Genomic DNA, 288,358 nt, shown 5'->3' on the forward strand with positions numbered 1-288,358 from the left:
TCTTCAGAGATGTTGATACGCAGGAATTTGAAGTTCTTTACCCTCTCCACTGCTGACCCCTTGATGAGGACTGGGTCCACAATAATCTCCTTGGTTTTGCTAATGTTGAGCGCAATGTTGTTGTTATCAACGAGCTGATCTATCGCCCTCCTGTACACTTCATCATTGTCGTAGCGAACTTGTAGACGGCATTTGAACTGTACCCAGTCACAGTCAAGGATGTGGAGCGAGCAGAGCAATGGGCTAAGCCCTCATCCTGGAGATAGGCCTGTGTTGATTGTCAGTGAGGAGCAGACGTTGTTTCTAATTCATACTGGCTGTGGTCTTCCGATGAAGAAGTGAAGGATCGAGGTACAGAGGCCCATGGTTTGACCAGTACAGAGGGGTTTTTATTTTTTTATTTTTCACACTATAAACCACATTGATCAAGATACATACATTTTTCTTTTCAAATATATACAGTGTCGTTTTCTCCCACCTCCCTCTTCCCATCCCACCCTCCCTACCACCCCTCCCATTCATTTAAAGTACAGAATCTAAGATACATTAAACCCGTCAAACAATGTTGTCACTCAATAAAAATAAACAAGAAATTCCACTGAGTCAGTTCTTTTCATTCTCTTCTCCTTCTGTCATTTTAGGTGGTAGATGTCCACGGTAGGTTTTCTCTATTGTGTTTCATGTATGGCTCCCATATTTGTTCAAATATTGTAATGTTATTTCTTAAATTTTAGGTTATTTTTTCTAATGGAATACATTTATTCATTTCTATATACCATTGTTGTATTCTCAAGTTATCTTCTAATTTCCAGGTTGACATAATACATTTTTTTGCTACAGCTAGGGCTATCCTAACAAATCTTTTTTGTGCTCCATCCAAATCGAGTCCAAATTCTTAGTTTTTTATGTTACTTAGGAGGAAGATCTCTGGGTTTTTTGGTAAATTGCTTTTTGTGATTTTATTTAATATCTGGTTTAGATCTTCCCAAAATTTTTTCACTTTCTCACATGTCCAAATTGCATGAATTGTTGTTCCCATTTCCTTTTTACAGCGAAAAAATCTGTCAGATACTGTTGGGTCCCATTTATTTAACTTTTGAGGTGTAATGTATAGCCTGTGTATCCAGTTATATTGTATCATACGTAACCTCGTGTTTATTGTATTTCTCATAGTTCCGGAGCATAGCTTCTCCCATGTTTCATTCTTTATCTTTATGCTTAGATCTTGTTCCCATTTTTATTTGTTTTACCATTTGTTTCCTCGTTCCCCTTTTCTTGTAGTTTAATATACATGTTTGTTACAAATTTTTTGATTATCATTGTGTCTGTAATCACATATTCAAAATTACTTCCCTCTGGTAACCTCAGACTGCCTCCCAATTTGTCCTTCAAGTAGGATTTCAGTTGGTAGTATGCCAACACTGTATCGTGAGTTATATTATATTTATCCTTCATTTGTTCAAAGGATAATAATTTATTTCCCGAAAAACAATTTTCTATTCTTTTGATCCTTTTTTCTCCCATTCTCTAAAGGAAAGGTTATCTATTATAAAAGGGTTAGTTGATTTTGCATCAGTAATAGTTTTGGTAATTGGTAATTTGTTTTATTCCTTTCTACATGAATCTTCTTCCAAATGTTGAGCAGATGATGCAATACTGGAGAATTAGTACGTTGTACCAATTTTTCATCCCATTTATATAATATATGTTCAGGTATCTTCTCCCCTATTTTATCTAGTTCTAATCTAGTCCAATCTGGCTTTTCCCTTGTTTGATAAAAATCTGATAGGTATCTTAATTGTGCGGCTCTATAATAATTTTTAAAGTTTGGCAATTGTAAGCCTCCTTGTTTATACCATTCTGTTAATTTATCTAGTGCTATCCTCGGTTTCCCCCCTTTCCATAAAAATTTCCTTATTATTTTCTTTAACTCCTTGAAGAAGTTCTCTGTTAAGCATATTGGTAATGTCTGAAATAGGTATTGTATCCTTGGGAAAATGTTCATTTTAATACAGTTTATCCTTCCTATCAGTGTTAGTGGTAAGTCTTTCCAATGTTCTAAGTCGTCTTGTAATTTTTTCATTAGTGGATAATAATTGAGTTTATATAGATGGCCGAGGTTTTTATTTATTTGTATACCTAGGTATCGCATTGTTTGCGTTTGCCATCTGAATGGTGATTCTTTCTTAAATTTCGAGAAATCCGCATTATTCATTGGCATTGCTTCACTTTTATTTGCGTTAATCTTGTACCCCGACACTTCTCCATATTCCTTCAATTTCCTATGTAATTCTTTTATTGATATTTCTGGTTCTGCTAAGTATACTATAATGTCATCTGCAAATAGACTGATTTTATATTCCTTGTCTTTTATTTTTATCCCTTTTATTTTATTTTCTGTTCTTATCAGTTCTGCTAGTGGTTCTATGGCTAACACGATCAATAAGGGAGATAGTGGGCATCCCTGCCTTGTTCATCTGCTTAAGTTAAATTGTTTTGATATATATCCATTTACTGTCATTTTCGCCAATGGCCCCTTATATAATGCTTTAATCCAATTAATATATTTCTCTGTTAAGCTGAATTTTTGTAGTACTTTGAATAAATAATTCCATTCTACTCTGTCAAAGGCCTTCTCTGCATCTAAAGCAACCGCTACTGTTGGAGCTTTATTTCCTTCTACTGCATGAATTAAATTAATAAATTTACAGATATTGTCTGTTATTCGTCTTTTTTTAAATAAATCCAGTTTGGTCTAGATTTACTATTTTTGGTACATAGTCGGCTAATCTGTTTGCTAATAGTTTAGCTATTATCTTATAATCTGTGTTAAGTAAAGATATTGGTCTATATGACGCTGGTGCGAGTGGATCTTTCCCTGTCTTTGGTATTACTGTAATTATTGCTGTTTTGCATGAATCTGGTAAGCTTTGTGTTTTATCAATCTGGTTGATTACTTCCAGAAGGGGAGGAATTAATAAATCTTTAAATGTTTTATAGAATTCTATTGGGAATCCATCCTCTCCTGGTGTTTTATTATTCGGTAGTTTTTTTATTATCTCCTGTATTTCTTCTATTTCAAATGGTTTTGTTAATTTACTTTGTTCCTCTGTTTGTAATTTTGGTAGTTCAATTTTAGTTAAAAATTCATCTATTTTGTCTTCTTTCCCTTCGTTTTCAGTTTGATATAATTGTTCGTAGAATTCTCTGAAGTTTTCATTAATCTCCGTTGGATTATATGTGATTTGCTTGTCTTTTTTCCTTAATGCCAATACCATTCTCTTAGTTTGTTCTGTCTTAAGCTGCCACGCTAGAATTTTGTGCATTTTTCTCCTAGTTCATAATATTTCTGTTTTGTCTTCATGTTCTTCTCCACCTTATATGTTTGTAGTGTTTCATATTTTATTTTTTTATCTGCCAATTCTCTTCTTTTAGTTGTGTCTTCCTTCATTGCTATTTCTTTTTCTATATTTGCTATTTCCCTTTCCAACTGCTCTGTTTCCTGATTGTAGTCCTTCTTCATCTTAGTTACATAACTTATTATTTGCCCTCTGACGAACGCTTTCATTCCGTCCCATAGTATAAACTTATCTTTCACTGATTCCATATTTATTTCAAAGTACATTTTAATTTGTCTTTCAATTAATTCTCTAAAATCCTGCCTTTTAAGTAGCATGGAGTTTAATCTCCATCTATACATTCTTGGTGGGATGTCCTCTAACTCTATTGTCAATAACAGGGGTGAGTGGTCCGATAATAGTCTAGCTTTATATTCCGTTTCCCTAACTCTCTCTTGCTTGCGAGCTGATAACAGGAATAGGTCTATTCTTGAGTATGTTTTATGTCTACCTGAATAATATGAATATTCCTTTTCCTTTGGGTGTTGTTTCCTCCATATATCCAAAAGTTGCATTTCTTGCATCGATTTAATTATAAATTTGGTTACTTTGTTCTTTCTGTTAATTATTTTCCCAGTTTTATCCATGTTTGAATCCAAATTAAGGTTGAAATCCCCTCCTATTAGTATGTTCCCTTGCGTGTCTGCTATCTTCAAAAAGATATCTTGCATAAATTTTTGATCTTCTTCGTTAGGTGAATATACATTGAGTAAATTCCAAAATTCTGAATATATCTGACATTTTATCATTACATATCTCCCTGCTGGATCTATTATTTCCTCTTCTATTTTGATTGGTACATTTTTACTGATTAATATAGCTACTCCTCTAGCTTTTGAATTATATGACGCTGCTGTTACATGTCCTATCCAATCTCGCTTTAATTTCTTGTGTTCCACTTCAGTTAAGTGTGTTTCTTGTACGAATGCTATATCAATTTTTTCATTTTTCAGTAAATTTAGCAGTTTCTTCCTTTTGATTTGGTTATGTATTCCATTAATATTTAAAGTCATATAGTTCAACATAGCCATTTCATACTTTGTTTATCTTTCCTTTCCGTTTCCTCATCATCACCTTTCCGTCTTATCCATTTCTGCTTTTTTTTTGAACACATTATAAGACAACATTTCTAAAACATAAAATATTTCCATTATTCTCCTATCTAAAATTCCTTTAACCCCACTATCCCCTCCCCTTCCTGAGTTGCCCTTTGTCCCTTGTCGGGCAACCACATCTCCCCTCTCCATTTGGATTTGCGAATTCACTCGCAAGCGTCAACTGATTTCGCAGTGAACATAATTCTTCCCCACCCAGCCCCCCCGAAAAGATTTTAATCTTCATATATAATAAAGGTCACTCTCTTAATTCCTCCCATACTTCCTTTCTTCCCTTTCTTTCCCTTCTTAGTTCTTACCTACACTCTATTTTTTTTTATATATACATACACACATACATATAGTTTGTGGTCATTTTTGTTCTCGTTACATATCTTCATCTCTCTGTCTGTTTTGTAGTTGTTCTGCAAATCCAACGGAGTTGTGCTTCCTCCGGATCCAAGAATAGTCTGTTTTGCTGCCCTGGAATAACTATTTTAAGCACCGCTGGATACTTTAGCATAAATATATATCCTTTTTTCCATAGGATCATTTTTATTAAACTCCTTCCTCTTCTTCAGGAGTTCAAAACTTATATCTGGATAGAAAATTTTTTTTTGACCTTTGTATTCCAGTGGTTTTTGGTCTTCTCTTATTTTCCTCATTGCTTTCTCCAATATATTTTCTCTTGTTGTATATCTTAGGAATTTTACTAGAATGGATCTTGGTTTTTGTTGTGGTTGTGGTTTAGGGGCTAATGTTCTGTGTGCCCTTTCTATTTCCATTTCTTCCTGTAATTCTGGTCTTCCTAGGACCCTGGGGATCCATTCTTTTATAAATTCTCTCATATTCTTGCCTTCTTCATCTGCCTTAAAGCCCACTATCTTATTATTGTTTCTTCTATTATAATTTTCCATTATATCTATCTTCTGAGCTAACAGCTCTTGTGTCTCTTTAACTTTTTTATCAGATTCTTCTAATTTCTTTTTTAAGTCCTCTACTTCCATTTCTACGGCTGTTTCTCGTTCTTCCACCTTGTCCACTCTTTTTCCTATATCTTTTTATTTTATAAATTTTTTATTTTTCACACCATAAATCACAATAGCCATGATATACACTTTTTCTTTTTCACACATTTACAGTGACTTTTTCTCCCCCCCCTCCCTCCTCCCAAGCCACCCCCCCACCCTCCCCTCTCATCCATTTTAGGTATACAATCTAGGTTGCATTAATTCAGTCAGACAATGTTGTCATTCAACAAAAATACACCAGAAATTCTACAGAGTCCATTCTTTTCTTTCCTTCTCTTTCCATCAGCTTAGGTAATGTTTGTCCCCGGTAGGTTTTCGCTATTGTATTTAATGTAAGGCTCCCATACTTGTTCGAATATTTCAATATTATTTCTTAAACTATATGTTATTTTTTCTAATGGAATACATTTATTCATTTCTATATACCATTGTTGTATTTTCAAATTATCTTCCAATTTCCAGGTTGACATAATACATTTTTTTGCTACGGCTAGGGCTATCTTAACAAATCTTTTTTGTGCATCTTCCAAGTCAATTCCAAATTCTTTATTTTTTATGTTACTTAGGAGAAAGATCTCTGGATTCTTTGGTATATTGTTTTCTGTTATTTTATTTAATATCTGATTGAGATCATCCCAAAATTTTTCTACTCTCTCACATGTCCAGATTGCATGAATTGTTGTTCCCCTTTCTTTTTTACATCGAAAACATCTATCAGATACTGTTGGGTCCCATTTATTTAACTTTTGCGGTGTAATGTATAGTCTGTGTAACCAATTATATTGTATCATACGCAGTCTCGTATTTATTGTATTTCTCATCGTTCCAGAACATAATTTCTCCCATGTTTCCTTTTTTATCTTTATATTTAAATCTTGTTCCCATTTTTGTTTAGTTTTACCATTTGTTTCCTCATTCTCCTTTTCTTGCAGTTTAATATACATATTTGTTATAAATCTTTTGATGAACATTGTATCTGTAATCACATATTCAAGGTTACTTCCCTCTGGTAAACTCAAATTGCTTCCTAATTTATCTTTCAAGTAGGATCTCAGTTGGTAATATGCCAGCGCTGTATCTCCAGTTATATTGTACTTATCTCTCATTTGTTCAAAGGATAAGAATCTACTTCCTGAAAAACAATTTTCTATTCTTTTAATCCCTTTTTTTTCCCATTTTCTAAAGGAAAGGTTGTCTATCGTAAAAGGGAGTAGCTTATTTTGCGTCAATATTCGTTTTGGTATTTGATAATTTGTTTTATTTCTTTCTACATGAATATTCTTCCATATATTGAGGAGATGGTGTAATACTGGAGAAGTTCTATGTTGTACCAATTTTTCGTCCCATTTATATAATATGTGGTCAGGTATCTTTTCCCCTATTTTATCTAATTCTAGTCTCGTCCAGTCTGGTTTTTCCCTTGTTTGATAAAAATCTGATAGGTACCTTAATTGTGCGGCTCTTTAATAATTTTTAAAGTTTGGCAATTGTAAGCCTCCTTGTTTATACCATTCTGTTAATTTATCTAGTGCTATCCTCGGTTTCCTCCCTCTCCATAAAAATTTCCTTATTATTTTCTTTAACTCTTTGAAGAATTTTTCTGTCAGTTGTATTGGCAATGCCTGAAATAAGTATAGTATCCTTGGAAAAATGTTCATTTTAATACAGTTTATCCTTCCTATCAGTGTTAGTGGTAGCTCTTTCCAATGCTCTAAATCGTCCTGTAATTTTTTCATTAGTGGATTGTAATTGAGTTTATATAATTGGCCTAGATTTTTGTTTATTTGCACACCTAGGTATCTTATTGCCTGCATTTGCCATCTGAATGGGGATTCCTCCTTAAATTTTGAGAAATCCGCGTTATTCATAGGCATTGCTTCACTTTTATTTACGTTTATCTTGTATCCCGACACTTCTCCATATTCCTTCAATTTCTTATATAGTTCTTTTATTGATAGTTCTGGTTCTGTTAAGTACACTATCACATCATCCGCAAATAGACTGATTTTATATTCCCTGTCTTTTCTTTTTATTCCTTTTATATTATTATCTATTCTTATCGATTCTGCTAGTGGTTCTATAGCTAGCGCAAACAATAATGGTGATAGTGGGCATCCCTGCCGCGTTGACCTGCTTAAGTTAAATTGCTTTGATACATGTCCATTTACTGTCACTTTCGCTAACGGTCCCTCATATAATGCTTTAATCCAATTAATATACTTCTCCGGTAAACTGAATTTTTGCAATACTTTGAACAAGTAATTCCATTCTACTCTGTCAAAGGCCTTCTCTGCGTCTAAAGCAACTGCTACTGCAGGTGCTTTATTTCCTTCTACTGCATGAATTAAGTTAATAAATTTACAAATATTGTCTGTTGTGCGTCTTTTTTTGATAAATCCAGTTTGGTCTAAATTTACCATTTTCGGTACCTGTTCTGCTAATCTGTTTGCTAATAGTTTAGCTATTATCTTATAATCTGTGTTTAGCAGAGATATTGGTCTATATGATGCTGGTGAGAGTGGATCTTTCCCTTGTTTTAGTATCACTGTAATTATTGCTGTTTTACATGAATCTGGTAAGTTTTGTGTCTCATCAATCTGGTTGATTACATCCAGGAGGGGCGGTATTAATAGATCTTTAAATGTTTTGTAGAATTCTATTGGGAGTCCATCCTCTCCTGGTGTCTTATTATTTGGTAATTTTTTTATTATCTCTTGTATTTCTACTGTTCCAAATGGTTCTGTTAATTTATTTTGTTCCTCTATTTGTAGTTTTGGTAGTTCAATTTTAGTCAAAAATTCATCTATTTTCCCTTCTTTCCCTTCATTTTCAGTTCGGTATAATTGTTCATAGAATTCTCTGAAGTTTTCCTTAATTTCTTTTGGATTATATGTAATTTGTTTGTCTTTTTTCCTTGTTGCCAATACCATTTTCTTAGTTTGCTCTGTCTTAAGCTGCCATGCTAAGATTTTGTGTGTTTTTTCACCTAGTTCATAATATTTCTGTTTTGTCTTCATTATATTCTTCTCCACCTTATATGTTCGTAATGTTTCATATTTTATTTTTTTATCCGCCAATTCTCTTCTTTTGGTTGTATCTTCCTTTATTGCTAATTTTTTTTCTGTTTATTATTTCCCTTTCCAACTGCTCTGTTTCCTGATTATAGTTCTTCTTCATCTTGGTTGCATAACTTATTATTTGTCCTCTAATGAATGCTTTCATTGCGTCCCATAGTATAAACTTATCTTCCACTGATTCCGTATTTACTTCAAAGTACATTTTTAATTGTTTTTCAATAAATTCTCTAAAATCCTGTCTTTTAAGTAGCATGGGGTTTAATCTCCATCTATACATTCTTGGAGGGATGTCCTCTAGCTTTACTGTCAGTATTAAGGGTGAATGGTCCGATAGCATTCTCGCTTTATATTCTGTTTTTCTTACTCTATCCTGCATACTAGCTGATAACAAAAATAGGTCTATTCTTGAGTATGTTTTATGTCTAGTCGAGTAGTATGAGTATTCCTTTTCTTTTGGGTTTTGTTTCCTCCATATGTCCACAAGTTTCATTTCTTGAATTGATTTAATTATAAATTTGGTTACTTTGTTCTTCCTGTTAATTTTTTTCCCCGTTTTATCCATATTTGGATCCAAATTCAGATTGAAATCCCCTCCTATTAGTATGTTCCCTTGCGTATTAGCTACCTTCAAAAAGATATCTTGCATAAACTTTTGATCTTCTTCGTTAGGTGAATAAATATTAAGTAGATTCCAAAGCTCCGAATATATCTGACATTTTATCATAACATATCTCCCTGCTGGATCTATTATTTCCTCTTCTATTTTAAATGGCACATTTTTGCTAATTAATATAGCCACTCCTCTTGCTTTTGAATTATACGATGCTGCTGTTACATGTCCTACCCAATCTCTCTTTAATTTCTTGTGCTCCAATTCAGTTAAGTGTGTTTCTTGGACAAATGCTATATCTATTTTTTCCTTTTTCAGTAAATTTAGTAGTTTCTTCCTTTTAATTTGGTTATGTATTCCATTAATATTTAAAGTCATATAGTTTAGCGTAGCCATTTTATATTTTGTTTATCTTCTCTTTCCGTTTTTCCATCATTACCTTTCCTCCTTTTCCATTTCTGTTTTCTTATTTTCAACTCTTTACCAGACAACATTCCTACAACATCCAACATTTTCCTTATTCTCCTATTTCTATCTTCTTTATCCCCAATCTCCCCTTCCCCTCCTGAGTTGTCCTTTATCCCTTGTCGGACAACCACATCTCCCCTCTCCATTTGGATTTGCGAATCCACTCGCAAGCGTCAACTGATTTTGCAGTGACCGCTCTTTTCCCCCACCCAGCCCCCCCAGAAAAGATTTCACTTTTCATATGTCACAAAGGTCACTCTTTTAATTCCTTCCTTATTCTCTCTATTCCATTACCTTCCCTTATTAATTCTTGTCTATACTATCTATGTTTTCCTCTAATTACAGATACTTTCACGTATGCCCATTGTCTCTATTCACTCTTATACCTCTTTACCCGCATACATATCAATCGTGGTCATTTTTACCCTCATTACCCGTCTTCATCCCTCAGTCTCTTTTTGTCTTTACCCACATGCATATCAATCGTGATCATTTTTACTCTCATTACCCGTCTTCATCCCTCAGTCTATTTTTGTAATTGTTCTGCAAATTTTCGTGCTTCTTCTGGATCCGAGAACAGTCTGTTTTGTTGTCCTGGCATAAATATTTTCAATACCGCAGGATGCTTCAGTGTAAATTTATATCCTTTTTTCCATAAAATCGCCTTTGCTGTATTGAACTCTTTTCTCTTCTTTAGGAGTTCAAAACTTATATCTGGATAAATGAAGATTTTTTGCCCTTTGTACTCCAGTGGTTTGTTGCCCACTCTTACTTTTTCCATTGTCTTCTCCAGTACCTTTTCTCTTGTAGTATATCTTAGGAATTTTACTACAATAGATCTTGGTTTTTGTTGTGGTTGTGGTTTAGGGGCCAATGCTCTATGTGCCCTTTCTATTTCCATTTCTTGCTGTAGTTCTGGACATCCTAGGGCCTTAGGGATCCATTCTTTTATAAACTCCCTCATATTCTTGCCTTCTTCATCTTCCTTAAGGCCCACTATCTTTATGTTATTTCTTCTGTTATAATTTTCCATTATATCTATTTTTTGGGCTAGTAATTCTTGTGTCTCTTTAGTTTTTTTATTAGATTCCTCCAATTTCTTTTTTAAGTCTTCTACCTCCATTTCTGCTGCTATTGCCCGTTCTTCCATCTTGTCCATTTTTTTCCCCATTTCTGTTAAGGTCATATCCATTTTATTTATTTTCTTTTCTGTGTTGTTTATTCTTCTTCTTAAATCATTGAATTCCTGTGTTTGCCATTCTTTAAATGACTCCATGTATCCTCTAACAAGAGCAAGTGTATCCTCTACCTTGCCTTTCCCTTTATCTATTTCACTGTATTCTTCCTCTTCTTCTTCCTCTGGGTTGGCCATCTGTTGTTTCTTTGTTGCCCTTTCCTTCTCTTCTTTCTTGTTTCCATTGTCTTCTGTGGTCTCTTCTTGCTGCAGGTGTTCTGCAGCTGTCGTTGCCGGCTGTGGAGATCGACTCCCCAGCTGGTCCCCCCTCCCGTCGGTGTGTTTTTTTTCATGCGTGGTTGCGCACTTTTACTCGGCTCTGTGAGCCATTGTTGTAGTTCTTTTTCTACCAACCTGAGGTAGTGGGCTCCTCTCTCCACAGCGAGCTTCTTCGGACAGGTAAGGCCTTCACCTTTTTCCTCCGTTGTCTTCTCTTCCTCTCTTCTTTCCGTTGATTTTGATTTTTCTCCTTTTGTCTCCATCTTCTTTCCACCTTTATACTCACTTTTCTTTAACTTGTATTTCTGTGCCTTTGTATTTTCTCTTGTTTTTCCCGACTTTTCTGGAGAGGGCTGGAGTTCACCGTCCGGCCAGTACTCCATCACGTGACTCCCCCTTTTTCCTATATCTGACATGATCATCTCTAATGTATTCATTTTTTCTTCTGTATTTTTTACTCTTCTTTTTATTTCACTGAGTTCTTGTGATTGCCATTCTTTTACTGTTTCCATATATTCTTTAAAAAAATATATATCCATGTACTTGCCCTTCCCTTCATCTTCAATTTCTCTGTGTTCTTCCTCTTCTTCTGAGTCCACTTCAGGATCTGTGTCCTTTACCTCTGTCTCTTCTGGTTTTCTTGTTGGGTTGTTTGTTTTATTTTGTTGGGTATTTTTGGTCTTCTTATTTTTACTAGAAGTGTCTTGCTGCTGGTCTTCTTCCTCTGGGTTAGTCATCTGTTGTTTTCTTTGATTTCTTTTTACTCTCTCCTTTCTTGTTTTTGTTATTTTCTATGTTTTCCTCTTGCTGCTTTGTTGTGGTTGTCAATTTTAGCTGTGGAGATCGACTCCTCAGCTGGTCCCCCCTCCTGTCAGTGTTATTTTTGTCTTGCGCATCGCGCATGAGTGAGGAATCGCGCATGCACGGTTGCGCACTTTTGTTTGGCTCCGTGAGCCATTTTTGTAGTCCTGAGTTCGGGGCTTCAACTGACCTTAGGTAGCAGGCTTCTCTCTCCACGGCGGGCCTCCTCGTACAGGTAAGGCCTTCACCTTCTTCTTCCGATGTTCTTTCTTCTCTTCTTCCCGTTGCTTTTGGCTTTTCTTTCTTCGCTGCCATTTTCTCCACACCTTTACTTTCACTTTATTTTGGTTTTTGTGTTTGTGCCTTTGTTTTTTCACTGTCTTTTTTTTACTTTTCCGGAGAGGGCTGGAGTTCCCCGACCGGCCACTACTCCATCACATGACTCCAGTACAGAGGGTTTGATGGCGTTTTGTTTGAAGGATTAACACGAGAAAATAACCTTTGAATCAAATAGACTGCTTCTATACCAGATATCCTGTACTTAATACAGTAACTGTGTTCTCTTCCATAGCTGCAGTTTCTGACGTGTCCTCCATTCAATTTTAAAGTCACTACCACTCCATCACAGACCGCCAAAAATAAACCGGTCACTCCAGAAGTTCCTCCTCCCCAAGGTACTGCTCACGCCTTTCTCCCAAACACGACTACCATCAGAGCTCACACCGTGAAAAACACCCTGCCTGCGATTCCTGACCCATGCCTCTCCAATCGGATCAAAGGGGTCACTGTGAGTGAGGTGACCACAAACTCCTTGCTGGTGAACTGGAAAGTCCAGAAAGATGTGGGTGACGTATACGAGGTTCGCTACAGCACTGCTACACAAGGGCAAAGCGCCCACATGATTGGCGGTATCAGAGAGGTGGAACTGAGCCAACTCGATGCCGGAACAGTTTACAAGGTATGTGTGATCCCGCAGAGCAACAACAAATGCCACCAGCCCGCGTCCAGTCAGTGCTCAGAGGCACGCACCTCAGGGCAATTGGGTCACACAGAGTCTGAACAGTTGGGAGACAAGAATGGACAGTACACATTAGTGGGAGGAATCACTGGGATAGCTGTACTGATTACTGTCGTTTTAATCGCTGCCTTCAAGTCAAGACGCACAGGCTTCCAGAGACATTACGATGAGGAGACATCCACATACATTGAACATTTGGAAATAGATCAAAACAAGGTCAACTTTGATCATATTAACAGTGCATTTGAAGATGTCACGAATGACAACAATGTGTATTTTTCTGATTTGAATCAAAGTCCCAAGGTTGAGGGCAAATGAGGACTGGTTTGCTACGTATCTCCTGAAGAAGAGCATGAGGCTATACTGAAATGTACATCTATAAGTAACAGCATCTTATAACACACATAACTGATAATATTACCAGCACGATTCCAAGTGAACTCATGTTTCTTTGAAAGGAATCTTCACCAAAATACATAAATCATTTGATCCTTTCTGAACCAGGTCAAAATTTACTTGTGCATTGAAACTTTTTTTTGTAGAAGCCAGTATAACTTTGAGGAGGAACTCGATTCATGAAGACTTGGAGCTTTCCATACAAGCAACTGCAGCATTGGGTTCAGCATTTAAAACCGATAGATCCATTGCTATTACACAGTGAATCCTGGCATGGCTTAGCTAATGTTTTATCTTTCAAATACAGATAAATGTTGTCATTAATACAGATCATGTGGACATTACCTTCCTTTTGGTAAAGTTCAAGTTTATTGTCATCTGATTGTACATGTGCAACCTGACGAAACAGCGGTCACCGGTCCTCGGTGGAACACACAGACATATAACAAAACTTAACAAACATGCTGACAAACAATACACGCGCAGGACAAATATGCATGTATCAGAATAAATAAATATTGTTTAATAAATAGTAGAATCTTCAAGGGCAAGTGCGAGCAGTTCCTTTGGTCGTTCAGCATTCTCACTGCCCGCGGGAAGAAGCTGTTCCTCAGCCTGGTGGTGCTGGCTCTGATCCTCCTGGATCTCTTCCCTGACGGGAGATGCTGTGTGCAGGGTGGAAGGGGTCAATTATTTTGCGCTTCATCTTCAGACAATTATAGTCCTGCAACAAATAGGTATTTCTCCATCACCCTCCCATCTTTGTGCCTGTCTACATTTTTCTTTATTTCAATTCAGCTGGCAGCTCGTCCCACACTCCTACTACTCTCTGGATGAAGTTGCTCCACCAATGTTCCCGTCAAACTTTTCCACTTTCACCCTCCACTCGTGTCCTCTAGTTATTAATCTCTCCCAACCTCCTAACCCAAAAAGCACATTACACTCCTTTAACAGCAACCAAACCGCTACGTCCCTGGGACAAACACAGGCAAGGAAACCACCTAGTGGCAGACCAGTGAGGGACTCTGCGGCTGCTGGTGAGGAGAGGAGAGGAACCACGCAGGCCATTGGCACTGGGGTCAAACGACTCACACCAAGCTGCAGACTGCTGGAGGGGTACTGGGAAGCAAGAGGCTTCCCGATCGTGTTGGAGGTTTGGATCTGGAGCTCTGTTTGGACTGAAGCCTGTGTGGCTGCAGAGGTTGTGGGAATGCTAGAGGTGAATCCACAGACACTCAGTGACTCTGAAGGGGCTCTCTTTTGCTTCTCCGTCTGGGCAATTTCTGCTGATGGCAATTCTTTGCTCATCTTATGGCAGACGAAATGAAATTTCATGTAATATCACATCTATTTTATTACATGACAATAAAAGAATATTGAATCTAGTGAGCTCTATTCAAATATCACTGTACAGACATCAAAATATTCTGGGTGGAGCACTCAACTTCTCTCTCCAAAACCAGCTTTGTCTCATACCATTGGCTCAACAGAAAGATGAAGTCAGATGGGACCAAAAGTAACTAGGGGAGAAAACCACTTGTCCTCATTCACCATTTGTCAATAGTGTGAGTGCTCTTGGTTGTATTGATAACGTGATCAATGGGGAATCATTAAAATCAACTGTCATAAACAAGTCATGAAATTTGTTGTTTTGTGCTATATGGCAGAGCAAACATTCATATAAATCACCTCACAACAATAAACAAAACGTGCACAAAAAGACAAAGGCAGTTTCTTGGTTCATTGGTTATTCAGGAATCTGACGGCGCAGAGGAAGAACCTGTCCTTGTGCCACTGAGTGCTCGTCTTCAGGCTCCTGGACCTCCTTCTCGATAGTAGCAGAGTGAAAAGGGCATGGCCTGGGTGGTGGGGGTCCTTTCTTTTTATTTATTTTTTTATTTTTCACACCATAAATCACATTAACCATGGTACACACTTTTTCCTTTTCACACATATATAGTGCCATTTTCTCCCCCCCCCTCCCATCCCACCCTCCCTACCTCCCCCCTCCCGTCCATTTAAGGTATAAAATCTAGGATACATTAAACCAGTCAGACAATGTTGTCATTCAATAAAAATACACCAGAAATTCCACGGAGTCCATTCTTTGTGGTGGGGGTCCTTGAGGATAGAGACTGCTTTCTTAAGACACCACCTCCTGTAGACGTCCTCGATGGAGTGGTGTCTGATGTCGCAGGCTGAGTTAATTATTCCGGTTCATCACACCTGTAATGCAGGACAAGCTAATCCAGTGAACAAGTAGAGCAGTATTTTTCCATCCATAATCTATCAACTGAAGCTCTGTGTTCCACCAGAAACACTCACTTATCATTAGGACTGGAAATCTACAAGAGTTGGTCAGCCAGCGTTGGGAAACAGACGGGTTCTCTCGACAGCAACCGTACCACACGGTGATCCAGCCATAAATGCAGCAAGGGAGTTGGGATGAACCTCCACCTCTTTTTCCTCTGGCACTCCCACATTCTTCCATTGGCATCAAGATAAATTTGGAATTCATCATTTCACCATAATGCAGGGAGGATCCATCTTTTTCTGCTCCAGGTGTTGTAACGTTGATGGACTTGTTCAAGGTAAAACAGGTATTTTCATACAAGCCTCCTTTCACATGCTAAATTCAATCAAAGTTAATTTAATGTTTTTCCAACCCTATGTGATACAGCAGATCTGAAATTATCTTTGTGTTCAGCTTGAAGTTCTCTATCATAATCCCCACTTTTTTTCTGCAGGAAGCAAACCTTTAAAAAACAAATTATCGCCTGATGTAATTTGACCATTCTAAAACCTCCAAACTACTAATCTACTTGATAGTTACAAACTCAGTTCTGTCAGTACACCAATAATCCCCTTGAGCTTGCATCCTATTCTGCTTTACCTCTGGCCATTTCCTGCACGTACCCCAATTGAGCAATCCCCTTTAATAGGTTTTAAAAAATCTATCATCAACATCTTGAACATACCCATTGACTGAACCTCTGGAGTCAAGAATTCCAAGATTTATTATGCTTTAGGTAAAGGAATTTCCTTTAAATCTTGCAGTTCCTGAATTGCCCTCATTGTGCCCGGTATAAAATCTGTGTTCTGGAACAACCATTCATATTTTGATGAGATCACCACTCATTCTTCTAACTTCTGGAGAATCTGCTACTCTCACTTGATTGGACAAGCTCCCCTCATTCCTGGAATGAATCAAAAGAACATGTCCTGCTCTTCTCAAATCATTAATCATTCCTGCAAGCTGTGTCATTAATCCTCCTGGAATACCAGTTGCTCCCCTGAAAGTTGTTCATCAGTCATTTATACACAGACACCCAGATCTCTCTGAATAGTAACACTTTTCAATCTCTCACCATTTTTGTGCATCCTCAAGTTCCTCTTTATTCGTTTTCTAATGACGAGATGTACACTAACGGGTGGATGACAATTACACAGCCAATGCGATGCAGTGAATCCTTTGTCTACCTTTGTATGCATTCTCTCATTTGTAAATGAACACAATATTCAGTGGCCATTACAGGCCAGTGAGAAAACAATGAAGATATACTTGCATTGATGGAGCATCAGATCATTTCAAGGCAATTCATACAAATGAATTCTTCCAAAGTAATGACAAAGCAGCCATTTTGGATTTACAATCCACAATTACACAAATAGCCAGTTACGCTGCTTTTGGTTGTATTCATTATGGGAATAATTTTGGCCAAAAAAAAAACCAAAAACAAAATTGTTCTTCTGTTGGAGCCACGGGATCCACATCATGCATCTGATTTGGCTGCCGTTCAGTTTAACGCTTTTCATCAAAACACACCTTAAATAATGCATCATTGCAGCAAGATGGATACAGATTAACTATAGTACTAAAGTGGTCTGCAAACTTCCCATCTTTTCATCTGGAGAAGAGTATACTAACTACATACCCGCAAAGTAATTTGACTTCCCATTTGTGCAATGGGAAATAGAGTGTGGCATAACCAGGTTTGGGGCTAGGAAATAATTTCACGACATAGCAAAATAATCCCTTTTCATTCCCCCCACCCTTCCAAATCTACCCAGCACAGTTAATGTACGGTAACAAGACCTGAGTGTTTCTGGATTCTAAAAGATCAATAAGGCCTGCAAAAGACCCGTTTTTACCTGACAGCACTACTGCAGTTTACATTCTGATCTTTTAAATAGAGGCATACATGGAATGCCCTTTAATGTAGGCACTGGGCTGCCTGCACCATAAAGAAGTTAATAGTATATAACTATATACTTGTTAAAGCAATGCTGTGCATACATCTGTTTTACTACTTGGATGCTAATTTACGGAACAGGTTTGCAGTGTTATTCTCCTAGTATCCCACCATCAGTACAAAAGATAGTATTACAATTTCTAATTGAGGTCATTAAAATTTCCAAACATTATCCTAATGTTGCACCAGCAAGGCCGACATTACAAACAAACTGTCCTTTTTAGTGACACAGGGAACAGCAGGTAACATCTCAGTATTTACCAAGAATCGGGGTTCAACAATCAGAAAACAGACCGCTCGAAGATTTCAGTATTTGGTCAATCCAGAAGGATTCCATGAAGCATTACCATTTATACAAAATCTTGGGGTAGAATTCACAAACTATGAACCCGCTTTTCTTTAAAGTCAATGGTTATTAGGAAGCAGGCAGTTCCATGGACACCATCAAATCAACCCTGGTCGTGTGCCATATCAGTTCACAAAGCCACTTCCGTATCTCCATTTTGAAGACCAGAGCATCCCTTATCAAAAGATGCACTATTAGACTGGTATTCCTGCATTGCAAGTCCTGCTATAGTGGGTTCTTCTTCACCAGAAGACAATAATTCTTGCTATCACATGGCTCCACAGGAAGCAGCAGTATGTTGTTCATTTATGCAAGACCAGACAGCAAACTCAGCTGAGCTATGTAAACTCAGGCACCATTAGAGACCATTTAGAGTGTCCTTGAAAGACTTGAGCACAAAGTCCAGTAGTGGCTGGAAAAAAATGCTATTCGCACATCATCCAGATTGAATTTAGCATGGACCAGAGAACCTGTGATCAGTCCATCTGCATGTGAACAAAGCCTTCATCAACAAATTAGAGGGCTTTAATTTCCCTTTTTTGGCAGTCAGGGTTACAGGAGGAGATAAATGGGGAGAAAAAATGAATGCAAGTGAAACTACAGATTATTCCTAAACTTTTCCACAGAACAAATCCTTCAATTGCAATTGAGAGGGGTAGTGTAAGAAAGAGGGTTGTGGAAGCAATTCTTCACCAAATAACTTTTACCCAATGGTCATCTGATTGGAATACAAGCAACATACCCTGTAATGTAAACACTAGTTATTTAATTTTGGTAGAACGTCAAGCCATTTATGGACAGCCACTTGTCAATGTAATGGACACTGTCGACTAATCTCATAAATAGAATTGAGCCATCACTCTGACAGGTGTGCCTTTCGCTCCACACAAGTCATCCCTTGTGCCTCTGAGATGATATAGATGACAAAAAAGAGAGAAAGTACCAAGGATCTGATAAAGAGCCGCAACTTGAGTTACACCAAAGCACCAAGCAAGTCCTGCTGAAAGCCGTGAGTAATCTGGCTGTTCTCCTTTTGCTATCTCCCACACCACCAACAGCAGAAGGAGACACAAGATGAGCCACCAGTCAACAACATTTAATTCCAGCTTTGCTTTCCTTTGCAGCTAGCCAAGAAGAAAGTGCCAGCAAGAGCTTGCAGTAAGTTTTCGGAGACCGTCGACACATTTGAACCAAATTTTCTGTTCAGATAGGAGAATCCAGTCTGTAGCATGAAAAAGATGAAGCATTTTGCACTGTGCAGCCAGAAAGCATTCTGCTGCTGGGCAGTTCTTCCATTACATGGATATGCTCTAAAGTCCATGTCCTTAACCTGGTGCACTGATTCCTCCACAGCCATGGTACTAAAGGTTATCAATTGTATTCAACAGAAGGAATCTGGCTTGTGTACAGCTGTCAAAAGCATTATTTTTCCTATGTTAAAAAAAAGAAAAAAAAAAATTAGAATAAAGACAAAATCCAGAAATATTCAGGTCTGGAAGATGTTCAGTAAGGTGCCACATGAAAGACTTATTCACAAGATAAGGATGCATTGAATTGGAGGTGGTGAATGAGCATGGACAGAGGATTGGTTAACCATTAGAAAGCAGAGAGTGGGATACAGAGGTGTTTTTTAGGTGGGCAATCAGTGGTGAACAGGGTGCCAGAGGGGTCAGTGCTGGGCTTGGAACTGTTCAAGATGTATATCAACGGTCTGGAAGAGTGGATAGAGTGTAGCAGATCCAAGTTCGCTGATGACACTAAATTGAGTGGAAAAGCAAATTGTGCAAAGGATATGGAGAATTTGCAGATATAGGTAGGTTAAGTGAGTGGGCTCGGGTCTGGCAGGTGGAGTAACGTTGTCAAATATGAGGAAGGAAAAATGGAAAATCAGAACATTATATAAAAAGCAAGCGATTGCAGCATGCGTGCAGAAGGACTTCAGCATGAATCGCAAAAGGTTGGTTTGCAGGTGCCACGGACTATCAAGAAAGCAGATGGAATGTTGGATTTCATTGCCAAAGGGATCGACTTTTAGAGCAGGGAAGTAATGCTGCAACTGTACAACTGTGAAGCCATTTTCTGGAGGACTGTGTGTAGTTTTGGTCTCCTTACGTGAGGAAGGATGAAATGATTTTGGAGGTGGTGCAGAGAAGGTTTACCAGGCTGATTCCAGACATGAAAGGATTAGCCTGAGGAGAGATTGAGTTGTCTGAGACTGTACTTGCAGGAATTTAGAAGAATGAGAGGGGGATCTTGTACAAAATTATGAAAGCATAGATAAGATAGAGATAGGCAAGTTGTTCCCATTGGTCGGGGAGACCAGAATGAGGGGACATAGTTTCAAGGCAGTAGATTTAGGATGGACATGAGAAACTGCTTTTCCCAGAGGGTGGTGAATCTGTGGAATTTGCTGCCCATTGAAGCACTGGAGGCGACCTCAGTAATTATACTGTATTTATCACAAGGTTGGATAATTTTTATAAAGCAAAGGGAATTAAGGGATATGGGGAAAAGGTAGGAAGATGGAGATGAGCCCATCAGATCAGCCATGATCTCATTGAATGGCGGAGAGGCTTGACGGGCTGGATGGCCGACTCCTGCTCCTATTTCTAATGTTCTTATATGCAATGAAAGAAACAGGTTGATGATCTTTCATTTCATTACAAACGTGGCTCAATGAGTGACACTGTTCCCTCACTTAGGATGTGGAAATAGACCAAGGAGTTCCTTATAGCCAGTGACTGCACTGGAAAACTGGTACAAAGCTTTGCTAGTCCTTCTCTCCACCTGGTTGCATGCTCACTTCATGCCCACCCATACATCTATTAGAGCACTTTTATTGCCACCAGCGTGCCGTGAAAGGGAGAGGTTCGGGGATTTTTAGTTTCAAGTACAAGGTGATACATACCTGTGCTTGTTTGGACACAAATATCTCCAGGATAATGAATATTTCTGGCATTCTACTCTCTGCTTGTGGTCTTAGCACAGGGAAACTAACAGTTTTCAGGGTCCAAGACTCCAAGGGAGAGGAGGTGGTAGTAGAAATATAGGACAAAACAGAGGGCACCACAAAGTAAGTGACATAAAATGTAATTTGGAGAAAATGGAACAAGCAAAATTATTTGACCAACCAGAATGTTGGGAATCCAAAATATGCAAAAAATTTTCAATGTCAATATTGCAACATGCCTATTCAAACACCCCACCCCAAAACAACCATTGTAGATTCTTTGGAATTATTCGGGAGACAAAAGATAGAGAGTTTATGGCTAACTGAACAGACAGTCTCTGAAGACAACTTTTCAGAACAGAAGCATTCTGCAGTGGTGACCCAAAGATTTTTAGCTTCCCCGAATCAGGGAACCAGAGCCTGAGCAGTGTTTGCATTCTACAAGATTTGAACAACATTGTTAGAAAAAAAAATCATATGTTGCAAAAAGTCACTAAGCTTTTCATGGAAATGCATCTTCAGAAACATAACATGTCTAATTTTCATGTCAGGGCACCTTTTGAAAGACTAGGAGGACATAATTAGTTGTCCTGAAAGCAAATCCCAGCATGGTTCAGTCCTCATCAAAATTCCTTCTTTGACAAGAAGGGAAAATGTGCATTTAAACAGAAACCAAAACAAGGGGAAACACATTTTGCACTTACTTGTGAAGAAATGCCTTTAGAATAGGGATTATGGAGGGTGGAAAATACTTCTTCTGGATGACTTGGTTAAGGATTGTCAGAGGTCCAATGAGACTACTCATCACTTTAACCTTCTCCTCACTCTTGAAAGAGCAAAACAGAAATTGCATTACAAACCGCCCCCCTCAGAATTTAAAGGAGGTAATAACACAACATACATGACACATGTATTCTGCCATTGTGCCTATATTTGTTTGCTGAATGGGCTGACTGGACGACTGTAAATATTTTCCCTTCCAATATTTGCCCAGTTCCCCTCTGAAAGTTGTTCTTGTCTAGTTCATCCAAGCTTTCAGGCAGTGCTTTTCAGATTGCACTAACTTGTTGCAGAAGAGAATTTCTTTCAACCCTGTGCCAACCACTTTATATCCAAGCCAATTAGTTATGACCCCTCCCCCATCTTCATCACCAATTTAAACATCTTTAGCTAATTTTCTCCACTCCAATAACAAGTTCTTTTCGTCTTTCCAAAACTGAATTCGTGCAATGCTGATACCATTCCAATAACCCTCTTTTGCACATGCTCTAAAGCACAAAAATCTTTCGGAATGTGATATGCAGAGGTGAGCACAAGGCTTCGATAGTGATTTTGAAATTTTGCACAACCACGTCATGCAGGACAGAAACGGGTGCTTCCACTCATTGCGGTGGCATCAAAAATCCATTGACACTCATCCCATTTTACTGTTCCCATATCAACTTCTAAATTCCATCACACAACTACACCCAAGGGATGATTACAATTGCCAACTAACAAGCAACCCACATCATCGGGACATGGGAGGAAATTGCACCATTCAGGAGAAACCTGGAAAGTACATTGGACACCTTTTAGTATTTGGCATTTACATGATGCCAGCTGTCCATCTTCCTCTCCAAAATATACCACTCCCACACATGCTTACACTCCCGCACACGCTTCGACTTCTCCTGTTTTTCACTCTCCTGTTACTCCAAACAGGAGGATTACATTTCCAAGTTTTACGTTACCTTGAAACTACGAAGTAACATTTGTAAACCTCCATCCTTAAATTACAGACTTTAAAATAACCTGTGCTTTGGGTATCAATCTCTAGAACACCTCAGCACCTTTCCTTGTACAAAAGATGACTGCTCAGTGTGTTATGGAAAAGGAAACAAAGTTGAGTATGGTGAAACGTTCAGTGGCGCACCACAGAAGCCATTGAACAAAATCTGACAAGTTACACTAGAATTATGCGGAGGCAAAATATTTTCTACCTCTCCCGAATTCCTGGTCGTTAAGTCTCCAAACATTTTCTGAAACCCAAGATGATCATTGACACGACAAATTATGAAATTGAAGCTATCATCTGACGTCAGCGTCTCTTCAGAAAGGAAAGACCAAGCCTTATCGCACTCATTACCCTTCAATTCTCTATAACAAAAGAGGCCTGAAGCTTGGTCTTTATTCAAATTCATGTTGGACCACCTCAGATTTTCCCCACTGTTCATTGATGCCTTTTCCAAGTAATTATTTAATTATACTATTTGTTTCTCCATGTACCCCATTTTTCCTCAATAAGTCACTCTATCCCCCCACTGCCAGTTTAGCAACCCAGCCTCCATCTGTACAGTCCATCTAAACTAAATGTAAACTGGCTCTCCTCAGAGGAGATCGTAATAACTCGAAACCTGCAGTGCTACCAGCTATGCATTCGCTAGCTATTTGTAGCTAGTCATAAAAAAGTCCAGTGACCACAAGGTTTGTGTTGTCAGGGATTTCAAATCAGTATTGATAGTTTGTTCTTTCCCTTCCAGATAGACAGTAGATGATAGCTTCAATGTCATAATTAATGCCACTATACTGTAGAATGTTAAACAGCATCAGATATGTTCAGTTCTAATTTCTCCAAACTTTAATCACACTAGAAAAGATGCCCAGCATGGAGTAATGAAAATCTGTCACAGGGCACAAAAACTGTATAATATTTTAATAATTTTAAATTATTCCATTTTTAAAATTACTTTGATAACTGGTGTCAGTGAGATGCTTGCATTATTAGTACCGAGCCAAAAAAAAAACGGTCAGGATGGCAGCTGGATTTAACCTGTGCAGCGTCTTAACATGAGTGTGGTGACTATGTGCTCGTGGTTTTTACATTTTATTTCCAGCACAGATTCCTGCCATTTAAACTCGTGCAGGCCCAATTACACCTAAATTAACCCAAAACCCTGTTAGTTTTAGAATGGGAAGGAAAGAGGAAAATGGAGACCACCCAGGGAAAACTCACACAGCCCCAGGGAAAACCCATGCAGACACGTTAGAATGTACAAATTCTTTACATGTAGCACTGAATTCAAACCCAGGTGGTTGGCACTGTAACAGTGGCACGCTAACTGCTATGCTACCTGTGCCATCCGTCTTTTGGCCAGGATCACCCCATTTCAGTGATTATTTACTTTACCAGTGGTGCTCAACTTTGTCTGGGTGCTTATATAAAATTTAGCTACCTATTCTTCAAATTCATCTACCAAGAGGAAACAATGCAAAAATCACTTTCCAGTTCTCTAGCCCCAGAAAACTTCAATAAGGCAAATCAATGCAAATAAGAACACGACATAGGGACAACTCAGCAACACACAGGTCACTGCAGTATGAAGTGGAGCTTGGAGAGAGGTTCCTACCTTCAGAAGCCCCATGTACATCAAGAGGGCAGTAATAAAAACATCTAACTGAAATCCAGGAGTGTTGAATGCTTTCTGCAACAGTTCATCTACACAGGGAGAAAGTTCACATTTTAAATTAATTTTTAATTCATTTCTATAAATTTCAGTCAAAATGCAGATAGATTTCAGATTTATTACCAAGAGTACATACATGGCATCACATACAACCCAGAGATTCTTTTTCCTGCGGGCCAGGCAGAATTACCACTTACCAGCAGTGCAAAAAAAACTGAACACAATGTAAACAAATAAAGAAATGTAAACTGTCTGTGGAATAGAGAGCTTTTTAAAAAAAAACAATAAAGTACAAAAATCAGAGTCCTTAAACGAGTCCCTGATTGAGTTTGTTGTTGAGGAGTCTGATGGTGGAGGGGAAGCAGCTGTTCCTGAACCTGGTGGTTCGAGTCTTGTGGGACCGATACTTCTTTCCTGATGGCAGCAGCGAGAACAGAGCTGGGTGATGTGGATCCTTGATAATTGCTGCTGCTCTCTGACAGCAGCATTTCCTATGAATGTTCTCGATGATGGGGAGGGTTTTGCCTGTGATGTCCCAGACTTTGTCCATAACCTATTGCAGGGCTTTACATTCGGGGCTATTGGTATCCTCATACCAGACTGTGATGCAGCCGCTAGAACTTTGCCAGCGATTCTGATGTCTTGATGAACCTCTACAAATTCATGAGGAAGTGGAGGCTCTGATGTGCTTTCTTCATTACGCCATTTGTGTGTTAGATGGAAGAAGGATCCTCCAAGATAGTGACTCCCAAGAACTTAAAATTTACTCACCCTCTCCACCTCTGATCCCCCAATGATCACTGGAGTGAACACCTTTGATTTTCCCTTCCTGAAGTCAACAATCAGCACCTTGGTTTTGGTGACATTGAGTGTGAGGTGGTTGTTGGAGCATCATTCAGCCTAGTTTAATAACCAAGATACTCCCTGTTCTTTACCCTGGATGTGGTTGTGGAGACTTGCAACTGCAACAAACTCTTGGTAACATGTTAACCCAGTGCATACAATTTAGCATGGGAAATGGGATCCTAATATTTTTGTGACCTTGGTGACCTATATTTTTCTAAACTAAAGATTTTAATTGTTATCCTGCAACATTGACTTGGTTCTTTGTATACACGATAGCAGCAAAAGGAAAATATTTAAATATTTTTGTATTGTTAGAAACTGGAAAGACAATAACCCATGACCAAGCTTCTGAGGGAAGTAGGAATTACAGGTAGACCACAGAAAGGCAAGTAAATCTCTTTCGACTTAGCTGAAATGAGCAGTCACTGGCTTTGGCTGAAAAGGAGGGATCCTATCTGGGCTCCAAATGACCACTGGGAGAACAGATATGGGACACACACCCAGATCTGATCAGCCTGAGGTGGGCTTGCCTCGGTGGAGGGTGTCTGGATTTTAAAAGACAAACACCCAACAATGCCAGGGAATATAACTGAAGATATGTCTGATACCAGTTAATATTCCCTCGTGGTCATCCTCCATTATTGTAATTGAAACAGCCAACCATACTAACTCTGGGGGGATCAATCTAACCAATACTGAAATACCCTATAAATCAACTTTATAAAGAGCAGAACAGAACCAGATAAGAGGCTTGTGGAAAGATAAATACAAGTAGATTCTTGCTCTTCTTAAAATGTGGGATTGATTCTTGAGTGCAAACCAAGCCTTGAGACCTGTGCTGACCAGCTGAATCACGGTCTGGAAGAGGGACAGCAAAACCCCTGAGCATAAAGTCCTGCAAAATGTAATGGACACAGACTTGGACATCGTGGGTAAAATCCTCCCCACCATCAAGAACATTTACAGTGAATCCTGCCGTTGGAGAGCAGCAGCAATCATCAAGGATCCACACCACCCGGTACATGCTCTGATCTCACTGGTACCATCAGGAAAGAGGTCTAGATACCACAAGATTCACACCATCAGGTTCAGGACAGCTGCTACCCCTCCACCATCAGACTCAACAACAAACTCAGAGATTCATTTAAGGACTCTTACTTTTGCACCTTATTTTTTTCTCTCTGTATTTCAGTTTGTTGACATTTCTTTATTTGTTTAGATGTGTACATTGAGTGCAGTTTTACGAACAAGTAGTAATTCTGCCTCGCCCCTCAGGAAAAAAATCTCAGGGTTGTATGTGATGTCATGTATGTACCCTGACAATGAATCTGAAAAACCAATATCTCAACCAAGAGACAAATTCCCCAGCAATGAAACACCCCCCCCCCCCCCCCCCAAGTTTTGCAATGTACTGACAGCCTTAAATTGTGTGCATGGCCCTGTCAGAGGATGAAGATGCAAGCTGATTCAGAGAGGAGTGTACCACCCACTGAGTCTAATGCCCTCGAACTGTACAAATTCCAAACACTTCAGCTGCCTTTTCAGGTTGGAGCAACCTATTTCATTCATCATTTTGAGATGGGTCAATGGGATTAAGTTTCAAACAGTGATGCCTCAAACCTTCGTAGCATTGGAATTAAAGTCTTATTTAAAATCACAGATTTGAATGCATCAATCCAAGTATTTCTGCAGTTCCAACAGAATTCAGACTGAATGTGGACATTTTTCTGCACCTGTTACCGAATGATTCACACAACAGGTTCAAGCTGCCAACATAGAACACTACAGTACAAGGCCTTCAGCCTCGATGTTGTGCCGACATATATTCTTACAAATGACCTTCTATTTTTCTTTCATCCATGTGCCTGCCTAAGGGTCTCTTAAATGCCCCTAATGTTCCATGGCAAGGCCTTCCAGACATCCACAACTCTGCGTGTAAATTAAAAAAAATCCATCCCTGATGTCTCCCCTAAACTTTCCTCCCTTTGCTTTGCACACATGTCCTCTGGTGTTTGCTACTCCAGCCCTGGGAAATAGGTGCTGTCTGCCCACCTTATCTATGTCTCTCAGAATTTTGTAGATCTCTATTAAGTCACCTCTCATTCTTTGCTTCAAAGAGAAAAGTTCTAGCTCTGCTAACCTTGCCCCACAAGATTATCCAATCCAGATAACATCCTGGCAGATGGCGTTCAAACTAGATAAGTGTGAGGTGAGGCATTTTGGAAGGTCAAACCTGGAAGCTGAGGACCCTCTCCGTAGCTTCTATATCCTTCCTATAATGAGGTGACCAGAATTGAACACAATACTCCAAATGTGGTCTCACCAGAGATTTGTAGGGTGCAATAGGATGTCTTGACTCTTGAACTAAATGCCCTCTCTTATGAAATCTTGCTTAATTATTCTATCAATCAGCATGGTGACCTTGAGAGTCCTTGATGGGGACCCCAAGGCCTCTCTGTTCTTCCAAAATGTTAATCCTGTCCTCAGCTTCCAGGTTTGACTTTCCAAAATGCCTCACCTCACACTTATCTAGATTGAACACCATCTGCCACTTTTCTGCCCAACTCTGCATCCTGTCTATATCCTTTTGTAACCCACAACAACCTTCAGCTCCAACCATAACTCCTCCAACTTTTGCATCATCCACAAACACTGACCCACCCTGCCTTCTTTATCTTGGTCATTTATATTGAAAAAAAATCAAGAGCAGGGGTCCCAGAACAGATTCCTGAAGGACTCCACTGGTCACTGACCTCCAGGCACAATCCTTCCCGTCCACTACTACTCTCTGCTTTCTACAGGCAAACCAAATCTGAATCCACACAGCCTGGGTTCCATCCCTCATGACATTCTGAACGAGTCACTCATGAGGAACCTTGTCAAACACCTTTCACACACCTAACCACTCTATCGACATCAATTTCTTTTGTTATCTCCTCAACAACTCAATTAGGCTTGTGAGGCACGACCAAAGTCATACTAACTATCCCTGAGAAGCTTGTTCTACTCCAAATCCTGTTCTTAAGAATCCTCTGAAGCAAGACTCACTGGTCTGCAATTCCTTGGATTTCCCCCCCCCATTATCTTTTTTTAAAGAAGCTGACCTATTTGTCATTTTCCAATCCTCCAGCACCTCTCCTGTTGCCGAGGATGCAAAGTTCATCACCAATATCTTGCTATCTCTTTCCTCACTTGCCTCAGCAACCTGGGCTATATCTTGTCCAGCCCAAAGCACTTATCAATCGTAATATTTTTTAAAAGATCCAGCACTCCCTCTTTGCTAATCTCAACATGGACTAGCACACAAGCTAGTTTTACTCTGACCTCACCTTGACTAAGTTCCTTTTCTTTGGTGAATACTGAAGCAAAGTATTCATTTAGGACCTACCTAACCTCCAGGTTCCTGTTTCCTCCTTCATCTTTAAGCGGCCCTAATGACTAAAACAATTCAGAGTAAATAAAGAAGAACATCTTACCTGCAGTTTCCAATACAGCTTTTTTTATTTCTGGGTTCTCCCTATAGACTTCAGCTACCTTCAGAAATGCTTGGACAACATTTTCAGCATTTGATGGGTCAATCTGAGAAAAAAACACCAGAAAAACAATTCAGGGGAGTTGTGCTTTCTCTCTCATCCCCTTCCTACAAGTGTGTGAGAGTAGTTTAACATTCAGTACTTATCCAGATGAGAAGGATAGAATGTAAATATCACCATTCATGAACTAAATCTACAGACACAGTGTGTTACAAAACACATTAGAACAGCAAACCAGAAAGCATTTGCCAGAACAAGAGAAAGTCTTTTACACTACGTGGAGGAAGTGAAACAAACAACTCTTGACTTCCACGAAACTGAGAATGATGCATTGATTCAATGAGTTTCAGAATATTTCAAATTTTCTCTGACACTTGAATATAGTCTTAAAACAAAGCATAAAACTGAAATAAAGCAAACAACATAGACAATCAAATTCGACAAAATCAGTGTTCATCTTGAAGAACAGGCCACCTAACTGGGATAGGTTGTCTCAGACAGAAATATTCCAATTAGCCTCAGTACCCCAAACTAGGCTAATGAGGTAAGACTCCCACTTTCAACCTGACAAAGTTAAAATGAATTTAAAAAGTGGACCAAGCTCTGAGTCATGTCCTTAATTATTAACCAAGTCTATTTACTTAGTAGTTAGTTTCATAAACGAAGAATGACATATGAGCAAGGCATCAATGCTGATGGCATCCATGAACATCTCAAACAATATGTTAACTGTGAAGAATAGGCAGCACAGATGATGTAATGGTTAGCGCAACACCTTTATAGCGCCAGCGATCCGGACCGGTCCGGGGTTCTAATCCCGCGATGTCTGTAAGGAATTTGTACATTTTCACTGTGTCTACGTGGATTTTCTCCAGGGACTCCAATTTCCTCCCAATGTTTGAAACATACTGGGGGGTTGAGGTTCTTTTTTCTTTTCTTTGGCTTGGCTTCGCGGACGAAGATTTATGGAGGGGTAATGTCCACGTCAGCTGCAGGCTCGATTGTGGCTGACAAGTCCGATGCGGGACAGGCAGACACGGTTGCAGCGGTTGCAGGGGAAAATTGGTTGGTTGGGTGTTGGGTTTTTCCTCCTGTCTTTTGTCAGTGAGGTGGGCTCTGCAAAAGAGTCTGGAAAAACAACCAACTGAAAAACCTCACAAAGATTAGCGAATACAGAGCCGTTGTCATACCCACACTCCTGTTCGGCTCCGAATCATGGGTCTTCTACCAGCATCACCTACGGCTCCTAGAACGCTTCCACCAGCGTTGTCTCCGCTCCATTCTCAACATTCATTGGAGCGACTTCATCACCAACATTGAAGTACTCGAGATGGCAGAGGCCGACAGCATCGAATCCACGCTGCTGAAGATTCAACTGCGCTGGGTAGGTCACGTCTCCAGAATGGAGGACCATCGCCTTCCCAAGATCGTGTTATATGGCGAGCTCTCCACTGGCCACCGAGACAGATGTGCACCAAAGAAGAGGTACAAGGACTGCCTAAAGAAATCTCTTGGTGCCTGCCACATTGACCACTGCCAGTGGGCTGATATTGCCTGAAACCGTGCATCTTGGCGCCTCACAGTTCGGCGGGCAGCAACCTCCTTTGAAGGGGTTTAGGTTAATGGGCTGTAAATTGGGCAGCAAAGACTCGAAGGCCAAAATGGCCTGTTACCGTGCTGTATATCTAAATTTTAAAAATAATTTAAATGAAAAGAGGAAAACATTGCAAAGAAATACTATACATTCTCACTGTACCTGTTGCAATAGCAAATGAGTATGTTTCGGTCCCAACTTAAGGAGTTTGCCAGGGGATGGAAAGGCCAAGAAAGAGGCAGCTTCGGATTCTGGGGTAATCGGAATTATCTAGTAAAATAAAAAATAATGAATGAAGACCATGGAATAAATCATATGGCAGTACTTTTTGAACCCAAATTCCTTTTCCAGAAAGAGTTATAAAGGTAAAATAGATTATTGATGATCAAATTAAGAGAGTCCATCTAGCCATTGGTTTAAAAAAAATGGAGGCGCTGCTGGAGAAGCTGTAATGGCAGCATTGCTCCACATAGGCTTTTAAAGGAGCTGTCAGTAGTTTATTTTAAAATCCTGTGACCACAGGGTTTGGGCCCAAGATGGCAAGATGGTGGCGCCTATGATTGGCAGCAGCTACGATGGGCTATAGACTCCAGGGAGGCAGAGGACTGGCGCAGGGCATCAGAAAACAGGGAGACCACCCACTACACCCCACCCCCCCCCCAGTCTGAGAAGGAGAAGAACAGGAAAAGACCCACGGGACAGTGACTACGGCGGCAGACCAGTGAGGGGCTCAGAGGCTGAAGAACGCATAAGTGGCAGGCTGTTGTTGACTTGAAGCGAGGTACTCATGCAGTTTATTGGCTACTGGCAACTGCAGTCAAAGGACTCACACCAGACTGTGGACTGCTGGAGACTGGCTGTGGGGGTGGCAGGGGAAGCAGGTATTGGAACCGGCATGCGAGAGGGCACTGGAGGCTTCCTTATCTTGTCAGAGATATGCATCTAGAGCTCGGGCTGCTAATGGTTCAGACTGAAGACTGTGTGACTGCGGAAGCTGCAGGAGCACTGGAGGTGAAGCCCTGGACATTCAGTGACCCTGGGGGGGGTAACTCTCTTTTGCTGGCTATAAAGGGACACCTGGCAAGTTTTGTTGATAGCGAATTTTTGTCTGCCTAACTGTAGACTTGAGGAAATTTCGTGTAATGTCGCCTTTTCTTTTTATTATGACCATAAAAAATAATCTTGAGCTTGATAAACTCTTGTACAATCAAAATACCAATTGTATCCTACCACAACACTGAAGGGTCTGTATTGTACTGTAGCGTTTCAAATTTAAAATTCACATACAATAATTTAAAAATCCAGTTTGCTAAAATCAAGATTATTAAAAGTTCCTTCAATCTTTCACAATATCTTGTTTAATGGGTTTAATGTATCAAATATGTTGAACGTTGAGTGAGTGGGGAGGGGTGAAGGAGGGAGGGAAAAAGGGGAGAAAATGACACTGTGTATATTCAAGAGGGAAATGTTTGTGTGTATTTTGGTCAGTATGGTTCATACTGTGAAAAATAAAAAAAATCTTTCACAATACCTAAAGCCCATAGAATTTCTTGAATGTGCTATGTCTTTCCAAACCCAAACATCACTCAACAAGTTGCTCATTTACCCTGAACCACTTCCAATCATGTGAAGTGACTGAAGATGTCTGAAGCAAAAAAAACCAAACTTCTGTAGGAAATCGAATGTCTGCTGGGGAAAAAAGTTGTCAGCATTTCAGGTCCAGGCCCTGTATCAGGACTGGCAGTGAAAAGATAGACTGTATAAACAGGGAGGGATGAAACAAGGGATGAGTGAGGGACAATGGGAAGAAGGAGCCAGGAGGAGGCAGGTTGGAGCTGGGAGATACCCATCATCTAGCCACCTCAATCTCATCCCTCCCTTTTCCCTCTTTCTACTAGCCACCCATCTCTCCACATTCCCTCACCCAAAGCAATGACAATTCTTAACCCCCTCCCATAGATCTAATCCATGATATTGCTTTAATATCTTGGCTTCTCAAAACCCTTACCATGGATTGTCTAAGCACTTGGTGTGCAACTGGTGACACTTTCTCTAATGCCTTCTCTTCTCTTTCTGATGCCTCCTCCTCCTCTTCCTCCTCCTCCGCCTCCTCCTCCTCTTCTTCCTCCTCCTCCTCTTCCTCCTCTTCTTCTTCCTCCTCCTCCTCTTCTTCCTCTTCTTCCCCTACCACCTCTTCCTCCTCGTCTTCCTCCTCCTCCTCCTCCTCCTCCTCTTCCTCTTCATGGTTATCAACCAGATCGTTTTCCTCTTCATCCCCGTCACTTTCGTCATCACTGAAGGGAAAAACGGAAAAATGTTAGCATTGCTTAGTACAAGATATGCTGCACAGTGGATCTGTAAAATTAGAACTGACAGATGGAGGGAGATTGAGACAACTGAGCTCTGTTCACTAGAATTTAAGAATGTCAGGAAATGTTATTGATGTACAAAAGTTGTTCCCAAAGGTGAACATGGAAAATCAGGTGGGCACAGCCCTAGGCCAAAGACAAGCTGAAATTTCTTCAAAGTAAGTGAACCACAATTCTCTACCAGAAATGTCCACTTCTCGTATCAGAAGGCCAAATCATTCAATTAGAATTAGATCTAGTTGTAATGTCTAGAGATCGAGGTTTAGATCTAGTTGTAATGTCTAGAGATCGAGGTTTAGATCTAGTTGTAATGTCTAGAGATCGAGGTGTAGATATAGTTGTAATGACTAGAGATCGAGGTTTAGATCTAGTTGTAATGTCTAGAGATCGAGGTTTAGATCTAGTTGTAATGTCTAGAGATCGAGGTTTAGATCTAGTTGTAATGTCTAGAGATCGAGGTTTAGATCTAGTTGTAATGTCTAGAGATCGAGGTATATGTATTAGCCAAGACCATAGTAGACTCAGATTGTGGCAAGATTATAACAGGGAAACTATTGAGGACCAACACAAATCCCATTTTACCTACTCTATTTTCTTCCCATCAATTCCAGATCCGATCACCACCACCTACACTAGGAGCAATTTTACAGTGACCAAACCACCAAACCCATCCATCTTGGGATGCAAGGAAATCTACAGTCAAAAGAGAGAATTTGCAAATTCTAAATAGGCAGTAAGCTGCATTACTGGAGCAGGGAGGCAGCATTATACCATTGTTTGTTGCGCTGCCTCCCTGCTCCAGTTCCCAATTTCCACGTTTCTAAGTTTCAATAATATAATTTGCCAGACAGGTGCACATAAATTAAAGGGTGGTTGAATCTAATAAAAAGTCAAGCACAAGAGATGACCAAAGGATTTTCAGATTTTAGAACAGAAGTTCATTTTTAAAAAGTATGCAATGACACATTTTCAGAGAACTTTAACATTTTGGACTCCAGAGCACAGGAAGGAAACTGACCTTGTGGAAAATATCCAATTCTACTTAAGCAGTAGTAGTAAAAACTGGTGCTTCCTTCAATCTAAAAAGGGTGCTACGCTCAGGGTTTTTATTATGAAAAGATGGTAAATTGAAAGATATCGATTCACAAGATTAAACACAAAGCCTATGATACAAGCAAAATTATTGGAAATGTCGGCCCAATTAAGGGAAATGGTATACATTTTCTCTCTCCTATCCTGCTGTTCCTCTAAGAGCTCACTTCCATTGGGTAGACGGAGGATTATACCAATTGGACCAGACAGTCTGATGAGACTATTTATACATCTCTATTAAAAACCTAATTTAGTCCTTTGAACCTGATTATGTTGCCTTACTTAAGAGTTCTGAAAGCAATACATTTTATGGAATTCATTGAATTTTGAGAAAGATTCCCGAATCTGGTTGGAGGGTGCCCAGATGTAATATTTGGTGCTGTTCCTCCAATTTGCGTTTGGCAGTGCATGAAGCTCAGCAGGTCACACAGCGTCTGTAGAGAGCAAAGAGACAACCAACATTGCGGGCTGATGAAGTTAGTTCTGAACTTACCTGAGAGAGCCCAGCAAATCCTGCTTCTTAAAGCTGTCCATAACTTCTCTCAACTTTTCACAGCCTTCTTCTCCAAGATAATTTCCTAGACAAGAAAAATATGTATTTGAAAAATCACATTTATTGAAACCCAAAACAGTAAAATTATGCTGCCCTTGCTCTGTACCAACCTGCAGTGCCGTTCTTCTACTAGATACGAGATGTCTCTGGGCTGCTTGCAAAACAACCTCTCCATTTTCAAAATAGGGCAATAAATTTGAACTAGTTTTGAAACGTAATTTTGCGCCTTGATAAGCACACAGATATAGCCAAATCTTTACTTGTTTCTCGATTATCTTTTCCCCCCCAGTTTATCGATTGGAAGGTGACATCGAGCTTTTCAAACACGATAAAGTCAGTGAATTAATTTCCAATGAAACCATGAGAAAAACAATAGGCTTGAGCCGTTAATTTGAAAGAATCATTAACAACAGAGAAAGAACCCATTTCCCTTATTTCTACACAGAGCAGCGCAAGGTTAAAAGTTAAAATTGGAAAACATGTCCACACATACCATTTAGATCAAGTTTCTGCAACAGAGATTTATGCTCCACAGCCATGGCCACTTTGATTGCAGCATTCTTCTGGATCTCTCCAAATGAAAGGTTCAATTCCTAGATAGATGCAGTTAAACAATGACAAAGAGGGTAAAAAGAATTAAAATGTTTGTTTAAACACCTGTGGAGTACAAAAATGGCTTGCTTCTGAGAAATAAAAGCAGAGAAAAATAATTCCTCAGGTGGGAAGGATTAAATTTAATTGCAAGTTCAAGCTGTGAGAATTTCAACTATCATATTAAGCAGGAGCTTCTCTAAATATCAGATGATTTTGATTAAATAGTGGTACATCCTAAATGTACCACCAGAGTACACATAAAGTCTCCAATTAACATCGTATCTATTGCATATATGGACTACAGAATGCTTATTTGATGTCGTATTGGAATCTTTGGGGTATTCAAACACTTTTCCTCCATCCTATACCAGCTCAGTACATTCATCTCCTGCATTCTTAATTAAACATCTCAATTTTAAAAATTCTTGACTGATTTCATATCATCCATACTCTTATCCTTTTTAATCACTAACCTCTACCAAGTATACAACTCTCCCTCCACACCAATCCCAAAAATAACCATCCATCACAAAATTTTACTATTTTGGGGTTCAATAAATGTGATTTTTCAAATACATATTTTTATTGTCTAGGAAATTATCTTGAAGAAGGCTGTGAAAAGTTAAGAGAAGTTATGGACAGCTTTAAGAAGCAGGATTTGCTGGGCTCTCTCAGGAAAGTTCAGAACTAACTTCATCAGCCCACAATGTTGGTTATGTCTCTTTGCTCTCTACAGACGCTGTGTGACCTGCTTAGCTTCATGCACTGCCAAACGCAAATTGGAGGAACAGCACCAAATATTACATCTGGCCCTTCCCAAAAATCTATTCCACTTGTGCTTTTTTCTCCTGAAGAACACTGTAAAAGCCATCGTTTTGACCTAGCTTTGGTTTATCCACTCAATACCTTCCTGTTAAATGAAGTGATTTAACACATAGGAATGCCAGAAGGCAGGGACAGTAGTATAATTAACTCTTCCCCATTCATTGGGACGTTGGCTCATGCTACCCATTTCATACACTGGCCTTTGGTGACTACTTCCTGAGCCTTTGAGAACAAAACTTTCAATTTAGTGTCAATCAATATGATTAACTCTAAATTTCTACTTCTCTACATAGAGAAATGTTTGCTAAATTCCTTACTGAAAGACTGGCATCAATTTTAACCGAGTCCCTCATCTTGCAGGAAGTTTCTCTCTTTGCCTTTAACACCTTGAAAACTTTGTTCAAATCACCCTCAACATTTTTCAAGATTACTATTTTAAGACTACTTTGGCAAGCTCCAGTTCTAAATTTTTCATGAGACTTAATCCCACAGCTGTCTGAAGCACAAATATTAACACAAATTGGTGAGTATTTTCCCATTTCTCTAACGAATATAATTCAAAGATCTTCAAACTTTTTTCTCTTCTCTCCCCCCCGTCCCACTTTCCCCTCCACATTTGCACAATCCCTGAGGGATGCATGGCAACAATTTAGCAATCTCAAAAAAAAAAGGTTTCCAATATCTCACCACAAATGCTGCCTGTCCTGAGTCCCTCCAGCATTGAGCAACTCTATGGATTGATGTTAATGAGGAAGGAGCGTACAATATTCACCCCACCAAAATAAGAGCATGACGACACAGATTAGTCAAATATTGCAGGACGTCCATCAGTTATCACAATTCTTATTTTAATTCATTTAATGCGAAGAGAACTAAAGTATACAACATCTCAACTTAACCAACATTCCAAATACTAGGAACATTCTGAAAGCACTTTAGCATCGACAACCATCCAGAGCTTTTGTATGGACCATTAAATCCAGCACACCAACATTTTATGGACTGCTTTTCATTAATCTTTCCCAACAGAAATTTACAACCATCTGCATTTACTTTATGCCTTTAACCTTCTCAAAAGTGCAAATGAACCACCTTCATCACACAAAAATTTGACACAAGAGAACAGGAAACCAAACAGTTTGTAAGAGAAGGGTTTTAAGCAGCATCTTAAAAGGAAGAAATTCAAAATTATATTTGAGGAGCATTTCAGAGCTTTTTGCTGAAAGGTAAATAAAAAGGCTCACTGAATACAGCACAAGGTCAGACCCTTCTGCCACAATGTCTGGAATGAACACAATGCCCAGATCATACTAGAATTCTGATGCTCCAACTTAATACTTATTGCCCATTTCCCTGCATATTCATGTGTCTATCTGGAAGCCGGTCCTATCATTAACACCGCTATTGTATCTGCTTCCACCACTACCATTGGCATCCCCAAAAACTAGGCTTTGCATTTCCGTTAAACTTCCTCCCCTCCTCCTTCACTCTAAACACGTCATCCTGGGAAATAGATCATTCTTCCCCTATTTATGCCACTCACATTTTATAAACGATCAGGTCTCCCCTCTAACCTCTGACAGAGAAAACCACCCCAGTTTGTCAAGTTCCTTGTAGCTCATATCCTTTAATGAAGGCAGCATCCTGGTAACTCTCTTCTGCGTCCTTTCCTGAGCCTCCACATCACCCCCCCCCTGCAATAGGCAGCCAGAAATACAAAAGTACTGCAAGGGCGACCAAACCAAGGTTTTGTACAGCTGCAGCACGACTTCCTTAATCTGATTTTCTATATTCTGCCCAATGAAGGTAGCATGCCTTTTGCCTTCTTTCCCACCCCATCTCCTTGTATGGCCACTTTCAAGGAGCCCTGCACCTGATCCCCAGCTTTCGACAGTCCACCCATAAATTCGATACTTTCCCTTACATTTAAGCTCCCAAAGTGCAACACTTCACACTTGTCCAGATTAAACTCCACGTTATTTCTATGTCCCCTTTAGAACTGTTCTCTATGGTTTGATAGCCCTCTGTACTGTCCACAACTCCTATCTTTGAGTTAGCTGCAAACCTACAAAGCCAACCACGTATTTTTTCGTCCAAGTCTTTTGCACATAATCACAAACAGGAACCCTGCACAATTCCTGCAGCTATCCAGAAAGAATAACCCTCTTCTACCACTTCCCTTTCTTCAAGCCAATTGAAAATCCAAACTATCAATTCCCATGAACGTATTTTCTGGATCAAGTCTCTCATGAGGGGCCTTACTGAAGTCCTTGAGGACAGCATCCACTGCCTTATCTTCATCAATCACTTCCTTAAAAACCAACCAAAATGGCAAGACGTGACCTGCCTCTAACAAATACTGTCCCTAATCTGACCATGTCTTTCCAAACGTGTGCAAATTTTATCCCCAGGTATCATCTCCAATAGTTCTACCAGCAAGAGGCTCGATCTACAATTTCTTACATTATCCTGATTTTCCATCTTGAAAGTTTGTATCGGTCTCTGGGTTTGGCTACATTGAAGAGAATAAAATAGGTGGAAAATAAATCTCTTGAGTTTGTAAAATGCAGACCTTAAGTTTCTGTAAGCCATGCTTTACAGCCTTAGCAATGGCTATAGCTCCTTGTGATCGTACCAGACAATCTCCGAAATTTAAAACTTCAATGTTTTGTAGCGTCTTCAGAGTCTTTAAAAAAACACACAAAAATCATATTTGAAAACCTGAAGTGGAACAGTTGCTAATATTGCTAGACAGTAAAGTCCTAAAATCTGGACTGGTTGGGGATCCGGATTTTTGGGATTCTCAGGTGATACTTTTAAAATTCAAATTCAAGGGGAATAAACGGGTAAATTTTGATAGTTTATAAACAAAATATTTTTTAAATAAAATTTTTAAAAATATACATACCATTTTTTCCTAACATTTCTGCGACTTGGGCATGGTCACTTGTTCCCACTTATTGCTTATACTCGCCTGCACAGAAAACTCCAAATTCTCGGATGGTCCAGATTTCTGGATTTTTACGTAAATGGAACGTTTCTATAAATGTGAGGAAAGCAAAAGCACCTGCTCTCAGCCTCTTACCTCAGCCATGGCAATAGCTCCTTTTTCTGTGAAGGTGTTATCATTAAGGTTTATAACCCTCAGGTTCTGGTTTTCAGTGAAGGCTTTTGCTAAAGCTGTAATGCCTTCATGGTTTATTCCATTCTGTGTCATGTTTACCTCCTCCAGGGTTCCTATGGACTAAGCAAAATATTTTATTGTCACTTTTCATTTTTGTTTACCCCCATCCACCTACAAACTATGTTTGCCATGTCACACAAGGATGTGTATACAATATTTTTATTTCACCCTTACTTTTGATCCCTGAAAAATTGTTCCACCAAGCATGTGCTGAAGTTAGATGTGTTCCAAGTCTCAAATTTTAGTCAGGACTTAAGTCAGTAAATTTACACGAAACAATGCAACTTAGTTAAAATGAAGGAAGTGTCAAAAGGCATCCATGGATACTGAACCATCAGCCTCCCTTCCCACAAAGAACACAATCAGCTCTAAAGTGCAGCTAATCCTACTTTGAATCAGGAAATACCCTTAAAAATATTCTCCAATTTAAGATAGAAGTTTACAAGATTTGATTCCAAAGACTGAACAAAAGATAATTCGGTACATCTTTTTAAAATAGTTTTTGTCACTGCCTAGCCCTTAGCCAATGTAGCATGGGAACATCATGAACAGTTCCAGTGATATCCAGTTTGGGGGGGAAAAAAACTTGATCAACAAAAATAAATGAGAAAAAGTCTGACTTTGCTGTTATCACCCCAACAAAGCCATTGCCTAGACGTTAAGAGAAAATGACATTGGAGGACATTGTAGAAGTTACTCCTGGGGAAGCGGGGGTGTGAAGACCTTTTATAGCACTTAAAATATATGTCACTTTCCAAAGTGGAGAAGCAGAGTGGATCTTGAATTGCTGAGGGAAACCAGGGTGGAGATCCCAAAGCTTGGGCTATGAAGTTTCAAATATTGCTGGTTATGCAAATACAACCAGAAGAATATGGAATTGTAGATATAATTTGTTTATTTAAACAGCAGAAAGAAATAAATCAAATAAGCAGCCAACCAGCCTATCAAATGGTGGAAACTTGTAGAACGTAGAATGGTACTGCAACGAAACAGGCCCATGTGCCTGTGCCAAACATGTTAAACAAAATGCTGCTTGCACTTGATCGATATCCCTCCAGCTCAATGTCATGTCTATCTAGAAGCCTCTCAAGTGCTACTATTGTATCTACTTTCAACACAACTCTTGAAAGCCCATTTAAGCAAACAAACACTGCGCTAAATATTTGCCACACACCTTTCTCTCCCTCACCTTGAATGCACCTTTTAGTGTTGCTGCTTTTGCCCTGGAGAAACGATTTTAAAGCTATCATATATCCCATCAGCTTCAGAAAACGATTTGTTCGTCCAATCTCTCCCCATATCTCAGACCCTGGAAACCTCCCCATATACAACTTCCCCCAGCTCCTGACTAATCAGGCCATAATTTGCCCTCCCCCAATTTTGTACTTTTCTACAAAACCTGAGCTTATTCCGACTACCTTGAAAATTAAGGAAGAGTGGTCACTATTCCCAAAATGTTCACCCCATTAAAACTCTAATCACCTGGCTGGGCTCATTTGCCAATACTTGTAAGACTCCCTTTCGGGTTGGGCTATCTACATGCTACTTCAAGAAACTCTTCTGGATGCATTTAAACTCTGCCCCAATTAAGCTTCTAAGGACTTCCCAGTCAATGTTGGGGAAATTAAATTCTCCCTCTACAAACAACTCGGTTACTTTTGCAACCTTCCATAAAAGGTCTTCTGGTGGTTTTAATGAGATGAAATTGTCACTTTGAAGACTGAGTAAATGAATTCCATCCAATTTATATTTAATTCAAATCAGGTCTGATTTTAAATCAACTTAAACAAGCAGATATGTAATAGAGATGTTTGATAAATTGTCATATAAAAAAATTAAAGTTCAATGAGATTGCAAAATCAGAGATTGGACAACGCTTTGAAAAAAAGCAGAAAAACAAAGCTGAATTGTTTAGTTCAAAGTTGTTTTAGAATACGCTCATTCCTAACGGCTCTGTGTAAGAAGCAAAACTTTTATAACTCTAGTTTTCCTTAAAAGTATTTAATTAATTAGGACAAAAGTGATGATAATTTTCCTGGGCTTCCACTTGATGAATCCTCAAAACATGAATACTTATCCAATGCACTGAAAGAATATTGAACATGGGTTCAACTCTAGAAGCATCAGAAAACCCCTGAACACATTTATACCTCAAAAGCACCAGCCAGTGCAACAGCACCTTCATTCTCCAGACGATTTCTCCCTGCAATGAAAACTTTTAGCGCCATTGGCTTTCCCAATGCACTTGACTCTCTGTGACACTCTCCGAGTGCTGTGGCAAGTATCTGCAAAAAATAGAAAATTTTTTTTTAAATGTATCCAAACATATTATGGTGAAATCACAGAAAATCTACAACACCAGGGGCAATCTTATCTGCGATGGCTAAAATTGAGCACTCCAACCCAATTTTACCTCTAGGAACAGTCTTGGACTATCAAGCATATATCCAAATATCATTTACATTTGATTAGGAGTTATAGCTCTAACACCATTTTAGGGTGTGAGATTCAAAGTCTTAACTATCCACTGGGTGGATCAATTGTTTCCTAATCTCCCCTCCATTTTTACTAATTAAATGTACTGTTTCAGGTTTTTGACTTTTCCATTAATTCTTTCTATTTATGCTAGCTAGCCACCTCACTTCCATTAACTCTCTACTCAGCCTTTTTGTTTTGGGGGGAAAAAAAGCCAACCCAACATTCCCTCAGCTGCAACTTGCTAATCCTAGCAATAGCTTTGCAACCAGACAAAAGAGTCATAGAGTCAACAATCCAGAGCAGAGCAAATGCAGACTGAAAGCAAGTTGATTAAATGAAATGGCTTTTTCCTGATTTAAAAAAAAATAACAGCACACAAGGAGGCCATTCTGCCTGCCAATCCTACTCATTTCCCCTTACACCAGCAGTGGCCAACCTTTTAAACTACAGCATAGTAACAGGCCAGTTCGGTTGAGTACGCACGATAAGTGAAGGTTCATTGGACAGCATGGACTGGTGGGCTAAAATAGCCCATAATAGTGCCATCTAAATTAAAAATTAAAAGGTTGGGCAGCCACGCCGTACACCATAAGTGCCTTAATTGATCCCGATGGTGCTTTCAGACCCTTACCCATTTGCTGTGCGACAAAGTTTCCTTCATGATAGTTTTGCCAACCATCTTTATTCTATACCCCCAGTTCTCTCCCCAAAAAGGAGACTTTTTCCTCCCTAAATTTCATGGATTTTAAGTACAGGTACCTCTATTGGATCTCCTCAAATCCTTGTGTTCCAAGAACAGGCTCATTTTTCTGTTCTATCCACAAATGTCTCAGTCTTCAGGTTTATTGTCATGAACAGGTGCCACAAAATTTGTCGTTTTGCAGCAGGAGTAATTATGCAGTGTATGAGCACAATTGCTATAAATTAAAATTCCCAAATACTCTTTTTAAAAAATTAGTGCGAAAAGAGAAAAGTGAGGTGTCTGCAGTTTTGTCAGTTCAGAAATCTGATGTTGGATGGGAAGAAGCTGTTTTTGTAATGTTGGGTGTGCATTTTTAGGCTCCTGTACCTCCTTCCTGATGGTAACTGGGTGATGAGGGTCCTGGATGATAGAAGTTGCTAGCTTGAGACACCGCCTCTTAAAAATGTCCTTAGTGGAGTGAAGACAAATGGCAATGATGTGTAAATGGAATAATTTGCATGACTTCTACATCACTTCTAAAGTGCCACATGCAGAATTGCATAAAACTTAACCGTTCGCCACCTGTAGCCAGTTTTGTAAGGCTTATCATGACTTCTTTATTCTTGAACACTGTGACTCTCCCTTATAAAGCCCAATCTCAACTTGCCTTTCACTTTCAACCATTTAATTTAGCCCTTAAAATCTGAAATAGATACAGAAAGTACTGGAAGTACTCAGCAAGTCGGGCTGTGGAGAGAGAAACAAAGTCAACGACCTTCATCAGAACAGGAATCGTGAGAAAACAAGAGATTAAAAACACAAAGCTGGAAAAATTTAGCACATCAGTGGCCTTTATATAGCAAAGATAACGATACATAACCAACGTTTCAGGCTTGAGCCCTTCAAGGGCTTCCACTTTGCAGCCAACTTCCCTCACCCCAATCTCCAGCTCACCTGGTCCATCTCTGACAACACTCTCCCCTGTCTGGATATCTCTGTCTCTACCTCGGGAGACAGGTTTTCCACCAACATGTACAGGTATACAATCCTTTATCCGGAATCCTTGGGGAACAGTATGTTCCAAATTTCAGATTTTTCTGGATTTAAATCCACCTGAATTGTGCTGCCGCATCCACCCCCTTCCAGTCCCACTGACATCTCCCCTCCCCTCGCCCACCCGACTCGCGCTGCCTGTATCTCCCCCTCGCCCGCCCGACTCATGCTGCTGTCTCTCTCCCCACTTGCCAGTTTTTGGAACTTTCGGATTTTAGATGTCTGGATAAAGTATTGTGTACCTGTATTACAAACTCACTAACTCCCACAACTACTTCAACTATACTTCTTCACCCCGTTCCCTGAAAGGATTCTATTCCCTTCTCTCAATTTCTCCATCTCCGCCGCATCTGTTCCCAAGATGAGTTCTTCCAGTCCAGATCTTCTGAAGTCTGGCTTCTTCCACATGGCTTCCCCTCCACACCGTCAACTCAGACCTCACCCGCATCTTCTCCATTCCTTGCTCATCTGCCCTGGCCCCCAGACAAAGCAAACACAGGATTCCCCTTGTCCTCACCTACTACCCCACCAGCCTCCACATCCAACACATTATCCTCTGGAATTTCCAGCACTTACAAGAGGATCCCACTACCAGTCACATCTTCCCTTCCCCCTTCCCTTTCTGTCTTCCGTAGGAACCGCTCCCTCTGTGACTCCCTTGTGCACTCATCCCTCCCCACTAATCCCCCACATCCCCTCCAGCATCTTCCCCTGTGACCGCAGGAAGTGACAGACGCGCCCACTCCTCCCTCTTCACCACAGTCCGGGGCCCCAAACAGGCCTTTCAGTTGAAGCAACACCACGTATACCCACAGGAATGATTTACTGCATCTGGAGCTCCTTTTGTGGCTTTCTCTACATCAGAGAGACTGGGCACAGACTGGGAGATCACTTTGCTTAGCACCTTCACTCCGACAGAGACATCCCCATGGCCAACCATTTCAGTTCTGCATCACACTCCCACACTCACATATCTGTCCATGGCCTCATGTATTATCCCATTAAGACCACCCATAAATTGGAGGAACAACACCAGCACTCTCCAGTAGGATGATTAACAATGACTTTTCCAATTTCTGGTAACCTACTCTCCTCTTCCCCACCAGCTCTCCACCCCCTTTCCTCTCTATTAACCCAGCCATCCATTGTTTGCTACTGTGTCCTCCCTCCCTCCCTTGAAGGGGTCAAACCCAAAATGCTCGCTATGTATTTTTGTGTTTGGTATATAAAGAACACTGTTTGACCTGCTGAGTTTCTCCAGCACCGTGTTTTTACTTCAACCACAGGGTCTGCAGACTTTTGTGTTTTACTATTGAGAAAATAAGAGGTTTTGTTTCTATAAAGAGAGGGATAGATAAACAGAGGAGATTTCTGTCATAGGATGGAAACCACTGTTGAACAGGTAATTTAGTGCCATAGTAAAGTACTGGATGGGTCACGTCTCCAGAATGGAGGACCATCGCCTTCCCAAGATCGTGTTATATGGCGAGCTCTCCACTGGCCACCGTGACAGAGGTGCACCAAAGAAAAGGTACAAGGACTGCCTAAAGAAATCTCTTGGTGCCTGCCACATTGACCACTGCCAGTGGGCTGATAACGCCTCAAACCGTGCATCTTGGCGCCTCACAGTTTGGCGGGCAGCAACCTCCTTTGAAGAAGACCGCAGAGCCCACCTCACTGACAAAAGGCAAAGGAGGAAAAACCCCACACCCAACCCCAACCAACCAATTTTCCCTTGCAACCGCTGCAATCGTGTCTGCCTGTCCCGCATCGGACTTGTCAGCCACAAACGAGCCTGCAGCTGACGTGGATTTTTTACCCCCTCCGTAAATCTTCGTCCGCGAAGCCAAGCCAAAGAAAGAAAAGTACATATTGGAAGTGTCAGATGCTGAACTCAGCAGCTGCTGGAACAAGGGAATGCTGGAAATATCCAGATGAGGCAGCATCTAATGGAGAGTGGAAAATGGCACAGCAATGGCATCAGAGGCCTAACAGCTCCATGCTACAATTATGTCCCAGAAATTAGGGTCAAAAATTAAAAATAACCAGCATCTTTGGATGTGATCAGCTGGTAAATACATTCTGGCAGCTTTGGAATTTGATTGGTCTGTCAATACCATTAACAAAAGCTGTGATGAATTTGGACAGAGGCTAGTTGAACAAACTAGTTGAACAAAAATGAGAATTTTTAGTAAATACCTGGCCACCACCGATTCCCATGCCACAGTTATTCAGTCGTAACTCCTGTAATGTGTAACATGCTTCACTCTTCAGCAAGGTTTCAATGCTCTGGATACCATCAGGCCCAAATGCATTGTCACTTAGATCCAGGTGTGTCAGGTGGGCTCCTGCATTCATCACTGCATTACCCAGGGACACCTTAAAAAAATAGGAAAAAAAATCAATTACAAATGATTTTGGGCTATTGACATGCAAAAAGTCCCCGTTAACAAAAGTTCAAGTGGCTGACAGCTTCAAAGGGTAGTGAAGAAAAAAAAACGCATGGAAGAAATGAAAGATAAATCAGCTAGGATCCCCATCCCACTCACAAATGAGCTTCTAAAGAGTGGTTAACATCTACAGAAGTAGATCACTGAAAGAGAAAAGTTCAGGAGGAAAGAGGGAATTAGGAAAATAGGTTAGAATCACAGCTGGTTATGGAACAGCAAAATGGTCAGAAGGTGGAGTAGAGAGACCAAGGGGAGAAAATAAATGGTGGTGAAGGATGACCTTTGTGCTTTGCACCATCAGCATTTACCATCAATGGGACAAAACATTTTGCAAACCAAAAAATGTACCATTTTATAGCCAGAACTATAAATGTTTCAATCTTACTGCCCAACTTTATCCGAAGTGAAAAAATGTATTGCGAGTACGTGGAAAGATACAAATATGATTGATATTAATAGATGGCATAATGAGATGAAATATTGTTTAATAATGGGAAAAATTACGTATGTTTCGCATGATAATTATAATTTTAAAATTAATAAGTGGCTGTTATACTCGGAATATTTACATTTCAATTTATATTGATTAGATTTTAATTTGTATATTTTTTTTAAATATTCTTTCTATTTTTCTTTTTTAAAGACTCTCCTTAGGAGAGTTAGCTGAAGGGGGGGGGAGAAATCTTTTTTTTCTTTCTTTTTTTACACATATATTAAAAAAAAGTTCATGTTCATGTTTAATTGCTGTATATGTCATATATTAATTGTTTTTTGAACGAATAAATAAAGTTTAAAAAAAATCTTACTGCCCAAAGCCCAGAATACAAAACAGATGTCAGTTTGATATATACAATCGTGACTGTAAAAATACTGAATAGTCCAATCTTCAAGAATATAAAGACTTTATGTTAGGATGAAAGCAAAATCACAGTTTTTGTCAACATAAAAAATATTGGAAAAAGTCCAACCTCTCTAACAAAACACATTCACTACAACTCTAGTCGTGTTTCTCATTGTCCTGCACTCTTTAGGCTCATTAGATTCTGCCACAAATGATCATTGGGACCATAATGATATAATCACACAATTAGGCACCTTATTCTTACCAGGGCAGGTGGAATCTCAGTCCGCATCCTTCCTGTGAACATATCACCCCAATGGCATTTCTGAAGGAAGGGAAAAAGAGTGGCATGTTAGCAATTCACCAAATAGTGCCTGTTGAAATTCTATTGACTGAAATTCAAATTAAACACTGTTTTCAGTAAAGCATTTTTTTCCCAGCTGTGACAATTCAGCAACTTTGTTGTGCCAGGTGCTTGTGAATTCAAATGAATCTGTACTAAGTCATGGCAGATTCCTTTCTTTTAAGGGGAAGGTGGCCAAGTGCTTATTACCATCCCCGGGATCTCCAGATGGGGCTGAGAGGAGGCCATCTTTTGAATGACTGCATTTTTTTGCTACACACACACACATCGTATAGTCTTGAGTCATCATAATGTACAGAATCATTTTCCAAGTTCAGAACTTCATGGGATTTTTAAGGGTAATTCAAGAAAAAAGTGAAAGGAATACCACACATGTTGACTGTATTTGAACCTTAAAAGGTCACCCCAAAACCAGGGGTTGTCTCCTACACCAAGTATAAAACCCAAACCGTAATATCCAGTGGCTGCAGTATCAGCCTTTAAAAGCCATGTATTATCAGACATCGAGTCCACGCTGCTGAAGATCCAGCTGCGCTGGATGGGTCACGTCTCCAGAATGGAGGACCATCGCCTTCCCAAGATCGTATTATATGGCGAGCTCTCCACTGGCCACCGTGACAGAGGTGCACCAAAGAAAAGGTACAAGGACTGCCTAAAGAAATCTCTTGGTGCCTGCCACATTGACCACCGCCAGTGGGCTGATAACGCCTCAAACCGTGCATCTTGGCGCCTCACAGTTTGGCGGGCAGCAGCCTCCTTTGAAGAAGACCGCAGAGCCCACCTCACTGACAAAAGGCAAAGGAGGAAAAACCCAACACCCAACCCCAACCAACCAATTTTCCCTTGCAACCGCTGCAATCGTGTCTGCCTGTCCCGCATCGGACTGGTCAGCCACAAACGAGCCTGCAGCTGACGTGGACTTTTTTTACCCCCTCCATAAATCTTCGTCCGCGAAGCCAAGCCAAAGAAAGAAGATTATCAGACATGAATAAATGCATTGATTGACATCGCACCAAATCAGCTTGTCCCTCCCAGAATTCAGTGGAGGGTCACAACAGCCACGCGGACGCACCAACAATATGCTGATGAACAATGGATTTTATTCCCTTGGCTGAGAGTTATACAATGTCAACACACCGCGATGTGTCACAGAATTCTTCACGAGTTCACTGTGACACCAATAAAATATCTTTCTTGGGATCAGAAGTGATTTTAATGCTAACTCAAATTGCTATTTATGCTACAATTGCTATAATCTACCAAAGAATAAAAGTAAAGGTGGAAATAAACTGATCGCCTTCATTGACTCCTGATCAGGAGGCAGCATTAATTATTGAGAAAAATAATTACTGACCAACCACAACAAACAGATCGCATTCAACAATATGGCAGGGAGGTTGAATACTGAAACAGAATATGCTGATATCCATCTGGATATTGAGGCAAGGAACAGCGATGTAATTTCAAGTAGGTACATATATTCAGTCACTACCACAGTAATAATCAAGCGTTTGGATTGTGGGAAAATTATGATCATTTTTCAATTAGATCTTTTGTCATTCTAAGTTGTACCTGAGGACACACCCACATGCAAGGGTGAATCACAACCGTCTCTGCAGCTCAGTGGCAGATCGGGACTGACAGCAAAGTTCGGCATGCTTATCCAGATCCCAAAAATGGATTGAAATAATGAGGAAAGGGAACGGTTTTCAAAGTTTGTATTGGATTCCGATAATATCGTGCTAAATTCAGTGTTCCACACCAACACCGATCGATCAAATTCCAATCATAACACTGATGGTGGTGTACGCCGGCCGGCTCGATAATGACAAACGGTGATGCGGAAGTGGAATGGTCATGGCTTTTTGAACACACTCAACAGACATCGATTTCTAAAATACTGAAGAGAGTGGATCGCAGTATTCGAAAATCATGGAAACAAGTTTCACTCTTTAACAGCATCACTCCACTGGTCAGTGGGGTGGCTGCTGAAGGACTATTGGATCAGTAAGCTTTCAGTGGCAAGTGCCAGACTTGGGGTAGTCCTAACCCGCGAGTGTTATCTCAAAACCTACATGGTAAATTAACATGTTTATGATAATTGATTAAAGAGAGCACATGGGAGTATAAATACAAAAACATTTTCGGCTAATTAGTCTCTGCTTCAATTTCCATGCAAAATCAAGCAAAATTTTAAAAGCGTTTTATTTTTTAAAAAAAATGGGACATGCCACAATTACATCAGACTTGCCTTTATTATCCAAACAGCTTTGGTGCACAAAGCTTGTTTCAATTCTAACAAATCACAAGGTGAGTGTTTGGCCTTCAATCAGTGCAACTCAATTAAATATTGGGTGCAGACATCATTATGATTTGGTTTACAGAAGGCATACTGGATTGACGGTTGGTGCTGAGTACAGCAAATATGGCGAAGTCTTACCTGAAGTTCCTTTTTGTTAGCAAGACTTTTGGCAATGGCCTTTGCAGCATCCACACCAATTGTATTGCCTTCCAGACAGAATGCTTGCAGGTGATCGAATTTCTCAATCTCCTCAATAATCTCCACAGCTGAACAAAGAACATGAGAGAAAATATGGGGGTAAAAATATCAACTTCATTTCTTGATATTTCTTTGTAAATTACTGTCCTCGTTATGTTTTTGGTCCAAGTTGTGCATGTGAACTTAGTCAAAAGCTCATTGATAGAGTTAATATACCAAATGGCGAATACCTTAGCAACTAGAGTTTAAAAAGTGGATGTTTTGATGAAGCATTTTCAATCTGAAAATCAACTCCTTTTCCAAAGATGCTGCCCAGCTAGCTGAGTATTTCTTGCATTTTCTTTTTTTAATTTCAGATTTCCATCATCTGCAGGTTTTTTAAAATTATGATTTGATAACACTGGACAACAAAGACTTTGCTTCCTAAACACTTTTGGGTATATTTTATTGGCTTTGTGCTGCTGATCATGAAAATCACTGCAAAACTTTCCTAGCATGGACCCTTTGGTTTTAGATACAATCTATTTTTGTGATTTTCTGTCATATTTTAATTCTACTTCAAGCATACAAAACCACACGTCATTGAAAATTCATTTTCTGCATTTGCACTTGGAGCTCTTCCCTACTGACGTTGGAGCAGACAGTTGTACCATGGAAAAGTGCTATCAGGACAAATGGAATCCATCAATGCCGGCCGACTATTGTTGGACACTGTCTTGAGAGGCATCAGATGCTGAGTCCAAACAAAAATCAGCGGCAAAACATTTTTAGGTCAGTTGAACTAACACAATGTGTCAGTATCATTATGCGATTAAACAGGCTAAATTCAATAAAAGTTAATTTAATGTTTCTCCAACTTCCTATGTGATACAGCAAATTAGAAATTATCTTTGTCTTCAGCTTGAAGGCTGAATCCCCAATTTTTTTTAGGAAGCAAACCCTATGAAAAAAAAATTGTTGACCAGTGTTAACTACAGACTGAAGGATTGGGGTGAAATTTGTCAAGGTTTTATTTATTTAGACACATTGAAATAGCAAAATGCTCTTAATCAAACTTTTCCATCTTTTGCCCTTTTGCAATTACTTGCATTCTAACATGTTAGAAATAGCAGTGATCATAACTGCATTTTCATTCACTGGTTATTATCTCTTAGAAGTCTAAAGTACAGTTCCAAGACTGCTGCTGGTCCAGTAAAACCTCCTCTATTATATTGGCAGACCACTGTACTGGAATTTGCCTCCCTTCAAGTGTGTGAATCCTCTACCTGGATGATCAGGTGGCTTGACTAGAGAAAACGAATCCACAGACTTAGGTTGATGCTGCGTTGTTCTACACAATCAGAAGTACTTTTCCTTTCTGAAACAAAAGCTACCTACAATAGAGCAACAAGATGTTTGCTCTGTTCTACCATTATCAGATTCCTATAAAGTGTTTCTTCTGGCAAAACTAACATTTTTGCCTTATCTAAGGCAAGAAGGGTCTTTAATGTTACATAAGAAAACCCATTAGATCACTCAGGTTTACTTCTCATGCAATAAGATAGCAACTAAAATAATTGGACTCAATTTTCTTTTTTTTTTAAAATTTTTTATTTTTCACACCATAAATCACAATAGCCATGATATACACTTTTTCTTTTTCACACATTTACAGTGACTTTTTCTCCCCCCCCCACCCTCCTCCCAAGCCACCCCCCCACCCCCCCTCTCATCCATTTTAGGTATACAATCTAGGTTGCATTAATTCAGTCAGACAATGTTGTCATTCAACAAAAATACACCAGAAATTCTACAGAGTCCATTCTTTTCTTTCCTTCTCCTTCCATCAACTTAGGTAATGTTTGTCCCCGTTAGGTTTTCGCTATTGTATTTAATGTAAGGCTCCCATACTTGTTCGAATATTTCAATATTATTTCTTAAACTATGTTATTTTTTCTAATGGAATAGATTTATTCATTTCTATATACCATTGTTGTATTTTCAAATTATCTTCCAATTTCCAGGTTGACATAATACATTTTTTTGCTACGGCTAGGGCTATCTTAACAAATCTTTTTTGTGCATCTTCCAAGTCAATTCCAAATTCTTTATTTTTTATGTTACTTAGGAGAAAGATCTCTGGATTCTTTGGTATATTGTTTTCTGTTATTTTATTTAATATCTGATTGAGATCATCCCAAAATTTTTCTACTCTCTCACATGTCCAGATTGCATGAATTGTTGTTCCCCTTTCTTTTTTACATCGAAAACATCTATCAGATACTGTTGGGTCCCATTTGTTTAACTTTTGCGGTGTAATGTATAGTCTGTGTAACCAATTATATTGTATCATACGCAGCCTCGTATTTATTGTATTTCTCATCGTTCCAGAACATAATTTCTCCCATGTTTCCTTTTTTATCTTTATATTTAAATCTTGTTCCCATTTTTGTTTAGTTTTACCATTTGTTTCCTCATTCTCCTTTTCTTGCAGTTTAATATACATATTTGTTATAAATCTTTTGATTAACATTTTATCTGTAATCACATATTCAAGGTTACTTCCCTCTGGTAAACTCAAATTGCTTCCTAATTTATCTTTCAAGTAGGATCTCAGTTGGTAATATGCCAGTGCTGTATCTCCAGTTATATTGTACTTATCTCTCACTTGTTCAAAGGATAAGAATCTACTTCCTGAAAAACAATTTTCTATTCTTTTAATCCCTTTTTTGTCCCATTTTCTAAAGGAAAGGTTGTCTATTGTAAAAGGGAGTAGCTTATTTTGCGTCAATATTAGTTTTGGTAATTGATAATTTGTTTTATTTCTTTCTACATGAATCTTCTTCCATATATTGAGAAGATGGTGTAATACTGGAGAAGTTCTATGTTGTACCAATTTTTCATCCCATTTATATAATATGTGTTCAGGTATCTTTTCCCCTATTTTATCTAATTCTAATCTCGTCCAGTCTGGTTTTTCCCTTGTTTGATAAAAATCTGATAGGTACCTTAATTGTGCGGCTCTATAATAATTTTTGAAGTTTGGCAATTGTAAGCCTCCTTGTTTATACCATTCTGTTAATTTATCTAGTGCTATCCTCGGTTTCCCCCCTCTCCATAAAAATTTCCTTATTATTTTCTTTAACTCTTTGAAGAATTTTTCTGTCAGTTGTATTGGCAATGCCTGAAATAAGTATAGTATCCTTGGAAAAATGTTCATTTTAATACAGTTTATCCTTCCTATCAGTGTTAGCTCTTTCCAATGCTCTAAATCGTCCTGTAATTTTTTCATTAGTGGATTGTAATTGAGTTTATATAATTGGCCTAGATTTTTGTTTATTTGTACACCTAGGTATCTTATTGCCTGCATTTGCCATCTGAATGGGGATTCCTTCTTAAATTTTGAGAAATCCGCGTTATTCATAGGCATTGCTTCACTTTTATTTACGTTTATCTTGTATCCCGACACTTCTCCATATTCCTTCAATTTCTTATATAGTTCTTTTATTGATAGTTCTGGTTCTGTTAAGTACACTATCACATCATCTGCAAATAGACTGATTTTATATTCCCTGTCTTTTATTTTTATTCCTTTTATATTATTATCTATTCTTATCGATTCTGCTAGTGGTTCTATAGCTAGCGCAAACAATAATGGTGATAGTGGGCATCCCTGCCGCGTTGACCTGCTTAAGTTAAATTGCTTTGATACATGTCCATTTACTGTCACTTTCGCTAACGGTCCCTTATATAATGCTTTAATCCAATTAATATACTTCTCCGGTAAACTGAATTTTTGCAATACTTTGAACAAGTAATTCCATTCTACTCTGTCGAAGGCCTTCTCTGCGTCTAAAGCAACTGCTACTTCAGGTGCTTTATTTCCTTCTACTGCATGAATTAAGTTAATAAATTTACAATTATTGTCTGTTGTGCGTCTTTTTTTGATAAATCCAGTTTGGTCTAAATTTACCATTTTCGGTACCTGTTCTGCTAATCTGTTTGCTAATAGTTTAGCTATTATCTTATAATCTGTGTTTAGCAGAGATATTGGTCTATATGACGCTGGTGAGAGTGGATGTTTCCCTTGTTTTAGTATCACTGTAATTATTGCTGTTTTACATGAATCTGGTAAGTTTTGTGTCTCATCAATCTGGTTGATTACATCCAGGAGGGGCGGTATTAATAGATCTTTAAATGTTTTGTAGAATTCTATTGGGAGTCCATCCTCTCCTGGTGTCTTATTATTTGGTAATTTTTTTATTATCTCTTGTATTTCTACTGTTCCAAATGGTTCTGTTAATTTATTTTGTTCCTCTATTTGTAGTTTTGGTAGTTCAATTTTAGTCAAAAATTCATCTATTTTCCCTTCTTTCCCTTCGTTTTCAGTTCGGTATAATTGTTCATAGAATTCTCTGAAGTTTTCCTTAATTTCTTTTGGATTATATGTAATTTGTTTGTCTTTTTTCCTTGTTGCCAATACTATTTTCTTAGTTTGCTCTGTCTTAAGCTGCCATGCTAAGATTTTGTGTGTTTTTTCACCTAGTTCATAATATTTCTGTTTTGTCTTCATTATATTCTTCTCCACCTTATATGTTTGTAATGTTTCATATTTTATTTTTTTATCCGCCAATTCTCTTCTTTTGGTTGTATCTTCCTTTATTGCTAATTTTTTTTCTATGTTTACTATTTCCCTTTCCAACTGCTCTGTTTCCTGATTATAGTCCTTCTTCATCTTGGTTGCATAACTTATTATTTGTCCTCTAATGAATGCTTTCATTGCGTCCCATAGTATAAACTTATCTTCCACTGATTCCGTATTTATTTCAAAGTACATTTTTAATTGTTTTTCAATAAATTCTCTAAAATCCTGTCTTTTAAGTAGCATGGGGTTTAATCTCCATCTATACATTCTTGGAGGGATGTCCTCTAGCTTTACTGTCAGTATTAAGGGTGAATGGTCCGATAGCATTCTCGCTTTATATTCTGTTTTTCTTACTCTATCCTGCATACTAGCTGATAACAAAAATAGGTCTATTCTTGAGTATGTTTTATGTCTAGTCGAGTAGTATGAGTATTCCTTTTCTTTTGGGTTTTGTTTCCTCCATATGTCTACAAGTTTCATTTCTTGCATTGATTTAATTATAAATTTGGTTACTTTGTTCTTCCTGTTAATTTTTTTCCCCCGTTTTATCCATATTTGGATCCAAATGCAGATTGAAATCCCCTCCTATTAGTATGTTCCCTTGCGTATTAGCTACCTTCAAAAAGATATCTTGCATAAACTTTTGATCTTCTTCGTTAGGTGAATATATATTAAGTAGATTCCAAAGCTCCGAATATATCTGACATTTTATCATAACATATCTCCCTGCTGGATCTATTATTTCCTCTTCTATTTTAAATGGCACATTTTTGCTAATTAATATAGCCACTCCTCTTGCTTTTGAATTATACGATGCTGCTGTTACATGTCTTACCCAATCTCTCTTTAATTTCTTGTGCTCCAATTCAGTTAAGTGTGTTTCTTGGACAAATGCTATATCTATTTTTTCCTTTTTCAGTAAATTTAGTAGTTTCTTCCTTTTAATTTGGTTATGTATTCCATTAATATTTAAAGTCATATAGTTCAGCGTAGCCATTTTATATTTTGTTTATCTTCTCTTTCCGTTTTTCCATCATTACCTTTCCTCCTTTTCCATTTCTGTTTTCTTATTTTCAACTCTTTACCAGACAACATTCCTACAGCATCCAATATTTTCCTTATTCTCCTATTTCTATCTTCTTTATCCCCAATCTCCCCTTCCCCTCCTGAGTTGTCCTTTATCCCTTGTCGGACAACCACATCTCCCCTCTCCATTTGGATTTGCGAATCCACTCGCAAGCGTCAACTGATTTTGCAGTGACCGCTCTTTTCCCCCACCCAGCACCCCCCAGAAAAGATTTCACTTTTCATATGTCACAAAGGTCACTCTTTTAATTCCCTCCTTATTCTCTCTATTCCATTACCTTCCCTTATTAATTCTTGTCTATACTATCTATGTTTTCCTCTAATTACAGATACTTTCACATATGCCCATTGTCTCTATTCACTCATATACCTCTTTACCCGCATACATATCAATCGTGGTCATTTTTACCCTCATTACCCGTCTTCATCCCTCAGTCTATTTTTGTCTTTACCCACATACATATCAATCGTGATCATTTTTACTCTCATTACCCGTCTTCATCCCTCAGTCTATTTTTGTAATTGTTCTGCAAATTTTCGTGCTTCTTCTGGATCCGAGAACAGTCTGTTTTGTTGTCCTGGAATAAATATTTTCAATACCGCAGGATGCTTCAGTGTAAATTTATACCCTTTCTTCCATAAAATCGCCTTTGCTGTATTGAACTCTTTTCTCTTCTTTAGGAGTTCAAAACTTATATCTGGATAAATGAAGATTTTTTGCCCTTTATACTCCAGTGGTTTGTTGCCCTCTCTTACTTTTTCCATTGTCTTCTCCAGTACCTTTTCTCTTGTAGTATATCTTAGGAATTTTACTACAATAGATCTTGGTTTTTGTTGTGGTTGTGGTTTAGAGGCCAATGCTCTATGTGCCCTTTCTATTTCCATTTCTTGTTGTAGTTCTGGACATCCTAGGGTCTTAGGGATCCACTCTTTTATAAACTCCCTCATATTCTTGCCTTCTTCATCTTCCTTAAGGCCCACTATCTTTATGTTATTTCTTCTGTTATAATTTTCCATTATATCTATTTTTTGGCCTAGTAATTCTTGTGTCTCTTTAGTTTTTTTATTAGATTCCTCCAATTTCTTTTTTAAGTCTTCTACCTCCATTTCTGCTGCTATTGCCCGTTCTTCCATCTTGTCCATTTTTTTCCCCATTTCTGTTAAGGTCATATCCATTTTATTTATTTTCTTTTCTGTGTTGTTTATTCTTCTTCTTAAATCATTGAATTCCTGTGTTTGCCATTCTTTAAATGACTCCATGTATCCTCTAACAAGAGCAAGTGTATCCTCTACCTTGCCTTTCCCTTTATCTATTTCACTGTATTCTTCCTCTTCTTCCTCTGGGTTGGCCATCTGTTGTTTCTTTGTTGCCCTTTCCTTCTCTTCTTTCTTGTTTCTATTGTCTTCTGTGGTCTCTTCTTGCTGCAGGTGTTCTGCAGCTGTCGTTGCCGGCTGTGGAGATCGACTCCCCAGCTGGTCCCCCCTCCCGTCGGTGTGTTTTTTTTCATGCGCGGTTGCGCACTTTTACTCGGCTCTGTGAGCCATTGTTGTAGTTCTTTTTCTACCGACCTGAGGTAGTGGGCTCCTCTCTCCACAGCGGGCCTCTTCGGACAGGTAAGGCCTTCACCTTTTTCCTCCGTTGTCTTCTCTTCCTCTCTTCTTACCGTTGATTTTGATTTTTCTTCTTTTGTCTCCATCTTCTTTCCACCTTTATACTCACTTTTCTTTAACTTGTATTTCTGTGCCTTTGTATTTTCTCTTGTTTTTCCCGACTTTTCTGGAGAGGGCTGGAGTTCACCGTCCGGCCACTACTCCATCACGTGACTCCGGACTCAATTTTCTTGACTCAAAACTTTCATTCTCACTTGTAAACCTCAGTTTTAAACTTTCTGAAGCATTCATCACCTGCAGTTCTCCAGGGCGGAGAACTCCCAGGATACACATTCTTTCGAAAAGCAATTTGCTCCGCTTTTTAGTTTTCAATAGATAATCTGTTATTGTAATACTATATCGACTTGTCCCAGATTTTCCTCTCAGGAGACCCATCCTCAACAATACGTCCCCTTGTAAAGGTCCATCAGAATGCTGTTTAAGATCAACCACTGTTGTATAATAAGAGTATAGATCTGTTCAGTTTGATCTTCAATATTACCTCATGAGGACGAATTTTCTCCATACTTGCATCCAAATAAATCTTCATCCTACTTCGGCATTCCTCAAAGGATTCTTTAATTTCACTTACCAGCCTCAGCTGTGTCAAGCTTCAGGGCACGGCCTTTGAAAGACAGATCTCCTCCGCCCACTCGAGCCTTTGCAAGACAGTCTGCCAGCTGAGAGACATCCTCAGAAGCCATCTCCTAATACCTGTTTGATAAACAGTCATTTTAGATAGAGCTCTAAAACAAACAAAATTACACACAATGAAATTAAAATGTGCCGTTTGATTCGCTTTGAAGAGAGGGCACAAGACACAACTCCCAAGTCCACTACAATAACAAGAAATGACTGTTGGCAAGAATCACTCGAGTGTTCAATAATGATTAGTGTATATATTTGTGGCAATTCTAGAAAGAAATAATTCTCATCTTTGTGATCAATAATCTAGATCTCTAACATACAAGACCCCCCCCCCCCCCCCAGACATATGTGCAACCAGAGGAAACTATTAAGTCCCCTTTATCTTGACTATATTCTTCTAATTTAACTTTTGAAACCCAGGTTCCACGAGAACATTTTTGCTGTGCTCCCTCTGATCCAAGTAAATACATTCCAAGGTTTGGGATGCAGAATTACAGTGGTCTAATTAAACTGTAGCAAAGTTCTTGCATGAGCAGGTCAGGTAGCATCTGTGGAAGAAGAAGCATTTGATGTTCAGAGACCAAGACTGGCATCATAACTTCAGCAGTTTCCAGCATATACAGTTTGATCAATTTCCAGTCCTTTGGCCACCAAAGGCCAGCCTTTCATGCGGTATTTTGATTATTTTATGTCCTTGTTCATGACATGTTAATAATCAGTGCATATGGAGTCTCAAGTCTCTTTGGACATTTACTTTGATCTGTTCCTTCTTGGACCTCAATCCCATCCATGTACCAGTCCAAATTTTCCTTAAGTGTAAAAATTGAGCCCACATTCATCATTTCATTGTAACAAATTGTAAGCAAATATCTGTATAAAACATGATAGACAAAGACATTAACTAAATTTAGTACAAATCCTTTACAAACCAATATTGGCTCTAACTATTCAGCTGAGAATTAAAAGATCAGTGCACTTACTCACAAACAGAGCCTTGCAATTTCTAAAAGACAAATTACAATTTCATCGCTTTCTGTCAACAATAGAGATTTCAGGGTCATTGCTGAGTTGAGGCACATTTTGGTCTTCAGCTGTAAACACGAACGCTGCTACCTTTCTGTCTTTGACTCGGGGATGAAAATTCTGGGGGCGAACAATTGTCTTTGTTACACGTTTGCCTATTTCACACGTAGCAACCCAGACTTCTGGGCCTCTGGAGACCCTGTCAGGAAGGGCAGAGAGATAAAGGCAGCAGTAATATTGCCCTGCTCCCACTCACTCTGACTGAGACACAAGACCAAATGCAATTTCATGTAACAGTACAATGAAAAAATCTTGAATGTTAGAATAAGAATTTAATGTTAAGAACATGTCGCAAAATTTGTTTGCTAGAAATTACACTTAAAAATAAATTAATGCAATAATAAGAGAAAGTGAGGCAGTGTCTGTGGTTATTGTCCATTCACAAATCTGATGGCGGAGGGGAAGCTGGTTTTGTACCGTTGGGTGTTTGTCTTCAGGCTACTGCACATCCTTCCTGATGATGGCAGTAGGAGCTTTCAAATTGCAGCACCCAGGTAGCCCTCCAAAGACTTGGGTGAGATTAGCCTCCCACTCCTTCCACACAGCAGCCTGACGTTAAATCACGAACCTGGTGATTTAAAGGGGAATCTGCCCTGCGATGACGCAGTGAATAATACATCACACAGCCACAGGGAATCCCCTGCTCCTGGTGTTCTTTCTGTTTAAAGTAAAGTTCTCCTCAAGGCCCATCCTCCCTTCACCTGGTCATCAGTTGCACCCCCCCCCCCCCCAGCTCCCCAATGATGTGTCGCTGGTGGAATCTGGGCGGGGGGGGGGGGCTGCAACATGCCGCTACCGCAAATGGGGTGGGACTATGGTTCATGGTGACGGCTCAATGCCAGAGTGCAGAATAATGGGTAAGGAAGAAAGATATTGCTCCTGCATTGATCCGTTGCCACAGACTGGAATGGCACATCACGGCAGTAACCCCCACCCCCCCAGCCCCCATTTCTGTTCGTGACAGCGGAACAAGAGGCAACACCACAACAGCATCCTGCATTGAGCTAGCCAGGGGTTTCCCTGTGACGCGCGCACTCAAGTGCTGATGTCACCAGAGTAACCGGGTCAGCATGTTCCCTTTCATATCACCAGAGCAGGACGCCCAGATACGTTTTACTGAGTTCCCTGACCACCTCCCAAGGTAGGTCTAGGATCCGGGTAGATTTTGACTGGGCTTGCCTGGTTCAGCCCTTTCAAATAGCCCTGTACCTGGGCTATTTGAAAGGACCTAGTGATTCAACCAGCCAGAATGCTCTCCACTGTACATCGTAGAAATTTGCAAAAGTCTTTGATGTCATATCAAATCTCCTCACAAAATATAGCCACTGGCAAGCCTTCTTCATGATTGCATCGAGTTAGATTGATCTTCAGAGATGTTGACACCCAAGAATGTGAAGTTGCTGGAGAAACTCAGCAGGTCAAACAGTGTACTTTATATATCAAAGATAAAGGTACACAACCAACATTTCAGGCTTAAGTTTCTTTATACTTTCCACTGCTGACCTCTCAATGAGGACTGGTTTGCATTCTCCTGATTTTCCCCCTTATGAAGTTCACAATCATCTCCTTGGTTTTGCCAACTTAAAGTGCAAAGTTATTGTTGTGACACCCTTCAGCAAGCTGATCTTTCTCCCTCCTGTACGCCTCCTCATTGCCATTTATGATTCCGCCGACGACCGCATCGTCTTCAGAAAATTTGTACATTTGAATTGTTCCACATATTCATGGGTGTATAGCAAGTAGAGCATTGGGCTAAGTGCACATCCTTGTTGATTGTCAGTGAGGACTCAATTGACAGACCTCTTGCCTCCAAATCAGAAGGCACCAGCCTCATCCACAGGAAAAAGAACCTCAGGGTTGTATTGGATGTCATATATACTACCTACTGACAATAAATCTGCATCTAGTGCATACATGTTTGCTGCATACAGATTTTTTGCACTACCAATTAATGGTAATTCTGCCTTGCCCACAGGAAAAAATATCTCAGGGTTGCATGTGATGTCATGTATGTACTCTGACAATAAATCTGTAAAATGCAGATTACATAACACCTAGTGAGGTGACTACAACACCATCATAGGCCCAATCTTTTAAAATAACCCACTAAATCTTCTGGAATAGAGGAAACAAAATGAATTTTGTTTTAGAGGTGGAAACATGTTAAATACAATGAAGTCGCGATATACCGCAGGTTGATGTGGGAAGTGAGGGAAGAGATAGCTGGAGCAATAGCTATGATCTTTGAGTCCTCTTTGGTCACAGGGAAGGTGCCAGAGGATTGGAGAATGGGAAATGTAGTCCCCTTGTTTAAAAAAGGTAATAGAGAGAATCCTGGAAGTTCTAGTCCAGTGAGTCTTACATCAGTGGTGTGCAAACTACTGGAAAGGATTCTTAAGGATAGGATCTATGCGCATTTAGAGAAGTCCAGTCTACTCAAGGAGAGTCAGCATGGCTTTGTGAAGGGAAGGTCATGCCTTACGAGCCTAATTGAATTTTTTGAGGAGATAACAAAAGAAATTGATGAGGTAGGGTGGTAGATGTTGTCTACATGGATTTTAGTAAGGCATATGACAAGGTCCCCCATGAGAAACTTGTTCAGAAAAATACAAGCCATGGGATCAGTGGAATCTTGGCTGTGTGGATAAAAATTGGTTTGCAGGAAGAAATTAGTGGAAGGAAAGTATTCTGCCTGGAGGTCAATGACTAGTGACTGTTCAATGACTGTTCACCTCTAGTGAACAGGGGTCTGTTCTGGGACCCCTGCTCTTTGTGATTTTTATAAATGACCTGAATGAAGAGGCAAAAGGATGGGTCGGTAGGTTTGCAAATGAACAAAGGTTGGAGGAGTTGTGGATGGTTGTTGAAGGCTACAAGAGGATACAGGCAGGAAGCAGTTGGTTGGAGAAGTTCCAGATTGAGTTCAATCCTGATAAGTGTGCGATGATGCATTAGGGAAGGACAAAACAGAAGGCTGAGTACAGGGTTAATGGTCAGTTACTTAAGAGTGTGGACAGAGGGGCCTTGGAGTCCAAATCCACACATCCCTCAAGATAACCGCACAGGTTGATAGGATAGATAAGAAGGCCTGGGGGATGCTGCGCTTCATTACTTCTAGGATTGAGTCAAAGAGTCGTGAGGTCACGTTGCAAGTCCACAAATCTCTGGTGAGACCACACATCGAGGATTGTGTTCAGCTCTGGTCACCTCATTATAAGAAGGATGCGGAAGCTATGGAGACAGTACAGAGAAGATTTACCAGGATGCTACCTGGATTGGAAAATAAGTCCTATGAGGCAAGGTCAGCAGAGCTGCGACTTTTCTCTTTGGAGCTTTGTACGTTCTCCTCGCATCTGCGTGGGTTTTCCCCAGGGGTTCCAGTTTCCTCCCACCCTTCAAAAAAAAAAACATTCCAGGGTGTAAACTGGGCAGCACAGACTCATAGGGCCAAATTGCCCTGTTACAGCATTGTAGATATAATTTTTTTTAAATTACAAAGAATGAGAGAAAACTTTAATGGAGGTCTACCAGATTATAACTTTTCACACTTGCCAGTGATCCCTAGAATCGAATGCCAATCGGCCTGTGAAAGCAAAATCTGCTCAACCCCGGCATCAGATGACATCATCTCACGCAGGTGATTTCTGGACTTGAAGACGCTGGCGTTGAGATAAGACAAGTGTGAAATGGGCAACTGCACTGTAGTCACTTCCTATTAAAGGTAGAACAGACCAAATGCCCAGGGATAAACCCTTGCAAGTGTGAAAGCATTCAATGTCTCAGTTAGGAGTGGTCTAGTGTGAAAGGCCAAACCCCCATTCCTATCCCAGGAAACTGAATGGGTGATTTACTGGGAGTGTGAAAGGGGCTTATGAGAGGCATAGATAAGGTGGGCGGCCAGTGGCTTTTACCCCAGAGCAAAACCAGAGGACATGAGTATGTAAGGGATACTGGAATGTGAGGAGTCAAGCGAAGGCACATAAACTGATAAGAAGTTAGAATCCACGTGGGCAGAATAACCTAATGCTAAACCAATCCAGGAGGCAGAAGAATGTTAGGGGGAAGGTATCTCTGTACTGAAATGAAATGTATAAAAGTTGGGTCAGCCTCAGTATCTGTGTGTATTCCCAGGGTAAGGGGAAGCCCCCAACTTTGCATTGTTGTAATAGTATAATAAATGTTCTTTGTTCTCAATTTTTGTCACAAGTAAATTCTGTGAAGGTACTTCTGTTTCTCACAAGTACAAAGTGAAGGGAGGGGATAGTTTTTTTTTGAACAGAGAGTTGAAAGAAAAATAGAGGGTTACAGAGGTAGGGAGTTTTTTTAGTGGTAGTTTTATGGAGGGCCAGCATGACATGGGGGGCCCATGCTCAGAGTGGGGGTAGGGGCCCCGGGCTGGGGGTAGGGGCCCCGGGCTGGGGGTAGGGGCCCCGGGCTGGGGGTAGGGGCCCCGGGCTGGGGGTAGGGGCCCCGGGCTGGGGGTAGGGGCCCCGGGCTGGGGGTAGGGGCCCCGGGCTGGGGGTAGGGGCCCAGGCGTTAACCCCAACCCCCCCATGATCCCCTCAAACCGAGCGATGTCCTTGCCCAGCCTCCACCCCGCGCTTCCTCAGCAGCCCATTACCGGCCCCGACCCCGTTAAACGGTCCCTACATCGACCCTGCATCGCCATGAACCCTCATCGGGCGGAATGAGAGGGGGGGCCGCTTACCCCAGGCCGCCCGAGTCTGAAGAACCTGCTCCACGCGCCTTATTCTCCTCTCTCACCTAATGGCGGTCAACGATCTTTCAAACCGGTGTCGCGGATCCCCTCGGCGTCCTCCTCGCCGCGCATGCGCGGAGAGCTAAGCATCCTGGGAGCTGTAGTCCGGCTCTTCGAATCAGGTCGGGACGATGGGCGGGGTGATCAATTCCCGGAAGGCACTGCGCCAACGGGTCTCCCCTGCGCCACCTGCAGGCGGAGGAAGCCATTGCAAAGGAGTTTTATTGTCATCAAGTCGAAAGCAGTCCATTCGGCCCGTCTAGTCTGAGCTGGCCATTATTCCGCGAAGCCTATTGACCTGGTCCCATACCCTCCAGACCTCTCCCGTCCATATAGGTATCCAATTTATTCTTAAAACTTGACGAAACAGAGCTTGATCCACTCTTTTATTCCATTTGTAGGGATGAAAGTGGAAGTCCTACCTCATTGTAATCTAGTTTGGGGCTGGACGTGATGTCAGGTTTTTTCTCTGATAATAAACTACGAACATAGTTGCAGCAACTGCACTTCTCTTCTCGCCCCAACTTTTCTTTTGAAAGGCCTGGCACTGATTTAAGTCAAGCTTATTAGACGATTGGGCAAGTAGAACCCGTCGAAACGTCGTTCTCCGGTCCTCGGTGCAAAACACACAGACACACAACCAGACATCACACACAGACGGAGAAATAATACATCTGGAGGCATCTGCTCCTTGGCGTGAGGGAACTTCCCTTCCAGGGGGGGGGGTGAGGGATCTGCCCCCGTGGGTGAGGGATCTGCCTTCCCTTGGGTGAGGGAGCCGCCGTCCTGGGGGTGAGGGATCTGTTCCCCGGGATCTGCCCACCCCTGTTTGAGGGATGGCGTGAGCTCCCTCCAGGGGGTGATGGATCTGCCCTCCGGGGTGAGGGTGCTGCCTCCCGAGGGTGAGGGATCTGTCTTCGGGGTGAGACATCTGCTCCTCGGGGTGAGGGAGCTGTCCTCCGGGGGAGGGGGGGGTGAAGGATCTGCCTCCCGGGGATGAAATATCTACTCCTCGGGGTGAGGGAGCTTTCCCGTCGGGGGTGAGAGATCTGCTCGCGGTTGAGGGAGCTGCCCTCCCCGGGGTGAGGCGGAACGCGGGGCCGGAACCCAGCGGCCGGGACCGCGTACGAGGCGGAGCGGCGGGGGCGGACGGACCCCGTCGCCGGGGAAGCGGGGCCGTGGACACCACCTCGGCGCGGGCATCCAGTGCGCTGTGCCCCGCCAGGATCTCCACCCGTTACCCCGTGAGCCCCTCCTGTCGTCCATGTGCTCCCATCTCCGGGCTCAGTGGAGCCGGGGAGGTGCTCAGAGTCCGGGGTCAAGGGCTGCGCAACACCCAGGCTGCAAGTGGGGTTGTAGGCCTCGCCTGCTTGGCCACATTGTGAGTAATTCCAGTTTAATTAATCCATAAAGTGTTTCATTTGCCTCATTGAGGTTTCTTTTGGGGTCATAATTTAAGATGAACTTTCCTCCTTTCACTATTTTACACCTTTGTGAACTGTCCAGCCTTGACTTTTAATTGTGAATGATTTCCATGATATTGAGGTCCAGAATCAGGGTTTTTATTGCCATGAAATCTTTTGTTTTGCGGCAGGTTCACCTTTTATATAAAACCACCTTACCAAAATAAATAAGTTAGTCCACACCTCCTCCCTCACCACGGTCCGAGGTCAGCGCTTCACCTCCACCTTTACTGCAACCGGTACCTGTGGCCTTCTGTACATCGGAGAGATTAGGAGATTAAAAGCGACCTCCCCAATTCTGAGTCACCCTCTCAAGCTCAAGGCCTTTCATGCTACCCCTCCCTGACCACCCGCAGATTGGAGGAAGAACACCCTCCAACTCCAGGGCGTGAACATTGAGTTCACTTATCAGCTTGCCTTCCCCTCCCTCTTAACTAGTTATTCCATTTCCTACTTCCTTTCTCTCTCTCTCTCTCCTTCTCCCATCCTCCCTCCCTCTCCTTCCCCCTTTTGTTTGGACCTCTTTTAGTTTCCCCCGAAAAGTTGGTGTCGTATTTTTATCTTTGCTACATAAGTTTGACCTGCTGAGTTTCTCCAGCATTTGTGTGATTTTTCACTTAACCACGTTGTCAGTAGAATCCTGTGTTTTACCACCCCGAGTGTCTGTGATTGAATCTGATGGCAGTGGGGAAGAAGCTGTCCTCGTGGGGCTCAGTGCCCGCCTTTAGGCTCCTGTACCAGATGGTAGCAGTAGGCCTTCTCACACTGCAGTGTAAAATGAAGATTCTCAAGAAATTTTCCCGTGAACTTGCGGTGTGAAAAGGTCGGCCCAGGAACTTCAAGGTAGGGCCACAGACTCGGGTAATTTTCCCAGACCACCTGCGATGTGAAAAAGCAAATGGCCAAGTAGGGGAAGCCTCGTAATGTCAGCGCTTGCGTACTGCCTCATGTAGGCGAATAAAATTAAAAGATTCATACCTCCTGACAACAGCGGGCGCCCGTCACGACGCAGCACAATGCGAGATGAATGTCCATCCTCGTTAACGATAATCCCTCACGCAGCTGGATTTCCCAGAGCAGTTCCCAAGACTGCTATTTATTTTTACATATGTTCCCCTGCAGCCGCTGCAACCGTGTCTGCCTGTCCCACATCGGACTTGTCAGCCACAAACGAGCCTGCAGCTGATGTGGACATTTACCCCCTCCATAAATCTTCATCTGCGAAGCCAAGCCAAAGAAATAAAAAATGTACTACTGTATCTTTGGCTTGGCTTCGCGGACAAAGATTTATGGAGGGGGTAAAAGTCCACATCAGCTGCAGGCTCGTTTGTGGCTGACAAGTCCGATGCGGGACAGGCAGACACGGTTGCAGCGGCTGCAGGAGAAAATTGGTTGGTTGGGGTTGGGTGTTGGGTTTTTCCTCCTTTGCCTTTTGTCAGTGAGGTGGGCTCTGCGGTCTTCTTCAAAGGAGGTTGCTGCCCGCCAAACTGTGAGGCGCCAAGATGCACGGTTTGAGGCGTTATCAGCCCACTGGCGGTGGTCAATGTGGCAGGCACCAAGAGATTTCTTTAGGCAGTCCTTGTACCTTTTCTTTGGTGCACCTCTGTCACGGTGGCCAGTGGAGAGCTCGCCATATAACACGATCTTGGGAAGGCGATGGTCCTCCATTCTGGAGACGTGACCCATCCAGCGCAGCTGGATCTTCAGCAGCGTGGACTCGATGCTGTCGACCTCTGCTGTATATATGTACTGCATATGTATCATTGGTCCATACATCTGCTACGTCTATTTGTGCTTGTGCACCGAGGACTGAAGAATGCTGCTGCATCCAGTTGTACGTGTACAATCTGATGATAATAAGCTTGAACTTGGACTTACTGTATCTGCATACTTGGAAATAAGGTGTTTGGAAACCACAATCCCCTTTATCTCAGGACTCCACAATCTCACCATTTTCACAACAATTAATTTTCCTGTCAAAGTGTACCACTTGACATTTACCCAGATTTACATGAAAGTTTGCAGACATTATGATTGCAGTAAAAACACAGAAATGCTGGAGGAACTCGGCCTGTCTACCCCTGCTTCCCCCAATGTGATGCCTGGATCATCCACCTCTGTGGTTTTCCCTCCCTGAAATCCACAATCAGCTCCTTGGGTTTGGTGGCATTGAGTACAAGGTTGGTACAACATTTGGCCAAGCTTTCATTCTCCTTCCTGTATGCTGACTCATCGCCCCTTTGTATACAACCACTTCCGTGGTATTATCAGTGAATTTGTAGATGGTGCTGTCGTATCAAGTCACACAGTCGTGGGTATAAAGCGAGTAGAGCAGGGGGCCAAGAACGCAGCCCTGATGGAGATTGTGGAGGAAATGTTGAGCATTTATTGTCATGAACAAGTCATGAAATTCATTGTTTTGTAGCAGCGTCACAGCACAAATATTCATACTAACCACCTTACCAAAAAAAAAGTGCACAAAAGTCAAATGTAGTGTCTGTGGTTCATTGACCATTCAGGAATCTCATGGCAGCAGGGAAGAAGCTGCCCTTACGCTCGTCTTCAGGCTCCTGTATCTTTCCCGATAGTGACTTGTATGTGAAGAGGGCATGGCCTGGGTTGTGGGGGGTGGGGGGGGGGGGTGTCCTTGAGGATTGAGGCTATTTTCTTAAGGCACTGCCTCTTGTTGACGTCCTTGATGGAGTGAAGTCTGGTGCCTGTGATATCGCAGACAGAGTTAACAACCCTTTGAGCGTTGGCACCTCCGTACCAGACAATGATGCAACCAGCCTGTCGAAATTTTCGAGAGCTTTCGGTGACGTGCCGAATCTCCACCAATTCCTCACAAAGTGTAGCTGCTGCTGAACATGCTTTTAAAATTCACGCCAATGCCCAGGAATTCGGAAGGCAGGACAGAGGATAGCAAACATAAGCAGGTCAATCGCAGCCTCCAACCTCCCATTCTCTGAAGACATCTTCGTGAGGCACAGCCTCAGGAAGGCAGCGAACATCTTAAAGGACCCCCCCATCACCGTGGTCACAACCTCCTCACTGTTAACTTTGGGCAGAAGGTACAGAAGCCTGAAGTCCACCACCTTTAGGTTCAAGAGCAGTTATTGGCTCTTCTTGCTACCCTAAGCACAAATTACTCTGGGACCACAGGAGACATGTTTGCACTATTGCAGTATTTCATTTACTGACTTTTTTGCACTGTAACTGGAGATTTATCATCTATCTTTAATATTTATTATAATCTCTTTCCATACTGGGCTAATTTCATCGACAATCATTGCCTTTTTTATTCTAGTTGTTTGACTAGAATTGAGGTGCATATTTACATTGTACTTGTGCATATGACAATAGATATGATCATCACGAGAAGACCATTTTTGATTGGACACTTCCTGTAGAAAGAGAAGACAAAAACATGAAAGTCTGCAGACGCCGTGATTGAAGGTAAGAACACAAAACTGGAGAAACTCAGCTGGTCAAACATGAATGGCCCAAGCCCGAAACGCTGGTTATGTATCTTTTTCTTTGCTGTGTAAAGTACATTGTTTGACCTTCTGAGTTTCTCCAGTATTGTGTTTTTAGTTCTTGTGGGAAGTAACCTGCTGAAACGAAGCAGAGGATTTATTCGCCTCATCAGTGGGGGCACCAGTTGGGTGGCACTCTATAGAGACACTGGAATCTTGACCAAAGGGAAGCTGAGGGACTCGGTAGGTCAGCAGCATCCGTGGAGAGAAACCCGTAAGTCGGCAGGTGCTGTGATTGTAGTAAAAACACAGAGATGCTGGAAGAGATCGGCCAGTCTCGTAGTGTCCATAGGAGGTAAAGATAAATTACCAACATTTTGGGCCTGAGCCTTTCCTCTAGTTATGAATGAAAAAAGACTGGCATCTGAATTAAAGGCTGGGAAGAATGGGGGGAGGAATACAGACCAACAGACAAGGTGGTAATTGGATATGATGAGAGCAGAGGTGAGGATTGATTTTGGCCATGTGAAAGGAGATAGAGGGGAAAGGGAAGTGGCCAGTCAACATTTTGGGTTGGAAATGGTGCTGACCTAAAGCCTGCTTGTTTTTGCTTACACCTGACAAAGGGGCCATGTCCAAAATGTTGGTTCCCCATTGCTCCCTCTGGATGCTGTGTGACCTGCTGAGTTTCTCCAGCAGTTTGGTGTATGGCACTCGACTGCAGTGTCTGCAAATATTCTATTTTTATGTTTTCTATGTTTCCATTGGTTTGAATGCCCAAAATGTCTTCCCCACACCCTCTCCCCCCATACCCCCCCCCCCCCCCCCCACGACTCTCTCTTTTTGTTCGACAAGCAGCAACATTTCGGGTGGCACAGTTCGCACAACGCTGTTACAACGCCAGTTACCAGGATTCAAATCCTGGCACAGTGAGGAGTTTGTACATTCTCCCTGAGTCTGCGTGGGTGTTCACTGGGGACCCCGGTTTCCTCCAACCATTCAAAAATGTCCTGGGGTTGTAGGTCATTTGGGTGTAATTGGTCAGGATGGGCTCGTGGGCCGAAAGGGCCTGTCACCCTGCTACTTGTATAAATTTTTAAAAAATAATTAAAATCTCCAAACCTAATCGTCTAGGTTGGAGTGGTTTAGGAAGGTGGATTGCTGCCTTCTCAAGGACATTGACAGTTGGGTACCAGTACCCATATCCTGAATGGATATGAAGGATGATCTATCAAGTGCAAGCAGCAGATTTTCATATTGATTTTAGATTTAATCTTCAGCACAGGCAGGGGAAGTGAAGATCCTGTGGTCTACTCTTTTGTGTATAAAATGGGTGCCTCCCTCTCCCATCTAACGACAAAAAACTGCACCCCAAAGCAATTGATGTGAAACACAATGAGATGCTTCGTCTTGTGTGGTTAGGTTTTTGCTACAACCCGTAATACCACCTTGCTCCTGGCTGAATAACAATAATTTGTTTTTCTCCGCAGGCATTGACTGATACCAGCAGCCACCGACCGCTGTGAATATGTCGAGTTCCTCTGCAGATGCACAGAGGCGCAAGGAAGAAATTGAGAAAGGACTACACTTTATTCAGTAAGGAAGGCCACACTGTCTCTCTGCTTCGTTTTCAAAACTTGGAGCGTCTCTGAAAATAAGCATCGGCTTTTTAAAAGAGCATTTCCATTCTGATTTTCCCCAAAATGCTGTATGCTTTTCTTTTGAAGAATTTATTCAATTCCTTTATGAATGTGGCTTTTGCATTTGCTTACTTCCTACATAGCTAAGAATTTCAAATTCTTCAACATCTTGCACCTTTTCCCATAGCAAATACCAGAGGACATCTGTCTCAGGTGAGGGGAGGAAAGTTTAAGGGAGATGTCAGGAGTATGTTTTTTCACATAGTTGTGGGTGCCTGGAATGTATTGCCCAGTGTTGGTGGTAGAGGCTGGAATAATAGGGGCACTTAAACGACTCTTGAACAGGCGAGAAAAATAGAGGGTGATGTGTATGAGGTAGGGAAGTTGAAATTGTGTTGCATATCTGTGTTCCTAAGCATCTGTATCCAACCTGTTGTCCTTCTTCGCTGAAAGAACCATCCCAGCTTCTCAATCTTTCTATGAAACTAGAGTATCTCAGGCCTGAGACCATGCTGTTTTGAAAGGTTGAAGGAAACCGGAGCACACAGAGGAATGTACAAACTCCTTATAGACAGCACTGGATTAGAACCAGGATCGCTGGCGCTACCACAGCTCTGCGCTAACCACTACTACCATAGCCATCAGCTGAGGAGTGTGATGGAAACACAGAGTAGCTCTATCAAAACCACTGAATTTCTTGCTGTGGTTAACTGGAAATTAAAACCAGTCATCGCTGTTATATCCTTGTTTAGTAGTCACTTTTGTGCGGCGCCACAATTGGTGTAGCGATTAGTCCAATGCCTTTACAGTGCCAGTGATCAGGACTAGGAAGGCAAAAAGAAGACGAGAAGGTGCTTTGGCAGATAATGTGAAATGAAGGAAAATCCAAAGTGTTTCTACGAGTATATTAACAGTAAAAAGGGACAAAATTGGACCCCTTGAAAATCAGAGTGGTCAACTATGTGTGGAGCCTCGCGAAATAGGGGCAATCTTGAGCAATTTTTTTTGCCTCGGTATTTATGCAGGAACTGGCATCGGGAATAAGGATGGAAAGGAAACAAATAGAAGTGTCATGGAATATATGGAATTTTAGGAGAAAGAGGGGCTTGCTGCCTTGCAACAAATAAAGGTAGACAAATTCCCTGGACTAGATATGATGTCTCCCTCAAGGTGCGGGGGAATAAGAGCTGAAATTGCAAGGTCCCTGGTGGATAGATTCAAAATGTCCTTAGTCACGGGGGAGGTGCTGGAGTGTTGGAGGGTGGCTCATGTTGTCCTGCTGTTTAAGAAGGGCTCCAAAAGTAAACCAGGCAATTATAGGCCAGTGAGCCTGACGTCAGTAATATGTAAATTACTTGAAGGATTTCTGAGAGATAGAATATATAGATATTAGGACTGTGATCAGCTGATTAAGGACAGTCAGCGTGGATTTGTGTGTGGTAGGTTGTGTTTAACAAATCTTGCAGAGTTTTTTGAGGAAGTTACCAAGAAGGTTGATACGGGAAAGGCTGTGGATGATGTCTATATGGACTTTAGGAAGGCTTTTGACAAGTATCCACGAGAGATTAGTTCAGAAGGTTAGGACTCTAGGTATACATAGAGAGGTTGCAAACTGGATTCAAAATTGGCTTGGAGGTCTATGTCGAGTGGTAACTCAGGGATGTGTTGGGACCATTATTGTTTGTTATCGTATAAATGACCTAGCTGATAACGTGGTGAATTGGATCAGCAAGTTTGCTGACGACACAAAGTTAGGAGGCATAATGGACTGTGAGGAAGATTTTTAAAGTTTGCAGAGGGATCTGGACCAGCTGGGGAATTAGCCCAGTAAATGGCTGATGGAATTTAATGCAGATAAGTGTGAGGTGTTGAATTTTGGAAGAGTGAATCAGGGTAGGACGCACACAGTAAGTGGTCGGCCGTTGAGGAGTGCGGAAGAGGAAAGAGATCTGGGAATACAGATACATTGTTTCCTGAAGGTGGTGTTGCATGTGGACAGGGTTGCAAAGAAAGTGTTTTGGCATCTTACTCAAAGTATTGAGTATAGAAGTTGGGATGCTATGTTGAAGTTATTCAAGTCATTGGTGAGGCCACACTTCGAATATTTTGTGCAGTTCTAGTTGCCCAGCAGCAGGAAAGATATCAATAAGACTGAAGGAGTGCAGAGAAGATTTACTAAGATGTTGCCGGGAAAGATTAAACAGGTTAGGACTATACTCCTCGGAGTGAAGAAGAATGAGGGGAGACTTGATAGAGGTTTATAAAATGAATGGTATAGACAGAGTAGATGTGGGGTAGGATCTTTCCATTTAGATTGGGGGAGATAAATACATCATAGCTTTGGGCTAAAAGAGGAGGGGTACAAGGGGAACATTAGGGGGAAGTTTTTCACTCAGAGTGGTAGGGGTGTAGAATGATCTGCCATCTGATGTGAATGCAAATTCAATCTGGAGTTTTAAAAATAAATTGGATAAATACCTGGATAGGAGTGGTCTGGAGGGTTATGGAATGAGTAGGTTAGTGGGACTAGCTGGTTTTACTGGTTGGCACTGTCCGAAAGGGTCGAATGGCCTGTTTTTCTGTGCTTCCACATTCTATGGTTCGAGGTAAGGAGTGTATACATTCTTTCTGTGTGGGTATGGGTTTTTCCCCAGGGGCTCCAGTTTCCTCCCAGTGTTCAAAATGTACTAGGGTGTAGGTTAATTGGGTGTAAATTGGGCAGCACGGGTTGAAATGGCCCTATTACCATGTTGTATGTCTAAATTTAACAAAAACATTTTAATTTAAAAATTTTAAATTTAAAATCTCACCAACAACAATAAATGTTTCTGCTTCCTTACCAGATCTCCATTACCTTATCCTGGAAGTCAAGATGAATATGAGGTACGTGCATTTCTTTTCAGTTTTTATTAAAATTGTTGGACAACCATATTGGTGGAAACCAAACCTTCCCCTCATTTGGGTGATACCCAACCATCCTTGACTCTCTTATAAATAAAGTCTACTTCTTTATTGTTTCATTTTAAAACTTCTTACACTATTGCTCGTAGTCTTACATCGAGAAGCCTATTAATGAAAATTTTCCCAAATATTATGAAACTGCACAGAGGTGTTCGTAAAAGTTTACCTTCACAATTGCTGAAGCTTCCCCTGAGCTTCAGTGAATTGCTAGTGTGAATGTTGGGTCTTTCCAGCCTCTGTCCTGTGATACAACTGCCATCATGTAGTGTTTCAGTTGTCACCCTTGTCTGGCGAACACAATCATGGAATGGAGGTCCAGAAGTTGTGCCTTCCTCAGAGTCGCCATTAATGTTGGCCTGCATACCTTAGAGTACGAGAGAAAGAGAAGCAAAGGAGAGTCCCTTCAGAGTCACTGAGTGTCCGTGGATTTACCTCCAGCCCTCCCCACAGCCTCCGCAGCTGCACAGACTCCTGTTCGATCCATCGGCATCCCAAGCTCCAGATCCACAACTGCAACAGGAAGCCTTCAGCGCCCAAATCCATTCGGGAAGCCCTTCTTGCCCTCTGCACCCTCTCAAATTCTGGCTCCGAAACCTGGATCCCATGCGGCAGCAGCCCGTAGCGTCTGCAAGTCCCCCGACTGCAAGTCGCCTGCAGCCTGGGAGTCCCTCAGCTGCTGAGGTCCACCGCCATGGTCAGTGCCTGTTTCTCTCCCTGTTTCCGGTGTCCTGCACCGACCTACTGCTGCTCGCCTGGAATCTGCAAGCCCTTGAGGCCACTTCCAGCACAGGTACCACCATCTTGGGCACAGACCCCATGGTGCAGGATTTTAAAATAAAATACCATCGGTTCCTTTGACAGGCCATTTAAAGCTTCTATAGAATTGTTGGCATTAGGACTGGGTGGTTGAACCCTTCAGAGTTGGTTCACAGATTAATCCAATTCTGCCCAGTTTAACTATTCCATCTTTATTTTGTATTAACATTTCCACACTTGGAACTTGGATCAGTTAGGTTGAGGTTTGGTGAAGGCTATCTGATGTGTTGGAGAGGGTCATTTGCCTTTTATCCTAGACATGGATTACAGACAAACAAAGAATTCAGGCATGGAAATTTAGCAATCCCACCACCAAGAGCAGATATGCAGGCACCAAGAGATTGGGTGGATATGTGTTGTCACAGTGAGGGAAGAAGAATTACCCTGCACATTTCCTGCTTTGAACCATATCTCCTTTGGTTAAGGGGGTCAACTGTCTGTCTACAGACACTGGATGTGGTGCGATGGTGGTGATTGAGTGGGAATGTTTTTTTGACTCTTGCTTTACTTCCTCCACTCTGAAATTGGTTGTAGAATCCCTTCTGAGAACCAACGTACTCAGAAGAGGCAAATAAGTTTTCTTGAGGTCCATCCTGACTCAACAGAGAGAAGAGGAAGTAGCCAGATCAACTAAATCAGACCTTTCTGAGTGACGCCAATATGGGATTTTACAAGTAGTTGTGACTGTTAAATGGCAAACTAATCAAGGGTTCATCTTAAATTTACAATTTCTGTTTTGTTCACTTGTCAAGTCTTTTCTGTATCACCTTGTTAAAAACCTCCTGGAAGAAGGCAATGAGCTATACAGAGAGAAGGATTATAAAATGGCCCTGTACCAATATGTGGAGGCCCTGAATGTGGCCCAGTATGCAGAATCAGATGGAGTTATCATCTCACAATGTTTGCTGGAGCACCTGTATGTTAACCGAGCAACCTGCTATTTCAGTATGGTGAGTGTATTCAGGGATTCTATCATTTGTGGTTATTTTTAAAGCAAAGCTTTTTTTCTGTATTAGTGAATATTTATCTTTCAGCCAAGAGTAATAAAAGGAATAATCTTTTTTTTTAAACTTTATTTATTAATTTTAACATATGAAGAAAGTAAATAATTCACGTACAGAAAAAATACAAAATAAAGTAATACAAGTACAAAGTAACATAGTTAATACAATACCAATCTCGGCATCTTCCCCTAACAACTAAAAACTAAGACTAATAAAAGGAATAATCTGATCATGTATCTTACTGCTCTTTCGGGGATGTTGCTGCATCTCAACCTGGGGCTATGGTTCCTTACTTTCAGGAGTACGCCCTTGTTTATTAATTTAATACACAAAAGTGGTGGAGAAATGCAGTAGGTCACGGACCTTGACAAAGGGCTCAGGCCCGAAATATTGCTTGTGTATCTTTATTTAAGATTCCTTTATTGTCATGTAATATTGCACAGAATTTGCATTCATCTGCCATATTGCAGACAGATTCATCATGTGCAGAAATTGCCTGAAGCACCTCTTATAATCAGAGAAAGAGAAGCAAAAGAGAGTCCCCTCCGAGTGTTCGTGGATTCGCATCCAGCACTGCTGCAGTCCCGTCAGCCACACAGAGTCCAGTCCAAACCATCAGCAGCCTGAGCTCCAGATCTGAACCTCCCAACACGATCAGGAAACCTTCAACGCCCTTGGCAGCCTCTTGCATCCTGTGTAGTGTGGATTGTGGAGGGTTCCTGTGGCCTCTCCATCTGGAACCTGGTGGGATTGTGGAGGGTCATGTGACTTCTCCTTCTGGGACCTGGTCAGAAGTTGCATCATCTGACAATCACTCTGCCCACTGTAAGGTAAAACATCATGAGATGGGAATGTGTAAGGAGTTACCCTGTACAGGGCTGTAACAAGAAGGGGAGGTGTCCTTGTACTCCTGTTAGGTAAAACATCATGAGATGGGAATGTGCAGGGCTGTAACAAGATGTGAATGCATCCTTGTACTTACAAGATAAGAGAGACATTGATGGATTGAGAGGCAGGAAGCTAGCAGGGAAAGGATAGCAACAGTTTTAGTCATTGGACAAGTAATGATATGATGATGTTCTAAGCACATATCCAAGGGTATAAAAAATCACCATTTTGCTGATAACGGCAGAATGCATTCTCCGACTAACATGGTTAGTCGCAAGTGTTACAATCCGGTAATAAAGAACAAAGAACCCTGATTTCGACTCAGCCTGGTGTTTGTCTCACTCATTCATGAACAAAGCAGACCTAACACCACCCATTAGGGCACTCCTTTGATTACCTATTTATTACCTGGGCCGGACCCTCCAGCTTACCATACTCTAAAGTCTCCCATGTGCAGTAGCTCTTGCTCTTCAGCCCTGAGAACTCTGCTGTGGACAATGCTGGAGGAGTGTTAGTAAGGTATGCACTACAGAGGGATTGGAGCTGTTGTATATTTTTGTAGTTGCAGATAGCATCTGAGCTGGCTCACATTAGACAATGAACACCAGATAGCACATTGTGGTCCTTGGTTGTGATAAGTCTGTATAAACAGTTACAGTAGTATTAAATCCGATGTGACTGGGTTGTACTGTCCTTGTGAGAGTGTAAGCAGTTTCTGGTATTGGTAATGTTAAGTCCGATGTGACTGGTTGCACTGTGTTGTGTGATTGAGAGTACTAGTGTGTGTTATCCCTGTTGCGATCCCCTTATATGTGTTTCAGTAAAGATTATTTTTTCATTCGGCCTCTGTCTAGTAGCCCACAGCCTGCATGTTCTTCAGCCGCAAAACTCCTCACTGGTCCACCACTGTGGTCGCCGTCCCCTGGGTTGTCTCCTCCACTTCTCCTCAAACTGTGTCCGGTGGGGGCAGTGGGGGGGGGGGGTCCTCCCCGTTTTCTGCTGCCCTGCGCCAGTCTTCTGCTTCCCTGGAGACTGCAACTCCTCGTGGCTGCAGCTGATCACAGGCGCTGCCACCTTGGACCCAACTTTTTTTTTGTATATTTTATTTAAAATTCCATACATGCAGTAACTACAATATTATAATATACAGATATAAAAAAGGAACACGTTGATTACATACACGATAGTTTCACCCCACCCCAAAATCCCTCCCTTCCACCCAACCTTCCCCCCCCACCACCCAATGTCCCCCCTCATAGAAACAATATACAAATTGAAAAAATAAAACTTCATAAAAAAGAGGAGAAAGAAAAGAAATCTTTGGATTACAGAGAGAATGTTGTCCAGTACAATTCATCTATCCTAACAGGGCAAGGGGGATAAGAAGGCTAATATAACAAATTCAATCCCATTATTTGAATGTACGGGTGCCAAATTTGTAAAAACTTATTTCTTAAATTATATGTATTTTGTTCTAAAGGAATACAACTTTGAATTCAGCTGCGGCACAGTTAAAGGATGTATCTGATTTCCAAGTATTTGTAAGATGTTTTCTTCCTACTGCTAATACTAATTTAACAAATTTCAATTGATAGTTTAAATTTAGGACTTGTACCTTCAATATTTCCTAATAAGAATAAATCAGGACGTGGCAGAAAAGCATTTTCAGTAACTTTTTCCAGAAAGTTACGTAAAACCACCCAAAAAGGTCTCACGTAGGGACAAGACCACGTTGAATGTATAAAAGATCCTACACCTTCACCACACCCAAAAAATTGGTCTGATAAATCTGATTTCAGTCCATTCAGCTTCTGTGGTGTAAGGTATAACTGATGTAAAAAATTGTATTGAACTAATCTATGTAGTATATTGACAGTATTAGTCATACAATCTTTACATTATCGATATACTCAAATCTGTTTCCCATCTCTGTCTAGATCTATAAGCCTAGTTCCTGCTTGTAACAATGAAAATATCAAAGAAGCAAATTTTCTAACAATCCCACTCCTAATAAGAAGTTCATTTTTGGCACAACTTTGCAGTTGCAGAATTTTTAAATGAAACCACTGTCAGCTCCATTACTAGGCCGTTTAAAGCCTGTATGAAGCTGACAGCAGTCTCTTGCATTTTTGTGTATTAAATTACAATCACAGCCCCTGCAGACTTTCTTGATTAACTCCATGTGTAATAAGTTGTTTGAAATCTAAAAGAGTCGATCTACATTAACCTTTACATCTACCAATTCTAACCCTATCCGCCTTTGAATGGAGCACCTGAAGAAAACTCACGCAGACACAAGGAGAACGTACAAACTCCTTACAGACAGCGTGGATTCGAACCCAGCGTTGTAACAGAGTTGCACTAACCGCAACACCAGCCATTCTCAGCGGGAGCCACAACACATTTGAGGGGAACCACAGACTGAAATCCTTAATAAAGGGGGCCCCGAGCTGCATAGGGGATAGGAGAGAAGTATAGAAGAAACCAACTAAACTTGACTGCTTCTCAGGGAAGGGGCCCAGAGTTAATTAGCAGAGCCCAAAGGAGGCCATCGCTGAAAATAAGGTTGCGAATGGCTGCTCTACACAAACCCTGCCACCCTTCCCTGTGCTTTTTATTGTTCTTTTTTTAACTCTTCCTTCGCTTTTTAAAAATTTCTCTTTGTCTGCCCCTTCTTCCGTGATGTGATGGGTTCCTGAGTATGAGCCTTTGCTCCAGTTTGGCCTGATGGGATTGAACCAAACCATTAAGGCACCCTAGCCCAGCAGATTGGGTGGGAGGCAGAGGGAGAACAGCCTTGCATTGTTCAGGAGAAATAAAATCTGTAACCGAGGCAGGGCCAGAGAAATCAAACTCTGCTGCTTGGAATATCCTTAATATCCTCCCTGTGTCGATGTCTGATGACTGCTTCTGTAGTGCTCAACCTCCAAATAGAAAGAACTTTTTTTGAAATGAATGGAAAATGTTTGAAACAGGAAAATTAACAGCAGATGGGCGATGCCTCGGTGATCAGTGAGAAGTGATAAATGGCATTAGGAAAATTAATGCGCCTTGGGAGAAATTTTGAGAAGCTAGAGGAGCTCAGTGGGTCAGACGGTGTCCATGGGTAGAAACAGTCGGTCAACATTACGGGTTGGGACCCTTGATCGAGACTAAAGAGGGAAGGGGTTGTATCAAGTATATTAGAGGGAAAAAAAGAAAGGGGAGAGAAAAAGCTGTGGTTGGACTGGACACTCTTTCGCCCCTTGGCTTCTCATTCCTTGCTCAGGTTTCCAGCATCTGTATAACTGTGTGTTTCTGGGAGAAATTATTTTAATCTGGGTGGAATTATGGTCAAGTCCAAGTTTATTATCATCCAATTGCACAGGTAGAGCCCGACGAAACAGTCTTCTCTGGTCCTTGGTGCAAAACAGACAGGAACACAAGCAAATATACAGATAAGCAGGACAAATATACATATACAAAAACTAAAAATATTATTTAACTGTAGCATCTCGGAGGGTTTGAATGAGCAGTTTGTTTCAGTAATTCAGCGTTTTCACTGCCCGTGGGAAGAAGCCCACAATAAGTAAATGTTGTTTTGTTAATATGAGAGTCTCGGGTGGTCAGTGCGAGCAGTTCCTTTGGTCGTTCAGCATTCTCACTGCCCATGGGAAGAAGCTGTTCCTCAGCCTGGTGGGGCTGGCTCTGATCTTCCTCGATCTCTTCCCCGATGGGAGCAGCTGAAAGATGCTGTGCGCAAAGTGGAAGAGGCCCTCCTTGATTTTGCACACACTCTTCAGACAATGATCCCGGGTATTCACGTCGATTGCAGGGGGGTGGGGGGGGGTGGTGGTGGTTGGTGTGTGGAGACTCCAGTGATTGAATGACAAGGTTGTAGAGTAGTATTCACTTGACTGGAAGTGGTGCGTTGGGGGGAGAGATTGGGTATTGCATCTCTGTCCAGATCCTCCTGCTCTGTCATGTATCTAACACCAAATCCAAGTGGAGAATCACCCGAATGATGTAATTGATCAGTAAACCAGACTGAGAATTTAACGCAGCAGACTCAAAATCGTAACCATTAACATTCACCTTGTGAATAGATCACCTCCTCATATAAATGATCCCCTGTAAGTAGAGATACCTGAGACTTTGGTACACAAGCTGGGACATTTAGAACATAATGAATAAAACCAAGAACTTACAATTTGGTCTATAAATTGTATCACTGAACCAAACAAAATTTATGCAAGGTTTCAAAGCTTCTACATTGTAGGATTCTCATTAACGATGTCATAATGGACTTTATTTCATTCCACCTGACTCAGAAAAATTCTCTGCCAGCCTTCTCCTCGTTCTTCCTCCCTTCCCCATCCCTCTGCTTTTCTCCAGCTCCACCCTTTCCCTCTCCATTCACAGAGCCATCCCACCCCCCCCCCCCTGTTTGCAGGTGTGCCCTCCCTCCCTTATCCACCTCCTGCCTGTGGGACTGTGCCCCTCACCCCTTCCACCATTTTGTTTGGGCACCTGCCTACGTTTTGCTTATACCCTGATGGAGGGCTCGAGCCTGAATGTTGGTGATGTGCCTTTATCTTTGCTATATAAAGTTCACTGTTTGACCTGCTGAGTTTCTCTAGCCTCGTGCTTTCACTTCAACCATCAAGCATCTGTGCTGATAGTGGAAGCTGGTAAGAGAATAAGTGTGGTCTTCAGGAGACAACAATAGTCCTTCAAAGTGCAAGATGAGAGACCAATTGAGATACTTCCAGGGTTGGTAATTGTGGAGCAAGACGCGGAGAGGCTGAGCTTTCTGAAAACTGTCCGAACAGCGAATGGAAAGTGCTTTTCAATCCCCTTGAGGGGCATTGGGGAAGAACCTGCGACGCAGGGTCACTGACTTTGACTCTTCTTGCAGGGTATGTACGAGAAAGTGCTGGAAGACTGTGAAAGCACTTTGAAACTCAATGAAAATAACTATCGGGCACTTTATCGGAAAACCAGAGCTCTCAACGAGCTCGGAAAACATAAAGAAGCCTATGAATGCATAGCCAAATGCTCCTTCACTGTCCCCCAGGTGAGTTGGCCTGTTTATAAACAACACAATTCCTCTTTTAATGCCTCAGTTTCACTCTTACTTTGTAAAATGTATTTGGCCAAACAACAATATTCTCCATTTCACTAATTTGCAACATTTTAGTCATGGGTAGATGCAGGAGGGGAATAGACCCTTTAAGTTAAAATTTTACACCCAATTAACCTATAGCCCCAGTACGTTTTGAAGGGTGGGAGGAAACCAGAGCAGACACAGGGAGAACGTGCAATCTCCTTACAGATAGCTCATTTACATTCTCCCTGTGTCCACATAGGTTGCTTCTGGATGCTGCAGTTTGCTTCCATATTTCAAAACATTGGGAGATGTGTACAGACACACATCCTGACATAACACACATACAGACAAGCCATACATATGCAGTACGTATAAAAATAAATAGTTTAATAGTAGAGTCTTGAAGGTTTGTTTGAGCAGTTCATTCAGTCTTCAACAGTCTTGTGAAGCCCCCCCCCACCCCGAACCTACTCCAATATCAGTATTACGTTCTTAAAAGAGGAGCCCAAAATTGCTCACAATATTCCATTCTTGGCAACACAGCCTCGACATTGCAGTGGAATAACATATTATCCTTAATTTGTTTAGGATGAAAACGTGGTAAAATTGACACAAGAGTTGGCGCAGAAGTTGGGGCTGCGGATCCGTAAAGCATATATAAGAGCCCAGGTGGGTGCTGTTGGCCTGCGGTGTGCTGTTTCCTCTCTCCTTCCTCTTGGAAACGATTGGACGTTATACAAAATTATGACGGTTATAGATAGAGTAAATGAAAGTAGGCATTTCCCACTGAGGGTCGGTGAGATACAAACCAGAGGATATGGATTAAGAGTGAAAGGGGAGAGGTTTAGGGGGAACATGAGGGGGAATTTCTTTTTTTTTTAATTTTTAATTTTTCACACTATGAACCATATTGACCAAGATACATTCAGAAATGTTTCTTCTTAAATATATAGTGTCGTTTTCTCCCCCTTTCCCCCCTCCCTTCCCTCCCTCCCTCACCCCCTTTCCCATTTATTTGAAGTTCAATCTATAAGATACATTAAACCCGTTAAACAATGTTGTCGCTTAATAAAAATAAACAAGAAATTTTACTGAGTCAGTTCTTTTCGTTGTCTTCTCCTTCTGTCATTTTAGGTGGTGGAAGTCCATGGTTGGATTTCTCTATTGTGTTTCATGTATGGCTCCCATATTTGTTCGTATATTGTGATGTTATTTCTTAAATTATATGTTATTTTTTCTAATGGAATACATTTATTCATTTCTATATACCATTGTTGTATTCTCAAGTTATCCTCTAATTTCCAGGCTGTCATAATACATTTTTTTGCTACAGCTACGGCTATCCTAACAAATCATTTTTGTGCTCCATCCAAATCGAGTCCAAATTCTTTGTTTCTTATATTACTTAGGAGGAAGATCTCTGGGTTTTTTGGTATATTGCTTTTTGTGATTTTATTTAATATCTGGTTTAGATCTTCCCAAAATTTTTCCACTTTCTCACATGTCCAAATTGCATGAATTGCTGTTCCCGTTTCCTTTTTACAGCGAAAACATCTGTCTGATACTGTTGGGTCCCATTTATTTAACTTTTGAGGTGTGATGTATAGCCTGTGTATCCAGTTATATTGTATCATGCGTAACCTCGTGTTTATTGTATTTCTCATAGATCCGGAGCATAGCTTCTCCCATGTTTCATTCTTTATCTTTATGTTTAGATCTTGTTCCCATTTTTGTTTAGGTTTACCGTTTGTTTCCTCGTTCTCCTTTTCTTGCAGTTTGATGTACATGTTTGTTACAAACTTTTTAATTATCATTGTGTCTGTAATCACATAATGAGGGGGAATTTCTTCACACAGAGTGGTGGGAGTATAGAACGAGCTGGTGAATACAGCACAGTAAAATGCCCTCCTGGCCCATGAGCCTGTGCCACCTAATTAACTTACAGCCCCTGTATGTTTTGAAGGGTGGGAGGTTTCCCAGAGGAAACCCACGCAGACACAGGGAGAATGTACAAACTCCTTACAGACAGCGCGGGATTCAAATCTGGGTCGCTGACACTAGTAGTATTTCAATAACTGTTTGGAAAACTTTCCAAGAAATATTTGCATAGGTACATGTATGAAGGGATATGGAATGGATACAGGCCAGTGGGACTGGGCAGAATAATATTTCAGCACAGATTAGGAGGGCTGAAAGGCCTGTTTTCTGTGCTGTAATGATCTATGGTTATAATAACATTAAAGAGATGAGGAGAGCCAAAGTGACTGAGTCGGTCCCATGAAGGAGGGAATGCAAAATGTCAGATAGTTGGGGAATATTATGCTTAACTCTTGAAAATCACCAGGTAAATAACTTGCCTATGAATTGTTCTGAGCTGTCTTTTTGGTATAAAGCAAAGTTGCAGGTTGAATAGATGATCTCACAGCATAGAAATGAACCCTTTGACCACTGTATCCATGCTGCCTGTCATGAATCTTATCTCTATCAATCCTATTTGCCAGCATTCGATCGCTGGCCTTCTATGTGATGATTCAAGGGCTGGGAACTCCTTAAATGTTGTGAGATTCTTGCCTCCAGGTGGCGTGGGTGGAAAACCTCTCATTCCTTTCAGACATCATATCCCTTACTCTAAACCTGTGCCCTCTAGTCTGGGGTAGTGTTTCCAGTTAACCAGCCTTACTCATCATTTTGTATGCCACCTCTGTTAGGTCCACGTTCCACCTTCTCTGCTGCAAGGAACTCAGCCTGTCTTGCAGCCTCCACAGGAGATAAAGATGTATTAACGACGTTTCAGAAACGTTGGATCTTAAAACATCAGTAATATATCTTTACCTCCTATGGTCACTGAGACCAGCTGAGTTCCTCCAGCACTTCTGTGTTTCCTCATGATGGAAACATCTTGGTGAAGCCCCTTTGCACCTTCTCTCATTTGATGCCCTTGTGGTGTGCCACTGGAACAGACACTCCAGCTTTAGCCCGACCAGTGAAGCTGTACCATGCTTTTGCATTCTATAGCCTTGTTATGAAGGCAAAGATTTGGTATGTCTTAGTTACCTATGCCATGCTTTTGCATTCTATAGCCTTGTTATGAAGGCAAAGATTTGGTATGTCTTAGTTACCATGCTTTTGCATTCTATAGCCTTGTTATGAAGGCAAAGATTTGGTATGTCTTAGTTACCATGCTTTTGCATTCTATAGCCTTGTTATGAAGGCAAAGATTTGGTATGTCTTAGTTACCATGCTTTTGCATTCTATAGCCTTGTTATGAAGGCAAAGATTTGGTATGTCTTAGTTACCATGCTTTTGCATTCTATAGCCTTGTTATGAAGGCAAAGATTTGGTATGTCTTAGTTACCTGTACCATGCTTTTGCATTCTATAGCCTTGTAATGAAGGCAAAGATTTGGTATGTCTTAGTTACCATGCTTTTGCATTCTATAGCCTTGTTATGAAGGCAAAGATTTGGTATGTCTTAGTTACCATGCTTTTGCATTCTATAGCCTTGTTATGAAGGCAAAGATTTAGTATGTCTTAGTTACCTGTGCCATGCTTTTGCATTCTATAGCCTTGTAATGAAGGCAAAGATTTGGTATGTCTTAGTTACCTGTACCATGCTTTTGCATTCTATAGCCTTGTTATGAAGGCAAAGATTTGGTATGTCTTAGTTACCTGTACCTGCTGCTTCAGGAATCCTTAGTCCCATTGCATCTCCATTGCTCCCTTAGACCCTATCATTCCTTGTGCATGGTTTGCCGTTATTGGTCCTCTGCAAGTGTATCACTTCCACTTACCAGGATTAAATTCCTTTAATCTGACCATCCTAATAACTGATCAATTTGATTGAAGCCTAGACAACCTTCTACAGAGAGGGCCTACCGCGGACCTCCACCCCCTAAAATGACAGAATGAGGAGAAGACTAAATGAACTGACCCAGTGTGTAAAAGAAGATGACACAATTTTCTTGTTTATTCTCATTGTGTGATGACATTGTTTAATGGATTTATTGTATCGTATATGTTGAACGTTGAGTGGGAAGGGAGGGGGGAAAAAGGAGAGAAAATGACACTGTGTATATTCAGGAGGGAAATGTTTGTGTGTATTTTGGTTAATATGGTTCATAGTGTGAACATTTTTTTTAAAAATTAAATTTAAAAAAAGCTTAGACAACCTTCCTTATTTTGTGTTGAAGATTTTGAGTGAATTTCTTGCACTTTAGGCTGGAAGTCAAAGCTGTGGAGAGAATGCAGTGGAGAGTTGTTACTTGACAAGGCTGGATTAAGGAGGGATTCAAATGTTTCTGGTTATAGACAGGCAGAATGAGGAATAAGCACAATGGGCAAAGAGGCGACGTGATTTTTAACACTGTTTATTGCTAAGGTGGAGTTGGTGGGGATTCAAGATTGATTAGAGCATCGCAGTATGTGAACAAGATTGAATGCAGTCAGCACTGATTTAATTACAGTAGGTGCAGAAATCGGGACCACCTAAGAATCCAGACTTTTCGAAAACTCTAACTTTTTAAAGTTAGCGGCCTTTTGAGTGTGGGTGTGTGTAAACACCACAGACGTACAGCAGCAACAAACCACCACTTTATTTTCCTTTAAAACTGCTCGTTTTGATAAATGAAGCGTGCTAATGAATAAACTATCAATATTTACCGGTTCATCTCTTCTTTATTCCTCCTTAAATTTGAATTTTAAACAGCCCGAGAATCCAGAAAATCCGGACGGACCCAACCCCTGAGCATTTCGGATTTTTGGACTCCGACTGTAATTTGTGGACACTGTCGAGTTGGTAACTGAAAGGAGCTGTGCTAGCAGAGCTTCTGAAAGCAGGGGAATGAGACCAAACAGTTGAGAGCTGCCACAACCTTCGGCTAAATGTATTGTATGATTTTAGCATTATGTAAGGACACTCGCAATGTATTTTAGTAACAAAAGCAGTCAAGGTGAAGAGGAATTGGAAATGCAGATTGAAACAAAATAACCTTTTGTTTTTTCCCCTAACAAGCCTCTGTCCACTCTTGACCTCTCTGTATACAGGTTTGCCAGATATTCAAGATTCAATTTATTGTTCATGATTTCAAATATAAATCATCCTTCATAGTTTGTACTGAAACTAAAAACCCATTGATCATTTGGGCAAGTGTTGTTTATGAATTTCCAATTTGTATTATTAACTGTTTTTTTATTTCATTAGGTTCTTTTCATTTAATTTAGAGCATGCTGGATTTGAGCCCGGGTCGCTGCCGGATTCGAGCCCGGGTCACTCCCGGATTCGAACCCTGGTCGCTGGCAGATTCGAACCCGGGTTGCTAGGTTTAGTGTGAAAGCAAGAGAGTGATGTGGCTGAACCCTTCTAATTCCACAAATGTTCTCTTTTAAAGCCTGACATGGATGCAGGGGGCCTAACACCAACCGGGAATTCAGTGAACAGTGCACATGTAAGTTTACTTACGAGTTCTTACTCCAACGAGATGTTTCTTTCAGAAAGTTTCAACAGAGGGGCATGTTTCTGTTAAAACAGCTGTAGTTGAATGATATTTAAAAAACCCAACAGGTCAATATCCACATGGGATGCAATGGAAAGTATTACCTTAAATCTTGCACTGGACCAATTACGAACTCTCAGACACAATCTCTTATAAATTATCTTTCAAGCAAAGACAACCCATAAGGTGACTGAGAAGATGTTTATCTGCATCTTTTCAGCAATTGCTCTAGTTCTCTACCTCAGGGAATGGAATAAAAAATACACAAACGATCTGGAGAAACTCAGCAGGTCACGCAGCAACTATTGGAAGTAAAGGGTAACCAGCCAAGAGCCCTTCAGGGTCTGTGCAAAAAAACGACAGGCATCTGAATAAAAAAGGGGGGGAGGGGGAGGAGTAGAGGCTAACCGGTAAGAGGTCATAAGTTGGCACAGTTGGGAGGGTAGAGGAGAAAAAAGCTGAGGGTGTTGTTGGGACTTGAAGAATTGAGTTAGAGGGAAAAGTTAAATCGTTTTGGAATTTATTCCCTGGCGCACAGAAGAATGAGGAAAGATTTGATAGAGGTATAATGATGGGTATTGCTAGAGTAAATGCAAGCAGACTTTTTCCACTGAGGGTAGGTGAGATAAAACCTAATGTACATGGGTTAAGGGTGAAAGGGAAAAAGTTTTTTTGGGGAACATGATGGGGAACTTCTTCACACAGAGAGGGTGGGTGTGTGGAGCGAGCTTCCGGCTGAAGTGGTGAATGCGGGCTCAATTTTAACATTTAAGAAAAAACGGACAGGTACTTGAATAGGAGGGGTATGGTCCGGGTGCCGATCAGTTGCACTGGACAGGAAAATAGTTTGGAACAGACTAGAAGGGCTGAAGGGCCTGTTTCTCTGCTGTAGTGTTCTATGTCGTTGGCAATGAAGTTGTAACTGCTTTCTGTATTCTCCCACAGATATCCATAAATGGCACAAGTGCTATAGATGATATTGAATCAGGTGAGTTTCCTTTTATTTCTTTATGTTGAACTATGAATCAATATGTTGTACTCAGAGAATGTTAGATCATGCATTCTTGCAAGCCCTATAAATAACATCTATAGATGTGCCCTGTCCACTTCAACCATCTCTTACAAAATTTAATTTGGTTTGCCACACGCCACCCTTTCTTTTCAAATCCACAGTGAATCCCTGAACTCCATCCACTTGGACTCTCGTATGAATCTCGTGTAAAGCTCGAGTCGCTCATATTGAGCAACTGCTGTGCTCTGATTCAACTTGTGGCTGTGAGTCACAGCAGGCCTCGTTAATTCTGCATCTCCATTTCACACGGACCTCTCTGAAATGTCTGAAATCTGTCATTTAAACCTGGCTTAAGTGCCTACTCCAGAGCAACTCCAGAGCCATTTTCTGCTCCTGTATCAGAATCGGGTTTATTGTCATGAACATGTTCACGTGAAATTTGTTGTTTTGCGGTAGCAGTATCATAAAAACGTAAGAAATAGGAGCAGGAGTAGGCTATTTGGCCCGTCGAGGCTGCTCCCCCATTGAATAATATGGCTGATCTGATGATAGCTCATGTCCAGCTACCTGTCTTTTCCCCATAATTATTGTGCATTGCAGGCAAAAAAAATTGTTATAAATAACATTTCCATGAATGCACAATTTAAAAATAAAATAAATTTGTGCAAAAGAAGGAAAGAAATGAGGTAGTGTCTGTAGTTCATTGTACATTCAGAAATATGTTGGTCTCAAGCTTCTGTACCTCCTTCCCGATGGTAGGAGTGAGAAGAGGGCACGGCCTGGGTGGTGGGGGTCCTCGAGGATAGAGGCTGCTTCTTTGAGACACTGCCTCTTGTTGATATTCTCAATGGAGTGAAGACGGGTGCCCGTGATGGCGATTGTGCTGGCGATGCACTTGTTTGTCACAGTTGTACCTCTGTTTCTGTAATGCAGATTTGTCTCTGGAGTTTCCACGCACTCCTCGTCCAGCCACCAGTCCCCCACTGGCTAGTGAACCCCCGGCCCCTCTTCTCTCGGCTCCCCTCAGTATCCAGCAGTCACAAACAGATCCTCCTCCACTTGAGGGCCTGGCTGGTGATGGGGTGTCTCTCTCAGTGCCTGAAACTGCAGATGAATTTCCAGATGGCGAGATTATTGGGGAAGACCTGGACACGTTGTTGGATTCAATCGGGGAGGCAAATGAGTATCAGGTGGTAAGTGACAGATGTAGTTTAAAAAGGAACATGTGATTGTGAGGGTCGTACTCTGGGGCAAGATTCAGGATTCAAGGTTCAATTTATTGTCATGTAATCAAAACAGTGTAATATTACACAGAATTTGTTTTCGCCTGATGAAAGGCAGGCATATTCACCAGCGGCAGAAATTGCCTGAAGTGCCTCTTACAGCGGAGGAAGAGAAGCAAAAGAGAGTCCCCAATTCCCCAGGGTCACCGAGTGTCCGTGGATTCATCTCCAGCGCTCCTGCAGCCACACATAATCCAGTCCAAACCATTAGCAGCCCCAGCTCCAGATCGAAACCTACGATGTGATCAGGAACCCTTCAGTGCCCCCTGCACCCTGTCACATCCTGGTTCTAATACCTGGTACCCCTTTGGTCAGTCTTGAGCTAGTCTCCAGCAGTCTGCAGCCTAGTATGGGTCCACTGACCACAGATGCTGGCGACCTACATGGGTTCCTCGCCTCGTTGCTAACAGCTCGCCGCCTGTGTGTTCCTCAGAGCCCCTCGCTGCTCCGCCACCATGGTCACCATTCTTTCGGGTCGTCTCCTCTTCTTTTCCTTAAACAAGGGGAACTCTCCCATTTTCGGGTGCCCTGTGCCAGTCCTCTGACCCCAGAATCTGCAACCCTTCAAGGCCACTGCCATCTTGGGCCCAGACTCCATGGTCGTCAATTCTTTTAGCAGACCATTTAAAGCTTGTATGGAGCTGTGGGGTAGTTGGACCCTGCAGAGGAGCACTGTGTCTCCGGTCCATACTCCACACAGGTCCGCACCAGCGGCAGTGCCAACAATTTTGCCCCCAGTGTTCACATGAGCAGTAGAATCTGAGGGTGACCAGTAACTTATGGAAAATTTGTAAAAAATGGGATTAAGATTTTTGTAAGATGGCTGGCATGGACTCTGGGCTGTAGTGCTGCACCTCTCTCTGACTCTTGTAGCTGTTAAGCCAATATACTAGTAAAGCTATTCTCAATGGGGGCCATACAGCACCCCCACCACCACCACCCCAGGGCCACAGTTCATTTAAGGTGGGGCCACAGACTGAAATAATGAACTACTTTGTGGTTTTTAGCAGAAGAGGAGTACAGAAGAAACCAACTAAACTTGACTGCTTCTCTGGGAAGGGGGCCGATGATCTTCGAGCAGAGTCCTAAGGGGGCCGTAGCCAAAAAAAGATTGAGAATGGCTGCACTGTGTACGTGCTCCCAGACGGTCTGCCAGGTATCCACACAGTTTAGGGAGAATTAGCTAGCAGGGAATCTTGCACATGAACCCAGTCATTGGGCAGACGTCGAATCACATGTAAGTGTAGCCATCAACTAAGGACAGTAATTTGATGACCTTCCCCACAGGTTTGCTGACATAATGCTTTCCTCTATTCCCACAGGCATCAGTGACAGCGAATATTTCGATGAATCTCCCCAATGATGTGTCAAGGCTGCTCGCTGTCCTGCCCAGCGGCGCCCCAGTGCTGCCGTCTGCTGTGCAGGGTGACATTGGCCCAAAGCTGTCCCTTCCACCAGCCTATTCAATGCTTCCTGTCCAGAAGATGGACACACTCGACACGATCGGTCCAAGCACAAGTGTCAGTAGTTTAGATTCTTTGGACCTTCTCCCTGGAACTGACTCTCAACCTGGTAAGGGTGTGTACATTCTTGAACCATTGACCACAAATTTAGTGGGAAAACTTTTGAGTTTGATCAAAATCTCCTACCCACAAAAGCCACTTTGTGAGTTGTACCGTGTCAGTATAATAGTTTGTTTATTTATTGTAACAGTACAACCTGACAAAACCGTATTCTCCAGTCCTTGGTGCAAAAACAGTGCGAACACACATACTATTTACACACATATAAACAAATGATACAGATACACAGAACCTACGTACAATTCTTATGTACAGATATTAAAAATATATTATTAATAAATAATATAGATACAGAGTTGTTTTAGCAGTTTAACAGTCATTGAGTATTCTCACTGCCCGTGGGAAGAAGCTGTTCCTCAGCCTGGTGGATCTGGCTCTAATACTTCTGTATCTCTTCACTGGCGGAGTAGCTGGAAGATGGGGTCCTTGCATATTTTGTGAGCTCTCTTTCAATGTATCGCAGTAAATCACCGATATGGGGTGAGGGAAGGGGGAAACAGGGGCGGGAGACCCCAGTAATCCTCACTGCTGCTTTTATGGTCCTGTGGATTGACCTCTGATCCGAAGCCCTGCAGCATCTGTACCACACTGTGATGCAGCCAGCCAAGACACTCTCAATAGAGCTCCTGTAGATAGTTGAGATGATAGTGGCCAGTAGCCTTGCCGACTTCAGTCTTCTCAGGAAGTGCAGTCGGTGTTGCACCTTCCTGACAAGTGAGGAGATGTTGAGTGTCCATGATAGGTCACTAGTTAAGTGAACTCCAAAGAACTTGATGTTCTCCACTCTCTCCAGATTGGGTCTAAAGCTGCCTTTAGTGCCTGAAGAACGAAGAACTTCAGCCATTCATGGATTAATTTTCCACCTGGTTTAATAAACCCCTCCAACACCTCGTTTATTGTCACGTGCACCAAGGCACAGTAAGAAAGTTTAGCTTGTCAACCCAGACATGGTTAAAACCAGAATGTAGAGCTGCAGAAATCAGATAGAGCGGAGCAAGGGCAATATTATTTTACACAGCTTCAGGGGCTGATTGGAATGAAGATAATTGTGGGTGTAAACACCGGCACAGACTCGTGTGCTAAATAGTATGTTTTGTTTAGATTTGTGGTAGAAAGAATGTGTTAAAAAGACATAACATTAATCATGAAGATCATTTTTCTATTTCATCAGTATCAAGACCAATCACACCAAATAACAATAAGAGTGTATCAAGCAGCCTCTCTACGGTGAGTCCAGTTCGATCATTATGCAGTAAAATCCCTGGTATCTGGCATCTATGGGATTGGTGGATGCTGGATAAGTGAATTTTCTGGTTGCTTGAGATAACGTGTTGCGTGGATAGGCAAACTAATGGCAAGGCACGCCAGATTCAAACTTTGTATTTATTTAACCTAGTTATTTTCCTTGATTTTTTTTTAATGGGTTGTTTGAAATTGCCCTTTTGCTCGAATTCTGGATCATAGGGGTTTTTCTGGACTGATTGGGATTAGATTATAGTTATCCCAGGGAATGTGTTGGTCGTGAAAACTTTGCGCTGTTGCTTTAACTTTCACAAGCTTGCAACAAACCTTCCCGACAGTCTTCACCCAAAGGCTCCAAGCCAAGTAATCCGATCTCTCTGCAACTTTGGCCTAGATTTAGGAAGTGAGAGTCTCAGTCCCAATCTCACCAAGTGACAATTCTGCCTGCTTTCCAGCAAAAAAAAGGAAATGGGTGGGAGTCAAGAGTCAATGTGATGAAGGAAAGATCCCAAATCCAGGTTGAGAGAAGAAGGATGTTTTTAGTCAGTGCAGGGATATTCCTAGCCCTAATTATTACCGAGTATGGTTTACTATCTTGCATTGTGGCAGTCTGTGTTCTTAGACTAATGATGAGAGAACACAATATTTAGCTTTCCTCTTTTGCTCAGATTCAGACTTATTGCCAGAGTATACACATGACATCACATACAATCCTGAGATTCTTTTTCCTGTGGGCAAGGCAGAAATACCACTTATTGGCAGTGCAAAAAAAATTACTCAATGTACATATAAATGAATAAAGAAATGTAAACAAAGTGCAATACAGGGTGAATAAAAAAATCAATAAATTGCAAAGTATGAGTCCTTAAATGAGTCCCTCATTGAATTAGTCATTGAAGGGTCTGATGGTGGAGGAGTAGCAGCTGTTCCTGAGGATGGTGCGAGTCTTGTGGTACCTAGACCTCTTTCCTGATGGTAACAGCGAAACCAGAGCGGGTGGTGTGGATCCTTGATGATTGCTGCTGCTCTCCGATGGTAGCATTCCCCACAGATGCTCTCGATGGTGGGGAGGGTTTTGTCTGTGATCTCCCAGGCTGCGTCCTCTATATTTTGGAGGGCTTTCTACTCGGGGGGTATTGGAGTCTGTGTACCAGGCTGTGATGCAGCCATTCAGCACATTTTCCACCACAACTCTGTAGAAATTTGCCAGGGTTTCCAAAGTCACACCAAACCTAGGCAAACTCCTAAGGAAGTAGAGGCGCTGACCTGCTTTCTTCACGATGCTGTTAGTGTGTTGGGTCCGGGAAAGATCGTCCAAGATATAGATAAGAACTTAAATGCACTCACCCTCTCCCTTAGCAGCCTGGTGAAAACTGCAGGGAAGGACTGGACCGGAATTGGCCACATTGTTCCCACAGTCAGAATCTGCTCACTATGAGTAACGAGTCATTGTGTGAGGTGTGGGTGGCAGGGGAGAGAGAGAGAGTAAGTGGATCCAGAACCTTGCTCCCTTCCTTAACTATCTCCTCCTCCTCTTTCTGCACCAGGGTCTGCAAGTGAGCAGCCAGCCCACGTCCAGCCATCCTGTGATGCTCCTTGGGCCAGAGCGAAGAGGCAGTGAACCAATCCCATCACTCTTGACCAAATACCCACTCAGTTATGCGCAGAATCTGCGCCAAGCCTGCTCTGCTTGCTTTGTTAAAACAGGTAAAGAAAGCGCTTCCTCGTGCTCTTTCATTGGGCCTGGTTGCTGATGGAGTGGGGCTGAGTGAATGCTCCAGTCAGCATCTTTGCCGGTCAACTTGACGGTGTGATGTGTGTACATGATGCTGATAGGAAAATCAATACCGTCCAGAGATTGGGAAGAGTGCGTAGAGAACTAATTATACCAATGATAACAAGTTTAATGTCATACACATAACAACTATGTGCATCTGCCCAAAATTCTTTCTTGGGCTATATAAGGTACAGGAGCAGAAGTAGACCGTTCGGCCGATCAAGTCCACTTCTGCATTCCATCATGGCCTGATCCATTTCCCACTCCCCTGCTTTCTCCCCATCGCATAGTAAAGGCAATTTGGCCCTCAATGTGGTGCCCACCTATATATTCCTACCAAAAAAAAACTAAACCCTTACCTCCTAACCCTTTATTTTTCTTTCATCCATGAGCCTGTCCAGGAGTCTCTTAAACGCTTCTATTGATCCAGCCTCCACCACCGCCCCCTGGCAGGATATTCCAGGCACCCACAACTCTCTGTGGAGGGGGTGGGGGAGGAAAATAAAGCGTACCCCTTACGCCTCCCCTAAATTTCCGCTCCTTATTCACAATTATAGTGGTGCAAGGAAAAATAAATGGGGTTTAAATAATGCAGATTGAAGTTGTTTATAATTAGGGTAGACAGGAGGTTCCCTTAGGTGGGAAAATAAATTAGAAATTTACAGCATGGTGCAGGCTCTGTGGCCCACCAGGAGAAGTGCTGACCGTGAGAAGAGTCGTCATTGAGGAAGAGGAGGGGACTCTCACTTGCTCTGCAATTGGGTATGGGTTTCAATGAAGCTCTTCAACGTACCGATTTTAATAATTGGTTTGGCTGGTCAGACAGGCAAAGGCAGAATGGATTACTCTTGCCTAACCTCCACAGCTAGCAGCATGAGCTGATACCTGCCCAGTTGTCCCATCACCCTGGTCACAACCAATTCTCACTGCTGCCTTTGGGCACAAGGAACCAAAGACCAGCACCTCTAGGTTCAAGAACAATTTCTTTCCAGCAGCTCTCTAGGCCTTCAACCTTCCCTTGGTACATGTATCATGGACTCTTCCAACACCACAACAGGACTGTCTGCACTTTTGCCAAGTAATTTTTTTCTTGCACCAGGATAATAATATTTATTATCAATCTTCCTTCTGTATTTATTGGTACCTTGATGAAGAGCTCAAGCCCAAACATTGGTTATGCACCTTTATCTTTACTATATACACTGTTTGACCTGTTGAGTTTCTCCAGCATTGTGTTTTGACTCCTGTATTTATCGTCTCATTCAATTTACGTACACTATTGTCTTTATTTTAGGAAGGACCTGTTCTGCTACAGCAAGTAAGAATGTTGGTGTATGTGAACATTATACAAGGTTTATGACAATAAATGTTATCGTGTTCATCAGGGAACAGTGGGAGTCATTATGGAGATGAATGTTGAAAAAATGATGGTGTCGCAAGTAGCTTGATGGAAGCTACATTCAGCTGCCTGTCTTTTTAAGCCTCCGTCCTGTTCTCATTCTGAACTGCATTTGATACCTTGCCCTGTTACAATGAATACCAACGTTAGCCTGAGGAACAGTTTCCCATCTACTGACTCTATGTGTTACTGGCTCAGAGTTCAGTATGGAGTTGTCAGATAACCAGTCTTTCCAGTTTGTATCAGAACTGCCCAGTGTGGTTGTTTCCTCACACCTTGACTCTGTTTTCCTTTCTCCTCCCATGCTGCCTAACCTTCTGGGTATAGCCAGCGTTCTCTCTTTTAAACAGGCTTCCAGCAATTGCTATGTATTGTATCCCACAGTCCCCCCCACATTGTTTTTTTCTCTTTGCATTCACATTCATCTCTATATATATTTGCAGCTCCTTGATGCAAAGGAGCAACTCGTTATCTTTCAGAGTCCTTGCTCTGCTGGTATCAGCAAAATTCAAGATTCATTTATTGTCACATAATAAAGACAGTGCAATATTACATTTGTCTGCCATAAGGCAGGCAGATTCACTGTCGGCAGGAAGAGCCTGAAGCACCTTTTAACAGTCAGAGAATGAGAAGCAAAAGAGAGTCCTCTCAGAGACACTGAGTGTCTGTGGATTCGCCTCCAGAGCTCCTGTGGCCACAAGGAGTCCAGATCGAACCATCGGCAGCCTAAGCTCTAGATCCGAACTTCCGACACAACTAGGAACAGTTCCAATAGCTGGTACCCCTTGAGCCAGTCACGAGCCAGTCTCCAGTAGTCCGCAGCCTGGTGTGAATGTTTGTTTTCAAGAGGGACTCAAATGTTAACTGATATTCTCTCCGCAGGTGCTGTCTGAAATGCTGGCTATCTTCTACTTTTCAGTTTTTAACTTTGTGTGCGATCACTTCAAGTTTGGGTTAGCAGATGCTGTTGTGCTGAAGAGAGCAGAGGATAAAAAACAAGATTCCATTTAAATCCATCAATAACTGTGCCAAATACAATCGAATGGAACTGAATTGTGTATTAACATGTACCAAAATGCAGTGAAAAGCTTTGTTTTGCATTTAAATAGAGCAGGTAGCAATTTTAAAATAAAAGAGCAGGGTACAATGTTACACTAAGTCAAAAGATTCAGGGTATAATGTTGCACAATACACAAGCGCGCTGGAGAAACTCAGCAGGTCACACGGCATCTTTCAGAAGCAAAGGAACTGAAGGGTTGGCCATGTCCCTTTGCTTCCTATGGACAGTGAGGGAGTTGCTGAGTTTCTTGAGCACTTTTGTGTATGGGACTACAACCACAGCATCTGTTTAACTTCCTCGGACAAAGCTCAGGAAGAGGGGAGAATAAATATTGGTTGATATTCTTTGGAGGTTTAAAAATGAGTGGTTATTAAAACGTTAATAAGGGCAGCTCAGTTAGTGTAGTAATTAATGCAGGGCTGTTACAGCTCTAGCGAGCGGGATTCAAATCCAGCGCTGCTCTCCCCATGTCTGCATGAGATTCCTCTGGGGGCTCCGGTTTCCTCCCACCTTTCAAAACATACCAGGGTTGTAGGTCAATTGGGTGGTCGAAAGGGCCAGTTACCATGTGGTAGGCCAAAAGAAAAAATGAAAGATTAGATGGGGTTCATTTCCTCAGGCTGAAGTTGGTGAAACTAAGAGATCAGGCCCTTGGTTCCAAGATGAGATGCTTCTCCTTGCGTTGGTTGTGGATAATTGGAGTTCTCAACCCACTAGATTCTATGGGAGCTCAGTTCCTCCATCTGTTCGAGGATGAACTACAGTATTTCAATTCCTGAGGATGAGGGAGACAGGGATTGGCAGGAAACTGGACTTTTTCAGTGGTGGGAATATTTGAACAAAAATTACTTTATCCTGATCCCAATGTTTGCTAAACCATTTGTTCCATTTTCCCTATCTTGGTCCATTATACTAATTTTGTTCTAATTCCATTTTCTCCCCTTTTGTTTTGTTGTTTTAGGAGGAAAGGCATTAGATTTTAATTATAATACTGACCTCGATCATAAATGTAAAAAAGATATTCTGATTGGAAGACTAAACAATTCAACAGACACCCGATGGAAACGAATCAGGCCCCGACCTACCTGGAATAATTATGGAGGGCCTTACTACTTGTGTAAAGGTATGGGAAATGCAAATAATTCACTGCTTAATAAAGATAGTTAAACCAGAGGTTTAGAATATGCAGGAGTGACTTGTAAATCCAAAACTGAACATGGGAGTAATGATACAGGGCATGTGTGAATCAGCGACCTGATGAATTAAGCTACCTGGGTCTTTGTGCTTGGTGTTCTGTTTGACATTTTATGGCTGCACTGTCATTAGTGGCCATGGGTAGGAGATTTGTGTGAAACATCAGTCGTGGCTCAGGCTTCTTTCCATAGGCCATCAGCGTGGGGTGAAGTTGGCCTTTGTAAATGCAGTCTCTTGGCACCAACGTGGTCTTCATCTCTAAGGTGTGTGGGTCATGAAGATCTGCACTAGACAACTTGGGCTGAGAATTGGTGAAGGTTCATGTTGATTACTGAAAGCCCACGGGTGTGCAGGTGTGAGAGAGAGGTTGGTGTTGTAAAACTGGCATTAAAAAATGCACGGTACTGGGAATACACAAGTCAGGCAGCATCGATAGAGAGAAAACAGTTAATATTTGAAGTCCATGACCATTCTTAAGTGCCTAACCTGCTAAGTATCTCCAATATTTTCTGTCAATGTTATATTTTGGGGAGATTGGTGGCCAACTTGGCACTAGAGATAAATGATGGTTCTTGTTATATTTTGGGGAGATTGGTGGCCAACTTGGCACTAGAGATAAATGATGGTTCTTGTTATATTTTGGGGAGATTGGTGGCCAACTTGGCACTAGAGATAAATGATGGTTCTTGTTATATTTTGGGGAGATTGGTGGCCAACTTGGCACTAGAGATAAATGATGGTTCTTGTTATATTTTGGGGAGATTGGTGGCCAGTTTGGCACTAGAGATAAATGATGGTTCTTGTTATATTTTGGGGAGATTGGTGGCCAACTTGGCACTAGAGATAAATGATGGTTCTTGTTGTATTTTGGGGAGATAGGTGGCCAACTTGGCACTAGAGATAAATGATGGTTCTTGTTATATTTTGGGGAGATTGGTGGCCAACTTGCCACTAGAGATAAATGATGGTTCTTGTTATATTTTGGGGAGATTGGTGGCCATCTTGGCACTAGAAAGCTCCATCAACTAGCAACAGGCTTTGTTTGCAGATGATACATAGATAGATGGAGGGGAAACAAGCTGCAGAGAGACTTAGATGAGGAGAACGGGCAAAGATAGATGGCAGATGAAATTCAAAGTTGGAAAGTGGATGGTCATGCACTTGGGTAGAAGGATTAAAAGGGCCAACTATTAAATAGATAGGGAGAAAATTCAAAACTCGGAGGTGCAAAGGGACTTGGGAGTCTTCATGCAGTGTAGGCATTTATATCTGGGGGAATAGGACACAAGAGGAGGGATGTGATGCTGAGGCGTTATAAGGATATGCTGGTATTGGAGAAGATTCAGAGAAGATTTAAAAGAATGATTCCTGGAATGAAGGGATTAACATATGAATATTTGTTGGCTCTTGGACTGGGCTCAGTGGAGTTCAGAAGGGAGTACCTCATGGAAACATTTTGAATGTTGAAAGGTATGGGCGGAGTAGATGTGGCAAAGTTGTTTCCCATGGTAGGGGAGTGTAGGACAAGAGGGCACAACTTCAGGATTGAAGAGTTCCCATTTAAACCAGAGAAGCAGAAGAATTTCTTCAGCCAGAGAGTGGGGGACCTCTTGAATTTCCTACCACTGGCAGCTGTGGAGGCCAGGTCATTGGGTGTATTTAAGCAGAGATTGATAGATATCTGAATAGATAAAGGTTATGGAAAGAAGAGGGGAGTGGAGTTGAGTGGAACTGTGAGTCTGCTCTGCCATTCCATCAGCTATTGATGAAATGGATGAATGTCCTACTTCTGTCCTTTATCTTATGGTTATATGGGAAGAACCAAATAATCTGTTATAATAATGGTGGCTGAGGGATAAATATTGGCTGGGTGCAAAGAATAGACCTCCCTTTCTTTGTTAAAGTGTCGTGAGATTTTTTTTTTTTACAATCATTTGGGGAAGCAGACAGCACCTCAGTTCACCGGGAGGTGAAACGTTTTTCACACACTGGAGTATCACCCAGGTATTGGTGCTGAAGTCTGAAGTGAATCTTGAACCTCCTGACCAGAGTGAAGCTCACAGAGCCACAGCTAATGCCTCAAAAGTTTTGAAAAAGGACAAGACAGTTGAACTCTTTTTTTTCTTTTGATGATATTTGCCATTCGTGATAACTGTTAAGAATCATAGTTAGGAGGAAATGTTCTTCAGCTTTAGAACGATGCTCAGTGACTTTCACAGCAGAATTTATTTAACCAAAAATTCACAATAAATTATTTACAATCAGAAAACCAATCAAAGTCTCTTTTCCCTCTTGGTCTGGTATCCATACATTTCCATCACTGTACATTGTTACATTGTTACATTGATTTAGCCACATTGCCAACACTGTGGCGCCTTGACGTTATTCCCCTTCTGGTGTTTGAGGAGCTTCTCTCGATCTCAGCTCCTCAGTGTCAGGTGACAAAGGTTTCTTGATTATCAGTATGCAACCCTGATGAATAGCCATTTGGGGACATCCTGGATGATCCAGAGTTAGTCCCGTTTGGGGAAGGAGAAAGATGCGTTGAGGGAAACCAGGGAAAAGGTAGAATATTTGTAGTGTGAACATAATCAACTCAAAAAGATGATGATCTCAATCTGTTTATTTACAGAAATAGTGAGTAAGGGGGATTGCAAGTATGGGGATCACTGTACATTTGCTTACTGTCAGGAGGAGATAGATGTTTGGACTCTGGAACGTAAAGGAGCAATAAACCGCGACCTACTCTTTGATCTCCTTGGGGGCGACGCAAGATGCGGAGTCACAGTTGCGAAACTGCTGAAGGAACATCTTGGCCTCTTTATGTATCTTTGCGAGGTGAGATATTGTAGCTTCAATTAAAGTCTTTATATTCCACCCTCTCTTTACTCCACTTTGATTAATGTTCCACAATTTTAATTTCTCCATTGTTGTTTTAAACGCCCTGCATCGTCTTGTTCATCCCCATTTCTGTAACCTGCTCCAGCCCAATGAGCCTTTGTGAACAATCCATTCCTCCAATTCTGGACCTCTGTCCAGCCCTCTTTTTAATTCATCAGTGTTATCCAACAGCCTTAGACCTTTACAAGTAAAGTTTCTCCTTAAACTTCTGTACCTCTCACCCTTTCTCTATTTCTACCTCTCTTCTGTCAAATCCTCCTTAAAGCCCACCTCGTTAACTGTTAATATGTCCTGATTCTTCCTTGCATGATGACTGAATGTTTTGTTGCCAATTACTTGGTCCGTGAATGAACAAATGAGAGTTTATTAAGTTCAATATTAAACTTAAGCTCGACGCACAGATGCGATGAAGGTCTTACCACTGCACATTCCCAGTTACAGAACACACACTAATGACAATTTAGTATAATCAGATGCCATGAAAAGATTTTTTACAGTACATAATAAATATAAAAGGTCAAGAAAGGAACAATAAATTACAAATACAGTAAAACCCCCTGGTATCCGGCACCTATGGGGATTGGTAGATGCTGGAGAAGTTAATTTTATGGTTGCTTGAGATTGCGAGTTGCGTGAATGGTGAACTAATGGTGGGGCACGCCAATTTTAAACTTTCAAATTTTTAACCTATTTATTTTCCGCGATTTTCCAGGGATTTTACTGTATTCTTGATTGGGCGGTAGTACAAATAATGTTGTCAGTGGTGCAGGCGTTATTACCAGAAATACAGAGCACAGAGACAGGCTATTCAGCCCATCCCTTCACTGACATTCCCTTCTTCCTTTCATCAGAATATCCGGGCCTTGTCTTTACCATTGTGTACTAGCTTTCCTTTGTCACATTGGAACATTTGTCACGTTTCAACAATTTTCTGTGCCCAAATGCCAGACTTGGACGATTACAGTATTTAATTAGGCTTGTGTTCCTGAGGTATTACTTTGTGTTTGCAATGGCTTCAGAAACTGCTCAAAGGTCAGAATATACTCTCCATTTGATGGTAAATCATTAGTATTCTCTGCCTTGAGGGTCTGTGGATCCCTGAGTAGATTTAGAATTGTGACCATCTATTTTTGGACATTAGGGTTTTGCTGTTAGTCCCTCTCTCTGTGAGTGCGCCTTGAAGATGCACAAAAATGGACAAGGTTTTTCCCCGTTGTTTGATCACTAAAGGCCCACAAAGAGGCGCTAATAATACAGCGCTGCTATCAAGACAGGAAAGAGAAGCAAAAAAGTATTCTCACATTCTTGTATTTAAAAACTCAGTACTGGAGGAACCCAGCAGGTCTCACAGTGTCCATAGGTGTTTTGGGCTGAGCCCTTGGCTATCTATATATATCTCTCTTTACTTCTCGTGGACGCTACAAGACCTGCTGAGTTCCTCAAGCGTTCTGTCTTTACTGACTGTTGTCTTTTATCGCATATTCTCGTATACCCATTTGGAGCAGAGCGCTGTCATGGGTTCATTGCTGCAGGTATCAGGTTTACGTGGCGTATGTCCTAAAACAGCCTTTCTAAAGCAGTTCCGGTGAGAGAGACATGAAGTCTCCATATTAGCACCAGTACCATATAGTTTATATACCTCCAGGATCAGCAACTTCTACAAGTTACAGTGATACCCACTTCAGAATTTATTGTCATGAACATGTGTCACAAACTTCGTTGTTTTGTGGCAGCATCACAGGTGAAAATTGCTATAAATTACATTTTATAAATAAATAAATTAGTGTGAAAGAAGAGAGAAAGTGAGGCAGTGTCTGTGGTTGGCAGAGGGGAAGATGCTGTCCTTGTGCCGCTGGGTGTTTGTTTTCAGGCTCCTGTATCTCCTTCCTGATGGTAGCAGAGGGAAGAGGGCATGGTCTGGGGGGGGAGGTACTTGAGGATAGAGGCTGTTTTCTTGAACCACCTCCTCTTATGTATTCAGAACACGTTTTTGTGTATTATGTGCACGTGGCCATTTCCCATTGATGACTATTTCCTCTTCCCTCAAATCAGTGAAGCTAAATTCAAAGCCAGCATATTCTGACACACACTTTCTCTTTAAATGGGTTTATACATTTCAAATCCATTCCTTCACCTCTGTCTCTGATGCTCATTTTCACTGTGTTGCAGGAATGTTTTGATAGCAAGCCCAGGTTAATAAGCAAGAAGATGAAGGATGGTGCATCATTCTGTTCTAATCCAGAAATCAAGCATAACTTTGAAGAGAATAAGTGAGTGGACAAGATCTCAAAGCAGCGAAAAATCTTCAACTCAGTGGGCAAAGAGAGCTCCGTATTAATCCAGGAAGATTCTTGGATGGGGTCCTGGTGTGTGCTGAGTATACTAGGGGCAGTCAGTCAGTATCTGAAGTTTCATCGGTGTCCATGTGCTGGGTAATTTTTGCTCCTCATTTTCTTAAACTCTGGCCAGATGTTGTGCACAAGGTGAAATCTGGGCACGGTTGTAGTTATAGCTCATTGAGATTCTCCATCCAAGTTGAACTGTGAAGTATAACTATCTGGGCTAAGTGTCGGGCCCCATCAACCAGGAGAAAATTGACAAACTACTCCAGTAAAACCTCGTTAGAATCTGGTATTGGGGTCCAAGATTTCGTACCGCGTTACAGCCGAGTCGCGGAACAGAGAGTGCCCACGGATAATCAAACCCAAATATTACCAGTTTTCGAAGAATATAATACTAACAATTTCAATGAAAGAAAGCAAGCGCATTCTGAGTTTATCTGAATTTTAATCAACTTATTTGCAAAGTTTGGGGTCCACAGACACCCGAGCTATAAGCAATTCTGTGGATTAACGAATCGTGTTCTAACGAGGTTTCACTGTACTTTGCTCACAAGATATAGGAGCAGAAATAGGCCAATCAGTCCATCGAGTCTGCTCCACTATTCTATTGTGAGCTGATCCCACCTTCCACTCAGCCCCACTCCCCAGCTTTCTCCCCGTAACCCTTGATGCCCTGACTAATCAAATACTGGTCAATCTCTGCCTTAAATACACCCAACAATCTCACTTCCACAGTTGCCTGTGGCAACAAGTTCCACAGACTCATGACCTGCTGGCTAAAGAAATTTCTCTGCATATTTGTTTTAAATTGATGCCCTTTTATCCTGAAGTTCTCCTCTCTTGTCCTGGACTCCCCTACCATGATGAGATTTTTAAGAAGAGACTGAGATGAATGGATGAAGGTGTGAATTAGCCTTGATCTAATGGAATAATTTCAAGGGCTGAATGCCTCTTACTGAGTTGTTGAGAGTTATTAAGAAAGCTTTTTCAACTGGGGTTGGAAGGGGTATAAAGTGCCATGGCTTTATACTGGTCAACGTCCAGATCAGATGTGAGTGATTGAGCAAAAGCGAGAGGTTAAATGGGTAACATTGGAGGTAAATCTCACTGAACTTTCTCCCTGTGGTTCCCCTGAAGATGCCTTGTCCACGTGCTGTGTGCTGCGTCCGTTAAGTACTCCAAGATCCGCCAGTTTCAAGAGCACTACCAGATTGATGTGTGCCGCCATGAAGTGCGCTACGGGTGTCTGCGGGAGGATAGCTGTAACTTCGCCCACAGCCTCATTGAGCTCAAGGTCTGGTTAATGCAGCAAAGTTCAGGTAACCCTGAGGAAAACCGCTGGGCGCTCTTCTAACCAACGCATCCGTGATCAAAGTTCAAACACGTTTGCTGCAAGGTGTCAGACTGAAAAATGATCAGCACCACCTCACTTCCATAACCTAAGGATGACAGTTATCATAGTGGTTTAGTGCAACACTATTACAGCACCTGTGACCCAGTTTCAAATCCTGCGCTGTCTGTGGGGAGTTTGTTCGCTCTCACCGTGTCTGCGTGAGTTTCCTCCCACCTTCCAGACTTATGGGTTTAGTTGGTTAATTGGTCACTTGGGTGCATTTGAGCTGTGCGGGCTCGTGGGCCGGAAAGGCCTGTTACCATGCAATAACTCTTTAATTTTTAATTAAGAATTAGAATTCTTTGGCTTGGCTTCGCGGACGAAGATTTGTGGAGGGGTATGTCCACGTCTGCTGCAGGCTCGTTGGTGACTGACAAGTCCGATGTGGGACAGGCAGGCACGGTTGCAAGGGAAAATTGGTTGGTTGGGGTTGGGTATTGGGTTTTTCCTCCTTTGTCTTTTGTCAGTGAGGTGGGCTCTGCCGTCTTCTTCAAAGGAGGTTGCTGCCTGCCGAACTGTGAGGGGGCAAGATGAATTAAAACAGCTGGAAATGGAAATTTACTAATGGTGACCTGAAACCTTCTGCTCAGCTCCTATTTAACTCTGATCATTCTCTCATTCTTTAAATTATTTACAACATTTAAACTATGATTGGGGGAAAAAACACATTCTGAAATTTAAAACAAAGTTCTGGAAACATTCAGCAGACCAGGCAGCCTCTGGGGAAGGCGAAACAGTTACTGTTATGGTTCTCAGGGAAGAACTGTTCACTGAAATCTTAAATGGTGAAGATTGTTTTATTTCAATAGCCAACCTGTTAGTTATTGGACTATGAATACAATAAACACAAGGCATACTTCTGAGAAAATTATCTGCCTTTTAAAATATTGTTTCAACTTCCCTTTCCCAAAACCCTTCCTGGATCTATCTTAAGTCTGGAAAACCTTGGCTGGCCAGTAATTTGTTCCAAGTATCCTCAGATTGTACGCTGTAAGATTGTTCTCTCCTTCCTGAACAACACAAGATGCAAAGGAGTGCCTGAACTCAATGGGCTAAATTCTATATTTAATTTAAACATACAGCACAGTAATAGGGCCTTCTGCCCCCTCCCTCTCACAAACCCATGCTGCCCAATTAAGCCTAATTGACCTACAACCCTGGTACATTTCGAACAGTGGGTGGAAACCAAAGTGCCCGGAGTAAACCCACAGAGACACAGGGAGAACATACAACCGCCATTCAGACAGCACAGGGTTTGAACTTCAGTCGCAGTAACAGTGTTGCACTAACTGTTATGCAAACCATACAGCCCCAAGGATTCAGGCCCATGATGCAAATGGAAGGTGTTAAATGTGAGTCAACTTCACACCAGTTTATTGGCAGAACACTTTTCTGGAATGTGCAACGATGCCTTGCAATGACAGGATGCAGGCTGCTGTGATCTCCTCCCCAATATATTGACCAGTCTCTCATATTAAGACTGGCTACTTGGGCAGTGTCAATAAGGTTGTGGGTATCCAAGCAGCCAGCTTTGGCCAATGTGATTATTCCATATAGCATTGTAGTGATACTGTAACCCCCCCCCCCCCCCCCATTCATCTTGCAGGGATCACGCATGACGAGATTGTACAGGAATCGACGAAGTATTGGCAGAGTGTGGAAGTGGGTGCAAACAGGCCCCAGGTACGTTGTATCTGACGTTACAACCCCCACAGCGACCTGCAGTGAAATAGTGCCTTTACCTAGCAAAGTGCCACAAGGCTGCAGTTTGGTGTTTAAGAATCTATAGGAGAGGTGAAGGTTGGAAGGTTCAGGGAGGGAATTCCAGAGCCAAGTTTGAAGCTCAGGCAGTTGAAGACACCGCGACCAATAGATGATGATGAAGGAGCACAAGAGGGCTGTACTGTAGTTCCAGGGATCCGACTGCTCTCAAAACATCGCAGGGGAGCTATGGACCTCGGTAGCAACAGCAACTTGCACTTGGGTGAGGTAACATGTAACCCCAAGGTGATTCAAAGGAGTTTTCTGAAAAGCTGTTTGATCCTGAGCCACAAGTATTTATCTGAAACAATAACCAGAAGTTGTCATAGGTAGAAGCGCCTTGAGACTGGTGGAGAAGTGTTATTGGGGGCGACTCCAGAACCGGTGGTTTGGCCCACTTGCCAGCGGTGGGGCCATAAAATTCAAGGTCGAACAGGAGCTAAAATTTTGGGGTTGGATCAGACCAAAGGAGATTAAAACAATAGTGCCAAGGAGGGATTTGAAAATGCAGGTGGCCACGGGTGCCAGATGAATGGGTGAGATGATGCGGGATAGGACGTGTTTGGGTGATCTTGGGTCTCTGGAGAACAAGGGAAGAGGGAATCCAGCCAAGAGAGTGTTCAAATCGTCATGTGGATGTAATACAGCTGGAGCTGAGGCTTCTAGCATCAGGCGAACGAACGCAGGAATGAAGTCAGGCAGGATCACAGAAACAAAGAGGACAAGAGTGGGGGAAGGTGCAGGGCAGCGTTGTGCCCACTTCACTGCCAGCTGCATAGATTGAAACTTTGACTTTGAGAGGCTACCCTCTGCTGACCTATTGGTTCTGTGTTGAGGTGACATCCCAGGCTGGGAAGACAAACTCGCTGGGCATGAAGATGAAGTTTGTCTGCGGCCAGTGTTGGAGGAACGGGCAGGTGGTTGAACCGGACAAGAGCCTCAAGTACTGCAGTGCCAAAATCCGTCACAGGTCAGTTCTCTTCTTTTCACGTTGGTATTGTGCAATGAGTCGGGGGATTGGGCCGAGAATGTGTGCAGATCTGCTCTTGAATCCTCAAAGGATGTTCATTAGGGCTCGTTCTGCCTCTGTAACAAGTGCTGGTGCACGTCAGGTGGGGGTTCCTGGTTGGAGCTCGGGTGTGGAGATGTTTTTTGGCAGTGTTTTATAGTTCTCGTGTCTCTCCGAACCAGCTTTACATTTCCTGCAGGTTCCTCTTCATTCTTTCTACTCTCCTTTCTCTTTACTACCCCATTCCCTTCTTTTACTCCTTTTCCTTCTTTTGAAATCTGACCCACTGCCCTTTGTTTCTCTTTTTGCCCTACTCTTCCATTTTCCCTCTTCTTTCTCCCTTTCCCTCTTTCACTTTAGTTGTCCCTTTTCTCATCATTTTCCCACCTTCCCAGCACACTGTGTTTTACAGAATGATGAGAATAGAAGCATATTGGTGATGTTGGTTAATGCAAAAATCAACCCACTTCCTGCTGTGTCCAAAATCTCCCCGTTTTTTTTCTTCATTCACGTGACTTTCAAGGATACAGTTAAATTAGTATCCACAGCGAGAGGGCAGTGTGATCTGGAGCTGGTTTGACCTCATTATCTCCATCCATTACCACTTATTGGTAGTACAAAAAAAACTGCACACATGTAAACAGATAAAGAAATGTAAACAACTGACTGTACAATACAGAGAGAATAAAAAATCCACAAAGTGCAAAAGTAAAAGTCCTTAAATGAGTCTCTGATTTGAGTTTGTTGTTGAGGAGTCGGATCGTGGAGGGGCAGCAGCTGTTCCTGAACCTGGTGATGCAAGTCTTATGGCACCGACACCTCTTGTCTGATGGCAGCAGTGAGAACAGAGCATGTGCTGGGTGGTGTGGATCCTCGATGATTGTTGCTGCTCTCCGACGGCAGCATTCCCCGTAGATGTTCTCGATGGTGGGGAGGGTTTTGCCTTTGATGCCCTGGGCTGCGTCCACTACTTTTTGCATTGACTATAACCCCTCGTCACAGAGTCAAGGTCGAATTCAGGGCCCTGCGTACCCTATGGGAAAGTTTGTTTTGCGAGCAGTTGAGCTGGATGTCTCATACATAGTACAGCCTTCCACTCCTGCCTCCCCACCCCTTCCAGAACTTTCACTTCCTTTCTAACAAGCGGCCTTCCTCTTTGTTTTGAGCAGCTGGACCAAAGAGCGCCGGGTGATGCTGGTGATGTCGAGCGAGCGCAAGAAGTGGGTTGCCATTCGCCCATTGCCGTCTTGCAAGAACATCCCACAACAGTATGATGTAAGTGAGGGGACAGAGCTTGCTTAACTATTTCATCTGGCTCAGGCCCAAAACGTTGGTCACATATCATGCCGAGGGACCTGCTGAGTTTCTCCAATCCGTTTGAGTATTAGCTACAATCACAGCGCCTGCAGACTTCTCTGTCTCACTTGCTTTTCTACTCTGCCTTTTATGACCCCAATGCACTTGACGGCTAATGGCGTATTCATAAGATGTAAGACCTGGGAGCAGAAATGGGCCATTCAGCCCATCGAGTCTGTCCTGCCATTTAATCATGAGCCGATCCATTTCCCCACTTAACCCCACTGCCCGGCCTTCTCCCCATAATCTTTCATGCCCTGGCTCAATCTCTGCCCTAAATACACCCAGTGACCTAGATTTCACAACTGCCTCTGGCAACATATTCCACAGATTCACCATCCTTCGGCCAAAGAAATTCCTCTGCTTCTCTGTTCTACAATTCTCCCACCATCAACAAGGCAAACACTCAAGGTGTGTCTATCTGCTTACATTTTAGTTATGTATGCACGTGGCAAATGGGAAGAAGTGTCTTTATATTGGAAACTGCTCCTTTGCCCACAGTATTGAGGAACGTGACGCCTGGACCTACATGAAAGAGACCAAACGTGAGTGGCTCCAATTTGTGTTTAATTTTCCTTCTGCAGTTCCACACTTGCTGACTCTGTTCCAACAGTAGACCTATTAAAGATAATCTGATTTTACCAGCTCCTGTGGCAATGTTCCAGGTATCAACCTAGAAATGAGGGTGGTGCGGTTAGCTTAGCAGTTAGAGCAACACTGTTACAGCGCCAGCAATTGGGACCAGAGTTTGAATCTGGCGCTGTCTGTAAGGAGTTTGCACGCTCTCCCTGTGTCTGCGTGAGCTTTCCCCAGATGCTCTGGTTTCCTCCCACTCTTCAAAACGTACTGGGATTGTAGGTCAATTGGACATAATTTGGGCAGTACGGCTTGTGGGCTGGAAGGGCCTGTTACCAAGCTCTATGTCTAACTTTAAATGTTGAATTTCATTTTGCATTTGTGGCCAATAAGTGGAACTTTCACCAGAAGCTGTGTGGAGCATAAGTGGGATGGCTTAGTGAACAGTACAGTGCTGGAGTGTCAGCAAAAGTAATTAGGCCAGCAGAAGTTGCTGGAATTCCCCTGGATGACCATCAGCCCCATGTGGATCTGGCTCCGAGACCCAGGATAGAGCCAGAGGCAGATTTTGATCTTCGAGGCATGTTCCAGCCGTTGGGAATCCGTCGCTGCAGGCAGATTGAGAGTTGGAAGATGTCAGTGAGCAAGATGTTGGCCAGGGTTGGTGTTCTGTGGAATGTGTAGAGTTTTCTAATGGTTTATATTCACATTTTCTTCAGTCTGGGAATGCAGCCAAGCCACACCACCTTCTGCTGGTATGGGCACCTGATAAACCCTCAGCTTCATTCACCAGTAACATTCCAGGCGGAAGATTTGTCATCAGAAATAGTCCATATCTGATGCCGTATCTTGGATCTCCAGTATTGACTGTTCCTCTTCCACAGATGCTATCTGCCAGTTGAGTTGTTCCAGCATTTTCTGTTATTTTGGAAAGTTGAGCTAATCATCCCAAACTCTGTCCCATTTCTCCGGAGTTTGAATTCAGAGTTCAGGGCTAAAGGACCTGCTTCCATTGCAGTAGAGCACAGGAAGACCATCCAGCATTTCTGTGTTTTTACTATAAGCATAGCATCTAATGACTTTTGTGTTTCACTCAGATATCAACCAACCTCTGTGTTATAAAAACAAAAGCATGCCTTTCAGGCCTCCTATCTCTCCCCTTAAAACTCTGCCCTCACGGTTTTGATAACCCAGCCACATTCAGAAATCTGATGGCGGAGGGAAGAAGTTGTTTTTGTACTGTTGGGTGTTCATCTTCAGGCTCCTGGACCTCCTTCCTGATGGTAGCAGAGTGAAGAGGTCTGGGTGGTGGAGGTCATTTAGGATAGAGGCTGCTTTCTTAAGACACCACCTCTTGTAAACGTCCTCGATGAAGTAAAGGCTGATGCCCCTGATGTCTGTAGTTTTTTCCTGTCCTGTGCATTGGCACCTCCATGCCGGACAGTGATGCAACCAGTCAGAATTCTCTCCACGGTACACCTGTAGCAGTTTTTAAGTCTTTGGTAAGATACAAAATCTCCTCAAACTGCTCACAAAGTATAGCTGCTGACGAGCCTTCTCCGTGATTGCATCGACATGAAGGCTCCAGGATAGATCTTCAGAGATATTCATGACAATAAATTCTGATTTTGATGAATGCTCTTTCTGACCACCCTCAAGGCATGGGCTAACCCAGGAATTTGAAGTTCTTAACCCTTTCCACTGCTGACCCTTCCATGAGGACCGGTTTGTGTTCTTCTGATTTCCCCCTCCTGAAATCCTCCAAAGATCTTCATGGCAAAACAAATTGTCTTTGAAGCGTGGATACAAGGAAGATGGGTCAAGTTTGTGCAGGCACCATAACCAACAGATTAAGTGATGTTGGTTGACAGCTGCAAATTGATTGGGATGTTGGGAGAACTCTTCATTTTATCAATGGTGCGATGGCGCCTTTTCGACACAAAGCAAGAACACCAGAACATCGGAGTCTGTACTCTCAAGTCTGTTCAATATGATCAGGGCTGATCCACATTGCCCTCTGCCGGTTGCCCATAAGCCTCAATTCTTCGATCTATCTCCACCTTAAATAATGATCTGACCTCTTTACCACCTTCTGAGAGAAGACATTTTTATTGAGCTCAGATTTACATGACTGGTCTCTTCTAATCATGTTCCCTTCTTCAACATCTCAACATCTACCCTGTCAAAACCTCTTGGAATCTTATGTTTGAAGACGATCGCCCCTAATCTATCGAAATCCCAGGAATGCCGACCCAAACTATCTCGCCTCTCTTGACAGGTCAGCCCTCTTATAGCAGGAATTAGCCAGTGCACCTCACTAGGACTGTACTCTGTCCTTTGGGGAAGACAAATTGGACCTCTCTCATAAACAATCACCTTCCATAAGTGAAGTTCTCCCATAATACTGCACAGAGGTCTTGAACCCTGTGGCCTCTAAGCTGTGCGCGTGCACACGTTTTGCAACCGGCGCACCCAGGGAATTCAGGTGCGCACAAAAGGCGGGTTCGCTTAAAATAATGTCGTCATTAATAATTATACTTATTGAAGATAATCTCAGCTGTTTCTATTAACTAGTTAGTTGCAAGTAGTTAATCGAACTTGAATTCTATTAAAACGTGCCATGAGAGATTGGGTGTGCCAAAATTATTTCGGAACAATTTCAAGTGTTCAGTGCGCACATACCTTTGTCACGAGCAGGAAAACGGCACAAGATTTTTGCGCACACTGATTCCTAAAAATTAGAGGGAACTCCCCAAACGTTTAAACTTGGATTGGAGACCAGATTGCTACATTATGCCTTCAGTGGATAGAACAGATAATCGTCTGTCAACCTGCTGCAGTTCGGAGCGTGAAGTTGGAGAGAGTGCTGCTCTGTGTAACTCGTTTTACTGTCTGCCATGTTTTTCCCCAGTGCACGACATGCAGCAGGTCTATGAGATGTGGCTGAAGAGCCAGAAGTCAATGATGACTGGAGGGGCAACAGAACTCGCCACCAAACAGAGTGAGAAGCAGATCCACATGCCCACTGATTATGCTGATGTCGGGGTATGTATGGGACCTGATGCTCCTCACTTGTGGTCTAGTTTAGCTCCCCTCGCTACTGGTTCCACCTCCTTTCCTTCCCCTTGAGCCTGTTCTCCTTCGGTGCATGACAGTGCTTTACCCACATGTTTGTCTCCCGTCTCATCCTCTGGACTCCAAACTGCCACCTTTAGAAATACAGCACGGTAACAGACCCTTCCCCACCCATAAGCCCGAATCCCCCAGTTTACCTCCAACTCCTGTTTTTTTTTTTTTGTTTTGAGGAAACCAGAACACCTGGAGGAAACCCATGCTGTCACGGGGAGAATGACCAAACTCCTTTCTGACAGCGCTGCATTCGATCCCGGTTGCTCTCACTGTAATAGCATTGTGCTAACTGCTATGCTCACCATGCCCCCCAGTTTAAATTAAAAACATTTCAACAGGTATCTGTATAGCAAAAGTTTGGAGGGGTATGGGCCAAACCCAGGCAGGTGGGATGAGCATAGATGAGTTAGATGAGTCCTGTATATGAATGTACTTTAAAGCCATTTGAAGCTGCCTATTGCCTCTCAGGCAGTCCTGGTTCAGGGGTATTCAGTTTTGTTTGTATCCTTCCCCTTTTACCTGTTGTATGGTCACATTTGAATAGATCGGCTACCACTGCTGGCTCTGTGGGAAAAATAGCAACAGTGAGAAGCAGTGGGAGAGGCACATCACATCAGAGAAGCACAAGGACAAAGTGTTCAACTCTGAGGACGATCAGAACTCCTGGCAACACCGCTTTCCCATGGGAGAGTTCAAACTGTGTGAGAGGTGAGAGGGTGTCACAAGGACTGCACAACAAGCAGCGATTACAAAGATTGCATGCCTTCTTCTAGATCGTTCCCTTGGAAAGGACAGGAACATTTTAAATTTTCTAGGGATGTAGGTGCCTTTAGTTAAGCTGGTCTTACTTACCATACATAACTATCCTTGAAATGGGCACGGTGATCTCCCTGAGCTCCTGTGCTGAAGGCTGTGGTTGTAGTTTCTTTAATTCTGGCTGGCTTAGCTCTTTCAAGGGCAATTAAAACTCAACATCACTCTTGGTTTGAAATGGCACATTTAGACGTACAGCACAGTTACAGGCCCTTCTGGCCCATGAGTCCGTGCCACCCAATTACACTAATTAACCCACAAGCCCTGTATGTTTTTGAAAGATAGGAGGAAACTGTACAAAAGTGCTGGAGAAATTCAACAGGTCGTGCAGCATCCATAGGAAGTAAAGGGTAACCAACATTTCGGGCCTTCATCATTTATAAGTAAAAACAGGCAGGTGCCTGAATTAAAAAGGTGGGGGGGGAGGAAAGAAGGGGCAGGGGTAGGAGTAGGAGCATGGACCAAGAGGTGGAAGGGCAGAAGAGAAACCAGCTGAGGTGATGGGGGGAGGAGGTAGCTCTCTGAATGGAGAGGGAAGGGGGTGGAGGAAAAGAGAGGGATAAGAAAAAAGAGACTCGGGAAGGGGGGTTAATGGTAATTGGACAAATCAGTGTTAATGTTGCCTGACTTGATTTGTGGGGTACAGAACTAAAGAGTATAAATGGGGCCAAGATAGTGATCAGCTTTGGGCAATGGAAGGAAAAGCTCAATAGATGAATGGAAAGGTGAAAAGTATCGAGGAATACATCAATAATGTGAAGTTGAGAGGTGCAAGGAGATTGATGCAGACCAACTGGGACAGGTTTGATTGCTGTGAGTTCCTCAGTACACTCGAAAGGCAGAGTGGGCTTGAGTGTGTCCTTGTTGCCCTTGCTCCTGACTCCCGCTCTTCTCTCCCCACCATACCCTCACAGACAAAAGAAGAAATGCTGCCCCGACGGTGATGACTGCCGATTTGCCCACAGCCAGGCAGAGTTGAACGAGTGGTTGGAACGCCAGCATGTCCTCAAAATGAAACTTGCCAAGGCCAAGAAGGACATGTTGATTACGCTGGATGATGATGATTTTGGCAAATACAGCTTTTTGATGAAAGACTTAAATTAATGGATAGCTCTGGTTTAGTTTTATTGTCACTGAAACTTAATTTAAATCAGATTGATGTTGGTAACTTGATGGATAGTCATGAATTGTGACTTCATTTCTGTGAGGTGAACCTTGTTGCTTCACTTCCTGCATTGATCTGTCTGAAATGCAGTTGCTACCGAAGGGATGCACACCTGTGAAGCTGACAGCGATGCTGACAACTGCGGCAGATGGGGTTTGGGTGGGTGCTGGGAAGTAGGAAGTCAATGGGTTAAGCTTCTGTACTTCGACAGTTTTAAAAAGTTCAGGGCCACAGCATAGGGGGGAGGCCTGGGTGGGCAGATTCAGTCCACATTCTTCACTCAACTAGCCGATTGCAGTATTCAGAGCAATACCAGTTAATTACCTTCAGCACAGTTTGTGTCAGAGCTTGACCAGGATTCCCAATAATATCCACAAAAAAATCGACCATCTCAAAACAGAATGGACCTTTTTACTGGTGGGCATCGTATCCCAGTGAGGTTTTAATGTTGTGGGAGGGGGAAAAGGATTAAATGACGTGGGAGAGAAGGCATCATCATGTACAAATATTAATATTTACCAGACTGAGAGATGTCCAAAGTTTTAATGTTTCCTTTTAGACGAGTGCCCATCTCAGGTCATCAAAAGCAGTTTAGAGAGAATCGATTGTATCTGCTGTCATCTGTCAGGGAGAGCCAGATTACAACGTGGAATTTGACATTTCCCAGTCACCCAGAATCAGAATTTATTGTCATGAACATGCCACAAAATCGGTTGATATGAACCATCTTACAAAATAATAAATAGTGCAAGAAAAAACAGAGTGAGGTCCTGTCTGCGGTTGATTGTTCATTCTGGACGGAATCTGATGGCAGAGGGGAAGAAGCTGTCCTTGTGCCACTGTGTGCTCGTCTTCAGGCTCCTGAACCTCCTTTCTGATGGTACCAGAGTGAGGAGGACGTGGCCTGGGTGGTGGGGATCCTTGAGGATAGAGACTGCTTTCTTAAGCCCGCTTCTAAGCTGGAGGAGCGGCGAGATATTTTAAATGCATCTGCCAACGCCCAGCACACATGCTCCCTTTCATTGATGAAGTCCTGCGGAGGTAGATGTCCACTGTAATCTAACTAGTTTGATGACTATTATGTGTGAATCTCGCCAGTGGGGACTAGGGAAGAGTTAACAAGCAAATTGGCTCTGTTCTCTTCTCATTCAATCTGCACATTTGAGCAAGGATCGCTGAGACATGTAAAACTGTGAAGGCGGTTGGGTTTCTGCCCTTACTGCATAGGCCAGTGAAACTGACCTGAGACGAGCTACCCCGGCACACACCTTCCTGCTCTTGCATCAGTTGTACCAAATAGTGCTGAGAAAGAATTAGTTTATCGAAGAAAAAGTACAGAACTCCTCAAAATGCTGTGGCTGCAAGGCAGTTGGGTTGAGATGCTTAACTTCTGATTAAATAATCCAAATGTAATTATTGGAAGGGAGGAGACTGTTGGGTTTCTTCCAGAAATGCTTTTCCTCCCCGATTTCTTTCTTCATTATTTATAGACAGAGTTGAAATGAAGAGTAACTGGGAAATCCATGATAGCCACTCCTTTCTCCAAGTCGACTACATCCGAGGTTAAACATTGCTGTCCTTTCTGTCGTTCCCTACTCAACAACATTGTCATGGGAGCATGGCCACATCTTCTAGGGGCAATTAATAAATAGGATGAACAACAAGTTAATGTTTATTGTCACCTGCACCCAGATGCAGTGATGATAAAGGATCCTCCCCCCCCCACCTCCCCTACTTTCTGTTCACAAGCTCCAAATTCTCATTACAGCCATACATCTGCTAATCAAGATATTTACTTGTTTTGATAGATATACAAATATATATAATAATTATAAAGCTCTTTGCTGTGATAAATGTGTTACCTGATGTTGACACACTGAAAAATGCTTTGTTTTAACTTCTGAGGAGCGCATGTGAACATAAAGAAAGCAAACGTAGTGATACAGGCCTGTGCAGATCCAGAGGCTAGTTTGGTGAATGTGTATTATGTAAAGTTCATCATTGATGTGGATTAGTAATCCAGAATTTTTATGATGTAAGACTATATAATGGAAACTCATATGAACAGGAAATTGTAGCGATACTGCATGCTGTGGATAAAGATGAAGTGATATTAATGTGTTTGTCTTGCAGGGAAACCTGTTTTAATGGTCACTTTGATGCTAAATAGCCATGCACCTGATTGAACATGTATTTCAAAATTTCAATTGTGTTATATGTGTGTTCACAGCTGGAAATATCTGCACAAGCCCAACCCTTCTTCCCCTCTTGAATACCCATTTTCATGACCTCATCCAAATCCAACATCCGCTGTGTATTCTGTAGGGTGGTCCATGCCCCTGAACAAAATCAAAACATTCCCAACTGCTCCCGTGCCTGCTTTCCAGACCCAGTCTTGGAGCTGGAGACCAGCCACCGCTGTAGACAATGGACAGGATTAAAAATATGCACACAGTTGTATCTCTGAAGAGGCCATTTAGGCCTATCTACTGGTGTGGAGAGCAGTCAGTTAACACTGTGCCTTCACACCCTTCTGCAGTTTATTTCTCTTTTCATATTCAGCCTATTCTGCTAGAGATCCTTTTGAACTTGCTTCTGGGCTGTATATTTCAATGGATCAAATTGCATCCAATTCTTCTGCCCTGGCTCCTCTGTACCACTTTGCTCATTTCTGCGGCAAACTGGCTTGTTGTCAAAGGTCCTGATGATAATGATCATTCACTTTATTGTCAATACACCAGTAAAGCAGCCAAATGAAACACAACCAGCATTGACCAGAAGTTAAAAATAGTGCTGTATACATTACAATAAAACGCATCCAATTAAAACCAGCAACAACACTGTTCTGCAATGAACTGTTTAAAAACTGTTCACCGATTTTACAATATGCGTGCAGTACCCCTCAGCACCGTGATTCAGTGGAAAATCCCCTCCTATTTCAAAAACCTTGTGGTGTGGGAGTCGGGATTCAAATCTGCTTTAGAAGGTTGGTGGAGATGGGGGTGTGAGGGAGGAGGTTATAGAGGCATCAGTGTTAATGGCTTGTGGCACAGGTCCTAAACCCAATTGTATGTCTCTTCTGATCCTCTGCTACCCTTCTGGCCTATGTTTGTTGGAGGACAGTCCTGGGTGATGATGCATTAAAGAAGAGGAACAGTGTTCCGTCAAAAATTCTTGCCTCCTCTGCATCTAACATCACACTCTTCATACTCATCTCCCCATGTTGTTCTGGAATAGGGTGAAATGCAAAGCACGAAGTTCATGTTTGAACCCACAAGTGACCATATAATGCAGGTTTAACTGTCGATATATTGGATTAGCCTAATCAACAAATAAGACAGTATTACAAATCATGTATTTTATTAGATTGGGGGGGGGGTTAATCTGCAGAGATATTCCTGTTAAAAAATTTTGTATTTCAATTTCCAATAAACTTATTTCTCTTAACTTGAATCCAAATAAATGGAATTGATCTTGTTCATTATTAAAATTACTCAAATGTCAGATAATCGATTTTCCGAATTATAATTTATTGTCATGAACATGTCATGAAATTTGTTGTTGTAGCAGTCTCACAGAGCAAATATTCCTATAAATTACATTTCAAAAATAAATAACGCAAGAAAATAGGAGAAAGTGAGATAGCTTTTGTGGTCATTGTCCATTCAGCATTGCAATCGCAGAGGGGAAGAAGCTGTCCTCTGAATGCTTGTCTTCGGGTTCCTGTACCACCACCCTGATAGTAGCAGACTGAAGAGGACATGATCTGGGTGGTGAGGGTCCTTGAGGATAGAAGATACTTTCTTAAGACAGCCTTTTGTAGATGTCCTCAATGGTGTAAAGACTGGTGCCCATGATGTTGCTGGCCAAGTTAACAACCCTCTGGGGTTTTTTTCCTGTCCTGTGCATTGGCGCCTCCATACCAGACAGTGACAGAATGCTCTTCACGGTACACCAATAGGAATTTTCTAGTCTTTGGTGAGAACAAATCTCAAATAAGCCTTCTTTGTGATTGCATCAACATGGAGACTCCAGGACAGATCCTCAGAGATGATGACACCCAGGAATTGACCCTCTCCACTGCTGACCCCTTGATGAGGCCTGGTTTGTATTCTCCTTATTTTCTCCACAAGTCCACAATCACTCTTTGGTTTTGCTGATGTTGAGTGCAAGGTGGTTATGACACCACTCAATGAGCTGATCTATCATCTGCAGATGCTAAAAATCTGGCAAAAAAAAAAACAGGAAATGATTGAATGGGGCCTAACAGCATTTGTGGAACAAGAGGTAAAGTTGCATCAGAATTGACTGGTTTTAAGCAAATATAGAACCAGAGAAAGGGTGGTGAAGATAGAGATGCTCTAAATGACAATGGAAGTTAATTTAAATTAATAAATGATGGTGGAAGGCAAAGGGTAGTGTTGTGGCAGGGACACTGAGTGACAATCAGTGGCTAATTAGTAATGAATGGAGTGGATGTGATTTGCTTCACAGCAAAGTCTATGGAAAGCAAAGTATATTTAAAGAGTCAATTCAAATATCCAGAGAGGAGGCAAAAAGTGCAGAACATAGAGAAATTTCTCACATCGGTCTCCTCCCACCCCGTCAATGTTCCCTGAGCAGATGGAAAATTCGGCTCTAATTACAGAACCAGGTCTGTAATTGGTCTTGTTGTGATGTATCAGAATGGATACAATTACAGACCAGGCTGGATTCATGTTGCTGCCTCTCTAGAAACCAGTCCACGTTGTGAAATAAAAAGACAGAGGAAATACTGGAAACATGCAGCACACCACTCTGCAAAGAAAACCTTTCAGGTTGAATTTCTAGGGCCTCGTCGTGGATAATGTGACCATCTTCATCATCCTAGATGATCATACTTCCTTTATGTTAGTAGAGTCATTGGGCCTCATGTACTGCCAAACCAGAGCCACCATAAATTGGAAGAGTAATAACTAATATTCTGTCTGGGGCCTCTCCAACTGGATGACATTAACATTGACCTTTTTGGTTTGTGCTAAACCACTCCCCATTCTCCCTTTCTTCCCCATCTCTGTCTTCTTTCCCCCATTCCCTCCCCCTCTCTCCCTTATCCACTTAATACCTCCTGTCTGTGGGATTGTGCTTTACCCCCGCCCCTCATCCCCCACCATTTTATTCAGGCGCCTGTCTACATTTTGCTCAAATCTTGATGAAGGGCTCATATATAGTAGAACTCTTGATTATCCGAAATCCTCATTTATCCAAAAATATTTCAGAGCTGAATTGACCGCGGACCTCGAGCGGCAGCAGTGGGACCCTCAGTCTCCCACGCAGGAATGGGGCCTCAGTAGGGAGGTGTCGGTGATCAGTGGTGGCCAGCAATTTTTTTTGTGAAAATTAAAAACATTATTTTAATGCTTAAAAAGCCTTACCTTGTTATTTGTTGTTGTTTAAACACTGTTACAAGTGATTTGCTGTTGTAACTGTGCTGTTTTTAAAAGATAACCAGTTCTCCGAAAAATGGGCCCAGTCCCGACTATTTTGGATAATTGGAGTTGAACTGTACACTTATTGACCTTCTGAGGTTCTCCAGAATTGTGTTTTTACTTCCTTTACGTCAATACAGGCCGAAGGCTGGGGCATGTCAAGCTAATCATCTAATGAAATTATCAGTGAGACATATCCCATTGGTGAGAGAGTTACATTTCATCTCCATGGTGTGTGCCTATTTACCACAAATCTGAACCAATCTGATCTCATTATTTTCCTGTCAGCAATGACTGGTTTCTAAACAGGTCAACTTTGCTTTTAAAGCTTCTCACGACCTCAGCCCTTGCACTTTTATGATAGCCTCCACCCCTCCAATCCTTCCTACAGCCTTCTCTTTCTGGCCTCTTGTTGATTCACTGGTGCCTGTGCCTATACCTGCCAAATCCCTGAGCCCAAGAATTCCACCTGGAATCTCTCCTGTTCTCCTTCCCTCTTCAAGTTTATTTTCACAGGTATCAAGGAGAAATCAGCGAGATGTCCCATAGGCCAGTCATTCTCAACCTTTTTTTCCAGTTATAACCCCCCCGTTAGGACTCTGCTCAAAGTTTCCCTGTGAGTCAGTCGTTTAATTGGTTTCTTACAAACTCCTCTCCTACTGCCTACAGTAGGACTGTGGCCCCCGGCTGAGAATAGTCGAGATCAATTGTTTTCAAACTTTTTCTTTCCACTCACATACCACCTTAAGTGGTATAGGTGCTCTGTGTTTAGTAAGAGGATGGTTGCTAACTTTAGGAGGGCCCACTGACGGTTCTACTGTTGAGGTCGTCAAGAGTATTAAGTTCCTTCGAGTGCACTTGGTGGAGAATCTCACCTGGTCCCTTAACACCAGCTCCATAGCCAAGAAAGCCCTGCAGCGCCTCGATTTCCTGCGAGGGCTGAGGAAAGTTCATCTCCCACCCTCCATCCTCGTTACATTCTACAGAGGTTGTATTGAGAATCCTGTGCAACTGCATCACCACCTGATTTGGAAGCTGTACCTCCTCGGATCCAAGTCCCAGCAGAGGATACTGAAGTCAGCAGAAAAGATCACTGTAGGCTCCCTTCCTACCGTGAAGGACATCTACAACACTTGAGGCAGGCGAAAGGCAATAAACATTGCAAAGGACTCCACACACCCCTCATGTTAACAGTTCTCCCTTCTGCCATCAGGTAGGAGGTACCCAACTGAGATCCTACTTGAAAGATAAATTAGGAAGCAATTTGAGTTTACCAGAGGGAAGTAACCTTGAATATGTGATTACAGATACAATGTTAATCAAAAGATTTATAACTAATATGTATATTAAACTGCAAGAAAAGGAGAATGAGGAAACAAATGGTAAAATTAAACAAAAATGGGAACAAGATTTAAATATAAAGATAAAAAAGGAAACATGGGAGAAATTATGTTCTGGAACGATGAGAAATACAATAAATACGAGGCTGCATATGATACAATATAATTGGTTACACAGACTATACATTACACCGCAAAAGTTAAATAAATGGGACCCAACAGTATCTGATAGATGTTTTCGATGTAAAAAAGAAAGGGGAACAACAATTAATGCAATCTGGACATGTGAGAGAGTAGAAAAATTTTGGGATGATCTCAATCAGATATTAAATAAAATAACAGAAAACAATATACCAAAGAATCCAGAGATCTTTCTCCTAAGTAACATAAAAAATAAAGAATTTGGAATTGACTTGGAAGATGCACAAAAAAGATTTGTTAAGATAGCCCTAGCCGTAGCAAAAAAATGTATTATGTCAACCTGGAAATTGGAAGATAATTTGAAAATACAACAATGGTATATAGAAATGAATAAATGTATTCCATTAGAAAAAATAACATATAGTTTAAGAAATAATATTGAAATATTCGAACAAGTATGGGAGCCTTACATTAAATACAATAGCGAAAACCTACTGGGAACAAACATTACCTAAGTTGATGGAAGGAGAAGGAAAGAAAAGAATGGACTCAGTAGAATTTCTGGTGTATTTTTGTTGAATGACAACATTGTCTGACTGGCTTAATGCAACCTAGATTGTATACCTAAAACGGATGAGAGGGGGGGGTGCGGGGGTGGCTTGGGAGGAGGTGGGGGGGAGAAAAAGTCACTGTATATGTGTGAAAAAGAAAAAGTGTATATCATGGCTAACGTGATTTATGGTGTGAAAAATAAAAAAATTAAAAAAAAGGTAGGAGGTACCGTAGCAATCAGGCCCGAATGTCCAGATTGGGCAACAGTTTATTCCAAGTCCTGAACTCCCAGAACATATGCGCATCGTGAACCGTGGACTTTCAGGTATACGTCTTAGTACCTTAATATTTAATGTGTAAATTGCTTTTCTAACTTACATCTATGTAAATATGCTCCAGGGCCCTGGAGAAACACTAACTCATCCTACGGTGCGAGCATGGTATGAACGATAAATAAAGATGACAACTTGATATAAAGTACACAGCGCCTGCATACATTTTGCTCATACCTTGATGAAGGGCTCAAGCCCGAAACATTGGTTATGTAACTTTTTCTTTGCCATATAAAGTACAGTCTCCCCTTTTCTGTGGTTTTAGTTACCCACAGTCAACAGTGGTCTGACCATGGTTGTTAATACTAACCCTAACCCACCATTAGTAGCCATTGTTGCGGTATCACAGTGCTTGCGTTCAAGTGCTTGAATGAAATGTAATACAGTATATTATTATAATTATTCTATTTTATTATTAGTTGTTGTTAATTTCTTCTTGTGCATAACTTATAAATTAAATGTTATCATAGGTATGTATAGGTAAAAAAAGAGTATATATAGGGTACAGTGCTATCCACGGTTTCAGGCATCCACTGGGGGGGGGTCTTGGAACATATCCCCCGTGGACAAGGGTGGGGCGGGGGGAAATGACTGTATACTGTTCGACCTGCTGAATTTTTCCAGCATTGTGCGTTTACTTTAGAAATCTTGCATTCTCTCTGAACCCCTGCGAAGGGGCAAATACCTGTCAATCTCCCCATCCAGGTCAGGTTGCATGCATTGCAAGCAACTGTCAATCTTTTCATTTGGGTCAGGATGCATTCATTGCAAGCAGCTGTCAATCTCTCCTATCTGGGTCAGATTGCGCGCTTTGCATGAACCTGTCAATCTCCCCAGCTGGGTCAGGTTGCAACACAGGCGCGTGCTGCGGGGGAAGGGGTCACGTGCACTGGCGCCTGACCCAGCACAGCGGACCGGCACGCCATTGGTCCGCCTCCGGCCACGTGCCCCTCGCTGCCGTCCCGGGGCCGGCGCCGGCGTGCCAATTCATCGTTATGTAAGGAGCGTGAGGCAATCACCACACGAGGAGTCGACGCAGGAGGGGGAGGGAACACAAACGTTTTAGAAATAAAACTCTTTTGAAAGGAATGTCATAATGTAAAATAATCACCTGAACGCGCTTCCCTTTCCCTCCTATCACCGGCAAAATAATTATAAGAAGCGAGGACGTCCGTATGCCCTTCTCGCGTTGGCGTTCGACGTCAGAATATATTATGCTAATATATGCCATAGGAGCATACGTACACACGTTGACGTTGGACGTCTGAATATATTATGCTAATCGACCAGACGTACTCACGTTGACTTGTTTAATTATGTTAATGACTCGCAAAGGACCAATGATATTCAGTGTTTTGCCGAGAGCTCATGAATATGGAAATGCTTGCCACTAATCCGAAATCTAGGAGATTTGCAGGGACAGTTTAGGGAAGCTCGCGGAGGAGGTTACATTTTTATTAAAATCTTCACAGAAAATGCACCGTAAGAGTCCCCAAGCGCCGGAGGACCGATGTGATGCGACGATGTTATCCTCGTGGCCGGTGGTGTTGAAGTCTCTGATCGAGAACCCGCCGCAGCAGCTGCTGGATCATGAGGGTGAGGAACGGCTTCAAACCGGGCCTGGGAGCCGGCTCCGCAGGGTCCGCGCGCCCCCCCCCCCCCCATGTTGACACCTCCGGATCATCCCTCTCCGCAGGGTCCGCGCCCCCCCCCCCCCCCGTTCTCACCTCCGGATCATCCGGCTCCCCAGGATCCGCGCACCCCCCCTCCCTCACCGGATCATCCGGCTCCGCAGGGTCCGAGCACCCCCCTCCCTCACACCTCCGGATCATCCCTCCGCAGGGTCCGTGTATCCACCCCCCGACACCTCGGGATCATCCGGCTCCCCAGGGTCTGCGCGTCCCCCCTCGCCTCCGTCTCTACCCCTCCCTCAGTCCCAGCGCAGTTCTTCCTTTCCCGGCGCACGCCATTTCCCCCCCCCCGGCTCGGTCCTAGCGCCGTCGGGTCCAAAAATATTTAAATGACGGGACAGACTCGATGGGCTGAACGGCCTATTTCTGCTCCTACCTTTTACGCCCCAGCGCCAATCATCTGCTCCCCGCCGGCACCCAGCGCCACCCGGAGCATCTGCAACGCCCGCCGGGTCCTAGCGCCGCCGTCTCCCATTCAATACTCGGGCCGTTCCGACTTCAAACACGATGCATCCGTCTCCTGTTCTCGGGTCATTTGAAACGCTTGTGATGAAGCCATTGGGGTGGGAAGGAGCGGGGGTTGTGGGGATTACAAGGGGGGGTGGTGGGGACAAGGCGCCGGGGACCCTGCAGATGTGTGGGGTTTAAACAGATTAAAAGAACCATTGAAATCTGTGACCCAGATTCGGATTCTCGGCTCCTCTTCCAATCTCAGCTCCTCAATCTTGTAGGTAGCGGCGTTTTAAATCCAAGGAGGGTCTCTCCCTTACGCTATCTCCAACGCTGAGTGTAAAATATCCACTGAGTGCAAAATGAATTCAAGAAGAAGATATAAATGCGAACTACCTGAGAATCAATGTTTGTTTAGGGGACAGAGGTCAATATGTTTTCAAGAAAACTCAAGGCTGGAGAAGCTCAGCTGAACATGAACATTGATGGCAGCTCTAACAATGAGGAGCCTCGCCTGTGGCTTCAAAACAATATTGGACAGAGTATAACAGTCGCAAATGAACCCTGAACAATGTGAGGTGAAGTATTTTTGCCAGACTAGTAAAGGCTGGAAAGATATGTGGGGCCTCCATGTGGAGGAGCTTGTCAGTGGCTATATTTCTGAGGAGTTTGAGGAAATTTGGGATGTTGCCAAAGATTTTTTTTGAATATTTCATTTAGAATTTTTCAAACTCAAGCAGTGTCAGCCATCTGTAAAAAAACATAATAATAAAAACTACTTTTTCCAATTATATACAAACTTCACCATCAATTTCCCCCCTCCCTTATCCCCATTAATATAACCAGAGACCAAATTAACTAGACAATTACCCTTAAAAGAGAGACAGCAACAATTAGTCCTCATCCCCTATTCCTGCAGCATTTTATAGTGTCCCTTCCAGACATATTACGGATCTAAGGACCAAAATCTAAAACAAAACAATTAAATTTTAAAATTCTTGCAAATAAGTAAGAATAAACTCAATGAAAAGACAGAAATCATCGGATTAGTTGGCATCGGCCCCTAGGTCTTTAAAATTTTGTGACTCAACCTAATTAAGATGGATGGATGGATTCCCCCCCCCTCCCCCAAAGGAGATGGGGGGATAGACGGAAACAGACAGTGCATCACCAAAGACTCTCGCAAATTTCTACAGGTGGACCGTGTAGCGTATTCTAACTGGTTGCATCACTGTCTGGTGCAGAGGTGCCAATGCACAAGACAGGAAAAAGCTACAGAGGGTTGTGAACTCAGCCAGCACTATCACGGCATCAGTCTTCACTCCATCGAGGACATTGACATGAGGTGGTGTCTTAAGAAAGCAGCCTCTATCCTCAAGGACCCCCACCATCCTCTTCACTCTGCTACCACCGGGCAGGAGGTACAGGAGCCTGAAGGCAAGCACTCCCCTCGCCATCAGATTTCTGAATGATCAGTGAACCCCAGATACTGCCTCACCTTGACTTTTTTTAGCACTATTTAAATTTATTTTATGAGGTGGTTTATATGAATGTTTGCCCAATGATGCTGCAAAACAGCAAATTTCATGACATGTTCATGAAAATAAATTCTGATTCATCAAAGCCCTCTTCTAATCCAGACCAAAATTCGCTCTGCTCGCAATCTTTTCCCTCCCTTTTTCATCCACTCCTATCACTCACTACCGTCTATGCCAGTGGTTCTCAACCTTTTTCTTTCCACTCACACCCCACTTTAAGTAATCCCTATGCCATAAGTGCTCTGTGATTAGTAAGGTGGGATGTGAGTGGGAAGAAAAAGGTTGGAAATTGACTCGTTATGTGCATGGTTTCAGAACTCCCAAAGAAAATGGGCCAATGGCAATTTTTCTCAAGCCAAATATTTCAGTAACAGTTGGGTCTAGAGCAGTAATTCTCAACCTTCCCTTCCCACCCACATCCCACCTTAAGCAATCCCTTACTAATCACAGAGCACCGATGATTATAGGGAATACTTAAAGTGGGATGTGAGTGGAAAGAAAAAGGTTGAGAACCACTGGTATGCACCAAGAGCTGACAGTAATGGACTGGTGTTTGCACTTTGCATCTTGTGTGTCTTCAGAAGTTTGCACTGAATTCCAGCGAGTTAGTGTTTTGTTCAAAGGGTCACTTTGTAAGCAAAACACAAAGATATTTTGTTTTTTGTGTGGAGCCTTTGCTCTTCCCCTTGATATAATTGTGGTCTTTGCTGGTTCAGGACCTCCTATGGACCAGCAATGGAATATCAAGTTCAAGTTTATTATCATCCGACTGTATATATTAAATTTAAATTTTAAAAATTAATTTTGGACATGCAGCACAGTAACAGGCCCTTCTGGCCCACGAGCCCATGGGGAAAACCCATGCAGACATGGGGAGAAAGTATAAACTCCTTACAGACAGCACCAGAATCAAACCGGGGTAGTTGGCACTGTTACAGCATTGCAATAACCGCTATGCTACTTGTACAACTAGTCAAGACAGTATTTCTCCAGACCGCAGTGCACACACATACACATATAGCACACCACATAGTAATCACCTCTGTGCATATGAATATAATTTAAAATAAAGAGATATAAATATTTTCAGATGAAATACTAGGTTATAGGATACTGTTCATCAATCTAACAACCTGTGAGAAGAAGCTATTTCCCGCGTCTCACACTCTTGGTTATAACGCTCCTGTACCTCCTTCCTGATGGTAGTGGGTCAAAGATACTGTGTGCTGGATGGAAAGGGTCCTAAATAATTCTTTTGAGTTCGGTAAATATTGTCAATAGATGAAAGGGAGACCCCCGTGATCTTCTTGGCCATTTTGATGATCCTCTGTATCGACCTCCAGTCTGATGCTTTGCAGCTACTGTCCCACACAATGATGCAGCCAGACTGGACAATTGTGCTCCAGACAAATGTTGTCAAGATGGGGGCCGGTAGCCTTGCCCTCCAACCTCCTTAGGAAGAGTAGGTTTTGTTAAGAAATTGTCTGGGCTGAGAGCAAACATGATAATTAAAAGATACTGTGAAAGGTAACACAAACATTTATTTCTGCGTTTGTGAAGTCTCACAGCTTTGATTTTTTTTAAGAAGTAAAAGCGCAAGGGCTGGAAAGTTTAGATTGTAGCAGCATCTGTGCAAAGATAAATACTCAAACGTCTAGTTGCTACTTTCCCCTTCGTCACAGAAGGACCAGTGGTTTTCAGTGATGAGTAAGACAGAAGATATGACTTCAAATAGGAAAACAAACTCCAGCACAGAAATAACCAGAGGAAATTATAACATGGCATTGGCCGTGATTACTTGTCTTGTGATCTCTGCAGGACCCACACTGTTATTTTGAAAGTGTAAAATTCAAAAATAAACACTGTTTCCCTTATGCCTGCCTCCCACCACAATTAACCTCAGGTTATGGTGAGAAGGCCAGGAAGTTGGGGGCTAAGTGGGAGAATTGGGCCGAATGGCCTACTTCTGCTCCTATATCTTATGGTTTCCTTCATAAATGTTTGTTGAAAACTAAAATTGCAGAATTGGAGGATGATGGTAACAGGAGAACTGTTTGGAATTGCAGCTCTATTTGTGCTGTTCCTTTTAAGATTACTTATTTAATCGCATGGAGCTTCTGCTCAGTTTCTCTTTCCATTCTGTTGTGAAGTTTTACAGCATAGAAACTGGTAGATGTTCCCTTTGGCCCATTGAACTTGTGTCAGCCCATAAAGTTCAAGTTTATTATCCAATTGTACAAGTACAACCTGTCGAATCAGAGTTCTCTGATCCTCGATGCAAAAACACCCAGACACTCAACCAGACATAACACATACAGACAAACTATACTTATGCAGTACGTATGTACCTATATAAAATAAATAAATGTTGTCAAATAAATTGTAGAGTCTTTGAGGGGTTGTATGAGCAGTTCATCAGTTGTTCAGCATTCTCACTGCCCATGGGAAGAAGCTGTTTCTTAGCCTGGACATTTTTATTCTCCCATTTCCATCAATTTACCCCCCACCCCCGGATTCTAACATTTAAGATTCAATGTATTGTCACATAATAAAAAGTGCCATATTACAAAAAATTGCTTTTGTCTACTGTAAGGTAGATCGATTCGTTATCAGCAGAAATTGCCCGAAGCGCCTCTTACAATCAGAGAATGAGAAGCAAAAGAGAGTCCCCCCTCCGAGTCCCCGAGTATCTGTGGATTTCCCCTCCAGAGCTCCTGCAGCCTTCACAATCACCCAGAGTTCAGTTCAAGCCATCCGAGCTCCAGATCTGAACCCTTGATACAATTAGGAACCCCCTTCAGCACACTCACTCACACACCGGGGCAATTTTATAGAGGGCAGGTAACCTGCAGTTCTTTGGATGGGGAATGGAACTGGAGTAGTCAAGGGAAACAGCCACAGGGTCACAGGTGGTCAAGAGCACAGATAGTGCTCAAGCTGGGGATTGAACCTGTGTCGCTGGAGCCTTGGGTTCACAGCTCTACCAGCTGCACTACTTCATCGCCTGCTGTCTCCATGAATTACAAGGAGCAGAGTGGTTTTGATTGTCAAAGAGCTCTAATATTGCAGTAGCTCTTCAGAATCAGGTTATTGTCATGAACATGTATCAAATGATGTGTTGTTTTGCAGTAGCATTGTGTAAAAGTTGCTATAAATTACATTTCCATGAAAATACTATTTAAAAAAATTAGTGCAGAAGAAAAGAAAAAAGTCAGGGAGTGTCTGTGGTTTATTGCCCGTTCAGAAATCTGATGGTGGAGGAGAAGAAGTTTGTGTACCACTGGGTCCTCATCTTCAGGCTCCTGTACCTTTTTGCCTGATGGTACAAGAGTGAAGAGGGCATGACCTGGGTGGTGGGGGTCCTTGAGGATTGAGACACCAACTCTTAGATGTCCTTGATGGAGTGAAGACTGATGCTTGTGATGGCGCTGGCCGAGGGACATGCCAAATCTCCTCAAACACCTCACACAGTATAGCCTTCTTCGTGATTGCATCAACGTGGAGGCCACAGGATAGATCTTCAGAAATGTTGACAGCCATGGAAATCCGGAGAATACAAACCAGTCCTCATCGAGGGGTCTGCAATGGAGAAGGCTAAGAACGTCAAATTCCTGGGTGTCAACATCTCTGAAGTTCTGTCCTGTGGACATCATGTCGATGTACTAAATTCTTTTGCAAATTTCTACAGGTGTTTTCCTGGAGAGCATTCTGACTGGTTGCATCACTGTTGGTACGGAGGTGCCAATGCACAGGACAGGAAAAGGCCAGCGACATCACGGGGGCATCAGTCTCGACTCCATCGAGGACATCTACAAGAGGCTGTGTCTTAAGAAAGCAGCCTCTATCCTCAATAACCCCCCACCACCCAGACTATGCCTTCTTCACTCTGGTACCATCAGGAAGGAGGTTCAGGAGCCTGAAGACGAATACCCAACAGTACACAAACAGCTTCTTCCCCTCCACCATCAGATTTCTGATCGGACAATGAACCACAGACACTGCCTCACTTTCTCTTCTTTTTTTATTTTTAAAAAAATATAATTTATAGAAATATTGCAACTGTAATGCTGACACAAAACAACGAATTGCTTGACGTTCATGACAATAAATTCTGAATCCGATTCTATCCGCGGATGCTGCGTGACGTGCTGAGTTCTCCAACAACTTATTGTTTGCTCAAGATTCTAGCATCTTCAGCCTCTTGAACAACAACATAGAGTTTATTAAAAGTGCTATAAAATCTAGCACATAAAGATCAATAAACTGCACTCCCGTGGGGTCCAACCACCCAGTCCGACTGCTATCAGATCCATACAGGCTGAAAACAGCCTGTTAAAGGAGCCAAAAGTGGTTTATTTTAAAATCCTGCGACCGTGGGGGTCTGGGCCAAAGATGGCGTCGCCCGTGACCAGCAGCAACATCATCTGGGGAAGTGGAGGCCCTGGCGCAGGGCACCAGAAAATGTAGAAACCATCCCCTGTGTGAGAAGGAGAAGCAGAGATGACCCACAAGGACAGTGACCTCAGCAGTGGACCAGTGAGGGGGTTCTGTGGCTGAAGGGCCCACGTAGGCTGCGGGCTGGTGGAGACTGCGGTCGAGGAACTCACTCCAGGCTGCGGGCTGCTGGAGACTGGCTCGAGACGGGCTGAAGGGGTGCCAGGTATTGGAGCTGGGATGCGAAAGTGTGTCAAGGGCTTCCTGATCGCAACAGAGGTGTGCATCTGTGCTCAGGTTGCTGATGGTTTATACTGGGCTCTGTGTGGTTGCGGGGGCTGCGAGAGCACAGGAGGCAAATCCACGGCCACTTGGTAACTCGGGGTGGGGTGGGGGGGGGGGTTATCTTTTGGTTCTCTTTCTCTGACTGAAAGAGGCTCTTTAGACAATTTCTGCCGATGGCGAATCTGTCTGCCTTACAGCAGACAAAAGCAATTTCCTGTGATATGGCACTTTTTATTACATGAGGATACATTGAAGCCGATCATTAACCGTTCACCGACAGCAGCAAAATAAAAGAGCCATCCCTTTTCCCAAACTTATCACCAAGCTGTAAACCCAACTGCTTCCAAATCAAGATGCTTTAGCAACGATGATCAGGCTTTCATTGCAGGAGAAATTTGCCAATTACTTTCAGAAGGCATAATTGAGATGTGCACATCAACATGGCTAGACCAAGTGGTCGTGGGGAAGGATCCTACCCAACACAAGAAGTGAATATGTGTGGATTATTCACGGACAATCAATCAAAACATGGAACTGAATGCTTACCCCTTGCCAAGAAATGACAAAGGATCCAGATTCTTGAGGCACAGAATCAACCACCATTTTACACTGATCAAGCACCAATACTGTGTTTTAATGCATTGGTTATCGCAGAAGAGAATCAAAATAATGTGATCTTTTTCAGACTGGAAGGATTCAGCATTAGAATATGGAAAACATTTAAACAAGAGCGTTGACTGCCATGTGAAACCAGCAAAGAAGAGCAATTCTGTCAGTGTTGATCACGTTGAATGGCTGGGCAGGATCTGTCTCCCTCTGCCAAGTATTGGTCTATTGTTAGTCACCACTCACACCACCATCTTGTGATGTATTCTCTGAGCTCCAGGGGAGATAAAAAGATAACTGGTCTGAGGGGAAAAAAATGTCCTTGACATCAATCGTATTCTTGCTCAGGGGCTGTCATTGGAAAGGGGTTCTGACAGATTGTCGGAAAACGCAACGCTTTTATTGTGAACATGAAAGTCTGCAAATGTTCTGATTGTAATAAAAACAGACACAAATCCTGGAGGAACTCGGCTGGTCTCACAGCCTCCTCAGGAGGGAAAGGTTTCAGGCCCGAAACCTTCTTTAAGACCAGCCAAATAAAAGAAAGGACAGGGGGAGGACAGTCAAAAGGTGTTAATTGGATATTAAGGGAGAGAGGAAAGGTGAGAACTGATGGGGGAGGGAGGTGCGAGAGTTGGCTCTGAAAGCAGAGCTGGGGTGAAAGAGACAGAGGGAAAAGGGAAGAGAGACACAGAGCTGGAGGAAAGGAGACATGCGGAAAGTTGGGGGGGGGTGGCGGTGGGCTAATAGAAATCAGTGTTAATGTCATCTGCTTCCTGGGTGTCCAGGAGATCCACGCTATTCGGCAGATAGCTGAGGTGCTGAAGGATGCAATCCTCTTGACTCAATCCCTCGACTAATGAAGCCCAGCATCCCACAGGCCTTCTTAACCATCCTATCAACCTGCGCGGTGACCTTGAGAGATGTTCCTCCACATTGAAATGGCCAAGTCAGGAGACAAGACCAGGTTGTGCAGTGTTCTTTGTGAACTCTCTTTACTTTAGAGGGAGATCACTGACTTCCTAAAAGGAATATTTTGTGCGGCACCAAGTGGTGTAGTTATAGGAAGGAGGTCATTATGCTGGAAAGGGGAGAGAAATGGTTCACATTTCTGGGCCTTGAGGAGAGACTGGGACGTTACTCCTTGAAGGCTGGATTTATCGTGGAGTATAAGATCATGAGGAACATTGATCAGGTAAATGGTCCTTTTTCCAGAGTAAAACCAGAGGGCATAGATTTAAAAAGGACTTCAGAGGCATCTTTTTCACCCAGAGCATGGTGAGATGAGCTGCCAGAGGAAGTGATTAAGCCAGGGATAATTACAATCTTCAAAAGAGGGATTCGAGGGATATGGGCTGATTGCAGCCATGTGGGGGCTGGTTTAGATAAATAACCTGTTTCTGTCCTAAACTCGGGAACAACACCTCATATTCTGTCTGGGCGCCCTCCAACCAGATGGCATTAACGTCGACTTCTCTGGTTTCCATTACCCACCCCTCCCTTGTCTCTACCCTTCCCCCATCCCTATTATTTTCTCCTCCAGCTCTCTCTCTCTCTTTCCCTTTCCCTCTGTCTCCTCTCTGCATTCACAGAGCCACCTCCCTCTCCCAACCAATTCTCACCTTTCTCCTCCTGCCCTCCCATCCATGTCCAATGATCACATTTTACCTGTGGGCCTGTGCTCCACCCCCTGCCCTTTCTTCCCTCACCCTCCCAGCCTTCAGATGCCTGCCTGCTTTTTGCTCACACCTTGAAGAAGGGCTGAGTCCAATGGGTTATATATATCTTTCCCTCCTATGGTCACTGTGTGACCGGCTGAGGTCCTCCAGCATTTCTTTGTTTTTTTACTATGTCGGTTACTATGAGCAGACTATGTTTTAAATGGGGTGAAAATTGAAAACACCTAGATGCCAAGGAACCTGGAGTCCTCGAGCAGGGTGGCCTGAAGATAAACGTGCAGGTTGAATTGGTTGTGAAGAAGATGAAAGCAAAGCTAGCATTTATTGCAGGAGGAATGGAATCGAAGAGCAGGGATGTAATGTTGAGGCTTTAGAAGGCCCTGGTGAGACCTCACTGAGTATTGTGAGCAGTTTTGGCTCTTTGTTTAAGAAAGAGTGTGGTGTTGATGGAAAGGGTTCAGAGGAGGTTCATCAGGATGAATCAAGGAACGAAAGGGTTATTGTATGAGGAGCGTTTGATGGCTCTTGGCCAGTACTCTGGAATTTAGGAGAATGAGGGGGGATCTCATTGAAACATTTTGAATGTTGAAAGATGTGAACAGAGTAGATGTAGAAAGATTGTTTCCCACGGTGGGAGAGCCTAGGTCAAGAGGGCACAACTTCAGGATTGAAGGGGATCACTTGGAATTGAGATACGGAGGAATTGCTTCAGCCAGAGGGTGGGAGATCTTTGGAATTTGTTGCCACAGGCGGTTGTGGAGGTCAGATCATTGGGTGTATTTAAGGCAGAGATTGACAGGTTCTTGATTAGCCAGGGCACCAAAGATTAAGGGGAGAAGGCCAGGCAGTGGGGCTGAGTGGGAAAATGGATCAACTCGTGATTAAATGGCAGGGAAGACTCGATGGGCTGAATGGCCTATTTCTGCTCCTATGTCTTATGGTCAAACTGGAAACCTTGACAGTCCAAGCCCTTGGACAGTGTACTGGGGGAAACAGTTCTCCAGCAATAGTTTCCTTTACAAAGAGAGCTGGTGATTTTGGGAGTAGAAGGGAGAATATTGATGGCCAGGGGAGTATAAATTGATATGACTTTTTATGAAAATCAGATGCTGGTAATATGAAATAAAATCTGCAAAGTGTTTGCAGGTTAAGTAGTGTCTGTGAAAGAATCAAAATCATTGTTTCAAGTTCACAACAGAATTTGGATCATTGAACATTACAACACAGAAACAGGCCCTTTGGCCCTTCTAGTCTGTACCAAAATATTCTTCTCCCTAGTCCTACTGACCTGCACCCAGTCCATAGCCCTCCATACCTCTCCCATCCATATACCTGTCCAAATTCTTCTTAAATGTTAAAATTGAGCCCTCGTGTTCCCCCAAAATTTTCACCCTTAACATGTCCTCTGGTTTGTATCTCGCCTACCCTCAGTGGGAAATGCTGACCAACATTTACTCTGTCTGACCCCCTCATAATTTTAAATATCTCCCATCAAATCTCCCTTCATTCTTCTACACTCCAGGGAATAAAATTCTAACCTGATAATTTTTTATGAAATGAAAGTATAAAAGAAAATGTAAAGGTCAGGAGTATGACAGTTGGAAATATATTTCTAATTTCATACACTAACAACTAATAAAATAATTTCTAATAATGAACCTTGCAGTAATCAAGATGAAAGCCTCTGAACCCATTGCCAGTGGTTAGAGAACCGGTCCTGTAAACCAGGGGTCGTGAGTTCATTCCTCGCTGAGGCCTTATTTCTGTGAGGGGCGCTAGACAAAGTGGTGACTCTGTCTTCCTTACGGTGGACAAATTTGAAGAATTTCATGTATGTTACATTCTAAATGTAATAATACATGACAATAATGGAACCTTTAACTTTACAAATATTCACTCTGCCTTAAAATAAATAATGAAAAGGTTTTTTGGAAGAATAAACTTGGTTCCAAGGTCACCTAATTGAAAGGCCTTGATTTTCATCTTAGATAATGCCACTGAAACCACTAGGAGGAACCAGATTTAAGTTTGTTCAAGTTTATTGCCATCTGATTGTACAAGTACATCCTCTCGAAACAGCATTCTCTGGTCCTTGGTGCAAAACACGCGGACACACAACTAGACATAACACACATACAGACTGTACATATGTATGTACATACATAAAAATAATTTTTTTTAAATAGTAGTAGAGTCTCGGAGGATTAGAGTGAGGAGTTCATTCAGATGTTCAGCATTCTCACTGCCATGGGAAGAAGCTGTTCCTCAGCCTGGTGGTGCTGGCTCTGATCCTCCTGTATCTCTTCACTGACGGGAACAGTTGAAAGATGCTGTGTGCGGGGTGGAAAGGGTCCTCACTGATCCCACTGGATCATGTTGATGGGGTGGAGGGTGGAGACCCCAGTGATCCTCTCTGCCACTGTGGATTAACCTCTGATCCATTTCTCTGCAGCAACTGTACCACACTGTGATGCAGCCGGCCAGGACGCTCTCGATGGAGCTCCTGTAGAAAGTTGAGATGATGGTGGCCAGAAGCCTTGCCGACTTCAGTCTTCTCAGGAAGTGCAGTTGGTGTTGCACCTTCCTGACAAGTGAGGAGATGTTGAGTGTCCATGATAGGTCACTAGTTAAGTGGACCCTGAGGAACTTGGTGTCTCCACTCTCTTTAGAAAAAGAAGTAGAATGTTGTGTCCTACTTTATATCACTGCTAATTTCTGGTCAATATTGTACTAATAGGTGTTAGGTCTGCTTTGTTCATGAATGAGTGAGACAAACACCAGACTGAGTCGAAATCAGGGTTCTTTGTTCTTTATTACCGGATTGTAACACTTGCGACTAACAAAGTTAGTCGGAGAATGCATTCTGCCGTTATCAGCAAAATGGTGATTTTTTATACCCTTGGATATGTGCTTAGAACATCATCATATCATTACTTGTCCAATGACTAAAACTGTTGCTATCCTTTCCCTGCTAGCTTCCTGCCTCTCAATCCATCAATGTCTCTCTTATCTTGTAAGTACAAGGATGCATTCACATCTTGTTACAGCCCTGTACATTCCCATCTCATGATGTTTTACCTAACAGGAGTACAAGGACACCTCCCCTTCTTGTTACTGCCCTGTACAGGGTAACTCTCTACACATTCCCATCTCATGATGTTTTACCTTACATAGGTAAAGACCATCTGCTGCTGTGGAGTTAGCTTTGGTTGATGCGTAGATCTGCATTGCTCCAGATTTTTTGGCATGAGTGTGCTGCATGCTCAGGTGCTGTGTTAAGGCAATGATTCCCTTCGCTGCTTCACGTGGCTAAAGATGTTTCCAGTAGTGGGAGAGTCGAGGATGCTCTTGGCTGTGGTGTCTCTTGTCTTTCGGCCAAGGGGAGGTGAATGTGTGAAATTCGTTGTCACAGACAGCTGCAGAGGCCAGGTCACTGGGAAGATTCAATGTGGAGGTCAACAGGTTCTTAAATTTAAATTTAGGATTTAAAAAATTAAATGTAGAAACACAGCACGGTAACAGGCACTTTCAGCCCATGAGCCCTTGCTGCCCAGTTACACCCAATTAGCCTACAACCCCTGTGTACATTTTGAAGGGTGGGAAGAAACCGGACCCCCGGACAAAACCCACTCAGAGCATGGAGCTAACGTACAAACTCCTTACAGACAGCGCGGGATTCAAACCCGGGTTACTGGCACTGTGATAGCTAATCTCTATGCTAATCGTGCCATCCTTTACGCTAACCGTACCATTCTTGATCAGTAAATGTGTCAAAGGTTACGGGGAGTAGTCAAGAAGTCAAGTTATGGGGAGAATGGGGTCAAGAGGAAAAATATGTCAGCCATGGTGAAGAGACTCGATGGGCTGAATGGCCTCATTCTGCTCCCACATTTTATTGTCTTAATGTGACCTATGTGTGAAGAATGTTTACTGGGCAAGATGGTGGGGTGATCAGTGTTTTGGATTCTTCATGAGAGAAGGAGCAAAAGTGACAATGTAAAATTAAACTTTCTTTATTTTAATTGCCCAAGAACAGAAACATACTTGTCTCTTTTCAAAGGGAAGGAAAAATAAAAACCTCATTAAATTCTGCAGGGAAAGATGAGGACAAAGACAAGGATGTAGACGTGGCAACTGGCAGCACCATAGTGGCATCTGCTTCTCTCATGCCCACCATCTGGGACAAGACTATTCCCTACGATGGGGAAACCTTCCACCTTGAGCTGATGGATGTGGACGACTTCCTGTTAGAGAACGGTATTGCAGGCAGCCCAAGCCACCTCAACCTGCAGGATGCCCTAGGAAGTAGCCTCTTGTCAGTGGAGGAGTTGGAAGACAAGGAGCTGGCACCTGCACTGCCTTCACCCGGTTGCCGAAGCCTCATGTACTCCTCAGTGAACTCTGACGGTGAGTGGTTCTCATCTTATATCATATTTATTGTCATGCCTGCCAAGATTGGGATTCAACGTAAACCTGGAGCAAAGCAGCCTTCCCCTGGGTTATTGTAATGGTCCAAAGTAAAATGCAGTAGTGCCGTGATAATCTATAGACTGACGTCTGGGAGTCCCCAACCTCCAAAGATTCTCCAAATGATTGGATTATAACCTTTAAAACCCAAACGCACTTTTATGTCTCAACAAAGGGTTTGGATGCGAAAAGTTGACTGTCAAGTCAAGTTTATTGTCATATGATTGTACATGTACCACCTGACGAAATAGCATTGTCTGGTCCTCATTGCATAATACGCAGATATACAACCAGACAAACAATGCATATGCAGGTCAAGTATTTCATCTATACAAATAAATAAATAAATATTGCTTTGTCCAGATGAGAGTCCTTAATGGTGAGTGTAGCAGTTCCTTTGGTCATTCAACATTCTCACTTCCCAAGGGAAGAACCTGTTCCTCAGCCTGGTGGTGCTGGCTCTGATCCTCCTGGATCTCTTCCCCGACGAGAGCAGCTGAAAAAAGATGCTGTGTGTAGGGTGGAAGGGGTCCTTGATGATTTTGTGCACCCTCTTCAGACAATGATCCTGGTAGATCACATCATTTGGCGGGGTGGGGGGAGAGACAGACCATCTCTTTCCACGTATGCTGCCTGAGCCCGCAATTCATTCTCATACAGTAGAATTCTGAAAATCCAGACTGCTTGGGGAGAGGGCAGGACCCAATTCTTGGGCAGGATGTTTAAAATTTAAATTTAAGGAAGAATGAAGAAGAGAGAAACTGGTAAATGTTGATGGTTTATTCATTAGTAAATACAGCATTCTTCATTTATCAAAACGAGCAGTTTTAAAGAAAAATTAAAGTCAACTCTTGTCAAAATGTAAACATTTATTTAACTACAAAAGAGTGTATAATGCTTGAAATTATTAGAACACTGTTGTTCACACTATGTTCTAGTTTCTTATTATTTTTTCTTGGTTCTCACTCAGTTTCAACGTGACTTCTTTCTCTTCACACCACGAAGTTTATCTACTTTAGGATCCATTATTATGGGTTTGTAAATACGTACGCTACACTGCCATCCATAAGGTTGGGACAAAGATACTTTTCCCTTTATTTAACCCTGTGCTCCATAATTTTAAATTTGTAATCAAACAATTCATCTGTAATTAAAGTGCACATTCCAGACCTTATTCAAGGTTATTTGTGTACATTTTAGTTTGTTCGTGTAGAAATTACAACTTTTTTTTTTACACATAGTTCCCTCATTTCAGGGAGCCACAATGTATAAAAAGTGCTGTAATTTCTACACGGTCAAACCAAAATGTTCACAAGTAACCTTGAATAAAATCTAGACTGTGCACTTTAATTACATGTGAATTGTTTGATTACAAATTTAAAACTATGGAGCATAAAGGGAAAAGTGTCTTTACCCAAACGTTGTGGGAAATGGAAAGAGCAGGACACTAAATTATAATGTAGTCACAGTTTGATTGCTCCTTTCAAAATGGCGGCCGCATTTGTGGCATCCGGATTTTTGGACTTCTATTGTGCTTCACTTTTTTTAACACACGTTACACAGTAGTAAAATATATCCAATGAGCAGAAAAGGAGATGCATCCAAGCCATGTATGTGTATGGACCCTGATTTCAGATGTAAACGTGACCTTCCCCCTCCCCCACCCCTTTCAGAGTTTGCTGAGCTCCAATACAGCCCCAATTCAGAACCCTCAGATCCAGCCTCATTCCAGAACTCCGATCCCGGCTGGGTACTCCACGAACTCTGGGGTCAGACGCCAGATCATCACGATTTTCAAACCATTGTATGCCAGATTATTGGCGTTTTCATGCATATTCCCTCAACTGCTCCCCCCACCCCTGGTCTCGGTTTTGCCCCTGGTCTAGACAGAGACACGATGTACATAAGTGGAGTATCTTGGTGCTGGTGCTCGGCAGTGCTCAGAGATTAGAAGGAGGTCCAACTTATGTTACGATGTTTGAGGTCTGAGTGGACACTGACTGTTGACCTTATTCTATGAGGTCCAAGAGAACGGCATCTCTAACCGGAGAAGGGAGCATGGAAATGTTCACCTCGCATTAACTGTAGAATCATAGAACAACACAGAACTGGGTCCTTTGGCCATCTAGACTGTCCTGAACTGTTCTGCCAAGTCCTACTGACCTGCATCTGGACCATATCCCTCCATACCCTTCCCATCCATGTACCTGTCCAAATTTTCCTTAAATGTCAAAATATAGCATACATTCACCACTTCAACTGGCACACTCCCACCACCCTCTGCCTCAACGTTCCTTTTAAACATTCTACCCTTAACTCGTATCCTCCAGTTCTTGTCTCACCTAACCTCAGTGGAAAAAGCTTCCTTGCATTTACTCTGTCTTTATTTACTGTTCAGGTCACTCAACTGAGTGCTACTGGTATCATGTAACCCGTTATAAGGTTGGGTGGTCGGCAACTAAACCAGCTCCCCCACCAGGCTTGCCTGGTGCTAGAGTGGGCTAGAAACCCTGCAGGATGAAAAACAAGACCTATGAACCCTCTTGTAGGATCATCGTCCATCTAGCAAACGCATGCCATGCACCACAGAAGGGGCACCCCTTGCATTGAAGCTTGGTCTGGTCATTCACTGCAACAGAACTCCCCCTCCCACCCCAGCCGTCTTGGACTTCACCGTGCTGCTGGATTCAGGAGAGATCCTGTGCAGCCCCCCCCCCCCCACTCACCTAAATCCATTCACGCACACATTGTTCCTTTCTGAGGAGTGGGGCATCCTCATCTCAAACCCCACAAACTGACTGAAAGGAACCATCATCTCCCTAATGGGATGGATGCCGTGAAACCAATCGATAGAGGTATACAAATTGATGAGGGGTTTACTCTATCCCCCTCATAATTTAAAATACCTCTTCAAATCTCCCCTCTAATGAAGTCCTAAACTGTTTGACGTTTCCCTGAAGTCCCTAGTAAATCTTCTCTGCACTCTTTCAATCCAATTGCTATCTTTCCTGCAGATTGCAGAATTTGGATAACACGAGATACGATCCATTCTGTGGATTCTGCTTCTCTGATTACCTTGTCAGTACCAAAGGAACCGCTCAGCCACATATTTTGATGTCCCACTCTTTTCCCAACCAGCTGCTGACGGATTGTACATTAGCAAGTTTTGGAGGCCACTCAATCCATCAAGTCTGTGCTGGCTCTCAGAGCAATCAACCCCAATCCTCCACTAATTTCTCTATAAACTATTCCCTCTCTCATATCCATCAGCTTTTTCTTGCTACCCATCTGCACCAGGAATACCTCACGGTAACAGTTTTAACTCACCAAGTTGCATCCATGGTCACAGTTTTAACCCACCAAGTTGCATCCATGGTCAAATCCCGCAGGGATGTATAGCACAAAGCCATCAAACCCCTCCTCGACACTAATCCGACATTAAACCCCGGATTCATTCTCCCCGGTTTCTTGTCACCTCCTGCCCAGTTCCATCACCCCTTCCCCATGCACTGGGCCAGTTTACTGTGGCCAATAACCTACCTGCCTTTGGAACATGGGAGGAAACCAGAGCAATTGGGGGAACCTGCTGTCTCTGCCATCGAGGTCAGGAGTGAAGCTGATTCTCTGCCATGTGAGGCACTAGCTCTTATAGATGCACCACAGTTTCCCCTTCCTCTTGGGTCCTTGAGAACACACCCCACCAGAGAGATTTAGCTTTGTTTCATGCCCTTCCTTCCTGGAATGAGGGCAAACATTACTGGAGAAGGCAGTTAAGCAACAAAAGCATTTTAAATCCAGGTTTACCACGACAGGAATAACAGATGGATTTTGTGAAGTTTATGACGCAGTAATTAGTTGTTTTAGAAATATTCTCCATACAAGTGCTGTGATTAACAAGACCAATCCATTGCAAAATAGAATCAAGAGAAGTCCACTTACAAGTACTTCCTTTTGCACTAACCTTGTAAAAGTTTGAAAGGGGCATTTTAAATAATCTATCCATGTGTTCACTATGTTCTAGATTCTGATGGAAGCCAGACTGAATGTAATTCTCCAAGCCCAGTAGACCCAGAGGCGATTGATGTGTTGGTGAGCTTTGAACCAGACCCTACCGACCTTGCCCTGTCTAGCGTTCCCGGCGGAGAATTGTTCGACCCCCGCAAGCACAAGTTTTCTGACGAAGAACTCAAACCACAACCCATGATTAAAAAGGCCAAGAAGATCTATGTTCCACCTGAGCAAAAGGTACCGGTTCAGTAATCTGTGCTTCAGTCTTGCAAGTTCAGGAGATGCTCAGTTCCACAGCTGCCCTGCGGAGTCCTGGAACACAAGCAGTTAAGTGGTTTCAGTCCCACAGAGCATGCTGTGGTGAAACTGGTTGGTTGCAGGAGTAGCTCAGATGACTTTGAATGCTGGGAGTAATCTTGGCTGGTAAATGGAGTTAAACAAAGAAGTGTGCAAATGCTGGGATTGTAGTGCAATACGCAAATGTACTGGAGGAACTCAGCAGGTCACACAGCAAAGGGAGCAAAAGGTAACCAATGTTTCAGGCCTGGGCCCTTTATCACGTTGTTGTGTTGAGAATGTATCAAGTTCCGTGGGTTCATAGAGAGACAAGTCTGGACACAAGTGTCACAATCATTTATTGTACACACGGGAAACAAACAGGAGAAAACGTCAAACGATATAGAATTACTCCAATACTAAACAACTATGTAGACACTCATGTCGGACTCCATTTCCAATAACCACCTCTCCTCTACACGGTACGAAACAAAAAACTATTTCAGTGTAAGCAGGGCACATCAGGCACAAGGGTCCTCAATAGCAGTGGGTGCTCACCCTACCACACTCCCCTGCACGTGTACACCCTCACAGACAGGGACTTCTAAACGCACTCCACATTCCCTGTACCAACAGGAAGTGGGCCGTGGCTCAATGCCAAGTATTCCCACACAATAGTATGGTTCCCCTCGAAGTGTAGTGCACACCTTGCCAACGACTCCTCCAGCAATGTCCACAGTTCACGACCTGGTGTAGAGCAGTGTTTGTAATCAGGACCAAGGAACAGAGAGAGAGAACTGTCACACCTGTTGGACTTTATATTGTTCTGACCATTGATGATACTGAATCATTTAAATGAGTCCACTGTACAATAATGGGTGGCCGGAGTCCAACCTTGACCAGCAGGTGATGCGACTTCCGACGAGGTTTCAGGCAGGGAGCTCACGTGATTCTCTGCAATCCACATAGCACTGCTACAAGCAAAAGTAGGCAGGCGTCTGAATATGAAGGTGGGGGAGGAAGAGAGGGGAGGTTCCATCTGTATCCACTTCCCTGTTGCCCTGTGCTCCTCCCCCTGCCCCTTCCTCCCTAATCTCCCACCCCCCAAACATTTTTATTCAGGCACCTGCCTGTTTTTGCTCCCAGCTTGGCAAAGGGCCCAGGCCTGAAATATTGGTTACCCTTTACTTCCTAAAGATGCTGCGTAATCTGCTGAGCTTCTCCAGCACGTTGGTGTAGGGGCTGGTAAATGGGCCAAGCCTCTGGGTTAAGGGGTGGGGGGGGGAAACTGACCTGGAGTTGGAAGGATAGCATTGTAGGGAAGGTGCCAGAGGGTCGAGGTCACACAACCTGGGGACAGGCCCTTCAGCCAAACTTGCCCACTCCGACCAAAATGTCCCACCCACCTCGTCCCACCTGCCTGCGTTTGGCCAAAAACCCTCCAACTGCCTCCAGCGGCAGCGAGTTAAGGAGATGCTCCGGTTCCACTCCTGCCCTGCAGAGCATGCGACCTGGGTTCGAATCCCACGCTGTCTATAAGGAGTGTGCACGTCCTCCCTGTGACCTTTGTGGGTTTTCCCCAGCGGCTCCGGTTTTCTCCCACCCTTCAAAAAATGCAAAAAAATGTTCGGGGTTGGTAGATAAATGGGGTGTATTTGGGGGAACGGGTTTCATGGGGCAGAAGGGCTTTCACTGTGCGATATCTTTAAATTTAAAAAAAAATCACCCTTTCCCCTCCTCCCCCTCCCCCAATACACCTTGACCCTCCCACTTGTGGACATGTTTAAATTTTAATTGCCACCCAATTATACCCAATTGACTTACACCCTTGTACATTTTGAATGGTGGGAGCAAAGCGGTTCCTGGGGAAAACCCATGCAGACACAGGGAGAACGTGCAAACTCCTTACAGACAGCGCGGGATTCGAACCAAAGTCACAATTGCTGGCGCTGTAAAGGCGTTGCGCACACCACTCCGCTAAATGTGCTGCCCTGCTCCTGTGGTCTTGGTCTGCATTGTGTTTCTACACTATTAAAATTAAAAACAAACTCCCCAAAATAACCCTTCTAATTGTACCAGTGTCCATCTTTCCCACCCAAGGATGATCGCTACTGGACGAGGCGGAAGAAGAACAACCTTGCAGCGAAGCGCTCTCGGGACGCCCGCAGGCTGAAGGAGAATCAGATCACAGTGCGGGCAGCCTTCCTGGAGAGGGAGAACCTGGCCCTGAGGCAGGAAGTGGCTGAGCTGCGCAAGGAAGTGGGACACTACAAGAACATCATCTCCAAGTACAGAGCCAAGTACAGAACCTTGTAAGGGACCTTCAGCCGTCTGGGTCAGGGGTGGGAGGAGAATGGTCGGATGGTCCCCACCCAAAGGAGCAGCTTTTTACAAAAGAACACAACGTCCTCTTCTCAGATTTTCCCTTTGCAAAACCCTCCAAAAACAAGCCGAATGGTTTTTAAATATATTCGTGAAGTTCCACACATATTACGTCAAATAAAGTACAGTGACTCTTCCCATCCCTTTACGTGTTGGCTACAAACGAGAGGCCTGACTGCTCTTTAGAATGGCTGTTAAACTTTTAATGAGAAGATCATGGGGTGTGATTTAATTTTTGACATTGGCCTTTCTGTTGTCCCAGGCCATTCTTTGTTGTCCTGGGCTGCTTAAAATGTTCCATTTGTTCCTGTTGACAAAGCTCAACATCTTCCCAGTTGTCAGTCTTTTCTCTCAAAGCCTGTATTTTCACCCAGGCTGCAGACACTAGATACAGCTGACCAATCCCCATTGGTATGTTGCATGTCGATGGACCCAATCTCTCCTCAACCCAGTACAGTCACTCTGCGGGATGAATGGTCATTGAGTTCACACCGACCACTGGAAAGCTTGCACAGATTGATTGCTCCAGTCTCACCACCGACAGATTGAGATCTCCCCTGAGCGTGTAGCTCTTCATAGCTTAATGTGGAGTTTTAAAGGATTGGTGGAGGGGTCTGAACTGAGCATTATTTTATCGATGTGTTGTGGCATTAACATTTAGAGTGAAACAAGAAAGTCTGCAGACACTGTGATTGTAGTAAAAACACATGTTGGAGGAACTCAGCTGGTCTCGCAGCATCGATAGGAGGTAAATATATTTTACTGATGTTTCGGGACTGAGCCCTTCTTCAAAGCATTAACAACACCCCTATCTTCTTTTCTTTAAATATTCTGTGGGTCTTAGAGGAATGCAAGCATTTTTTCAAACTACATCTGGTTTGAATAGAGAGAATTATTGAAGAGTAAAATATAATCTGACTTTGAAATGTGTCGATAATTTCAGCATGTAACTGGTTTCCTCCAGGTCACAGGAATATTGTGCAAATGCCTTACAGGCAGCGTCGGATTCAATCTAGGTTACTGGCATTGCAATAGCTGGTGCTAACCTTGCCGCACATGTAGTTAGGTCTGCACATGGTGGGATGGGGGGGGAGTAAGGAAGGATGGTAAGCGGGGGGGGGGTGTATGCTCTGGCATGGACAACTTTGATTTAAATTACCAAATTTTGTATTTAAAATAGTTCTAGAACATCACAGCTCAGTACCTCGATCTTATGCCAGCCTATATATTCCTACCCAAAAAAATCAAAACCCTCCCCACCTCATGACCCTCTATTCTTCTTTCATCCATGTTCCTGTCTGAGAATCTTAAATGCTTCTAATGTTCGAACCGCCATCATCACCCCAGGCAAGGCATTCCAGGCACCTACAACTCAGGGTGTTTTTAAACACCCCTAAACTTCCCTCCCTTCTCTTTGTTCAGATGCCCTCTGATGTTTCCTATTCCCGCTCTGGGAAAAAGGCTCTGGCTGTCCACTTTATCTCTGCCTCTCAGAATCTGTAGGCCTCTATTAAGTCTCCTCTCATCCTTCTTCGCTCCAAAGAGAAAAATCCCAGCTCTGCTAACCTTGCCTCATAAGACTTACTCTCCAAACCCTGCAATATCCTGGTAAATCTCCTCTGCACCCTCTCCATGGCTTCTACATCCTTCCTATAATGAGGTGACCAGAACTGAACACAATACCAGAGATCTGTAGCGTTACAAAATAACCTCTTGACTTGTGAACCCAATCCCCCTATTGTGAAGCCCAGCATTGCATAGGCCTTCTTAACTATCCTATTAACCTGGACAGCAGCCTTGAGAGATGGATGGATTTGGACTTCCACACTGTTAAGTACCTGACCATTAACCCTGTACTCAGACTTCTGGTTTAACCTTCCAACCTTCTAATAAGGAAAATGTAATTGGACGTGGAAAATTCTTCCCCACCCTTTAGAGGGCACTGCCTTTTGACCCATTGACTGAACCCCAATCAATTCCTCTTGCCCCATCGGCAGGTGGGCACCACTGTGGACGAGGGGCCAGGAGAACCACTCCATGGACATGGGATGGGTGAACAAGGTGAAGTTAAATTGAGTGTGAGACCCTTCTGAGTTGAAACTTTCTGTTGCTGCTGCTATATTTGTGGTGTTGAGACTGTGATGGTGTCTTTAAGTGCCATTGGTGATGGGGAGGGGAAGTCATTCTGGACCTGCAACTGGCTGTCACATCCACTGGCAGCTGGAAGCAAGGTGGGTTTAAAAATCCAAATGGTCGTGTTTAACATGTTAAAATTGGTGGCTGGCCCATACCTTTCCCTGCAGCAGGGTCTTGTTTACCCGCAGTAACTTTTAACAGCTTGCTTGTATAAAACAATATGCATTCACTAAAATGTATCCTGTAAATGAAGCCTCTGTGTCCCTGCTGTGCAATTATCAGTTATATAAACAGAGAGCTTTTTATTTTAAACCAGGGATGGTGTGGTATAGAGTCGCTGATGGTTCCTGCCTTTAATCGGTTATTTGTTGTTTGTTCTTTGATTGAGGAAAGTTGATTTTTAACCTTCCAAGATCAGCAATAAGCAGTGGAACAGGTTTAAAATATCCACATTTTGCAGGACCCACCCCCCCCCCCCCCCAGTCCTGTTGGTGTGAATCGCAGGAGAACCTGCCAAGTGGGTTATTGGTGGTTTTCACCATTGAGACAGGATGCCCAAATGAGATTCACAGACCTTGCTGATCCACCTGCCCCCCTCCCCAAGTCCTGGAACTATAAATAACCCCAGGGTTAAACGTAGAAGAAAAAAAATGTACAGTTCCTTCAACATCTGTGACTCCAAATCTGAAGTTCTTGTAGGTTGCAGCCAGACCAAAGGCTTGGTTAACAAAGTGCTTCTTAAAAGAGGAGAGAGAGAGAGAGAGAGGGAGGTGGAGTTCAGGGAGAGAATTCCAGCGTTTAAGACCCAGGCAAGCAGCTTCTTGCTTTCTTTGCAGCTGTCTCGAGTTCTGCTTCAATCATCAGGGGTGAAAAATGTATCTTTTTGAAGTCTCCTTTAATCCTAAATCCTGACCTTGGACCTCTTGACCAAGGGTAGAACCCTTTCCCTAATCAGCTTTAATATCATCTCCTGGAAGTAGAATGCCTTATCCGCTCATTATCTGTCCAGTCAACCTTGCTGAGGAGGGTCTGATGAGAGGTGAGACAGGGTCCAATGGGAGCTTTGATGGTCTTGCAGTTTTGGAGCCATTCATTTAGACAAGTGACCTCAAGGAAGAGCACGGTAGTTCCCAATCCAACCAGGTCCGATACAGAGGCAACCAAAGACAGCCTAGGCTCTCCCAGTAAGCGATGGCTTTCCAAGGATGTGGTGGTGGGGGGGGGGGGGGGGGGAGGGTGGGAGAGCAGGTTGCAGATGACCATCTCACCAAAATAACCCCACGTGAACTTCGTCGTGGCTGGTTTAATCCATGCTATTTGGGAATCTGGCAATGGGAATGGGGTGTAGTCAGTTCTCAAGGACAGGCCTTGCACCATCACTGGTCCTGAGCACAAATCCCTTTCCCCTTCTCCCCACCCCGCACTGGGTCAAAGAGTACTCACTGAGACACCAGTTGTTCTGCCTTTAAAGTTTGTTATGAGGTACAAAACCAGCCAACAGTTGAGCAAGAAGCAAGGAGCGGCCAGTGAGGGGTTTGTCCAAAGTTCCCGGCAGTCTTCATACACTCCACAGAGCGTGAAAGTCCAGATTAAAAGAGAGATCGCAGTAATTGTTCAGCAACTATGCTCCCCTTCTGGACATCAGATATGAGCTGCTTTGCTCATGTTAAATTGGCCCTTCGGCTGTGAGTGGGAGTTTCACACGGTTCCCGGCTGTACAATGTGCATATTTTAAATCCTGCCATTTCTAATACAGTATCTGTATACAATATACATTCTAGCTGTGGCTAATGTGCAAAGGTTTTTAAAAGTCTATTTTTGATTGTTCCTTGGAGAACAATAAATGGTTTAAAACCTCAATCTGTGTTACTGTCCCTTTTTTATGCAGAGGTGGGAAATGACTCAAACTCGTCAAGAGTAACACACAAAAGTCTGCAGACACTGATTGAAATAAAAGCATAAATAATTCAAACTCATTGGTCCTCATTTAATAACCAGACACGGTGGAAATGCTCAACACATCAGGAAGCGTCCGCGGAGGGAGACACGGTTGGCGGGGTCATGGACCTGATCTCTGGGCCCATTCCGTTCCCACAGATGCTCCCTGATCTGCTGAGTGTTTCCAGCATCTTCTGTTTTGGTTTCAGATTTGCAGCAGCTGCAGGTTTCTATTTCACCTTCTCTCACGTCTGTCTCAGTGCCTTATGGGAGCAGGTCCCTCCACCTCAGGCACCCTGGCTGTTGAGAGTCACGTTAACAAAGTTGGGTTTGGTATTGCACTCACTTGCAACTTTAAACAGTCACTGGGATGTCTGGTGAGTTTTGCTTTTAATTTTAAATATAATTTTTTTAAATGTAGACATATGAGAGGCATAGATAGTGTGGACACCCAGCACCTGTTTCCCAAGGGGGGAGAAGCAAACACTAGAGGACGTCCATGTAAAGTGATGGTGGCGGAAGTTTAGGGGAGATGTCGGGTAAGGTTTTTTTACACAGAGAGTTGTGGCTGTCTGGAATGCCTTGCCGGGGATGTTGGAACATTAGGGGCATTTAAGAGAATCTTAGATATGTGGATGTAAGAAAAATAGAGGGTTACGTAGTAGGGCCGGTTTAATATTTATTTTTGTAGGAATATATAGGTTGGCACCACTTTTCCGACACCATTTCATTTGCCACTTTTCTGCCCATTCTCCTCATCTGTCCAGGTCCTTCTGCAGCCTCTGTGTTTCCTCAACACTACCTGCTCTTCTGCCTATCTTTGTATCATTTGCAAACTTGGCCACAAAGCCACTCATTCCAGAATCCGAATCATTAACATACAACATCAACCTCTGGTGCACAATGTACCTGTCGTTCAGATGGGAGGTGTTCCCATGGGTGAAAGGAGTCGGGACCATGGATTGTGCAAAACGAATAAGGGAAATGTTTTTGGTTGTTTTAAACAGAGGGATACTTGTTATTGGAGACATGAAGGGAGTGGGGAACTCACCTGAGGGGAAAACCAGAATCAGAATTTATTGTCATGAGCATGTCATAAAATTCATTGTTTTGCAGCATCACATTTAATTTCAAAAATAAATCATTTTTATTCCATTCAGGAATCTGATGGCAGAGGGGAAGAAGCTGTTTTACTATCTGTTCACCTTCAAGCTCCTGTACCTCTTTCCCAATGGTATCAGAGTGAAGAAGGCATGGCCTGGGTGGTGGGAGTCCTTGAGGATACAGGTTGCTTTCTCCCACCTCTTGTAGATGTCCTCAGTGGAGTGAAGACTGGCGTCCATGATGGCACTGGCCAGGTTCACAACCCTTTGTATCCCGTTCCTGTCCTGAGTGTTGGCTCCTCCGTACCAGACAGTGATGCAACCAGTACATCTTTAGAAATTTTCCAAGGTCTTTGGTGATGTACCAAAATCATTTGGAAAACTAGGATTGTATGGTTGCTTATCTGGAATCCAGCAGACAGACCCCCTGTGAGGTGAATGACCATGTGTGATTCTAGCAGGGATAGAATGGGCTTCCGGAGGTGGTTGAGGCAGGCACTATTGCAATGTTTGAGTCAAAAGATTGGATAGGGGCACAGATAGGATGGGTTCAGGGGGTTATGGACCCAACACAGGCAGACAGAAATAGCGTGATTTGGTCATTTTGGTCAGCATAGTCAAGTTGGGCCTGTTCCCACACTGTGTGACTGTGATAGGAAAGGTTCAGAGGGACGGGGTCTTGTCGTACTGTATCAAAGATGTCGCCATTCAGATGAACAGTGATCCTTTCCCTAAAAGATTCCATGGCACTTTTCAAAGGGAAGGCAAGTCTAAAAGGAGCGTGGTCATACTAGCACCAACACACAGACCACACCCAGGCTGCTGTAATAGCCTTGGTCTCGGTGTTTAAGGTCTCTGGAGATACTCAATGATGGATTTTATTGTCATATGTTGTACAAGGTATAAAACACATTTGAGCCGCAGTAGAGCCTTTTATTGCACCTTTTGGAAAATCCAAACTTGAGGCCTTTTAACTCCATATTTCTGATTTCCACCTGTAGTGGTTTGCTGTGGTATCTTTCTGCCACCTGCTGCACATACTGGTATTACAGCTGAAGGCCTTTTATTTTCCCCAGAAATAAACATTTTTCACAGTAAATTATTCACAGAACTATCTTTTCCCACCCTTAGCTTTGTATCCATACATTCCCATCATTGTACATTGTTACATCCATCACTATTTACACCGTTCCCACCCCTGTTATTGCCCCCCTCTGTTGTTTGAGAGACTTCCTCTCAGTCTCAGCCCCTTACTGCCTGGTAATGGGAGAGACTACACTGCTCCTTCCCCACAGCACCCTCGCATCGGCCGCACCAAACTTCAGTGCATGTGCCAGTCGGCAGCATTCCCTCCCCAACGTCTCCGGTGCTGAAAGACCAATGGGTTTCGGGCCGACCAAAGGGTGTCTTTCACCGAGGTGTTGGTCCTTCAGCAGATCTGAATATCGGACTCTGTGTGTAGATCAGAGTCCTCGGCCACGCTGCTGCTGGGGATGAACCATGACAAGGACCCCTGCATCCTTCTCCACACTTAGTGAATCTGCATTCTACAAAGAGGTGGGCGACTGTCTCATCTCCATCACAGTCACCTCAGGGACAGTGTGCATTGTGGACGATGTTCCAGTCATACAGGAAGGATGTGATCGGGAGGGCTCCTCTCACCGCCAGCCAAGCTCCAGTGCATTTCAGGCACCAACCACTGTGTAAAAAAAAAACTTAATCTCTGACATCTCCCCTAAACCTTCCTCTACCAATTTGCTGATGGTCTTGGAGGGACAGGACACAAGGCCGTGGGCAGATATGTGCATGTGGGAGTAGGACGTAGAACTGAAATGGTTGGCCCCTGGGAGGTCTCTGTCACTAGTGTAGACAGAGCGAAGGGATATCCCAGTTTTTGTTCAGTCTCTCCAAGGTAGAAAGGGTTAGGGCTAGTGGCCTTGTTCTGATGCCTGCTGACATTTTACCATACCTTGATGAAGGGCTCAAGCCCGAAACGTTGGTTATGTACTTTATCTTTTTTTTGTAATTCTTTATTTATCGCACTATGAACCATATCAACCAATATATTTACAGATACATCTCTTTAAATATTCACAGTGACATTTTCTCTTTTTTCTCCCCATCCCTCCCTTCCCACCCCCCCTCCAAAAACAGTAAATATTCAACATATAAAATAAAATATCTTTATACAAAAGGAATACAAACAGACGTAGCATCTACTTATACACATGAAATCTGATTGTTCTTATCATTTTAGGTGGTGATGGTCTGAGGCCTGCCCTTTCTGTTATGTTCCATATATGGTTCCCAGGTTTTTTCAAACATTGTAACTGTCTTTTAAATTATATGTGATTTTTTTTTTCCAATGGGATACACTTAATTATATATTCCGTTAACGTTTATAGTCATATAGTCCATCGTGGCCATCTTATATCTTTATTTTCACTTCTTTTCCGCCTCTTCACCACCTCCATTCCCTTTTTTCCATTACTGATTTTTAAGTTTTCCTTTTTAATCTCAATATATGACAACGCACTTAAGACATGAAATACCCCAACAATCCTCACAAGCAATAACCCTTTAACCCCAAATAAACCTCCCCTCCTTGGATTGCCCCTTGTTCCTTGACAGCAACCACAACTCCCTTCCATTCGGTTTGCGAACTTACTTGCAAGCGTCAACAGATTTCGCAGTGACCATTATTCTCCTACCCCCAGCCCCCACCAGAGAACACTATTTTCCTATACATATAACAAAGCTCTTTTTTTTCCCTACTTCACCTTCTCTTATCCATCTTTAAATATACATTATCTTTACTTTATATTTTTACATATTTTTGTATATTTTCTTGTCACTCCTCCTCCTCTCTTTACTTGTCCTGCAAATGTTCAGCAAATTCTTGGGCTTTATTTGCGTCCGAGAACAGTCTATTCCATTCCCCAGGAATGAATACTTTGAGTACCGCTGGATGCCTTAATATAAAGTTATACCCTTTCTTCCATAAGATTGTTTTCGACGTGTTGAATTCCTTCCTCTTCTTTAAAAGTTCAAAGCTTATGTCCAGGTAAAAAAATATTTTTTGTCCATTATATTCCAATGGCTATTGTCTTCTCTAACCTTTCTTGCCTGCTCCAGTATGTTTTCGCTTGTCGTATATCTTAGAAATTTTGTGGTGGCGGTTTTGGTACTAGTGCTCTATGCTCCCTTTCGATTTCTATTTCTTCATGTGAATCTGTCGTTCCCAACACCTTCGGGATCCATCCTTTTATAAATTCCTTCATATCTGTCCCTTCTTTTCCTTCTTTCAGGCCCAATATTTTTATGTGGTTTCGCCTACTGTAGTTTTCCAATACGTCAATATTTTGTGACAATAAATCTTGTGTCTCTTTAATTTTTTTTCCACTCTCTTCCAACTTCCCTCTTGAATCATTTATCTCCATTTCTACAGCAGCTTCTCATTCCTCCACATTTTCTACTCTTTTCCCTATTTCAGTCATGAAACTTTTCTGTCTTCAGCTCTTTTCATTTTTCTTTTGATTGAACTAAATTCTAATGATGGCCATTCTTTTAATGACCTCATTTGCTCTTCGAAAAAGGCTTCATCTAAACTTTGTCCTTCTATTTTACCTTCTTTCCTTTGAAATTCTTGGTCTTCCTCCTCTTCTTCTGTGTCTGTATCTATGTCTGTCTCATTTTCTCTTCTCTGGTGAGCTTCTTCTGTATCCTTGCTGGGCCTCCCGCGGCAGGTTGTCCTGCTGCTGGGCCACCCGCTGAAGGTCGTCCCCCTGCTGGTCACCCCGTTGCCACTCACCCTCTTCCAACCCTTCATTCTCTTTCTCACCACTCTTCTTTTCTTTCTTGCTTACTTCCCCCAGCCGAACACCCTAATACTGGGTGTCTCTCAGCTGGCCGCTCCCCAGCTGGGTCCCCCTCCCGCCGGCGTTAACCTTTTCCTTTACTTGCGCAGTTGCGCAGCTCTGCTTGGCCCTGAGAGCCATTTTTGAAGTCCGCCGGTCAGGAAGACACTGCTCCTCTGGGGACTCACCAACGTCGGAGATCAGCCGCTCCTCTCCACGCTGGCTCTCTGCTCCGACGGGCCTTCTTCTTTCTTCTCCAGTGATTTTCCTTCTTCCCTTTTCTCTGTTATTTTTACTTTTTCTCTTTTGGGAGCCATCTTCTGTCTCTTCTCTGTAACTTTATCTTTCTCTTCCTGTATTTAATGTTTATTGAGCTCTGTTTTTTCAATCTTTTTTCTTTTCTCTGGAGAGAGCTGGTTCCAATCAACCAGTCACTACTCCATCACGTGACTCCCCCCGACCTTTATCTTTGTTATATGAAGTTTACTGTTTGACCTGTCGAGTTTCTCCAGCTTTGTGTTTTCAATTCAACCACGGCATCTGGAAACTTTCATGTTTTACTCCTGACCATTAATGTGGTTTCTTCTATTCTTCCTCCAGGGGTCTCACACTTGGAGACCTGCTGCCAGTTGCAACGGTTACGAGGTTTTATTCCAAGTTGCTGCCAGATCCCTGTCTTTCCATCAGGTCAATATTTCATCCATTTCAACAACTATCACTTTGATCACAAAACTCCCCAAACCCCTCCTTACTCCACACCCACAGGGATCTCACAGTCCTTCAGGGTGTCTGCGTTCCCTCACGACATTCCAGGTTCCTCCTGTGCTGCCAGGTTCCAGACTTTCATTCCCAAATCTTTCTCCTTTAAAAACAGGCCAATTTCCCTAGCAGTTAGCGTAATGTTATTATACACCAGGGACCTGTGATCGAATCCGGCGTTGTCTGTAAGGTGTGTGTACATTCTCCCTGCGTCTGCGTGGGTTTCCTGCTGATGCCCCAGTTTCCTTCCTCATTCTGAGAACGAACATTAACAGGGTTGGCAGGTTCATTGATCAGAGGGATGTAACTGAGCACACGGGCTCCAGGGCCAAAAGGGCCTGTTACTGTGCTGTATGTCTAAATTTTTTTTTAAATATAGAAACTAAATTAAATGAACCTTGTGTGTGGTCACCTGACCTTGTATTTTTATACTTGATTTGAGAGGCCAGTTTTAATTGTGTCCAGCCCGACATTGTTGGGATGAAGGATTTTTTTTATATGGAGCTCTTGTTGTCTCCCCAAGCGGTTGTAACCAGTACTCACTCAGACCCATCGAGGGTGACATCAGTAAGACCAGGTCCATTAAGGAGGAGGGTGCAGGGTGGAGCCCCTGCCTCCCAGCGCCACAGACCCAGGTTTGATCCTGACCTCCAGTGCTGTCTGCGTGGAGTTTTCTTGTCCTCCGTGTGAGTGCATGGTTATAAAGACGTAGGAGCAGAAATAGGCCATTCAGCCCAGAGTCTGCCCCGCCAGCTGATCCAATTACCCCACTCAACCCCACTGCCCGGCCTTCTCCCCATAACCTTTGACGGCCTGGCTAATCAAAATCCTGTTAATCTCGGCCTCAAATACACCCAATGACCCAGCCTCCACAACAAATTCCACAGATTCACCCCCTCTTTGGCTGAAATTCCTCCGCATCTCTGTTCTAAGTGAATGTCCTTCAATCCTGAAGTTGTGCCCTCTTGTCCTACATGCTCCCACTGTGGGAAACAAGTTTTCTGCATCTACTCTGACCAAGCCTTTCAACTTTTGAAATGTTTCAATGGGATTCCCCCTCATTCTCCAAAATTCCAACGAGTTCAAGACAAGAGCCGTCAAATGCTCCTCGTGTTCCCAGAATCATCCTTGGAAACCTCCTCTGAACCCTCTCCAACGTCAGCACATCCTTTCTTAAATGAGCCCAAAACTGCTTCACAAGTGAGGTCTCACCAGGGCCTTCTAAAGCCTCAACATCACATCCCTGCTCTTCGATTCTATTCCTCCTGAAATGAACGCCAGCAACGCATTTGTCTTCTTCACCCCCGACTCGACCTCAAGTTTACATTAAGGCCGCCCTGCACGACGTCATCTGGATATTTTCAATTTCCACGTTAACTGACCACACATCTGAGTTGATCAATAACTTGCCTGCTGTATAATGTCCTTTGTACACGATGGTACAAAACTGGTGTTGTCCTGGGGATACAAGGTTAATATGCTGACAACAGTGGGTCCCTCCACTCATTCTTTTCCCCGCTCATTCTGCCCCCACCCCCAACCCCCTTCCCCCATAGCTGCACAGACACTGTTTGTCCCCAGAGCTTAAAGATTAGTTCAGACTCTCGACTGCTTCTAGTGTCACAACAGGGTTCTGGAAGGAGGCGGTTGGAAAGAATTTAACTGTAATATACCTGCTGGCTCTGCCTGCCAGTTTGCCGAGAGCTGGAATTAGCAACCCTGTCCAGAGGGTTGGAAGGCGGGAGAAGAAAGTTACTGAGACCCTCTCAATGTCCGATTTCTGTCCTGTCCTATCCCTCTCCCTTCCCGCTCCTACTCCGTCACTCACTCAACCCAGTGAGCGAGCTTTGAGCATTTTGAAGGTAGTGATCACAATTGGAGAGAGAGACAGGAACAGACAACGTTTAATTGGAATAAGGAGAATTATGAGGCTATCAGCAGAAAATTGGAAGCTTAAATTGGCAATGGATGTTCTCGTCAAAATGCAGAAGAAATGTGGTGAATGTTTGGGGATATTTGTGTGAAGTTCTTCATCAGTCCATTCCAATGAGACGGGGAAGTTATGGTCAGGAACCGTGATGCACAAAGGCTGTAAAAAGAATCTAGTTGAAGAGAAGAAATGCTTACAAAAGTTTCAGAGAGCTGCGTAATGTTAGAGATCTAGAAGATTATAAGGCCAACAGGAAGGAGCTTAAAAAGCAATTTAGGAGAGCCAGAAGGGGCCAAGAGGAGGCCTTTGGTGGGCAGGATTAAGGACCCCCCCCCCCCCAAGGCATTCTACAAGTACGTAAATAGCACGAGGATAAGACATGAAAGAATAGGACCCGTCAAGTGTGACGGTGGGACTTTAAATGGACGGGGGGGGAGGTAGGGAGGGTGGGATGGGAGGAGGGAGGGGGGGAGAAAATGGCACTGTATATATTTGAAAAGGAAAAAGTTTCTATCATGGTTAATGTGGTTTATGGTGTGAAAAATAAAAAAATAAATAAATAAATAAGTGTGACAGTGGGGAAAGTGTGTATGGAACTGGAGGGAATCGCAGAGGTTCTTAATGAAAACGTGGAACTGGAGGGAATCGCAGAGGTTCTTAATGAAAAACCACTTCAGTATTCACCGTGGAAACAGATCCTCGTGATGAAAACCTTGAGTATGTAGATACTAAATGCTGGAGCTTCTGGAAAGCATTGAGTTGGATAGGTTTTCTGGACCAGATGGGATGTATCCCAGGCTACTGTGGGAGGAGGCCGTTGAGTCTCTGGCCATGATCTTTGGCAATGGGGACGGGAGAGGTTCCGGAGGATTGCGGACATTGTTCCTTTATTCAAGAAAGGGAGTAGAGATAATCCAGGAAATTATGGACCAGTGAGTCTTACCTCAGTGGTTGGTAAGATGATGGAGAAGATTGTGAGAGGCAGGATCTATGAACATTTGGAGAGGTGTAATATGATTAGGAATAGTCAGTATGGCTTTGTCAAGGGCAGGTCGTGCATCACGAACCTGATTAAATGTTTTGAGGATGTGACTAAACACATTGGTGAAGGAAGAGCAGGAAATGTGGCGTATCTGGATTTCAGCAAGTCATTGGATAATGTACCCCATGCAAGGCTAATTGAGAAAGTAAGGAGATATGGGATCCAAGAGGACATTGCTTTGTGGATCTGGAACTGGCTTGCCCACCGAAGGCAAAGAATGATTGCAGACGGGTCATATTCTGCATGGAGGTTGGTGACCAATGGTGTGCCTCAGGGATCAGTTCTGGGACCCTTACTCTGTGATTTTTATAAATGACTTGGATGAGGAGATGGAGGGATGGGTTAGTAAGTTTGCCGATGACACAGAGGTTGAGGGTATTGTGGATAGTGTGGAGGGCTGTCAAAGGTTACAGCAGGATGCAACTGGGCTGAGAAGTGGCAAATGGAGTTCTACCCAGATACGTGTAAAGTGGTTCCATTTTGGTCGGTCAAATATGATGGCAGAATATAGTATTAATGGTAAGACTCTTGGCAGTGGGGAGGATCAGAGGGGTCTTGGGGTCCGAGCCCATTGGACGCTCAAAGCAGCTGCCCAAGTTGAGTCTGTGGTTAAGCCGACATATGGTATATTGGCCTTCACTAATCGTGAAATTGAATTTAGGAGCCAAGAGGTAATGTTGTTGCTGTATAGGACCCTGGTCAGACCCACTTGGATACTGCACGCAGTTCTGGTCACCTCACTACCAGAAGGATGTGGAAGTCATAGAAAGGGTGCAGAGGAGATTTACAAGGATGTTGCCTGGTTTAGGGAGCAGGACCTATGAAACCAGCTTGAGTGAACTCGGCCTTTTCTCTTTGGAGCTACAGAGGATGAGAGGTGACCTGATAGAGATTACAAGATGATGAGAGGCATTCATCATGTGGATAGTCAAAGGCTTTATCCAGGGGCTGAAATGGTGGCCACAAGACATGGGTTTACGGTGCTGGGGAGTATGTACATAGATGTTAGCGGTAGTTTTGTTTTTATGCAGAGAGAGGTGGGTGCATGGAATGGGCAACCGGTAACAGTGGTGGAGGCAGATACAATAGTGTCTTTTGAGAGACTTTTTGATAGGGAACTTGTAAAAATAGTGGGCTGGGGCATTTCTAAGGTAGGGACATGTTCAGCACAAAGGGCCTGTATTGAGCTGTAGACTTTCTATGTTTCTATTAACCCTCTAAGGGGGCAGGGGGGCAAATGGGGAGAGGGGGAGAGATGCAAGGCAGCAGAATGGGAGCAGGCAGGAGATTGAGTAAAAACCTGTCATGAAAGCAGGTAGATCAGGTGATCAGGGAAAGAATGGAGCGGGAAGAAAGAGCAAGGCTGGATCAGAATGAGAGGTAATGAGGGAGTGGGTTAGGTGGAGAGAAGGGCTGAAGGGAGAGCATTGAGATCTAGGGGTGAAAAGGAGGGTGTGGTTGGAGGTTTGGAGGGGGAGAGGGGTGTTGGTGGAGAGGATTGCATGTCAAATCTTCACATCACCACTGGCCTGGCACCTTGCATGGGCAGGAACCTGTGAATGGAGGAGAGGATAAATCTGGCACTGATGCATTTATAGGTTCAGTAAAGCCTCAAGACCTTTCTGTGTATTTCAAGGAGAACCCTTGCCCATGCTGGAGACATCATAAATTCCTTGCAATGACTTCATTTACCGCTGGTTTCCCACCTCCCCTTTATACAAGATGGTAGCAGAGTGAAGAGGGCACAGCCTGGGTGGAGGGGGTTCTTGAGGATAGAGGTTGCTTTTTTAAGACACCATCTCTTGTAGATGTCCTCAATGGAGTGAAGTCTGGTGCCTGTGATGTCACAGGCTGAGTTACCAGCCCTCTGGGTTTGATTTCTTGTCCTGAGCGTTGGCACCACCGCACCAGACAAGTGATGCAACCAGCCAGAATGCTCTCCACGATACACCTGAACTTTTCGAAAGCCTTCGGTGACATACTGAATCACCCCAAACTGCTCACAAAGTATAGCCATTGGTGAGTCTTCTTCACGATTGCATGAACATGGAGGCTCCAGAACAGATCCTCGGAGATGTTGACACCAGCATCACAAAGATGACTTTGTGTCATTCCAAACTTTGTGAAAAGCTTTTAGAACGGCTTCAAAGAGCCTGATAGAAACCCAAATCCTCTCAAACTCTCGACCATGTCAATTATTGGAAGATGTAAAAACCTGCAGTTAAATGCTGGAAATCTGAAACAATATTGGAAATGTTGGGGCCAGGCCGAATCTGTGGCTTGAAACATTAACTCTCTGCCACATGTTTGCAATCAGTATTTTCTGATTCTTACTGGTCACCTCTGTCAGGGTTGGAGACATTTAGAAAAATTAATTCAGTACTTACCCACATCTCAAAACCTCCACTGAATCCAGCCAGGTTAGGGTTGTATGTGCATCAGACCTGCTGCAACATTTAGAGCCGGAAATCTTCCCACGATCCAGGGTTGTCCTCTTCAGCCTCCACTTCCAGATCAAGGGCTTTTCTTTTGCCCCAAATCCCCATGCCCACCAGCATTAATTTTATTATTTCTCCCCACACCCCCAAAAGACCACCATTATTTCTACACCCTCCTTTAGAACAGGTTAATTCCTTTTCAATCTCTCCCATGCTTGCTCCACGTGGGACAAAACTGGTCTTTGATCTCCGTACCACTTCCCCACACCAAACCACCTCCCTTAACGCCCCAGGTTCTACACTTGCTCAGCGGCGGTCTCAGAATCCTTTGGCACCGAGAACTTGACCAAATCTCCCTTCCCAGTCCTGAATGTCCAACCCATTTTGAGACAGGACTGCCCTGCCCACCAAAATTGGCCATCCTGAGCTGATAGCTGCATGACGTTTTAACACTTCCTCTATTCTCTGCCCATTGTTACGAAGTGTCCAAACACAAATTAGAAGAATTTCTCCTTCTTCCTGTGTAGCGTACAACACAACGGCATGAACATCAGATTTTTGCCCTCCAGAATTCTGAATTTTTTTTCCCCAAATCAGATTCATTTCTCTTTTTGGCATCAAGCCTTTTTTTTTTATAAATGATCTTTGACTTGCTGACCATAACAGGTCCACCTTTAGTTTTGAGCTTTAGTGCTGTACGGGGATAGATTTATGAAATACCCTGTTAATTCCTTTAACATCAGCCATTATTCATCATCTTACTAAAGCCAACTTCTGTATAATTTCTTGTATCTTCTATTGTTGGCATCGTTGCTTCCTCAGATTTCCAATTCATATTTCCATTCTGACTGGTTCCATCACACAGGACAGGAAAAGGCTAGAGTTGGGAACTCGGCCTGCGCCATCACGGGCACCAGACTTCACTCCATCGAGGACATCTACAAGAGGCGGTGTCTTAAGAAAGCAGCCTCTATCCTCGAAGACCCCCACCACCCGACCGTGCCCTCTTCACTCTACCCCCATCAGGAAGGAGGTACAGGAGCCTGAAGACGAGCACTCAGCGGTACATTGTCCTGAACGGACAATGAACCTATCTATGGACATTACCTCACTCTTTCTGGACTCATTTTTTAATTTTGTATTCAGGAACTGTAATTTATAGCAATTCTGCTCCTGTAATACCCAATTCTGCTCGTGCAAAAGAACAAATTCTGTGACATGTTTGTGACAATAAACCTGATCCTGATGCGCTGGTCATTTCTTGCTGTGAATCAGTTTGCAACTGAACAATTGTTTGGGGAAAAAAATAGGCTGACAATAGCCCTGGCAACATCAAGTATGGTCATAACTTGACATAAATCACAAATGGAACTCCACCTTGATGAGTTGGAGATCAGCATTGCAACCTATTGGAAATAAAACATGACAAATGAGCAACTGAAATGCAGAATCTGGGTAATTATTGCTGAAAATGATAAAATCAAAACAAAACCATGGCCCATCTGACCTCTGGTGCAAGATTTACAGTTTCATAATAACCTACCATACTTGCTGCAATGTTTATTGCTCCCTGCAGAATCACATGATGCACTCTGTGGAAGAGAATTCATGGGGCCTGCCAGCACAGCTATTGCATCCAGTTATACCTCAGTAACCACATTTCCAGATGAAAGCTCTTCATTATCTGCCACTCAATTTAGATGTATCCAATGAATGGAAGTTGAAAGCTCTTCTACCACACTCGTATTCTCCCTCGTTTCATCCAACTCTCCACCCCCTTCCCTCTCCATTCAGAACCATCCCCCTCCCCGTTTTCTCGTGCAATCCATCATTTACCTCCTCCCCCCAACCATCATTAATCAGGCACCTGCCTATGTTTTGCTCAAAACACTGGTTATGCACCTTTACCATATAAAGTGTACAGTTTGACCAACACCCTGTGTTTAGTAATCTGGTCTCATAGATCACACTTATTCAGCTGCTTGGCCTCTGGCTGAGGTAGCATTGCTTAGATATGTGTGGTGATACCAAATTTGTCCCATTCCCCTCGTTTTGACTGCATGTTGATTGATAATTCTCAAAAACATTCAAAATAAAAGATCTGTCCTAGGTTTTAGAAAGTGAAAGGCAGGTTTTTTTTTTAAAAAACCCTGCCGTCTGCTCCGATTACAGATATCAGGTTTGGCAATTATTCAACTGAATGGATTTACCATGTGATATTTTCATGTCTTTCTCTCTTTGAACAGATGGTTTTTTAAAAAAAAAACAAGTAGAGACCCAAGAACAATTTTTTCTCCCCTACACAAATTGAAAAGGTACATTGGGGCAAATTTGTACTGCAAGACAAGTTAATAAAATTCTTTATTTGCCTTAACTTCAGGATGTCCCCAATCAGTTTACAATGAAGTGCATTTAGGTTTAATCTCTGCTGCAATGTAGGAAATCCACCAAATTACACAAAACAGGCTCCCACTATCATTCTAAATAGTTTAATTGAAGATATTGGTCATCATAATCTTCAACCTCTTCAGCTATGGCCCCCCTAGGGCTCTGCTCAGTTTATGGGGCCCCCTTCCCAGTGAAGTGGTCACGTTTTGGTTCTTCTGCATTTCTCCTACCAACTACAGGAAAAACAAAAAATTTGTTAGGTGAGGTGAAAAGAAAACGAGGCTTTTACTGTACAAGCTGGAGCGTCCGGGGTTGGGTTGCCAGCATCCCTAACAGCAGGGGGCCAGTCCACATTCTTTATTCTCAGGCCACTGGAGTGAGACTTCCAATCACGTCTGAAAACCACTTAGAATAAAAAGAACATTTCTCATTTAGTGATGGGGTGGGAACATCTGCTTTATCTACTGCCACGTGGAACACATTTCACCTTAAACAGAAGCAATTGTGATTGCAGTTAGCCCATGTTTCGATCTGCAAGTTTCTTTGGAAGTTATATGGGCAAGACACAGCTTATTAGAAAAAGTGACAGGCTCTCAATTTAATACACAAAATGGGGAGCAGTGAGAGAGACTCTCACAGAATTCCCTTCAGAGAGAGGAGAACCTCTTCAGGTTAGGCATCCCTCGAAGAGATTTCGCAGTGGAGCAATGATTCAGATTGATTGTCAGAGTACATACACATCACATACAACCCTGAGATTCCTTTTTCCTGCAGGCACAGCAGAATCACCACTAATTGGTAGGGCAAAAACAGCATAAACAAGAACTATAAACAGATAACAAATGTAAGTAAAGCGATTGTGCAATACAGAGAGAACAAAAGAAAATGAAGTGCCCAAGAGTCCTTAAATGAGTGAGTTTGTTGTTGAGTTAAATAAAAGTCTGCAGACACTGTACAAAACACTGTTTCTAATTTAACTGAATATTTCTCATTGATTTAAGTTAACACGAGTTCCATTATGAACAATACCAAGGTTTGAAGGACAAAATTTATGTTTGCTCTTGGGTGCAGAAGGAAGATGAGTATTTGAATGTGCTAAATTGTCTACAATCAACAGCAAGACAACAACCACCCAGCCACAGTGCACAAGGGCAGGGGATGGGACCTTCTTGGCAGGGTTAGAAATGGACAGAGCTGTGTGCTGCTTCTCACAGAACATCAAAGACAGCCGAATTTATTTTTTTTTAAATATAAAAGGGAGCATCAAGTTGTAGTGGAGCTAACAGGCATCTTGTACTCAAGAAATTTCATTGTCGAATGCATGGGTTTCATCTCCAGAAAAAGGACGTACACACAATGAGCTCCAATTTTCATGCTTTTAATACAAAGTTAAAAAAGATCCGGAACATTATAAACTATACAGCTCTGACCTCACCTACAACAAATCTGCAAAAACATCTTAGCGTCAAGCAAGTATTGCACAATGTTCCAAAGTAGAAAATTGGGATATTTTTCAGTCTACAATAAAAGGAATTATTTGCATCCACTTTCCTTAACAGAAAATAACCATTCCTTTCAAAAAAAGTAAAATGTACATAATTTGAAAAAATCCTGCCACCGCTTTTACTTTTTCTGAAGCGTACAATGTCAATATCGGTTTTCAATTTTTTTTGAAAAAATAATTTGTCGCATATGAAATCTGAAATGAAATTACAATAATGTACATTAGAAATATATACTCTTAACCTTTACAAACATAGTAAATTATTCAAGCAAAGGAAACCAAAGAAACTTAAGATTCCGATCAGTTAGTGCCAAATTTTTTTAAAATAAAAAAAACCAAGCAGTGTTTTTTATGTTCAAGTAAAGAAAGGCTAACATCTGCATAATACATCACATCACCTCAATGAAGAACACTTGGGGTAAGGGAGAAAAAAAGGAATAAAAAGTCCTCCAAAAAAATTAATTTTTAACAAAATTACTAGTTTTTCTTTCCCCAACACATCTAAAAACCCTAAATGAAACCAATTATATACCTCACTACTAGATCATTTCTTTTACTGGTAAGCAGAACTGATTAGAGGTCACCAAGGCTGTCCTAGTATAGTCTGGTACAGTGGTTCAAATGATCCATCATGTGCCAAGCATCGACATAAAACTAACCCCTGCTTGGACCAGTTTACTCCTTCTCTAATGAAGACTGAAGGCCAGAAACCTGGTGATTAAATCTTCAAGGTTGCAAATCTTGTCGGGCATGTGACTCAAGTGAGGGCTGGGTTGGAGAGACCAAACTTATTGATCCCAAACTGCGAGTTTGGCCACAGGGCCTTCAAGACCCAAGGACAAAAATCTGCCTTTTGTTGATAGTTGTTCTGTCGTTACCAACATTTGAGGGACGTACATTCCAATTCACAAGGCAGACGGCCTTCCTTGCGTTTTTCCACCAGTATTTAACTGGTAGTCTGGAAACCTTTTCCAACAACACCAGGATGCTAACCTCAACTTTGGAAGAGCACAGTGAACGCTAAATGGTCACGGGGGCACGAGCAGAGAGCACAGAGACTGTTTTAACTTTAGAGTCAAAAGCAGTCCTAGGTGAACAGAACAACATTTACAATGGTCCTTTACCTACCACCATTCCCTCCACATTACTTTCTACTCTAAAGTGCACATTCCCTGTCACTTCTTATTAAAAATTAGTAAGCACAGAAAAAAAATGCAGATTTTGGATGGTGCTTTACTGAAACTCTCGATTGTAAACAATTTGGTGACCACCTTCAATTCCAGAATCAGTTAAGTTGCAAATTGTAGGCAGTTATGGTATTTGCATTTCAGAGTGTATGAATATCAAAGCACAACTGTTTAGGTTAACAGAAATAACAAGCCATTTCAACGGGGCAAAGAAAGAGCAGGGAGAGGGGGAAGTTGGGCAGTGCATATCGACTTCAAAGCTTTTAAAAATGATCAATTTCAGCGGTCTTGGTCTTGTAGTGTGCTTGATACATTGGCATAACAGCACAAAATTCACATCAGCTTAAAAAAAATCAATAGTGTTCCAGCATCATGGATCCTGGGTTGAAGTGGCAGTGGAGTTTACTAGCAGTATGGGTGTGTTGGACAATAATGACTCAGCCAAGGGGGTTCCATGGATTTGCTGAAACAGTGGCCAAGCAGATTATAGAGCAGTAACAATTAGTCCCTGGTTCACTTTCACTCAGAACTTCAACTCCATAACAATTGCTTCATGCTTAATAACTTCATGACTCCCACAACAGTTCAAGATCGTAAATACCTTAAAGGTAACTATATGTCTGGCCCTTCAGGGCGTCCTTATATGATTCTTGATCATAATGACATTTACTTTGTTCAAGTTGTGTTTTGGAGGTTTCAAGTCACAGTATCCTGGCCAAGCTGAAATGCAAGATTAACTAGGTAGTTCAGAGACATTTTAATGCTAAAACTACCATATATGCGATCGTACAGGGCAACTCGTGTACAGGACGATCCCAGAATTTCCACCTAAAATGTTGGTTTGAGTGATACCCTTTGAATAAGACGATGCCTCCCCCCACCCCCAAAAAAAATCTGGCACTTACTGCTGACCAGTCAATGCTGTTAAAAGCAATTCATAATATTTTAATACCAAATGATCATTTAAAAGTTTAAATTTTATTTGGATATTTTAAAATAAACCACTGTCAGCTCCTGTAACAGGCCATTTAAAACCTGTATAGCGCAGACAGCAATTGGACTTGGCAGATGGACCCCACGGAGGAGTGCTGAGACTTCGTGAATAACTAATGGGGCATGCACGAGATTATATTGGAGCCGGCGAGAAGATGGCGGTGGTGTTGAGACTTCATTGTCAAAGTTAGAATTTTAGACCCGGCGAACTAATTTTAAGATGATATTTTTAAGTTTCAAGCATCATCCTGTACAACACCATATATGGTATATATAAATATAGGACATTTAAAGCTGAAAATCAGAAAGAAGGCAATCTATACCGACTGGCTGCACCGAGTCCATTGTTCAAAGTGACACACGCCAAAGGGTGAACAGGAGAAAGCTGTTCAACCATCACTTCAACCTGGGATTGTGTTTCAGACCAATTCTCGTTAAATAGACTATTAATAATAGACTATTATACCTCAAAGTAAAAGTACTTGGTATTTTATGGTTCAGTAGTTTATCAATAGTTTTTGAAGGATGGAGTTTTTATCCAAAACATGTACTTGTGCTGTTTGCCAGCCTCTGACTAGCTTTATTACCTGCTCGTTTGAACCTAGCTTTTATTCCCCCCACTTTAGCTGCATCGTTTTGGATAGGATGCCAGGACAAATATCACAGTAAAACAGAAATACAGAGGAGATGCTTGCATTAACTAACAGACTGCCACAGGGCAATGCATTCTGGGTGGGTTGGGAGAGAGAAAGAAAGACACACACACAATAAAGTTTTCTTAACCAAACTGTGCATGTATAACCCTGGCTCAGAAGAGTCCACCGACTTTCAACAAGAGAACAATACAAACAATTCACTTCTGGCAAATTGCAAAGACAAATAAAAAGCTTTGGTCATCCATCCTTCCTGCTGAAGCACCAGTTATTCTGGGCAGGGTTTCAGAACCAATTAAAATGAATTTCTTCATGGGTGGATTGGAATAAGCTGCTTACAGCTTGTTCAGCGGGTAAGAGGGACGTGCAAGGAGCTGAAGGAAGCTAGTACGAGGTCATGAACATCCAGGGGGTCAACAGAAGATGTCCAAATCTTGTGGGTTATAAACAGCACAGGTCTTCTTGCATATATTTATAATGTGTGCAGAAGTGTTTCTATTGATTTGCAAAACCCTCTATCCTTTACTAAAATTCTAAACCTAATTAACTGTTCTAACAAATGTTTAATTTAGTCAAATATTGCAGCAAAATGGAACAACTCTGAAATATTAGGATAAAATATTTATCAAACTGATAATCTCATCACCATTCATAGACTGAAATAAACAGCCTGGTAGCGTTGTAAACGCATCAAATTAAATATTGCTCCCTGCCTCAAAGATTATGCTAGTTTATTTTTGTTATAAATGACAAAGTAAACACTGCTGCACATGTCCTCGAGTATATTTTACAATAACTTTGAAGAATTTTCCCAAATCCCTCTGTTACTCCTCCTATAACAATTTTCAGTACAAAAACTCCCAGATGCAACAAGGTTCTCTGAACTACATCCCCACCTACTTGGCACTTGATTTCCATTACAAGATTAGCTGCCGACCGTAGGCTTTAGGTTTCACGGGACCCTAACTGCAGCAAGATGCTCTACCTGCCGAATTTCGTAAACTTCATTCAAAAGTGTCACATTCTCTAGGGATGTAATCACATGAGCATCACTGAAGTATTTTTCTGGATGATTCTCTTAACTGGTGGTTCCATCATAAATTCAATGCACTTACTGCAAGAACTAACCTCCAAACATATTGCATTGCTTCTTAATGGAAAGGAAGCTGGGTCCTCAGATGATCACCATGGAAGCAATACAGGCAACAGCATAGTTTTTTTTTTAAATATGCAAGTGATTTGGGCATTACAAAATTCATTCGTCACTTTCAGGCACCTGAAAACTAACCTACAGGATACAGCTTTTACTAGGTGGTCCTAACGGTCCGTTACCCATGTAGAATTTCAACTATAATTTGGTCACTTGCATCCTGAACACATTGGCCAAGCATGAACCTGGTAAGATACTGCCGTTAAAAGCTAGACCACCGCAAAGACCCAATGTGCTTCATGCTCTTAATTGTTGGACCAGTTTCGGACAATGCCTGGATTCCATGGTTACTCAAATCTCCTGACAGTTATTTTTTTATGCAATCATTCACTAGTTGAGCTACATCTAGTGTCAGAGGCAAATAACTTACAGCACCCATAAAGACACGTTATTCCCAAGTGTAATGTGTCCCTCCCACCATTAAAACCTTGATGTCACTCAGTCTGCACCATCTCTTTGCATTATAGGAGAAAATAGCTTTGAGTCATAAAGAACCCAAGTGAAAAACAAAGAATACAACCTGGAACACCAAGGTTTAAATTCAAAAGGGATTACAGAAAGGCCTTACACTGGGATGTAAATGCCCTGTCATCACATCACTGCGACATCTAACTGCCACACTTGCTGCTTCAATTGCTCCCCAACCCAACAGCAGAGATGGTAGGAGGCTCTCTGTAAGACACAAAGTACTGCAGATCTTCGACCTGGAGCTTGTTACGTAGTCCAGCCAAATGTCATTGGTCTTCAGAAAATGATGCACAGCTTCACAGGATTTTTAATTTTTTGCTAGTTGCCACACAATGCAGTAGTTTGAATTAGGAGATCAACGTGGACGAAGACCTTCAAAGCCCTTTAACCAAAAACTGTAGATTCTGTTGCAGTGCAGAGTGAGGTGTTCTTTGTTGACAAGACTCGCTGAGTTTGAGGAGAAAGAGCAAACAGAGCAAATTCCACGACCAACCAGCTTGGACTGGATAAGCGAGACACTCCTGCTGCTTCATGAGGCTTTCTCTGGCAGGATTCTGCTTCACTGTGAACCTGCCAAACTCATTCATTAGTAACGCCTTCTCATCCCACTAGCAACAATAAAAATAAGTGGGGAACGTGTTCTAGCAATCCTGATCTAGCTCCTACCTTACCAACTACAGTGCAAAATTAAACACAGATAGATACTGGCACAGGTGTGAGGTAATCCCCCAAATCTAACTGCTGTGAAAAACTGATAACACTACCAGTTATAAATATTGTGACCTTTATTTTACTCAAATTTAGAGTATTCTAATATTTCAGTATTTCACTTTTAAGATGGACTTTTGTTGCCATGTTTCCCAAGGGAGGAATATAGAATTTTCGACAAGAAAAAAGGGTAATCAACTCTGGAAAAACCTACAACCTACCAATGGATTGCAGTATGCAACTTGAACAATTTCAAAGAAAATTTTGAAAACTTGGGAGATGATTAAATGGGATTGGAGGCTTAACTTTAAACTGTTCCAAAGTGCTCTTTAACACAATATATTAGTGTTGGCCTTCTTTGAGTTATGTATATAAAGGGTTCTTCACTAAATATTTTAGTTTGCCAAGACAACTGGCTGAAATGGCTGGTTAGGATACTGCATGGTATTCAAGTTGAAGTCAAGTCCTTCCACAAATGGGGCTTTCTCACCCAGGTTGTTGTTGTAGATTGGTGGCACCTCAAAGGCATTAGGAAATGGTGCTGGGCCTGACGATGACTGATTTTCATTGCCGAAGTACAAGTTCAATGAGCCAGGGTAGACAAACTCCTTGGCATTTGGAGAGAGGGAGGATGGTGGAATCTGGTTGCTGCCGAGGACTAGCGAGTGCATCGATGTGGACAACCCCTTCTGCTTGATCAAGCCATTGGTTGGAGAGCGAGCCATCCTGCGGCCTCCAGTTTTCATCTTGGTGGACCCAAACTTTGTGGCAGCAAAAGCTGCAGTGGTGAATGTGATTGGCTGAGTGGACCTTGGGATGAAAGTGGGGCTTACTGAATTCCCAAAGGATGGAGAAGGGGAATTAGATAAAGAATTGCCTTGATCAGTGATGGGTGTGAAAACCTGGGCCTCTGGGTTAAAGCTGCTCTTTATTTCTTTGTCCAATTCTACACTCTCATTGTCGTCCATGTAGAGGACCTTCACAGCCCCCTTCTCACCGATTTGATAGGAGACCTCAAATGGATCAATCCAAAGACTCAATTCTTGGGGAACATTGGCTCGAATATCTTCTATATCCAATCCACTCCTCCTCGCAGCCTGCTCAATGATGGGGTCCACAGTTTCGCCGATATGGACACACCTGTACCCAGATCCCTTCAAAGGCTTTTCTGGGTACCAGTGGCCCTCATATTTCTGTTTTAGCAACCGCTCCAGCTCCTCCCCAAAGAGGTCTGCACGACGCCGCGGTAATTTGTTGTACAGATAGGAGATTATGAAATTTAAAGCCACTTTGATTTCCAAATGCATGCTTGATATGGTGACTGGGGCAAGGCAGTGTACAAACTTCAAATCCTCTCAATTCCTTTAAAAAAAGAGAAAAGGAGCAGTTAGATTGAACCTTCATTTTCTCTGGGAACCCAGTTTCAATCAGGATGAGCCTGTTTAAAACAATGATTAGGTCTCAGATTCAATCCTAATTTCAAGTTTCAGACTTCACGCCTGAAGGCAGCAACAATAAAGAAAAAGCCAGAAATAAAAATAGCTTAAGTTGCTAAATAGTCAAAAGGGTGACAAAGTTTAGAAGCTATACTTCTGGTTTTCTGAACTCATCCACACACGAGTTCCCCAACAGGATCAAGGACAAAATAATTGAATATAAAAAAATACAATTCCAACATCGCATCTACCCCTCGCTTCATTCCAGCAGAAGGTTATTTTAATTGTGCTTCAAAAATCAAGTTCTGATTGAGGAAATATGATGAAATTCATTGCAGTGTCATTAGACAATAATTATTCTAATATAAATAATTAGATAACATCAGATAATCAGCAAACAAACTTCAAAGAGGGAAAAAAGCAATACCTGGAATACTTTCCAAATTGGACAAATACTTAAACAAAAACAACTCTGGGACAGGGCAAAAGGGCAGGGGAGTGGGAGTAATTGAAGAGTATACACAAAGTTGGCAGTCGCAATGGCCTGACTGTCCTCCTGCGCTGTATAATAGAATTCTATGTGAACTTGAGCAATATATTCAATCACATTAAATTCCACCTGGATTGTAATCACCAGTACTTCACCTTATGTACAGTTTAAAATGTTCTTTCCAGACATCGCCCCAGTGTGAATGGACAAAGTGTACTGCTGGCCAGTAACAAATATCTGGAAGGCATAAGATATTTATACTTCCAAATCCTTGTAACATCACTGTCTAGTTACAATACAGTGCAGTGCGATCAACAGCTCCAATATGCATCCCGGTTTCTCAGCTTGTTTGCTGCACCCCTCAAACCCTGGACCTTAGCTGCCATGAACAAAAGTGGCAAGCACACAGAAACACTTGCCTGCAGGTTTCAAGTCCTGCACTATACCAACTTGGAAGTTAAAAGCAGTTTTAATTTTTGTAGTGTCGAAACCAGCCATCCTCAAAACTCTGCTCAAAGTTTATAGGCCCCCTTTTCTGTGAAGCAGTCAGGTTTATTTGGTTTCTTCTGTACTTCTCTCCTATTGACTACATAAAAAATAAAAAATGTTACGATTTCAGCCCGTGGCCCTCCTTGTTTGTGCTGTGGGCCCCGCTGGGGGAGGGTGGGGTGGGGTGAGATATGGCCCCCATTGAGAATGGCTGATCAAGCCCACTAAGAACCATAAAAGTGTCTCCAGCAGGAAGACTGCAGCAGCTTACAATTTCTGCAGTGGGTGGGCAAGTAGGGATGGATGACAATAGTGGCCTTGCCACCATCCACATCCTGAATAAGTAAATATTCTTTAATTTTGCCTGGATTTCAGAAGAATCAAGCAGAATGCAGATGCTTTAATAAAGGAATAATCCTTTATCTTTCCCTTTATATAATCATTGAAAAATCAAACAAAGATTACAACTAGTTGAAATGTAATCACACCATTCCTGTAAAGTGTATTGAGGTTCAATACCACCAGTAAATTCTACCGATTAGCATTGGTAATGACAGTCCCAAACAGCCACTGATGAGAGTAAAGAGTTTTGGCTGCTGTGCTTTGCATCTACATACATGCATCTAATGGGTCCAGTTTTCAAACTGCCCCCCTAAACTCACATTCCACCTTAAGCATTCCCTATGCCACGAGAGCTCTGTGATTAGTAAGTGCTTAAGGTGGTGTGAATGGGAAGAAAAAGGTTTGAAAACCGCCATTTTAATCATCCCTCGTTGACTCGTTATGTGCACAGTTTCATAACTCCAAAGGAAATGGGGCAATTATAATTTTTAATTAAGCCAAATATTTCAGAAACATTTGGGTCGAGAGCAGTGGTGAGGGAGAGTGAACAGAAACCAGAGAAGGTGATGTTAATGCCATCCGGTTGGAGAGGGCCTAGGTGCTGCTCCTCCAATTTGCGGGTGGCCTTGATTTGTCAGTGCATGAGGCCACGGACAGACATGTCGATGTGGGGATGGGGTGCGGAAGCGAAATTGAAACAAGGCATCACAATAGGTTTTGATCAGAGGTTCCTTATGTTGGGCAGAGCTGGGAACAGGTCATTTACAGCATGACACAACAGGACAGATTAAATAGAAAAAACATGGAAGTGATTGATTGCCTGAATTCTTGTGGTATGAATTAGTCTTTAAAGCAGAGGATTAGTGTTTCTGAAAAGAACATTCAACCAAAATACAATATGGGTTTTGGATAGTTAATGCAGTACAGAAAATTTTAAATGATCACAGTAAAAAAAATTTTTTTCCCCATCTCCTGTATTGGTGCAGCCAGCAAACCAAGAACCTGTGACTGGATGGAGACACAACTAAGTGTTTTTTTTTGCATGTTCAAATTCACCCTGAGATGTTGAAGAAGAAGCCAGGCTCAAGAGACACTTGGAAGGGAGCACTTCTCCCAAGGAAAGACTCTAGCAACCCACTGCTCAAAGGAAGTAGACCTTGTAACATCAACACTAGGTAGTACAGGAAGGCACAAAGTCAGCTCCATAGCAGCACAAGAATTATTACAAAAAAAGTTTCATGGAACGTGAACTTTAAAAACAGCTTTGTACACTGTTGTAGAACACTCCATTCAACATTCTACAGCAAAATAGCAAGGCCAGTATTTATTTTTAAATTGATAGTGAAAACAGAACAAATCTGAAAGACTTGTCAAATTCACAGGTAATGACTGACTGAACAATAAAACGCAAGCCCCAATGCTACAAAGACACTTCAGGAAGCTGGTATTGATGCAGTAAAGATGCAAGGTGGTTTATTACACTAATATACCCCAACCAATAGACTATTACTGATTATGGAGGCAATGCAAGTAAATGTGGGGTGAAACACTAAGGTCTGCAGATACTGATTGCAGTTAGAAATACAAAAACTGCTGGAAGAACTCACCTGGTCACACAATGTTCATAGGAGGTAAAGATATATAATCAACGTTTTGGGCCTGAGCTCTTCTTCAAGGTATGAGAAGCGGGCAGGCACCTGAATAAAACGACTGGGGGAGAAGAAAAGAATGGGCAAGGGGAGCACAGGCCATCAAACAAAAGATTGGGGATGGATAGGAGGACAGGAAAGATGAGAATTGATCAAGGAAGGGAGGTAGGCTTGTGTAAAGAGCTGGCAGAGATGGGGAGGAGGAGGGAGAGAGAGGGGAGGAGGGGGAGAGAGAGAAAAAAAGAGACCTAGAGGAAAGACATAGGATAGGGGAATGGAAGAGCTAGGAAGTGGTAACAGAAACCAGATAAGATGATGTTAATGTCATCCAGTTAGAGGGTGCCCAGATGGAATACACGGTATTGTTCCTTCAATTTGCAGGTGGTCTCAGTCTGGCAGTGCATGAGACCATGGACAGACATGTTGGCTTTGGAATAGGTCAGGGAATTGAAATGGGTGGGCACTGGGTGATGGCAAGGGGAATCATGTTGGATATGGAGGCTGGTGGGGTGGTAGGTGAGGGGAATCGTTGGATATGGAGGCTGATGGGGTGGTAGGTGAGGGCAAGAGGAATCATGTTGGATATGGAGGCTGGTGGAGTGGTAGGCAAGGACCACCCTTTCCCCATTTCCTTTCCTCCAGCTCTGCATTCAGAGCCACTTCCCTCCCCCCAAGCAATCCTCACCTTTCCTCTGCTGTCCTCCTCCCCATGTCCAGTTATGCCCTTTTGCTCCTCCCTCTGCCCTTTCTTCCCTTCTCCTCCAGCCTTTTAATTCAGAGGCCTGCTTGCTTTTTGCTTCAGAGTTCAGGCCTGTAAGTTTGGTTATACATCTTTACCTCCATTGGACTCTGCTTGGCCTGCTGAGTTCCTCCAGCATTTTTGTGTTTTTTTTTACAAGTCAATGTGCAAGTTGAATGCAATTTGTTAATTTTCACCGACCACTACACAATTAACACATCAAAGGTGTATGTGGTTGTCGCTTTATAAGGGAGAAATGCAAGATGGGTTAGGACTTGTACTTGCCTGTGGAACTAAATTTAGACTACGCCACGATTTAACTATTCCTATCAATCTCAATCCACATCTTGGCTATTTTGGGGTTTTTTTTAAATGCCTGAAGCATCTAAATCTATTTTCAATGGAATATTTTTGCATTCAGTAACATACAGACTTGGCATAAACTATATTCAGCAATATCTCTGATATCCCCAGTGTTGTGGTTTAATTTGAACTGAGCAAACTTGCATATACGAACTCTGTCGAGACCCAAAGCATTGACTATCCTTTGCCTCCACAGATGCTGCTTGACTGTTGTGTTCTTCCAGCAGTAGACTTCAATTGTTTTCTCTCCTCTCCACAAGTGATCTTTGAACATTTTCTGTTTTTACAGGTGCAACCAAAAGCAAGATGAAATTTTCCCCAAAACAATTTCCATCTAAAGATTCTAACCTCTTATCTAGACGAAAAGAGAATAAACTGATATGATAGCAGTATCCTGCTAAGTAATGGTTGGCAATTCCACTACCTTTCTTTTGGCTGTGACCAACATTAAAGGTAAAATTCTCCAGAAAGTGGCAATCAAGTTCAGATCTTAAACCAGTTGTCATAGGTGCTCTGTGGCTAGTAAGGGATTATTTAAATTGGTATATGAATGGGGGGGAGAAAAAAAGATTGAAAGCCACTGTCCTAAATACCTGACAGTCATGATAACCCTGCAGGGTGGAACTATGCTCAAAATGAAAAGCCCTTAACCTCCTCATTTCTACCTCGAGGGAGGTGATTCAAGCTCAAGTGCCTTTGTCACCAAAATCATCAACACAGCATTTTGGAACCATTCTTAATAGGAATTCTAACACAGAATGGAACACCAGGTAGCTAGGCAGTAAGATAGTCCAGCTCAGTGCATGGCAGACAGTCACTAATTCACCTATTACCTCCTGCCTTCAGGACTGTACTGCTCCTACCCCCCCTCCCCCCCACTATGAAGGCACCTACCTTCATTTTGTTCATACCTCGAAGGGCTCAAGCCTGAAATGTTGGTTATGTATCTTTGCTATATAAAGTTCAGTTTGACCTGCTGAGTTTCTCCAGCATTGAATTTTTACTTCAACCAGTGTCTGGAGACTTTCTTGTTTTAATTCAGTCACTAACACATGTTCTCCAATTGGTTCACAGGATTACAATCAAGAGCATGAATCCTGGCAATTCGATTGAAACAGTAAAACAATGTCAATCACAAATCTTAAACAGCATTCTGGTAAGATCAGTAACCAGAGAAACAAAGACTGCTGGAAGAACTCTGCAGGTCAGACAACATCCATAGGTAGAAATGGTCTATCAACATTGGGTTGGGACCCTTCATTTTCCCCATTCATCTCCACCCAGGGCCACAAACACACCACCCAGATGAGGCAAAACTTGACATACACTTCATCTAACCTGGTCTCCTGCATTCGATGTGGCTTCTTCTACATCAGTGGGACCAAATGCAGATTGGGTGAACACTTCACCAGGCACGATGCTCTGTTTGCAGGTCCAAGTACGAACTTTCTGCAGCCAACCACGTCTACAGGGCAAGTGCAACAATGAATGAGGAACTACATTCTTCCTAAACTGTCTTAAACCCAACGGCAGGAAATCGATTGTTCTGTTTCTATCTCTACCTACTCCTGTACTTATTTTCTAACACTTTCTCTCTCTTCCCCCACCCAACCCCCTGCCCACCCCCACAGGCGGTCTCTCCCTTCTCACAGCATATGTCCAATGCCCTTTCACTTTCTTTCCCCCTTCATATTGGTGATATCAGCCCCCTTTCACTTTAATCTCAATAAATGGACCCAATCAGAAATGTTGACTGACTATTTCTCCCCATGGATTCTGCTTACCTGCAGCTCACTGTGTTTAAGATCGGTAATCAAGCCAGTCAGGTTGGTTCAGCTACACATTCATACAAATGAGGCAAGTGGGCCCTGTCAACCTTCAGCAGATCTAGGTCCCTGCATTCACACTTCAATTTCTTGAACTTTATTCAAGATTCAATTTACTTTCATGTATTAAAGACAATTCAATATTACACAGAATTTGTTTATAGCAGACCCCTCATGGCACCCTCATGTATCCCATATCCGATACCTGGTACCCTTCAGCCTTGCCTGTTGACATTTTTCCAAACCTTGATGAAGGGCTCTAGCCCGAAACGTCAGTGATGTCCCTTTATCTTTGCTACATAAAGTACACTGACTGCTGAGTTTCTCCAATATTGCATTTTTACTTTTACCCCTTCAGCCAGTCTTGAGCCAGTCTCCAGCAGACCACAGCTCATTTTAAATTTCTTTGTTCCATTTCCTCTGGTTCCTCTGCTTGAGTACAGGTTTCAAATGATCTTTCTGCCATGCATGCTGCTTCTTTTCTGTCTGCCTGTGTCACGTGCTATATCACAGCCTGCCAGAATGGTTGATAAACTCTGCCAATCCTGGGCAGCAAGCATTTGCAAAAGCTGCATGTGGGTAACCCAGATGACATCACCTGCTATTTTTTTCTTCTTGCAACAGCATCAGCTCCTACAAAGATAGAAAGTTCATCAGCTGAGAAACTTGGAAGTGCAAATTCACAGCCCATTAACAAGAGATAAGGAGGTGTAGGTTCAGATTAACTCTTCAAATCTAGGAAAACAGACAAAATTCTTAGCCATTTTGCAACAAGCCAATAGAATATAGTAAAGAAAAAACATACCACACCTAATATTCCACAAGAACAACACGTCATATTCCATCTGGGCATTCTCCAACCAGACGGCATTAACAACGACTTCTCCAGTTTCCGTTAAACCCCTCCGCCCCACCGAGTTTCTTTCCTGTGTAAAATGACAGCACTGTGAGCTACTGTAATGGCAGTACTGCCAATGGTGCAGACCCAGGAGAGAAGAGACAGTATGCTCCAAAGGGTTCAACCGTACCCAGTCCTAATGCCAGCGGCTCCATACAGGAATAAATCTGCCTGCCAAAGGAGACAACAGGGTTTGTAAGTGAAATCCTGTAACCGTGGAGGACTGCGCCCAAGATGGCAGCACCAGGGGTTGCAGGCTCGGGGGAGCAGTGGACTCAAGCAGAGCACCAGAAATGAGAAGAACACTCCCCCATTGAGTTGGAGAAGCAGAGGAGATGACCCTCTAGGGAAAGTGACCATGGCAGCAAGGGGCTCAGTGGGTAAAGAACCCATGTATACGCTGCTGACAAGTGACTCATGGGAACCTCGTATCAGAGCTGGGATTCAAGAGGGTGCTGAGGGCAAGAAGGATTCCTGGTCGTGTTGGAGGTTTGGATCTGGAGCTCAGCCGCATAGGCTGCAGGAGTGCTAGAGGTGAATCCACGCACATCTCTCTTACTGTAAAGAGTGCGACGCCTTGTCTGCCTTACAGGCAGAAAATAATTTTGTGCAGTATTACATGTTCTGTACTATTACATGACATTAAAGGAATCTGGAATCCCAGTCTCCTTTAATCTAGCTCCCCAACCTCAGAGCTACCCCTACCCCCTATACTGATATTTTTCTCCCCTTCCCTCCCACCTCTATCCACCCACGACCTCTTATCTGTTAGTCTGTGCTCTGCCCCTTCTCCCCCCACCTTTTTATTCAGGCACCAGCTTGACGAAGGGCTCAGGCCTAAAACATTGGTTACCCTTTACTCTGCGGAGTTTCTCCAGCATGTGTTTAAGTGCAGGATAGATTTCACCTTGTTAAAACTATTACTTCTACTCTGGCATCGATCTCAAAGGCTCCAATTTAAAAACTTGGATTTGTGCACTAGAAACTCACTGCTCAACAGGCAGAGAAAGTTCATCATGAGAGAATGGATTGGAGATTCTCAAGTATCCAATTTGCAGAAGTTCTTCATCTGATCTGTTTGCAAAATATGGACTTACAAAAGTGAAATCTCAATAACTGCAAGATCATCCTCTCATTTCAACACTCACAGCTGATAAAGAAATGTCACTCACCACCACCACCCCCCCCCCCCCGCCCTTGATGAAACCATCAAATTCTTCAAAAGCCTCATCACTGCTTTCTGTGTTTGTGTTGAACGCAAAATTCCAAGGAGATCCTGCATATCCAAAGTGTGAGCTGGTGAAAGGTTTCCATTCCTAGAACGAATTTTTGTGGTTCTTGGAGAAGGGTGGGATTAGAGTAAAACAAACGACCAAAGCAAGTCAGGGGCAGGAACATGTACAAAACAATTCTACTTTCCACACCACTTCCCCTTGCATTCACTTTCATAACCTGCTTATGGCTTAATCATCTCATCTAGCAAGTTGACACCTATTGCTGGACACCTGTTCTCACTGAGCTACACTGTCATAATGTTCCAATTTACAGTTTAACTTTATTTTACAATCCTTCCATTTTCTATCCCTATAACCATTTTAAATCCTACAGTCCACAGATTTCTCTCCATCTGCAAATCTGGCTTTGTGCAACCCTAATTTAAAACATTCCACTATTACATCTGCACCTTCTCCTGTCTCAGCTCACAGCAACAGTATTCCTTGACGAAACTTCCCCAAGAATTTCCTCAATGACTTTGTTTCGCCCAGGCTTAAAGTCATCAGTTTTAATTCTTAAAAATATATATAGCTTGATACTAAATTTTGTTTGACAATGTCTCACAAAATGCCTTGGGATCTTGCTGTATTAGTGACCGGGGGAGGGGGGGGGGGAATGGTATAAAAGGAATAGACATTGCAAAAATACAATTGGTTGTGGTGGGTTTAAAATGGAAATCAACTCTAATGGAACCTTTACCTCTTCTACTCAGTTGGATCAAGACCGACAAAAACAGGCAATATTTTCCAATCAAGATTTATATCAGCAATAGATTTTTTTTCCCCAATAGCTTTGCCTCCTTGATTCTCAAACCATGCACAAGATCTGTACATCAACTTCAATCATTGTGTGAGAGCTCTGCAATGCACTGCACACAGACTCCTGCACTTCACTCTCTTAATCCAATGCCACCCAACTTTGTGCTGAGTTAGTCTAAACATAGCTCAGAGGTCATCTGCAAAAAAAAGTTTATGTCTACATTCTTGACTCTGAGAAATCCACACTGGTTGATCTACAAATAGCCTAAACAACATGGTCTTTGATGATCTGAATGACCACCACTCCCCATAAACAAATCCAAAATTTAAATTTGTAACAGACAGCCTAATGTGCCCTCAACCCATGAATGCATCCAAAGAACACAGACACTAACCCACCATCCTATATTCAAATAGATCAACAGTAAAACATGAAAGTCTGCAGACACTGTGGTTGAAGTAAAAAACAATGCTATATATAACCATATAATTTCAGCATGGAAACAGGCCAATTTGGCCCTTCTAGTCCGCAATGATCCGTACCCTCCTCTAATCCCATTTACCAGCACATATCCCTCCATCCCCCTCCCATCCATATACTTATCCAACTCTTTCTTAAATGACGAAACTGACCCTGCCTCCACCACCTTTCCCAGAAGCCCATTCCACACAGTAACCACTCTCTGAGTAAAGAAGTGCCCCCTCATGTTATTCCTAAACCTTTGCCTGTCAACTCTCAACCCATGACCTCTTGGATCCATCTCTCCTACTCTCAATGGGAAAAGCCTTTCCACATCAACTATCTATCCCTCTCATTATCTTAAAAACCTCTATCAAATCCCCTCTCAGCCTTCTACGTTCCAAGGAATAAAGACCTAATTTGCTCAATCTCTCTTTGTATTCCAGATGCTGAAACTCAGGCAACATTTTTGTAAATCTTCTCTGCACTCTCTCTATCTTGTTAATATCCTTCCTATAAATTGATGACCAGAACTGCACACAGTACTCTAAATTTGGCCTCACCAATGCCTTGTACAGTTTCATCATTACTTCCCAACTCCTATATTCTATGCACTGATTTATATAGGCAAGCATACTAAAGGCCTTCTTCACCACCCTATCCACATACCTTCAGGGAACAATGCACCATTATTCCGAGATCTTTCTGCTCCACTGCATTCTTCAACGCCCTCCCATTTACCACATCTGTCTTGCTTTGATTATTCTTTCCAAAATGAAACACCTCACACATCAGCATTAAACTCCATCTGCCATCTTTCTGCCCACTCCTCTAAGCAGTTTAAATCCCTCTGCAATCTTTGAAAACCCTCTTCATCATCCACAATTCCCCCTACCGCCCCATCCTCTGGATCATAACTATATATGACAAACAGCAACGGTCCCAATACCGAACCCTGAGGTACACCGCTGGTCACCGGCCTCCATCCTGACAAACAATTATCTACTACTCCTCTCTGGCATCTTCCTTCCAGCCACTGTTGAATCCATTTGACTATCTCCAAATTAATACCCAGGAACTTAGCCTTCCTAACTAACCTCCCATGCGGAACCTTATCAAAGGCCTTACTGAAGTCCATATAGATAACATCCATTGCTCTACCCTCATCAACATTCCTAGTCACCTCTTCAAAAAATTCAACAAGTGGAAAAGGAACACTGCCTGAACACCGGTGTCAAACGACATGATTTCAAGTCAGGGATTAACCGGCTCTACCCCAACTCATCCTCGGTGTTTGCTAATGCTGGTATGCTGATAAATGGACACCAGAAAGTCACCCGTTTCCAGTTGAAAGTAGAAGACTCTGATCCCCAGGGATGAGTGTGTTCAGTGGAAAAGCAAGTTTCCCAGTTAAGGATGGTCCACTGGAAACAGCACAAAGGGCTTCCTATCCCAGACTGCACAACCAATTAACTGGGATGATAGTGGAAAAGGGGCTAATGACGTGGCTTATTCAATCCTTTGAGGTAGAAAGTTCCAAAGATTCTGATATCTTAATTAGACCATGTCTTATTCCCATTTCTTGATTTCAAGTTGCACTCACCCTGAAGGAAATCTCCATCAGAATCTACCCTGCTGCGTCTAGGAGTGGAGATTCACCCATTTCTTTCAATATTCATAGGTCAAACTGCTTAGCCTTTGCTCACAAGTCACCCCTTCATTCCATGAACCTAGTGAATCTTCTCAAATACAGGTTGAACCTCTATTATCTGGCACTGTGTGGTCTGGCACATTTTAAATCTGGTGCCATTAGTACAAACTCCTTACGGACAGCACAGGATTCAAACCACCCCCCCCCCCCAGTCCCAATTGCTGGCACTGTAAAGGGACTGCGCGAACCACTATGCTAAATGGGATTTTATTTGTAATATTTTTGATCTTATTTGCTCAGAAAATGGATGAGATCGAGGCGCCTACCGCACCTTTGACACCTATTTTCTGTGATTTTCTATTTCCAACATTTTTTGTGGTCCGGCAATGGTCAGGTCCTAACGTCACTGGATTAAAGAGGCTGAACCTGCATCACAAAAGCAAACACTAAGGAGACAAAGCTATCTGCAATAAATTATTTGTGGTCTCAACTGTGACAAGACTACTTTCATAAACCAATCCATGCAGAAGTCAGTATTCTATTGGCCTGTTTTTTTTTGCTCTACTAGCATGCCAAATGAAGAGCAAATCCCTCTGCGTTGCAGTACTTCAGTCTCTTGCCTTTTATACAATATTTCATTCTCCCATTCTTTCCACCTGGCTGTATAGTGCCACATGTTGTGCCAAATGTCTGGTTACTCATCTGTTTGCCAACTGCATCTGTCTCCATTCGTTTTCCCCGGTTTCTATTGTCAGCAAACTCAATAACAGAGGCTTCAACCAAGCCATTAATATACATTTACAGTAAAGATATAGCAATGAACCCTGTACCAACCTGGTATAATTTGAGACTCACTTAACATGGTTCCTTGCAAATAATCCAATGATGGGGATACATTGGTTCCAACATCATTATCTGTCTAGTAATTCTGCACGTCACCTTATCCAAATTCATCCTGATCATTAACCTTTTCTCACAATACACGAACATATCCAAAGTTCCCAGGTTAGTTCATATTTTCTAAAAAAACTTCTCAAAAAAGTTATTGTTAAAGCTTGTTATGCCAAATTATTCGATGTGAATTTTTTAAAATAAATGTTCCATTTTACAACTGTTGCCTGTAAACCTCTTCCATCAGTGTCATTATTTTTCATCCCCACTAACCAATTCCACACCGTGATTTTGGGTCAGAATCATTGTTCTCTTTAGTACTGACCTCATCCTTTGTTAACAGATACCTCACCTCTTCTGAAAATATCAAGCAAACCAAAATATTCAGTCCAGGGTCTGGGCACCTTGCAATGGCCAACTTAGTGCTCTCAATTCTTTGGTTGCCATATGTGTGTGCATTTTGATGAAGAGTCTTTATGTTGAACCCTCACCAACTCTTGGTGGATGCACTCAGATTTGTACACAATGTTCCCTCCTGTGGCACCCTGAATAGCACTCATCGGTATCCTTCAACATTCCCTTTGTCATTTGAACCCCCCACCCCCTAGCATTCTAGTTTAAAACATTAATGATAGATCTAGTTAACCAAGTCACCTGGTTAGTAGCCACACAAATCTCAAGCCATTATCCCAACACAGCTGCTTTCCTTTTCAGTACTCAAACCAAATCATGTGAATTGGCATTAATGTCTGAATTCTTGGCTCAATTCTATACTAAGCCAAAATTCAAGGGTCACATCTAGCTGTTTAGGATCAGGGGAATACTATATGTGCTGCAAGCAACATCACCTGACTGTCAGGTCAGAATTAAAATTAGTAAATTTAAGTGGTTAGTTACAGCTTTCAACATTTTAGCCTTTTTTAAAAAATTCTTATTTTAATGACACTTTCTGCTGTGCTCACTTTTGCAGCACATTTTACTAAAAATTACAGTTTACGCTCTGGGTGTCAACCTAATGATAGAGAAAAGACTGCAATAATCCTGGTTATCTTGGTGAAGCCACACAGCTTATTGTTTTAATTCCTCCACTTCGCTGAGTTTCAATCATTGATCTTTTAAATCAACACCAGATTTATTGTCAACTAGAAAACCTCTTTCCTTCACAAAATTCCTCCACCCACCAAATTTCAGTTTACAGGCTCCTGGAACCATTCTCCTGTATTAGGCCAATGCGCCAATGTTAGACCAAAAGAAATTCCAGACCCACGTCAGGCCCCAAAGATAATCAAATAAACAATTCCAACTAGCCATCTATTGGACTGCAGGCAACTTGTTTACATGGACCTCAACTTTTGTGTTTGTCAAACTGCTAGGTGCAAAACGATCAACCAACACTTAAGGTGCAGCACGGTTGGTGGTAGCGGTTAACGCGACCCAGTTACAGTGCCAGCAATCAGGACAGGGGTTAGAATCCTGCGCGGTCTTGAAGGAGTTTGTACATTCTCCCTTGTCTGCATGGGAAGACCAAGCCTTGACCAATCTAGTGCAAGTAATCTAATCAAGCTACTTTCCATCATGCCATTTTATGGGTATCTATGTCTTCCTCACCTGGCACAAGTGGCCATTGATTATAGAGATCTACAGCAGACCCTGATGATTGGAACCCTGGCTGGCCCAAATGGGGGCCACTTGTTTAGTCATCAACCGTAGAATAGGTTGTAAAGGTTTACATGGTAGTAGGCAGTAGATCAAAAAAAGCCCTAGCCTGATAGATTTCACTTTGAATCAAAATAAAGACTTTCAGCCACTCACCCCGTGTCAAGATAGTCAACAACATGACCATAAGCAAATTGCAATTGATAATGTACATGAGGCTTTCTCTAGGGACCTCTCGTAACAGTTTGCAGGAATTGATCCAATATCATTACTCCCAAACTATTCCAAGCTCTCATAAGCGAGTCCTCAACCAACAGATCACTGAGGCTTCAATGCCTTGGGTAAGAGTAGGATCAGGTGTTTTTTGCCTGAAAAACTAGTGAAGACTGCCAATATTAATTGGAATATTTAACAATCAAATTGTCAGGGCTGCAACGACTCTATTTGAAGGGTTATTCACACTCACTTCCTTCGCTCAATAAAACTGACATCAGAAGAGGTATGAGAGGCAAGATGCTGGCAAATAGTTAAAGCAAATAAACTCTTTCAAAAGGAATCATGCACTCATCATAACCAGTATTTTTCATGTCTTCCTCTTAATTTAATGTAAAAGTCGAAACTATAACTGAGCAAAATTGTTGGGTGGTGCATTAATAAAATATGCTTAAATCAAGCCTGTTCCCTGTTGATCTCAAAATTGTGTTTCTAACTTGGGTAGATCAGGATGTTAGAAATCAAAAAATGCACAAGTTAATGTTTATTTAACATCTGAAAAATCTTGCGAAGAGCCAGGGCATCAAAGGTTATGGGGAGAAGGCCGGGCAGTGGGGCTAAATGGGAAAATGTATCAGTGCCTGATTAAATGGCAGGGGTGACTCAATGGGCTGAATGGCCTATTTCTGCTCCTATTACTCCAGTTAGGCAAATCAGAACAAACACCATCAGTTTACAAATCAAGTTAAATATTACAATCATATACATTTAAGAAAAAAATTTAAAGCAATCGGCTTTCCCAAAGACTGAGGTCAAGATTTGTAAATGTTATATATTAGAATATTTCTATGGCCATATTTGCCAATCCCATCCAGATTTGTTTAAAAAGGCTCAAGTCTGGCTGTGAAAATAAAATGTTTTCCCATCAAGTTCCAGGTGATTAATAGCTTTGACACTACACCATTTAGTAATGAAGACCATTGTTACAGCAGAATACTGATTATTCTCTGGACACAACATACTGTGACACGAGAAGCTAATGCACTCACAAAAGAATATAACCAGTTCCCCAAAAGTATAATGGACGACAGGAAGCAATTCTTAAATGATTTGTGCTGCTTTTATGTATAAAAATTACCTGAAGGAATGAGAGGCCATAATCCGACTGAGGGATTATCACAAGAGCACAGCTAGGTCAGATTATACCCATTGTTCAAACACCTCGATTACTCAGTTATCAATTTACAATATGCAATTTCAGTGGACTATTTTGTTCTGCATCAGGCAGTATTTGAATATATACCAGCTGCCAGTATTCTGGCTGTGATCACGAGAAGATAAACAATGTCATAAATGAAGGTTCTACCAAAAACCAAAAGTTAAAAAATGTTTTGTATTGGAACTGTGTCATCCCTAGTTTAGTGCAGAGGTGGCCAATCTTTCTGCAAGCACAACTATCCTCGGTATATTGACCTAACAACGACTGCATTTTGATGAGTACGGCCAAATATTCAGTAACTGGAAAACATTGCTTTAAGGCAGTTGACACAAAGTCGAAGGAGAAAACTTTAAAATATTCTATTCAGAAAAATTCAGCATTCCTTCTCATCTCACATACCATCTCCACTGTCCAAGAAAACTTGCGTTTCCAAACTCTAGCTCTTTCCCAAAGGTTTGGTCCTCCAGATGCCAGCAGTGAATGGCTTCCTCCACAGTAAAACAGGAAGAAACAAGATACTGTATATGCCGAAGAGTATAGGAAGACTCACGTATAGGACAACCCTGAATTTCCACATAAAATGGGATTTTTGATAAGGCGACCCCAAATCTGGGATTTATCGCTGACCAGTCGATTCTGTTAAAAGCAAATCACGTATTTTAATAACAAGTGATCATTTAAAGGTTTACATTTTATTTGGATATTTTAAAATAAACCACTGTCAACTCCTGTAACAGGCCGTTTAAAGCCTGTACAGAGTCAACAACAGTCGGACCAGGCAGATGGACCCCATTGAGAAGTGTTGAGACTTCGCAAATAACTAACAGGGCATGCACGAGATTGGGTCAGAGCCAGTGGGAAGATGGTGGCGGTGTTGAGACTTCACCACCAAGGTAAGAATTTTATACTCTTTGCATAGGACGACCCGTTTTTAAGATGACAAGTTTTGAGGATCATTCTATACCCTGGGATATATGATCCCTTTTCCTCCTCATTACACACTCTGGTGTCTTTTAAACCAAGCTGGAAATTGTGGGGTTATTGTTCGAAAAGATTCAGGTTTGCTGATCATGTTTCGCAGTTGAATTTGCTGACACCTCAGTCGGTGTACATCCCTCCTAATTCAAGTCAACATTCCCAATATGGTTTTAAATACTTTATACATTCCAACCTTGCCATTTTTCAAAACCAACTGTACTTGAATCAGACCATGGAATCCCACAAGATATTTCCCTTTTTCTTTCCCTCACCAGCTTCCACCCCCCAATTTTCCAACATTTTCCTTCAAAATAAGCTTGCTTTTCATCTCATTTTAAGGCACAGGTTTGAAAAACATTGCACAGATGAGCACAAAGTTCAGGAAAAGTTTCAGCGCATATGACACAAAAAGAGCCTTGTGCAAACAATCTGCTTCAGGACTGATCTCCTGCTATGGTATTTTACTTCTTTGACATGCTGTTGTTTTAATTACACCTGCTGTGAAAAAATTCACATTTTTTTCCACTGACATGCATTAAACACAAAGCACCTGCAAAATAAGCAGTGTTCACTGAGTGTTTTGCTGCCAAACTTGAATTTCTTCCATCATTAATTGAGTTGAGCTTTTCGTCAAATACCCAAGTGCAACGTACAGCTGTAATTGAAAGACTTACTGCAACCATCATATGCATAATTAAGACACCAGAGATAATAAATATAAAAGGAAAAGAAAACAATAAAATTCAGAATTGGTTAACCAATAGTGCACAGATCTTTGGAGGTCTTGTGATAATGTTATGTTCAGGTGATAGCGCGAGTTGGTGTTTCAAGAGCCAAACAGCTGTTGGAAAAATGTTCTTGAAGCTGGAGATGCCTGACTTCAAGCTTCTGTACCTACAACAAACACTACACCAAGTTTCAATTCATTAGTTACAAGAACAATGCCCCAAGTCATTAGATCACTCAATCCACTCAAATAATTCTGTACCAGCTGCCTCAAGGTTGCAGCTTTCAATCAAGCAGACAAGATAGGACATCAACCAGAAAGAACCAAGATTTCTTCCCCCAACCTATGTGACTTCACCTCAGCTGCAGAAGTCGACTGGACATCATTCATGACCCAGATGCTTAAAATAGAGGTCTTGATAGCAATACTGAGATCTGGCAAATAATTCAAAATGGTGACCAGCTGGATAATGGAATAGCAGTCATTTTTCTTGGGGCTGTGGCAATGGTACCAGTAAGATGCCACAATAAGTTACTTAACAGTCAAATATAACCATGAACAAGTTGGTAAAATACCTTGCCTCAGATATCAGCAACTAAGCTTCTGCTTTGAGGAAGTCCAAATCTGGATCCACAAATACAAAATAGAACATAGACTTTAGCACAGTTTAGGTCCTTTGGCTCTCAATGTTGTGCTGACCTATATATTCCTACCAAAAAAACTAAACACTCCCTACCCTGAAACCCTCTATTTTTCTTTCATCATGTTCCTCAGAGTCTCTTAAATGCCCCAAATGTTCCAGCCTCCACCACCACCTCTGGAAAGGCATTCCAAGCACCCACAACTCTTCAAAACATAATCCTGATGTTTCCCCTAAACTTTCCTCCCTTCGCTTTGTACAGATCTGGTGTTTGCTATTCTCACCTCTGACTGTCCACCTTATCTATACCTCTCAGAATCTCGTAGACCCCCATTAAGTCACCTCTCACCCTTCTACACTCCAAAGAGAAAAGTCCTAGCTTGGTTAACCTTGCCTCATAAGACATTTTCTAATGCAGCAACATCCTAGTAAATCTCCTCTGCACCATCTCCATAGCTTCCACATCCTTCACAATATTCTAAGTGTGTTCTCATCAGAGATTTGCAGAATTGCAACATTACCTCTCGACTCGAACTCAATTCCCCTATGAAACACAACATCCCATAGGCCTTCTTAACTGTCCTATCAACATGTACAGCATATCCTTGAGAGATGGATGGATTTGGACTCCAAGGTCTCTCTGTTCTTCCACACTTTTAAGTATCCGACCATTAATCCTGAACTCAGCCTTCAGGTTTGACCTTCCAATATGCATTACCTCACACTTGTCCAGATTGAACTCCATCTGCCACTTTTCTGCCCAACTCTACATCCTGTGGTAAGCTACAACCTCATGTCATCCACTAACTTACTGACCCATCCCTAGCCACAAATAACATCACAAAGGCACAGAAAGGAGAAACCTCTTGACTGGAGCCTGCAAAACACATCACCACAAAGTATTTCAGTTTCTCATCACTAAGAGGAAGTTAAAAAAAAAAGTACTTAAGAAATAGAAGTGTGAAATGAGGCTAGGTTTAGCACCTGCAGGTGGGCTAAATAATTGGCATCAGTGTCACATGCCATACAGTGAAGGATAGTCGGCAAAGTAGGTCATGAACCTGTAAGACTTTCATTTGCAGTCTTTGGCTTGGCTTCGCGGACGAAGATTTATGGAGGGGTAAATGTCCACGTCAGCTGCAGGCTCGTTTGTGGCTGACAAGTCCGATGCGGGACAGGCAGACACGGTTGCAGGGGAAAATTGGTTGGTTGGGGTTGGGTGTTTCCTCCTTTGTCTTTTGTCAGTGAGGTGGGCTCTGCGGTCTTCTTCAAAGGAGGTTGCTGCCCGCCAAACTGTGAGGCGCCAAGATGCATGGTTTGAGGCGATATCAGCCCACTGGCGGTGGTCAATGTGGCAGGCACCAAGAGATTTCTTTAGGCAAAACACCAGGAATTTTATTAATATATTTGTCAATGCTTCTAAACCCCATTTCCAAGACAAAAAAAAAATCTCCAAAATCTATGTTGAGGAACTGGGAAATCAACTCTGAAAAATTCCTGGCTGCAGAATGAATGAAGGCAGAGCCCCTATGCAGCACAACAGCACAGAGACCAGACAGTTGGCAGGACTGATCTGGGTCTTTGTTCTGAGTTGATCTCCTCTGTGATAATAATGGGGACTGTATTGTTGGCCAGGCCAGGGAGAAAGTTCCTGCTCCTAATAAGCATCTAGCTCTTTCTGCTGAAAGCTTATATATGCATTGATAACAGACAAGGGTAGAATCTGTTTCTACTACTATTACCTTCTACTTTATTCTTATCAACATTTACTGTCTAGACACTTGGGTTAAAATATTGCACATCAACAAAACACCATTAGGAAAGGGGAGAAAATGAGAATGAAAATTCCAACAGTGCAGTACAGTTAGTGCAATGCTGTTACAGCACCAGTGATCGGGACTGGAGTTCCAATCCATCGCTCTCTGTAAGGTGTTTGTATGTCCTTCCTGTGCCTGCGAGGGTTTTCCCTGGGGGCTCCAGTTTCCTCCCACCATTCAAAACGTACCAAGGTTGTTGTAGGTTAATTGGGAGTAATTGGGCAGCTCGGGCTTTGGGCTGAAAGGGCTTCTTTCGTGCTGTATATCTAAATTATTAAAATACAAATCACTTTTACACACAAAGAAGCAAACCAAGTCAGTCAGTCTTTTCAACATCTATAGGAGCCAGATATATTGCCAGCATTTCGAGCCTGAGCCCTTCTTCAAGGAAAAATCAATATCAGAAAGTCTCATAATTCAAACAATGGGGAGGAATCCAGACCAACAAAAGGTGTTAATTTGCTGTGATAAGGGACTAGGTAGAATTTGTCGTGTGTGCGCAAAAGGAGACAGGCAATGGATAAGATGGGGAAGAAGGGGATGGGGGGGGGGGGGTTTCAAACAAAAGCCAAAGAAGTCTATATTAATGTCATCCAATTGGAGGGTCCCCAGTTGGAAGATGAGGTGTTGTTCCTCTAATTTAAGGGTGGCCTCAGTCTGGCAGTACGAGACCATGGGCAGACATGTTGGAAAGGGAATGAGATGGAGAATTGAAATGGGTGGCCACTGGGAGATCTACTCTTTTGCAGGAGACAGAGCCAAGGTGCTCAACAATCTCCTAATCTGAGTCCAGTCTCTCTAATGCAGAGGAAACCACAGAATGAGCACTGGATGCAGTAGAGGATCCCTGCAGATCACAAGTGAAATATAGCTTCATTTGGAAGGACTGTGGATGACTGATGGGAAGGGAGGAGTGGATAAGAGAGTCATGGAGTGAATGGTCACTGGGGAAGACTGAGAAGGAGGAAAGAGGAACATTTGCCTTGGTGGGATCACGTAGTAGGTGGCAAAAATGGCAGAGGAGGAGGTGTTGTATGTGGAGGCTGGTGGGGTGGCAGGTGAGGACAAGAGGAATCTTATCCTTGTGTGTGGGGGTGGAGGTAATGGAGGCTATGTAGGTGAGTCCCACAAAGAAGTCTCCATGTTGACATGGTAAGATAATTAAGCTTTCCAGAAGACATAGAAGCAGAAATAGGCTATTCATTCATCAAGTCTGTCCTGCTGTTTAATCATGAGCTGATCCATTTTCCCACTCAGCTCCACTGCCTGGCCTTCTCCCCAAAACGTTTGATGCCCTGGCTAATCAAGAACCTATCAATCTCTGCCTTAAATACACCCAATGACCTGACCTCCACAATCACCTGTGTTAACAAATTCCAGATTTACCATCCTCTGGCTAAAGAAATTCCTCTGCATCTCTGTTCTAAGCAGTGGTTGGAATTCACCAACTAATTAGTGAGACAGGACTTCCACAAATCAAAGATTACCTCAAGAATTATCTCAACTGAGCTGTCAATAGGTAAAAGTCACCAATCTCAAATAGACTTTGTGACCACCCTGAACTCTGGTAGACAAAAACAGAAGTGGAGCTTGAGAATGCTTCATTGTGCATCACATCACTGCCAGCCCTTTAACACAAGGCAAAGTGAAATAGCTTAATGTTTCAATTTTGGCTTTTCTTTTATTCAAAGCAGATTATATCAGCAGTGGATGAACGAATAATATATTGAGTTTCAATCCATTGGTTACAAGGCTTTACATTCCTGCCAGCATGAAGGACAATGCTCTCATTAGATCACTCAGTCCCACTCAAAATTCTAAACCCATAATGATCCACACATGATAAAGATATCCATAAAGGGCATGAAAATCCATTCAGGACATTAAATCCATTGCATCTGTGCTGACTCTTTCCAGAAGACATCCAATTTCTCCCTGCCTTTGTTTTTTGCTTCAATAATATCCTTTAAATGGATATGACTGAATCTGCATCCATCTTTCAGATAATCCTTTCCAGATTGCTGCATTTAGAACTAAAACTAGTTGCACATTTTACAATATTGGTGCCCATGGCTATTGAAGCTCCTGCCTGTGGAACCTGTTACTCCTGCGAACTGCAAAGTTATAAATCTCCCTTAATCAAAGTCAACGAGAAAGACCCCCCTCATCATATAATTGTGAATAATCCTCAGATCAATAGGGTGAAACAAATCATTACCCTGGTGCTATGCTCAAACCCAAAAATCATTCTAGTATATATCCTTCACAGACTCCACAAAGCTTTAAAATAGTATCCATAATTCTCCTATCTCTAATTTTAAAACTACCAGCATAATTTCTTTGGTTTGGTAATTTATATCTATTAAAAAAGTTAATACTGTATACCCTTAGCAGGAATTTTTTTAAAAATTTGCTGTACCAATCAGTCCATGGACATGAATCTCCTGATCTGTTCATCAGTTCTTGTGTCCTAAATTTACATTGTTAATGTTTATTTGTTTTTCCTTCCAACAGAGCTTCACAATTCAAGTCAAATTTTGTCTGACGTATTTGTGCCCATCTCACCACTCAGGAGATACAATCAAGCATTTGAGAATGGGTTAATCGAGAAATGCCAAAGAAACTTCCACATTGAAAAGATCATGCAATGAGAGGAAAGAACAATTTGAACCTGGCCCACTTTTAGCACAGACAAACGCCCCCAAATTATTATTGACAACAAAGTAGATTGGAAGGATGATCAAAGCCTTTGGTTAAAAAGTCAACATTTCTGGAATTAGAGTGCTCTGGAGGTTCCAGCTTCAGTACAAATAGAAATGACAACGACACATTTCCAAATCATTGCAGAAAGAGAGCAATGCAGCACTTTAGGATCACTAGACGCTAAAGCCAGACGATGTGCCGAATTCTGCTGGGGTTTCTGAAATATAAAACGCCAGGGTCAATTCCTTTAACAACATCTGCAGTTTGATGACGATTCTTCCTGCAGGTAAGCATGGGACAGATTAACCTAGAGGAATAAATTGCCTAATTTATTACCCCCAAACCAAATTAAAAAACAGCACTCGAGGACTTTTCCGCAGACATTCGGTGCAAGTGGCAGTATTGACCCCATTTTCTTCTGGACAACATAAACATTGTGCAATCCAGGGCGTCACATTAAAACACAAAATAGCCAAGCAAGCCATATAAGGAGTCCTACAGCCTCAGAACAACACTGCAACGCTGAACGCTCCACTCGCGCTGCAACACTGGATATGTAGTCCCCCCTCCGCACCAACGCTGGCGCCACCAACCCCACGAGAACGCCAACTCCCAGAACACACCACGCGCAACGCGCAGGCGCACTCGCCAGCTGGAAAGACAGCTGCGCACGCGCAGACGCTCCTCCCTCTCTTGCTCAATATTAAATGCCCCTGAGCCCAACCCCCTTTTCTTTCCAAATTCCTTTAAAACCAAACAGGACTGAGAGGGGCATAGATCCTTAAAATGCCTCTTGGTTGGGAAAACGATATTTTTACTCCCACCAATCAGTCACAGCTGTAAATAAAACTGATAATAACCGAGGGAGGGGGGGAGGTTTGACTTAAAGAGGTTCCAGCCCAAGGACTTTAACCTTTAAATCCCTAAACCTGCTCTTAATGCAGCACATCGTTATTGCATCAATATCCACACATTTAGACCCAAATATTAAAAACCTGCACCACTTATTTCACTGCAATAAAACAAACGACCCCAGCAATGCTTTAATCCATCTGTAGGGAAACAAAAAACCATCGACCTCTCGACTTGGCAGTGAAATTAGTGAGTGAACACGTCAACAACCGACTGTCTGCAGGCTTTAAAAAGAAAAGTACAGCACATTATTTCATAAAACGCCCAGGCCAAATATACACATTTAAACGCGATCTCCCTTATATATAAAAAAAATACAAAAGACTGGGTGGTTACAAACCCCCCCCCACCTCAGAAATCCGGATCTGGGAGATTATTAGGGATAAAAAATGGAGTTTAAGGCAGAACTAGGGGATAAATTAGGCGTTAAGGTGACCAGCCCCCTCCTCCCTCCCCTACATTTCTATTGAGGCTTGTTTTTTTTAGGGGGAACATATTAAAAGGCTATGAATGATGCAGGAGGATGGAAGTGGCGGAGTTAGGAGCTGACAGGAGGGGGTTTTTAAAGGGGTGAAGGGGTCGTGTCCCCCATTTTTGGTTACCCCCACCTCCAGAGATTGGCATTATTTAAACTAAGTGCTGCATTGAAGCGGAGAAGGCTTACTTGTGGCCTGGGCTCCGTGCTGGGGTGGGGGCCGCCTCGGCTCCGTGCTGGCGGACGCTGCCGCTCCGTTTCCGCCGCTGCCCGGACTCCCCCTCCCCCGCGCTCCCCGGCGCACCTATATCACCTCCCCGCAGTGAGCAGGCGCGGCCGGGACTACTTCCGTCATCCCCCGAAAAATCCAAACCGCGTCCTTTCCGCCCGACCAACCTCCCTCAACCCCTTCCAGTTAAATCAAAATAAGGTCTTCAGCGCCCTTCCTCCCTTAACGTCGCGATTTTTCGGTCAGAAACATGGTATTTTGGCTCCGGCACTCCTTTTTTCCATCGGGAAGCAGGCGCACGCACGACGTCGAGGGGGCGCAACGTGGCCGCCGTCCGTCTCGGTCCTAAAAATAAAGCGGCGTGCTAGCAACCCGGCTCTGATTGGTTGCTGCCTGGGAGAGGGCCACCTCTGGTAGGTTGGAAGTATTGACCAATCGGATTCTGCGCCACTGACGTCACATTCGCGTCAGTAAAGAAAGCTTTGCATTTATATATCACCTTCCACATCTATCGGGTACTCCAACTCACTGACAGTTATGTGATCACTCTCTGCAACTTCACAGTGTCTCAGACACAATAATATAAGAGATGAGGCCATTGGGTGCTCAGGCCTACTGTCCCATTCCAAAATCAGAATTTGTAATGAAGGAGTCACAAAATTTGTTGTTTTGAAGCAGCATCACAGAGCAAACGTTCATATTTTAACCTCCTTACAAAATCATTAAAAATAGAGCAGGAAAAGTCAGAGAAAGGCAGTGTCTGTGGTTTATTGATCATTCCAAAATCTCTTGGTGGAGGGGGAAAAAGCTGTTGTTGTACATCTTCTGGTTCCAACACCTCTCCCAATGGTAGCAGGGTGAAGAGGGCATGGTCTGGTTGATGGAGCTCTGGAGTTTTTTCTTGTTCTGACTCCTGAACATTGGCACCTCCATACCACACAGTGATGCAACCACACACGATACACCTATAGAAGTATACATAAATCCTTTTGCAATAAAGATCCACATGAGCTTTACCTTCCGCGTTGCCTGCTCCACCTGCAACACCCTTTCAATTTCAAGATTCCTTTTATTCTCATGTAATAATACATAAATATTATAAGGCAAATAATTCCATGTTTTCTAACCTTCATCAACTTCCTGGGTGGGTCGTAATTCAAAGCCATCATACTTCACACCACCAAAGCTCTCAACCATACTACTATATAAATCATCGAAGAATTCCAATGGATGAGCAAACAAAATTTATTTTCCATTTTTCTACGTTAAACTGCTCCAACATTAATATTTTGGAATTATTTTGATGTCTCAGCTACCCACGATTTCAATGATCTAAGTTGTATCTATTATCTATCTTTCTTTGCATTTATTGTCTTTTTTTTAGGATACAATTGTGATTTATTTTAAATTTTAAAATGTAGACATACAGCACAGTAACAGCCGCTTTCAGACTATGAGCCCAATTACACCCAAATAACCTACACCCTCTGGCACATTTTGAATGATGGGAGGAAATCAGACCTCCCAGGTAAAACCCATGCAGACACAGGGAGGACGTACAAACTCTTTAAAGAGGATGTGGGATTCGAATCCCAGTCCTGATTGCTGCGACTGTAACGGTGATTCACTAACCGTTACACCAACTATGCCACCTCTAGTCGAAATTGTTTTTTAACAAAGTACCTGTTCAGCTGCAGTGAGTGGGAATTTCTGAGTGTATGAACACTGTACAATGTGTATGATAATAAGCATAACATCATTATCACAACCACCTTGCACTCAACATTAGTAAAACTAAGGAACTGATTGTAGACTTCAGGAAGGGGAAATCAAGAGAACACGAACCAGTTCTCATCGAGGGGGTCAGCAGTGGAAAGGGTCAACAAATTCCAGGTGTCAACATCTCTCAAGATCTTTCTTGTCAATGCAATCACAAAGAAGGCTCACCAGCATCTATACTTGGTGAGGAGTTTGAGGAGATTTGGTATGTTACCATAGACTCTTGGAAATTTCTACGGATGTACTGGTTGCATCACTGTCTGGTGCGGAGGTGCCAATGTACAGGACAGGAAAAGGCTACAGAGAGCTGTGAACTCGGCCAGCACCATCACGGGCATCAATCTTTACTCCATGAAGGACATCAACAAGAGGCTGTGTCTTAAGAAAGCAGCCTCAAGGACCCTCACCATCCAGGCCATGCCCTCTTCACTCTGCTACCATTAGGAAGGAGGTACAGGAACCTGAAGATGTGCACTCAGCAGCAAAAGGACAGATTCTTCCCCTCCACCATCAGGTTCCTGAATGATCAATGAACCACAGATAAGACCTCACTTCTCTTATTTTGCACAAATTTATTATTTCTTTTTGATTTATAGCAGTATTTGCTCTTGTAATCCTGCAGCAAAACAACAAATTTTGTGACATGTTCATGATGATAAATTCTCATTTAATGAGCTCATGGCTGATAAACGCTGTCTCTCTCCCATTACCCTCAGTTCCTTGATCATTCAAATATTTATCAACCTCTGCCTCAAATACATCTCATTATCACTGCCCTCACAGGCAGAGCATTCGAGAGACCAGTGACTCTCTGAGAGAAGAAATATCTAAGCACATCAGATCTAAACGTCCAGCTCCTTGTAACTTCATCCCCTTGTTTGTGACACCAACGTTACAAAAACAGATCCTTCCTCTCTGCCAACAGATTCCCGAATGGACAATGAACCACAGACCCCACTTAACTTTTTTTTCCTTTTTGCACAAATTATTCATTTTTAAATATTGTATTTACCGACAACAATTTATAGCAATTTTGCACCTGTAATGCACAATACCGCTGCCACAAAGCAATGAATTTGACAATAAACCTGATTCTGATTCTGATTCTACTTCTTTTTAACTTGAATAGTGTAACTACATTTGTTACCCATCAATCTGCAGGAACCATATCTGAATTTTGGATTGAAATAAATAGAATATCCACAGCCATTAAAACAAACAGGCTATAGGTTATAAAACATTTAGGATTTATCAATTTTCAGGCTCATTAATCTCTAGCAGTATTCAATCTCTAGAGCTATTTTTTAAAGTTTCTTCTTTGCACTGAATCATTAGTTCACTTCATTTCTGGCACCTTTTTGTATTTTCTTCTGTAAAGCAAATTACTTGGTTAGTTTTTAAAAATTTTTAGACATACAGCATGGTAACAGGCCCATTCGGCCCACAAGCCTGTGCTACCCAATTACACCCAATTAATCTACAATCCCTGGTACGTTTTGAAGGGTGGGAGGAAACCAGAGCCCTCCGGGGGAAACCCACGCAGACTCGGGGAGAACCTACAAACTCCTTATAGACAGTGTGGGATTTGAATACTCATCCCGATCACTGGTGCTGTTACAGTGTTACTCTAACTGCTACGCCAACCGTGCCACCCCCAATTCCTAATTTCCCATTACAAATTCTCTAGTCTCTTGTCTGCCCTCACTTTTCTTTGTACTGTTTTCCATAACTAGAGAACCTGAAATAGATTTTTTGTTTATTATTAATTGTATAAGGATATGGTACTTGTTAGACTTGCATTCAGATTTCTGGACCATTGATATGACGATATGAGATTGAATTCCACTATGGCAGTCGAAATTTAAATAATTCATTAACGGTAACTTGTATTTGTAAATCACCTTCCACATATGCAGGATTTCCCAATCAATTTGCATTTCTATATTGTCTTTCACATCCTCAGGATTTCCCAAGCCAGTTCATTTATACATCATCTTTCACTACCTCAAGATTTCCCACGCAAGTTGCATTTAAATACCTCCTTCTACATCCTCAAGATGTTCCAAGCAACCTTTCACCCACTCACTTATCAAGAATCTATCCACATTTGCCTTAAAAATTGATAACAGTTCTGCTTTTGAGGAAGAAAGTTCAAAATCTGAAGACTCAGGACCCAGAAAAAGAGAGAGAAAAAATCGACTCTCCTCAGTCTTAAATAGGCAATCTTTTAGAAACATCTGGTTCTAGATGTGGCAATTAGCACAACACTGTTACAACGCCAGTGACCGGGGTTCAAATCCGACATTGTCTGTAAGGAGTTTGTGTCTGCCTATTTCCTCTGAATGTTCCAGATTCCTTCCACCCTTCAAAACGTTCTGGGGGCTGTATGTCAATTGGGAGTAATTGGGAGGCATGGGCTTTTGGGCCAAAGGGTCTGTTACCGAGCTGCATGTCTAAATTTAAATTTAAAATTTAGATTCTCCCACATCCTCTCCACAACCTCCTATCAAAACTCCTGTATTATAATTGATGGGTTGGTGTAGCAGTTAGTCTTGAGCTAACAGTAGGATGACATGGTTGGTATAGCAGTTAGTGCAATATCTTTACAGGTTCAAATCCTGTGCTGTCTGTAAGGAGCTTGTATGTTCTCCCCGTGTCTGCGTGGGTTTTCCCCGGGGGCTCCGGTTTCCTCCGACCATTCAAAACATACCAGGAGATATAGGTCAATTGTGTGCCATTGGGCGGCATGGGCTTATGGGCTGGAAGGGCCTGTTACCGTGTTGGATGTCTAAAATACGATCATAAAAGTTTCCATCAAGATCCCCCCCCTTGGAGGAGTCACGTAATGGAGTAGTGGCCGGACGGTGAACTCCAGACCTCTCCAGAAAAGTCGGAAAAAATAAAGGAAAACACAAGGGCACAAAAATAAAAATTAAAGTAAAGTGAGTATAAAGGTGGAAAGAAGATGGCGACGAAAAAAGAAAAGTCGAAACCAACGGTAAGAAGAGAGGAAGAGAAGACAATGGAAGAAGAAGGAGAAGGCCTTACCTGTTCGAAGAGGCCCGCGGTGGAGAGAGAAACCCGCTCCCTCAGGTCGGTAGAAAGTGGACTACAAAAATGGCTCGCTGAGCCGAGTAAAAGTGCGCAACCGCGCATGCGCGATTCCTCGCGCATGCAAAAAAACACACCGACGGGAAGGGTGACCAGCTGGGGAGTCGATCTCCACAGCCGGCAACGACAGCTGCAGAACACCTGCAGCAAGAGGAGAACATAGAAGACAACGAAAACAAGAAAGAAGAGAAGAAAAGGGCAACAAAGAAACAACAGATGGCCAACCCAGAGGAAGAAGAAGAGGAAGAGTACAGTGAAATGGAAGAAGAAGGGAAAGGCAAGACAAAGGATATACTTTCTCTTATTAAAGAATACATGGATTCATTTAAAGAATGGCAAGCGCAAGAATTTAATGATTTAAGAAGAAGAATAAACAATACAGAAGAGAAAATGAATAAAATAGATATGACCTTAACAGAAATGGGAAAAAGAATGGACAAGGTGGAAGAACGAGAAGCAGCAGTAGAAATGGAGGTAGAGGACTTAAAAAATAAATTAGAAGAATCTAATAAAAAAGTTAAAGAGACACAAGAGCTGTTAGCTCAGAAAATAGATATAATGGAAAATTATAACAGAAGAAATAACATAAAGATAGTGGGCCTTAAGGAAGATGAAGAAGGCAAGAATATGAGAGAGTTTATAAAAGATTGGATCCCCAGGATCCTAGGATGTCCAGAACTACAGCAAGAAATGGAAATAGAAAGGGCACATAGAGCATTGGCCTTTAAACCACAACCACAACAAAAGCCAAGATATATTTTAGTAAAATTCCTAAGATATACTACAAGAGAAAAGGTACTGGAGAAAACAATGGAAAAAGTAAGAGAGGACAATTTATCCAGATATAAGTTTTGAACTCCTGAAGAAGAGAAAGGAGTTCAATACAGCAAAGGCGATTTTATGGAAGAAAGGGTATAAATTTATACTAAAGCATCCAGCGGTATTGAAAATATTTATTCCAGGACAGCAAAACAGACTATTCTCGGATCCAGAGGAAGCACGAAAATTTGCAGAACAATTACAAAATAGACTGAGAGATGAAGACGTATAACGAGAGTACAAAAGACTGCGAACTAAAAAGACACATAAGTTTTGAACTCCTGAAGAAGAGGAAGGAGTTCAATACAGCGAAAACGATCTTATGGAAAAAAACTATTCCAGGATCCAGAGGAAGCAAGGAAATTTGCAGAACAACTACAAAACAAACAGAGAGATGAAGACATGTAATAAGAGTAAAAATGACCACGATTTATATGTATGTGGGTAAAGAGGTATATGTGTGTATATGTATAGTGTGCATACATGAATGTATCCGTATTTAGAGGAAAATATAGAGAGTATAGACAAGAATTAATAAGGGAAGGAAATGGAATAGAGGGAATGAGGGAATTAAAAGAGTGACCTTTGTTACATTTGAAAAGTGAAATCTTTTCTGGGGGGGGCTGGGTGGGGAGGAGTTACAGTCACTGCAAAATCAGCTGACGCTTGCGAGTGAATTCGTAAATCCAAATGGAGAGGGGAGATGTGGTTGTCCGACAAGGGATAAAGGACAACTCAGGAGGGGAAGGGGAGATTGGGGCTAAAGAAGTTTTAAATAGGAGAATAAGGAAAATGTTTGATGTTTTAGGAATGTTGTCTTATAAAGGGTTCAAAACAAGAAAACAGAAATGGATAAGAAGGAAAGGTAATGATGGAGAAACGGAAAGGGAAGATAAACAAAGTATAAAATGGCTACGTTGAACTATATGACTTTAAATATTAATGGAATACATAACAAAATTAAAAGGAAGAAACTGCTAAATTTACTGAAAAAAGAAAAAATTGATATAGCATTTGTGCAAGAAACACATTTAACTGAATTGGAGCACAAGAAATTAAAGAGAGATTGGGTAGGACACGTAACAGCAGCATCGTTTAATTCAAAAGCAAGAGGAGTAGCTGTATTAATTAGTAAAAATGTGCCATTTAAAATAGAAGAGGAAATAATAGATCCAGCAGGGAGATATGTAATGATAAAATGTCAGATATATTCGGAGTTTTGGAATCTACTCAATGTATATTCACCTAACGAAGAAGATCAAAAGTTTATGCAAGATATCTTTTTGAAGATAGCAGATACGCAAGGAAACATATTAATAGGAGGGGATTTCAACCTGAATTTGGATTCAAATATGGACAAAACTGTGAAAAAAATTAACAGAAAGAACAAAGTAACCAAATTTATAATTAAATCGATGGAAGAAATGCAACTTTTGGATATATGGAGGAAACAACACCCAAAGGAAAAGGAATATTCATATTACTCGGCTAGACATAAAACATACTCAAGAATAGACCTATTTTTGTTATCAGCTCGTATGCAAGATAGAGTAAGAAAAACAGAATATAAAGCTAGAATACTTTCAGACCATTCACCCTTAATATTGACAGTAAAGTTAGAGAACATCCCTCCAAGAATGTATAGATGGAGATTAAACCCCATGTTACTTAAAAGGCAGGATTTTAGGGAATTTATTGAAAAACAAATTAAAATGTATTTTGAAATAAATACGAAATCAGTGAAAGATAAGTTTATACTATGGGATGCAATGAAAGCATTCATTAGAGGGCAAATAATAAGTTATGTAACCAAGATGAAGAAGGACTATAATCAGGAAACAGAGCAGTTGGAAAGGGAAATAGTAAATATAGAAAAAAAATTAGCAATGAAGGAAGACACAACTAAAAGAAGAGAATTGGCGGATAAAAAAATAAAATATGAAACACTACAAACATATAAGGTGGAGAAGAATATAATGAAGACAAAACAGAAATATTATGAACTAGGTGAAAAAACACACAAAATCCTAGCATGGCAGCTTAAGACAGAACAAGATAAGAAAATGGTATTGGCATCAAGGAAAAAAGACAAACAAATCACATATAATCCAAAAGAAATTAAGGAAAACTTTAGAGAATTCTATGAACAATTATACCAAACTGAAAACGAAGGGAAAGAAGGGAAAATAGATGAATTTCTAACTAAAATTAAACTACCAAAACTACAAATAGAGGAACAAAATAAATTAACAGAGCCATTTAGAATAGTAGAAATACAAGAGATAATAAAAAAATTACCAAATAATAAGACACCAGGAGAGGATGGATTCCCAATAGAATTCTATAAAACATTTAAAGACTTATTAATTCCGCCCCTCCTGGAAGTAATCAACCAGATTGATAAAACACAAAGCTTACCAGATTCATGTAAAACAGCAATAATTACAGTAATACTAAAGCAAGGGAAAGATCCACTCACACCAGCGTCATATAGACCAACACAGATTATAAGATAATAGCTAAACTATTAGCAAACAGATTAGCAGAGTATGTACCGAAAATGGTAAATCTAGACCAAACTGGATTTATCAAAAAAAGACGCACAACAGACAATATTTGTAAATTTATTAACTTAATTCATGCAGTAGAAGGGAGTAAAGCGCCAACAGAAGCAGTTGCTTTAGACGCAGAGAAGGCCTTTGACAGAGTAGAATGGAATTATTTGTTCAAAGTATTGCAAAAATTCAGTTTACCGGAGAAGTATATTAATTGGATTAAAGCATTATATAAGGGACCATTAGCGAAAGTGACAGTAAATGGACATGTATCAAAGCAATTTAACTTAAGCAGGTCAACACGGCAGGGATGCCCACTATCACCTTTATTGTTTGCGTTAGCTATAGAACCACTAGCAGAACTGATAAGAACAGAAAATAATATAAAAGGAATAAAAATAAAAGACAAGGAATATAAAATCAGTTTATTTGCAGATGATGTTATAGTATACTTAACAGAACCAGAACTATCAATAAAAGAATTATATAAGAAATTGAAGGAATATGGAGAAGTGTCGGGTTACAAGATAAACGTAAATAAAAGTGAAGCAATGCCTATGAATAATGCGGATTTCTCAAAATTTAAGAAGGAATCACCATTTAGATGGCAAATGCAAGCAATAAGATACCTAGGTGTACAAATAAATAAAAATCTCGGCCAACTATATAAACTCAATTATTATCCACTAATGAAAAAAATTACAGGACGATTTAGAGCATTGGAATGATTTACCACTAACACTAATAGGAAGGATAAACTGTATTAAAATGAACATTTTTCCAAGGATATTATACCTATTTCAGGCATTGCCAATACAACTGACAGAGAAATTCTTCAAGGAGTTAAAGAAAATAATAAGGAAATTTTTATGGAAAGGGGGGAAACCGAGGATAGCACTAGATAAATTAACAGAATGGTATAAACAAGGAGGCTTACAACTGCTAAACTTTAAAAATTATTATAGAGCCGCACAATTAAGATACCTATCAGATTTTTATCAAACAAGGGAAAAGCCAGATTGGACCAGATTAGAATTAGATAAAATAGGGGAAAAGATACCTGAACACATATTATATAAATGGGATGAAAAATTAGTACAACATAGAAGTTCTCCAGTATTACATCATCTACTCAATATTTGGAAGAAGATTCATGTAGAAAGAAATAAAACAAATTATCAATTACCAAAACTAATATTGACGCAAAACAAGTTACTCCCTTTTACAATAGATAACCTTTCCTTTAGAGAATGGGAGAAAAAAGGGATTAAAAGAATAGAAAATTGTTTTTCAGGAAATAGATTATTATCCTTTGAACAAATGAAAGATAAATACAATATAACTCAAGATACAGCGCTGGCATATTACCAATTGAGATCCTACTTGAAGGATAAATTAGGAAGCAGTTTGAGTTTTCCAGAGGGAAGTAACTTTGAATATGTGATTACAGATACAATGATAATCAAAAGATTTATAACAAATATGTATATTAAACTGCAAGAAAAGGAGAATGAGGAAACAAATGGTAAAACTAAACAAAAATGGGAACAAGATTTAAATATAAAGATAAAAAAGGAAACATGGGAGAAGTTATGCTCTGGAACGATGAGAAATACAATAAATACGAGGTTACGTATGATACAATATAACTGGATACACAGGCTATACATTACACCTCAAAAGTTAAATAAATGGGACCCAACAGTATCTGATAGATGTTTTCGATGTAAAAAAGAAATGGGAACAACAATTCATGCAATCTGGACATGTGAGAAAGTAGAAAAATTTTGGGAAGATCTAAACCAAGTATTAAATAAAATTACAGAAAACAATATACCAAAGAATCCAGAGATCTTCCTCCTAAGTAACATAAAAAACAAAGAATTTGGAATTGATTTGGAGGATGCACAAAAAAGATTTGTTAAGATAGCTCTAGCCGTAGCAAAAAAATGTATTATGTCAACCTCGAAATTGGAAGATAATTTGAAAATACAACAGTGGTATATAGAAATGAATAAATGTATTCCATTAGAAAAAATAACATATAGTTTAAGAAATAATATTGAAATATTCGAACAAATATGGGAGCCTTACATGAAACACAATTGCGAAAACCTACCGGGGACAATTACTACCTAAGTTAACGGAAGGAAAAGGAAATGAAAAGAATGGACTCAGTGGAATTTCTGGTGTATTTTTATTGAATGACAACATTGTCTGACTGGTTTAATGTATCCTGGATTTTGTACCTTAAATGGACGGGAGGGGGGAGGTAGGGAGGGTGGGATGGGAGGAGGGAGGGGGGGGAGAAAATGGCACTGTATATGTGTGAAAAGGAAAAAGTGTGTATCATAGTTAATGTGATTTATGGTGTGAAAAATAAAAAATTGAAAAAAAAAAGATCCCCCCCCCTTGCTCTTATAAACTACAGTGGACAAACACCCAGCCCGTTTGACCTTCACTCATAAGATAACCAGCCCAATCCATGTTTCAGTCTACTAAATTTTCTCTAAACTGCATCTAATGTTATTCCTTAAATAAGGAGATGAATACAGCACGCAACACTTTAAATGCAATCTCACTGAGTGCTCGATAAACCTCCCTAATTTTGTATTCATTTCCAGCCATGATAAACATTAACATCCTAATTATTTGTTGTACCTGCAAGTTATCATTTTGCATATCATACACTTGGATGCTTCATCCCAAAGCCCTGCATTCTCTTGTCATTTAGACAAAATTATTCTTTTCAAGTTTCCTGCCAAAGTGGAGTGCTAAGTTGAGGTTGTAATCAGATCAAATATGATTCAAGATTCAAGATTATTTTATTGTCATGTAATAAATCAGAAAATCTGATCTTACACAAAATTCCCTTTAGTCTGCCGTAAGATTCACCATCAGCAGAAATTGCTCAGTGCCCCTTACAGTCAGAGAGAGAGAAGCAAAAGAGAGTCCCCACCAGAGTCAACGAGTGTCTGTGGATTCACCTCCAGTGTTCCTGCAGCTGCAGAGTCCAGTCCAAACCATCGGCAGCTTGGCTCCAGATCCGAACTTCCGATATGGTCAGGAAGCTTTCAGTGCTCTCGGCACCCTCTCACATCCCGATTCCAAGACTCAATACTTATTCAGATAGTCACCTGCAACCCAGAGCCTGCGTATGTTCCTTGCCTTGAGTTGCCAACAGTCCCCAACATGTGTTCTTGAGCCACAGAACCCCTCAATAATCCGCCATTGTGGTCACCATCCCATGGATCGTCTCCTCTGCTTCTCCTTCTCAAATGGACCAGGGTATCCCTATTTTCTGGTGGCCTGAGTCAGTCTTTCATTTCCCCGGGGTCTGCAACCCCTCGAGGCCTCTGCCGATCACAGGTGCCGCCATCCTGGGCTCAGACCACGCGTTTGCAGGACTTTAAATAAAACCTCCATTTACAGCCCGTTTAAAGCCTGTACAGAGCCAACAACAATCGGACTGGGCAGTTGGACCTCGCAGGGGTGCTCTGTGTCTCTGCTCCCTGCTCTCTGTGAGTCTGCACCCGTTAAAGCAGCTCCAATCTTACTGAATAGTGGAGAAGGTTCCAGGACCAAATGATTTACATCTGGTCCTAATGTTGGTGCTTCACCCTGAAACGTCCCAGTTTCTACAGAGGTGTGGTAGAAAGTGTGCTGACCGGCTGCATCACAATCTGGTATGGGTACACCAATACCCACGAGCGTAAAGCCCTACAAAGGTAGTGGACACAGCCCAAGACATCACAGGCAAAAACCCTCTCCACTATTGAGTACATCTGCAGGGAACACTGCGGTCAGAGAGCAGCAGCAATCGTCAAAGACCCACACCACCCAGCACAGTCATCAGAAAAGAGATATCGGTGCCACAAGTCTCGCACCACCAGGTTCAGGAACACCTGCTACCCCTCCACCATCAGACTCCTCATCAACAAACTCATTTAAGGACTCTTACTTGTGCACTTTATTGATTTTCTTTTTGTTCTCTCTGCATTACACTCAGTTTGTTTACATTTGTTATCTGTTTACAGTTCTATATTTGTGTTCCGTTTATTTTTTTGCATGGTAATTCTGCTGTGCCTGCAGGGTTGTATGTGATGTCATGTATGTTCTTTGACAATAAATCTGAATCTGTAGGTTCATCCCCAGCAGCAGCGGGGACGCACACAGAGCAGACATCCAGAGCTGCACTAGATCATCAACAGTGAAAAATGCCCTATAGACTGCCTGAAACCTGTTGGTCTCACAGTACACTAACAGGTCACATCTTGGGCCTGCAGGAGTACATGCATTGATGCATTGAGACTTGGCCCAGCCAAAATGAGGGCACTGTGGGGAAGGCCCACTCTAGTGCAGCCTTTCTCAACAGGGGTACCTGAGAGCAACAGCACATTTAAGTTAAAAAAAAATTGAAATGCAACTGTTTCACAGGGAAGGGGGTTGAGCAGAGTCTGGTGGGGGGGGGGGGGCGGGGAATAGCCAAAAAAAGGTTGAGAATGGCTGATCTGGAGTCCTTCTGCTACCCAACATTGAGGGGCAGACACCAGCGGGGAAGTTCCATAAACTATGGAGGAGAAATGAGAAGGGGCCACTGTGGAGGCAACGATGTCGAATAGTCAAGTCGTTTATTTTCATCCGATTGTGCAAGTACAACCCAACGAAATGTCGTTCTCCGGTCCTCGGTGCAAAACACGCAGACACACAGCAGACATAACACACACACAGACAAACAATACATAAGCAGGACAAGTGTTGATGCATACAAATGAATAGATTTTGTTTTGAGATATGTGGATCTCGGATGGTTAGTGCGAGGAGTTCCTTTGTAGAGAAGGAATGTAACAGTGGACAGTAATGGAAAGGGATAGGATGCGATAAGACTGCACGGTTTTCTTTTGTGTCATTATAATTATTATGAATAAAATTTATTTTGGGGCAAAAAATTCAGGTTTGTGACAGGTGTTTTACTTTTTTTTTTGTGACAGGTGTTTTACTGATGCAAGTTTTCCTTTCCGTAACAGAGAAAGTGCATGGTTGAATAAACAGAGTCAAGGAAACAGATGATCTGAACTCCGATCTGTTCCAACATTACAGATTGGTTTCAAATACATCCTGTATTGCACTGCAGCGAAATAAAATGGGAAAAATCTTCATCAGTGGGCAATAATTTGGAAGTGGGAATGATTCATAGACTAGAATTTACTCAAGGGGTTCAAGTGGTTTTATATATTTGAACATAGTTTCCAAAGGCAATGAATCAACCGGAAGAAGTTATAATCATGTATTCTAAATATTTAGATCCAGAAAGCATGATGAATAAATTCATGAAATTTATTGTCATACACGTGAGTACAATGTAGAGATGCAGCAAAATTCCTACTTGCTACAGTTTCCCAGTTACATAAAACACACAGAAAAATAAACATAAAAAGATAGAAAATAAAATAATTGATAAATATTCACATCTGACTGCTTGTTCAAAAAAAGTGTTCTGTTTGGGGTAGAGACTCCAAACAGTCTCGTCGTTGTCTTCTGGTTCAGCCCGATAGCTTTTGGAAACGCCATGACACACATTTGTGAGTGAATAAGAATATGTGAGAGCTCAGCGTCGAGGGGAAGAACCGCCCATTAATTCAGCGACCATAGAGTGGTACAGAGAGGGGCTCTTCATTCAACTCAGCATTTCCATGCTGACCAATTTTGCTCAAGTGCACAAATCTCATTAGTATTCAGATGACCAGCTTTGTGTGTGTGGCTGCATCAGGCTGTGCATGGAACCAAAGTATAAGGGCATCAAGTGCCGCTGCGTGCTGATGTTCTACCTGTCCCATGTGTTGCGAAGGACGGGGCTAGCCCCGTTGCCGCACAATGTCCCAGTCAGCTGGACTTTGTCACTCCACCTACCCTTTGTGTAAAAGTTTTTCCAGAAAAACACCTTCAACCGCAAGGCCATCAGGCAGTGGTCAGCACGGAATGTCCTTTAGAAACTGAGACGAGGACTAGATGGATCTGGTGGAGTGGTTCCCTAAGCAGACCGTCCAGGTCAACTGATAAAATCCTAATTGCCAGGACTCACAAAGAAGCACCAGGAGTTAACCTGGCTGTGGAGAGAGGAGCCTTCCCGGTCAGATCCTTACTGTACAACTGGAACATCACCCACACTCACGTTGTACCCGAGGTGACTGCGGCGGAGTGGAGACAGTCTCCCACCTCTGCAGAATGCAGATTTCCTAAGAGTGTGTGGAGAAGGGTGCAAGGGTCCTGGTCACAGTTCATCCACCAGCGACATCATGACAGAAGACTCTCTGACCTATGGGCTCCTCCTGGGGACGCACACAGAGTCAGACATCCAGACCTGCTGGAAGACCATCAACTCGGCGAAAGCCGCCCTTTGGTGTGCCCGAAATCTGCTGGTCTTTCAACACACAGAGATGTTGGTGAGGGAATGCTGCCGACTGGCACATTCCAGCCTGCAGCACTTGCTGAAGGATGCACTGAGGCTTAGTTAAGCCAACACAAGGGCACTGTGGAGAAGGACCACAGTCAAAAGTCCTCCCATTACTAGGCACTGAGGGTCTGAGACCGGGGGGGGGGGGAAGCCCCTCAAAAGGCAGTGGGGGAAGTAATGACAAGGTGCCACTGGGGTGGGAACAGTGTAAATTGTGATGAATGTAGCAATGTACAGTGATGACAATATACAGATAAGACTGATATTATGGGTATAAAAAGACTTTGAACAGTTTTCTTTGAAAATAATTTATTGTGAATAAAGTATATTTTTTTCAAAAATTAGGACCATATCCTTTTATATCTTGCCTGTCTGTCCAAATGGCTTTTGAATATATTGATTGTATCCAATTCTACTACCTCCTCTTAGATATTAATCATACTCTGTGGAAAAATAAATTTACCCACCTGGCTCCCTTCCTCTCACCTTACACCTCTGCCCTGTGTTTTTGATGCCCTGCAATGGAACATGTTTCTTTTGAATCTCTCACGTGATAAAGTGTTACTTAACAGCCTGGATTGGAAACTGGACCAACCAGCAACACAGAAAGCCTGAGTCAGTGGCAAACATAGCCCCTTCCATCCCTAGTTAAACAGGAACATCTACGGATGCTGTGATTGTAGTGCAATCCAAAAAAATATTGGAGAAGGTCAGCAAGTAAAGGTAATACTACATTTTTTAGAAGGTAACATCCATTGGAGCGCTCACACCCCTAACGTCGAGGTACTCGAGATGGCAGAGGTCGACAGCATCGAGTCCACGCTGCTGAAGATCCAGCTGCGCTGGATGGGTCACGTCTCCAGAATGGAGGACCATCGCCTTCCCAAGATCGTATTATATGGCGAGCTCTCCACTGGCCACCGTGACAGAGGTGCACCAAAGAAAAGGTACAAGGACTGCCTAAAGAAATCTCTTGGTGCCTGCCACATTGACCACCGCCAGTGGGCTGATAACGCCTCAAACCGTGCATCTTGGCGCCTCACAGTTTGGCGGGCAGCAGCCTCCTTTGAAGAAGACCGCAGAGCCCACCTCACTGACAAAAGGCAAAGGAGGAAAAACCCAACACCCAACCCCAACCAACCAATTTTCCCTTGCAACCGCTGCAATCGTGTCTGCCTGTCCCGCATCGGACTGGTCAGCCACAAACGAGCCTGCAGCTGACGTGGACTTTTTACCCCCTCCATAAATCTTCGTCCGCGAAGCCAAGCCAAAGAACATACATGAAATTCTTTGACTTTTGTCTACCGTAAGGCAGACAGAGTCGCCTCTTTGTTCAGCACCCCTCACAGAAACCTACAGCGCCTGGTGTTCTTAGGTGGTCTTCTCACAGTGTTTATAGGAAGCAAACTAATGTTTTGGGCCTGAGGCCTTCCTCAAGGTGTGATCATACCTTGAGGAAGGGCTCAGGCCCGAAACGTTGGTAATGTATCTTTACTCCCTATGGATGATGTGAGAACTGATGATTTTCTACAGCACATCTGGGTATTGCACAAATCCATCCTTAGCCAAGTCCATCATGGGCACTGACTTTCCATCCACTGCAGACATCTATGGCTGCATTTCATTCTCTGCTCTGTGCAACATTGTTCGAAGCAATCCAATGCACACATTCAGAATCAGAATTTATTGTCATGAACAAGACACGAAATTTGTTTTCCAGCAGTATCTCATTTATATAAACCACCTTACAAACATAAATGAAATAGTGCAAGAAAAAGTCAGTGAGGCAGTGTCTGTAGTTCATTTTTCATTCAGGAATCTGACGGCAGAGGGGAAGAAGCTGTCCTTGTGCTGCTGTGGGCTCATCTTTAGGCTCCTGTACCTCCTTCCCAACGGTAGCAGAGTGAGGAGGGCATGGCTTGGGTGGTGGGGGTCCTTGAGGAAAGAGGCTGCTTTCTTAAGACACTGCCTCTTGTAGATGTTCTCGATAGAGTGGTCTGGTGCCCACGTCACAGGCCGAGGTAACCACCCTCTGGAGCTTTTTCCTGCCCTGTGCATTGGTATTTCTGTACCAAGCAGAGATGCAACCAGTCAGAATGCTCTCCACTGTACACCTGTATAAGTTTTGAGTCTTCGGCGAAACACCCCACAAAGCACAGCCTCTAGTGAGCCTTCTTTGTGATTGCATATTATGATCATTTTCATAATTTTACTCTCAGTATACATGAAGGTGACAATAACTTATTGTCCAATTCACAGATCACTAAAAATCATCATTGTTGATTTTATTGTCATCTAATTGTACCATGTGATAAAACAGCATTCTCCAGTCCTTGGTGCAGACACACACCCAGACACAACACACATACAAACAACACATATGCAGGACAAGCATTCAAGTATACAAATAAATAAATAATGTTACATGAATACAAGACTCCCAGATGGCTAGTGTGACCAGTTCCTTTGGTCGTTCAGCAATCTAACTGCCTGTGGGAAGTGGGAAAATAGGGTGGGTGTCAAGCCCATTGCAGTTGCTGGATTAAGAGTGGCCGTAATCACACTGAAGATACCTCACTCCTCAATTTGTCGCACAGTCCGTCAGCTTGAAATATTTTCAATTGTGAATTCATTGGCAAAATTCACAATGGAAGCAATTAGCGTGGCTGAATTCTCCCATGGGCTGTGACATTGCACCAGTTACAGGACGGGGGATGGGAGGAACAGGCATGAATACCATGTGACACATTCACATGAGAAGTTTCCAGTTTAAAATATGCACATGAGAATTTATAATTGGAAATGCTGGTGCCAGAAACATAAAATGTTTGATGTAATTCCAATAATATTTGTTTCAGGCATACAAATTTCCTTCACAAAGGTGACATTCAGAATCACACAGTAGTGGAGGGGAAGAAGCTGTGCTTGTGCCGCTGAGTGCTCGTCTTCAGGCTCCTGTCCCTCCTTCCCGATGATACCAGTGTGAAGAGGGCATGACCTGGGTGGTGGGAGTCCTTGAGGATAGAGGCAGATCCTTCAGCTCATCCAGTCTGTTCTGACCTTCAGACACTCATTTACACTAATTCTATTTATTATCCCACATTTTCCCTCCAGCTTTGGCCAATCAACAACACAGATGCAAATGCAGGGTGGTGACGAAGGCACACTTGTCTTCATTGGACGAGGCATCAGGAATCAGAAACATAATTTATTGCCATGAACGTGTGCCACAAAATTTGTAGTTTTGTGGCAACATTGTGCATTACTGGTGCAAAACATTTGCTATAAATTACATTTATGTAAATACATTTTTATAAATGAGGGCAAAAGAGAAAGTGAGGGAAGTGTCTGAGGATCATTGCCCGTTCAGAAATCTGATGGCAGAGGGAAAAAAACTGTTTTGTACCGTTGGGTGCTCGTCTTCAGGCACCTGTACCTCCTTCCCGATGGTAGCAGAGTGAAGAGGGCATGGCCTGGGTGGTGGGGATCCTTGAGGATAGAGGATGCTCTCTTGAGATACTAGCCACCTCTTGATGTCTTGAAGACTGATGCCCGTGATGGCACTGGCCGAGTTCACAGGCCTCTGTAGCCTTTTCCTGTTCTGTGCATTGGCTCCTCCGTACCAGACAGTGATGCAACCAGTCAGAATGCTCTCCACGGTCCACCTGGAGAAATTTGCAAGAGTCTTTTGACATACCAAATCTCCTCAAACTCCTATCAAACCGTAGCCGCTGGCAGGTCTTGATTGCATCGACATGGAGGCCTTAGAATAGACATCCAGGAATTTGAAGTTTTTTTACCCTCTCCACTGCTGATCTCTCGATGTGGACTGATTGGTGTTATCCTTGTTTCCCCTTCTTGAAGGCCACAATCAGTTCCTTATTTTTGCTAATGTTGAGTGTAAAGTTATTGTTGTGACACCACTCAACCAGCTGATCATTTTTGTATGATGGCATTTGAATTGTGCCTCGCTACACTGAATGGTCAGTGTTTTAACTGGAACCCTTCATCAGACCTCCATCTGCCTCCTGAAGGAACCTCACGAGTAACATTACATTGCCTTTGCACCGCACCAACTTTCCTTAACTCTGCACTTCTGTATCATATCTTACTTGCTGCACCAGGTTGTCTAGCTGGGTTGCTCTCAAAACAAAATTTCTCACTGCTTCTTGGTACATGCGGCCTTACACTTGGTGATGAAGTGTTCTGGCCTGAAACATCTCCCACCCAGCAAACTGATTATTACTCCTGATCCCAGCGTCTGCATTCTCCTGTGTATCTCCAGGTGCAGTATCCTTTAACCTGCCTACATCTCTTGTTATTTCCAGATCCCAGTCACACCATGAGACCATAAGACATAGGAGTAGAAATAGGCCATTCAGCCCATTGAGTCTGCTCCACCATTCAATCAAGAGCTGATCCATTTCCCCACTCAGCTCCACTGCCCGGCCTTCTCCCCATAACCTTTGATGCCCTGGCTAATCAAGAACCTGTCAATCTCTGCCTTAAATACATCCAATGACCCAGCCTCCACAACAGCCTGTGGCAACAAATTCCACTGATTCACTCCTCTCTGGTTTAAGAAATTCCTCTGCATCTCTGTTCTAAATGGACGCACTTCAATCCTGAAGTTGTGCCCTCTTGTCCTAGCTCTCCCACTGTGAGAAACAACTTTCCATATCTACTCTGCCAACACCATTCAACATTTGAAATATTGCAATGAGATTCCCTTTCCTCTTTCTCCAAAATTCCAGTGAGTACAGGTCAAGAGCTGTCAAACACTGTTCATATGATAACCCTGGAATCATCCTGGCGAGCCTCCTCTGAACCCTCTCCAAAATCAGCACATCCTTTCTTTTTTTTTTTTTCTTTTTTTTTTTTTTAAATTTTTTTATTTTTCACACCATAAATCACATTAGCCATGATATACACAATTTCTTTTTCACACATATACAGTGACTTTTTCTCCCCCCCCCCTTTCCTCCCAAACCACCCCCCCACCCCCCCTCTCATCCATTTTAGGTATACAATCTAGGTTGCATTAATCCAGTCAGACAATGTTGTCATTCAACAAAATTACACCAGAAATTCTACTGAGCACATCCTTTCTTAAGAACATAAGAAATAAGAGCAGGAGTCATCCGTCCGGCCCTAAGAGACTACTCTGTCATTCAATGAGATCCCAGCTGATCTGACGATGGGCTCATCTCCACCTACCTGCCTTTTCCCCATTTCCCTTAATTCCCCTATGTAAAAATCTATCCAACCTTGATTTAAATATATTTACTGAGGTCACCTACACTGCTTCAATGGGTAGCGAATTCCACATATCTACTGCCCTCTGGGAAAAGCAGTTCCTCAACCCCGTCCTAAATCTACTTCCCTGAATCTTGAGGTTATGCCCCTAGTTCTGGTCTCTCCGACCAAAGGAAACAATTTACCTACCTCTGTCTTATCTATGCCTTTCATAATTTGGTTTCTATAAGATCCAGTCTCATTCTTCTCAAGTTCAGTGAGTACAGTCCCAGACGACTCAATCTCACCTCATGGGCCAACCCCCTCAGCCCTGAAATGTCTGGAATGAGGAGCGCAACTTTCTCTACTTGCTAAGTGCTATCAGAAAACGTCATCCCAGTTCTTAACATATGGAATAAAAACACTGAACCATATGGGTCGCTCCCCAGGGAACATCATTTGCTACTTCCCACCAATCAGCATCCTCTTCTTTCACCACTTCTGCACCCCCATTGGGTCCAATATGGATCGACTTAATTTTCAGTCTGTTTGGTGAAAACCTTCGGTGTTCCAATTCTGAAAGGTTTACCCTGTGCTTTTTTCCCCCCTTCACAGGTGCAGCAAGACCTTGGGAGAGCTTACATTTTCAAGTTTAATATCATCTGGCCATACATATCCAACCAGACGAAACAGTGCTTCTCTGGACCACAGTGCCCACACATACCCAGCACATAATAATCACATATATGCATAAAGATACAATTTAAAATAGACACATATAAATATTTTGGGATGATTTAGTTGGTTTCAGGATACTCTAATCTTTATTCAGATGCCCTGTGTTTTGCTCGTACCTTGAGGAAAGGCCCACAGAGGTACCTCCCCCCCACCCAACAAACCAATTTTCACCTTTCCTCTCTCCTGTGTCCCTTCCATATCTGATTAACATCTTTTCTGTTCTCCTCCCACTTGCTCATTATTCCCTCTTCTCCACACTTTTAAATCAAGTCCCTGTCTGCTTTTTGCTTATACCTTGAGAAAGGGCCCATGCCCAAAACCCCGTTAATATGGATCGGCTTAATTTACCTCCTACAGTCATTGCAGTTCCTCCAACATTTTAGTGCATTTTTACAGAATAATGTTCATCAATCTCACAGCCTGCGGGTTGAAGCTGTGGGAAGTTGTTCAGGAACTGCAGTACTCTTAGGTAATGAGCCTTGAATTTTAATATATCTTGTGTGATAAATACAAAGATAAAATACTTGTATTCCAATCTTGCATTCTGCAATCAGCTCAGGCATGGGCAAATAATAAATGACGTAAGGGATCAGGTCAGAGTCTCTCAATTCCACCACTGGAGGAACCTTCAAAGAACTCCAATGTGTTGCTATCTTCCAGGGAACTGCTTCCTTCAGGCAGGAGGTACAGAAGCCTGAAGACCAGCTCCTTCAGGTTCAAGAACTTTCTAACTTTTGGGAGCACAGTTAGTGCAGCTATTAGCACAACGCTGTTATAACGCCAGTGACCGGGACCAGAGTTAGAACCCAGCGCTGTCTGTAAGGAGTTTGTATGTTCTCCCCATGACCTGTGTGGGTTTTCTCCTGGTGCTCCGGTTTCCTCCCACTGTTCAAAATATAAGGGGGTTGAAGGTGTAATTGGGCGGCACAGACTCGTGTTACCATGCTGTATGTCTAAATGCAAAATTTATAGTTAGACTCTTGAACCTCTCTTGTTACACTGATCAGGGACTGCTCCAAGACTACAAAAGTCTTGCTCTGCACTGTTACAAGTTACTTTGTTTGCACTGGGATCACTGTGAATGCTTATTATCTATGTTAAGTATTCATTGCTTCTTTAAATTCAATTAAATGTTCTAATATAGTCTTTGTTTCTCCATATACCTGTTCGGCTGCATTAAGAAAGAACTTCAGTATGTAGTACAATGTGTACGACAATAAATCCATGATCATGTGTGCTGTGTGTGGTCAGTATCAGCTAGTTCTACTGCCATTCACATTAACTTGACTGACTGTATCATGATACAGAAGAGATTTACTTAGATGTCGCTGGGACTTTAGCGACTGAGTAACAGGGAAAGGTTAAACAGGTTAGGACTTTATTCCCTGGAGAAAAGAGTGAAGGAAGATTTAATAGAGATATTTAAAATTAGGAGGGGGATAGACAGAGTAAATGTAGATAGGCTTTTTCCACTGAGGGTAGGGGAGATACAAACTAGAGAACACAGGATAAGGGTAAATGGAAAAGTTTAGTGGGAACTTCTTCACAGAGAGTGGTGGGAGGAAGAACGAGCTGAAGATTCAATTTTAATTTTGAGATACATGGATGAGAGGGGAATGGATCGAGTGCAGTTCAGAGTGACTGGGCAGAATAATAGTTTAGCACAGACTAGAAGGGCCTGTTTCTGTGCAGTAATTTTTGATGGCCCAATCGTTAAATAAAAGGTAGCGCAACACTGTAATAGCACCAGGGAACCAATTTTGAAGCCGGTGCTGTCTGCAAGAAGTTTGTACATTTTCACCGTGACCTGCGTGGGATTCCTCCCGGCGCTCCGGTTTCCTTCATCTCTCCAAAGATGGACGGGGTTGGCAGGTTGGGTGTTATTGTGCACCTGAAAGGCCGGTTACCATGCTGCATCTCAAAAATAAAATTAAATGTAATGATGCGGACCAACTCTGGAGCTGTGGGTGGAGAGCTGCACAGTGAGGGATTCGAGCTTTCAAAGATGCAGCCTGCCTTCTCACCGAGAAGCACAGAGATACATTGGCAGGTCACGCACTTCACTTCGTACGAGATGCTGTTCTGGCAAAGCTGCAAAACAAGACCATCTGGATTCTGAGCTGAAGAAGCTGCTTCTGACAGACAGAACCACATGAGCCCACAGAACAGCCAAATAGATCAACAGTCCCGCCACTGCATGCACAATTGAATAGTGAATGTCAGGGTGGAAGGTGAAGCCCCAACCCCAGTGAAGGCCTGGCCTAGCCAATGAGTGCTGAAGGAAAGCTGCAGCATTTGTAACCATGTTCTGCTGAAGTAGGATCAACTTCCCCTCTTCTAAGTTTAAAAAAAACAGAAAACACAAAGGCACAAACACAAAAATTAAAATAAAGTGAAAGTCAAGAAGTAAAGGTGGGAAGAAAATGGCAGCGAAGAAAGAAAAGTCGAAAGCAACGGGAAGAAAAGAAAAGACATCGGAAGAAGAAGGTGAAGGCCTTACCTGTCCGAGGAGACCCGCCGCAGAGAGAGAAGCCCACTCCCTCAGGTCAGTCGAAGTCCCGAGCTCGGGGGACTACAAAAATGGCTCGCGGAGCCAAGCAAAAGTGCGCAACCGCGCATGACAAAAAAAAAACACTTCCCCTCTTCCTTGGATTGCCACCATCGCAGGCACCAGCCAATCCCATTTAGTGACCGCACTTAGCCACACAGCACAAACACAGGCCCTTTGGCCCATCGATTTCATGCTGACCATCAACTACCTGCCTACATTTTAATTTATTTTTAATTTTATTTACAGCAAGGTAGAAGTCAATCTCTGCCTTTGAAAACTATGTTGCCCAATTAAACTCCCAACCCCGTACTTTTTGGAGGGTGGGAGGAAACCAGAACACCCAGAGGAAAGCCACACAGACCTGGGGAGAACATATAAACTCCTTACAGGCAGTGCCAGATTCAAACCCCAGTTGCTGGTACCATGACAGCATTGCTAATTGCACTTTTCTTCATTGTATTTGTGCTCTTGTTCCTCAACCTTCTTGTTCCATGAAGGTTGGAGTTGACCTGCCAGACTGTTCACAGAAGAAACCTTCTACTAGATGTCATATGACAAATAAATTAAACTTAAAACAGAAGCCATTGTGCATCCAGGAAGAAAGATCAGTGTTCCTCAGCACAAATAAAGATGTCGGTGATTGTCAGAGGCCAACAAACCGGCCCCAGGATTTTATTCTAAAGTAAAACATGAAAGTCTGCAGACACTTTGGTTGAAGCAAAAACACAATGTTGGACATTGCACGTGAACTAAGATTATGAGCAGAATTGCTAAAGTCCAAAATGGTAAGGAAGGCAAATTTCCAGCCCTCAAGGATGTTGGTGAACCAGATGGCACATTACATCATCAAGCTGGTGGCTTCTAATTAAAGATTACAATGTTATAAAATAAAGTGTTAAATTTCAGTAGGCAAAACGGAGGAGAGGCAAGGAAACAAGAGGCATAATTCAGAAAGGAAATAAGTACATGGCACTGCAGATTGAGAAAGGATATGGGACCCCAGAGTTTGTAGGAAGCCATGAAGAACATTTTTTTAAGATGCTGAATGTAAAAATTGTAGGTGCCAAACTTTAGGAGAGATGTGGAGGCCTTGCAGAGGGTGTGGAACATAATTTTTTTTTGAAAAAACATACTCAACTGCTTGAGAGGAACATCTGCAAATGCTGTAAATCAGGAAATGCTGCAATTATTTGTCACACCAGGCAGTATATCAGTATATGCAGAAACAAGATTCATTACCAGAATGGTCGTTTCCCCCCCCCACCCCACCCCCCCACCTTTTATTCAAGCACCTGCCTGTTATTTTTCCTCATACCTTGACAAAGGGCCCAGCCCTAAAATGCTGGCTACTCTTTACTTGCTATTGATGCTGCATGGCCTGTTGAGATTCTCCAGCATTTGTGTTTTGCAATGGACCCCAGCACCTTCACTTCCTTAACTCACTTTCCAAGATGTTGCCTGGGTTTCTGACTTATTGAAAATAAAATTTCCTTAAGAGGGAATAACTCCAGGGATTAATGTGGCCGGACAGGAGAAACTGGCACTCCTTGGAGTAAGTTTGGGAGGTGATCAGTCTTTCAAATCATGAAGAATTTAGTCCATTGATAAAAGGATTTTCCTCTTTAGCTTGGGTGTAGGGCAGGGGGAGGAAAAGGGTGCAGAGGCAGGGAAGGGTCATCAACCAGCAGGCACACAGTGAAAATGGTCATCTGCAGATCCAATGATTGTAGTTTAATACACCATGCTTTAGTGAGCTGGATTTGATCATGCAAATCGCTCAACCACCTCTCCAGAAATACTGTCCCTCAACCTGGAGCCATCGTCAGACTAGGATGTATAGTTATCTATTTATCCAATAACATGGTTAAAGATTAAGGTTATAGTCCATCTTAATGGGGGAACATTAGTTACTGCATCCCGTTTATCAGTGCAAATGTGAAATTTTACTGGCCCTAATCTGAATAACAACTTCAGCTCCACCACGCTTATGATACAACACTGCAGTTCCTTCAAGAGTTAAATTTAAATTGCTTCTTCATTCCTTTAAAGTCATGACGACACTTGCAGTAAACAGACATGCAAGAAAAAAATGTTTTATTCAAAAAAAGTGGGAACAGTCGTTGTTCAATAAACTATTCAAATCATCTTCAACTACTAATGAAGATGGGGGACGCTTCATTGAAAATTGCTGATCACGCAGTCATCTTTTCCACATTGCTCTTTCAGTGTTCTCTTGGTTTGGCAGTACGAACGGCAGTGCAGTGGGAATCGAGAGTGACAATCACCCGTGTCCTCAAATTAAAAGCAAGCTCTAAAGAATACTCTTGTGATCGGAGTTTCTATTGTCTCGCATTCTTACTCTGGGTCATATTTTCTTCTAATGAACAGAAAAGAGGTACATGCTTAAAAAGCAACCAATGACCTGTTCAAATTTAAAAGGAATTATCCAGGTTAAGGCCCTACATTGGTTTAATCTACATATTGCCACCTGCAGTCTCTCGGTAATTTAAAACCTCTTTCTGACAAAGACTAAAAAACAATACCATCCTAACAGCATTCATCTCTACATTGGAACAGGGAATGAGGTGCCAATCTCAGTTACTGGCACAGCATCAGGAAAGGAGGTGAGCTTGGAGCCAAACAGAGCTTTGTGCTGGCAGGATGGGAGGAGCAGATTAAAAGCCCCATCTTCTAGTTCCCTGCAGAGGAAACAAGAGCAAACTTTCTCAAGGAGTAAAGAGGCCTTTTATTTTCAAATCATCAGTATGCTTTGACTTTAAAAAAAAATTTAGACATACAGCGTGATAGCAGGCCCTTTCGGCCTATGCCATTTTGAAGGATGGGAGGAAACCGGAGCATCTGGAGGTTACCCATGCAAACACAGGAAGAATGTACAAACTCCTTAGAGACAGTGCTGGATTTGAACCCTGGTCGTGGCACTGTAGCAGCCTTGCACTAACCTTTCCGACCCTCTTTACCTAACATAAAATTCCAGATTAACAAGCCAAAATATTACCAAGTCCTTTAATCAAGTAAAGCACAAAACCTGGGAACTACAATAGGCAGGAAACAGTTTTAGAATCGGAAGCATTTCACTTCTAGTGAGCAACGATGGAGAGATGCACCTTCATCTTGAGGAGGGATGGTTTTCTTCACAATCTGATTCCAATCTGCTTCAACACTATCCACTGATGTTAGGGCTGTGTGTTTTGGCCTTATCGTGCAGAGAACAAGAAGCCCAACATCCAAAGCTTATCCCTGTGGTAACTTTCCCACAGGGGACACAGTCCAGCTATAAAATGCGATATGGGGGAGCTAACAAGTATTTTTGTGGTGATACTGGATGTGCCACTTGGAGAAAAACCTTACTACTCATGAAATGTAAACTGCATTTATAGAACATAGTCAATGTACTGTCTGACCCGCTGGGTTCCTCCAGCATTTTTGGGAAGGAAACATGGCAGATATTGTCCATTCCCTCACAAAACACAGCCCGAGAGCACCTCATATTAGGTGTCAAACCAAGTAATGGACTCCAAAATAAAAATTCAACATCCAACCATCTGTGCAGAATGAGGTAACAGGGGAGGAGGAAGCAAGGATCTGACTCTTGGACACAAATGTGAAACGTACAGAATTTTGCAGAGTGAATTATTAACACTTACTCAAACCTTCGGTTGCGAATCTCAATTTTTTTTATAAAAAAAAGACTGGAAATAAGTCAACAATTGATTATTGGAGCTGGCACCTGTTCAGAAAGAGACCTCAAAGTTCCACTGACTGAAATATATTTAATCAACTTCAGTAACAAATTGGTGGGAGCAAATATCCCAGAAGTTTAATAAAAAAAGTCTGTTTCTGTGTGCACATTGCCTGCACGCCACCCAATGTGTACTTTGAAGACCCTCTAAAAACCTATGAAGAAGCAACCTTAAACACGCAGCAATGTTCCACTGTCCCCACATTCAGTTGGAATACGAAAGGCTCCCTCCAGTCATGCTGGGATCACCTCTTCTTAAAGCCATACTTTTTCCTTTCATAGAACAGGTCCGTTTTTGAGCTGCCAAGGTTAACAATTTTCGGACATCCATCTCTCTAGGAAATAAAAAAAAAGACAAATTGAACAAGAGACGAGTAAAGTATGCAAGTGGTGTCATAATATAGAGTCCAAGAAAGCAAACAATGGAAAAGCTTTTCAACTTTTCAAATTCACAAAAGCGCTGGAGATATTGGATTGGCCACAAGCGCCTATAGGAAGCAAAGATATAAATTTTAAATTTAGATGTGCAGCACATTGACAGGCCCTTCCGGCCCATGAGCCAATGTCCACCAACTACACCCAATTAAACTACAACTTCTGCGGGAGGAAACGGAGCACCCACGCAGACACGTATAAACTCCTTGTTCAACATTGTGCTAATCACATGTATCAGGACCAAGCTCTTCATCAAGGTATGAGCAGAAAGCAAGTAGATGCCTGAATAAAAAGGTAAGGGGAGTGGGGAGGAGGGAAGGGGAAGGAGAGGACTTTCTCCACCACTTTGGTGTATTAAACTACAATCATTGGATCTGCAGACTTGCCCATTAAAGTCCAAAGATTTTGGTGTATTTTTGTGTACATAACAACAAATAGATGATTGATTCTAGAGTTATGTAGCATGGAAACCAGGTCAGTGGTCCAATATATCCACATTAACCATGTTGTCTGCCTGAACCAATCCCATTTGCCTGTATTCGGCCCACATCCCCCTAAACCATTTCTATACATACACAGATCTAAGTGCCTTTAAAAGTTGTTAGAGCTTCCTTCAGCTTTCTACAGTTGTGTGCCAAGCAGTTGTCATGATCTGGTGTGGGGGGCACCAATACCCCTTAGTGGAAAATCCACAGCCTACATCACAGGTAAAACCCTCCCCACCATCAAGAACATCTACAGGGACGCTGCCGTCGGAGATCAGCAGCGATCATCAAGGATCCACACCACCCAGCACATGCTCTGGTCTCGATGCTGCCATCAGAAAAGGTATAGGAGCCACAAGACTCACACCACCAGGTTCATGAACAACTGCTACCCCTCCACCATCAGACTCCTCAATGATGAGGAGTCAAGTGATAGAGTAGTGACTGGTCGGGAAAACCAGCCCTCTACAGGAAAATAGGAAAAAAAGTTAGGAAAAAGCAAAGCATAACAAAAATAGAATACAAGAAATAGAAGATAAAGATACAAAGAAGAGAAAAAAGATGGTGCCCAAGAAGGAGAAAGTAAGAACAAATGGAAAAAAAGTCACCAAAGAAAGAAGAAGGCCTTATCTGCACGAAGGAGCAGGACGCTGTGGTGACGAGGAGCGCCCACCCTCGAGGTCAGTGCCTGCTCTGCGGAGTCGCGACCCACCAGCCGGTCGGTGCACTACAAAAATGGCTCTCAGAGCTAAACAAAAATGCGCAATCAAAGGAGAAAGAGGACACCGGAGGGAGGGGGCTCAAGAGAGGAGCGGGCTGTCCCAGAGCAAGCAGCTGAGGGATGCCCGACACCAGGGCTCTCAGCTGGAGGGCAAGGAACAACAGATGAGCAGCACAGGAGGGGAGGACTAGCAACAAGAGGCCCAGCAAGAAGAGGCCTGACAAAGAGATACAAACAGCTCATCAGGAAAAATAGAAGAGACACAGACACAAAGAAGAGAAGAAGACACAAACAGATACAAACACAGAAGAGGAAGAAGAAGACCAAGATCTTCACAGAGAAATAAAAGGTAAAACTGATGAACAGAATATAGATAATTTTTTTTTGAAGAACAAATGAGGTCACTAAAAGAATGGTTACCATTAGAATTTAATTCAATTAAAAGAAAAATGAAAAGAACAGAAGATAAAATGCAAAGGTTAGAACTGGTAGTGACAGAAATAGGGAAAAGAGTAGAGAATGTGGAAGAATGAGAAACAGCTGTAGAAATGGAAGTCAATGACTTAAGAGAAAAATTGGAAGAAAGTGACAAAAAAATTAAAGAGACACAAGAGTCGTTATCTCAGAAAATTTATGTGTTGGAAAATTATAGTAGATGAAACAACATAAAAATAGTGGGCCTGAAGGAGGGTGAAGAAGACACAGACGTGAAGGAATTTATAAAAGAATGGATCCCAAAGGTCCTGGGAATGACAGAAATGCAGGAAGAAATGGAAATAGAAAAGGCTCACAGAACATTAGATCCAAAACCACAGACACATCAAAAACCAAGGTCCATCTTAGTAAAATTTTTGAGATACATGACAAGAGAAAATATACTGGAACTGGCAAGGAATAAAATTAGAAAAGATAATAAACCATTGGAATACAAGGGTCAAAAAATAATTTTTTACCCAGACATTAAGTTTTGAACTCTTAAAGAAGAGGAAGGAGTTTAATACAGCGAAATCAACTTTATGGAAAAAAGATTACAAATTCATATTAGGACATCCAGCCGTGCTTAAAATGTTTATACCCGAGGACCAAAACAGACAGCTCTCGGATCCAGAGAAAGCGCAAGAATTCACAGAACGTTTGCAGGACAGAAGAGATGTAACAAGAATGAAGAATGGCAATAAAGAATATATAAAAATCTAAAAACAATGTATATGTAAAGAACTAAAGAAGGAAAAGAGAAGGGAAGGAAGGGAGTGGGGGGGGGAAAAGAGAGAGAGAGTTTTGTTATGTGTTTTCTGGAGAGGGCAGGGTAGAGAGGGAATAACCATCACTGCAAAATCAGTTGACGCTGTGAACAAGATTGCAATCCAAATGAAAAGGGAAGTTGTGGTTGCCCGGCAAGGGGTAATTAATCTATGATAACCAGAGTGGGGGGGGGGGGGGGGGGGGGAGAGAAGAACTTGGGGAAGAACTTTTGGGGTTAAGGTATTAGTGGAAGTGGGAACTGCGGGGGTACTTTATGTCTTAAATGTGTTGTCGTACATTAAATATAATAAGAGGAGAGGAGTCACGTGATGGAGTAGTGGCCGGTCAGGGAACTCCAGCCTTCTCCGGAAAAGTTTAAAAAAACACACTAAACACAAAGGCACAAGAATAAAAATTAAAACAAAGTGAAAGTAAAGGTAGGAAGAAAATGGCAGCGAAGAAAAAGTCGAAAACAACAGGAAGAAGAGAAGAAGAAAGAACGTCGGAAGAAGAAGGTGAAGGGTGAAGGGCTTACCTGTCCGAGGAGGCTCAGTGGAAGTCCCGAGCTCGGGACTACAAAAATGGCTCGCGGAGCCAAGTAAAAGTGCGCATGACAAAAAAAACACTGACGGGAAGGGGGACCAGCTGAGGAGTCGATCTCCATAGCTGAGGATGACAGATGCAACACAACAAAAGGAAGAGAACACAGAAAACAACAAGAACAAGAAAGAAGAGTAAAAAGAAAACAAGGAAACAACAGATGACCAACCCAGAGGAAGAAGAAGAAGAACTTGGAGAAATGGAAGAAGAAGGGAAAGGCAAGACAATGGATATATATTTTTTTAAAGAATATATGGAATCAGTAAAAGAATGGCAATCACAAGAATTTAGTGAAATAAAAAGAAGAATTAAAAGTGCAGAAGAAAAATGAATAGAATAGAGATGGTCATGTCAGATATAGGAAAAAGAGTGGACAAGGTGGAAGAACGAGAAACAGCCATAGAAATGGAAGTAGAGGACTTAAAAAAGAAATTAGAAGAATCTAATGAAAAAGTTAGAGACACAAGAGCTGTTAGCTCAGAAGATAGATATAATGGAAAATTATAATAGAAGAAATAATATAAAGATAGTGGGCCTTAAGGAAGATGAAGGTGGCAAGAATATGAGAGAATTTATAAAAGATTGAATCCCCAGGGTCCTAGGAAGACCAGAATTACAGGAAGAGATGGAAATAGAAAGGGCACATAGATCATTAGCCCCGAAACCACAGCCACAACAAAAACCAAGATCCATTTTAGTAAAATTCTTAAGATATACAACAAGAGAAAATATATTGGAGAAAGCAATGAAGAAAATAAGAGAAGACAAAAAGCCACTGGAATACAAAGGTCAAAAAATTTTTTTCTATCCAGACATAAGTTTTGAACTCCTGAAGAAGAGAAAGGAGTTTAATACAGCAAAAACGATCCTATGGAAAAAAGGATATAAATTTATGCTAAAGTACACAGCGATACTTAAAATAGTTATTCCAGGGCAGTAAAACAGACTATTCGCGGATCCGGAGGAAGCACGAAAATTTACAGAACAACTACAAAACAGGCAGAGAGATGAAGACATGTAACGAGAGTAAAAATGACCACGAACTATATGTATGAGTGCATCCGTATTTAAAGGAAAATATATAGAGTACAGATAAGAATTAATAAGGGAATGAAAGGGAAGCGAGGAAGTAAGGAGGGAATTAAAAGAGTGACCTTTGTTATATATAAAAATTGAAATCTTTTCTGGGGGGGCTGGGTGGGGAGGAGTTAAGGTCACTGCGAAATCAGTTGACGCTTGCGAGTAAATTCGCAAATCCAAATGGAGAGGGGAGATGTGGTTGCCCGACAAGGGATAAAGCTCCAACACTTTAGACGCAGAGAAGGCCTTTGATAGAGTAGAATGGAATTATTTATTCAAAGTATTACAAAAATTCAGTTTACCAGAGAAGTATATTAATTGGATTAAAGCATTATATAAGGGGTCATTGGCGAAAGTGACAGTAAATGGATATATATCAAAGCAATTTAACTTAAGCAGATCAACAAGGCAGGGATGCCCACTATCACCCTTATTGTTCGTGTTAGCTATAAAACCACTAGCAGAATTGATAAGAACAGAAAATAAAATAAAAGGGATAAAAATAAAAGGGATAAAAATAAAAGAAAGGAATATAAAATCAGTTTATTTGCAGATGACGTTATAGTATACTTAACAGAACCAGAAATATCAATAAAAGAATTACATAAGAAATTGAAAGAATATGGAGAAGTGTCGGGTTACAAGATTAACGTAAATAAAAGTGAAGCAAGGCCAATGAATAATGCGGATTTCTCAAAATTTAAGAAAGAATCACCATTCAGATGGCAAATGCAAGCAATACGATACCTAGGTATACAAATAAATAAAAGCCTTGGCCATCTATATAAATTCAATTATTATCCACTAATGAAAAAATTACAGGACGACTTAGAGCATTGGAAAGACTTACCACTAACACTAATAGGAAGGATAAACTGTATTAAAATGAACATTTTCCCAAGGATACAATACCTATTTCAGGCATTGCCAATACACTTGACAGAGAAATTCTTCAAGGAGTTAAAGAAAATAATAAGGAATTTTTATGGAAAGGGGGGAAACCGAGGATAGCTCTAGATAAATTAACAGAATGGTATAAACAAGGAGGCTTACAACTGCCAAACTTTAAAAATTATTATAGAGCCGCACAATTAAGATACCTATCAGATTTTTATCAAACAAGGGAAAAGCCAGATTGGACTAGATTAGAACTAGATAAAATAGGGGAGAAGATACCTGAACATATATTATATAAATGGGATGAAAAATTGGTACAACGTAGGAATTCTCCAGTATTACATCATCTGCTCAATATTTGGAAGAAGATTCATGTAGAAAGGAATAAAACAAATTACCAATTACCAAAACTAATACTGACGCAAAATCAGCTAATCCCTTTTATAATAGATAACCTTTCCTTTAGAGAATGGAGAAAAAAGGGATCAAAAGAATAGAAAATTGCTTTTCAGGAAATAAATTACTATCCTTTGAACAAATGAAGGATAAATATAATATAGCTCAAGATACAGTGTTGGCATACTACCAACTGAAATCCTACTTGAAGGACAAATTGGGAAGCAGTCTGAGGTTACCAGAGGGAAGTAATTTTGAATATGTGATTACAGATACAATGATAATCAAAAATTTCATAACAAATATGTATATTAAACTGCAAGAAAAGGAGAATGAGGAAACAAATGGTAAAACAAAAATGGGAACAAGATTTAGACATAAAGATAAAGAAGGAAACATGGGAGAAGTTATGCTCTGAAACTATAAGAAATACAATAAACACGAGGTTACGTATGATACAATATAACTGGATACACAGGCTATACATTACACCTCAAAAGTTAAATAAATGGGACCCAACAGTATCTGACAGATGTTTTCGTTGTAAAAAAGAAATGGGAACAACAATTCATGCAATCTGGACGTGTGAGAAAGTGAAAAAATTTTGGGAAGATCTAAACCAGATATTAAATAAAATCACAGAAAGCAATATGCCAAAAAACCCAGAGATCTTCCTCCTAAGTAACATAAAAAACAAAGAATTTGGACTTGATTTGGATGGTGCACAAAAAAGATTTGTTAGGATAGCTCTAGCCGTAGCAAAAAAAATGTATTATGTCAGCCTGGAAATCAGAAGATAACTTGAGAATACAACAATGGTATATAGAAATGAATAAATGTATTCCATTAGAAAAAATAACATATAATTTAAGAAATAATATTACAATATTTGAACAAATATGGGAGCCATACATGAAACACAATAGATAAAACCTACCGGAGTTCATCTACCACCTAAAATGACAGAAGAAGGAAATGAAAAGAATGGACTCAGTGGAATTTCTTGTTTATTTTTATTGAGTGACAACATTGTTTGACGGGTTTAATGTATCTTAGATTCTGTACTTTAAATGAATGGGAGGGGAGGTAGGGATGGTGGGATGGGAAGAGGGAGGGGGGGAGAAAACGACACTGTATATATTTGAAAAGAAAAATGTATGTATCTTGATCAATGTGGTTTATAGTGTGAAAAATAAAAAATTTAAAAAAAAAAGTGTAATAAGAGAAAATTAAGAAATGAAAATGGTGGCGAAGAGGTGGAAAAGAGGTGTATGCAAGATATAAGATGGCCATGTTGAACTATATGACTATAAACATTAATGGAATACATAACCAAATTAAAAGGAAGAGGCTACTAAATTTATTGAAGAAGGAAAAAAAATAGATATAGTATTTGTGCAGGAAACACATCTAACTGAAGTGGAACATAACAAATTAAAGAGTGACTGGGTTGGGTAGGAGATGCAATGGCAACATCTTATAACTCAAAAGCTAGAGGGGTAGCCATACTAGTTAACAAAAATGTACCAATCAAAATAGGAGGAAATAATAGATCCAGCAGGGAAGTATGCAATGATAAAGTGTCAGATATACTCAGAATTTTTGAATTTGCTCAATATACATGCGCCTAACGAGGAGGATCAAAAGTTTATGCAGGATATTTTTTTTTTGAAGAATGCAGACACATGGAAATATATTGATAGGAGGGGATTTTAACCTTAATTTGGACCCAATGTTGGATAAAACTGGACAAAAGACAAGTAAAAATAAAGTAGCCAAATTTATGATTAAATCAATGCAGGAAATGAAAATGAATAAATGTATTCCATTGGAAAAAATAACAATTTAAAAAAATAAAGTCACAATGTTTGAGCAAATTTGGGAACCATACATGGAACATATCAGAGAGAGCTTGCCTACGACCTCCATCCCCTAAAATGAGAATGAAAATGATAAAAATACAAAACGACTAGATTCAGTGTGTAAATAAATAGATGACGCATTTTTCTGGTTTACTTTCCTTTGTGTGAAAATACTGTTTTATAGTTTTATTGTATTGCAGATGTTGAATATTTATGGGTTTTGGAGGGAGGTGGGTAGAAGGGAGGGAGGGAAAGGGGGAAAAAAGGGGAGAAAAGACCACTGTAAATTTAATGAGAAACGTTTGTACATATTTGGTTGATATGGTTCACAGTGTGAAAAATTAAAATAACAAAAACCTCAATGATAAACTCAATCCGGGACTCACTTAGAGCCTTTATTGAGTTTTTTCTTTTCTTTCTGATTTGCAGAGTTTGTTTACATTTCTTAATTTGTTTACATGTGAATGTTTTTTTTTGCACTACCAGTAAGTGGCAGTTCTGCTTTGCCAGCAGGAAAACAAATCTCAGAGTTATATGTGATGTCATGTATGTACTCTGACAATAAATCTGACAACTGAATCTATGGCAGCTTGTTCCGCATCCATCAACCTTTCCCCTCCGGCCTCTTTTAAATCCTTTCCCTCTCACCTTAAACCAAGATTCAAGATTCAATTTTTGTCTGCTATGAGGTAGACAAATTTGCCATTGGCAATAATTGCCTGAAGCGCCTCTTACAGTCAGAGAAAGAAAAGCAAGTCCTCTCAGAGTCATCGAGTGTCTGTCAATTCACCTCCAGAGCCGCCACAGCACCTGCATAAGATGCCGTAGGTGGTTAATAAGGGATTACTTAAGGTGGTATGTGAGTGTGTGGGGGGGGGGTGGGGAATTGTTGAGAACCACTGACTTTAACCTAAACCCTCGTTTTACACTCCCCTCAATTAAGATAGTTACTATTCACCTAATCTCTGCCCCTCATGAATTTATAATCTTCTACAAGGTCTCTGCTCAGCCCTTGTTCCCGAGGGAACAAAGTCCAGTTTATGAAGCCTCAGCATGTAATTCAAGCCCTCTAGTACTGCTGACATCCTTGTGAATCTATCTGCATCTTTTCCAGCTCAATGACAATCAAAACTGTGCATAACACACCCAGAGTAGTTTTGTACGTCAGATCTGAGCAACAGCCTGTTGGAATTGATTCAACATTTAGGGAGACAATTGTCCCTCCCGCAAAGTTGGGTTGAGAAGTTTGGAACTCTCCGCTGATCTTACCAGAAATTCTCTTTTAAATATTTTTATTGAGTTTAACATATTAACATATACCGTAAACTTACATTCAAAATTTAGAACACATAACAAGTCATCTCATACACATTCAAGAATAAAAAATCTGAATAGAACTACATTTGACAGTTCCTTAATCGACATGAGAAACAAGTTATTGAATTAATCTATGATAACCATGTTGAAACACTTATGTGGCAAAATTAATCCAAGTAAAAAGTGATTAAAAAATCCCTACAAACTAAATCTAATCTAACTCTTCCCTCTAATCAAGGTAACCTTTGTAAGAGAAAAGGGAAATCATATATCAAATAGTGACCTCCAGACATCGGACAGAGAATCTCCGGAACATTCAAAATTCTTAATTCTTCCAATCATAACCATAATTTATGAATGGGCCACACATCTTTACAAATGGAAACTTTCTATCTTTAATGCTGTATCTAATTTTCTCTAAGCTTAAATAGGACATTACATCATATAATCGCTATGTATGGGTAGATAAAGAGTCATCTTTCCATTTCAATAAAATTGTTTGTCTGGCTATCAGCATGGTAGAGGGTAAAACTTTCTCCCGAGATGCAGACAGAAGTATATTTGGCTCGCGTGAAAAACTAAACAAGGTGTGACAGAACATAGATATGTTTTTGGGAGATAAATTGGGGCAGGTTTTTTTTTAAGTGTAGATCACATACAAACATTTTAAAACAGATCTTATTTAAAATACTGGAGCTCTGCTCATGCTCGACAGGCTGGCGCCGAGCCTTTGTAAACGCTTTGGAGAGTGCCCAAGAGACTTCACTAATGGATTCTTGTTTACAAAAAGGCAACAGATGAAATAACTTGTCGGAGCCGCAGATTGTCTGGAGGGGAACTTGCTGTTCTAAGAGGGTCATGTAGTTTTTGCAAATAGAGAGAGTAAAACAAGCTTTCTCTCAGAGAGAAAAATCAGTTCTACAGTTTAGCAGCAGCAATTGGGACTGGAACAGTACAAGCTGGCAAGCTTGTGGAAAACCCCATTTGGAAGATGGGTTGTGAGTGCTTAGTTCAGCCTGGTCAAAGCACTTGTGGTTCATGCAAGAGGAGAGGACTGGCTGTCTAATGTTTCACTTGCAATAAGAAAAACAAAAAGGAATTCTGTGGTAACCTGAAAGAGGTTATCATCTGGAGAACCCTGAGGGGGAAAGTTTCTTCGGTAAGTCACTGAAGTGGCTGATTAAAAAAAGGAATCAGTTGTGGGTATCCAGCATACAACAAATCTCTCTGAAAACCGACAACAATCTTCCTGAGCGGTAACCAGTGAACCTGGAGAAATGAGAAGTGAGATTGGACAGTGAATCAAAGAACCTTTCTGGACATACACGTGCGCTTAGAATTAGAAGGGTGTTAAGTTAGGTTAGTTAAGTCAACAGCAATAAGTTAGAGTGTGATTCTGTTTTCATGCTTAAAGATAATTAAAAGCAACTATTGTTTAAGTAACCATTTGTCTTGGTGAATATCTATTGCTGCTGGATTTTGGGGTCCTCTGGGCTCGTAACAATGGACGGTTCTATTTTGATCTTAAAAATCATTGATAAAGTTTGAAAAATGTCTTTCCAAAATCTCTCTAAATGTGGGCACTCCTAAAACGTATGGATCAATGAAACTTCAAACATTTTACACTTCTCATATAATGGATCAATATCTGCATAAAAATGAAATAATTTAAGTTTGGATGTATGTGTTCTATGTACCACCTTAAATTGCAATAAGCAGTGTCTTGCACAAAATGAAGAATCATTAATCAAGCTGAGAGTAGAGTACAAATCTTCATCTGAAAATGTTATGTTCAAATCTTGTTCCTAATCATTCTTAATCCCAGCCATTGAGGCTGATCTTAAATTCAATAAATCACTGTGAAGATATTAATCCACCATGAAAATAACCACGTGAAGAAATGAATCAAGTATATCAAGAAATTCTAAAACAGGATAATTGGTGCCAAATTCTGCTGGAAAGTGAACGTGCAGGAAATGGTAAGAAAGATGGGGGTAAGCTGCCAATACCCTCTAAAGTGGGATTCTGTGGAAAGGAAGCTCTGGCTTGGTTTGTGATTTTATAACCACATCACTGCATACAATTTCAGAGCATTCTGGCTGGTTGAATCATTGTCTGGTACAGAGGTGCCAACAGTCAAGACAATAAAAAAACTCCAGAGGGTCACTAACTCAGCCTGTAACATCATGGGCACCAGACTTCACTCCTTCAAGGACATCTACAAGAGGCGGTATCTTAAGAAAGCAGCCCCCATCCTCAGACCCCCACCACCCAGGCCATGCCCTCTTCACTCTGCTATCAGGAAGGAGGCACAGGAGCCTGAAGATGAGCACCCAGTAGCACAAGGACAGCATCTTCCTGGCTGCCATCAGATTTCTGAATGAACAATGAAACACAGACACTACCTGACTTTGTCGTTTTCTTGTACTATTTTTATTTAATTTTGTAAGATTGTTTAAACAAATGTTTGCACGGTGACGCTGTTGCAAAACAACAAATTTCATGAATGGTTCATGACAATAAATTCAGATTCTGAGAAAGCTTTCAAAACAATGATTCAAGGTTTGAAGGCACATGAATCGGATCCCAAGATCAACCTCATTTGAAGTTGGAAACCAACAACGATTATTGTTGGTATCTGCATGCCTCAACAGCTCAGTCCATTCCAGTTGCTACTGAGGAATTAGATCACGTTATGTTCCAAAGGAAGTTCTCTGCATACTTACATCCTTTTCCTGGATTGTGCACTCCTTGCAGTAGTAGGCGTCAGAGACTCCAGGGCCGCCACAGATCACACACCGGCCCTGGTAGGACCCATAGTTGCACTCGTCACAGATCCGCACTAGCGTGCAAGGCCTGACGTAGGAGTCGCAGATCACACATTTACCATCACCTGAGGAAAAGGCAATAAAGACAGGACATTTCAAAAAGTTTCATAGACAATGGATTAGCTTTTAAGACCCATCAACTTGTGATGATGGGCAAAATGTATGGATACTGTGGACAGAAAGTCAGGGTGACTATTAATTAATACACAGCTATTGGAACATCTGAGCCAATACACAGTGCACAACAGGCAATGAATTCAACCATTAGTTATCTTGCTTTACTGGCATTATTTTGAAGAGGTTGGGGAAAGAAGGGTTAATTATGTTGGGAAACCACCATTTACTTTTGGCAAACAAGGAGAAGCTGGAGGGACTCAGTGGATCAGACAGCGTCCATGGGTCTTCAGACATCTGCCCGAGCTGGTGTCTTAAGAAAGCAGCCTCCGTCCTTCAAGGACCCTCACCACCCAGGCCATGCCCTCTTTACTACCATCAGGAAGGAGGTACAGAAGCCAGAAGACCCAACTGTACAAAAACAGCTTCTTCCCCTCTGTCATTTTCAAGATTTCTGAATGGAAATCCATTCTGAATGGAAATGAAGATCCAGCTGCGCTGGATGGGTCACGTCTCCAGAATGGAGGACCATCGCCTTCCCAAGATCGTATTATATGGCGAGCTCTCCACTGGCCACCGTGACAGAGGTGCACCAAAGAAAAGGTACAAGGACTGCCTAAAGAAATCTCTTGGTGCCTGCCACATTGACCACCGCCAGTGGGCTGATAACGCCTCAAACCGTGCATCTTGGCGCCTCACAGTTTGGCGGGCAGCAACCTCCTTTGAAGAAGACCGCAGAGCCCACCTCACTGACAAAAGGCAAAGGAGGAAAAACCCAACACCCAACCCCAACCAACCAATTTTCCCTTGCAACCGCTGCAATCGTGTCTGCCTGTCCCGCATCGGACTTGTCAGCCACAAACGAGCCTGCAGCTGACGTGGACTTTTTACCCCCTCCATAAATCTTCATCCGCGAAGCCAAGCCAAAGAAAGAAAGGAATGGACAATAAACCACAGACACTGCCTCACTTCCTCTTCTTTTGCACTAATTAAAAAAAAATGTAGTAGCAATTTGCACCAATATTTTTATTGATTTTTCACAAATAAACATGCATATACAAAACATTTATGGAATACATAATATTAGCGACAAATTAGATAACTCACCAAACTTTAAAAAAAATCACAACCATAATATAAAATTACATCATTAAAGATTTTTTTAAAAATTACGTACAGTGTGATTCGAGAGCAAAATTCAAATGTCACATGAAGTGATGGTTGTTGACTAGGTGCCATTACAACACCTCGCAAGGAAGCCGGAGCAATTTTCCATAGCAAGAGGAAAAATAAACAATCCTTGCATTTTCCTGTAGCACACCAGAGGATGTTGCTCTATCTTGTAATGATTTATATTTCAATTTGTTAAATGCACAGTGGAGCAGAACAGAGGCCCAATTCCAAATGTCAATTTTGACTGAAGATAAAGTGAACGTTGAACATTACAGCACAGTACTAGCCCTTCGGACCTCAATGTTGTGCCGACCTATATATTCCTCTATTAAAAATACTCAAAATCCTCCCTGCACCGTAACCCTCTATTTTCGTTTCATCCATGTGCCTGTCTAAGAGTCCCTTAAATGCCCCTGATGTTTCAGCCTCCACCACCAAATCTCCGATGATCTGTCCTGGGACCTCCACGTCAATGCAATCATGAAAAAGGCTCACCAGTCACTAAACTTCATGAGGAGCGCGAGGAGATTTGATATGACGCCAAAGACCCTTGCAAATTTCTACAGATAGATCACGGAGAGCATTCTGACTGGTTGCATCACTGCCTGGTGGGAGGAGCCAATGCACAGGACAGGAAGAATCTACAGAGAGTTGTCAACTCAGCCAGCACCATCATGGCATGAGTTTTCACTACAATTAGGACATCTACAAGGGGTGGTGTCTCTATCCTCAAGGACCCTCACCACCCAGGCCGTGCCCGCTTCACTCTGCTGCCATCAGGAAGGAAGTACAGGAGCCTGAAGACGAGCACTCTGCAGCACAAGGATAACTTCTTCCCCTCCCCCATCAGATTTCTGAATGGACAGTGACCCACAGACACTACCTCACATTCCCTTCTTTGCACTCTTTTTGAAATGTAATTTATAGCTGCTGCAAAACAAATTTTGTAACATGTTCATGATAATAAATTCTGATTCACAAGTTGATGATGTGTCAAAGCACTTTTTAGCTGGGGTGCATACATAGTCAATGTGAGAAGACAAAGAAAATAAACATTATTTTATTTTGGACTGCCGGAATGATCTATATTATTAAATAAGAGTGAATGGTCTCCAGGTTCATTGAACAGTTCATGACTGCTTAGTACTGAAAAAAAGTTTAAAACTAGAGGGCATCAACCCAAACAAAAGTGTTACGAAACTCCAAATGTTTCCATTTTGGTACCCCTTTTCAGTTGTCTTCTCCCTCTCTCTTCAAGTACATATCCCTTTGAAAGTCTTTATTGAACTGCCACAGCCATTCAAGAGGCACATTATTAACTGTAACAACTTAGAATGCAACTCCAAAATACAAATCAGGGGCTCTCAATTTTCCTCAGAGCTTAAATATAACCTCCTTACAGACTTTTGTTTTACAAAAAAAACCATCCTCAATTTAAAACACAATTTCACTTAGTCAACACTTGCAAATCTCTGCAACCTTAGCACCATTCTGATTTGAGTATCTTAAACCTTCTACCTACAGTAGTTCTGATGCAGGGAGAAAAACAGATAGTGATTGGGTGTGGTGTGACAATTATAAAGACAGTTTACCAGGTTTGCATTCCATCTCTAACCAGCTTGACTGGACATCTAGTGCAGGCCTTAGCTTTGGGCTGTGTGAATCCTGCACATCCATGCAAGAGCAGACATGTCAATGCATGAACAAGAACCAGCATTTAAATCGCACATCTCACACATTTATTCATAATCAATCAATTGTCCTTGAAATGTAGTCGATGTTCTACAGAAAAAGACAAGGGAACAAATGTCCAATCAAACGGGCTGCACGGTTAGCGCAAACACGATTCCAGCGTCAGCACCTGGGTTTGAATCTGGCGCTGGCTGCAAGGGGCTTGTATGTTCTCCCTGTGTCTGTGTGAGTTTCCTCAGGTCCTCCGAAATGTAGAGGCTGTAGGTTAATTGGTGTATTTGGGGGGGTGTCACAGGCTCGTGGGCCAGAAGGGCATGTTACCATGCTGACCATCTAAATTTAAATCAAAATCCCAAAAAAGGCAAACAAGATAAATTACCTAACTATATTTTTTGGTCATATTATTTAAGAGAAAATTAAGAGCTTCATTTCAGAACAAACCAAAATGCTTCATAATTAATTAAATAGTAACCCATCTAATATGGAAATCAGGACAGTCCATTTGAAGGCTGTAAGATTCCACGTTTTTGTAATAGCACGAAACAACCCCCTTAATATAATCTTCAAGCGATGATCCAGATTTTTATGCTCAAATCTCTGGGATGAAGCTTGAACCTTGACAATGACCTTGCTGATCAACAGCAAGAATGTCATCTGAGGGCCAGAGAGAAAGTTTTTAGTGCAGCATTCTCAGCAGTGAACTACTGTGCTAACCTTGGCTTTATATCTAAAAAACTGGTCTTTCTGCCTCAGATTTAAACCTTGGACAAATAGATGATAGTAAAAGGATGCCGGTAATTCCCAATCTGTGCTACCAGGCAAGACACTGTTTTCATGCCAGAATGGATAAAAAGTATGGAAGCAAAATCAAGCTAAAACATTTGTATCTGAAATTGCAACAAATCACCTGCTGATCCCATTTCCTTGGAAAATATAAAGACATTAACCCTTTTGACTCTGACCAATTGAGTGCTGACTGCATCCATGGGTAAACTATAGTATGAAAGATTAAACATCAGAATGAACCAGCTGGTGGTTGGGTACACAACCAGTTGCGGTAAAAGGTAACATGGAGTCTATGTGCTTGTTGGTAGTCCCTGAAAACAGGGACATGGAGTCCCAAAGGGTTAACAGAAATCATATTTTGTCATAAAATTTTTTCCAATGCTCTGCAAAACAGCCGGGCAGCAGGTTTGAAAATTTGATTAAAAAGCACATCAGTTCCCCATTGAAGAGGAGTGGAATTTTCCATTACTGCATTCCAAGGAGTTCTACTCCTGGCCACAGCTTTGCTCTTCTCATCACTGCTGCTCTTGTACAAACACAACACTTCAGAACTCATCTACATCTACAGAAAAACAGTGATGGACCATGTTTTCATTCTAATTAAATACAAACGCTGGAGAAATGCAAGAGATCAAACTGTGTACTTTATATAGCAAAGATAAAGCTACATAGTTAAGGTTTTGGGCTCAAGTCCTTCATTAAGATATGAGCAAAATGCACGCAGGCTCCTGAGAAAGGATATGTATGTCCTGTACAAAGTGAAAGGAGCCAAGTGCAGAACAAATCCTTTCTCAGGCTGAAATATTGATTATACATGTTTACCTTTGCTTTATAAAGTACACTATTTGACCTGCTGCGTTTCTCCAGCATTGAGTTTTTTTCTTCAACCACGGTATCTGCAGTCTTTACTCCTTTTATTCTAATATTGCATTTAAAATCAACAAGAACCATTCGACTGAAGAGGTACTTGGTCTTCAAGTATCACAGAATGAACTCCAAAGGACACAGTCTTGCACAACACCTTGATTGGAATATAAATTTTAATTGTTTAATTAAGAGATACAGCACAGCATGGTAACCAACCTGTGATGACCAAATACACCTACGTGATCAATCAACTTACTAACCCAGTACGACTTTGGGATATGGGAAGAAACCAGAGCACTCAGAGGAAACGCATGTGGACACAGGGAGAGTGTATGAACTCTTTACAGACAGCATTGGATTTGAACCTGGGCCATTGGTACTGCAGTAGTGTTGGGCTAACTACTACACCGATCATGACGCCCAGCAACATGTTCTGTCCTGCCTTGGTGTCACATTGCTTACAGCCATCCAAAGTTCAAAACCCAGTTCTCCTTTTGAAGTTGAATGAAAAAGTCTGCAGATGCTGGGGTCAAGCACAGTACAAAAACATGCTGGAGAAACTCAAGAGTAAGATGGTAAGAAAAGGGTGATCAATATTTCAGTCCTGGGCCTTTCTTCAAAACAACCTTTTCACCCCACATTTCTACTTTGGTCATTTCTCACCTCTCTGTGCATTCACAATTTACAAGCTGCTTTTTTAAAACTGCTTTGTATGAGCCAGTTTCTCCTCTCCCTCCTGAGTATGCAACTGTTGGGAGGCTTTTCATAGAGAGATTGCACAAGAGGCCCTGTTTGCCTGTTTAATGAATGCAAAGATCAAACAGTCCTACTCAAAGAAGTTGGGGGGGGGTTCTGGAATCGCTGCCAACTTACTTCCTTTAACCAAAAAAATTTAAATTGTCATTTATCTCATTAGGTGTGTGGAATATTGCCAAGTACAAAGTAGTTGCCACATATCATCTACATAACAGTTCAGAAAACAATTAATTGACTGTGATGGAGTCTTGGGTACTCATATGACACAGGTAACACAAATGCATTAACATTTCTTTTTAATTAAAAAAAATTTAGACATGCAGCACAGTAACAGGCCTTTCTGCCTGTGCCACCCGATTATACCCAATTGACCTGCAACCCCAGTACATTTTGAAGGGTGGGAGGAAACCAGAGCACCTGGAGGAAACCCACATAGGCATGGGGAGAATTTACAAACTCCTGATAGACAGCGCGGGATTTGAACCCTGATCTTGGTTGGTGGTGCTGTAACAGCGTTGCACTAACCGCCACACTAACCATGCTACATCTTTAATGTAGCATCAATTTTACGTTGGAGGAAGAGAACATCAGGCACAACATTCTGAGAAAATTTAATACCGAATCAGAGGGAGACCTGGCTAAACAGGTACAAGAAAAATTAACAAAGTAGAAAATGACAGCCTTACGGAGTAATAAATCACCAGGATTGAATTGTTTATATCCTCAAGAGTCTTAAAAGTTGTATGCAGGAATATTTTAGGTGATGGACCAACAATTTTCAAAATTCCCTTATTTTGAGAACTGAGTCATTGCCCTAAACCAGGGGTTTCACCCTTTTTTCTTCTCCACTCACATGCCACCTTAAATAATTCCATACCAACCACAGACCATCTATAAGCATCCTATGCAATAGGTACTCTGTGGATAAGGGATTACTTAAGGTGGTATTTGAGTGGAAAAAAGGTTGAGAACCACTGTCCTGAAACCTGAGGTCAAGGAATTTGACTTAGTTTAGGATTCCAGAGTTAAGGATGGAGGGACATTTTACAAATTAGATCAGAAAGATTTTTGATGAGATAGAAAGCCTACACATCCATGTTTGCAAATGGGACAAAGTCTGGACATATTGCATGTGTATTGGCCGAGCATTAAATTGCAAAGGGATATTAATAGCTTGAGCAACAAGGTAATATCGTGCCAAATGGATTTTATCTGAGGCAATGCGAGGTCATGTACATTGGACTAAATAGGAAACAGAAGATTTGCAAAGTGGTGAAAGGCTAAAAGCAGTAGGTGGCCTAGAGGGATTTGAGAGCTTACGTACATAGATCGTTTAAATGTCATGAGCAGAAAATTGGTCTGCAACAGGATCCCATTACCAGTCATATCTTCCCCTCTCCGCCTTCTGTGACTCCCTTGTGCACTCATCCCTCCACACCAATTGCTCCCTTGGGACCTTCCCTTGTAGCCGCAGGAAGCACCACACGCACCCACGCCACCATTCGGGGCTCCAAATAGTCCTTCATTTGTGTATCCGCGGGAGTGATTCACTGCAACTGGTGCTCCCTTTGTGGCCTTCTCTACATTGGAGAGACGGGATGCAAACTGGGAGATCACTTTGTTGAGCACCTTGCTCTTTCCGCATCAGTGACCGGGGATCTCCCAGTGACCAACCACTTCAATCCTGCGTCACCCTCCCATAGTCACATGTCTGTCCATGGCCTCATGTACTACCCCACTAAGACCATCCATAAATTGGAGAAACAACACTTGATTTTCCATCTGGGCACTCTCCAACTGGAAGGCATTAACATAGACGCCTCTGGTTTCTGTTCTCACTCCCCTTTCCTCTTTCTAGCCTTTCGGACCATGCTCATCCCCCCTGCCCCTCTCTATACTATTTTGTTCAGGCACCTGTCTACATGTTGCTCATACCTTGATGAAGGGCTCAAGATTGAAGCGTTGGTTATGTCCTTTTATCTTTGCTATATAAAGTACACTGTTTGACCTGCTGAGTTTCACCAGCGTTGTGTTTCTGCTTAGATGAATTAAATGCTGATCTACATCTAGAGAGTCAAATGAAAAGTTATCCTGTAGCAATCAAAAGCCCTGGTTAGATCCCATCTGTGAAAGGCTCCGCACAGATTGGTGTGAATGCCCCAAAAAGATTTGAGGGGTGAAATCAGGGGTGTCAAACTCAAATTCACAGAGGACCAAAATTTAAAACTTGGACTAAGTCATGGGCCAAACTAAACATTTAATGAAAATTTTCAATAACCTTCTTTCAACATATGTAATGTTAAACTTTTTATTAAAATAAATGTTTAATAATAGTTTTGGTTAAACTCTTTCCAGAAGAAGCATTAACAAATGAGAAATTAAATATTCAATAAATAATATTTCTCTATAGCCTTTAAGCTCCTTTTAAATGTATTTTTTTTCACAAGCCAACAAGTCAAAAAAAATAACAACTTGCTTCAATGAAAATCCAATCTTTCAACTATGAACAGTCCAAAGTTAACCAAAGAAAATATTAATCCAAGCTTAGCTTGCTACACTGTGATTTACTCTGATGCACCTGGGTCTAAACCAGATACTTGGCATCTCTTCTTAGATGCAAGTTAATCAAACTCTGAGTTTGCCTCCCACCTGTCTTGAAAGGTCCTGTTTTCTGTCTTTCATTTGGCCATTTTTCGTAAGGGGTTTATTACATGTGAGTTAGGCGACAGGTCGCAGACGCTAATGAAAGTAAAGGGAGGAGGTAGGGGCGATTAGCGGGCTGACGCCAATGCATTTGCAGAGCATCCTGGGATTTGTAGTATTAGCTGTGCATGCGCTATACTGGCGCGGCGGCCAGCGGGCCAGCTCTAATACATATTTGATATGATCTTGCGGGCCAAATATAATTATATCACGGGCCAAATTTGGCCCGCGGGCCTGAGTTTGACATGTGTGGGTTAAACAAACAAGTTTTACAGGACTCTAACCACACACAAGAACTACAACACCAATCCTTCTGCAGAAGGGGCCATTGCAGAGACGGGGCAGCACAAGACATTGGACAAAGCAATGGAAAACAAGGCAGGTCATTCATTCATCACCAAGAACGCTTGGGCGCCAATGAAAAACCACAAGAATTCTCAAAATGCAAACACCACAATCGAAATGCTGACTAGACCAACTGCTTAATTAACGGCAACACAGGCTCTCCAAAACAAGAAGAAAGAGAAAATTGCAACGAATAGAACTTAAATATCGATTTCATTGACTAAAGTGCAGCAGCTGAAATGGAAAAATTAATGGCACAGGAGAGCAAGGTCACATGCGTCAACACTGGACAGAAGAAGAAATTTGGGGTAGTGGGTTCATAAAATGGAAAAGCATTAAAGGTCGCTCTTCGGCCAACTCACAAAGCAGCTCACAAGCTTCACCCCTGTTTCTGTTGCCCTGTAAGTGTTTCTTAATCAAACCCCAGTGAAATCTGTCTTCACCACATTAACAGGCAGCGCATTTCAGATTTCCAGCATGCACATTTCATCCTAGGAACCATTTTTTAAACCAACATCCTCCTATTACACAACACTCCCAAGCTTTCTGTTATTCACACACCTGTGGCTTGCACCACCATTGAAAGAGAGCAAAAATAAAGCAATGGCCTCCCACCTTCCATTATACTGAAAACAAACCATTCACCATGACTCTGTAATAATCAGCGTTATCTGTGCCATCAATTACACTTTTATGCCACATAGAAATCTACAGCACAGTACAGGCCCTTCAGTCCTCAGAGAGGTGCTGACTTTAATAACCTACTCTTTCTCTTTACTTTTCAATATTTTTATGTAACCTACTCAAACAACTGTCTAGAATTTCCTTAATGCATAACCCTTTATTTTCCCTCAGTTCCATGTACCCATTCAGTGGGTCTCTTAAAAGATCATAATGCATCTGCATCCACCACTGTTGGCGGCAGCACATTCTGTGCACTCGCCACTCTGTGTGAAGAGCTCTTTTGCCTCTTGCATTTCCCTGCACTTACTCCCAAACACCTTAAAACAATAGCCTCTTGCGTTGGCCATTTCAGCCCTGGGAAATAGCCTCTGGCCACAATCAATGCCTCTCATCATCTTATACACCTGTATCAGGTCACCCTTCATCCTCTGTCACTCCAAGGAGAAAAGACCAAGCTCACTCAATCTATCGTAAACCATGCTCTCCAACCCAGGCAGCATCCTTGTAAAATTCCTCTGCACCCTCTCTATAGTATCCACATCTTTCCTGTAATTAGGAGACCAAAAATGAACACAATACTCTAAGGAGTACAGCTGCAATACTTATCAGCCGAATTAGAGTATACAAGTTACTGATATGCATCGACTACATTACCCAATCAAAATATAAAATGGTTGGCCCTTAGCAAATCTGTACTAGCTTTCCTATTAACCCAGATGATGATTGATCCCATCCCGGATGGATGTTTTCTAAAAGTTTTCCCGTGTGTGTGTGTGTGAGAGAGAGAGAAGAGAGAGAGGAGAGAGAGAAGAGAGAAGAGAGAAGAGAGAGAGAAGAGAGAAGAGAGAGAAGAGAAGAAGAAGAGAGAAGAGAGAAGAGAGAAAGAGAGAAGAGAGAAGAGAGAAGAGAGAAGAGAGAAAGAGAGAAGAGAGAGAAGAGAGAAGAGAGAAGAGAGAAGAGAGAAGAGAGAAGAGAGAAGAGAGAAGAGAGAGAAAGAGAGAAGAGGAAAGAGAGAAAGAGAGAAAGAGAGAGAGAGAGAGAGAGAGAGAGAGAGAGAGAGAGAGAGAGAGAGAAACTACAGACCGACAGCTGAAGTTCTGGAACAAAGTGTATCATCTTGTTGCACTGTTGAGAACAGGCAAGGTTCTTCAGACCCAAACAATGTTCAGACGTTTCCCCCCATCCCCACAGCAAAATGCAAGGTACTTTGCTTTACAAAGTACTCTGTTTGATCTGCTCAATTTCTCCAACATTACTTCCATAGCTAAGCCCCAGGTTATCTCAGATAAAAGCTGGACTGTCGCCCTTCGAAAGGCACATTGAATATTAATATCCAAAAAAAGAGGTTTGCAAGCTCAAAAGGGTGAGCATATCCACCTACTATTATAAGACCTCACTTGGAGTATTGTGATTATTATATGAAGTGCGTTAGACAGCTCTTGGCCTAGACATGTTGGAATTTAGGAGAATGAAGGGGGGGGGGGGGGGAAATCTCATTGAAACATTTCGAATTATTGAAGGGCGTAAACAGAGTAGATGTAGAAAGGTTGTTTCCCATGGAGGGAGAGTACAGACAAGAGGGCATCCGCTTAGAACAGAAATTTGGAGGAATTTCTTAAACCAGTGGTTGGTAAATCTGTGGAATTTGTTGCCATAGGCAGCTGTGGAGGCCAGGGCCATTGGATGGCAGAGAATGATAGGTTCTTGATTAGCCAGGGCATCAAAGCTTATGGGGTGAAGGCTGGCAGTGGGGCTTGAGTGGGAAAATGGATCAGTTCATGATGAAATGGCGGGCAGGACTTGATGGCTAAAAAGGCCAATTTCTGTTCCTACATCTTACATTTTGCTCCATGTTACTGCAGGGGCAAACAGACCTGTTTTGGCACAAGAATTCTTAATCTAGAATATTAAAGAAAAAATCTATCGTGTGCTATGTGACAGTGGTGGGATTAAGGTTACTGAACAGCAATAGTTCACACCTCCTCATTTGGCATACCATCAGACAATGAGTCGTAGCTTGTCAAGGAAGAAATAAGTGTCAACAGATGCCAGTCAACCTTTTACACCATCACACTGTTGCAGAAATCAAGCAAGGGTATCTTCATGACAACACTGGTATGGTCATTGCCTATGTGATTTGTGATTGTCTTGACTTTAATCTGCTTTGGTGAATGGGGGTTGGGGTGAGTGAGATAAATGTGTGTCAGTTTAGGTTTCAGGGCAGTCATCAGTTTATTGGAGGAGCAAAGGAGAAACAGATCTCCTGGAAGGAGTGAACACACCTCCACCCATGCTGCTTTGTCAAGAATATAGCTGGACTATGATAGCCGACAGCTGAGATTGGAGGGAGGAGCAATACCCCCTGATTTGCCCAGTGTTTCAGGATAAGGCAATGAGCAGGTTGGGACTTTGCCAAGGTCACATCGGGAACTGTGGATAATGCTCAACAGCCTGAAGATCTTGGAATTTCGTGGAGAGTGTGCTATTTGACTAACATCTCAACTGAGGATTAAATTGGAGGGAGAAATTACACAAACAAAAAATTGAGATGGCTAAATAGGATTCAGGTGAAGATGTCAAGAAATTCATGCGTATATCTATACTTTAAATTTAAAACGTGGACATACAGTATGGTAACAGTCCTTTCAGGTCCACAAGCCCTGTGCCGCTGAAATACCCCAAATTAACCTACAACCCCCATACGTTTGAAGGATGGGAGGAAACTGATGCACCCAGAGGAAATCCATACGCAGACATGCGGACAACGTACCAACTCCTTAATGACAGCGCCAGATTAGAACCTGGGTCACTGACGCTGTAATATTGTTGATTTGTCTCTGGTCATGAAATCTCATGAAGGCAAACGACTCCATCCCCGTAGGTGCTTCTAAACTTTCTTCATTCTATTTTGAATATTCATCTGATTTAACCATCCACCTCCACATAATATTTATCTGTGAAACGGAGGACAGGTAAACAAGGGGAGTAGTGATGGAATGCAACTGATAACCTCCCTTTTGTAAATCTGTCCTTGCTCTAAGTTAATCTTAGAGAGGAAATTGGACGGTTACCTGTTCCTGTGCCCATCAGAAGGTTGCTGCAGACCAATTCTCCACCATCGTATACATAAAAACCATCTACCATTTTTCTAATTTGCATAAAAGCAGCTTGGTTAGTGCAACACTATTATTGCGGTAATGACCAAGCTTTGAATCCTGTGCTGTTTGTAAGGAGTTTGCATATTCTCCCTGTGTTCTGCGGGGATTTCCTCCAGGTTTCTTCCCATGATCCAAAGAGAACTAGACTGGTGGGTTAATTGAACACACGGATGTATTTGGGCAGTATGGGGGTCGTTAGCTAGAAAGGCATATTACCATGCTGTATGTTTCAATAAAATGTTAAAAATATACCATTTTACTAATTTGCATGAAAACAGTCTGGTTAGGACAATGATATTACAACGCCAGCGACTCGGGTCTAAATCCACTGCTGCCTGAAAGGAGTTTGTATGTTCTCTCTATGTCTGCATGGGTTTCCTCCCAGTGCTCCAGTTTCCTCCCACATTCCAAAAGAAGCTTGGGGTTAGTTGTTTAATTGGTCAGATGGGTGTGCTTGGGCAGGGCGGGCTCACAAGTCTATACTGTGGTATTTCTCCAAATTAAAAAAAAAATTAAATTATAAAATACTTAGAAGGGCCAAACTAGCCTGTTTCTGTTCTGTAATTGTTATATGGTTATTTGAGTTTCCCTACATCAGTGACATGGGGAATGGTTATATTAAAACAAAGGAGGGGGGGGGGGGGAAAGGAGAAAAAAAAATCACATGCAGTTTACAAAATTAAAAATGACCTTGAGTTTTTCATGCAGAAAACTTTAGCTATTTGTATTTTGACAGGTCTGACAGCCAAAGATGGGACGGAGCCAAAACACTGATAAAAGATGAAAGGAATGCAGAGGAAATGCTAACCTGTTATCTAACTACAGTCAGCTCTTTCCTTTTACTTTCTATGAAACAAAAAGCTTGCTTGTATGCTCTGCCTGGGAGATTTGTCCTTATAGCTCGAATTCCTAATGTGCACATAGTCCAGTGGCAGGCAGACTCTGTGCCAACCAATGCGGAGGCTTATTTATAAAAAGGAACATTTACTCAGGGACAAGTTCAATCCTCACAGATTTGTGTTTCAAACATGAAAGACAGCCCAGTTTATTTCCACAACGTCAGCCTCAGCTTCAATTGGACCTTACAGAGAAATGGTAATCCTGTTGGCTCTGGTCACAGCAAACAGTGAATCAAGTTTTCTGTGCAGTAATTACATGATGGAACTTAGCAAAATAAGAACATTGCCGGCTTGAATAAACTTTTGTTTGCATTCATTAAGCTTCAGTGGTTTCCAACACTTCACCCAAAAGGAGCACCTTGGTCCAAATTTAAATATGTTTGTCTCCCTCTCCATTCAACAAGGAAGCTGGAACATTTACCATTAAATTGTCAAATGCAGAAAAGCCAAATCAAGTTGCCAGCTTTTGATAATGCTTGAAAAGGGAAGGGTGGGGGGGGGGTTAGGGGAAGAACTGGCAGCTGTGAAAGGGAAGACAAACTCAGATAGGGGCTTTCTTATCCTCAGCATTTGCTACAACAACCATGCAGACAGTAAATTACTTTTAAAATCTCAACTGCTGCACGGTATAGGCAATCTGAGCAAGCAATTTGCTCAGAGCAACGTTCCACAAATAGTCTTCAGATAAATGACCTGTAGATCTGCATTCCTTTAGTGGTATCGTGGGCCTGGAGACCTGAAAAAAAAAACTCTTGTGTTACAGGGCAAAAGGATCTTTCTCAGCAATCTGCAAGGATGAATGGGGCCTCTGTTCAATGTTCCATCTTCTGAAAAGACAGCCTTTCCTATAGTCTAGCACTCATTCAAGAATAAGCCAAGTGTCTAAACAAGCAGTCCCTTTAAATATGACAATATAAGAATACAGTAAAACCCCTGGTATCCAGCACCTATGGGGATTGGCAGATGCCAGATGTGAATTTTTCAGTTGCTTGAGATCGCATGCTGTGTGGATTGCTGAACTAAGGGCACAATGCGCCAATTTTAAGCTTTCCTATTTATTTTCCACAATTTTTTGCAGTTGCTTGAATTTTGGATAACAGGGGTTTTTTACTGTACCAGCATAAAGTTGGCAAACAGGAAATATCTAGATTATCAATCATCCTTTGCAAAAGAAGGGATTCATGGAATTAAAAGAATTACCACATTGTATTAGCCAAGATGGTGGGATTATACAACAATTTGAATCAATGGAATGATTACCTGAATAAAATATTAATAGTCTTGGTTCTCATTCTTAAACCATGACCTATTGACTTCAATTCAATCGAGGATTGAAGATTAAGCACTGGTACTACGCTTTCCACAACTGATTAAAACTCAAAGAGGAACAATCTTGGTGATGGGCCCAATTTTTTCATGGTGACCAAAATGTCCCACTCACACTAGGCCCATTTGCCTGTGTTTGTGAAGTAATTGACAAATAAAACTCCTTCAAACTGCACAGCAATGAAAACCAGATAATATTTTTGTAAATGTTGATGGCAGGGGAGGTGTTTGATGGTGGATAAACACTGGATACTTTCCTTGCTCTTCTCTAATGGTGCCATTGCATCTTTTAGAGTAAGTCCAGGAGTTGGGTACTCACTTTACTGCCTGATTTGAACCGGGAAAGAAGTTTGACATCAGTTTCATGAAGTGTTGTAAACATTGGGAATGTCCTTGGATTGTTTTGGTAAAATCAAAACAGTTGTTAAATGTGTCAACCAATATTAAAATATCACATCTACAGTACAAATTCAATGTTATATAGAATTTAGGACTTTCAAGTACGGTGGAAGTATTCAAACATGTGCACTTTTAGTAAAGTAAAGCATCCAAAACACTTTGCAAGGGTGTAATCAGATTAGTCTGAAGACTCAAGAGAGGAGAGATACAGGGGACTTGAATCATACAAATCAGTACAATTAAATTGCAGATATTGTCTTTCCATTTTTCTAGTGTGAAATTCAAGTCAACTACTGATATTTTAAAAATATACATCACCCAGAAACAATCTGCAGAATTAAAAGCTTTATACCTGCATACACTGCCAAATATTCTCCATTTTAAATTGGTACCTACGTAAACCCTTGAACTGGAGTCAACTTATTAGTGTCACAGTGCTACAGCTGGTCAGGAGGTGTCATTACCAGCTAAAAGACCTTTTCTGTTTGATGAGCAGACACAAGCACAAGACAAAACCCGATGTGAATTGCTATGTACTGATATTGCAGATCCCATGAAATTAACCTCTTCTGCTAATCTTTACCACTAGTAAATTGGAGGAGCAACACCTAATTTGCCATCTGGGCACAATCCAACTGGATGGCATTAACATCGACCTCCAGTTTCTGCTCTTCCCCATCCCTCTAACTCCTTTCCTCCAGCACCCCAACTCCTTCCCTCTCCATTCACCCCTTCCCCATTTGCTGCTGCGCCCTCTCTCCGTGATCCACCTGTTACCTCCTGCCTGTGCAACAGTGCTCTTCCCCTGCCACTCCCCCTACCATTATGTTTGGGCCTACATTTTGCTCAAATCTTGATGAAGGGCCCAAGCCAGAAACTATGGTTGTGTATCTTTATCTTTGCTACATGAAGTACACTGTTTGACCTGCTGAGTTTCTCCAGCATTGTTTTTACTACTAACCTTGGAGTTGGTCCACCAATACTAAATGTTGCATTGGTTATTCTGATACTAAATCTCATTCTTCCAGATGCAAGAATGACAATGTTTGCATTTTTGGCAATTCTGCAATCAAATCAGCTGGCACCAGGCTGATGGTCTCTACTCCTACTGCAGGATCAGTTTGAAAATTGGGTCTCTTTTTCACCTAGCCCTGCTGATAGTGGGAGTAACACAGCCAGGTTCTGGCAACCAATGCAGTGGTAACCCTTTCGCTCACTGAGGAGGATAGCTGACAGCTGAGGAACAACAGGAGTTGTTTCAATGGGAGTCATGAAGTAAACAGCATTCTCAGCAAGTGCAAAAATGTTGTAAGGAAAAAGTGTTCATAGAGTTTAATTCGTTCACTGACCCCACTCTCACCTCTGATTTTTTTTTCAAAATACTACTATGGCCTAAAACAATTATAGTTTGTCTGGAACTTAGCTACAATCTTTTGTTATTACATTTAGATATTTAAATATGAATTTAGACTTACAGCACGGAAAAGGACCCTTCCAGCCTACAAACCAGTGCCACCCAAATACACCAATCAGCCTACAACCCCCAGGCGTTTAGAAAGATGGGAGGAAACTGGTGCTCACCGGGAAAACCCACACAGACACGGGGAGGACGTACATACATACAGCACAAGATTTAAATCCTGGCTGCTGGTACTGTAAATAGCGCTGTGCCAACCACCACACTAACTGTAGATTGGGGGTTAGAGATAGCAAAATGCAAGCCTGCTTTACCTGATAACTGCATTTGGATCAACTCCCACTGCAAAGTGATTGGTGTACTGAACAAATCCTGTTACAAAGCTGTGATTATCTTCTTCAATTGTGCTGACTGGATTTATAGAATATTAACTCACGAACACCAACCCAGATGAAAGGTAAACAGTGTAGGCAGGAGAGGCGGGGCTCTTTCCAGCCATGTCCCTCCATAATTCCATAATATGGTGAGTGGCAAGGTTCAGCTGTGCCAAACAATCACTTTTCAGTGATCCACCAGAAGGCTGCTACCATTCGTAGAACTGATTCTGGCAGGGTCAAAGGCAAGGCAGTCTGATAACTCTTTTAATGAAATGCAATGGAAGATTTGTGCACAAAGAAGACAGATGAGCATTCATGTCACACAATATTAGATTTCTCAGAAGCTTCTCATGGTACCACACAGCAAGTTACTTCGAAATTCAGTCACTGTTACATGGGCAAATGTGGCAGTCAGAGTGCGCAGAATTCATAAACAGTTTTTGGCAATGTTAATCCTTTGGACTCCGGCCATTTTAAACCTTTCATAATATGTACTCCAGACTGGGTCCATGGGTAAACTATAGTATGAACACCAGTATGAACCAGCTGATGGTTGGGCATAAAACCAGTCCTGGAAAACAGGGCACAGAGTATATGCGCTTGTTGGTAGTCCCTGAAAACCAGAACAGGGAGTACATGCACTTGTTGCTAGTCCTTGAAAACTGGGAAACAGAATCCAAAGGGTTAATGATGGGACTAACATGTCAATTGAGCACCTTGCTCATCCACAAGCAATGGCATGGTGTGAACATTTACGTAAAGAAGTGGATCGTGAGGGGGGTGGGGGGGTGGCTTGGGAGGAGGGAGGGGGGAGGGAGAAAAAGTCACTGTAAATGTGTGGAAAAGAAAAAGTGTATATCATGGCTATTGTGATTTATGGTGAGAAAAGTAAAAAATTTTTAAAAAAAAGAAGTGGATCATGTCAATGGACTTCTGTTTAACACCTGGGCTGAAAACAGCACCCCCTAAGTGTGCAACAGAAGCATTGCACCAAGAGGTTCCAACTGAGAATCGGGTTTCAAACTGGTTGCCAATTGTCCCATCCATTCCCTTCAAGTAACAGCTGAGCTAGCCATTCAGAATCCTTGAACCTGCCTCTCCTCTTAAACAAGTTCCTTTTGAGCTGAACCTCATTGCCCCTTCATTGTATTTTCTAACTCAACAAAGTTTCAGTTGTGAAAGCCAAAACTGTCCCACAGTTAGCAGGACCACAGCCGTTAAAGAATTAATTTTCAGGCAACTTTTAATTTAAGGTATTTGTGGCAGTGCCTGTGGTTAGATGAGAAGGGTGCTGAAGCAGGAGGAACGTCGCAGGATAATGGTGAAAAAGGATGGTAGGCGTGACTACATTGCTTTAAAGGTGGTAGAAATTAGCGTGGATACAAATGTGGAAGTGGAAAGTAAAGAGGAGCCTCGTCCTTGCTCTGGGTGGGAGGAGAGGGATGAGATCAGAAGTGCCAGGTGAAAGAGTAGCAAAGATTCCTGTCAATGATAAATCAAAAAGCACCGAGGGGGGGTGGGGGAAACGTGAGGGGAAGGTGTCAGCAAAGGAAGATACGATGGAGAAAAATGCAGAATGGAATTCTCGTAGAAAACAAGGTTGGAGAAGATGGGAGTCTGGGCTCAAAAAGAATGCTGGTCTCCAAAAAGAAAAAAAATGGGAGCACAGCCAAGTTTGGGCACCTGCCTACATTTTACTCATACCTTGATGAAGGGCTCAAGCCCAAAACATTGGTTATCCACCTTTATCTTTGCTATATAAAGTCCACTGTTTGACCTGCTGAGTTTCCCCAGCTTTGTGTTTTTATTATGAATGCAGCTTCATAGGCACCTAGAAACACTGTTGGTAAAAAAAATCAATGTACATTCGTGTTTAAGTCTGAAACAGTGCAGTCAGTAGTATTTTCTTTCTCCTGAAAATATATTAATTCATAAATATTTTAAAAACATGAATCATCAAAAAATCCAGCCATTGCAAGGAAAATTGTCAAATTTGGCTCTTGCAGTAACAGTTATATTGTAAAAACAAATGTAATTGAAATAACAAATCTATTACAATAAGCAATCTTCATTAAAATGGCTAATTAGAAATCAGACTGAACTGTTAACATTTTGGACAGTTGATTTAAAAAAAACACTAACAATGAATTTATATCAAGTTTCCATCCATTTGAGTTAAAGTATATTTTACACCAATATAGTAAATTAGAGCTTCAAAAAGGTTTTGAAAATTTAAAAACTGAAGATGGTGAAAGGGTTTAGATGCTACGACTGCTCTACTTCCTATCCTTCCACTCTTGACACTTTCAAAATTAAGGACTCAGTTCTCTTTAAAATTATGCTATCTTTGCTCAATACAAACTAATCTCCCTTTGTAACAGCATTTGTATTGTGTCCTTCATATTGTACTGAGATGTCTTGCTAGATTTCTCACAAAACAAACTTTTGTCACCTTGGCACATGTGACAAAACAGAAGGAAGTTATATCTGGAAGGAGACAGGAAGAAGGGAAAGAGATAAGGAAAGAGAAAAACTCTCTGAAGACTAAATCAGACATGAGTGAGAGGTAAAAGACTGATAGCCTGAAGAGGCTTTGACGATGATAAAAATTGCAATAAATAGAATGGATCACCAGAGTGCTGAGCCTAACAATACAAGGCATTAAAGTGGTGAAGAAGGATAATAGAAGATTAATAGATGGAAGGGTGCACTTGCTCAAACAAAATGAAGGTGCAGAAACCAAATAGAAGACAGAAATCTCAGGTTAAAAGTTTGACATTAACAAGTAGAATCATGAACATTAATGAGTCTGAAAAACATAACCTCTATGTCTAAAATTCATAAAGAGCAAGGTTCATTTCTCTGCATAAACATGTTAGCAAAGGATGAGGCAGCTCAGAATTAGGAGGACATTGAAAGCCATTAGTGCCCAAAACACATCTGCCTTTTTCTATCAGTGGAGGCTCTATGATTACGAGAACAGTAAAGATGTCACACATCATTCATGAGAGTTTAAAAGTTAAATGGGGCATTAAAAAAAGATATCAGCGCATTTCACTTGGACTTGAAGGTTAAACTCGGACTTGAAGGTTAAACTCTGACATGCTACGTACATATTTTTCCAACCAATCTAAACCAATAGCAAAACCTTCCTGCCTCTTCCATACTCCTTTAATTTAAATCCAGAGCAAAACCCTACATCTTAAAACAAACTGACATTCTGCAGCTCAATAGGTGACCAAAAACTTTGAAGCAGGTTTATGCCAAATAAATGGTGCTAGTGTGGCAACATTTCGCAAAATGCTCCCAGCGGATTATCTTTTATACTCGAGGACTGTTCCCTCCCTAACACTATCAAGATTAATGACTCTGTTTTCTCTGTAGCGACTCTTTGCTTTGTGTCTTGTTGTACTGAGATATCTCGCTGGATTTCTCACAAAACAAACCTTTTATCACGACACCTGGGCACATGCAACATGTGATCTCTCAAGGTCACTGCGCAGGTTGATAGGATAGTTAAGGCTTATGGATGCCGGGCTTCATTAGACAGGGGAAATTCCATTCAGGAATCATGAGGTAATGTTGCAGTTCTAAAAATCTCTGGTGAGACTACACTTAGAATATTGTGTTCAGTTCTGGTCACCTCATTACAAGAAGGATGTTGCCTGGAATGGAAAATACATCTTATGAGGCAAGGTTAGCAGAGCTAGGGCTTTCACTTTAGAGCAAAGAAGAATAAAAGGAGACTTAATAGAGGTCTACAAGATTCTGAGAGGCATAGATAAGGTAGACAGTCAGCACCTTTTCCCAGGGCGGGAGTAGCAAACACCAGAGCACATCTGTACAAAGCGAAGGGAGGAAAATTTAGGGGAGATATCACAGTAAGTTGCTTTTTTTTAAAAAAAAACAAAGTTGTGACAATCCTAAGTACCAGAGAATGGGTGCATGGAATACATTACCATGGGTGATGGCATTGGAGGTTGGAACAATCATGGCACTTAAGAGACTCTTAGACAGGGCCATGGATGGAAGAAAAATAGAAGATTGTGACATAGGGAGGGCTTAGTTATTTTTTTGGTAGTTATATGTAAGTCAGCATGACATTGTGGGACATGTGGTCTGTACTCTGCTGTAATGATCTATAATACACTTGAACTTGGACAGTGAGTCGTGACTTCTGACTTTGTTAGCACTTGGCTCTCTGCAACAGTTTGCGAAATACCTGCTGAAAGCAGAAAGATCCAGTAAACACTTTCCAATCAGGAGAAATCAGAAGTAATCGACTGCAAAAGATGTAGTCAGGAAAATAATCAAGAGACAAAGTACTTACATTTCTCACACAATCGTCCAATAGCTGTAAAATAAAAAGATACAGAAGTTAGATTATGGTTGTCACTGACCATAAAGGATGATGAGATACAAGGGGCCATAGGTTCAGCAGTAGAATTTAATTGTCTTTGTTGCGTGAATTGAAATAGTGAAAAGTTATTCAGCTGAGCTCTTGAAGAAGCAGTCATTTTCTTCATTTGGGCTTGTGTTCTCTTCACTCTATAGTTACAAGGCTGCCACTTATGCAAAGCCAGAGTTGTTTCTATTAGTCAGGCTTTGCAGAGGAGTCTGTCAGGGATCTCTCCTTTACAAAATACAGTAAAATGTTACACAGTTCAGTCTATAAATTGGTTCAGCATCGAGGATAATAATCATTGTGTTCATAGTAAAAACACAATCCTAGAGAAACTCAGTAGGTCAAATACACAGATAAATAACCAACATTTGGGGCTTGAGCTCATCAACATATGAGCAAAATGTAGGCAGATGTCTGAATTCGTAACTTGATGAAGGGCTCAAGGCCGAAATGTTGGCTATGTATCTTTATCCTTGCTATGTCAAGGCATTGACCAGCTGAGCTTCTCCAGCCTTGTGTTTCTACTTCAATCATGGTGTCTGCAGACTTTCATGTTTTACTTCTCTCACTGTCATTACTGTGTGTGGTTGGTCCTGAGCTTCTTGGAGCAGGACTCACCCAGGCAAATGGAGAATAAGTGGTCACTACAGAAATGAAAAAAAAACTCAATTCTGGAGAAACTCAGCTGGTCAAACAATGTACTTTATATAGCAAAAATAAAGGTACATAACCAACAATTTGGGCTTGAGCCCTTCATCAAGATACAAGCAAAATGCAGGCAGCTGCCTGAATAAAATGCTAGGGAAGGACCACAGGATCATAGACAAGAGGGTAATAGGTGGATAAGGGAGGGAGAGCACAACAGCAAGCAGGGGTTGGGGAAGGGGGTGATACCTCTATGAAAGGAGACAGAGAGATAAGAGAGAAAGAGAAAACAGGGAGTGGCCTAGCAGAAACAGGAGAAATCGATGTTAATGCCACCTAGTTGGAGAGTGCCCAGACAGAATTATTGGTGTGGCTCCTCCAAGTTACGGGTGGCCTTTGTTTGGCAATGGATGAGCCTGTGGACAGACATTTTGGCATGGGAATGGGGTGTAGAATTGAAATGATTGGCCATTGGGAGAGCAGACAGAGTGAAAGTGATCAGTGAAGCGATCTTCCATTGTGCGTCCAGTCTTTCTGACATAGAGAAGGCCACAAGGCAATCGGACGCAGTGGATGACTTCTGCAGATTCACAACGGAAATGTTTCTTCACTTCAAAGGTCTATTTGGGGATCTGAATGGTGGTGTGGGCGCAAGTGTGGCAAAGGTGCTCAATGAAACAAACTCCCAGTCTGCACCCAGTCTCTGCGATGTGGAGACCACAATGAGAACACTGGATGCAGCAAATGACCCAATCTACCAAACTGCATGGTAGTTTTGTAGGTGGGAGAAAATCCACATGGCCACAGGAAGAACATGCAGACTCCACATTGCATGACTTTGCACTCTCACACTTTAGAATCCCTTTTCCTGTTTCACGGCACATTATAGTAGCTAATTTGTGACATTGCTGTTGGTATATATTACATGGCTGTAGGGCTGAAGCAAGTTAAGAATTTTGGTGCACATGTACATTGTACCTGCGTAGATGATGACACTTCATTGTCCTATTCATGGAGGTCATTGATGGGAAACTGCCTTAAGGCAAAGATAATTCATCGCACCCCCGCCACATTCTCTTCTCCCTCCTCCCATCAAAGATTGAAGAGTTTGAAAATATGCAACACCAGATTCCAGTGAAACACGAAAGTCTGCAGACAACTGTGACTGTCGTCAAAACACAAATGCTGGAGAAACTCAGCCGGTCTTGCAGCATCCAGAGGAGGTACAGATATATTACTGAAGATTTGAGCTAAGGCCTTGAAGATAGGATCAGGCCCAAAATGTCATGGATACTGGAGACAAGCTCCAGATTCAATCTGTCTTTTCTGCCATTATCAGACTCCTGAATGAACCTTACAATGGTAAAATCCTGTGAATTCACTATGCAATAAAATGTGCCCGAGAAACTCAACAGGTCACACAGCCTCCACAGGAAGCCAAGGTACAAAACCAGCATTTCAGGCCTGAGCCTTTCATCTAGGTATGAGCAGAAAGCAGACAGGCACCTGGATGAAAAGCAGGAAGGACTCAGGCCTAAAACGTTAGTTATATCCCTTTGTATCCTATGAAGGCTGTGTGACCTGCCAAGTTTCTCCAGCACTTCTGTGCATTCCTTTTTTTTTTACTCCCTGCACTCCGTTTTATTCTGCTGTACATGCTTGGATTGACTTGCTGGACAGCAGGTAAAACCTTTTCCTTGGACTTCAGTACACATGGCAATAAGCATAAACTCCAGCAGGAGGGGGGAGCAGAACACCTGCAAGTAGGGAGAGGGGCACCCATTCAGACCCTTCCCCTCGCTCTCTCCATATAACCATATACAGCACAGAACAGGCCAGTTTGGCCCTACTGTCCATGCCAGAACAAATCCCCACCCTCCTAGTCCCACTGACCAGCACCTGGTCCATACCCCTCCAATCCTCTCCCCTCCATGTAATTATCCAGTCTTTCCTTAAATGTAAATAACGACCCTGCTTCAACCACCTCCGCCGGAAGCTTATTATCCTCATGTTCCCCTTATAATTTTCCCTTTCAATCTCAAACCATGGTCTCTGGTTTGAATACCCCCCACTCTTAATTGAAAAAGCCTAACCATGTTGACTCTCTCTGTTCCTTTTAAATTCTTGAACACCTCCATCAAATCCCCCCCCTCAATCTTCTACGCTCCAGAGTAAAAAGCCCCAGGCTGCTCAACCTTTGTCTGTAACTCAAACCCTGACATCCTGTCAACATTCTCGTGAACCTTCTCTGCACTCTCTCTATTTTGTTTATATCCTTCCTATAATTCGGTGACCAAAACTGCACACAGTATTCCAAATTTGGCCTCACCAATGCTTTGTACAATTTCATCATAACCTCCCAACTCTTGAATTCAATACTCTTATTTAAGAAGGCCAACATTCCAAATGCCTTCTTCACCACTCTATCTACCTGAGTATCAACTTTGAGGGTACTATTTACCATAACTCCTAAATCCCTTTGTTGCTCTGCACTCCTCAATTGTCTACCATTCAATGTATATGACCTATTTAGATTTGCCTTTCCAAAATGCAACACTTCACACTTATCCGTATTAAATTCCATCAGCCATTTCTCAGCCCACTCCTCTGGCTTTCCTATATCTCTTTTTAAGCTACGGTAATCTTCTTCACTGTCCACAATACCACCAATCTTTGTATCATCTGCAAACTTACTTATCCAATTCACCACCCCTTCTTCTAGATCGTTAATATAAATAACAAACAATAGTGGACCCAAGACCGATCCCTGAGGAACTCCACTGGACACCGGCCTCCAATTTGACAAACAATTTTCTACCACTACTCTCTGACACCTCCCATCCAACCATTGCTGAATCCATTTCACTACTTCCTTATTTATACCTAATGCCTCCAACTTTTTTCCTAACCTCCTGTGGGGAACTTTGTCAAAAGTTTTACTAAAGTCTAAATAGACAACATTCACAGCCTTCCCTTCATCAATCTTTCTTGTAACCCCCCTCGAAAAACTCTATAAGGTTTATTAAGCATGATCTACCCCTGACAAAACCATGCTGACTACTAACCATCAATCCCTGGTCTTCCAAATATTTGTAAATGCTATCCCTCAGAACACTTTCCATCAACTTACCACCACAGACGTCAGACTCACAGGTCTATAATTTCCAGGCTTACATTTGGACCCTTTCTTAAACAGCGGAAAACATAAGCCACCCTCCAATCCTCTGGCACTACCCCAGTGACATCCTAAATATCTCTGTTAATGGCTCCACTATCTGTACACTAGTCTCCCTGAGTGTCCTTGGGAATACTTGTCCACCTTTATCTTTAACACTGCCATCACAACCTCCTCGGTTATCCTTATATCTTGCTATCTCCTTTCTTCCCACATCCTTCCCTCACCTTTCAGAGAGCTATTTCTGCCCTTCAGCTGGTCTCTTTCATGTCTCCCCCACCCATGAGTTATTGCATGTATTTTCACCCCATCTTTTTATTTAGGAACATGCCCGCATTTTACTTATACCTTGAGGAAGGGCTCAGACCCAAAACGTTGGTAATATATATGGACACTGCGAGTCCAGCTGAGTTCTTTTTATTACTATCACTGCATTGCAGATTTTTGTGCTTCACTTCATACAAGAGGCCAAATCTTCAGCACCATTCCCTTGACAAATGCTTTCTTCATTCAGAGTTATACCCTGATTCTGTCGCTTCCCAGCTTGTTTCTCTTCTGTCCTCCCTTAACCACCTTTGGACCGCTTGCCTGTGTTGTTCCTCCCACAATTTTATTCAGGCACCTGCCTGTATTTTGTTCATACCTTGACAAAGGGCTCAAGCCCAAAGCCTTGATTAAATATCTTTCCAACACAAGGAATGCTGCGTGACCTGCTGAGTTTCCCAAGCACTCTTGTGTACTAAACTACAATACCATTAGTAAAACACAAAAGTCTGCAGACACCATGGTTGGAGTAAAAGTACAAATGCAGTAGAAACTCACCAATTCAAACTGTGCATTTTATACAGCAAAGATAAAGATACATAACCAACATTTCAGGCTCGAGCTCTTCATCAAATTATGGAAATTGTGGCAGGGGGAGCAGAATGCTCCCAAAGGCAGAGAATTAAAAAAAAAAGGCGAATAAGGAAGGGAGGGGGGCACACTAGTAAACCTGGGGGGTGGGGGTAGGGAATGGCTCTGTAGAAGCCTAATCATACCTAAGATTGTCTCATCTCAGAAGCAAAGCAGGCTCAGACCTGATCAGTACTTGGAGAGGAGACTGTCCAGGTTTCAGTGAGGGGCACTGGATAAAGTGGCAACTCTGTCCGCCTTGCAGTAGGCAAAAGTTAAAGAATTGCATGTATGTTACATTCTAAATGTAATATTATTTGACAATAATGGAGCTTTTACCCTCATCTCTGTGAGAAGGGATTGGAATGCTAAGGGAAAAGAGGAGGGAGAGACCATGGAGAGTATATGAATTCCTCCTGCCTTTGGGACCATGCTCCTCCCTCTACCATTTCATTCAGGCGCCTGCCTACATTTTGTTCAGATCCTGATGAAGGGCTGAAGCCCGAAACGTTGGTTCTGTCCCTTTATCTTTGCTGTATAAAGTTCACTGTGTGACCTGCTGGGATTTTCCAGCATTTTTTTTAACCTTGGTTCGATATCTTTGCTACACGGGGAACGTCGAAGACCTGTTGAGTTTCGTCAGCATTGTGTAGTGAATGACTCCCCAGGCAAGGCCTGCAGGCCCGGCGCCCCCAACAACGTATCCCGCAGCCGCCCAGTCCCGTTCCCCGTCCCGCCCGAACCCCTACCACCCCCCAGGGCAACTCGGACGAACAATCCCGCCTCACCTACTCCCGCCTGCTTGCGGCAGAAGATCAGGTCTGGGTGATGCTTCGCCATCACCGCTCCGCGCCAGCAGCCGCCGGAAGCGCCGCCTGCCCTCTGACCTCTCCCTTCACAATTAAATCCACAAAAACACCAGAAAACCCTCAATTGGAATCCCTTTTAACCCAAGTCAATTTTTAAACATATTAAAGCAAAAGCATGAAGGAATTCTGATTAAAATACGCCTTAGTAAACACTACTTCCGGTGGAAGGTCATTTTGCTTTAAGCATTGAAATAAATTTCATATAGAGAATATCGACTGTAAAAATGTTGAATACACTTAATATAGAGATATTAATTGAAGTTTAGTTTTATTGATTTCACTTTCCCTGAGAAAGATCGTTGTTATAAATCGATATTTGTCACTCGCGGTGAGGACCTGCGGCACTACAAAAGGCGGCTCTCTGACGTCATAGCCGTGCGGCATCTTTGTCAGTGAACAAAATGGCGACGTATATCCTGACCGCTCAAAGGCTGCAGGTAACGAGGGCGATCGGACGGGGATGGCGGCCGCGTTTAGCCGCAGGGGATGGGGAAAGGAATCGTGTCATAAGCGGTGACAGTCGGTGGCCGTGTCGGGGCCCGGGCCGGCGCCGCTCGCTGACCTTCCACCGTGTCGGTCACCGGCACCGTGTCCCTGAGTGGCCCGTCTGGGGTTGGTGGTGGGGTGTGTGGGGTTTCCATGGCAGCCCGCCCGCCTTGCCTGCCCGCTCTTCCGGGGCGATGCAAATTACGCACACAATCAAAATGGGTAAAATCCAAAGGACGTGCTTGCTTCGGACAGCCAAGGTGACAACAAGGTTACCCGGTCGGGGTGAGGACAACCCTGTCCAAGGTGAACCCACGCAAGGCAGCGGGACCGGACAGCATACCTGGTCGGGTACTGAAGGGTTGCACGGTCTCTGCGGTAGATTTTCACAGACACCTTCAAAACCTCACTGCAGCAGTCCATCGTTCGAGACAGCCACCGGTAGCCAAGAGGGTGACAATAACTGGCCTCAACGATTAACGCCTTGTGTCATTGACCTCCACCATTATGAAATGCTACAAGCATCTGGTGATAAAAGCACACCTTCCAGAGACGCTGGCAGTAAAACACAAAAGTCTGTAGACAAGGTGATTGAAGTAAAAACATAATGCTTGAGAAACTCAGCAGGTCATACAATGTACTTCGTAGAGCACAGATAAAGATATATAATTGATGTTTTGGGCGTTAACCCTTCATCAAGAAACCAATCTACTGATGACGCTATAGCCTTGATGCTTCACGCCATATTGGTCCCCCTGGAAAATTATGCCTCATACACCATTGTCCAGCTCGTTGTTTAATATGATCATTCCCCAGAGGCTGGTGGAGGAGATGTTCTCACTGGGACTCAACATCCCTCTTGATAACTGGATCCTAAGCTTCCTAACAGAAGGACCAAGGTCTGTCCTGATTGGTAGCAGAACGTTGAGCACTGTCACACTAAGCATTGGCACACCTCAGCCCACTCCTAACCCATGCCAGCATCTCAGATCCAGCGCCAACAGTGCCATCAAGTTTGCAGATAACATAACAGTTGTTGGCCTCAGCAGCAACAACAATTAGTAGCACTCCAGAGAAGAGGTGGAAAATCTCATGAAATGGTGTGAGATTAACAATGAAGATAAGACGAAGATGATCATGGACTTCAGGAGGACCAGAAACAGCCACCCTGCAGCACACTCTGTAGCAGAGAGAATAGAGAGCACCAGGTTCTGTAGAGTCCATTTAACAAGTGACCTATAGTAGACCTCAACATCTCCTCACTTGTCATGAAGGTGCAACAGTGACTGCACTTCCTGAGAAGTGGGCAAGGCTTCCAGCCACCATTATGTCAACCTTCTACAGGAGCTCTATCGAGATCACTCTGGGTGGCTGCAACACAGTGTAGTACAATTGCTGCAGAAAAATGGATCATAGATACATCCACAGGACCATAAGAGTGGCAGGGAGGATCACTGGAATATCTCTTTCCCCTCCCCCAACCATTGACATGATCTACCAGGATCGTTGTCTGAAGAGGGTGCGCAAAATCATTGAGGAACCTTTCCTCCATGTATACATCATCTTTCAGCTGCTTCCGTCAAGAAAGAGATACAGGGTTATCAGAGCCAGCACCACCAGGCTGTGGAACAGCTTCTTCCCACGGGCAGTGTGAATGCTGAATGAGCAAAGGAACTGCTCACAATAACCATCTGAGACTCTCATATTGTACAAACAATATTTGTATAGATGAAATACTTGTCCTGCATATGTATTGTTTTTCTGTATGTGTGTTAAGTCTGGTTGTATGTCTTCATGTTTTGCACCGAGGACCAAGGAATGCTGTTAGGTCAGATTATACTTGGACAATCAGATGTCAATAAACTTATTGACATTGCAAAAAAAAATTGTACTCAACATGCACATGTAAACAAATAAAGAACTGGAAGTAAACTGCAATGCAGAGAGAAAAAAAATCAATAAAGTGCAAAAGTAAGAGTCTTTAAATGAGTCCCTGATTGTGTTTGTTGTTGAGGAATCTGATGGTGGATGGAGAGCAGCTGTTCCTGAACCTGGTGGTGCGTGTCTTGTGGCACCGATACCTCCTTCCTGTTAATAGCAGAGAGAACAGAGCATGTGCTGGGTGCTATGGATCCTTGATGATTGCTACTGCTCTCCAAAGGCAGCATTCCCTGTAGCTGTTCTCGATAGTGGAAGGGTTTTACCAGTGATGTTCTGAGCTGTGTCCACTTCCTTTTGCAGGGCTTTTAGCTCAGGGGTATTGGTGTCCCCGTACCCGACCATGATGCAGCTGGTCAGTACACTTTCCACCACACATCTGTAGAAATTTGCCAGGATTTCTGATGTCATTCCAAACCATCGCAAACTCCTGAGGAAGAGGCGCTGATTTGCTTTCTTCATTGATGCCATTTGCACATTCCTGTTAAGGGATTTGTTTCCAAAATTTACCAATCCTGCCTGGCCTTTGCATATATTTGATCAAGCCTCAGAACATACCTCTGTGGGGTTATGAATTCCTGAGAGTACTAGTTACTCCTGGTCTAAGTATAATTGATTCAATCCAAATCAAAATTTATTGTCATGAACACGTGTCACAAAAATTGTTGTTTAGTGGCAGTATTGCAGGTGCAAATATTGCTAGAAATTACATTTAAAAAATAAGGATAAAAGAAGAGAAACTGAGGTAGTGTCTGTGGTTCATTGTCCATTCAGAAATCTGATGGCAGAAAGAAAGTATTTTTGTGCTGCTGGGTGCTTGTCTTCAGGCTCCTGTACGACCTTCCTGATGGTAGTAGTGTCAAAATGGTATGATCTGGGAGGTGAGGGTCCTTCAGGAGGCTGTTTTCTTAAGACACTCCCTCTTGTTGATGTCCTTAATGGAGTGGAGTCTGATTCCCGTGATGGCGCTGGCTGAGTTCACAACTCTCTGTAGCCTTTTCCTGTCCTGTGCATTGGCACCTCCGTACCAGACAGCGATGCAAAGAGTCAGAATGCTCTCCACAGTACACCTGGAGAAATTTGCAAGTCTTTGGTAACATACCAGATCTCCTCAAACCCCTCATGATGTTTAGCCACTGGTGAGCCTTCTTCATGATTGTATTGACATGGAGGCCCCAGAACAGATCTTCAGTGATGTTGATACCCAGGAATCTGAAGTTGTTAACATTTATTTCTCATCAATTTCTGCTGCTCCTTCTGGACTTTACATCCAGGTAAACAAATCTCATTGGCATCTACGCTGTGTGGAAGAGAGCCTGTTTTGATTTAGATATGGTCTTTGCCATTTGTTGGCTCAAGCCTGAATGTGGTCCATTTCTTGCTGCTTCTGGTACTGGTCAACTTGCTGAGCAGAGACCCAGATGGAAAAGTTTTGACTAACTATAGAATATTTGGTTTGGAAATGTGTTGTTGGCTATGTGTAGTTTGATCTGCATTGATTTTTGCTGATTTCCTAGAGTGGAATCAATATTTAAGTTATTTATCCTTTTTTTCCCCACTCCCCAATTGGTGATGGTGTACCATTTAAGATTTTGAACATTATGAGCATGAATATGTGCAATAATCTTTATTACTAAACTATTTGACTAAATGCGATGTTATCACTCCAGGAATGTATTGCAAGGCTGTATAGTGGAAAAAGTTGGCCGTGTGAGTCTGTAAATTTGTAACTGAGGTGATTCCAAGGACAGGAGTAGTGCAAGGTTCTTCTCTCTCTCACCCACTGCAGTTTTACAGGTTTAGAAGGTTGAACAACCTGGAGGTTAAATAGGCTATTCAGCCCATCGAGTCTGCCCTGTTATTTAATCATGAGCTGATCCATGTCCCCACTCAGCCCCACTGCCTGGCCTTCTCCCCCTAACCTGGCTAATCTCTGCCTTAAATACACCCAATGACCTGGCTTCCACAACCACCTGTGGCAACAAATTTCACAGATTTACCACCCTCTGGCTGATTAAATTCTTCCGCATCTCTGTTCTGAGCGATTCACTTCAATCCTGAATGTAATCTCTTCTGGTGCCAAGTTTGGTTCTGTGCATCATCAGTCCCTCTTTGAACTTTGTAGTGTGATTAAAGATGACTTTTTACTCTGTGTGGTTTTCATATATCTTGCAGCAAGCTCTAAGGCATGGGGTTCGGAGGTACCATCTCTCTGCTGTGTGTCGGCGGGCCAAAATAGCCATGAGCCGCTTTGAGCCCAATGAATACGTCAATTATGAGCTGCTGCAAAAAAATGTTTCCATCGTTCGCAAAAGGTAAGGATGAAATGACCTTTAGAAGTTTGAACTAATTAGCTAGAATGTCAAACTTCAACTAGGCAGACAACATGATAACTTTAAAGTGTGACAAGTGATTCCATCTGGAACAGGAAGAATTGTTCCTGTGTTATAATTAGTATCATACAGTTTTAGATGTAGAACCTCAAAGCCTCAAAAATTCCAGTGCATCCCATCCCCCTCTGCTTTTATGCACTTTTGCATTCATAGGACATGCTAGAAATGACCTGGAAGTTTATTCTGGACCAGCTTTCTCCACTGCCTCGTCACCTTTTTGCCACCAAGTCTTTGCATTTTCCGATCGGGGTGGGGGGGGGGGGGGGCGGTGTGGTGGCACTAGCCGCAAATTCTAAATTTGCCAGCGACTCAAAATGTGCGTTTCAAGCAGCTTGGCTTCAGTGATAAGATAACAGCAGGAAAGGCAGGCTGGTATAATGGGTAGGCACTTGGCAGGTGAGGTATAGTACTGGGGAATGTGAGATGAGACATTGAGGGACGAAGAATAAGGAGTGTTGAATAAAATGTCGCTCCACAAGAGGGCAGGAGCTCAGAGTTCAAATGGTTGGACAACTTCAGAAAGCAGTTAACGAGAAAAAGGTACAGGAGCCTACAGATGAGCACTCACCAGCACAAGGAAAGCTTTGTCCCCACTGCCGTCAGGTTCCTGAATAATCAATGAACCAAAGACACTCCCTTCCTTTTTGTGCGCCACTATTTATTTTATTTATAATAATGTTGTAAGATGGTTATAATAGAATGTTTGCTCTATGATGCTGCCACAACACATCGAATTTCATGATTTGTTCATGACAATAAATTCTGATTCTGAACCAAGACCTACGCAATTCTAGACTTTTGTGCATGTAAAAATAAGCCTGAGTTTGAACAACAACAGTAGGGAGCCGCATTGAAAATGCAAAGCAATTGCATTTGAATTCAGGCAATGGTTTTTCTTCTGAGATGGTTTTGCAAGTTTACGGCTGATTTGTATCATTCATTTTTTATCTCCTGCGATAGATTGGACAAGCCCTTGACACTTTCAGAAAAGATTGTGTATGGTCACTTGGATGACCCTGCGAATCAGGAGATAGGCCGTGGGAAAACCTACCTGCGCCTCCGCCCTGATCGGGTGGCAATGCAAGATGCCACTGCTCAAATGGCCATGCTTCAGTTTATCAGCAGTGGGTTGCCTCGGGTAGCCGTGCCATCGACAATCCACTGTGACCACTTAATTGAAGCTCAGATCGGCGGAGAGAAGGATCTGGCTCGAGCCAAGGTACTTAATTGCACAGGTGTTGCTTTCTCACCCCTTCTGTCCGTCCAATTCCCCTCCCCCTCCACTCATTTTCTAGTCTGTCCACTTTTGACCAGTCCCCAGTCCCTTCTCCCCTCCCTGCAACCCCATTTCAACCCTTCTGGTAATCCCTTCTTTGCCTTTGTAATGTTTCCTCATTCTCCTTCTCCCACCACTGTCCTTTTCTTCCCTCTTTCTTCCATGGTCCTCTTTGTTCTGTCTTGAAGCTTATTATTGACTTTTGGAAATGTTTCCCACCCTGTGCCCTTTATTTCTCCTTCAATTTCTTCCAGATAATTTCTTACTGGTAATCTTACAAATATACTAAAAGTGTCACGCATCCATCAGGCTGCACCGTTAGCAAATTGTTAGTGCAATGCTGTTTCAGCACCAGGGGCCTGGGTTTGAATCCAGCACTGTTTGTATGTTTTCCCTGTGTCTGTGTGGGTTTTCCCTGGGTGCTCTGGTTTCTCCCACCCTCCAAAACATACGGGGTTGCCAGTTAACTTGAGTGTAACTGGGTGGTATGGGTTTAAATGGCCAGAATAGGCTTCTACCGTGCTGTAAATAAAATGTAAAAATTTGCAAGACTAATTTTAACTACAGATTCCTTACAGATTGTTTCTTTTCATCTGTCTTCAATATCTTTGTGGTTGCCTTGTTTCTGGGGCTTGCACTGTCCAACAGATTGGTCTCAGCAGCTTGTGTTTCATACTGATCACCAATGCCACTTTCCCTTTATAGGAAATGAATGAAGAAGTTTATAATTTCTTGGCAACAGCAGGAGAAAAGTATGGGGTTGGCTTTTGGAAACCTGGCTCTGGCATCATTCATCAGGTGAAGAATCAAAAATCAATTCCAACTCTTGCTTTGAAGTTTGTCACATTCCACAATTAACAACTTTTGTTTCCTGTTGCTCAATCCAAACCCTGCCTGAAGGACCCTGAGAGGTTCACCTTTATCTTTCATTCTTTCTGAATATAACCAATGTCTAAACAATTTCCAATTTGTTTCATGTACCTTCCCCCCCCTCCCCCACCAGCATAAAACAGCCAACACAACACTAACACTTGTGCACACACAGTAGCCACCACTTTAGATTGAATGGCATTTTGCAAATGAGGATGTAGCTGTTACTAATTGAATGTTGTCACTGGAAGGCAAGGTTGAATGGAATGCATCAAAGGTAGATTTGATCTCAGCGTAGTGAATGACAAGATCTGGTCAACAGTCCCTGCCACCCCCTTTAATAAACAACTTTTTTAAAAACATCTCTCCTATCCCTCTGGATGACATGCTTTGTGCCCCTGCATTAGCAGTCCAATTCCAACAGGCAGCTCAAGCCGTTGTGAAGATATGTTATATACAGGGTGGCCATTTCCAAAAAGGGAGGACATGGTCATAGATGTGCATATACTGTGTGTTTCAAAAGATTATATTTTTTAATAAAATGTAAACGTTATTGCAAAAACAACAAATGCAAACACACTGTATGTGTATATATATATATATGTATAGTAACCTATGACCATGTCCTCCTTTTGGAATGGCCACTCTTATGTACTATGTCCCCACCCATTCCTCCAAATACCAGAGCTGAAACCTTAGTTTACCAAACTAAACACTCCCAGTTAGACATCAGTTACTGTGACAATATTTGCTTCTAATTGCTGTGACAAGGTGTCCACTCTCTTCAGAGTCTGACTGCATGGTAAGAATTCGGAATTTCAGAGCCCAAAACAGATATTCCAATATGCAAATGCCTGGGTTATAAATGCACAGCCTTGATCAGGTTCACACTTAACTAATTGTTTTGAAGAATAGAATATTTTAGAATAGTTTAGCGTTTGATTTTGTGCCCCATCTGTGGAGTTCTTCGGTCAAGGAAATCATTGTGTGACAGTCCTAACTGAGATGCTGATATTGCTTCCACGTCCCACAATTCATTTTGTGTCTCAACCTTTCCTGTGATCGAATGGAGAGAATAGGAAGCTATCCTCGAGCCTGTGAATCTCACCTCACTTCCCAACCCCCACTCCCTGCTCTTACTCCAGATCACTTAGTTTAAAGCAGATCACTTGGAGCACGGGGTACAGTTTTAAGCTCCTTTTTAAAGGAAGGATGTGCTGTTGTTGGAGAGGGTTCAGAGAATATTTCCAAGAATGATTCCTGGAATGAAAGGATTAGCATATGAGGTACTCTTGGATTGTACTCCTTGGAGTTCAGATGAATGATGGGGGGGAACCTCATAGAACCATTTGGAATGTTGAAAGAATAGATGTGGAAATGTTGTTTCCCATGGTCAAGGGGTCAAGGACAAGACTGCACATCTTCAGGATGAAGGACACCCTTTTAAAACAGATGCGGAGGAATTCCTGTAGCCTATACTATTTCTTTATTGGGATATAATAAAGAGGGAGCACAACAAAGGGTCACCTGAGTGATGCCTGTGGGGGTGGGGGTGGGGTGGGGGGGGAGATTGTCCTATAAAGTTAGATTAATGTTGAGCTTCATCTCTCTGAAATTTAGAAGATTGAGAGATGATCTGGTTGGAACTTGTGCCACGTTTAAGGGGTTTGGCAGGATAAATGCAGATATGTTCTTGCTGGTTTAGGGAGTCCAGAATCTCAAAATAAAAGGTGGGTTATTCAAAACTGAGATGAGAAGTTTCTTCACCAGAGGCCAGTGCACCTTGAAGATCCATACTCGAGTGCACTGATAGATGTTTAGAAATCAAGGGTAATGAAGGATTTGGAGTTAATATGAAAAAGTAAAGGTGACAAAAATCAACCATGTGTTTAATCAGTGGGAGCGCAGATGGCCCATTCCTGCCTCTACTTCCGGTATTCTTTTTTTTAAACTGAGAAATGGCTTCCAGTGAAGACTGATAATGCTGGGGTCTTATTTACAGATCATTTTGGAGAACTATGCTTATCCTGGTGTCCTCCTGATTGGCACAGACTCTCATACTCCTAATGGTGGTGGATTGTGTGGTATTTGCGTCGGAGTAGGAGGAGCAGATGCAGTCGATGTAATGGCAGGAATTCCTTGGGAACTAAAGTGTCCAAAGGTAAAGTAATTGCTTTGACTTTGCAAATTGGACATAGCTGGAATTGAAATGTTAGGGTTTGTTGACACGGAGTATTATCAACCTTTCTACATTCTTTATTTAAGAAAACTGAACAGTCAATCTGTTGTTTACACCTGTTTTTATCTCCAACCAAAATATTTCTGAGTTCACAAGGTGAATTGTATTGAAATAACATTTACCATATACCAGTATATAATTATATAAGAGGCAGGTTTTTGGGACCAATTTTTTTGGGTCAAATTTGGAGGGGTTGACTTTTACATGGGTGTTACATTTGTAACCGTGTGGTTCAAGACACCGGGGGGTTGGGTGGGAGGCCAGGGCGAGGATCGGCAGCCAGTGTTGGGAGCTTGGATGGGTGGGTGGCTGAAGCAAGGGTTTGTGGTCAGGTCACCATGAGCTCCAGAGAGCGGCTGCTCTGGGCATTGGAGTTCAGATGTGCTGGCGAGGAGGGGGAGTCAACTTTTACATGGGTCATACAGAAAGTACACGATTTTGGGGGTCTATTACACAAGTACATGTGGTATCACAGATTAGAGGGGCCAAAAGGGGCCTGTTTCTGTGCTGTACTGTTCTATGGTACTCTTTATATATTCTTGAGGTTCTCTATATGGAAAGAAAATCAAATTACTTATTATGACCTAGATTCTAGATCATTTTATTTATGAAGAAAAGATTTATTGTCTGACACATCAGTACAATGCATAAATGCACTGGGATTCTTCTTGCACTTAAGGCAATTGAGTCTATGCTGGCTCCCAACAAAGCATCCCTCTTTATTTTGCAAAATTCCCACTCTGATCAACTCTCCTTTAATTGTTATTTTGCTACATACTATATGGTGAGCAGTAATTTAGATTTGGGATGTAGGAGGAAAACAGCGGCCTGTGGAAACCTCTACAGCCATGGGGAGAATATGTTAACCCCGAGGTCAAGGTTGAACCTGGAGCTGTGAGGCCGTCATTGTACTGGAGTTGTCTGTCATTATTTCATTTCACTGATCCCTGCATGTGCTTGATGGGAGAGAGAACGGAAAAGGTTGGATTGTGATATGATATTGTTTGCTCTAAGTGCACAGCCAAAGTATATGCTTCTCAAAATAAGTTTAGGTGTTGTGCTTTTTCTAAAATCCACCTTACTGTCAGTGTTAGGGAGGTTGGCTAGCCTGCTTCTAGGGTACAAACCAGTTCAGATTCCATTTCTAGTCCAATTGCTCTTAACCAGGGACATTTAATTGATTCAAGGTTACTTTTATTGTCACGTAATAATATATAACAATGTACAGTGCAACTCTGATTATCTGAAACAGTTGGGACTGGGCCTATTTCAGATAAAAGTATTTTTTGGAGAACTGGTCATTTTTTAAAAACAGCCCAGTAGCAACAGCAAATCACTCATAACGGTGTTTAAACAACAACAAACAAAAGAAGGTTTTTTAAGCATTAAAATAATGTTTAATTCTCACCCCAAAAAATTGCTGGCCACCACCGACACCTCCCCACCGAAGCCCAGCTCCTGCCTGGGAGCTTGAGGTCTCTGCCCCCACTGGGTGCCCAAGGTCCACAGTCAGTTCAGCTCCAAAAAGATTTCTGATAAATGAAGATTTCTGACTTTTTCAGATATCCTCATTTATCTGAATTTTTTTAAAAATTTCAGATAACTGAGGAATTTTGGAGAATCTAATTTTGGATAATCGAAGTGGTACTGTAATATACATTGTATACTTCAACTTTTGTCTGTTGGGGAGGGAGTCATGTGATGGAGTAGTGGCCGGTCGGGAAAACCAGCCCTCCAGAAAAATAGGAAAAAAGTTAGGAAAAGACAAAGCACAACAAAAATAAAATATAAGAAATAGAAGATAATGTTACCGAGAAGAGAAAGAAGATGGCACCCAAGAAGGAGAAAGTAACCGAAAAATAAGTAGAAAAATCACCGGAGAAGAAAGAAGAAGGCCTTACCTGCACTAAGTAACAGGGAGCTGTGGTGGTGAGGAGTGGCCAATCCCCGAAGTTAGTGCCTGCCCTGTCCTTCAGCTGCTGAACCCGCCCCCCTGCTGGTTGTGTTATTTCAGTGATGTTGGTTTGTAGTAAAGGGGAATGGGTGGTGAGAGTAAGTCCTGGGGATGCGGTGAAACTGGTCCTGAACACTATCTGCTAGAATGATGTATTTCTTTATATCTTATGTTCTAAGAGAAAAGAATGGTCTTGGGAACAACCCTCCAATCCCACAATCACACTGATCATCAATATTTAAAGCAACACCAAGATGGGCTCTTTAGCCAAGCCTCTTGAAAGTTGTTGGTAAATTGGCATTTCTGAGCAATGGGTCTGATTGATCAAATGCCACAGTCATTTCCACAATTGCTGTGATAAATCATAGCACAGTAAATCATGACTTTAAGGAAAGAGGAGTGGACCTAGGATCCATCGCTTGCTAATCATGTATATTTGTCTGTGTCGTATATGCTGACTACAAACCAGTTAAAACCTAAAATTGACCTTTTGTATGCCAAATTGGATTGTTCTACCAAAGTACAATTGAATCTGACTGCTGAGACCATGTTCTTTTATTTCAAAATGAAATAGGTGATTGGGGTAAAGCTCACAGGACATCTGTCAGGCTGGACATCACCAAAGGATGTCATCTTGAAAGTGGCAGGCATTTTGACAGTTAAAGGGGGCACTGGTGCAATAGTGGAATATCATGGGCCTGGAGTTGACTCCATATCTTGCACAGGTATGTCCGCTAAACCTTTTACTGTCATGTACAGCAAATTGTGTTTTCAATGTTGCCTCCTTCTGTTTTACATCTATTGCGCACCTTGACTCTGTCCGCCGCAATAGTATGCATCTCCCAATGGCCACTCCTTTCAGTTCCCCGCTCTATTACCTTGCTGACATATCTGTCCATGGTCTCGTGCACTGCCAGACTCAGACCACCCCTAGATTAGAGGAACAGCACCATCTTCCTTCTGGGCACCTTTCAACTGGATGGCATTAACATCAACTTCTCCAGTTTCCGTTGAACCTCCTTCCCCCCCAAATCTTCGTCCCAGTCTCCTTTCTCTAGCTCTGTCTTTCTCTTCTCTTTTCCCTCTGTCTCCTTTCACAGAGCCAAAATCAATTCTCAATTTTCCAATTAACACCTTTTGTCTGTTGGTCTATACCCCTCCCCTTCTAATTCTTCCATGTCCTCACTTACATTCCTGCAGAACTCCCACCATGAAAGTTAAGCTAACTGTAAGCAGTCCTATCATACTGCCTCTGTCTCTTCAACAGTAGTCCTTTCTTAAAAATACAAATGGGCTATTCTTTAACAATGGCGAGCAGACAGCTTCGTGTAATGAAATTTATCCAGGCTCTCCGTCAATTTTATTATTTTCTCAGTCATTTAAAGGTCCTCCTCAATCCTGTCATTGATTTATAAAAGACTCAAGGTTTGCTTCAAGACTTTGAAGTAAACTAGTTTCTCTTCCCAGGCATGGCTACGATCTGCAACATGGGAGCTGAGATTGGAGCAACCACTTCAGTTTTCCCCTACAATTTTAGAATGAAGAAATACATGGAAAATACTGGCAGAGAAGGTGAGTCTGAATAGGACGGCAAACTTTGCATCCAGAGGGTGGTGGATTTGACCTGATTATATTTTCTTTCCGATTAAACTGATGACAGTCGGAGGGATGAAAGGAGAAAGTTGATCTCTTACCCTTTTTTTTTCACACTATGAATCATACCGACCAAAATACACACAAACATTTCCCTCTTGAATATACAGTGTCATTTTCTCCCCTTTTCCCCCCTCCCTTCCCTCCCTCCTTCATCCCCCCCCTCCCCACCCACTCAACGTTCAAAGTACATGATACATTAAACGATCTCTTACCTTGAAGGTAACTGAAATATCGTATATACTCGTGTAAATGTTCATCTCGTAAAAGTCAATCCTTTATTTTTGGTCAAAAAAATCTGGAATTTTCCATTTATCCCGTATAAAGTTTGATCCTTAGTTTCTCACCTCGGCCCCAGCTGCCCGCATGCTGGAGCTTCTGATGCCTCAGCTCACGCCTTGGCTCTGGCCGCCCATCGATCAGAGCTTCTGACGATGCAGAAACTTTCCACGGTCCCGACCTCCCCTGCAGTAGGACGTGTGTTTCGATGCTCAGACTCTGTTTTATTACTTTCATTTTTTAAATATAGACATTCAGCACAGTAACGGGCTCCTTCAACCCGTGGTGCCCAAGTCCACCCAAATGACATACAATCCCCGGTACGTTGAACAGTGGGAGGAAACTGGCTGTCTTGACATGACTTGAACTTGCTTTTCCATATCAACAACATCGGCCCATAACTAGCTGTGGTCCCAAGACTTCGTTTACCATTTAGACATGCAGGATCTAAGTTAAAATCAGTGTGTGAATGAATTAAATCCAAAGGAGAAACAAGACAAGAAAACTGAAAGACCAGTATCTCTGCAGGAGTCCGTTAACGTAATGGTGACAGAATGTAAACTGCAATGCAGGTGAAATCCTTCATCCCCTTGGAAGCGGGAAACGATTTCAGAATTAGAATTTATTGAACATGAACATGTGTCACAAAATTTGTTGTTTTGTGGCAGCATTACAGATGTAAAAATTGCTATAAATTACATTTTTAAAGATAAATTAGTGCAAATTAAGAGACCAAGTGAGGCAGTGTCTGTGGTTCATTGTCCATTCAGAAATCTGATGGCGGAGAGGAGGAAGCTGTTTTTGTACCGTTGTGTGCTCGTTTCAGTATTCGTTTCAGAATACTGATGGCCAAGAATGCGCCTGCAGAAGTGGAAGCGTCCCTTTGAATTGCCGCTCAGATGGCAGTGCAAAAAGCACAGCGCTGGCCACCTGAAGGGACAGCTGCACCGGATGCGCCTCTGAGTGCACTCCGGCTCCTGTCCCTTCGGGCTGTCAGGTTTAGGATGGCTGGCTGTCAGAGCTGGGACAGCCGGCGCGGGCTGTCAGCGTGCAGACGTCCCGCGCGGGACATCCCCACACTGATTCCACTGCCCCGCTCTCCCAACAGCCCAATATAAGTCCCCACATTGTGGGGCGGCCGGTGCGGGCTGTCAGTGCGGGGGCAGCCCGATACAAGTCCTCACACTGTGGGGCAGACAGCGCACGCCGGCTGCCCCCGCCCTGATGTTCTGCGCCGGAGGGCAGGGGCAACGGGGAGAGGAGCTGTCAGGCACTCACCAGCTGACGTCATCCACTTAGCAGCTGCTTTCAGGCGGCTGGATTCATGTGCTTGGGGGGACCTCAGTGCTCCAGCAATTATCCCTCCCAGTGGAGGGTTACAAAGTTCGCCTCGCATGCACCTCCTGCACTTTCAAATGGCCTCCCGACAGCTGCATATGGGCATTATATGCGGCTTTACATCGGGGGATTTTGGCCATCTGAAAGTGCCTAGTGAGAAGAGGTCATGACCTGGGAGGTGGGGGACCTTCAAAGAATTAATGTGTTGGCTGAGGTGGTGATTGATCTCCCTGTGTTAATGATATTGGTATGGATAAAGACTGGCTACCTTTATGATTGCATTCCTAAATTCTCTGCTCAGCATGGGGACGAGTTAGACAAAGCATTCACATCTCATTTATGCTGAATTACCTGATTTAAAACAAGGTTTTTTTTAAAGAACATGATGTTATGCTAACCTATATAAACCTACTCAACAATCTACACCTTCCCTTCCTCACACCCATAAACCTTTATTTTTCTGCCATCCATATGCCTGTCTAAGAGTCCTTTAAATGTCCTTATTGTTCCAGCTTCCACCACCACCCCTGGTAAGGCATTCCAGGCACCCACTACTCTATGTAAAAGAAAACTTACCCTGACGTCTCCCCTAAACTTTCCTTCCCTCACCTTATACAAATATCTTCTGGTATTTGATACTGTCACCCCTCTGTCTGTCCACCCTATCTATGCCTCTATAATCTTGTAGACTTCCATTAAATCACTTCTTTCCTTCGTGCTCCAAAGGGAAAAAAGCCTTAGCTTTTAATCTTGCCTCATAAGAATACTGCATTTGACCTTGAGATGAATTTCATTGCTTTCAGCTGCATGCTCAAGCAAATGAGACTAGCAATGCTAACAACTCTGGAAAACCTCTACAGAGGTGTGGTGGTAAGTGTGCTGACTGGCTGCATCATGATCTGGTATGGGGGACACCAATACCCCTGAGTAAAAAGCCCTGCAAAAGGTAGTGGACGTAGTCCAAGACATCGCATTGCCACCAATGAGAACACCTACAGGGAACGCTGTCTTGGAGAGCAGCAGTGATAATCAAAGACCCTCACCACCCAGCACACGCTCTGTTCTCACTGCTGCTCTCAGGAAAGAGGTCTAGATGCCACAAGACTCGCACCACCAGGTTCAGGAACAGCTGCTCACCCTCCACCATCAGACTCCTCAACATCAAATGCAATCAGGGATTCATTTAAGGACTCTGACTTTGCACTTTATTGATTTTTTTCGCTCCGTATTGCAAATATTTCTTTATTTGTCTACATGTGTACGTTATGTACAGTTATTTTTTTTACACTGCCAATCAGTAGTAATTCTGCCTTGCCCATGAGAAAAAGAATCTCAGTGTTGTACGTGATGTCATGTAAGAACTCTGATAATAAATCTGAAACAATTGTCTCGGAAATTAGTCACACCCTTGCTGGCCTCTTCCGTTCAATAAGAAAAACTGAAGATGCTGAAAATCAGGAGGCCAGCGGAATCCAGGGAGAGTGAAACTGCCTGTCATTGTCATCAGCAGGTTTCAATCCGTCATTCAAAATATTTAATCCTGAGTTCTATGTGAAAATTTCACAGTATTTGCTGTCGAATGCTTAAGACCTGTTTTATTAGTTGGGTCATGAGGTACCAATGAAAGATGCCTTGAATCTTACTGGACTCAGCATTACCAATACTAAAGAGGGATCAGGATTGTATACTAATTCCATCACATTTTATAGCAACATTTGCATCTGTAACATTGTCGCAAATCAGCCGATTTTGTGACATGTTCAGGTCAATAACTCTAATTCTTTCACATGCACATCAATTGCTCTTAGTTCTTTTTGTCATTCACCTTCACTGGGGTGTAATTAGTCAATCCCCCCTACCAGCATATCTTTGAGATGTTGGGGGTGGGGGGGGGGGGTGAAGGAGGAAGACTCAGAGAAAACCCACATGGACACAGGAGAAAACAGCACGCAAACTTAACGTGGATAGCAGTCAAGGTCAGGAAATAGTTTTTCCCAGAGAGTAGTGAATGTTTGGAATTCTCTAACCAGGTTGAGGCTGCTTCATTAAACATATTTAAAATTCGGTTAGATAAATTTTTACATGATAAAGGAATTGGGGGATATGGGGAGAAGGCAGGTAGGTGGAGTGAGGTCATAAATTAGATCAGCCATGATCGTATTGAATGGCGGAGCAGGCTCGATGGGCCACTTTTGGCCTACTCATGTTCCTACTTCCTATGTTCCCAAGAGCAAGCGAGTCATACTACCCAGTGTGCCTCCCAGAGGGCTACAAATGATCAGCCCTTTCAATCTTCTTTCTTTTTTCTATTTTCAGAAATTGCTGCAATTGCTGATCAGTTTCAAGACCTGTTAGTTCCCGATGAGGGCTGTGAATATGATCAGCTCATTGAAATAAACCTCAGTGAGGTAAGGAAACCTTGCCATTTTGTTATCAACCTGTTTAAGATTCAATGCTATGCACTAAAATCTAGAGGTTTCTTCTCTATTCAATGAAAAAAACAAAAGCGTTTGTACTTTTCCAGCTCAACTATGAATTTTTGTCCAGGGGTGGTATCCGCCACCTACAGGGATTGGTAGATGACGGATAAGTGAGTCTTCCAGTTGCTTGAGACTTGCTATTACAATGTCTAAATAATACACCTGCATCAGGAATGAAAGTTTAAAAGACAAAAATACGATACCGTACTTACACTGAACAGGTTCACTTGAATGAGAATATAAACCTCAAAGCATTTACTTTATCTTCAGTCACTCTCTTTGAAAAAAATTTAACCGTTGCTCTATCTAAAGATTCCTTCCCCTCCACGGAACCGCCTGAGAGATGAACAATATAGATAATTTCTCTTTTCCCCCCACTAAGTTTACAGATAAAACCTGACTAATATACTAATAAAGATAAAGACTCTTACTAAGCAGGAATAAGGAGACACTTTAAGAAAAAAGTCGCACGGAGAGAGTCACATGATGGAGTAGTGGCCGGACGGTGAACTCCAGCCCTCTCCAGAAAAGTCGGGAAAAACAAGAGAAAACACAAAGGCACAGAAATAAAAGTTACAGAAAAGTGAGTATAAAGGTGGAAAGAAGATGGCGACATAAAAAGAAAAATCGAAAGCAACGGTAAGAAGAGAGGAAGAGAAGACAAAGGAGGAAAAAGGTGAAGGCCTTACCTGTCCGAAGAGGCCCGCTGCGGAGAGAGAAACCCGCTCCCTCAGGTCGGTAAATAATGGACTACAAAAATGGCTCGCAGAGCCGAGCAAAAGTGCGCAACCGCGCATGCGCGAAACTTCGCGCATGCGCGATGCGAAGGAAAAAAAACACACCGACGGGAGGGGGGACCAGCTGGGGAGTCGATCTCCACAGCCGGCAACGACAGCTGCAGAACACCTGCAGCAAGAAGAGACCACAGAAGACAATAGAAACAAGATAGAAGAGGAGGAAAGGGCAACAAAGAAACAACAGATGGTCAACCCAGAGGAAGAAGAAGAGGAAGAGTATGGTGAAATAGAAGAAGAAAAGATAGGCAAGGTAAAGGATATACTTGCTCTTATTAAAGGATACATGGAGTCATTTAAAGAATGGCAAACACAGGAATTTAAGGATTTAAGAAAAAGAATAAACAACACAGAGGAGAAAATAATTAAAATGGAGATGACCTTAACAGAAATGGGAAAAAAAATGGACAAGATGGAAGAGCGGGCAGTAGCAGCAGAAATGGAGGTAGAAGACTTAAAAAAGAAATTGGAGAAATCTAATAAAAAAACTAAAGAGACACAAGAACTACTAGCTCAAAAAATAGATACAATGGAAAACCATAACAGAAGAAATAACATAAAGATAGTGGGCCTTAAGGAAGATGAAGAAGGCAAGAATATGAGGGAGTTTATAAAAGAGTGGATCCCTAAGACCCTAGGATGTCCAGAACTACAGCATGAAATGGAAATAGAAAGGGCACATAGAGTATTGGCCTCTAAACCACAACCACAACAAAAACCAAGATCTATTGTAGTAAAATTCCTAAGATATACTACAAGAGAAAAGGTACTGGAGAAGACAATGGAAAAAGTAAGAGAGGGCAACAAACCACTGGAGTATAAAGGGCAAAAAATCTTCATTTATCCAGATATAAGTTTTGAACTCCTAAAGAAGAGAAAAGAGTTCAATACAGCAAAGGCGATTTTATGGAAGAAAGGGTATAAATTTATACTAAAGCATCCAGCGGTATTGAAAATATTTATTCCAGGACAACAAAACAGACTATTCTCGGATCCAGAAGAAGCACGAAAATTTGCAGAACAATTACAAAAATAGACTGAGGGAGGAAGACGGGTAATGAGAGTTAAAATGATCACGACTGATATGTATGTGGGTAAAGACAAAAATAGACTGAGGGATGAAGACGGGTAATGAGAGTAAAAATGATCACGATTGATATGTATGCAGGTAAAGAGGTATAAGAGTGAATAGAGACAATGAGCATACATGAATGTATCTGTACTTAGAGGAAAATATAGATAGTATAGACAAGAATTAATAAGGGAAGGTAATGGAATAGAGAGAATAAGGAGGGAATTAAAAGAGGGACCTTTGTGACATATGAAAAGTGAAATCTTTTCTGGGGGAGGCGGGGTGGGGGGAAATAGCGGTCACTGCAAAATCAGTTGACGCTTGCGAGTGGATTCGCAAATCCAAATGGAGAGGGGAGATGTGGTTGTCCGACAAGGGATAAAGGACAACTCAGGAGGTGAAGGGGAGATTGGGGATAAATAAGATAGAAATAGGAGAATAAGGAAAATGTTAGATGTTGTAGGAATGTTGTCTTATAAAGAGTTGAAAATAAGAAAACAGAAATGGAAAAGGAGGAAAGGTAATGATGGAAAAACGGAAAGAGAAGATAAACAAAATATAAAAGGGCTACGCTGAACTATATGTCTTTAAATATTAATGGAATACATAACCAAATTAAAAGGAAGAAACTACCAAATTTAAATGAATAAATGTATTCCATTAGAAAAAATAACATATTGGTTAAGAAATAATATTGAAATATTCGAACAAGTATAGGAGCCTTACATTAAATACAATAGCGAAAACCTACCGGGGACAAACATTACCTAAGTGGATGGAAGGAGAAGGAAAGAAAAGAATGGACTCAGTAGAATTTCTGGTGTAATTTTGTTGAATGACAACATTGTCTGACTGGCTTAATGCAACCTAGATTGTATACCTAAAATGGATGAGAGGGGGTGGTGGGGGGGTGGTTTGGGAGGAAAGGGGGGGGGGGGGAGAAAAAGTCACTGTATATGTGTGAAAAGAAATAGTGTATATCATGGCTAATGTGATTTATGGTGTGAAAAATAAAAAAAATTTAAAAAAAAAAAGAAAAAAAGTCGCCCCAACAGCGAGCGGCATCTTCCTGGTAGAAACCATTATATTCAAACAACTTTATTCAAAAGCCTGCTATAAGCAAGGCACGACCAAGGCACTCCACTGGCTGAATATTTGTTCCCATCGACACCAAAGGTTTATGCGTTACTTCAAAGAACATTTACTTTTACAATTTTAAACTTTTATTTAAATTTTTATTTTGAACATAAAACATTACTGCACAGTTAAGGCCCTTCAGACTTCGATGTTGAGCTGACCTATATATTCCTACCAAAAAAAAATACTAAACCCTCCCTACCTCATAACCCTTTATTTTTCTTACATCCATGTGCCAAGAGTCTCTTAAATGCCCCTAATGCTTCAGCCTCCATCACCATCCCTGACAAGGTATTCCAGGCACCCATAATTCTGTAATAAAGGTCTTGCCCTAACCTCCCTCCCTTCATTTTGTACAGACGTCCTCTGATGTTTGCTACCTCCGTCCTCAGAAAAAGGTGCTGTCTGTCCACCCTATCTATGCCTCTCATAATCTTGTAGACTTCTATTCATTCTTGTCTCATCCTTCTTCACTCCAAAGAGAAAAGTCTCAGCTCTGCTAACCTTGCAGAGGACTATTTTCCAATCCAGGCATTTATTTTAATTTTTAAAATTTATTTGTTTTTCTTTTTTTTTAAAACCAGTTGCTTGAATTCCGGTTAACAGATTTTATTGTATTGCTTTTCTGTTATATTGTTAGAAGATTTTTTTTTGTTGTTTCAGCTAAAACCACATATTAATGGTCCTTTCACCCCTGACCTTGCACATCCAGTGGCAGAGATTGGGACAGTTGCTGAGAAAAATGATTGGCCTCTTGATATTCGAGTAGGTAAGAAAAAAAAATCATTGCAAGTTTCTGTTTCTGCCACACGGGCTGGTCCTGAGTACATGGGCTGTGACCTTATTCCAGCAAAATCACTGAATCTGTAGAAAGAAAGGAAAAACTGATTCTGAAATGCAAGCAGAAGCTGCTGGAAATCCTCAGTGCGTTGGACATCCTCTGTGGAAAGGTGAACTGAGTTAACCTTGCAGCACTGGCAAAGAAAGGTAGCTTCAGAGAGGGATGGGGCAAAGACCATATTTCTGATAGATTAGGTTCCTTTCATTCGGCACGGCATAATTCTTTTTCTAGAATTGATTTATTTTTAGTTTCAGCTCAATTGCAAGGTAGATTTATACAAGCAGAGTATAAAAGTAGAACATTGTCTGATAACTCGTTGTTGTTGGCTTCTTGTTTGGGTACCGAGAAGGCAGCAAATACTTATCGTTGGAGATTTAATGAGATGTTATTAAAAAGACCTGAGTTTATTAAATATATTAGGGAACAAATTATTTTTTATTTACAAACGAATCAGGATTCAGTTCAAAGTAAATTTGTTTTATGAGATGCTTTAAAAGCATATTTGAGAGATCATTAGTTATACAGCTAGAGTTAAAAGACAATACTTGATTGAAAGTCAAAATTTGGAAAAAGAAATTGAAAGGTTAGAAAAATAATTTCAGAAGAATTCTACTGAAGATGATAAGATCCATTTGTCTAAATTAAAATTGCAATATAATATATTGCTATCATATAAATATGAAAAAATGATCCAAAGATTGAAACAGCGTTATTATGAGTTAGGCGAAAAAGCACATAAGGTTTTAGCTTGGCAATTAAAAATAGAACAAGTATCAAGAACAATTCATGCCATTGGGAAAGATTCGGAGATTACTTATAAACCTCAGGAAATTAATGAGGAATTTTTTTAGATTTTATAATGAAATTTATACATCTGAAAGTAGACAAAATACTGAGCAAATTGATTCGCTCTTGGCTCATTTAAATTTGCTATCATTGACTAGTAAAGATATTAATGATTTAGATTGTCCTTTTATGGAATTGGAATTAAAGGAAGCATTGCAATCAATGTTGGGAGGAAAGTCCCCGGGTGAAGATGAGTTTACAGTAGAATTTTATATAAAGAATTTAATAATTTGTTGTTTCCAGTTTATATGGAAGTTTTGAAACAGGCAACTGAGATGGGTTCATTTCCAGAATTGTTTTCGAGGGCGCTGATTACTGTTATTCCAAAGAAAGATAGAGATCCATTAAAATGTCTTCTTATCGACCAATATCGTTATTAAATGTAGATTATCAAATTGTTGCCAAAGTATTAACTAATAGATTGGCTAATTATTTGCCAAAATTAGTATATGTTAATCAAGCTGGATTTATAAAAGGTCAATATTCAGTTGATAATGTCACTAAATTGATTTCTATAATTAATGCTGCTAGACAACAAGCTAATCAACCAATGATAGTGACATTAGATGCGGAAAAGGCTTTTGATAGGGTTGAGTGGAAATTTTTATTTAAGGTTTTAGAAAAATTTCAATTTGGACTGACCTTTACTACTTGGTTTAAAGCTTTATATACTAATCCTACAGCACAAATAATGACGAATGGTCTGATTTCATCAGCTTTTACATTATCTCGATCAACTAGGGAAGGTTGTCCTCTTTCACCAGCGTTGTTTGCATTGGTAATAGAACTTTAGCTCAAGCTGTTAGGCAAAATTTAGATATTAAAGGTATTAAAGTAGGTGAGCAAGAATATAAGATTAATTTGTTTGCTGATGATGTTTTAATATATCTAACACATCCTAAAGAATCTTTGAGGATGTTACAAAATTTATAACATCAATATGGCATACTGTCAGGTTATCAGGTTAACTGGGAAAAGAGTGAAATATTGCCAATATCAAATGAGGATTATTTAGATTGTAGACAGATTACTAAATTTAAATAGTCTGGTAAGATTAAATATTTAGGAGTTATAGTTAATAAAGATTATCAGGATAAAGATTATATTATTTTGAATTATATGCCTTTGTTGAATAAGATTAAAATTGATTTACAGAAATGGAAAGATATGCCATTAACTTTAATTGGGAGAGTAAATTGTATAAAAATGAATATTTTTCCTCATATACAATATCTTTTTCAATCTATTCCATGTGTGATTCAGAAGAAATTTTTTAAAGAATTAAATAAAGGCCATATTTCTGATAGATTTGGGTCAGGACTTCAGAAATAATAACCTGTTGCTGAAGCAATCAGATTAATGAGGGCAGGCAGCCACAAAGGAAGCATTGACTAACAGTGGCACCAGTTCTCATTCCTATAGATTCCACTTCTCATCCATGTTTTTGAGCTAAATTAACTTGCTATGTGTTTAGTATTTCCGCTGATGCAGGTCAAGTGGCATCAGAGGGAGAAAAACCAGGGTACCTGTTCAGGTGACTTGACTTGTGGCCATAAATTCTTGCTTCAAGTCTTGTACATTGTATGTCAATTCTCACACTGACTGCTTGACTCACCGAGTCCCTTCAGCAGATTGTTGACCAATCCCTCACTCTATCCTCAAATCCAAAATTCAGATCGTCGGAACAGATTAATCCATACCCATAAGTACAATGTATAAATGCGATGGGTGGCACGATTAACGTAGCAGTTAGCGCGATGCTATTATATCGTCAGCAACCGGGGTTCGAATCCGGTGCGATCTGTACATTCTCCCCATGTTTGCGTGGGTTTCCTCCGGGTACTCCGGTTTTCTCCCACCTTTCAAAATGTACTAGAGTTGTAGGTCAATTGGGGTGACATAGGCTCATTGGTCAAAGGGGCCTGTTTCCGTGCTGTGTCTAAATTTTTTAAAAATTTATTTATTTGGATAAGTACATAAATAACAGGATTAGTAAATTTGTGAATGATGAGACGGTGTGACGAGGAATGATAAATGGAATTTATCTCCGATAAATGTGAAGTGACACATTTTGACTAGTCAAACCAGGGCAGGACTTGCAGAATCAATGAAAGGGTGCTGGGAAGTATTGTAGAAATGAGAGACCTAAATAATATCCTGAAAGTGGTGAGACAGATGGACAAGATGGTGAAGGAGGCATTTGGTGCTCTTGCCTTTGGGAGACTAGGAGTTGAAATGTCACGTTACAGCTGGACAAGACTTTGGTATGGCCACATTTGGAATGCTGTGTGCATATCTGGTCACCTGGCTATCAGAAGGAGATCCTTTAATTGGAAAGGGTCTATAAAAGATTTTCAAGAGGTCACTGGAGGGCTTGAGTTGTAAGGAGAGGTGAGATAGGCTAGGATTTCCTCCCTGGAGCATAGAAGGCTGATGGGTGATTTTATAGAGGTACAAAGTCATCAGAGACATAGAATAGGTGCATATCACTTTTGCCCCAGAGTAGGGGAGTCTAAAAGAGAGGTTTAAGGTGTGGAGTGGGAAGGGGGATGAAATGTTTCCACACAGAGGGTGGTGGCTAAATGGAATGACCTGCCAGAGTAGTGGTAGACTGGTAGAGGTGAGTTCATTTATGACATTCAGTAGACAGGTACATGGATAGGGAAGGTTTAGAGGGAAATGAGCTACACCAGTGATATGGGGCCAGTTCAGGTAGACAAAGGGCATGTCTCCATGACTCAACCTTATCAATGCAAACCTGCAATTTTTTTTTTGTTCCTATCTGGTCCACCACAGTATTTCTGCAGCCCTGACTTTTGAAATAAAGCACACTGGAACCCTAAGATCATTGCAGTCAATTTCAAGTTTATTGTCTCGTGTTCCCAGTACAGTAAAAAGGATTTGTATCATGAGTACTCCAACATAACAACAGCTCCAACATAACAGCAGCACAAGCGCATGTTACAGAGTTACAGTGGATGATCAGTTGGGTCACGACAAGGGCAGCACAAGATCATTCAGGAGCCTAATGGTTGTAGGGTGAAAACCTGCTGGTTCGTGGTTTCATACTTTTGAACCTTCTCCTGACCATGGAGAGCATTCTGGCTGGTTGCATCACTGTCTGGTATGGAGGCACCAACGCTCAGGACAAGAAAAAACTCCAGAGGATTGTTAACTCAGCCTGCGACATCACAGGCACTAATCTTCACTCCATCGAGCACATCTACAAGAGGCAGTGTCTTCAGAAATCAGCCTCTATCCTCAAGGACCCCCACCACTCTGCTACCATTGGGAAGGAGGTGCAGGAGCCTGAATGTGAGCACTCAGCGGCATAAGGACAGCTTCTTCCCCTCCCCCCGCCATCAGATTCCAGAAAGATCAGTGAACCACAGACATTACCTCATTTTGACTTTTTTGTGCAGTATTTATTTATTTTCTAAAGTGGTTTATATGAATGTTTTCGCTGTGTCGCTGCTGCAAAACCACAAATTTCATGACTGGATCATGACGATAAATTTTGATTCTGAAGTGAGACCTGGTTTATCGAACACCTCAATTAACATGGCTCATTTTGACATATAAATTTTAAACAGGTGTAGACGGTTCAGAACTGAGGAATAAAGCTGTTTAAGTAAGATGGACGCTTGCATCTATGTTACCAGGTTTGATTGGCAGCTGCACCAACAGCAGTTACGAGGATATGGGCCGTTCGGCAGCTGTAGCACAACAGGCCATCGACCACGGGCTGAAGTGCAAGTCCCAGTTCACCATCACACCAGGTTCTGAGCAGATCCGTGCCACCATCGAGAGAGACGGATATGTGAGTACAGTAAAACCCTCAGTATCCAGCATCTACTGGGGTTGATAGATGAGGGTTAAGCGAGTTCTCCGGTTGCTTGAGGCTCACTCTTACAAGGCCTCTAACTAATGCACCTGAATTAAGAATAAATAGTTTAAAATACAAAAATACCATACATTTATGCTTTTGTATGGAACAAAAAATTTCACCTTAAAATAGGAATTGTCTTCTACAAAGGGTCTTAAAAGTCTCGACACAGCCACCATCTTCCTGCTTGCTCCGACCCAATCTCGCACATGTCCTGTTTGTTATTTGCGAAGTCTCAGTGCTCCTCCGCAGGGTCCATCTGCCCCGATCGACTGCCATTAAAACAGCCTGTTACAGGAGCCGACAGTGATTTATTTTAAAATATCCAAATAAACTGAAACTTGCATGGTAATTTGTTCGTAAAATAATGTGATTTGCTTTTAACAGCATCCATTGGTCAGTGGTAAGTAAAAAGTAAAACATGAAAGTTTGCAGACATTGTGGTTAAAGTGAAAACACAATGCGAGAGATGAAAATCTATAACCGACGTTTCAGGCTGGAGCCTTTCATCAAGGTGAAGGGCTCATGTCTGAAATGTTGGTGTATATTTTTATCTTTGCTACATAATGGACACTGTTTGACTTGCTGAGTTTCTCCAGCGTTATGTTTTTACTTTAGGACAGTGGTAAGTGCCAGATGTGGGTTGTCTTATACAAATACCATTTTAGGTGGAAATTCCGGGGTCATCCTACGGAGAGCTATCACGTACAATGACATAGTCAGTACCATACTGTACTTGCACTGAACCAACTTCACTTGCATGAATATATAAACCTTCAAGAATTTTACTTTATTTTCAGTCACGTTCTTTGAAAACATTTAACCATAGCTGCATCCCCTCCACAGAGCCGCTAGAAAGACAAACAATAACATTATAGATAATTAATCCAGCCTCCCCCCAAGTTTACAGATAAAGCCTTATTAATATACTAACAAAGGTCAAGACACTTACTAAGCAGGGATAAGGAGGTACTTTAAGAATCACCCCAGCAGCAAGCGGCATTGACCAGCTTTTCATCCTGGGTGATGCCATTTTATTCAAACACAACTTTATTCAAACAGCAGCTACGAACAAAGCTCGACCAAGGCACTCCTCTGGCTAAATATTTGCTCCCATATTCACTAAAAGTTTGAGTTACTTCAGAGAACATTTCCTTTGACAATTTTAAACTTTTTTTAAATTTTTATATTTATTTTTCTCGATTTTCTTTGCCAGTTGCTTGAGATTGCTGGTTGCTTGAATTCTGGATAATGGGGATTTTACTGTACCTAACTGCAGCTCTGAAACGAGGAGACTTCAGCAAAATTCAGATAGGCTGCATTCATGAGACTGTCATACAATTCTATTTTTTTTCTATTGATGAACCACAACATATTCTTGACACCGCTGATTATAAATATACTCGGCTGCAATGATTGTGCAGAATTCTTTGGAGCAGCTGGTGTTTGGTATCTTTTAAAAGGATGAATGATGGTGGAAGTGGCAGGAAGGATAGGGTGAATGCATTTTTTTTTTGTCCTGAACTTTTAAATGGGGGTCAGGCAGCCCAGGGTTTTGGGGGATCCACAAACCTCTATTGGAACAATAAAGAAATTCCCGGTAAAAACACAATGCAAGTCAAACAGCGTACCTTGTTGAGCACAGATAAAGATGCATAACCAATGTTTCTGGCTTGAGCCCTTCAAGGTATTAGCAGAGGGAAGAGCTAATTTTCCGTCTGGACACTCTCCAACTGGTTGGCATTAACATCGACTTCTCTGGTTTTTGCTGGACCATTCCCTGTTCTCCCTCCTTTCCTCCAGCTCTCCACCCCCTTCCCCCTCCCCCATTTGCTGCTGTGCCCTCCCTCCCTTATCCACCTATTACCTCCTGCCGTTGGGCCTGTACTCCTGCCCTCCCCACCATTTTGTTCTGGCGCCTGTCTTTATTTTGCTCATACCTTGCTCAAGCCCAACACGTTGGTTATATTCCTTTGCTATATAAAGTATGTTGTTTGAGTTTCTCCAGCATTTATAGCGTTATAGCTCATTCAAAGTTCCCCAGTTAGGAGTGCAAAGAATGGGGCAAATTAATCTGCAGATGGGAGATGACAAGTTCTGCAGCTTGAACTATTTTATGGGGGGGGGGGGGGGGAGAGGGCTTGGTTCTGAGAATGAACAATGGACTGGATGCAAGTGATGTCTTCCACATGTAACGCTACATTTTGTCTTCCCAGGCTCAAGTTCTGAGAGATGTTGGTGGGCTTGTTCTGGCAAATGCATGTGGGCCCTGCATTGGACAGTGGGACAGGTAGAGAGATAACACTTCAGTTTTCTTCTCACTGCACTAAGCACAAGACTCTGTCAGAAATTAGCTTTTGTTCCTGCCTCTGGTACAAGCTGGTAAGCGCAAGGTGGTTTCAAGACCCTACCTCCCAAAAGAACTTTAATTTCCAGCCATTGTTCTGTGAAGGACAGGAGTGATGCCACTCTCAATTGTAATTTACTACTGCGATTAGATTAACACTAAAGATGGACCAACAAAGGCCATGTTGCGTGGTGTACTGCAGCAGGGGTGGAAGTGACTCCGAGATGAGCTGCAACATCCCCAGAATGGCAAGCTGGAAGCTGGCCAGGGCTTGACAAATGCTGCCTGCACCCTGCTTGTTGCTGTAGAAATCACTTTAAGAAAAGCGAGCATTGCTGGAGATGGGCAGCAGGTTCTGTATGTGTTTCTACTGATGTTGACTGCCCTGCTGAGTGGTTCCCTTTTCTGTTACTTCCTATTTCAGAATCAGAATTTATTGTCATGAACAGGTCACAAAATTTGTTATTTTGCAGCAGCAAATATTGCTATAAATTACATTTAAAAATAAATAGTGTAAAAAGAAGAGAAAGTGAGGCAGTGTCTGTGGTTCATTGCTCATTCAGAAAACTGACAGCAGAGGGGGAGAAGCCGTCCTTGTGCCACTGAGTGCTCGTCTTCAGGCTCCTGCACCCTTTTCCTTGATGGTTGCAGAGTGACCTGGGTGGTGGGGGTCCTTGATGACAGGCTGCATTCTCGAGTCACCCCCACATAGATGTCCTCAATGGAGTGGTGCCCACGATGGCGCTGGCTGAGTTCACAACTCTAGCCTTTTCCAGTCCTGTGCATTGGCTCCTCTGTACCAGCTAGTGATGCACCAGTCAGAATGCTCTCCCAGTATCTTTCTGGTATTTGTAGCGTTTTTGCGCTTTATTTATTCATCGTTTACTTCTGAGTGTCACTTATTTCTGACCTTTTGTTTTATATTTCCAATCCAGAAAGGATGTTAAGAAAGGTGAAAAGAACACTATTGTGACCTCCTACAACAGGAACTTCACTGGACGTAACGATGCCAACCCTGCCACCCATGCCTTTGTCACGTCTCCAGAGGTAAAAATCCACAGGCCACGTTATGGTTTCTACTTCGCTTTTCATTCTTGATAAAATTCCCTGTCAAATCCTGTCGTGTGAGTGATTGCATTCAACGGAGACTCAAATGGGAGAGAAGAAAGAATAGGATGGGAAAACCATCAGAGCAGACTGGTGTGAAAACTGATTTGGAATACAGTAAACCCCTGGTATCCGGCACCTATGGGGATTGGTAGATGCTGGATAAGTGTATTTTACAGTTGTTTGAGACTCACTCTTACAATACCTAACTAATATACCTGCATTAAGAATAAACAGTTTAAAAGACAAAAGTACAATACTGTACTTACTTCACTTGCATGAATATATAAAACCTAAAGCATTTTACTTTATTTTCAGTCGCTTTCTTTGAAAACATTTAACCATGGCTGCATCTGCAGGTTCCTCCCCCTCCACAGAGCTGCCCGAAAGATGAAGAATAACATTATAGATAATTAACCCCCCCCCCCCCACCCAAGTTTACAGATAAAGTCTCTGACCGGGGTAACTCTTACTAAGCAGGAATAAAGAGTCACCTCAACGGCGAGCGGCATCAACCAGCTCTTCATCCTGGGCGCTGCCATTGCTGCTTCACACAACTTTATTCAAACAGCTACTATGAGCAAAGCACGACCAAGGCCTCCCTCCGCTGCTGAATATTTGCTCCCATCTTCACCAAAGGCTTATGTGTTACTTTACCTATTTTTTTTCTTTAAATTTATTTTCATTGATTTTTTTTTTTGCCGATTGCCTGTGGCTACTGGATGCTTGAATTCCGGATACCAGGGCTTTTACTATACACTGTAATAATAACGGGCACTTTAATGACAAGTTTAAATCATTACCTGTGGAATAGTATTCCAAGAAGAGAGGGAACAAGAGGAGGAATGGGGAAACCCTGACCAGAATCGTTGCACTATTCTTTGTACATCTTATCAGGAATTTATTTTCTTTGATCATTATCTACAACCACCCAACCTCAAAGGTGTTAAATTTGATCTGGCAAAACAATGCTTGGAGTTTTCAATTCAAGGACAACCTCAGCCTCTCCCCAGCCTTTTTTCTCCTTCACCCTCCTCTCCTTTTTATTCTTGCTATCTTCCCTTCCTTTGTTAGCCTTTAGAAAGGGTCCCAACCCAAGACTTTGTCCATTTCCTCTCCACAGACGCTGCCTGATCTGCCGAGTTCCTCTCACTTCTCTTGGTTTGCTCAAGATTCCAGCATCTCCACTTCTTTGTGTGTCCAGTCATGTGCAATGTTGGTTTCCTGTCCTCAGCATCATTGAGAACTACAAACATGATTAATGTTAAACAGTAAAAATGAATTAATAACCAGAATGTTCATTAAATCTCACTACCCTGTCTTGTCCTTCATGCGAGTGCCGAGCAGTATTTCATGTCTAACGTTCTCAGACTGACCCGTTCATCTTCTGACCCTCCGAACAGCACTAGAGTTTCAAATTCATGTTTGTCGCCATGTGTGCCAAGATAGAATTAAAAGGTTTGTTTTTGTTCTATCTAGTAGAATAAAACACGCTCCAGGTGGGGGGGGGGACACAGTGGGAGATCAGTTCAAATAGAGTTAGGGCAACATTATTTTACTTGTACCAAGTTTCTTCAGTCATCTGGTTGCAGTGGATGGATGGAGTTGCTGATGGTTGACTGTGGTTCTGCGTTCCCAGATTGTTACAGCCTTGGCCATCGCCGGCACCTTGAAATTTGACCCTGAACGCGATTCGCTGACTGGGACTGATGGGAGGAAGTTTAAACTGAAAGCACCAAACGCCGATGAGCTGCCCACCAAGGTACACGCCATTTCCTAGCTGGCCAGGAAGCCTTGCATGAACTTGTATACAAGCTGGTACCTTTTAAACTGCAGCAAGTTCTCTGGCACCCAAGAATGTATCAAAATTCTGATTCTGAAAATGGTCATTGAGCCCATCTCAAATTTCTGAAACTAAGCCAAAAATAAGAGCTGAAGGAGAGGGACACGTTTAACAGAAACCAGAGTTGATGTTAATATCTCTTTAGGCTGGAGGGTGAAGTGCTGTTCCTCCATTTTGTGGGTAGCCTCGGTTTGATCATGGACAGACATGTCCGTGTGGGAATGGGATGTGTCATTAAAATGGTTGGCCACTGGGAGAT

At 42.0% G+C, this 288,358-nt stretch overlaps 7 protein-coding genes and 2 long non-coding RNA genes across 32 annotated transcripts in view; 4 read left to right on the forward strand and 5 right to left on the reverse strand.

Moving 5' to 3' along the window:
- The window catches only part of LOC138748621 (chondroadherin-like), a 32,912-nt gene extending 17,933 nt beyond the window's left edge, over positions 1-14,979 (forward strand). The window contains exon 4 of the mRNA XM_069909135.1: positions 12,504-14,979. Coding sequence (XP_069765236.1) covers positions 12,504-13,268 — 765 coding nt within the window. The 3' untranslated portion in view covers positions 13,269-14,979. The remainder of the gene's footprint in view (positions 1-12,503) is intronic.
- A 2,566-nt stretch (positions 14,980-17,545) lies between these two features.
- Positions 17,546-63,241, reverse strand: rangap1b (Ran GTPase activating protein 1b). Of its 4 annotated transcripts, none has more exons than XM_069909133.1 (16): positions 63,155-63,241; positions 57,252-57,373; positions 49,240-49,367; positions 46,701-46,760; positions 45,344-45,523; positions 41,082-41,216; positions 38,833-38,991; positions 38,320-38,433; positions 34,822-34,921; positions 34,269-34,353; positions 32,323-32,608; positions 30,477-30,584; positions 28,664-28,766; positions 24,285-24,373; positions 21,600-21,721; positions 17,546-19,376 (listed from the first exon to the last, which is right to left on the reverse strand). In XM_069909133.1, exons 2-16 carry the CDS (start codon positions 57,361-57,363, stop codon positions 19,307-19,309), a joined length of 1,851 nt encoding a protein of 616 aa, XP_069765234.1. In that variant the 5' UTR covers positions 57,364-57,373; positions 63,155-63,241; the 3' UTR covers positions 17,546-19,306. The 4 variants fall into 4 exon arrangements, with proteins under 4 accessions (XP_069765234.1, XP_069765233.1, XP_069765235.1 ...); XM_069909132.1 differs by having other exon boundaries at positions 63,099-63,184; XM_069909134.1 differs by lacking the exon at positions 63,155-63,241 and adding an exon at positions 61,943-62,047.
- A 939-nt stretch (positions 63,242-64,180) lies between these two features.
- Positions 64,181-116,458, forward strand: zc3h7bb (zinc finger CCCH-type containing 7Bb). Of its 5 annotated transcripts, none has more exons than XM_069908114.1 (24): positions 64,187-64,530; positions 67,976-68,068; positions 69,579-69,684; positions 72,572-72,611; positions 74,258-74,455; positions 80,295-80,453; positions 81,075-81,155; positions 85,873-85,929; positions 86,923-86,965; positions 87,923-88,182; positions 89,595-89,844; positions 91,027-91,082; positions 92,645-92,804; positions 96,295-96,456; positions 99,160-99,365; positions 101,598-101,698; positions 102,908-103,089; positions 104,770-104,846; positions 105,773-105,894; positions 107,103-107,208; positions 107,726-107,834; positions 110,777-110,910; positions 111,539-111,702; positions 112,722-116,458. In XM_069908114.1, the coding sequence occupies exons 3-24, from the start codon at positions 69,617-69,619 to the stop codon at positions 112,909-112,911; spliced, it is 2,925 nt and encodes a 974-aa protein (XP_069764215.1). In that variant the 5' UTR covers positions 64,187-64,530; positions 67,976-68,068; positions 69,579-69,616; the 3' UTR covers positions 112,912-116,458. The 5 variants fall into 5 exon arrangements, with proteins under 5 accessions (XP_069764218.1, XP_069764216.1, XP_069764215.1 ...); XM_069908113.1 differs by having other exon boundaries at positions 64,188-64,530; positions 105,761-105,894; XM_069908117.1 differs by lacking the exons at positions 111,539-111,702; positions 112,722-116,458 and having other exon boundaries at positions 64,181-64,530; positions 105,761-105,894; positions 107,791-107,834; positions 110,777-110,795.
- Positions 67,884-79,663, reverse strand: LOC138748263 (uncharacterized). Its single transcript, XR_011347909.1, has 3 exons — positions 79,585-79,663; positions 72,856-73,053; positions 67,884-68,016 (listed from the first exon to the last, which is right to left on the reverse strand). It is a non-coding gene; the product is annotated as an uncharacterized lncRNA (long non-coding RNA).
- A 23-nt stretch (positions 116,459-116,481) lies between the features above and the next one.
- Positions 116,482-122,000, reverse strand: LOC138748262 (uncharacterized). The gene is made up of 2 exons (XR_011347908.1): positions 121,917-122,000; positions 116,482-117,198 (listed from the first exon to the last, which is right to left on the reverse strand). It is a non-coding gene; the product is annotated as an uncharacterized lncRNA (long non-coding RNA).
- A 167-nt stretch (positions 122,001-122,167) lies between these two features.
- On the forward strand, positions 122,168-146,617 carry tefa (TEF transcription factor, PAR bZIP family member a). 2 transcript variants are annotated; one of them, XM_069908119.1, is made up of 4 exons: positions 122,168-122,401; positions 135,584-135,895; positions 139,977-140,044; positions 142,340-146,617. In XM_069908119.1, exons 1-4 carry the CDS (start codon positions 122,281-122,283, stop codon positions 142,553-142,555), a joined length of 717 nt encoding a protein of 238 aa, XP_069764220.1. In that variant the 5' UTR covers positions 122,168-122,280; the 3' UTR covers positions 142,556-146,617. The 2 variants fall into 2 exon arrangements, with proteins under 2 accessions (XP_069764220.1, XP_069764219.1); XM_069908118.1 differs by having other exon boundaries at positions 122,169-122,401; positions 139,977-140,200.
- A 14,957-nt stretch (positions 146,618-161,574) lies between these two features.
- On the reverse strand, positions 161,575-192,103 carry LOC138748546 (protein Tob2-like). Of its 14 annotated transcripts, XM_069908937.1 has the most exons (7): positions 191,732-191,842; positions 183,690-183,926; positions 175,075-175,195; positions 174,868-174,902; positions 173,782-173,908; positions 169,017-169,098; positions 166,995-168,297 (listed from the first exon to the last, which is right to left on the reverse strand). In XM_069908937.1, exon 7 carries the CDS (start codon positions 168,240-168,242, stop codon positions 167,331-167,333), a length of 912 nt encoding a protein of 303 aa, XP_069765038.1. In that variant the 5' UTR covers positions 168,243-168,297; positions 169,017-169,098; positions 173,782-173,908; positions 174,868-174,902; positions 175,075-175,195; positions 183,690-183,926; positions 191,732-191,842; the 3' UTR covers positions 166,995-167,330. The 14 variants fall into 14 exon arrangements, 10 of the variants coding, with proteins under 10 accessions (XP_069765038.1, XP_069765032.1, XP_069765037.1 ...); XM_069908931.1 differs by lacking the exon at positions 169,017-169,098; XM_069908936.1 differs by lacking the exon at positions 169,017-169,098 and having other exon boundaries at positions 173,770-173,908.
- A 25,920-nt stretch (positions 192,104-218,023) lies between these two features.
- Positions 218,024-257,341, reverse strand: phf5a (PHD finger protein 5A). The gene is made up of 4 exons (XM_069909839.1): positions 257,240-257,341; positions 251,663-251,686; positions 230,535-230,701; positions 218,024-219,108 (listed from the first exon to the last, which is right to left on the reverse strand). The coding sequence occupies exons 1-4, from the start codon at positions 257,289-257,291 to the stop codon at positions 219,019-219,021; spliced, it is 333 nt and encodes a 110-aa protein (XP_069765940.1). The 5' UTR covers positions 257,292-257,341; the 3' UTR covers positions 218,024-219,018.
- Positions 257,342-257,648: 307 nt separating this feature from the next.
- The window catches only part of aco2 (aconitase 2, mitochondrial), a 39,706-nt gene continuing 8,996 nt past the window's right edge, over positions 257,649-288,358 (forward strand). For 2 of the 3 annotated variants that reach the window (XM_069908748.1, XM_069908749.1), the window contains exons 1-13: positions 257,649-257,757; positions 261,920-262,059; positions 263,098-263,356; positions 264,119-264,211; positions 266,286-266,444; positions 269,051-269,201; positions 269,944-270,048; positions 274,063-274,154; positions 277,893-277,998; positions 282,579-282,736; positions 285,019-285,092; positions 286,085-286,196; positions 287,896-288,018. In XM_069908748.1, the coding sequence (XP_069764849.1) occupies positions 257,722-257,757; positions 261,920-262,059; positions 263,098-263,356; positions 264,119-264,211; positions 266,286-266,444; positions 269,051-269,201; positions 269,944-270,048; positions 274,063-274,154; positions 277,893-277,998; positions 282,579-282,736; positions 285,019-285,092; positions 286,085-286,196; positions 287,896-288,018 (1,608 nt within the window). In that variant the 5' untranslated portion in view covers positions 257,649-257,721. Of the gene's footprint in view, positions 257,758-261,880; positions 262,060-263,097; positions 263,357-264,118; positions 264,212-266,285; positions 266,445-269,050; positions 269,202-269,943; positions 270,049-274,062; positions 274,155-277,892; positions 277,999-282,578; positions 282,737-285,018; positions 285,093-286,084; positions 286,197-287,895; positions 288,019-288,358 lie in introns of those variants that run through there. The other variant, XM_069908747.1, reaches the window with a different exon arrangement.

Source organism: Narcine bancroftii, chromosome 13 (genome assembly GCF_036971445.1).
Source record: "Narcine bancroftii isolate sNarBan1 chromosome 13, sNarBan1.hap1, whole genome shotgun sequence".
NCBI lineage: Eukaryota > Metazoa > Chordata > Chondrichthyes > Torpediniformes > Narcinidae > Narcine > Narcine bancroftii.

Bases quoted from the DNA above. Each gene is read 5' to 3' on its own strand.
- LOC138748546 (XM_069908939.1), bottom strand. From the start codon at position 168,242: ATGCATTTGGAAATCAAAGTGGCTTTAAATTTCATAATCTCCTATCTG.
- phf5a (XM_069909839.1), bottom strand. From the start codon at position 257,291: ATGGCGAAGCATCACCCAGACCTGATCTTCTGCCGCAAGCAGGCGGGA. The intron at 230,702-251,662 runs GTAAGTACTTTG...CCTTTTCCTCAG, and splicing joins TGGACGATTGTGTGAGAAAT to GTGATGGTAAATGTGTGATC. The intron at 219,109-230,534 runs GTAAGTATGCAG...TTTATTTCCTAG, and splicing joins GCACAATCCAGGAAAAGGAT to AGAGATGGATGTCCGAAAAT.
- rangap1b (XM_069909133.1), bottom strand. From the start codon at position 57,363: ATGGCTTCTGAGGATGTCTCTCAGCTGGCAGACTGTCTTGCAAAGGCT. The intron at 38,992-41,081 runs GTATAAATGTGT...TATTTTGCTTAG, and splicing joins CACTGGCTGGTGCTTTTGAG to TCCATAGGAACCCTGGAGGA. The intron at 32,609-34,268 runs GTAAGTTCAGAA...TTTTCCCTTCAG, and splicing joins GATTTGCTGGGCTCTCTCAG to TGATGACGAAAGTGACGGGG.
- zc3h7bb (XM_069908113.1), top strand. From the start codon at position 69,617: ATGTCGAGTTCCTCTGCAGATGCACAGAGGCGCAAGGAAGAAATTGAG. The intron at 96,457-99,159 runs GTATGGGAAATG...GTTTATTTACAG, and splicing joins GCCTTACTACTTGTGTAAAG to AAATAGTGAGTAAGGGGGAT. The intron at 110,911-111,538 runs GTATGTATGGGA...ACATTTGAATAG, and splicing joins CTGATTATGCTGATGTCGGG to ATCGGCTACCACTGCTGGCT.
- tefa (XM_069908118.1), top strand. From the start codon at position 122,281: ATGCACCGTAAGAGTCCCCAAGCGCCGGAGGACCGATGTGATGCGACG. The intron at 122,402-135,583 runs GTGAGGAACGGC...TAAATTCTGCAG, and splicing joins GCAGCTGCTGGATCATGAGG to GGAAAGATGAGGACAAAGAC. The intron at 140,201-142,339 runs GTACCGGTTCAG...TTCCCACCCAAG, and splicing joins ATGTTCCACCTGAGCAAAAG to GATGATCGCTACTGGACGAG.